The 270,187-nt window shown below is 46.0% G+C and overlaps 7 protein-coding genes and 1 non-coding gene across 32 annotated transcripts; 5 read left to right on the top strand and 3 right to left on the bottom strand.

The window, feature by feature from the left end:
- Positions 1-2,983: 2,983 nt before the first annotated feature.
- Positions 2,984-49,371, bottom strand: CEP250 (centrosomal protein 250). 20 transcript variants are annotated; one of them, XM_067707944.1, is made up of 34 exons: positions 49,227-49,353; positions 43,088-43,145; positions 41,668-41,963; positions 41,147-41,203; positions 39,959-40,041; positions 39,568-39,733; positions 38,715-38,821; positions 38,199-38,453; positions 36,237-36,333; positions 33,832-33,939; positions 33,154-33,315; positions 32,436-32,614; positions 31,948-32,130; positions 29,866-30,010; positions 28,882-29,028; positions 27,952-28,182; positions 26,912-27,105; positions 26,560-26,687; positions 26,205-26,374; positions 20,223-20,390; positions 19,682-19,816; positions 18,258-18,401; positions 17,493-17,626; positions 16,429-16,567; positions 15,140-15,482; positions 14,167-14,288; positions 13,051-13,171; positions 11,891-12,012; positions 8,800-11,418; positions 7,063-7,176; positions 6,725-6,880; positions 6,179-6,280; positions 5,170-5,232; positions 2,984-3,616 (listed from the first exon to the last, which is right to left on the bottom strand). In XM_067707944.1, the coding sequence occupies exons 3-34, from the start codon at positions 41,851-41,853 to the stop codon at positions 3,353-3,355; spliced, it is 7,344 nt and encodes a 2,447-aa protein (XP_067564045.1). In that variant the 5' UTR covers positions 41,854-41,963; positions 43,088-43,145; positions 49,227-49,353; the 3' UTR covers positions 2,984-3,352. The 20 variants fall into 20 exon arrangements, with proteins under 20 accessions (XP_067564045.1, XP_067564046.1, XP_067564047.1 ...); XM_067707945.1 differs by having other exon boundaries at positions 49,232-49,324; XM_067707946.1 differs by lacking the exon at positions 49,227-49,353 and adding an exon at positions 49,007-49,208.
- An 11,121-nt stretch (positions 49,372-60,492) lies between these two features.
- On the top strand, positions 60,493-64,812 carry GDF5 (growth differentiation factor 5). The gene is made up of 2 exons (XM_067705179.1): positions 60,493-61,291; positions 63,486-64,812. Exons 1-2 carry the CDS (start codon positions 60,667-60,669, stop codon positions 64,358-64,360), a joined length of 1,500 nt encoding a protein of 499 aa, XP_067561280.1. The 5' UTR covers positions 60,493-60,666; the 3' UTR covers positions 64,361-64,812.
- A 10,426-nt stretch (positions 64,813-75,238) lies between these two features.
- On the top strand, positions 75,239-166,206 carry UQCC1 (ubiquinol-cytochrome c reductase complex assembly factor 1). Of its 4 annotated transcripts, XM_067707937.1 has the most exons (11): positions 75,240-75,394; positions 86,657-86,761; positions 95,615-95,698; positions 96,619-96,726; positions 102,233-102,305; positions 108,798-108,855; positions 121,961-122,069; positions 133,824-133,919; positions 154,904-154,981; positions 161,186-161,299; positions 164,170-166,206. In XM_067707937.1, exons 1-11 carry the CDS (start codon positions 75,371-75,373, stop codon positions 164,302-164,304), a joined length of 984 nt encoding a protein of 327 aa, XP_067564038.1. In that variant the 5' UTR covers positions 75,240-75,370; the 3' UTR covers positions 164,305-166,206. The 4 variants fall into 4 exon arrangements, with proteins under 4 accessions (XP_067564039.1, XP_067564038.1, XP_067564040.1 ...); XM_067707938.1 differs by lacking the exon at positions 95,615-95,698 and having other exon boundaries at positions 75,239-75,394; XM_067707939.1 differs by lacking the exon at positions 133,824-133,919.
- Positions 117,022-117,094, bottom strand: TRNAR-CCG (transfer RNA arginine (anticodon CCG)). The gene has a single exon. It is a non-coding gene; the product is annotated as a tRNA-Arg (tRNA).
- Positions 166,207-175,195: 8,989 nt separating the features above from the next.
- On the top strand, positions 175,196-181,933 carry FAM83C (family with sequence similarity 83 member C). 2 transcript variants are annotated; one of them, XM_067707934.1, is made up of 5 exons: positions 175,196-175,277; positions 175,865-176,007; positions 178,161-178,328; positions 178,538-178,662; positions 179,175-181,933. In XM_067707934.1, the coding sequence occupies exons 1-5, from the start codon at positions 175,235-175,237 to the stop codon at positions 180,613-180,615; spliced, it is 1,920 nt and encodes a 639-aa protein (XP_067564035.1). In that variant the 5' UTR covers positions 175,196-175,234; the 3' UTR covers positions 180,616-181,933. The 2 variants fall into 2 exon arrangements, with proteins under 2 accessions (XP_067564035.1, XP_067564034.1); XM_067707933.1 differs by lacking the exon at positions 175,196-175,277 and having other exon boundaries at positions 175,344-176,007.
- Positions 181,934-182,779: 846 nt separating this feature from the next.
- Positions 182,780-189,368, top strand: EIF6 (eukaryotic translation initiation factor 6). Its single transcript, XM_067707941.1, is given in 8 exon segments — positions 182,780-182,893; positions 182,895-183,005; positions 183,264-183,382; positions 183,517-183,602; positions 185,345-185,520; positions 186,059-186,235; positions 186,423-186,604; positions 189,102-189,368. Coding segments are annotated over 8 exon segments (960 nt in total). The 5' UTR covers positions 182,780-182,794; the 3' UTR covers positions 189,112-189,368.
- Positions 189,369-189,907: 539 nt separating this feature from the next.
- MMP24OS (MMP24 opposite strand) lies at positions 189,908-191,741 on the top strand. The gene is made up of 2 exons (XM_067707942.1): positions 189,908-190,074; positions 190,149-191,741. Exon 2 carries the CDS (start codon positions 190,152-190,154, stop codon positions 190,386-190,388), a length of 237 nt encoding a protein of 78 aa, XP_067564043.1. The 5' UTR covers positions 189,908-190,074; positions 190,149-190,151; the 3' UTR covers positions 190,389-191,741.
- Positions 191,119-237,255, bottom strand: MMP24 (matrix metallopeptidase 24). Of its 2 annotated transcripts, none has more exons than XM_067707935.1 (9): positions 237,031-237,255; positions 217,137-217,285; positions 211,841-211,957; positions 209,861-210,165; positions 202,270-202,431; positions 199,760-199,974; positions 197,250-197,388; positions 195,574-195,840; positions 191,119-193,762 (listed from the first exon to the last, which is right to left on the bottom strand). In XM_067707935.1, exons 1-9 carry the CDS (start codon positions 237,253-237,255, stop codon positions 193,425-193,427), a joined length of 1,917 nt encoding a protein of 638 aa, XP_067564036.1. In that variant the 3' UTR covers positions 191,119-193,424. The 2 variants fall into 2 exon arrangements, with proteins under 2 accessions (XP_067564036.1, XP_067564037.1); XM_067707936.1 differs by lacking the exon at positions 237,031-237,255 and adding an exon at positions 217,382-221,999.
- Positions 237,256-270,187: the final 32,932 nt, after the last annotated feature.

Raw genomic sequence — 270,187 nt, 5'->3', positions numbered from 1 at the left:
GGGGAACTGCTAAAGGCATCATCTGTCCTAAGATCGAACAACTGAACCAACTCACTGCCCAAGGGACCTGTCCCATGGGCTGAGATGAGGCCTGCATGTGAATTCTCGGGCTGGAGGATGCCTTGCTGCTTTTGTGGGTGGGGTCTCCCCACCTCCACAGGTACTTCTGGAAGTTCTGCTGCTGGCTCCAGAGCATCTACATAGCCTGCCTGCATCAGCAGGGTGTCTGCCTGGTTTGCCTAGCACTCCCGTAGTCCCCGGGTGGGAAGCAGATGAGAAAAGGTATTAGGTTGCAACGTGGTGATTGTCGCTCTAACATGCAAAGCATGGAGGCTCTTTGAGCGAGCAGGGTGTCATACCCACCAGACCCAGCGCTCCCTGGGAACAAGAACGTTGCCCAGACTCTGACTCAGCTCTCGCCCCCTTCTGTTCTCAGGACTTTGGGGCCTGTAGCAGCCTCTATCAAAGCAGGAAAGAAGGCTGGAGGGAGGGGGAGGATTTGTGGATGGAGAAGACCTGCGTGCTCAGCTCTGACCTCCTTTCCCCCAGGAGATCAATCACACCACCCTCTGCTGTATCCGTGAGAACTGGCTGGATGGTCACAGACAGTGCCCATCCGCTGGATTCACTGCTCTGGTTATGGCCTGTTGCACGTGACAAAGAGAAGGAAATGGAGCTCTGGCCTGATGCCTTGGGGCAAGGTTGGGTTCTGCCTGGAAGACCCATATTCTTTCCTTCGTGCTTCTCCAATTCAGGTCTCTCTCTTTGGGTTTGGAGCTGATAAGAAGAGCAGTTGGCTCTGTTACTGGTGGGACCCTCCAAACAGCTGATCCTACTGTTGGTCAAAGAAAGTGTATTTTAGGAAGTTGGAGCAGAAAATCATCCACAAGCTAAGAATGTGAGAGCAAGAATGTAGTCTACACTTGAAGACTAACCCTGACCAATATCTGGTGGGGAGGGGAGGCCTTAGCCTGAGGTCTAGAGTGAGGGCGAGGGGCTACTGAGGGTTGGATGGGGAGTGAGGAGCAGATATAGTTTATTACTTAATGAAGACCTTGCTTGGCTGCCTCTACAACGCCTTTCATCTGCTGAAAGCTCTCTCCCTGCTCCCAGAAGGTGTGTGGGGCTTAAGGCCTTGGCTTGCAACCTATAGATAACAGAACTGAGAAGAAACTCCAAGGTAAACAACAGGGTCCCGCTCTCAGGCTCTAAGCTACAGAACCAGAGTTGGGGGACCAAAAAAGGTAAGGAGCCCAGAGAAATCTCGTTTGTCCCTGAGAACTCCTAGCATCGAAAAGGCCAGGTAAGGATTGAGCCACAGGGATGTGACTAGAGGCAGAGACCAGCTGGCATCTTGGGGGCCCCAGATTTAGCTCTGGGGGGTCTTAAACTGTTTTATACTAAGCATCTGTGCAGAGTCCCGTGCGTGGGCTTTGGAACCAAGCTCCAGCAGCTGTGAACAGCCCCCTACACACTCTGTGTGGTGTGACGGGGTATAATGGGGCCTGAGCTCCGGGTAAGTAGGTCTGGGGGACCGTGGTGCTGCTCCTAAACTCCCACATTCTTAGCCGGCCTTAGCTCCATCCCCATGCCTAGGTAAGAGGAATCACAGATTACGTTTGGAGGGCTGGAAGAAGGTCATGCCTGCTTCTTTATTTTATTTAAAAAATTTTTATTATCATTATTTTTTATTTATTTTTTGGCTGTGTTGGGTCTTCGTTGTTGCATGCGGGCTTCTCATTGTGGTGGCTTCTCTTGTTGCAGAGCACGGGCTCTAGGCACGCAGGCTTCAGTAGTTGTGGCTCGCGTGCTTCGGTAGCTGTGGCTCACGGGCTCTAGGGCACAGGCTCAGTAGTTGTGGCACACGGGCTTAGCTGCTCCACGGCATGTGGGATCTTCCCTGACCAGGGATGGAACCCGTGTCCCCTGCATTGGCAGGCAGATTCTTAAGCACTGTGCCACCAGGGAAGCCCTATATATATTTTTTTAAATTAATTAATTAATTTAGGCTGCCCCGGGTCTTAGTTGTAGCATGCGGGATTTTTTTTTTTTTTTTTTTTAGTTGCAGCATGTGGGCTCATAGTTGCAGCAGACTTCTTAGTTGTGGCATGCATGTGGGATCTAGTTCCCCGACCAGGGATTGAACCTGGGCCCCCAGCATTGGGACTGCAGAGTCTTACCCACTGGACCTCCAGGGAAATCCCATGCCTGCTTCTTTAAAGAAAATTGTTCTCTCTTAGGCTTTGAGGAAGTTTCCAACAATAGGTCTTAAGCCTGTACACTGCCTAAACCAGGGCCAGGCCATAAGTGACAAGTCCTGCCACACTCCATCCTCCTTCCTGGCTTGACCTATGGCTGGACTACAGGGGGCCACAGTCGGTTGCAGCTGATATGCCCAGAAAGGGACACCCTGAGGCCTTTCACCCAGCGCAGAAGGGGAATGAAGCCAGATAGAACTTCTGAACTCAAGAGGCTGACTTTAGCCAAAAGCCAGCTCAGTGTTTTTGAAGTCCCCAGAACATGTTTTAAGTCAAGAACATATGATGGTTCATCATTATCCATGAGTTCAAATCTAGATCCCAAGGCCCTCCCTCCTCTCCCTCGTGACTCATTCCTCAGCGCAAACACACCCTGCTAAGGCCGACCAGTCTTCTCACCAGTATGCTTAGCAACCCTCCCAACTCCTCTCCAGCCACCAAGGGCCAGTTCATACCTTCCTGCCTCAGCCCCTGGAATTTCTACAGCACTTCCAGGCAGCACACACAACTGTCTCTGACTCATCTGCCTGTTATTGTCAATTGGGCTCGAGCTTCCTGTGGGCAGGGGCTTTGTCTTGTGTATCTTCTGTAGCCCTTCTCTATCAGAGTGCAGGTAGACGACAAATGCATGCCACCTGGCAGGAATCTTCAGTGAATTCTTCCTTAATAGATGCCCTTGATGTATGGCTGTTGCCCAGCTACACAGTAGAGACAGCAGCAGAGAACAAATGCAAAGACCCAGGGTTTATTGCTGGAGGGGGAGGTGTCCGAGCGGGTGAGTGCTGGATGATGAGTTCTAGGCGAGAGGCAGCAGACGCCCCTTGGCCAGGGAAAGGCGCTCTCTGGGTGACCGCAGGCTGGCAGCAAGTGTGATGTGCCTCATTCCCATGTGAGTCAGGGCCTTCCCCCAGCCTTGCAGCTTTCCCTCCCTCTTCCGGGGAATGCCAGCTGACCTGGGGCTCCCAGGCTGGGTAACAGAGTCAGAATTTTCTTTGGCAAACAGCAGCTGTGTGGAGGGGCCACGACCCGCTCTACGGCCTTCTGTCTGTCTGTGTGCTCCCAGGCTGGCCCGTGTCCTGCTCTTGCTGCAGCTGCTACCTGGAGGTGCCTTGAGCAGTGCTGGGGCTGGGGCACAGCAGGACCGGCCCAGGGGATGTCAGGCTTTGAGTCAGGGACTCATCCAGCTTTCGGGTCTCGGCCTCCAGGACAGTGGCCTCTGGGGCCTGGGCCACGGCGAGGAGGGAGTGAGAGAGGCTGTGGTGCAGGCCCGCCAGCTCACGGCTCGTCTGCACTGAGCGGGCGATGTAGTCCTGCTTCTGCTTCCGCTCCAGGGCCAGCTGGGCTCGCAGCAGGGCCACCTGGGGGGCAGGAAAACCAAGAGGGTGAGAGCAGTGGAGGGCCTCGAAGCTGCCCCAACCCTTCCTGCTCGGCTCCTGTGGCTCCTGTCAGACCAGCGTTTGAATGAACACCTCACCCACGAATCTCCGGATGAGGCTTTACAGCATTTGGGGGAAGGGCTGCTGGCAATCGGAGAATCCAGTGATCGTCAACCCTGGCTGCACAGGAGACTCAGAGAGAGAGCTTAAAGAAACCAACCAGACTATTCACATGTTTACATGTAATAAAATGCCCAGATTGTAAGTACGTTTTGACCAATTTCATAACATACATACCATATATAACCACTATCTCAATCAAGATACAGGATGCTTTCATCCCTGCAGGAAGCTCCACCATGCCCCCTTTCGAAGGTTTTAAGAAATTTTCTGACTTAATTAGACAGGTGTGAGGCCTGAGCATCAGTATTTTTTTCAAAGCTCCCCAGGTGGTTCTAACGTGCAGCCAGGGTTGAGAATCACTGATTGATCCATTTCTCAAGATGAGTATACTGAGGGCCCCAGGAGGTGAAGTTTTTGGGAGGTCAGGGCACATCCAGGACTAGGGTGGGGCAACAGATGCTCCTAGGGTGCAAAATTTAAGGAGGAGCTCCAGGTCAACAGTGAGGCCTGTCTTGCCTCCCCCTAGTCTGGGCCCTGTCTCAGCAATTGCTTTGTGTGAGTTTAAGAGAATTCAAAGTAATAGCTTAGGGTTTCCCTGGTGGCGCAGTGGTTGAAAGTCCGCCTGCCGATGCGGGGGACACGGGTTCGTGCCCCGGTCCGGGAAGATCCCACGTGCCACGGAGCGGCTGGGCCCGTGAGCCATGGCCGCTGAGCCTGCGCGTCCGGAGCCTGTGCTCCCCAATGGGAGAGGCCACAACAGTGAGAGGCCCGCGTACCGCAAAAAAAAAAAAAAAAAAAAAAAAAGTAATAGCTTAGGTCTAGCTGTATAGTCAGGGCCTGCCAGTAGTGACTACTGATTTCTGAAACAGGCTCAGAAATCAAAACTCCACAGTTCTAATTACTCCTGGGCCTTGAAAGACAGGGTGAACCTTTAGGGGAGGCCTAAGAGGCAAGAAGGCACTTTATACAGTTCCCCTGAGCTTGACCTGAGCTCTAGGGTATGGATCCTGGCGCTGGTGCCAGGCAACTCTGCCTGGTGTGCTGGGTGCACGTGAGGGCAGAGGAGGCCAGGATGCTTCTGCTTGCTTTAGTCTCTCCTCTTAAAATCTTCATCTGCTCCTCTGCCTTTCCCTCTTCTTTCCTAAGTAGGAGGTCTGGGGCCTGGAGTGTGCTTTCTTCCCCAGTCCCACCCTAAGCACGTGGGAGGTTAAGTCCACTCAGTGTGGGAGATGGAGTTGAGACGGGGCTCTGCCTGCCTCCCACAAGGACTGAAGTTCTCTAGGCAGGAACTATTTCCCCTCTCCCTGCTGGAGGTGCACAAAGGGCCAAGCACATAGCAGACACCAAAGCCTTGCTGCCTGAGTGCAAGGGAGGGAAAAGGGGCTTAGAAAACGGATCCTTCCAGAACGTACCTCTTTCTGCAGTTCAGCCATGTGCCTGGCATCTGAGGAGCCCTTCTGTCCTCCTCTTCCATCCTGTGGAAGACAAATGCCATTCCTGTTGGAACAGGCCTTCCACCGGAGTTCGTGCAGGCCTCCTCACAATCCTGGGGACCAGGGCAAGGGCTATGGGCCAGAAGTGCCTGAACTCAGATTGAACTCTCTGGGGCACCATGGCCCTGGGGCAAGGAGAAGCCCCAGAAGGCCCAAACCAACGCAATGGAGACCTGAGGCCAAATGTCCCAAAGGCTTGTATGGGACTGCTTCTTTGAGGTACCTCTTCATTTAAAGTTCAGCACACACCTGCTTCGTGCTAGCCCTGGTCCGTGAGCTAAGGATGCAGAGGGGAAGTAAGACAAGGGGCCTGTCCCTTGGGAAGCTTTCCTTGAAGGAAGGGGGATGGAGGGTTAGGAGGTGCTCAGACACCAGAAACAGTCCCTACCTGCCAGGCCCCAAGGCTGTCTACTGACAGGCATAACTCAACTAAAAGAGTGCTGGTTTGTGGTGTCTTCCCCCAGATCCTTCTGGCCCCAGGAACTACCCTGGACCTATATCTTGTAAATTCAGTATTGCAAAGGGCAAGGAAGTCTAAGAGGTCCATGAAGCTGCTATCAAGCTCCTAGGAACATCCAGGTCTGGCAAGCACCACCCAACACCTACATGCAGGGAGAGACCAGAAGCCCCAGGAGGCCTGCTCCTGGGAGCCTGAAGCACTGGTCGGGGGGCAGGTGGACTGTGTATCAGTGAAGGCTGGGTTCCTCAGAAAGCAGGGCTGACTCCAGCCCCGCCCACTGATGTTGGGCCTCCTTTCCGGGTCAGGGACAGTGCTGGGTGGGGCAGAGCCCGGTCAGGAGGGGCCCTACGGACTGGCTGGAGTGGCTCCTCCCCTTGCAAGGGGAGCCTGGGATACGCACTGCAGAGGGCTGTTTCTAGTGGCTGGGTTTGGGCTCTCCTGAGGCTGCAGTCGATGAAACAGACAAACCTGCTGGGTGGGTGACGGTGCCGTGGCTTCGCCGCTCTCCAGGACGCCCTCCCGCGATGCTCGCAGGGAATCCCTCTTCAGTTTCCTCCGCTCTCGCTCCACCTGCCGAGATGCGAGTGAGAAGTCAGGGCTGGGCTTGGCTCTGGGTCTGGAGCAGAGCCGCCTTTTCTGAGAGGAGGCCGGTGTGAGGGTGGGGCAAGTATAACGGGCCAGCAGCCGTGGGAAGCTGAACTGGGCTGAGGAGAGCACTTGCTGAGGCAGCCCTGAGTGCAAAGTGCTGCTGCGGCAGAGGAGGTGGGGCCGGCCTCCTCAGCCTTTGAAGCAGGGCCAGCAAACCTTTTCTGTAGTATTATAGGCGCTGTGGGCCATTCGATCTGTGTCACGACTACTGCAGTGTCTCCAAACAGCTTTATTTTCAGAAACGGGCAGTGGGCTGAATTTGGCCCCTGGGCTATAGTTTACTAACCCCTTCTCTGGGGGCTGCATGAGAAGTGGAGATGCATGCCCAGCGGACCGGGGAGGGAGCTGAGGACAGGAGTCCCCCACCTGCTCCAGGGTGGTCCGCAGCTGGGCATTGTGGTGCTGCAGTCGGCTTCGGTCAACCTCCAGCCGCGCCACCGCTCGCTGCAGGTGTTCAAGCCTCTGCTCCCAGAGCTGCTTCTCCTCCACCTCAGGACTCGGCTCAGTCTTCGCTCCCGAGACCTGAAGGAGAGACCTGTCCGTCTCAGCCGGGCAGCCCCTCAGACAGGTGGGGAACAGATAGAGGGCAAAGGACTAACTTGGCAGGTCTGGGCTACAGGGACCCAATTCCCAGGGGAAGGGGACAAGCCCCTGGACAGGCGCTCCCTCCTGGGCCATCTGTTCCCACCAGGCCCCCAGCTCACCTCTCCCAGCTGGGCGCCGGGGTCTCCTCTGGGCCCCCGTTCTGCTCGGCTGGTCAGGCCTGGGTTGTGGAGTCGCTCCTTCTCCAGAGCTTGTCTGCTGAGCTCCAACTCATCCTGGGGTGAGTCACACCATTATGGCCTCATATCAAGACCCACTCCACACTCCGTCCTCAACAATTTTCTCATCAGGTTATAGTCTTACTTTTCCTGGCTTCTCTGAGCTATTCTAGTGGATAACTTTCATTTTACAGGTGGATAAAACTAAGGAGCAGAGAGGGATCTTCCCAAGGATACATGGTGGACTAGGACTAAAACCTGTCTCATTTTATTTATTTATTTTATTTTTATTTTTATTTTTTTGGCCGCACCGCATGGCTTGTGGGATCTTAGTTCCCCGACCAGGGATTGAACCAGGGCCACGGCAGTGAGACCCTAACCACTAGGCCACCAGGGAACTCCCGTTTTAGATCTCCCCTAAGCTAAGTGACAATTGGGAGCACTAGGTGTTGTGGAAAGAGCATGGACCCAGGAATCACATAGAGCCGGGTATTGTGTCATCGCGTATTTGCTATATGACCTGGGTAAAGGTATGAGCTCTTTCCAAACCCCAATTACCTCGTTTGTAAAATGACCACAGTGAGGACTTCCCTGGCGGTCCAGTGGTTAAGACTCCGCACTCCCAATGCAGGGGGCGTGGGTTTGATCCCTGGTCAGGGAACTAAGATCCCACATGCTGGGAGGCGCGGCCACACACACACACACACACACACACACACACACACACACAAAAAGACCACGTGAAGCTTAGATTAAGCCTCTGGGATTAAACCCCTTTAGATAAATGGGAAGACTAGTGCTAGATATTTTCTAGGCACCATAGGGTTCATAAATGGTAAAGGTCAAGAGGACAGACAGAGAAGAGGAACGGAAGGTACACGTGTGGGTGGAGGCTGTCTGGGAGAGAGGAGCTTAGTAGTACGAGGCCAGCCTGCTTAGGTCTAACCCTAGTTCTGCCCTTTACTAGCTGGATGACCTTGGACAGGTTACTTAACCTCTCTTAACTGCCGTTCCTCAACTATAAAATGAAGATAATAACCATTCCTACTTCTCTCCTGGTCAGTCTCCCGAGGTCTACAGTTGCTCCCCCGGCAGCCTGAGCCATCTTTCTGAACTATATACCTGATCGTGTCACTCCCCTGCCCCAAACCCTTCATCCACTTCGCACTGGTCACCCAGGTCCTTAACATGCTGACAAGCCCTAAATGATGGCCCCCTGCTGTCCTCTCTTCTCTTGCCAGAGCCTCTTCTCTGTCCCTGGCAGTCTGAAATCCCTCACAGATACTCCACGCTCTCTTTCCTCCTTCTTCCTCTCCCTCCCTCAACCTGTGCTTGGCTCTTTCCTTACTGGTCCCTTCAGATCTAATCTTAAACACCACTTCTACCAGGAAAGGTGGGGTGGTCCCTCCGGTATGCTCAGAGCATACGAAACTTCACGTGTCAGGCACCAACCCTAATTAGGCACTGCATTATAACTGCTTTTCCACTAGACCATCAGCTCTAGGAGGGCAGGGACTGTGGATGCCACATCTTCCCCCACCGCACTAGCACAGTAACCTGGATTCCACTCTGTTGAGGTGCTCGTGACCTCAGCTTTCTTACACCCTGAGGTGCAGGCAGCCCCGGAGCCCAGGCAGACCGGGCTCTGCCCCAGCCCTTCCCACGCACGGGGTGACTCACCTGCAGCCTCTGCTGTTCCGAGTCCCGCTCCCGGACAGAGGCTTGCAGGAACAGGGCTATCTCCTGCAGACTGCTGACGCTGGCCTTGCTCTGGGCCAGGGACAGTGCCAGGTCCTGGGCCTTCTCCCTCCACTCGATCTCTCTGGCCTCTGTCTGCCTCAGGGCCACCTGTAGTCGCTCCAGCTCCCGCTGCAGCCTGGGACCTGAGGAATCAAGTGTGGGAGACGGCTCCTCTCCTGGGGAGGCTCTGTGGCTGGGGGGTGAGTCCTCCAGACCCTTCCTTGGCCGGGCCTCCCTCAGCTCCAGGATCTCCTCTTCCTTTTGGGCTAGAGTCCACCGTAGCTGCCTTAGGCTCTCACGAAGGCCCCTCGTCTCTTCCTCTTCTCTCTCATGCCTTGGCTCCTGCTTCTCTTGGGTCGCATCCTCTAGGCCCCGCTGGGCCAGAGCCTTCTCCAGCAGCTGTCCCTGCCTCCTCTGGTGTCTCAGCTCTTCATCCCTCTGGGCAAGTGCCTCCTGGAGCTGCCGCACGGCCTCCTGGTGTCGGAGGTCCTGGTCCTCGATCTCACCTTCCCGCTTCCTCAGGGCCTCCTCCAGCTGCCGGGATTGTGCCTGGCAGGAGTCCAGGGCAGCCTGCAAGGTGGCCGTGCTGGCCTCCAGGCTGCGGCTCAGCTCCGCCTGCCCAAGGAGATGCTGCTCTTTCTCCTGCAGGGTGGCCTGAGCCTTGCTGAGGGCCTTCTGCAGAGCCTCAGCCTGGACCCTGGCAGCCTCCTCCCGACACTGGGAGGACTGGCCATCTGCCCGGAGGGCCTCCCGCTCCCGGTCCCGTTCCTGGAGCATCACCTCTGCCTGCAGCCAGCTGTCCCGCAGGGTCCTGGCCTCCGCCTCATGCTCCTGGGCCTGTGCGGCGCACTGTTGCTGGAGGGCCAGCAGAGCCTTCTCCTGCTCCCGAGACTCAGCCCTTAGGTCACCCAGCACCTCCTCCAGGGCCTGGACCCGCTGTCTCTCCACTGCCAGCTCTTCCTGGAGCCTCTGCGCGTGTTCCTTGTGGCCCTCCAGCTCAGCCTGGCACTCCTGCAGTGTGGCGTGGGCCTGCTCCAGAGCTTGCCGCAGCGAGCCCGCCTGTTCCTTCACGCTCTCCTCCTGGCCCTGGGCCTGCTGCTGCTGCTGGTGCTGCAGGGCCTCGAGCTCCCGGGCACCCTGGGCCAGGGCCCTCTGGGCCTCGTCCAGCCGACCCTGAAGTGCCTGCTCTTTCAGCTGCCCCTGCTCCCTGGCTTCCTGCAGGTGCCGCTGCAGGACCACTATCTCCTGCTCCTGCTGGGTCAGGAGTAGGCTGGTCTCCCCCACCTTCCTGTGTAGGCCCTGGAGCTGCTGCTCCAGCTGGTCCTTGTGCTCCTGAAGCTCCTGGATACGCTCCTGCTGGCATTCCAACTCCTTCTCCTTATCGCGCAGGATCAGCTTCATGTGCTCCAGGCTCCCTCGCTGAGCTTTACTCTGGCCCTTCCCTTCCTCTGCCCGCTCCTGCATCAGCTGCCTCTGAGAGGCCAGCTCCCGGCCCCGTTCTCTCAAGGACAGCTTGATCTGCTCCAGGTCCTCCTCCAGGATCTTGGTCTGCAGGGTCCTCTGATCTTCCAGGACCTGAATCCTTTCCTTCAGCAGCACCATGTCCTGCTCCCTCCTCTCCAGGTCCTGAGTCAGATGCTCTTTCTGCCTCTGCAGCTCCTTGATCTGGTCTTGCTGGGACGTCACCTCCTGGTCCTTCTCCTGGAGTTCTCTTGCCAGGAGGGTGCTCTGGCTCTCCAGCTCCTGGATCTGGCTGCCCTGCACCTGCAGCTCCTGGCTCCTCTCCTCCAGGTCCAGTGTAAGGTGGGTCAGAGCCACCCTCTGCATTTCCCTCTGGCCCTCCAGCTCCTCGATCGCCTTTTGCTGGCATTCCACTTTGTGGTGGTTTTCCTCTAGGTCCAGGGCCAGGCGTTCCATGGTAACCAGCTGCTTCTTCAGGTCCTCAATCTGTCCTTTCTGGGACTCAATCACTTGGGCCTTCTTCTCAAGTTCCAGAAGCTGATGCTCCAAGATGTTCCTCTGCGCCTCCTGGTCCTTCTCAAGCTCCTTGATCTGCTCCCGCTGCAGAGTCAGCTTCTGCTCTTGCTCCTGGACGGCCACGGGGAGATGCTCTAGAACAGACCTACACTCCTCCAGCTCCCGGATCTGTTCTCGCTGCAGATCCACCTCTTGGGTCCTCTTCTTCAGGTCCAGGGACAGCACTTCCAAAGCAGCCTTTTGCATTTCCCATTGCTTCTCCAGCACCTGGATTTTTCCCTGCAGAGTCTCCACCTCCTCTTCTCTTTCAGACAGGGTCTGGGCCAGGCGAGCCAGATTCTCCTGCAAAGCCTTCCCCTGGGCCACCTTCAGCTTGCCCTGCTCCTGCAGGGCCTGGGCTCGCTCGCGCTCACTCTCCACCTCCTCGTTTTTCAGTTTCAGTGCTGAGCGCACAGTTCTCAGGTCTTCCTCCAGGACCCCAGCAGCGCTTGCCTGAGCCCTGGCTTCTGCCACAGATGCTTGGAGATGTTCCACCTGGGCAGTCAGGTTCTCCTTGGCTGCCTGCAGTAACTCTCGCTCATTCTGAAAACAAGATGCAAAACCACCTTAAACTATACTTCCCTGAAACTGTCACTCCAACACAGGCCCTTCCTTTCCTTCCTCTGCAGCACCAGCATTGTCAAGGATTTGGGCAAAAGGAACTGGGTGTTCCACTTAGGCTGATACTGTAAAAGAATATCCCTACCCTACCCCGGGCTCTGCTGTGCTCAGAGGGGAAAAACTGTTGCAAATGAGTCATCCCAGACTCTAGTCCTTCAGGGAAAGGGACAAAAATCTCAACCTCAATTCAGAAAAAGTAATTAAAGGAGGATTCACTAGGGCCTTAATAATGGCCCTCAGGGATGTGGGGAGAGCCAGAGAAACAGAGACACTGCTGAAGGAAGCTGGGCACTACATATGGATGGGGTATGACCATGGGCCAGGATGGGCTCGATCCTGGGCCCTGAGGGACTACTCCTGAAGCAACCCCTCCCCCAAACCAGAAACACCTTACCTGGGCTTCTATTCCCTGGAGCTCTGCTTGCCGTAGGCGACTCTGGAAGGATGTCACAGTTTCACGCAGCTCCCTCAGCTCAGATTCTAGGGAGTTCTGTTTTCCTTCCCACTTGGATTTCTCTTTGGGAAGACAGGTAGTGGAGGAAGAACCATGATTGGAGGAAAGGAGGGACGTAGAGGCAGATGGAAGATGGGGAATAGAATCAAAGGAGGAAAAGGCCAAGAAGGAGAGAATTACACCCAGTTTCATAGAGGCATCACCCGTCTGCCAGCTGCTCCTGTCTGTCTAGGCTCCCTGCTGCTTCCAGACTCGTGTCTGCATCTGCTGCCCAGCTCCAGCAGTGCCTGACAATCATCCCAACACTTCCCATCCCGATCACAGATTCTCAACCTTGGATTCCAGACAGGGTTGAGCTAGATGATGTTGGAGGTCCTTTCCAGTCCCTAAGTCTATGATTTTGCAGAGGTTCCTAGAGACCAGGGTTGCTCTGCTGGGTACCCTCCATTTCTGCAAAATGCACCAGAACCCAACTGTATGTGTGTGGCTCTCAGGGAGCCGTTTGGGATACTTTTAAGACCCAGACCGACTCCCCACGTTGTCTTCTTCCCTTCTACAGTTGGGCCTTGAGTCGCAAGACCCTCCCCTCTCCTTTCCTTTCCTAGTAGTCACCACCCTTCCTAGCCCTTGGCTGTGGCACAGATAGCTTCTCCCCAGATTTCCCCCTCTTCCTATCTCCCAAACAAGCCCATAATCCTTCTGCTGTCAAAGGTTAATCATTTGAGAACATAGTTGGAGATAACAAAATAAGTAACACTGATAAATGATGAAAGACATAGAATTTTACAGTGTTCTTATAGACCTGACCTTAGGGTGCCAGTTTTTAAATCTTCACAGAAAAAACAGAAGCCTAGCTAGCAACTTCCCTCAGTTCACCAAATCTGTTCCTCCTAATCCCTTCTTCCAGGACGGCTCTCAAAGGCCAAGCAAAGTACACAAAATAGTTCACGGGGTGGGGGGTCATCGCCCCTTTGGAGACGCCTCTAGGTAAATCTCACAGTTGTGGGTAAGCAGTGGCTCCCGGGCCTGATCCCGCCCCACTGGGCTTCCTGCCTTTCCTTTCTTCTGCCCCAAACCCACCCCTGCCTTAAGCTTCTCACCTTCCTGGTTCTGGGAGAGCTGTCTCTGCAGAGCCTGCAACTCTGTGTGGATCTGGTTCTTCTCAGCCTCTGTATCAGTGAGACGCTGTTCCAGCTTCCGGGCCTGATCCCTCAGATCATCCTGGGAAAGAAAGGGTGTGGAACTCAAGTTCCTCATCTTCCAAAAAGCCGCCCCAGTTCAGGGCCCGATCCCTCTCTTCCCTCAGCCTGTCAGGGTCTGCCATCACGGACCTACTCTCAGATTGCTGGGTTATTTACCTCTGAACTCATGCGCATTTGGCTCCTGGAAGGGATGACAGGCTCTGCTCCAAATGGCTGGAGCCTAGGGTTCCCCTTCTGACTCGTCTGTCTTTGAAACAGAACTCCTGCTGAAGTCTTAGCCCGGGATCATCTCTCCTCTCCTCAAACTCCTACTTCAAAGCTTAGCTCAAAGGTCACTGCTTCCCTCCTTCTGACCCTCCCAATTGTCCCTTCCTCCTATTATTATCATGTACATCTGTTATTGATCCAATTATTTCTATCAGTTCTGCTTTATCTTAGGATGCAGCCTGGTTGCTCAGCCCTGTCACAAGTCTTCTTGAGGGCAGAGAGCAGGTCTTTCTCCTTTTTGTATCCCTAGCTCAGAGCGGCTGGCATATATATAGGTGACACTCAATTTTTACTGACTGATGGGTTCACTGTGAGGTGGAATTTGGGGGACATTTAGTTCAGTCTTAGGCCTAGAATGTTCCTATAAATGGCAACCTCAAACCTCAGCGATCCCCAATTTGTCAGGTGTTTCTTGGAGGTCTTGACACCAAGAACAATTCATGGCTGAGAGGAAAATGATGCAAAACGGTATCACAGGTCTATACAGAGTATCACGTTTTACAGGGCTCACTCGAGTCCCTCACTCATTTATTCCTCACCGCCCTGTGAGGCAGGCACGATTTGCCCTACTTTACTAGTGAAACCAAGGCCCAGGACGCCAAATGCTTTATTCACAGTTGCCGGGTAGTAAGTGACAGAGGTGGTACTCATCCCAACTTTACGTCAGAAATAAAACAGGTCAAAGTGCTTCACAAGTCTTTTTCGGCGTACGTGAAGAGCCTGAGGAAGGAGAACAGAGACACATACCCGGGCCCGCTGCGTCTTCCACAGGTCTTGGTGAAGCTTCTGGAGGGCAGACGCTACCGCCTCAGCTGAGAGAGCCGTCTGCAGGGGCCATCTCTTAAAGAGGATCCTAGCTCCATTCTGGTCTGAAAAAGTGAGGAAACACCTCCTGACCTGGCTGCACTATGAAAAGAAACAGCCATACCTCCCAGACCTGGCCTTGGCTTTCCCACCCATCCCTCTTCTCCTCAAAGAACCCCTTCTCAGCAGTTTGTTCATCATGCCCTGTCTGCATACCTACGTGCCAGGCACTGTGATGTGCATTAGAAAATGCTATCATTTGTTAGGCATTTAATAAGTGCCAGGAACTGTGTGAACGATTTTATTTGTCATCTTATTAACTCCTTAAAAAACTCCCAAGAGGTAAGTACTTCTTCTAAAAAAAAAAATTATTTATTTTTGGCTGCGTTGGGTCTTCGTTGCTGTGCTCGGGCTTTCTCTCTAGTTGCGGATGGAGGGGGCTGCTCTTCGTTGCAGTGTGCGGGCTTCTCATTGCGGTGGCTTCTCTTGTTGCGGAGCACGGGCTCTAGGCTCATGGGCTTCAGTAGTTGTGGCACATGGGCTCAGTAAGTGTGGTGCACGGGCTTAGTTGCTCCATGGCATGTGGGATCTTCCTGGACCAGGGATCGAACCCGTGTCCCCTGCATTGGCAGGCGGATTCTCAACCACTGCGCCACCAGGGAAGTCCTGGTAAGTACTTTTAACACCCTCATTTTATAGTTGAGAAAATCAAATTCAAAGAGAAGAGGTGACTTGCCCAAGGACACACATCTAGCAAATGGCCGAGCTGGGGTTCAAACTCTGATTGAATTAATCCCAGAGTCTGTGGCCTTGGCCTTGATGAGTATTGCCTAAGGAACTGCATTCCCTTCCCTTCTCCCCTGGGAGCTAGGCCTGGCTTTGACCAAAGAACTGAGTTCCTAGGTGGCTGCCTCACCTGGCTCAGGGCCCCAGAGGGAGGAAGCCGAGTCTCCCCCACCACTCAGCTCAAGCCCCCTCTCATAAGGAGACCCCAGGGCCTGCTGCAAGACAGAACAGAGGCTGGCCAGCTGGACCTGGGCCTGGTGCCCAGGCTGCTGTCCCGCTGCCAGGGCATCCAGGTGGCTCTCCGTGCTGCGCAGTCGCAGCTGTAGTTGGGCTGCCTTGGTTTCCTGGGCCCACAAGGAAGCTTGTAGCTGCTGTTCTGTTACTCGAGCTGCCTCTAGCTCCTCCAGCAGCTGTGCTTCCTGGGCCAGAAAGTCAGCCTCCTTTTCCTTCACCTCCTGCTTCAGTAATTCCACCTGCCAAAGAGGAAGTATGGTCACTCTGAGCAGGGAATGGATACCCTCTCCCCAGACCCTCCTGGGCCTGACCCCACTCAATCCCTGTGCAAACCTTGACTGGGGCTGGGAGGATTTCAGTAGGCTCAGCTCTCCAGCAGGAAGGGAGGGCTCCGGAATGAGTGTAACCCTAGGCTTAACCTACATGCCCACCTACGGACTCCTGACACATGGGCCTGGGCTATGCAAATGGGCTTTGGCCCTGGTCCCCCTGGCAACTATGCCAGCTCCCTGCTATGATTAGAAATCTGCCTGAAACACTGACACTGAGCCTAAAAAGACCGGTCACGATAATAATGGCTACCATTTATTGAATGCTTACTGTGTTCCTGACACTTTATATATTCCTATAATGATTAAGAATTATCATCCTTGTTTTATGGTTGAATAAAGTGATGTTCGCACAACCAGGAAGCAGTGGAGCTGGGAGTCACACCCAGGATCGTCTAACAGGCAGACCTGGGTCCTCATCTGCCACAGTCTACGTCTAGCTCTCACTTCCTCATTATTCTCCTCCCAGTTCCATCCTTCCTCTGTGCACAAGGTCTGGGGTCCTGCTGTGAGCAGACTGAGTCCCTGGAAGCAAGAGGCTGCCGCTGACCCCGTCTGGAGTAATACTTATTCCCCCTGCTGTGTCTTGCCAGGCAGACCAGGCACACTTGGCAGCGGCTGGGCTTGAACCAGGCCTGTGTGAGCTCTGCCCCTCTGGGCACTGTGTTCTGGGCCATCAGGTTCCCCACAGGGTCCGTTCTCAACTCTGGGTCAGGTTGCCAAGCCCCACCCAGCCCGGTCCTGGCTGCCCCCTCCGCCAGGGCTGCTGAGGTCTCAGCGTGACTGAGCAATCACCTGCCGACTCCAGAAGGAGGTTTCCACCAAGGAAGAGGGCTCTTAGTGGGGTGGGAAATACCTGGGCGCTGAGCTCTTTCTGCCCTGCCTGGGCCTCCTGCATGTCCTGGCGCAAGGAGCTCAGCTCTTGCTGTCGAACAGAGTCAGCCTCTTGTAAAACAAGGAGTCTCTGTTCCTTTTCCGTCAGCGACAGAGTCAAGCTAAAAAGAGAAGGTTCAGAGGGCTGGGTCATTCTCTCAGGGAGTGAAGAACTACCTTCTCATCTGACTGCTCTAACACAGCATTAATAATTAATAGAAACAGTGATGATAATGATTCCAGTATAACAATAAAAGCCTCCATACACTGAGCACCTACTGAGTGCTCCTAGGTCCTTCATGCATATATTTCATTTCAACTTCACAGTTTATTCTTCTCTAGAAAAATTCCAGAAATATCTATACAATACCTCAAATTCAACATGTCCAATTCTTCCCAACCCCTCTGCACCTCCCCTCCCACCAGTCACCCCTACTATGTTCCCCAGCTCACTGAATGGCACCTCCATTCACCCTTAGAAGTCTTGACCACATCACAGCATCCTCCCCTCATCCCACCTGGGTCCACTTTAAGACTACAAATAACTGATTCCAACTCCCCTAACACCCCTTAAACCCCTTCCCTCCTCCCCTTGCCTACGACCCTACCTCGGTTCAGCTTTGGTTCTCTTATCTGGACAATTGTACCAGTCTCCTACCTTGTCTTCCTGCCTCTAGTTTCATCAACAAAAGGATTTCTCCCTCCTCAGACTCCAGGTAACATAACCTGCAATACTTTCCTTTGGGGGTTATTTGATTAACGTCTTCCCCACAAAACGATAAATTCTACTGAGGCAGAGACTCTATTGTCTTGATATATCCCCAACCCCTGGCATAGTGTCTGGTGCGTGCTATGTGTTCTCTAAATATCTGCTAAATGAATGAAGCATGAGCTTTGGAGACAAGGACCATGCCCTCTCCACACAGCTACCTGTACAGCCCAGAGCTGGAGACGTGAGAGGTTAGGTGCCCTGAGCAAACTGTCAACCTCACAGTGACCCCTGGACCCAGACAGGCAAAAGCCAACTCCATGGCCTGTCTAGCCTACCTGGCTTTCTCTCTCTCCAGCTCCTTCTGAATTCGGCAACACTCCTGGGCCTCTCTCAGCTTCTCCTGAACCTCCTGGTCCACCAACCTCTGGGAGTCTTCCTTGGAAACCAGCTGAGACTTCAAGTCCTCCACCTGGAAAGTCAAGGGCATGAGGACCAAGGGCAGGAAGGGTGGTGGGAGGATGCTTCCCACCTAGGGCTTTAGGGTCCTTCAAGGTTTACCAGAGTCACCAGCCCATTTTCAAATCTCTGGAGGTCCTGCCAACCCTTACATGCTGTTCTTATCCACCTCCCTCTGCCAGTACCATCCAGCCTAGTCCCCTGTCTCCCCAGCCTCACATATGCTGTATAGAGGCAGGCACAAATAAAAACCTTGATTGAATGTAACTCTGTCCAAAGGCCAAGTGATGAGCAAGTGATTGTATTTTTTTAAAAATAAACAACCCGACCATCATCTGATATAGCATTTTGAGAAGGAAAAGCAATCTGGTATAAAAATACTGGATCTATGGGGAGGCTGGATCTATGGGGCTGCCAAGAAATTTTGAGGTCTGTGGTCCCCACTGAGAGAGGTTACTAACTACCCCAGGGATCTGGGAGGCACATGCACAGCTCTGAGCACCCTTCACTTTTCCACTCAGTACTGGGGCTTCCCCTCCCCCTCCCAGGCTCAGGCAGCCAAGGTTCCCCCGTCCTGCCAGAGGGAGTGGGAGAGCCTGGCTGTGCTGGGGAAGGGTGCTGGGCTGGGAGAGAGGAGCAGGGACCTGCTTCTGCAGGTCTATCTTATCCCGCAGCAGGGTGCCGCCCTCTTCCTGGAGGGCAGCGAGGCTGTCTTTGTGCTGCTGGGCTGCCTGCTCCAGTGCCCGCTGAGCCTCCTGGAGCTGGGTCTGCAGCATCCCAGTGGTCTCCTGCAAAGGGAGAAGACAGCAGGGAGCAGAAGAAAGCTTCCTTGGTCTTGAAATCCATGTTACAGAAATCCGTGTTGTATAAATACTGGTGTTTTGGTTGGGTTGCCAAAAGCTGAGGCAGGGCCCAGCTATCCACGTTGTTTCCATGATACCCTGTCACCTCAAGTCCTCACCTCCTATTCCCTCTCCTCCCTCACCAAGTGCACTGCTCACCCAGGATTTCTCGGCCAGGGTCCCTCACCCAGACCACTGCAGCAGCCTCCTGCCGGGTGTCCCTGTTTCCACTTCATGCCACCATGCCCACGTGCAAACAGGCAAACACAAACACACACAAAATTCTCCCCTCAGCAGCTAAAGTATTTTAAAATATGTATGTAATAACTCATGTCCCACTCTGCTTTTTAAATACCATCCAACATGTTCCCACTGCCCTTAGAACAAAGTCCAAGGTCCTACCATGGCTGACAAAGGGCTCCTGCCCCCAAGCTTATCATGTTGCCTCCTGTCTGTCCTGAACTGTCCCAGGCCCTTTCTGCCTGTCCCAGGCCCTTATGATACCTATTTCCTCTGCCTAAACTGTTCTTCAAATGGCTGGCTTCTTTTCTTTTCCTTTTAACGATTTTATTGAGATTCAGTTCACATACCCTACAATTTACTCATTTAAAGCATACAATTCAATGGTTTTAGCATATTCACGGGGTTGTGCAACTGTCACCATGATCATTTGTTTACCATTTTCATCATCTCCAGAAAGAAATCCTGTACCCTCCCCATCCCCCATCCTCACTGCCAACTACTCGTCTACTTTCTGTCTGTGTAGATTTGCCTGTTTTGGATATTTCCCACAGGTGGAATCATACACTGTGTGCCTTCTTGTAACTGGCCTCTTTCACTTAGCATAATGCTTTCAAGGTTCATCCTTATTGTTCTACGGGTCTGGCTCTTCAACCTTAATGGTTCAGCTCAAATGTCATTTTCTCAGTGAGGCCCTCCCTGACCACCTTGTCCAAAGAGGCCTCCTTTGAATCACTCTCAATTACATCGTCCTGTTTATTTCCTTTACAGCCCTTATCACAACCAGTAATTATCTCACTTATTTTGTGTCTGCTCTGCCACTAGAACTCCATGACTGTCATGTTCACCGTTGTGCCACACCTTTCTGTTGGTCAAATGTCAGCACCTAGGCAGGGCCCGGTGCAAAGAAGTGCCAAAGAGCAGGTCAATGTGAATGAACAAATCAACGCTGCCTCTTCTTCCTTGCCCAGAACCACCCTCCGTACCTGCTCCTTTAACTTCTGAACCTTCATGTCCTGCCTCAGCCGCTCCAGTTGTTGGCTGGCATCTGCCAGCTCCTTCTGGGTCTGCAGCAGTGTCTCCAGGAGGGACACCCTCTCCTTCTCTGTTTCAAGCTGCATCTGTGGAGGGGCAGGAGGGCGAGGGCTTGTTGGGTTAGGGGTCACCATGCTCACCCACTAGGCCACAAGCACACGCCAGCTGCTCTAGGGCTCTTCTAGCAAATGGGGTGGGGGCTGAGGGCGAAGGAAGGTCTGGACCCACTGACTGAGAGCCAGGAAGTACGAAGATTGCTGCTGGTTTGCAAGCTGACAGGATGTGGTAAACGACAGCCCTCCCTCAGGAAGTAGGACATGCCGCCAGCCGTGCAGCTAACGGTACTGATCACCTGCTCATGGGGAACAGAGTGGGAAGCTACATTCTCTTCTGGAAGCCCCTGCAGCACCACCCTCGGGAGTGGGAAAGGAAATGGCCCAAGGTAGGGGGATCACAGGGTGGACGTGCAGCCCAGTCCTCCCAGCTGCCCACCTGGCACAGGGCGCTCTCGGCCTCGGCCTGTTCTTCTGCCCTCTGTGTCCGCATGGCCTCCGTTTCTGCCTGCTGTTCCCTCAGCCTCGTTTCCAGCTCCATTTTCTCCCTCTCCAGGCTCTCCAGAGCCTTATCCAGTTCCTGCTGGTGGCAGGAGCGCTCTCTCTCCTGGTCGTACGAAGGAAGCACCGTTAGAGCCGAGGGGGTGAGGAGAGGAGGCAGAAGGAGAACCGGGTTAGGGCAAGAAGCCTACTGCTCACCAGCTGTGTGACCTTGGCGCCTCACGTGACAAGCCTGCTTCCTCATCTGTGAGGTGAGGCTAATCACCCTGCCTTGCCCATCTCGCCAAATTTTATGAGGATCAAATGAGATTCATTAAAAACAAATCAAATGATATAATACATGGAAAAGTGTTTTCTAAAGCGCAACTGTCCCTCATATAAGCTACAAATATCTGTTATTTTAAAGCAAGCACATCATGGTTGGTGGTTGTAACAGCAAACTGAGGGGGCGGACTCGCTCTCTGCTGTCCCCACTCCCCTGCTCAGGGTGACAGGATTAGCCTCCCAAAAAGCCAGGCCGAGCCTGTCTCCTATACGATACAAGAGCGTTAGGATGGGGCATCCCGGTCCTCCCAGAGGTCCATCAGTGACCGACACCCTCCCTGATCTCCTAGACGAATCCAGCCCCTCTATTAGGATCTCAGGATGGTGGTGAAGGGCACTGGAGCCAGGCTGCCTAGGTTACAGTCTTTACCCCAGTACTACTAGTGTGACCTCAGTTCATTTCTATCGCATCTCTGTGCCTCAGTTTCCTCATCTATAAAAACGGGGACAGGGAAATTCCCTGGCGGTCCAGTGGTTAGAACTCTGCGTTTTCACTGCTGAGGGCGCAGGTTTGGTCCCTGGTCCGGGAACTAAGATCCTGCAAGCTGCACACCATGGCCTAAATAAATCCTGTGTAAAAAAATAATAATAAAATAAAAAAGATTTTTTTTAAATGAGGATAACAACAGGGTCCTCCTAGGGTTGTTCTCACGAGTGAAGTAAGTCGTGTAAAGCACTTTAAATGGTGCTGAGCACCCAGAAAGCATTCAGTAGCCAATAGCTATCATCATCTTCATCACCTTTCCTTTAAAATGTTCGTTAAGTCGTAGTTATCCACATTTAGTGGGAAGGCCTCTAGTGTTTCACCCCTTTCCAACATCGTCTTGTGCACTCTCCCTTCACTTGCTACACTCTGGCTGCACTGGCCTCCTTTCAGGTCCTGGAGGACACCACGCACCTCCATTCCTTAAGGCCTTGACTCATGCTTTCCTTCTACTTGGACTGCTCTTCCCACCCCACCGTCACTCATGGCTTAAATGACACTTCCTCATAGATGCCTTCCCAGACCATACGCTCAAAACGGTCCCCCTTTGTTCTTCTTCTTCTATCACCCAGTTCTTTTTCTTCATAGAACTTCCGTCATCAGTTACTCATTTATGTATTAATTTATTTAATACCTATCTTCCCCCAAGACTTGAAGCTCCATCAGGAGAACCATGTCTACTTTGCTCTCTGCTGTATCCTCAATGCTCAGCATCATGCCTGGCAGACAGTAAGAACTCAGCATTGCTTGAATGAATCACATTTCAGCTACTGGCCTATTAAGATGCTTAAGAACAGTGATCTATAATACCACAGTTAATAGACCAGCTATGAATATCAAATCATACACTCTGGTTCAAAAAGCCAACTGTAAGAATATGGGAAAGATGAATGTAATAGTAGTTACGTGTCAAAAAAACCAAAACAAAACTGACCTATTTGCTCAATATGAGTTAGAAGTGTGTTATGGCTACCAGAAGGGCTAATTCTGTGATGTCCAGAAGTAACAGTCAAGCGTTGCTGCCTAGTTTGTGGATCAGAATACTCTGCACACTGGTTCACGAGTGATGTGTATCATGTCTAGAGGAAAGCAACCATGTTGGTGAGGTATTCCAAGCAAATCTAAGGCTGATTTGTTTCAGGTAATAGATTTTGGCTCAGCTTAAGGAACAATTTTCTAATAACTAGATCTATCTAAAAATAAATGGGCATTCCAATGGATGGAATACAACAGAAGCTAAGCAACCCTTGGAAGGGATATTGTAGAAGTGGACATAGCATAAATGCTACGAAATGGTTAATCCCTGCTCTACCACTTCTTAGCCAGGTAACCCTGAGTGACTTCTCTAAGTCTCAGTTTCCTCACTAGGTGGTTGTGTAGGCTATCTGAAATAACGTGACTAGCATTCAGCATGGTACCTGGCATGGGAAAGTGCTCAGTAAGTAAGTATCCACTATCACTGCTATTAAAGGGGATTCAGACACTAGATGGAAGAATGGAGAATATAACCCCTAAGAGTTTTTCTAATTGGTAGGATTCCAGGACAAGGCAGGCACTGTTAAAACTAACAGACTCTCTGGGAATTCCCTGGCGGTCCAGTGGTTAGGACTCTGCCAAGGGCCTGGGTTCAATCCCTGGTCAGGGAACTAGGATCCTGCATGCTGTGTGGCGTGGCCAAAAAACAAAAAACTAACAGACTCTCGAGAGTTACGCGGGCTTTCAACCCTTTCAATCAGTAGGGAGATCATAAAGTCAGACAATCAGAAGTCAGGGGGATTATCTGACTGAGAAGAAAGGAAAAGACGGAAGAGACTTTCCCATGATTCAGGTGTGGCCATGAGATGGTCAGTCCTTCCACAGATACCAAGTCTACATCAGGCGGTAACACATCATTCAGAAGTTTTATAGCTTCTTTTACTTGTAGGGTTTTCAGTGGGTGGTATGACTGATTCTTGCTGGGAAACTGAACTGCCTCTGGACACTGGTCATTCAATAAATATTTTGAAGTACCTACTATAATCTAGGCACATAATTCTAAAAAGAGGCAAACTTCTGGCTACCATCTTGCCAGCAAGTCTGCCTTGTAATAACTATCAAATCACAAATACACACAAAGCACAAGTCAACTTCCATTTCCAGAAATCTGACAAACAAGCTCTCTGAACCCTCCACCTGTAAAAGGGCAAAACAAACTAACAAACAAAAAAAATGCCAATTTAACTATTAAGTATATATTTTAATGTATCACTGAGCCAGCAGGAAAATAATGAAAATTTCACTGGAGCCAAAATCAAAGCAATACTTGTGATCTAAAGAGGTAAATGAGCACAGAACAGGCTTTCCACTGGAGGTATTTACTTTACCTAACAACCTTGAAATTCATTTTCTGGCAATGTGGGCAAAGAAAACAGAAAACAAAGGGTGGGGAGCCTGACAGGAGACATAAGGCTGGACCTCCAAAGGGCTATCTGGGGTCAGGAAACTATGGCATATGGGCCAAACCTGGCCCTGTGAGCTAAGAGTGGTTTTTATGTTTTTAATGGTTGATAAGAAGTCAAAAGAAGAATAAGACTTTGTGACATGTGAAAATTATATGAAATTCAGTTTCAATGTCCATACATAGAGTTTTATTGGAACACAGCCATGCTCATTTACATACATGTCATTTACAGCTGCTTTTGCACTAGAGCAGCAGAGAAAAGTGAGTGTGACAGAGACTGTATGGTCTGCAAGGCCCAATGTGGCTCTTCAGAAAAACACCCACCCATCCCTGGGCTACAGTCCTCAGTAAATGGATAAACTTGAGAGAGGGAGAAAAGGGGAAGAAAAAGGGAGAGAGAAAAAGTGGGGGAGAGAGAAAACAAAACACTGTACAGAAGGGAATAGCAAGAAAATTTGTCTTAACTTTCACAAAGGGCTATATATATATATATCACTTGAGAATTCATAACCATAGGCTGGTGTTCATGTGGGTTCAGGGCCTGAATGTGGCCCAAAAACTTTAAACAGAAATTGTACTTTAAGGTGGTCCTGGGATGCTAGTCCTTCACCTTCCTCAGAGAAGCAAAAGCAAATCTCTGAGGAAAATCTCCTTTGCCTCAGGCCTAAAAGGATTCCCACAGAAAAATTTCCGGAGAACATGAGTTCAGAGTCAGGAATCACAAAACACATAGGGGCCAAGGTCATCAGTGAGAGCCAAGGGAAACAACATGTAACAGAGATTCAAAAAGATTTTAGGTGCTGGAATTATTAGACAGCATAAAAGTATGTTTCATGTGTTTAAAGAATAAAAGAGGGGACTGCAAATATAAATTAGGGAGAAGACACTAAAAAATGACCAAGAAGATCTGAAAAAATAACCAAACAAAATGTTGAGAAATAAAATATTTAATAAATAAAATTTAAAACTTGGTGAATAGACTATAAAGCAGATTAGACACAGTTGAAAAGGGAAATTAGTGAATAGAAGAGGGATCTGAAAAAATATCACCCAGAATACAGTGTAGAAAAAGTATACATGAAAAATCTAAGACAGAAAGTTAAGATATCTGAAGGTTACACCAAGTTCTAACATACAACTAATTAGAGGCTTCTCAATACCAACAACGGAACAATCAGTATGCTGACAGAAAATAACGGTTACCTTAGAATTTGTACCTGAATTTTATACCCAGTGAAACTATCTTTCAAGAATACAAGTGGGAGGGATAAATTAGGAGTTTCGGATTAACATATATACCTACTATATATAAAATAGATAACAAAGACCTATTATATAGCACAGGGAACTATACTCAATACTTTGTAATAACCTATAAGGGAAAAGAATCTGCAAAATAAAAGACATAATATATATATATAACTGAATCACTTTGCTGTACACCTGAAACTAACACAACATTGTAAATCAACTATACTTCAATAAAAAATAAAAAAGGAAAAATCTATAAAAAAGAATAAAAGTAAAATAGACATTTTCAGACAATTAACTACCAACATACCCTCACCAAAGGAAATTCTACTTCAAGGAAAACAAATCCAAATAGAAAGCCTGACACGCAAGGAGGAATGGTGAGCAAAAAAAACCTGGTAAAATTTTCAGTGTATCTAAACAATTATTGACTGTATAAAATAATCAAAACACATAATGTATGGTGTTAACAACTAGTAATAACTAAACACAATGACTAATACAGTTGATAGGTTGGGAGGAGTGAATGCAGGTAAAATGTTCTCTGGTCCTTGTGTCATTCAGGAAAAGGGTAAATATACTGATTAACTTGAGATTTTATTAAGTATGTATTTTAAAATATTAAAGAACTAAAAGAATAAAAAATAGAGTACATATCATCCAAAGCAGTAGAGAGAAAAAAAGAAGTGAGAAAAGAATACAATTTAATAATCCGATATAACCCTCTAAAAGAAGTTAAGAAAGGTGAATTCCCCTCCACAAAAGGTGTAAAAAGGCAAGAGAGGGCTTCCCTGGTGGCGCAGTGGTTGAGAGTCCGCCTGCCGATGCAGGGGACGCGGGTTTGTGCCCCGGTCCGGGAAGATCCCACATGCCGCGGAGCGGCTGGGCCTGTGAGCCATGGCCGCTGAGCCTGCGTGTCCGGAGCCTGTGCTCCGCAACGGGAGAGGCCACAACAGTGAGAGGCCCGCGTACCACAAAAAAAAAAAAAGTCAAGAGAAATAGCATAAGATGGTGGAAATAAATCCAAATATGCCTATAATCACAATAAAAGCAAATGGACTAAATCAAATAATTAAAAGACAAAAGAAACACAGTTCTGAATTGGGCAATAATAGGTCCAAGGCATTCCTCTGCTCCCTTTACACCCTGGGGCCAGTTTATCGATCCTAAATCCCAGGATCCATTCTTAAGTCTCTATACATACAGAAACAACAACAACAACACCTAACACAAATATAGAGCTTACTGTATACCAGGAACTATTATTAGTGTTTTCCATACATTAACTCATTTACTAGCTAGAAGCTGGATTTTGCACCATGGTGACCAACCAGACTAGTCCTGTTCAGATTTCACTTTTATAAGCAGGTATATCTGCTGCTGTCTGTCTCTCCCATCCCCTAGCCACAACCACCACCTACCCATTTCTCCTGGAGCCGGTTCACCTCCTCCTCATGGGCTGACTTCAGCTGCTGCAGGGCAGCCTGCTCCTCTTGCTCAGCCTGGGCCAGCTGTCTGGCTGCCGCATCCCGTGCCTGCTCTGCCCGGCTCCGTTCAGTGTCCAGTTCCAGCTGCAGGCACTTCACTTCCCCTAAGATGCCAGGGACAGGATCTTGTCTCTGAGCCTCTGTCCTCCATCTTTCACCCCTCTCCCCAGACCTCATGAGGAACTCCCATCTCAGAGGCCCTGGGCCTGGCTCTAATAGCTTCCCACTGTCTTCCTAGCTTTCAACATCCCTGTGGAATGAAGTGCGCCCATCCAAGTTGGGTTCTTACCTTGGATTACTTCCTTGGCTTGAGTGACGGTTTGAATCTGGACCTCCAGCTGCCCCTTGGTGACCTCTATCAGAGAATTTTGTTGCTGGGCCTCAAACAGACTGCTCTCCAGTAGCTCCTTGGCTGAGCTGTCAGGTTCAGGAATCGGGAGAGTTCTTACCCATCAAGCCCCTTCCTTAAGAGGAACTGGGTTCTAACTACAGGTCACCAAGAGAGAATTTGGGGGTGGGGAGGCAATTACAAATTCATAACTCATTTAGGCCCCATATACTTTGGGCAAGGAACTTAGGTTGGCTCCCCCTTGCCTTGTAAAGCTCTCTCTGCCCTTGGCAGAACCAGGTCCAGACCCTACCTGAGCCCCCGCAGTTGTTCAGAGAGGTCCTGCCGGTCCCGCTCCACAGCCTGCAGCCGCACCTCGAGAGCCGCCTTTTCCCGCGCTAGAGCCTCCTTCTCCTGGACTTCCCGGGCAAGCGCCTCTTCCTGTCGCTTTGCCTCCTGATGCAGCTGCTCCACCCGAGCTAAGGCTGCCTCCTGCTGGTGATGTGCCTGAGAGGAAGAACTGATGGGATACAGAGGGAGGCAGGATCCCCCCAGGGCTGCTATCACCAGATTAGGGCCATGGGCTCCTCAGATTCTGGACCCAGCTCTGTGAGCCTTGAGCACTGCCCATTCACACCAAGTACCATTTATCTATTCCCCTGATCAACCTACAGAGTCCCCAGCCCAGGAAACAGGCTCTCCTTTGAGCAATACCCTGTGCTACGGCTGCAAGAGATCTACCTCTAAGGAGCTTTTAGTCTTAAGGAGAGGTAAGACACACACATAATACCAGGAAGAAAGTGATCAGTGCCCTGAGAAAAAGGCTCTGAGAAGGGAGATTATGTATAATTACTAGGGCAATGAGATGCTTGGTAAAGAAGAAAGATGACCTTTGAGTTGGGGCACTGGTTCAGAAAAAACTCAGAGCCCCATGCTATGTGTTACACACTGGACTAAAAGCTGGAGTTATAAAAACAAGTAAGACATAGTCTTGCCTTCAAGGAGCTTTTGGTCTAATGGTGGAGACACATAAACACAGATAATTATAATATAGTCCGAAGGGAGTGGTGGTTGAATAAATACAATGTATTATCAGAAAACACAGGAGAGGCATCTAATTCAAACTGATGGATGTGAAGCAATGAAGAATCAGTGAAGGATTCCTCTAGGAATTCTTTTAAAAAAACTGGAAGACATACCCCAAACTAGTAACACTGGTCATTTCTAGGAAGTGAGATTTTCCCTTCCTGAATCATTTCTGTAGTGTTTTCATTTTTTACAGTGAGCATGTATGTACAACGAGCATGTACAGCGAGCATCCTTAATGGGATGGTAGCAGTTTTGTCTTCTCACCTCGCTTAGCTTCTCTTGAATTTCTTCCTTCTCATCTTGTATGCCCCTGAGATCTGCCTGCAGCTCAGCCCTGGTCTCCTCCGCTTTCTGCAGCTGAGCCTCCAGGTGGGTGTTCTTTTCCCACAGGGCTTCCTTGTTCCTCTCGGCCTCTGTCAGGCCCACCTGCAAAGTGTTTCTCGCCTGCTCTGCTGCTTCCATCCTCCTGCACACAGACTGGTTCTCCTGTTCTAACTACTGGCCAAAAAGGGAAGGACATCAAAGACAAAGGGTTACGGTTTAGAGATGAAGTGCTGAGACAGAAATCCAAGAGAGATATGAATCTGTTCTCCACAGATGAACACAGGAGTGCTTACGAGAGAGGAGGACTATGCACACATTTGGTCTGGGGTCTTTACTCCAGGTACTAGATGGGTTGATGCTGGGGACAGAGAGAAAAAAGGCAAAATCCTGCTCTTAAAGAATTCAGAATAAGGGAACATACAACATTTCTGGGGCTCAAGGGAATGGGGTAGTGAAGAGACGTGTTAAATTTGTAACCTCTAGAGAAAATTCTGGGACTTGGGCTCTTCAACAGATCCTTTTCTGTGATTGCTGTTATCTCATACAACAGGATTAAAACCCAGTCTTCCTTCCAGAGGACATGGGCCTAGCCCTGATGATTTTACCCTAAAGCCCAAAGGTAGTTAGTTCTGCTGCAGATGTGGGAGGGGCCTATTTTTAATGGCTGAGCCCAGGCCTTGTAATCTTTGCTCTCCTTTGCACTATAAATGTTCCTTTTGCTCATTCCAGGACTACATTTGGGAGCTGATCTGTCTTGGGCTGATCCATTTAAGAACTGTTCCTTGTTACAGGCATCAGCTTTGTCTGTCTCTCCCTTGCCCTCGGTCGGGGCCCAGCCCTACCCTGTGGATCAGAGAAATCTTTGCTCACCTGGAGAAGCTGCTGGTTCAGCCCAACTTTATCTAAGGCCAAAGCCTCATTTAAGGCACTGAGTTTGACAGCTGCAGCCCGAAGATCAGCTACCTCGGCCTTCAGGCTGTTCTCAGAACTTGACAGCTCCACAATAGACTGTTCTGCCTATAAAAGCAGAGAGTTAAGAGTTTCATTTTCCAGTTTTCCTGCAACAGTGAACAGCTCACATCCCCAACATCTGCTGCTTTCCTTGTACAGAGATCAGTTAACACTTCATTCCTTCCCTTACATTCTGAACAACTTTTCCCTTCATTTCTTCATTCACTTACCCATTCATTCATTGAAGAGTAAGAGAGGAACTCACATTACAGAGGCACAGACATCAGGATGTATAAACAACTACAACTGTGATGACACCATAGCCAATGTAAGCACAAAGTGCTCTGGGAACTCAAAGAAAGCATTAATTCAAAATGCTTGGTAGAAGAGTCAACAGTTAAGTTGGGTACTGACAGATGAGGAACAGTTTGCGGTTGAAAGGGGAGGAAAGAAGCAGTCCACGTAAAGGGAAAGGTACATACAAAGTATTAAAATCACGAAAGAACGGGTAAAACTGAGAATGCAATGAATGCTATGTGGCAGGAACGAAGGTATATGAGGCGTTAGGACAGCGATCTGGAGTGAAGAGGAGGCTAGAAACAGTTTGGGGCAGGTGGCAGAGGGCTTTGCATGTGGTACCAAGGAGCTGGGAAGCCAGTGAATGGTTTTAGGAAAGAGACTGACATGACCAGACTGACACTTTAGAAAACCATTCTAATTGCAATACAGAGAGTCTGTTTGGAGGGACACAACCCAAAAGCAGTAACTAGGCATTGAGGCAAGAAACAGGAAGGGCCATGACTTGCAGGATGAAGAATGAGGCAGGCTGCGCGCCTTTTTCCTGGAGACACAACTTTCCAAGCCGCCCGCCCCACCCAGCCAGCGAAGAGGAGGACCACGCACCCTGGCCAGTGCGGCGGTCACTTCTGTTTGCTCTTGTCTCAGCAACTCCCCTTCCAGGCGACTGGACTCCAGGGCTTCCCGAAGGGTGATCACTTCACTGAGCGACTCTGACTGTTTGGCTTCTAGGACCGCCAGCGTCTCCTGACTAAGATGGAAAACAGAAGGGGGCTAGAGGAAATCTCAGGGAGTGGCCACACCCCAAAAGATAACAGGAATGTAATTGCTTTTGCGATGCAAAAGAATGAAGGTGGTCTCCAAAAACTGATAAGGAGAGGTCTCCAAGACACATAACATGAAAAAAGCAAGGTGCAGAACAGTATACATGGTGCACTATCTTTTATGCAAGAAATTGGGGGAAATAAGGATATATGCATATATTACATAAAGCAGCACTAGACATATTAATAAGAAATTAATTTAAATGGTTACAAACAGAAGGAAGGAATATGGGATGAATGAAGCCGAGGGAAGTAGTACTTTCTATTTGCATACCTTTTAAAATAGTTTTGACTTTTGAATCATATAAATAAGTGTATTATCGAGTCACACAAATTAAATTTAAAAACATAAAACTATCTTTGTGGATTGTCTTTCCTTTTCCTTAGTAGAGGGGAGACCACTCCTTGTGCAAGTCATGATCCTTAGAGCAGTCATTCAAGATTCCATTATTCATGCCTATTAGGCAGAAGGAGCTAGGGAACAGGTGAGGAGGGGATGCAAAGATGAAGAAGAGGGCTTCCCTGGTGGCGCAGTGGTTGAGAGTCCGCCTGCTGATGCAGGGGACACGGGTTCGTGCCCCGGTCCAGGAAGACCCCACATGCCGCGGAACGGCTAGGCCCATGAGCCATGGACGCTGAGCCTGCGCATCTGGAGCCTGTGCTCCGCAACGGGAGAGGCCACAACAGTGAGAGGCCCGCGTACCGCAAAAAAAAAAAAAAAAAAAAAAGATGAAGAAGATACAGGGACTTTCCTGGTGGTCCAGTGGTAAAGAATCCACCTTCCAATGCAGGGGACGTGGGTTCGATCCCTGGTCAGGGAACTAAGATCCCACATGCCGTGGGGCAACTAAACCCGTGCGCCACAACTACTGGGCCTGCGTGCCTCAACTAGAGAGCCCACGTGCCACAAACTATAGAGCCCACGTGCTCTGGAGCCTGTGCACCACAACTGGAGGGAGAAAACCCGCACACCACAACTAGAGAGAAGCCCAGGAGCCACAACAAAAGATCCTGCATGCTGCAGTGAAGATCCTGCATGCCACAACTAAGACATGATGCAGCCAAAATTGAAAAAAAAAAAAAAAAAAGATATAGCCCCTGCTACCAGGTACTGAAGACTTACCATATGTCAGGCTCTGTGCTGGCATTTTGCAGAACACTGCTTTAATCTCCCCAAAGACTCTTCAAGGGAAACATTATCAGCCCCATTTTACAAATAATCTGTCCAAGTGGCAGAGCCATAATTTAAACCAAGCTTCTGCCCAGCTCTAAAGTCCTTGCTTTTTCTATGACATGGAATCGGGGAATTTACAAATGAGCTGGGTCCCTGTACTCTGGAATTCCCTTCCTTGACCAGCTCATTTCCCATTACTTCCCAGGATCAGTCCTACCGTTTGGCCAGCCCGGCCTCCTCTGAACATGCCATGAACGATCCTGACTCCTTTTCTTTGCTAATCTGTTCCTTTAGCCCTTGTCCCACTCTCTACCAATCAAAATATGTCAAGGCCCAGCTCAACGGCTACCCTCTCCTCCATGAAGCTTTCAATAATTAACTGTTACTCCTAATCTCCCAGAGGACCTAGCTTGAAGCTCTTTTTTAGCTCATACTTCATCTGGCCACGGTTTACTTGTCTGACTTCCCCATTACACTGCAAACTGCTTGAGATCAGAGCCTGTGTCTTATTTATTTCTGTACCCGCCACGGGGCCTCGGCCCTCCTGGGTGTTCAGCAATGCTTGGATGAACTTTCTGTTTTCATCCTCCTGCAAAGGACGGAGCAGTAAGCTAATCTGAACCCACCGAACAACAGGCTTCAATTTACTCCACTTTCTAAGAGCGGGGAGGGGCTGTCACACGCACGCACAGGCGCTCCCGTTCACGGATGGCCAGGTGCAGCTCCTCCCGCTGCTCCTCCTTCTCGCCCTGAGCACAGTCGCCCTGCAGCTGAAGCTCCATGTTTGTCCTCCGCAGTCGCCACGCCTCCTGCTCCAGCACCTCCAGCTGCTGCTGCAGCTCCTCCCTGGTCTTCTGCAGGAGCTCTCGCTCCCTGGAAGGAGACCGGACATGAACAGAAACCCTGGAACCTAAAAGCCCTCCTGGAAGCAGACAGCACAGGGTCAAAGGAGAGAGGTTTACGTTTCCTTTAAATATCTCATCTTCCCTTTTGAGCAGGAAACTGTTTTTTTTTATCACAAAGACCCAAAACTGAGTGAGCAGGAACCAGCAGAACACAAAGCACGGAGGCCCTGAGCAGCTGTGGGTCTAGGGAAGAACAGGGTCAGCCAACCAAAGACATGGGCTGGGCGGGGACTGAGCCTGGGAGGAAGGGGGGGATGAACAGCTCCCGCTCACCTGCTGAGAGAGTCCACCTCCCCCTGCAGGTCCACAGTCTGCCCTGCCAGGGTGTCCCGCTCCCCGGTGAGCTGCTGCAGCCTCTGTCTCAGGGCCTCACCCTCTTCCTCCCACTGATGATGCTGCTGCTGCAAGGAGCTCACAGCTTCCTGGCAGCCTGACAGCTGCTGCCTTAGGTCCTGCGGAGGGAGAGCATCAGAAGTGAGGTGGTGAACAAGAGCGCAGGGCAGAGGAGGGATGTCATAAGCCTGAAAGTAGGGCTGGGCAAGGGGGTTGGGGGCTGGTGCAACAAAGGGAAGCTACGAAAAGAGATGAGACCAGTCGAGGAGACAGAGCATCAGAGATGACTGGGTTCTGTGGCTTCCAGAGTGTCAGAGTCCATCATCTTCAAATGTAAAATGGTGGGGGTGGTAAGTGTGGCTGGGACCCTTAGAATTGGGGAACGCTTACCCACACTCCCCTGGGGCTCCACTTTGCACAGTGCTGTGTAAAGACTGCATCAAAGTGGAGCATGCCAGTGGCACGGAGAGTGTGCCTGCTCCCCACGAGCACAACTGGGCAGACACAGAGATTCTAATGGGCACTTCGGGGTGTTGACAAAACACCTTGTGACTGGTCAACGTAGCAAAAGGGGCAGTCTGGGCTAGGAGGGTACCTGGGGCCCAAGTCAGTTTAGACACCCATCCCTGTGGCTGAGGAGGAGTGCTGGGGTTCTCACCTGCACAGCCTGGCGTCTCTGAGTCAGCACTGAACGCACCAGAGAAAGAGCCTTGTCTGGCTGCTGGGAATCAAACTGGGAGGAGAAGCCACTAGGGTCCAACTCCAAGGAGCTCTCATGACCAGAGGCTTGGGCCATATTGTCCTCCTCTTCTACCATGGCCTGAAATCCAATACAGCAGGGTCACCATCCTACTGACCAAGGCCTAGAATCCATGTAGAGGACTAACATGCCAGCCTGGACAAACCTGATGTTTTCTCTCTCAGGTCCTCTCCCTGGGGGGTGGGAGGAGGGTATCTTAAGAGCCAAAAAGGTTGGTTCCTTCAACTCCTCAAACCAACTCTTCCCCTTCGGTCACCCAAACCTAGAATGAGCAACAAGACTAGCACCCCTTGAACACCCAAGGAATAAATGAAGGAAAAAGAGGTTGCTGAGGTAGCAAAGGCCAGGATCCAGCCGCTGCCGGAGAACTGCAGCTAGCAGTAAGAGAGAGGGCGTTTCAGCAGGCAGTGCCAGCACATGAAAGCTTAGCTACTCCTCAGGGTTCCAGTCTTCAAATGTACTCAGACAATTCCTCCCCACAAGACCCTAAGTCCAGACTCCTCTAGGCGCACCTGAGAGGACAGGGAGGTCTGGGGAGGGTGAGGCTGGACCGGTTACTGTGAACCGGAGGCTTACCAGTACCTGGGTTATGTCCTTGATCATTTGCTGTAAAGACAGCTTCTCCTCTTGGGCATTCCTACTTAGAGATGCCTCGTGTTCCATTAATTCTGCGTGATTTGCCTCCTGGACAGGGAACCAAATAGAGCCTATGAGCCAAACTCTCAGAAGAGAATTTATCATTCCAGGCCCCAAATTAACCAGAGTCTCATTCTGTCTATTCTGTTAATCCCACTTTTCCCCTGACCACACGTGAATGCTAACACTGTCCCAGGATTCTGAAGACAATGTGATGTGGTGATTAAGAATTCAGATTAAGGGATTAAGAGCTCCAAATTAGACTGCCTAGATAAGATTTCTTGCTCTATCACTTACTAGCTTGGTAACCTTAGGCAACTCCTTCTTTGAGCTTCCTTCTCTTTAAAATAGGACTAAGGGACTTCCCCGGTGGTGCAGTGGTTAAGAATCCGCCTGCCAATGCAGGGGGACAAGGGTTTGAGCCCCGGTCTGGAAAGATCCCACATGCCGCGGAGCAACTAAGCCCATGCGCCACAACTACTGAAGCCCACGCACCTAGACCCTGTGCTCTGCAACAAGAGAAGCCACCGCAATGAGAAGCCCATGCACCACAATGAAGAGTAGCCCCCACTTGCTGCAACTAGAGAAAGCCCGTGCACAGCAACGAAGACCCAACGCAGCCAAAATTTTTCTAAAAATGGAAAAACTTAAAAAATAAAATAAAATAGGAATAATTAACAGCAACTACTTCATAGATTTGTTTTGAGGCTTGAATGAAAAAACTGTATGTAAATTACTCGACACAGTGTCTGTCAGAAAGCAAATGTTCATTAAATGTGAGCTATCATTGGATGAAGGATGGTTGCTGTCTCTGAACAGCAAATTGGCACTTGAGACATAAAAGCCAGAGGAACCTCTAGCCCCAAGGTCAGCAATAAATTTGAACTCTCAAAATGTCCCCTCCTCCTTACCTTATTGTGCTAGTGAAGGCTTAAAGACGCAGATTTGCAGCTATGCTTTTTTTTTGGCCTATATAAAATTTGAACCAACATTTGTAAATTGAGAGATTTTTCTGAGCTGAGAAATTCATAAAAATTCATAAAAATCTGAATTTCTGGCTTCTCTCAAAAAGTTAACATATGGGCCACACCAGCCCCCATCCCTACATGGCAATAATTTACTGAAGTTGAATAGAGGATGCCTCCTCCAGATGGGACATATATTCTTCAGGGTCCTGCAGTCCTCACTACTCCTCACTGTTTCCTTACTATTGAGATCAAGTGTTCCCTGTTATACTGAAAACTAAATATGACAGCACTGGAAAATCAGAATTCTCATAGCTGAACCCACTTCATTCATTTATATTACCTGGGCCCTGCAGACATCTGAATTTGCAAATTCCTGAACAAAAAGAAACCAAGGGCTTCCCTGGTGGCGCAGTGGTTGAGAGTCCGCCTGCCGATGCAAGGGACACGGGTTCCTGCCCTGGTCCGGGAAGATCCCACATGCCGCGGAGCGGCTGCGCCCACGAGCCATGGCCACTGAGCCTGCGCGTCCAGAGCCTGTGCTCCACAACAGGAGAGGCCACAACAGTGAGAGGCCCGCGTACCACAAAAAAAAAAAGAAACCAAAAAGGCATAAGCATGTCTAGCTCCCAGCTGATCCTAGCTTGGATGAGAAGACTAGGGATATGTATTTGGATAGGGGTGCAGGATTTGCCTAAAATCAGAGATCTGAAAATTCCCAGAGATGAAAGGAAACGTGCAATCAAGCCGGAGGTTCTAACTTCCAACCTTAGAGAATCCCTTTGATAACAACCCTGGCAGATGTTAAGCCAGTGACACAAACCTCACTCCTTCATTAGACAGACTGTTCAATTACCGAGCAGCTCCAGCTGCTCTACCACCCTGTAACTTCCAGTCACTGGCAGTGATTGTGCCCCCCTGGCAAACACTAAACAAGCTAACTCTCTTCCCTGGTGTCAGTCCTTCAGTTATGTGAAGGCAGCCATCATGTCTTCCTCAAGCCCTCCTTCTCCAGGCTAACCACATTCATGCTCCTCAGGTGTTTCCCGTATGACTAGGTTTTGAATCTCTCCAAACACCCCCCCCCCCCACTTGGCTAGTGTGCCTCTTCATGTGTGTCTCACTCTCTCGGAGGAGGACACACTGCATGCACGCACTGCTGTAGTTTCCCTAGGAATATAGTAGGGACAGTAGACAGCTAATGTTTATTAAATGGATAAATGGATGAGTTAAATAATTTTCAGATTCAACCAAAATTAATTTTTTAGCTTTAGGGGATTTCCTCAAGGAACATTTAACTGGTATCCTACACTCTCTGTCCATAAAGGACAGGAATCTACACGCCCACTCCCAACTCTCCCAGAACAAAGGATCACGTACCAGGATCTCCATCGTCTCTCTCAGAGCCTTTACCATCTTTTCATAATCTTCATTTTGCTTCTGAGACTGCGTCAGTAGAGCAGAGAGCTCGGTCACCCTGAAGAGAAGAGCATAGCACAGTTACCTGGGAACCCACTGATGTGGACAGAGCTATGCAGCACACACTAACCCAAGCCAGACACCCCCACTGCCACCCCCCGAGTCCCTTGGGTGCCCCCAGCCCCTGCACTCCCTGAATACATGATGCTATAGCCTTGAACTCGGGGAGGGGGAGCCAAAAGCCACTCAGACGCATGCAGGGATTTACCACATCTCAAGACTGGAACACGTGTTTGGGGGCCCAAGAGCTGAAGGAAAGCCCTGGACCAGGCCCTTCCAGACCCCGCTTGATCTTGAAGTCAAGCGCCCTGAAGCCAACAAGAACATCAGAATTGCCACATGGGATAGTCCCAAGGTCCCTCAAGCCCAAGGTTCTAACTCTGATAGAGAAAAAGGAGGGGCGAATTGGGAAAGATTATGGTTAACCTCCCTGATACTAACCTCAAAGTTCAGGGAAATCACCAGGCATCTTTATCACCTAACACCATATCCTGGAGCTCAGTACCTGGTGTTATATAAGTAGCTAAATAAATATTTCTTGAATGAAGTTATCAAGGAGCTTAATTTTTTATTTCAAAGTCTTCATAATTTTATTCTGTATCATCTTTAAGAGCTTTAACTCACTGTATGGTCATTCATTTAGTTATTGTATGATTCAACAAACATTTACTAAGTGTCTACTATTATCGCAGGTGAAGTGCAAAGCACTAGAACACAAAACTTACTAAGACATGGTCTCTGTCCTTGTGCTTCCCAGTGCCTTCACAACCCAAACAAAACAAACTGCAATTTACACACACCACCAATAGGTGGTGACACAACCCTAGCCATGGGGTATAAACTGAACTTTGCCCCAAGATTCAAACGGAGCTCTTTGTTTACGTCCCTGCCCTTCTTATCATTTTTTAAAAATCTATTTTATTATAATCCAAAAAATAAAAGAGCCTAACCAAAAAAACCCAAAACAAAACTAAATAATCAACGAGATCAATGTAACAAGCACGTCAAAAGACCATAGGGGGGACTTCCCTGGTGGCGCAGTGGTTAAGAATCTGCCTGCCAATGCAGGGGACACAGGTTCGAGCCCAGGTCCAGGAAGATCACACATGCCGCGGAGCAACTAAGCCTGTGTGCAACTACTGAGCCTGCGTTCTGGAGCCCGTGAGCCACAACCACTGAACCCGCGAGCCACAGCTACTGAGCCCACGAGCCACAACAACTGAGCCCACATGCCACAACTACTGAAGCCCGCACGCCTAGAGCCCATGCTCTTCAGCAAGAGAAGCCACCGCAATGAGAAGCCCGTGCACCGCAACAAAGAGTAGCCCCTGCTCGCCGCAACTAGAGAAAGCCCGCGTGCAGCAATGAAGACCCAATGCAGCCAAAAATAAATAAATAAATTTATTTTTTAAAAAAATGTATATAACAACAAAAAAAAGACCATATGGGGGCACAGTAATGTAACAGGCTATCAAGGTCATAGAAGAGGTGACATTTAACTATGCCTTAAAGGATAAGGCAGAGAGAGAAGGGAGAGAGGCATTCCAGGCTAAGGCCAGCATCTACAAAGGCAGGGAACATGGAAGAACTTGGCTGTTCTGGGAATGGCAAATAGTTTGGTGTTGATAGAGGAGAGTCACAGCCAGCTCTGTAAGTCAAAAGGACAGAAACTGAGCTGCAAGACAGTCTGAGGGCAGAGGGCAGTGAGACAGCCCCAACTGGGTTTCAAACTAGACTCCCTCTGGCACATCTCCTTCCCCTCTTGTGGGAGGAATGCTCTTCACATCTCCCCCACCTATCTTGACTCCCTAAAGGAGTCAAGTTTCTCTTAGCGAACCCCTCCTAGGACCCAGGCCATCTCACCGATCCTGAAGCTCAGCCTTCTCCAGATGCCCTTGACTCTTCAGCTGTGTTAACTCCTGACTCCTTTCATGGGCTTCCTTCTCCAGCTCCTGGGTCCTGGCTAGTAGCAGCATCAACTGGGATGGCTCACTCCCATTCAGTCTCCCAGATCCATCAGATTCCCGGGACTGTGGTACTCCCACAGTCAGGCGCAGACAACAGGTCAACAGGGAACCTGAAAGCCTCACATGCTCAGCCTTGAGCTCCGTCAGGTCTCTGAGTACAAGCAAAGAAAAGAGCAGACTCCAACAGGGACCAGGAACAGGAAAGGGAGCATGGAGGTCACGCCCAGGGAAGCCTGAGGAGCAGGTCTGGGAAAAGTCATCTCAATCCAACAATCCAACAATTCCATCCCTCCCCACCAACTCTTCCACCTCTGCCTTTCCCCCACAACCTGATTCCCTTCTATAGCAGCCCACTGTCATGCGAATAGAGTTGGTAGGGGCAAACCTCCTCCCGTCATACCTCCACACTGACCTGTCAGTGGCTGACTTCATTTCCAGGAAGTGGCGACGGAAGGTCACCACCTCCCGCCACAGACCGAGAAGGCGACCATGCTCCCCTTTCAGGTAGCCCTTGAAGAACTGTGTGTTCAGAAACCCAGGTCATACCAAAGGGCAGAGGACATCTTTTGCCAACACAGGAGTCTTGGATTCCTCCTGACTATTGGGGGGGAAGTGGAGGGCCTTAAAGGAGATAGCTTATGAATGGGTGTCTATGTTCAGGCGATGCTGAAGTGTTTAATAAAGTTAGCAGTGGGATTCAAGAGGTCAAAGGGCCTAGGATGGTATATGGCCTTCTTTGAGCTAGATTAGAAAAGGATAAACAGTAGCTGCTCAACAAATGGGAGCTATTACCATCATCACCACAGACTTATAATGATGATTAAATGATATAACATATGTAAATCATCTAACATAATGCCTAACACAGAGCAACGGCCCAGGAAACATTAGTTTCCTTTAACTGGGATCTGAAAATTTCTTCCCCATTCAATTTCAACAGCTACCTCCTTAGCATCTAGATTGCAGACTTCCAGATGAGGGGGGTCAGTAAACTTTAAGATCCATCTAAAACCTATGCAGGAACAGAGTTGCTTTGAGTGTCATGCTACCTGCCAGCAAAACCTCGACTGGGCAGGTAAGAACAGAACTAAGGTGACAGCCCAAGCAGGGCAGAGCTGCCAGCATGAGCAGTAAGGACGGCCAGAGACTTTAACAAACAGCTCAGTTTCCATCCAGGTCCTGAAGTTAACCCCTTCCAGCACTGACCAGGCAGCGCCCAGACTGCAAGTCCTCCTCTCACTATTCCCGCCCACTGTTTCTCTTACCTCCTGCTCCATCTGCCACTGGCTCTCCTTCCTCATTAGCTCATCCCGGGCCCGGCTCCAGTCTACTGTCAATTTTTCCACATCTTCCCGAAGCGCTTTATTCACCACGTCAGCTTTTTCCATGTGCAGCCGAAGCTGGGTGTTCACCTCCGCTAGACTCTCACACCTGCACTGGGGAGGGGTAGGAGCAAGTACTAAACAAAGGTCTGAGCCAACCCTTGGACCTCTTGGAGTAAGATGACAACCACTGGAACTTTCCACTGCCAGGAACTGGAGGGCTAAGGCTGAAGTCCTTGATTCTAATCCATGTTAGCCCTCGAGACAGAGGTTTTCCATCAACCTTCTCTACCCGCCTGCCAACCACCCAGGCCAGAAAGTTGGGGCCCATCACCTCTGTTGCTCCTCCTCCAATCGGGTTAGCAGCTGTTCCAGGTTTGGCTCCTCCACACTTTCCCACCTCTGAGGGACCGGTCCCTTAGCCAGACAAAAGCAAGCTTTCATTTACCTCCAACGAGAACATCCCGCAGACCAATTCCCTGATGCCCCCTTCTACTGCAGCCTGCTTATTGTTTTTAAAGTTCATCCGTTTATTTTATTTTTATTTTTGGCCACACCGAGCAGCTTGTGGGATCTTAGCGCCCCCAACCAGGGATAACCCCACCACCACCCCCCAGCAGTGAAAGCGCAGAGTCCTAACCACTGGACTGCCAGGGAATTCCCCAGCTTTTTTTTTATTCTTTCTCCCCTTTGTTAGCAATATGTCTCTTTTCTCAATCACTGCATTCCTCAAGTAAACCCACTGCATCCCTCTCTCCAAACGTAAACCAGTGACTTCTCATGAAAGATGGCATTTGGTAGTGAAAAGAACTTTTGACCTAAGAAGCATAAAATACAGCTTTCACTAATGGTCTTGGCTTCTACTACACTAATTTTTGGACCTTGGGAAGTTACAACTTCTCTAAGCCACAAAGTCTTCAGCTCCAAAATGAAGGTGATATCATTCCCCTGAAAAGTTGCTTTGCAGGTTAAGTGACGTAATTCTATGACAATGCCTAAGGGTGCCTGGCCTACACAGAACGGTACATAGTTAAGTCTCGTCCTTTCCTTCCTCTGAGAGAACTCTTCCGAGGGTAATGTGAGAAGATGCTGAGAGGGAGCTGGAAGAAAGGCAGATAGGTTTTTGAAAGCCAGTTCTACCCAGCCCACAGCACAAAGAAATCTCTCTGTCACAAATACGGTTTTTTCAGGCCTGCAAAGGCACACATCTCTCCAAGACAGATAAACACTGACACCTCCTGGAGGAAAAATGCATCTCTTCTCTCGGATTCCACACCCCTTCCAATCTGGTAATATTAAGTCTCCTAAAGCTCATTTTGTCCTTAGAGAGACTGGGGTTGGAGTCTGATGGGGCAGGAATAGCTAGGTCCTGTGAAGGTATCTGATGAAGCTCTCAGGGGCTGACGAAAGAGGGGCTTCTTCCAAACACCGCCTTATCACACCCCAGCCTCCCTCAGTCGGCAAATGAGGCCTAACTATACTCCCTGAGGGCTCAGGAGGAGCACAGAAGAGCCTTACTCACCCCAGTGGCTTCCAGCCGCTTCTCCAGCTCTTGGCACCAACTCCGGTACTGCAACACCTGGGGCAAACAGAGCAGGACACGGCAATGGGCACGTCTGGTACCAACAGCCCAAAGCAAAGGTCCCCAAGGGTCGTGGGCAAATGCGCTGTGAATGAGGGACTGGGTGATGACAGTGAAGTGAGGCCATAACATCTTACAGTTTCCATTTGGTCATTTAATCATATGTTCTCTACAGCTCTTGTATTGGAGAAGGAAGTTCATGGGCTTTGGAACCGGAAAACCTAGGATCAGGTCCTAGCTCTAGACTAGGAAAGCAAACCTAGACAACTAACTGACCCCTCATGAAGGTCACCTTTGAAAGGGACATCGTAGATGGCTGGTGGAGAAGTTGTAGACATCAAAGGAGAGCTGTTTAGGACATTCCCACCACGTGGCTCCATCTTCTGCAAACCTCATCCCACTTCAGTCCCCAGCCCCAAGTGTTCTCCTCCTTCCCCTTCCTGAAAGGGCAGCTGCCTCACCTTGGCCTGCAGCTTCCTCACGAGGGTTGCTTGCCTTTGCTGAGCCTCCTGGGAGCTCTTCAGCTTCCGCCAGGAAGCTGCTTGGTTCTCTGCCATCTGCTGCTGTAGCGCCAGCACTTGCTCCTCCAGCACCAGCTGCAGTGACCGGGGCTTCACATTGTTCAACCCAGGGCCCCCTGTCTCCATGGGGGCACCAGACAGTAAGTCCACAGGTCCCTATGCAGCCAGAGGCTGTTCGCTCCCAGCAGGCTCTCTAATCATTGCTGTGTCCCTTGGACCTCCTCTTGAGCTGGGGACTAAAGCACACAGTGGAGTTGAAAGAACTCCCTAGATGACTCAAATTTATTCAGCAAATACTCATTAAGTTCTGTAAAATTGGGTTGGACAAAGTACAGTACTCCTCAAAGCTTTTCAAATACTAAGATGGACCTAATCTCTAAAGGGGGGGGGACGTGATGAGCATCATTTCCCAAATTTATTGGACCATGACGCAAGCTCACAGGACTAGTGTTTCCTGGCATGACTTTCGTAACTCTGCACTCGACCAAGAGCTCCTAGTTTACCACTGCATCCCTAGTGCCTGGCACAGTGCCTAATAAACATCTGCTGAATGAATCACTGAAGGTGATTTTAGGCTAGCAGGGGAGATGGACACAATTACAATACAATGTGGTCTGTGCAGTAATAACAGAGACATCACAGGATAGTATGGGAAGACAAAAGAAGGACATTTAACCCAAGCTGTGGGGCTGTGAACAGTGTGAATCATCATCATAATTAATACTTGTTAAGTGTTTCTATGGGTCAGTCACTTGAAGTGCTTTACACATACCATGTCATTTTGGCATCACAAGAATCTTGAAACCTTCCAATGCTTTCCTATCATACTTCAGCATTGGTACTATTTTAACTTTACACATGGATGAGGAAACTGAGGCTTACAAAGGCTAAGCCTTAGCTGAGAAATCAGAAAGGTTAAACAATTTGTCCTAGTTCATACAGTTGGCATTTGGTTGACTAGGGATTTGAATACAAGCAATCTGACTCTCTGACAGAGAATAGCAGGCATTTCAGGCAGGGGAACCAAAAAACAGAGGGAAGAAGGAGCCAGCTTCAGCAGGATGGCAAACCCTCCTCATCCGCCAGGAGATGGGCCAGCACAGGGCAATGGGGGCAGGTGAGGGAGGCCAGCCTAACCAGTGACTTCAGACACACCCAGGAGACGGGGAGGCAAGATGATCGAGAGTTTGGGGTGCTAGTCCAAGTTCTGTCTCTAATGGGCTCTAGGACCTCGAGCACGCCACTTCCTCAGGCTCCTCATCCAAAAATGAGGGTGCCCAGCTCCATGACCTCTGAGTTTCTTAGGCCTCTAAAACACACGATAACCTGGGGGCAGAGGAGGGGGGTAGAGTTCTCTCACCTTATCAGCCCTGAGACACCCATCAGCAGGTTTGAGGAGTATCTGTATTTCCAGCTACCTATCAAGAAAATGGTCTATTAGAGCTGCCTTCTTGGCAGCATCAGTCTCATTATCTGAAGAAAATGGTATATACAGCAAATGCCAATGTAACATTTGCACATACAGTGGGAGTTTCAGGGGCCCCATGTCCCTTTAATGCACCAAACTGTTGATCTTCTACATCCTGGCTCAAATGCCACTTCCTATCAGGTCCTCCCAGATGTATCCAGGAATAATTTATCAGTTTTATAGCCATATACATAAATTTATATTTAATGTATAGAGAGAATGTCTATGTTACATCTTATCATTACTACTTGTCTATCTTCTCCACTAATTGTGAGTTCCTCAAAGGCAGGAGCTAATTCATTTTGGTCATTAGTAGCTTGTCAACAATGCATAATGAAGAAATGCATGTGGGCCTCACTCCTGGCAGATCTAAACCCTTGGCCAGAGGTTACAAATGTAGCCTGCGTGTTCTTTTCAATCATTGTGTGGCCTATACGATGGTTTTTAAGAACTTAAGTTAGGTGCCAACATTTACCATTGGCAAAATACATATAAAAATTCATATTTCTGGCTCGTTTGGGTAATCAGCATATCTAGTGACCCCTGACCCACATTCCCACAAGGCGACAACAGGCTGCAGTGAAACAGTGTCTGCCCCCTTTAGATAAGGCATATGCTCTCCAGTTCACCTTAGTCTCAGGCCCCTGCCCTCGCCTAGCCTCTCCCTCACACCGAGAGCAGATTTTAGTTGTCATGTCATTGCACTTGTGCTATTGTTTTTCTTATAACAGAGTTACAGAGGAAAATTCAGCTTACTAATCACCTCCTGGGCAACTGCAGATACCCGGGTTTGCTGAGCTTGTACTAGACAGTAAGGAAAGGGCATAAGTAGGAAGAGTACAGTGGCACCAGTAAAGGCATAGTGGCACCAACACTCCAGGATGCCTCTTCCTAGCTGATCAACTGGGTTAGTACTTCCAGTGTCCTCCCTTTCTGCCCTTCCTTTCCACCACAGCTGTGAAATGCTGGCTCAATCTCTCTCTTCTGGATGGAGGCACAAACCTGCTGGGAAGTAGCTCTTACCGACAACACGACTAACAACAAGAGTAGCTCTGAGATGCTTCAAGGGACTTGAAGAGCCTTTTCTCCCCGAACACTGTGAGGGATGCGCCAGGCTTTTGCAGAGTCTCAGAGGCCCCAAAGGCTCCCTAACACTCCTTTGAATCCCTACCCCCAAAAGCATTCGGTTAAACCCCATGAAATTGCCGATATCTGCCCTTTTTTTAACCTAACAAAATGATAATTTCATGTAATTCAACCTAATATAATAATATTATATATATTTATAATCATATATTTATATATATTATACAAACCTAATATATAAGCAGCCCTCTCATAGTTCCTGGAATTCTCCTATTAAATCCTCTTTTATTCTTTTTATTTATTTATTTATTTATTTGTGGCCACGCCTCGCGGCTTGCAACATCTTAGTTTGATCTGCGCCCCCTGCAGTGGAAGCTCAAGAGTCCTAACCACTGGACTGGCAGGGAATTCTCTAAATCCTCTTTTAGAATAAGGCTGTTGTTAATGTGTATACATTATTTTAGAAAATGATAGTAACACCTCAGTAAAAAAATGGAATTATATTAGAATTATATGATTATTTTACTTTAGCAGATAATTTAAAAATTTTAGAGCTATTTAAAAATTTAGTCCAACCCTCTCATTTTACAGATAAGGAAACTGAGGCTTACAGAGATGAAGTAACTTCATTTTGTTCGTATTTTATTGGTATGCCCCATTTACTTCAAAAATGATGCGAAATTGTAGCAAATGTACCATACTAATATAAGATGTTACTAACAGGGGAAACTGGGTGCAGTGTATATAGGAGCTTGCTGTACTATGCAAGTTCTGTAAATCTAAAATTGTTCTAAAAAATAAAGTTTATTTAAAAAATGACTTGAATTGTTTTATGATTAACACACCCCCCCCCCGCCAAAAAAAAAACACAAACAGGAATAAAAAGATGGAGGGAACAGAGAAAAATTACACAAGGAATTTTTCTGAAATTGAGATTCAGTTCTGAGCTTCCTCAAGACACAGTTCAGCACCTTTCATTAACACACTGTCAGATCAGCCAGAGAATAAATAAACTAGCAAAGCTCCAAAAGAAAGGTAGGTTTCAATGGCCCTCAGGAAAGGAAAAGGTCAGTAGCTGGCAAATGGTAACAGACTGAATTGCATTCAATGAGAATAATGGATGTCAGTGTGCTCTGTAAACTGTAAACCACTGAATAGATGTTATCATTACCACAGGAAAAGGAAAAAGATTCACTTCTTTTATACGTTAATTTATCCTGTAAACACTCATGAATTCCAGCTTAGCATCTGGTAACTGGCCACAGTGATACAGAAATGAGGAAGACTGACTTCCTACTTTTGCTAGGACCCAGACTGGGAAGGGCAGTGACCTCTGAACCTAGGGTGAAGAGTGAGACAAGAGTGACATAAATTATATATTTTGTCTCATCTCATCCAAATTCTTCCAAAAGGAGTATTTAAATAAATTTAAAATAGCAGCAACACCACCTAAACTTGAAGTAGAGGTGTAAATGTTGCAAGGACTAAGAGGAGAACTGGTATTATTAAACAGAATTTGTCACTTAAAGCAAAAAAGAAAAAACACGTGAGGGCACAGACATTTTAGTTCCTGAGAAAAGAAACTATATATATTTGTCTGGAGAGACAATTTGTTTCTTATTCCAGAAAAAAAGAAATTAGCACACAGCTCCTTATATAAATCTCATATGTGGGCCTCTCTCTCCATCCTCCTCCTACCTCTAAGGCCTCTCTCCCTTTAGTCTCCTCTGCTGGCTCCTCCCCACCATCTCAAGGTTGGAGGCCCCAGGGCTCAGGCTTCAGACCTCTTCTCCACCTACATTCATTTTCTAGATAATCTCATCCAGTTTCATGGCTTAAAACTGTACCTATACACCCGTGACTCCCAGTGTTACATCTCCAGCCCATCTGGCACATCACACTCCTATACTAAATCCAAACATTTATTTAACTTCTCCATATAGATGTCTAACAGGCATCTCAAAGTTAACTCATCCAAAAGTGAACTCCTGTTCCTCCAATCTTCCCCATTTCAGTACGTGCTAATTCCATCCTTCTGGTTGCTCAAGCCCAAAGGCCTTACAGTTATACTGACTCCATTCTCCCACAGCCTATAACCAATCCATCAGCAAATCCTGTTGGCTCTACCAGTTCCTATCGCTTCTGACCCACCCCCACCATCATCCTGAGCAAAGCCACTCTTGGCTTTAAGGTATGCCCACGAATTCTTTGATACTCCTCCCTTCAAGAGGTGGAGCCTAAACTCTCTCCCCTTGAGCATGATCTGGAATAAAGTTAATGAAGCTGAGTAAAGTAGAAATGACTTCCAAGACAAGGTCATAAAAGGCCTCCCCTCTCTCTAGCTCTTGCTCTCTCCCCACTCTCTCGGCTGTGTCCTGAGGACACCCAGGCAGCCCTGTGAAGAGGCCCAGTGGTAAGGAACCACATCTTGGGAGCAGACCAGACATCAGTTTGACTGCAATCTCCTGAGAGATCCTAAGCCAGAAACAGCCAGCTGAGCTGCTCCCAGATTTCAGACCCACAACTGTATAAGATAATAAATGACTGCTGTTTCAAGCTGCTAAGTTTTGGGGTAATTTCTTGCATAGCAGTAGATAACTAATACACCTGGATAACTGCAAAAGCTTCCTAGGTGGTAGCAATGCTTCTACCCTTGCTTTCAAAATTTGCTTTTTCTCAGCAGAATAGTCAGAGTGATCCTTTTAAAACAGTGACAGGGACTTCCTGGGTCGTCCATTGGTTAAGACTCCGATCTTCCACTGTAGGGGGCATGGGTTCCATCCCTGGTTGGGGAACTAAGATCCCACATCCCACATGGTATGGCATAAATAAGTAAATAAAGCAATAAATAAATAAATAAATATTAAAACAGTGACAGATTCGGTCACTCAGAACCCTCCAGTGGCTAATCAAGAGTAGAAACCACAATCACTGTATTGGCTTACCTGGTCCTAATTATTTGATCCCAGCCTCCAATTGTTTTAATTCCATTTCTTACTCCTCTCCCCTTTGCTCACATCTCTCCAGCCACACAGCCCTCCTTGCTGTACATGCTTGGAACACACCAAGCCACACACTCATCCAGGGCCTCTTCTTCCAGCTATCCTCATGATTGGCTCCCTTGCCACCTTCTCTGTTCAAATGTCCCCTTCTCAGTAAGTTGTTCCTTAACCACCCAATATAAAATACCACCACCCCTCCACACAAACTGGTATTTTTCTTTTCTTTTCTTTCTTTCTTTTTTTTTGGCCGCACCATGCGGCACGCAGGATCTCTTAGTTCCCCAACCAGGCATTGAACCCATGCCCCCTGCAGTGGAAGCGGGGAGTCTTAACCACAGGGCTGCCAGAGAAGTCCCTGGTATTTTTCTACTTACTTTACCATGCTTCATCTGTCCCTATCTGAGTATTATGTGTACTATAGCTAACCCAATGTACATTTCCCAAGTGCAAGAATATTGTTTTGTTGACTGCTGTATTCTCAGCTCCTAAAACAGTGCCTGGTATATAGCAGGTACTCATTAGATATTTGACTAAATGAATGGATATAAGAACATTAGGCAACATGATCCATGTCAAAGGTCTTACAAAATGCTGACAGTTCTATAATCTTCTAAAAGGTAAAAACAAACAAAAAACCCCAAAAGAAACAGATCATGTAGTTTGTACAGCACTTTACTCTCTCACAATTATTTGCAATCTTCATAAAAAACTTAGAGAAGAAATTATTGCCTTCATTTTATGGACAAGAAAACTAAGGCTCAAAACACGGAAGGGGTATAACTGGTCAGCGGCAGAGCAAATACTGAACCCCAATCTGCTTCGAAACTCTACACCCTTCCATTACAAAATGCTGCCCCCTAAATCATGAAATATGAAATCACAGCTCTGGGAGGGACACTTTCTAAAGGGTGTGAAATGATGAGGTCTAAGTCTTCGGCTCTCTGATGGACAAGGACCAAAGAAAGGTAGAGTGTGACTGAAGGAACAAGGGCTAGCACCAGGTTCTAGTTCCTCATGAACTCACTCCGTACATTTGGGAACATCAATTCTCCTTTCTAAGCCTTCTCATGTGCATCACAATCTTGGCCTCCATAACTCATGGAGCTAATGTAAACACCAATTCAACAGACATTTACCAAACCCAAAGGCAATCCAGGAATTATTACATGCTCTGGGGATGGACAGCCTAGAATTCGTATCCCGGCTCCACTCACTTATTAGTTGTGGGACTCTACGCAAATTGATCTAAGAGTGCCTTAGCTTCTTCACGCATAAAATGTGAAGATATAGAACCCACCTTATGGAATCGCTCTGAGGATTAAATGGGCCTTTACAGGTAATGCATTTCGTAGCACCTTTGTGGCTGTTCAATAAATATTAGCTATTATTATGATCATCACGTGCTAGACCCTGGGATACAGATGAAAAAGGCAAGGCATAACGCCCCAACAAGTGCACGGCTGTAAAAGAGATGCAGGAAAAGTAACTCGGTGCAATGAGTGCAAAAACCCAGCAGCGAGCTAACTGCGCCTTCAGAAAGCAGTTGGAAAAGGTTTCCGAGGAAGTGCTATTTAAGGTGGGTCCCGAAGAATGAGCGTTCCAGAGTAGGGTGGCGAGTAGGACTGGACTTTCGGACAGATCATGTGCAAAGCCCCAAAGGCAGAGGGAGCCGCAAAATTCTGGGAACCAGGAGCGAGACGCTTAGGAGAGCGCAGCGCCTTACCGGACAACCCCGGGCTCGGGAAGATCCCTTTTTACGCGGACTTGGAGCGCAGAGTGTTGGCGGCAGCAGCACGCGGACACACCCGCCTAGGACAGGTCCCAGCCCCTCTCTGGGCCTCGGCCGCTGCCCGAACGGAATTCCCTAAGGCGCTCTAAGAGGGCCAGCCTCTGGGCCTCAGACCGTTAACCCGGGCACCTCCCGCCTGCCCTTGAGGCCCCACCTCACCACGCTCGGCTCCCGCAGATTCCTCAGGTGCTCCTCAGCGCCGCACCGCCTGAAGTAGCAGCTAAGGCCCGGCCGGGGGCGGGTGCCCACCAAGGGGCTGGGGCTCAGGCCCCGCCCCTCAAACTCCCGCCCTTTCGGAGGGCCCCCGCCCCTCCGTGCAGCACGCCTAAGGACGGACTGCGCCACCTAGGGGCCTCCGCCATGTTGAGTACTGGCAGCCGACTTAAAGTGTGGCCCAGAAGAAAAAACGGGATAATATTAAGAGATATTAAGATTCCCTCGCCAGAAATGGGGACAGACAGGCTTGCTGGATTCGAGTAAGGGAAGTTTTAGTAACAGAAAAAAACTTGCTCTCAATCATACCTCTTTTGGCTTCGGGATTACACATTGCGCATGTGTGTGGTCACCTGGTTCTAGGTGCGCCTGCGCACTGTTCCACCTACAAACCCGAGTACAATTAACAAGGGCGCTTCGTCGGGATACAGCTTCATCTTCAGACCCCCGAAGCCCCAAACGGCTTCAGGCAACACAACACTCACAGCATAGTTATTCAGTGTCATTTGAACACACATGGCTTTGAACAGGGTGTTTTCTTTGCCTGAATGTCCTGCATCCGTCCGGAGAACCGCAGTTTGTCCAATTTTATGCGTGAACCTGATTTTCTCTAGAGGACTCTAGAGGCGTTTTTTCCATAGCGTTTTGTGCATAAATTATCAATGCACTTTCATTCACCTGCCTCTCTTCTCCACTCAGTGGTCTAAAGTTTTAGTTGGGATTAAAAAAAAAAACACAACACTGGAGAACTTCTTAAAGTGCAGACTCTCGGATTCCCCCACTAGAGAGTCAGTAAACCAGGCGTGGAGCCCGGGACTCTGCATTCAAGCAAATACCTTGGGTGATTCCCGATGCGTTGGGAACATATTTTGAGAAACACTGTATAAGATTGTGTATCTCTAGCACCCAGCACAAGGCTTAGTACAAAATAGGAGCTAAGTAAGTGCTGAGTGAATAGATGGATGTATGAATGGATAGCAGGAGTGAAACAGGCAATTCACAGCCAAAGGGAACCTGAGAAAAGAACACTTTGATAAGAGTATCTTTGTATTTTTCTCCTATAAGAACAAAACAAGTTCTTAATAGTTACTGAGAAAAAGAGAAAGTAAGTGAGGGGTGGGGGGAGGACAGTGATTCTTAAAGGCAAACTATGCTGAGAGGGAAGAAGAAACATCCCAGACATTGGACAGACAAAAGGATGCAAAGACTCAGTTGTGTGGGAGTCTACCCCAGGGAAATATTCTCCCAACAGGTTGTGTGCAAGAATGTTCACTACAGTATTTGGAATGTTACACCAACCTCAGGGCATTTGCAACCTCAGGGAGATGGCATACTTTGCCATCTCCTAAACCAGTTTACCCCAAACTCTTGGATTACCTGACAACTTCCCCTCCTTCACGTCTCAACTTAAATGGTACTTCCTCAGCTAGGTCTTCCCTGATCATGTTATGTAAAGTAATACCCTATCATTTTCTATTGCAGTACTCTTTTCATAGTACTTTTTTTTTTTTTTTTGCGGTACGCAGGCCTCTCACTGTTGTGGCCTCTCCCGTTGCGGAGCACAGGCTCCAGACGCGCAGGCTCAGAGGCCATGGCTCACAGGCCCAGCCGCTCTGCGGCATGTGGGATCTTCCCGGACCGGGGCACGAACCTGTGTCTCCTGCATCGGCAGGCGGACTCTCAACCACTGCGCCACCAGGGAAGCCCTCATAGTACTTTTTACTTATTTTGGTTTACCTATTATCTTTCTCCCCCTTGAAAATTTAAGCTTCATGAGAATAGGAGGCTATCTCTGACTTGTTCTTAGCATTTAACACAGAGCCTGACACTGGGTAGGTGCTAAATAAGCATCCATGAAATGAATGAATGGAGCCAGCCTCAGTGTTACAAAGGTTAATGACATAAAATCTGTCAACAAACTACATAATACACTTTAAGACCATGAAGAATAAGCAAAGAGGATTAAAACAAACAGTAATCTTTGATTTTTGTAAAAGGGAATTCATTCATTCATTCCCTTATTGATTTACTCATTCATCCAACAAACATTTATGGAATATTTGTTATGTGCTAGTATTGGATAATAATACAATGTATTAACAGCAAGTTGGAAATTGTATTAAAACATAATAAAGTAGTACAACTGGGTATTTTGTCTGGGCCAGAGAAGAAAGTGGAGTTAGCTGATGTGTGAGAGTGGGTAGCATTCCCCCCTAGAGATTCTGTAGGCTTTGAGAGTACATCAGCCTTCAGACATCCTATGAAGTGCCAGGAATGTTTGGGACAAAAAAAAAAAAAGGTGTTCATGTACAGCACTTGAATTGCTTGGGACCCAAGAGCCCTGTAGGGAAAGACTTAATCCAGCCACAGTTAGAGTCTGGCCATGTTCAAACCTGTCTGATGAACTAGAGTGGGGAGAAGGCCTCAAAGGAGGCTGGATTGGAGGGAGAGACAACGAATCAGTTGAAAGAAAACCAACCCTAGTCCCCTCCAAGTGAACTGGAGCTCTTTCTTTATGCCCTAAATTCCATCTCTGGGAACATGCTTTTTATCTCAACCCTTTTTCAGGACTGTAAAGTGGATCCCGCACCCCAGGCTTGCTCATTATTTATGGATATTCCCCTTGCCCCATACCAAGAGGCTGCCTGGACTGACTGACTTTCTTTCTTTTTAAACTTACATATGTGAAATTTCAAAGTGATGGGCTAAAAACCCATATCTCTCTCTCTCTCTCTCTCTTTTTTTCTAATAGCTTAAAATCTGTTTTAACGTTCTTAAATCCTTTATGGTGTCAAGAGAATGGAGGATAGAAAATTTGTGTGGAGATATTTCTGGCTGTGAGTCCCCACCCTTCTCAGGGAAGATGTAACTGCTTGAGCCAAGTGATCGGAAGAGGGGCGTTCCAGGAGGGTTGGAGGTACCACATCCAACCCCATTGCAGTTGGGGAGCATAATGACCGGATCTACCTCCTGCCCAGGAAATCTATCAACAAGAGACAAGCCTGCTAACTGATTTGGTGGCAGACCCAGGAGAGTGCTGCTGTATTGGGGTTGTCCTGCTCTCCCAGAATTTGTCAGGGAATGTTTTCTGTAGGCTGGATGGGGACTAAGTAAAAGAAGGAGAGCTGCATAGGCCTATCCTGTGTCCTGTTTGGTAGGGCCTCCTAGAGGGGTAAAGGGCCTCCAGAAGTGAGAAGACAAATGACCATTGGCAATAGAGATGCCTTTGCTAAGAGGAGTGCAGGAGAGGGCTCCAGCAGGGAATCCCTGAAGAGCCCATAAAAGCCCTCCATGATGTTTTGTTGATGGACAGAAACAGCTAAAAGCATCTGCCAAACCCAGAAAACACAAAGCCAGCTACGACACGAATTCAGAGAAGACTTTTCCCACCCCTTTCTCCATCTTCCTCTCCATGTCAGCACTCCGAGTGACCAAGGTGAGCTGAGGATGACGGGAAAAATTGAGGAAAAAAAAATAACCCTCAATCATTCCCCTCTTTCTCACTGCAAGCTAACTGCCAGAAGCAGAGCTCGAGGCACCAAAAGAATATAGCATCTTGTAATAGATTGTGAACCACTCGCTGCTTTCCATCAGAGTCCATTTATTTATCATTAAACAAATATTGATTAAGAACCTACTATGTGTCAAATCCTGTGCTAGACACTGGGAGAGACCCAAAGAACAATAACACATGGACCCTGCCTAGAGCCTCAGTCCACAGACTTAAGTAGAGGCAGGTGAGTAATGTATATTTCACACATTTACAGGGTGGTAAATTCTGTAAAGAGGGAGTGGCTGGCTTCATAGAGGTGGTGACAATATAACCTAATGATGAAGGATTAATCTGCTGAGCAGACAAAGGCAGGAAGGGCATTCCAAGCAGTGTTCATGGAACAGTGATGTGCAAAAGCATGGATGTTTGGGGATTGCCGGGGATTTCCTCTGGGCGTTCCTCTGGCTGATTCTGCCACTTGGTTGTATCGTATGAGTCTCCTTGGATTTATAATTAGATAATAACACAATCCCCTCCATCAGCTGGGTATTCCCCCCCGTGGCGCTGACCCTGTCTCAGTGGGCAGGTCTCTTTCCAGTCCTTGCCCCTTCCCACTGACCAAGTCAAGCTCTAAATACCCACTCACCCAAGCTTGACATTTCTTTGAAGTGGGTGCCATTTGCTCACCACCATTCAGGGCTTGGGCAGTAAAAAGATGTATAGGGACAGCTCCCATAGGACTGGGTCCTCTCTTTCCTCAAAAAATGAGCCCTTAGACTTCCCTGGTGGTCCAGTGGTTAAGACTCCAGGCTTCCACTACAGGGGGCACAGGTTTGGTCCCTGGTGGGGGAACTGAGATCCTGCATACCATGAGGTGTGGCCAAAAAAAAAAAAAAAAAGATGAGCCCTTAATTATATTCTAACCTGAGACTCTATCTGCTGCCTCAGGTGACACAGAAACTAAACTCTAAGAATCTGGACAGGAACCAGGTGGAGAAACATGGCAGGAAGAACGTCGGGCTTGGAGGCAGACACACTCACCTGAGTTTGAACTCCTGGCTCTGCCTTGTGTTTTGAGCAACCCGCCTCGCCTCCCCTCTCTGAGCCTCAAATTCCTCCGCTGCAAATGGGGATAATAATACTTACCTCTTAGAGTTTTTACGTGCAAAGTGGGAGATAAAGTAGATGAATGGAGGGAGGAGTGGAAGGAGTCCAGCAAGAATCTGAGGTTTCTGAGCTCAAGAATGACAATAAGGTTTCCAGGTCCCTAACTATTAACAGTCGTTACCTCTAGGCGGAGAGATTGGGGAGTGGCTTCTTTTAATTTAACACCCTTTGGTATTGTTTCACTTCTATTTTTTTTTTACAATGAAAATTATTTAAGTTTGTAATTTAAATATATTCAGTATAGAAATCATACTTCAATAAAAAGGTTTTTTTCAAAGCTTATATTGCATAGGAAGTCATCCAGGAGACGGATAGAAATGGTTGTTTCTGAGAAGGTCTGGAAAACTGGGGGTCTGGAGTGGGAGGGGGACTTCCTGTGTATTCTCTTGTACTGTCTGAACTTTTTTTCATCATGAATTTGTATTACCTTTCTTTCTAATACACATTACTTTTTAAATTTTTAAAAAACATTTTTTAAATATTAAGAAGTTTTAAAATAAAAATACTTTAAGTAAAGAATAAAAGTGAAAATGTGTGGTTGCTTTGTTTGTGCACCACACCTGCAACAGGCAAAAACACACATACACCCACATGCAGTTTCCAGATTATAGTATCTGCAGGGAGTGGGATGGACCGACCTCACTGGAGCGCCCACATGCTCTGACAAGGTGCAGTTCCCGAGGAGCTCAGCTGGGGGAACCATTGAGAGCTTGGTGGAGAATATCCCAGAAGAGTGGCAGCTCCTGGGACGTTTAAAACAACACAAACCGGAATGATGATGGGGATGTGGGGGAGGATTAGGCAGCTCTGCTCCTGCTGGGGTGCTCTGGGCTCCCTGGATGGGGATGGCCCATGCCCCACAGATTATAAAAAGCACAGATGGAGGTCCAGGGGCTGCAGGCCCTCCTCCCAGGCAATCCCTTTCATATAAGGTGATGTCAGGAAAGATCAATCCTTCCTTGCTGTGGGGAAGAGCACTGGATTCAGAGTCATGAGTTTGGGTTGAGTCCTACCGTGATCATTTCTGGTTGCGTGGCCTTGTGTCAATCACTTAACTCCTCTGAGACTCAATTTCCTCATTTGTGAACAAGGACAATATTAACAATTGACTTTTTTTTTAACCATAATTTATGGAGTACCTACTATATGATAGTTACTGAAAGAAAGGTGCTCTACATATGTAAATACATTTAGTTCTTATAAGCAGTCTGTGAAGCAGATATTTTTATTCTAATTTTACAGGTAAAGAAACAGGTTCAGAGAAGTGATTTTTTTTAAAGATATCAATAATAGGTAACATTTATGTAGCGCTTACTTTGCATAAGACACTGTTTTAAGAACTTACAACAAAAATTTGTAACAACCTTGAGGCAGGTATATTATTATTAACCTCACTTTGTATATGAGGAAACTGAGGCACAGAAAGTTTAAGTAATTGTCCTGAGATTACACAGCTGGTAAATTAGGGAGCCAGGACTTAAAGGCAGGTAGTCCAGCTCTTAGTCATTATGTTAGACAAATCTCCTGCTTAAAATTCTCACTGCACTGAACATAAAATCCAACTTCCTTTCTCTGGTTTCCAAGGCCATTCTCAATGTGGTCCTGGCATGATCTGACCTCATCTATCACCTCCCCCATGCTCACTCTGTTTCAGTCACACCAGCTTCTCCCGGTTCCTCAGATATGCCAAGCACATTCATGCCACAGGGCCTTTGCATTTGCTGTTCCCTCCACCAGGAATGATCTTCTCCCAGACCTTTGTACAGTTCATTCCCTCACTACATCTAGATCTCTGCTCAAACATCACCCCCTCAAAGAGACATTCCTATCTAAAATAGACATCCCTTTGACCCTGCTTAATTTTTCTTCACACACTTAGAATTCTCTGAAATTATACATTTGTTTGCTTGTTTGTCTGTCTTTTTCACTAGAATGTGAGCACAGACTTGGTAGTCCACTGTTAGATACAGTGCTTAGGCCCAGGATGTAACACATGGTAGACACCCAGTGTATAGTTGATGGATAATTAAGTACATAAATGAATGAATACCCAAGGTCACCCAATTGGTTAGTGGCAGAGCCAGGACACAAACCAAGTTGTTTGATCCTGGAACCCATACTCTTAGCCAGCTCTCACCCATGCTGAACTGACTCTGAGAATTAGGAGATTCAGATAGCATAAAGAATGTGAAGCCACTTTGAAAATTGCTAAGTGCCTGAAAAATGATGTTGCTGCTGCTGCTGCTGCTGCTGATTCAGTTAACTGCTCATCTGTGAAATGGGTATAAAAAATACTCTGGCCTGCCAACTTTAAGAGGATGTTTTGTGGAGTGCCTGTGAGATGGATAGGGAAACATGTAAAAAAGTTAAAGGCTCTGCACGGTAGAAAGGACTGTAAAGGTTGTTTCCATGCCAGTGGCTTCCCAAGACTCCCATCTTCTACCTCGAGTTTGACATTAATATTGCTGACAGGAGAGGGGGAGGTAGGGGGACATGGGGGGGGGCGGTGGGCGAGGGACTCTCCGTCCCAGTAATTAAACATGTTGGGACTGAAGTGCTGCCAGCGGCAGCATCTGGTTGCAATTACCAGAGGGGACCGAAGTGATTAGTCACCTTTATAGTGAGAGCCAGGCCAGTCCCCTGGGCTCCTCCCTGGAGAGGGCCTTCTAAGCAGGCCCAGAGTCCCCTTCCCCGACTCCCACCCCATTTCTGGAGTTCCCTGGTCCTCAAATAATAGCCCTGCTCAGAGACTCCTCCATGTTCCCAAAGTCCCAGCCCATTGGACGAGACCTTGACTAAAAGCCAAGAATACCATAATTGCCCCCTACCACCCTTTCACTTTTCGTGTTTCTAGAAGCTAGGTTAGGATTCTTTGGTATAAAATGTGTCAGAGAGGGAATTAGGCTTAAAAAGTAATTTAACCTTTCTGAACTTCAGTTTCTTCATCTGCAAAATCAGGGTACTGAGAGTATCTTCATCATAGGGTTCTTGTGAAGATAAATAAGATAAAAGTGCAGTGCAATACAAAGGCCAGAGTCTAGTTTACTCCAGTATATGCTCAATAAATAGCAGCTATTATTATTTGCTGGGTACCAGGCTAATCACTTATTTTTTAATGAATTTATTTATTTTATTTATTTATTTTTGGCTGCATTGGGTCTTCGTTGCTGTGTGCAGGCTTTCTCTAGTTGCAGCAAGAGGGGGCTACTCTTCGCTGCGGTGCGCGGGCTTCTCATTGTGATGGCTTCTCTTGTTGCAGAGCACAGGCTCTAGGTGCGCAGGCTTCAGTAGTTGCAGCATGCAGGCTCAGTAGTTGCGGCACACGGGCTTAGTTGCTCTGTGGCACGTGGGATCTTCCCGGACCACGACTCGAACCCATGTCCCCTGCATTGGTAGGCGGATTCTTAACCACTGTGCCACCAGGGAAGCCCAGGCTAATCACTTTTTATAATTTATTTAATTGAATCCCCACAAACACCCTGTGAGGTAGGTACTGCCATGATTCCTGTTCAGAGTTACAAAAAGGTTTAGAGGCTTCCAAAGATAATATAATATACTAAACCATATAGCAGAACTAGAATTCAAAACCAGGCCTGTTTGTCTCCAAGAGCCCTTACTCTTTATAAAACCATGTTCAAGGGCATCTTGATTGTTTGATTTATTTTTGTTCATTTGTTTGTTTGTTTATTTTGGCCACGCGGCTTGTGGGATTTTAGTTCCCCTGACCAGGGATTGAACCCGGGCCCCTGGCAGTGAGAGCGTGGAGTCTTAACCACTGGACCGCCAGAGAATTCCCGATGTTTTTGATTTATTCATCCCTTCATTTATTCGCTCACTCAGGCTTACAAAATACCTAATTCGTGGCAAGACAAGAATCCCTTCCTTTCAGGAACTCAGAGTCCAGCAGGGAAGGCACGATATGTCTGTAAGTAACTATACCTTAAAGTAGAAAATGATGGCTTTTGTATATAAGGGCCGGTTAGAGATTCATTCATCCATACGACACACTGAGAACCTGCTATGTGCTGGGCCCTGTGCCCAGCCCCGGGAATAATTGCAAGATAAATATGGTGCCGTCTAGTCATAATCTCATGGGGGAGACAGGTATGTAAATAAATTATTACTGCTATAAGGAATTACGTTATGATTTTTTAAATATGAAAAAAGTACACAGAATAGAAGAAATGAACTGTGTCGGAGACAGGGGGGCAGAGGCAGAACTGGATAATCTTGGAGCTGCCAAAATGGAAAGGGGCACAGAAAATGTGTGATGGCAAATCAGGAGTGTGTATTTTCTGGTGAATGAGGGAAGGCTTCATGGAGGAGAGGGCACATGAGTTGGCACTTTTCAATGGGCAGGTTTTAGAGAGAGGGAGGATTGGAACAGAGAGATCCGGGAGGCTTAGAAGCCAGTTATAAGGGAATTATATTAGGACAGGCCATGAGGAGGACTGAGACAGTGAGGCAGTGGGGATGGAGAGGATGAAGGAGCCCCAGAGATGACTGCTTAAGTGGACAAGTCAAAAGGGAAGCCAAGTGTTGTGAATCTGGGCAACCGGAGGGATAGTTAGGAATTCAGCTCTTCCTTAAAGCTCCCCCTGAACAGTGTCTGGTAGTGTATTGATACTTTGAGATGGGAAGGTGGAGCTCTCCTGGGGTTTCTGACCTAGGGGCACCAGATGAAGCTTGAAATGGCCAAGTTATGCAGCTGTGCTCTGAAGATCAGCAAGAATCTGGACGTATCACCATGAAAAGGCTGGTCGAGCACCTGGACAACCGGGCTGTGAGTTTCATCTTCTTTCATTCATCAAATGCTTACTGAGCTTCTACTCTGTGCCAGGTTGTGCTGGGAAACCAATCTGGTGACCTTAGAGTAGGAATGGATCTCTATCAGGCAGGCTCAAAGAATCTCGGATTAAGAAGGAAGCCTACCTGACTGCTTCTGCTGCTGCTATACCTCTCACAGTGTGACAAGTGTTGTAGCAAAACGTTCAAGAAGGGGTAATTGGCTCTGTGTGGGGATCTGGGAAGGCTTCCTGGAGGAGGTGAAACTTTTTTTTTTTTGACTGCTTTGGGACTTCGTTGCTGCATGTGGGCTTTCTCAAGTTGCGGCGAGCGGGGCTACTCTCCGTTGCGGTGCGCGGGCTTCTCCTTGCGGTGGCTTCTCTTGTTGCAGAGCACGGGTTCTAGGCGTGTGGGCTTCAGTAGTTGTGGCTCGCGGGCTCTAGAGCGCAGTCTCAGTAGCTGTGGCGCACAGGCTTAGTTACTCCGCGGCATGTGGGATCTTCCCGGACCAGGGCTCTAACCCCTGCCCCCTGGATTGGCAGGCGGATTCTTAACCAGGGAAGGGGGAGGTAAATTTTCAGCTGAAGCTCTCAGGATGAGGAGGACTACCTCCCATTGTGGGAGTGAAAGGAGGGTATTCCAGGTAAAGGGAACAGTTTTCCCCCACGAGTCCAGCTGGAATTGAGACTTCTTCCAGAACTACCAGAAAAGCACTGTGTGGGAAATCATTTTTCCAGCCTCCTGAAGGGGCCGCTGCTGCCCCAGGCAGGGGCTGCCACCCCTGGACTCAGCCAGTCCCTCCCAACAAAACTGAGTTTGTCTTTGCTGGGGTGGCAGTGAGGTACACTCTGGATCTGCCTCCATCTAAGGAGTAGGCTCAGGGTGGCAGCGCCCCCAAAGCCTGAAGTAACAATCTGAGCTCAGTCAACGGCATCTGGGGGGAGGGGTGTAGTGGGTACTGATACTTTTCTGTCTCTGGGTCACCACAAGTTTAATAAAGTAAAAGAAACTGTGGGTAAATGCTGCCATCTGTACTGCCCACCCCCCAACAACAAATCAGGTCCCAGACTAGACGCAAAGGTTGCTTTAAAAACACCCCAAGGACTTAACTGAAAACCCACACTCCTCATGTTTCTGGGGCTTAAGATCCTTGAGTTCACTCCTCAGCATCTCTCCTCAGGAAGGTGGGGTGGGCTGCCCCGTGACGTGGAGGTAAAGACCCGAGAGTCTGCTCCGTGGGACTGAGAGCCCCCCCCAAGCCTAGAAGCCCCCCTCGGGGCTGTGTGCCAAGAGTCCCCATGAGCCATGGCCTCAGAGGGCACCGGTGATTTTTTTCACATAAATATATCGCACTTAAATGAGTTTAGACAGCATGACATCAGAGAGTAATTAAATTGGTTTGGGTTGGAATTCCGTTTCCAATTCCTGAGTTCAGGTTTGTAAAAGATTTTTCTGAGCACCTGCAGGCATGTGTGTGTGTGTGTGTGTGTGTGTGTGTGTGTAAGTATTTTCACTGGAAAGGATTCAAAACTTAAAAAAAAAAAAAAAGAACTGGAGCACACAGGCAGCATTACGCCATTCTTCCTTCTTGGAAAAATCCCTCAGCCTTATACAAGCCTCCTTCAAGCCCTCAGTCAGTTGTGCAGGAGAAAGGGGGCGGTCGGCTTTCTCCTTTCAAGAACGAGTTATTTTCAGCTGCTGACTGGAGACGGTGCACGTCTGGATACGAGAGCATTTCCACTATGGGACTGGATACAGACACACACCCGGCAGACTTCAAGAGCCTCAGACTGAGGAGAAAGCCTTTCCTTCTGCTGCTACTGCTGCTGCCGCTGCTTTTGAGGGTCCACTCTTTTCATGGTTTTTCCTGCCAAACCAGAGGCACCTCCGCTGCTGCCACTATTCTCTTTGGTGTCATTCAGCGGCTGTCCAGAGGATGAGACTCCCCAAAGTCCTCACTTTCTTGCTTTGGCACCTGGCTTGGCTGGACCTGGAATTCATCTGCACTGTATTGGGTGCCCCTGACTTGGGCCAGAGACCCCAGGGGGCCAGGCCAGGATTGGCCAAAGCAGAAGCCAAGGAGAGGCCCCCTCTGGCCCAGAACATCTTCAGGCCGGGGGGTCACAGCTACGGTGGGGGGGCCACCAATGCCAGGGCAAAGGGGGGCACTGGGCAGACAGGAGCCCTGACACAGCCCAAGAAGGATGAACCCAAAAAGCTGCCCCCCAGATCGGGTGGCCCTGAACCCAAGCCAGGACACCCTCCCCAGACAAGGCAGGCTGCAACGCGGACTGTGACCCCAAAAGGACAGCTTCTTGGGGGTAAGGCACCACCAAAGACAGGATCTGTCCCCAGCCCCTTCCTGCTGAAGAAGGCCAGGGAGCCTGGGTCCCCTCGAGAGCCCAAGGAGCCATTCCGCCCGCCCCCAATCACGCCCCACGAATACATGCTCTCGCTGTACAGGACGCTGTCCGAGGCTGACAGAAAGGGAGGCAACAGCAGCGTGAAGTTGGAGGCTGGCCTGGCCAACACCATCACCAGCTTTATTGACAAAGGGCAAGGTGAGGGGGCGGGGGGGGCAGGGGCACGGCTCAGAGGGAGGGGCATCTGCATGCATGGAGGGGGCTCTTAGAGCCCCACCACTGCACTGGTGGGAGACGGTGTGTGCATCTGGCCTGGGTGGTATCTGGGACTTACCTCACACACTCCAGGTCCCAGGCTGTTGGCATGTCAGAGCTGGAGGGCACCTGGGGATCACCAAGCGCCATTCCTGCAAGGTGCAGAGGGGGTTACTGAAGCCTGGGAAGGAGATAAGACCTGCCTGTTGGTGGCAGAGTTGGGGACCAGCCTCTAAGACTCTTGATTACCAGGCCATGCTCTGTGCTTATGTGAATTGGCCAGACTTTCCAGGCTGCAGAGGGTTGTAGGTTTTCTCAGATAGCAGAGAGAGAAATTAATCTCAGATACCCATGGTTCTCCCACTTTGCCTTTGGCCTGGGGGGCAGAGGGGACAAGATAGGTGACGACAGTAAATGAGGCATAGTGGAGTTCTGGAACAACCTCTAGATATACGAGATGGGGCAGGGTGGACAACAGACCTAGGGTCTAACTCACCGTGTGACCTTGGGAAAGCCCCTTCTCCCTTTGGGGTCTCAGTTTCCCCATCAGTACAACCCTATGGAGGTTGGATTGGGTGATTTCTGAGAGCCCTTCAAATATGAAAACTTTTTGTCCTGTCCTAAACACACATCATTTTTATCATGAACCCAGGAGACGATGTGCTCCCTTCACTTCTCCCTCTGCCCACCCCACATCACTGTCTTGGCTTTTCCTCTCAACTTGCTGTGTGATCTCAGCAAGTCCCTTCCCCTCTTAGGGCCTCAGTTTCTCCATAAGTGTGAAGAGGGAGGTGGACCTGATTGCTAGAGTTGCTGGCAGCTCATACGTTCTGGTTCTGGGAGTCTTGGGACTTTGGCTGGCAGGGTGGGGGAAGGGTCAGAGAGAGGAAGAGGCTCCTCATTAGAGCTGGCCAGTGGGGGAATGACAGAGGTGGGGGGAGGCACAGAGGCAGCAGGTCTGGCTGAGGTTGGGGGAGGTGGCCTGGCTGCCTGCCCAGCCAGAGCAAGCTGTGGCCCCTTGGGGAAATCATAAAATAAGTCCCTGTGCCCCCCAGCTCTCAGGGAGCTTGGAGGGGGGAGATGGGGAGTTTAAAGGCCTAATTAGCTTCTAGAGCAATATTATGAATGTTTCCCAATGGCAAATTGGTATTTAGGAAGGAAGGCATGCTGATTCGGACATACTACTGAGCTTCTTATACACACACACAGCCTTATATTTATGCGTACATGCTGAATCACACACACATGTACACACGTGCACACACACCTTACATATATGCAAGGAATCTTCTTACATATATATAGACACATATACATACATACCCTTCAAATATTCACACAAGCCCAATCATACATGCATATAACATGTCACTCACATATGCATTACTTTTCATACTCACATGTGAACTGAACCATACACACACACACACAACAACTGTCATTCACACACACACACACATTCACGTACCCAGCAGGGTAAGAAACATACACAACAAAATCATTATACTGGGAAGCCAGGAAAATTGGCTTATAGACAGGCTTTTTTGTTAACTTGCTGTGTGACTTTAGGCAAGTCACTCCCCCTCTCTGTCCCTCATCCATAAAACAAGAACACTAAGATCTTCTTTAAGGCATGGTATAGTAGAAGCAGCTCAGGATCCGGTGTAAAAAGTTCTAGGCTGGAGTTCCAGCTCTGCTTTTTCCCAGATGGGTGACCATGAGCAAGTTACTAACTTCTCTGAGCCTCAGGTTCCTCCCCTGGAAAAACAGGAGTCATTATAATGCCCATTCCACCTATCTTACCAAAGAGAAATCATATTGGATAACAGATGGGAGAGGGGCAGGTAGAAGGCAGTTCTAAGGCTGATGGACCTCTGCTATGCATCTCATTGACACAAACACCCAGAATCACTCAAATCAGCTACAGCCACATCTACAGATCAACCAATCCTACTTGGAAGCTCCCTTATTTTGAAAAAGGCTCCCAGTGGTTTGGGTCTTGCCCTCTGTCAGAGTGGGGAAGAGGTTAAAGAACGTTCTCTCGAGGGGAGAAGAGCTGTGGTCCTCCCCTGAGGCCTTAAGGTGACCAGCTCCCTTGGTGAGGTTGTGGGGAATGACTTATGGGTGTTCTCTCTAGATGACCGAGGTCCTGCGATCAGGAAGCAGAGGTACATGTTTGACATTAGCGCCCTGGAGAAGGATGGGCTACTAGGGGCCGAGCTGCGGATCTTGCGGAAGAAGCCCTCGGACACAGCTAAGCCAGTGGCCCCCGGCAGTGGGCGAGCTGCCCAGCTGAAGCTGTCCAGCTGCCCCAGCGGCCGACAGCCGGCGGCCTTGCTGGATGTGCGTTCCATGCCAGGCCTGGATGGATCTGGCTGGGAGGTGTTCGACATCTGGAAGCTCTTCCGAAACTTTAAGAACTCGGCCCAGCTGTGCCTGGAGCTGGAGGCCTGGGAACGGGGCCGGGCCGTGGACCTCCGTGGCCTGGGCTTTGACCGGGCTGCCCGGCAGGTCCATGAGAAGGCCCTGTTCCTGGTGTTTGGCCGCACCAAGAAACGGGACCTGTTCTTTAATGAGATTAAGGCCCGCTCTGGCCAAGATGATAAGACCGTCTACGAGTACCTGTTCAGCCAGCGGCGAAAGCGGCGGGCCCCACTGGCCACACGTCAGGGCAAGCGGCCCAGCAAGAACCCCAAGGCCCGCTGCAGTCGGAAGGCGCTGCATGTCAACTTCAAGGACATGGGCTGGGACGACTGGATTATTGCGCCCCTGGAGTACGAGGCCTTCCACTGCGAGGGGCTATGTGAGTTCCCCCTGCGCTCCCACCTGGAGCCCACGAACCATGCAGTCATCCAGACCCTGATGAACTCCATGGACCCTGAGTCCACGCCACCCACCTGCTGTGTGCCCACGCGGCTGAGTCCCATCAGCATCCTCTTCATTGACTCCGCCAACAACGTGGTCTATAAGCAGTATGAGGACATGGTCGTGGAGTCTTGTGGCTGCAGGTAGCAGCACTGGCCTCTGTCTTCCTGGGTGATACATCCCAGGATGCTGGTCACAAGAGCCCCTCCACGCACTCCTGGAATCACAGAGGGGTCGGGAAGCTACAGCCAGGAGCATCTACACAGCCTGCGTGAAAGGGGATTTCAACAGCCTTGTTCACTCTCAGAGTGAGAACTGGGCTGAAGGTCTCTTTCTATCCACAAGTCCCCCTGTCTGAGGATCTCTGCCCTTCTGCTGCTCTGACTGGCGGGGACAGGCCCAGGGAGACAGACTCTGAATGGGACTGAGACCCAGGAGGCTTTGTCTTCCAATGAAACTCAGCCCACCACCTCTCCTTACCGGGACCTTCTCGATCTCTGGACTCTCCAGGGAGGGCTCGCCTTGGGAGAGGCACAGGTGCCACCTCCTCCTTGAATTACCATTGTGCTTGATGACTTTCTGCCCCTGGGGCAGATGGATGCTGGTTGGGCAGGGGTGGGAAAGAGGGGGAGCGGGTTTGGGCATGGGTGTGAGGCTCTTAGACTGTTAGATTAAAATGTACATTGATGAGATAAAAAACAAAACCATGCCTAAAACTGTGGCAGATTTCTTATTTACCCCAGGGGACCCAGTGACCCTTCAAAGAATGACTGTCCCAGAGAGGGGAGGCGGGCTGCCCAAAGCAGAATGGGACAGAGAGCACAGGCTGAGCAGGGCCAGTGCTACCTCTAACCCCATTCCTGGTTTTCTTCCAGAGCTCCATCTATTCCACTGAGGCATAGCAACAGAGTTAGGTTTCCTTTTTGACATTCCTTAGTCAAGTTTGTTGCCTCCAAAATGGATCCCTTAAATGGGAGGGAAACTGGGGATTTCATTTCCTCTAAAGTCATCCCCACTTCATTCACCAGTGTCTGCTCTGTCCCCTCTCATCCCCACATCATACTCACAGAATCAACTGGTCACCATTTAAAGGGCCCTCCACCTCTCACTGGGGAACGTGGGCTGCCACGATCTCCTCTTCCCCTATGGGGGCATCTCTTTTCTGTCACTGACCACGGTTCCTCATGTAATCTTACCTGTGATCTTATCTTACCTGCTACCCTCCAGTTCGGCACACATTCCACCCCTTCACCCCAGCTCTAGAAACAACTGGAGCTCCTCCCCTTTACATTATACCATATATAAATACATAATTATACATTAGTAACCTCCCCACTGACCTTACTGACCTTAGACGGACCAATGCCAGACACATTCCTGCTTGGGGCTTGGCCCAGACTAAATGCTCACTTCCCTTTTCCACTAGAACCTATGGGGAAGAGCGAGGCATGAGCTCTTGGGAGGGGAATACAGCCTTCTGGTAGGGAAATTTGGGCACCTGAGTCCTTGTTCCAAGGGCTCAGGACCAGGTTCTGCCTGGCTGAAGAAAGGGAGGACCAGCAGAAGAAAGCCTAGGCCTCAGCTTCCCACCCAGGGGGCCTCAAAATTTCCCCCATCTCTCTCCAGCTGGGTCTTCGATTCCCAGGGCTCCTAGCCAAAGCTGTTTCAACAGTAAGAATTCTTGCCCAGCTCTGGGCAGATCCTGTGTTTCTTCCCTAGAGGGGAAGAAACCCTGAAACCTGGGTTGTCAGGACCTGAAGCAAGAGCCCAGGGTGGGGGGCAGCATACCTTCGAGCTACCTCCCTGGCTTGGAGGCCATTCCCTGTCCCTGAGGGGCCAGCCTGAGCCTGGAGCCTAGCCCTCCCTGGCCGAGTTTCGTTGTGTTTGGCTGGGGGCAGGCCCACAAGCTCTGGAAGTAAACAAAGGAGCTGCACGGCAGACAGAGTTCTGGTGTATGTGAGAGGAGAGTGAGCCTGGAAGGGAGGTGCCCGGGGAGGCCAAGCAGTGGACTGTGGACACAGGGAGAGCAGTGTAGAAGCAGGGTGGCTGGAGACCCAAGGCAGAGAGGCAGGGGACCAAGGGGTCACAGGTGGGGCAGGCTCCTACATGCACTGATTTCCTGGGCTGTACGTCCCTGGTTTCTTGGAAAGTCTGACAGATTGGAGCTCTCCCTGCCTTATCCCTATCAGAGAGCTTCAAGGACTCTCAGCCACGGTGCTCTTCCTGCTGAGGCCCAGGCATTGAATTGAATGTTGTGGCTCCAGCTTGACACCCTAGGAGCTTCCTCTCCCTCCTCCACCTGTCCTAGAACACTTTTTCGCAAGAGAACCACTCAGACTCTCTACCTGACCCCCTTTCCCACCCAGACTATGGGGAACCAATCAGATTGTTGTGGGTGGGAACAGCCCTTCCATCCTAACCATCTGATCTGTTCAACTGCCTCCTTGGAAAATTATCCCCACCAGGCACCCACCTCCAGTCCCAATCATAACAGGCTGCATACTTGTGCAGGGCATTCTCACACCAAAGGGTTCAAGGCTTATATCGTTCTTTAGAGTTCACAAACACTGTCTCAGCTGTGGTCTCACAGCTCTGCTGGCCACAAAAGGCAGCCCAGTTTCAAATTTCAAGATTTGTCACTTAGAGTTAGAGGCCTTGGGCAAGTCGTCTAATTCCATGAACCTTGATTTCCTCATTTGTGAAAATAAAAGGTGGGGGGACGGGTAAACGATGTACCTATTTCATGAGGCTAACTGTGAGGATACGAAAGACACTCAGCACAGTAGCTGGCACAGAGGTGGCACTCAACAAATGTTAGTTGTTATCATTATTGTGCCTCAAACAGTCTTGTGAAGCAGGCAGGGCAAGGAATGTTACCCTCTGCTCCCCTATTTTTACAGATGAGAAGCTAACAATCCAGAGAGGTAACTGCAGGTCTCCTGCAGGTCTCTGTATTCTTTGTACCATTCTTGCCACTCTTCTGGACCCCCAATTCCACTGACCCCAGTCTTGGCAAGTAGTAGAATTATCTTCCCGGGGCTTGGCGTCCTGGTCTTAAAGTATCTCCTTGGGGACACAGAATATTGTTAGTTCTCAGGGAGAAATAGCTAAGCATATAGTTTAGGGCAGGGAAAATGGGAGGTCCATAGCAGAGGAAAGAAGTGAGGCCCCCAAAGCTCTGATGCCATCTCTTGGCCTCCTCCACATCCCCATGTCCCAGGGCCACAAGCTGGAGAATCAGCTGTTCTAGGGCTTGGAACACACAACCTTGGGAAGCCTCTGACTTCACAATTAGTTCTTTTGATCTGAATGTAATGTGAGGAAGCAGAGTTAAGCAGAATAGTCATATATGCTTAGGAGTCAAGCAGATCTGGGTTCCAGTTCTAGTTCCACGACTTTCCAGCTGAGTGACTTCGAGCAAGTTACTTAACCTCTCTAGTTTCTCTAACTGTAAAAGAGGGAAAATAATATCAAATTTAATGGACCTGGGATGCAGGAAAGGGGATATTCATTCATTCCATCCATCTTTGATCCATCTATTCATTTATTAACCAGTAAATATTTATTGAGGGTCTTCTATGGCTCAATACTGTTCTGAATGTTGGGGTAATAATAAAAACTACAATGTTTATTGAGGGCTTATTATGTGCCAGGTACTGTGCTTAGCACTTTACATGAAGTCTCTTATCTTGCAATGATCATGCCTTCAAGTTCCATGCATGAATGAAAGAGAAAATAAAGATCCCAAAGGATACTAAGATGGTAAGGTAATAGACTGAATCAAAGGAAATGAATAAAACAGGGGGGAAAGTCATCAGAATGCATGAAACCAACCATACAAGTACAAGATATGAAGTGTGATTTCACAACTTCAGATGGGAAAGAGATAGTGTTGTAGGTAGCTGTGAACTTAGTAGAATCAACTGAATATAATGTGGGTGCCTAAGTGCAAATACAAGTGTGGGCTTTCTTAATAGACATGTACTGTACAAACCCAAAGAGACTGTGGTTCTGCTCTCTTAGCAGGACTTGGGGAGTGTTGGGATGGAGAGAATAAGGGAGAAGCAGAGTCAAGGGTGAATCCTGTGGCTTTTTTGCTTGAGCAACTGGGCGGATGGTGTGCCATTCAACAACAATGAAAAGAGAGAACACAGAAGGAGGACAGATTTTTAGAGGAAGATGATGAGGTCAGTTTTGGACACGTCAAGTTTGAAGAACTCTTACAAGGTTAGCTTTAACTAAGAAAAATGGCAATTCTTCTATTGAAATGATATAAAGAAGAAAGGATACATGCACGCTATACAAGTAGGTTTGTTTGGTGGTGGGAAGTTGAGTTTCCTTCTGATGGCTTCTAATTTATTTTTTCTCTGTGAAGCAGGAGGTGAGGCTATCTGTTCAGAGACAGTAAGAAGGGGTCAGAGTCAAGGAACGTGGAACAGGTTCCTGTTATGGGTTGAATTGTGTCCCTCAAAAGAAATATGTTAAAGTCCAACACCCCTGCCCCTAACCTATGAATATAACCTTATCTGGAAAAAGGATCTTCACAGATGTAATCAAGTTAAGATAAGGTCATCAGGGTGGACCCTAATCCAGTATGAGTGGAGTCCTTATAAGATGAGAAGAGACACAGAGACAGGTACAAAAGAAGTCCATGTGCTGACAGAGGCAGAGACTGGAGTTAAAAAAATCAAGAAACAGCAAGGATTCCTGGCAATGACCAGAAGCTAGGAAGAGACAAGGAAAGATCCTCCTCCCCTAGAGCCTTCAGATAGAGCGTGATCCTTGTCAACACCTTGATTTTGATCAGAATTTTTTTTTTTTTTTTTTTTTTTTTGCGATACGCGGGCCTCTCACTGCTGTGGCCTCTCTCGTTGCGGAGCACAGGCTCTGGACGTGCAGGCTCAACGGCCATGGCTCATGGGCCCAGCTGCTCCGTGGCATGTGGGATCTTCCCGGACCGGGGCACAAACCCGTGTCCCCTGCATCGGTAGGCGGACTCTCAACCACTGTGCCACCAGGGAAGCCCAACACCTTGATTTTGGACTTCTTATCTCCAGAACTGTGAGACAATACATTTCCATTGTTTTATGCCACCTGGCTTGTTTTTTTTGTTGTTGTTGTTATGGAAGTCCTAGGAATCTAATACAGTTATAAACGGTAGTTTTGGAAAGGGGGGGCAGAGTTGAGCGTAATAAAGGTTGGTATCCATATTTGATGGTACCAATATGTTCCTTGCATGATTTTCTCCAATAGTACTCAATAACCTAGATGCAGGCATGGTGTCTCTCTAGGTGGGGGGGCAGGGATAGAAAGACATTTGAGCAAGGGAGTTATATTGCAAGAGATAAGCAATTACAGTGACAGACTGTATGATCTGAGTTAGATAGAAGGAGAGAGATGAGAGGGTTGACAGACTACTGTGTAAAGAGAAGAGATAAAAAGCCTGGAGGTCTCAATGAGGTAGAAATGACAAGTGTCCTAGGAATGAATGGACACTTAAAGAGTAGGATGGTGAGGGAATTCCCTGGCTGTCCAGTGGTTAGGGCTCCGTGCTTCCACTGCAGGGGGCACAGGTTCGATCTCTGGTCGGGGAAATGAGATCCTGCAAGCCGCATGGTGTGGCCAAAAAAAAAAAAAAAGGACGGTGAGAACCCAGAATGGCATAAATTAAAATTTTCTTAATTAAAACAATTCTGGTGATGCGGTTCAGGAATTGGCCATGGGAATGGGCGGCGGGACACTTCATAGAAATGGAATCATACTCATAGTGTATGTAGTCTTTTGCGATTGACTTCTTTCACTTAGCATAATGTTTTAAAGGGTCAGCCATGTTGGAGTGTATCAGTAGTTCATTCCTTGTTATTGCTGAGAAATAATCTATTTTCTGGATATATCACATTTTATTTATCCATTTCATCAGTTGAAGGATATTTAGGTTGTTTTTGGCTATTATGAATAATGTCGTGATGAACAACCATATACAATTTTTTGTGTGGGCATATGTTTTAATTTCTCTTAAATATATACCTAGGAATGGAATCACTGGGCCATATGGTAACTTTATGTTTATCATTTTTAGGAACAACCAGACTGTTTTCCAAACATCACATACATCAATGTATGAGGGATCCAGTTTTTCTACATCCTTGTCAGCACTTTGTATTACATGTCTGCTTGATTATAGCCATCTAGTGGGCATGTGAAGTGGTATCTCATTGTGTGTATGTGTGTGTGTGTGTGTGTGTGTGTGTGTGTGTGTTTCCTTCCCTCATGACTAATAATGCTGATCATCTTTTCATTAGCTTCTTGACCATTTGTATATCTTCTTTGAGAGACGTCTATTCAAAGCCTTTGCCCTTTTTTTTTTTTTTTTTTTTTTTTGCAGTACGCGGGCCTCTCACTGTTGTGGCCTCTCCCGCTGCGGAGCAACAGGCTCCGGATGCGCAGGCTCAGCGGCCATGGCTCACGGGCACAGCCGCTCCGCCGCCATGTGGGATCTTCCGGGCACGAAGATCCGGACCGGGGCACGAACCCGTGTCCCCTGCATCGCAGGCGGACTCTCAACCACTGCGCCACCAGGGGAGCCCTCCTTTGCCCATTTTTGACTGGGTGTTTTTTTTTTAATTACTGAGTTGTAGACTTCTTTGGATATTCTGCATACAAGTCCCTTATCAGATATGTGATTTACAAATATTTTCTCCCATTCTATACCTTTTCGCTTTCTTGATGGTATCTTTTGCAACATAAAAGTTTAAATTTTTATGTAGTCCAATTTATCTATTTTTTTCTTTTGTTATTTGTACTTTCGATGTTTTATCTAAGAAGGCTTTGCCTAAAACAAGGTCACAAAGATTTACTCTTATGTTTTCTTCTAAGAGCTTTATAGTTTAGCTCTTATATTTGGATCTGTGATCCATTTTGAGTTCATTGTCCATATGGTGTGAAATAGGAGTCCAACTTCATTCTTTTGCATTGTCTTTTAAAATTTTTGTGAATATGTATTATACCTCCACAGCTGTAATATGCCTGAGGGCAAGGACCAAGTTCTACTTCTTTGTATTTTCCATAAAACCAATGAGTAAACTTTTTTTTTTTCAGAATAAGGTTTTGAGAGTGATATGGATATTTTTCTTTCAATTTTATTTTATTTTATTATTATTATTTTTTCAGCCGCACTGCGCTGCTTGCAAGATCTTAGTTCACTGACCAGGGATCAAACCCGGGCCCCTGGCAGTGGAAGCTCAGAGTCCTAACCATTGGACTATCAGGGAATTCCCTTTTCTTTCAATTTTAAAGGTAATTATATAGATACAGTACAAACTCCAAACAACGCAAAAGGATATATAGTGAAAAAAATATGTCTCCTTTCCAGACCTAACCTCCTAGTCTCCCAGCCCTCTTCTTCAGAATCAACCATCATAACCACTATTACCAGTTTCTTGTGTTTCCTTCCAGTGATCTTCTACAGCTACACTAGCACATACTTAGAATAGGATCCAAAGTCTTTACCATGGCCAACAAGCTCCCCCATGATCTGGCCTCTAGGGCCAGGTTGTCAACCTCATCTCTTACCATACTCTTCCTTATTCATTTGGCTCTAGGCCGTGATAACCTCCTTTCTCTTCCTTGGAAACACCAAGCATTCTCTCATGTTGGGACCTTTGCACTTGTGTTCTCTCTGCCCAGCATGCTCTTTTCCAAGATATTTACATGGGTCACTCTCTCATTTCATTCACATTTCTTTTTTTTTTTTTGGCTGCGCCACACGGCTTGCAGGATCTTAGTTCCCCAACCAGGGATTGAACCCAGACCCCCGGCAGTGAAAGCACCGAGTCCTAACCACTGGACTGCCAGGGAATGCCCTTGAAACTTTTTCTTGACAATATCATCACCATCTTTGCACTGATGACATCTATTCCATGGCCTGGAAAAACAATCCTTTATTGACTCCAACTATCAGCTCTCTCCTCTGCTAATCCCAAGTTAGCTAATGATTTTGAAGAAAAATCACACAGAAATAGGTGGATGCCATTAAAATTTTTGCTCTTAAGTGTATAAGAATATTCATGGAAACATTGGTCATAAGAACAACAACAAAAAGAAACAAACTATATGCCATATATATCATATGATAGAACAGCTGTTAAAAGGAAATGAACTGGATCTATGTAGAGCAACATATATAGAATTTTAAAAAGAAACTAGTAAAAAGAAGGAAGCAGCAAAATAAAACAAAACTATGCTGTCAATTAAGTTAAAAATAAAAGGAAAAAAACGAAAACCCACACCAACCAGAAAGACATATTTTCTAAGGGAACATGTATATGTATATGAAAGCATTAAAAAAGATCTGAAAGGAAATTCAGTTTTAGAGAGGGTGGAAGGTTGGGATTCAAGGTGATGGTAAAAAGGGACTTTAGCTTTATCTGTAACATGCTAATTTTTAGAAAATACAGTGTAATCATAAATCACTTTTTAATTTAAAATTAATTAATAAATTAAAATTTATAAAGTGGAGAGTTACCAGCTTCAACTAGATTCTCCATATTTCACTGGCCCCTTTTTCTTTCATTCTTTGTTAAACTTTAAACTTTCTCCTTCTTCTAAACTATAATCTCATACCATCTGCCTTCCTCTGAGTAGAAAAACTTTCCTGCCAAGTTAACAGAGAAAATAGAAGCCATCAGAAAGGAAATTAAATATCAGTCTTTTCTCTTGTCCCCAACATCTTAGTTCATCATCTATTGTGTGAATTATTTACTTGGTCTTAAATTTGCACAGTTTTTGTATCACATTTGCTTCTTGAATCTGATTAACAAGAATATTGCTCTTATCCCCCCCCCTTTTTTTATAGATAGGTAGTTTTTTTTTTAAATAAATTTATTTATTTTTGGCTGCATTGGGTCTTCATTGCTGCCCGCGGGCTTTCTCCTGTTGCAGCGAGCGGGGGCTACTCTTCATTGTGGTGCGCGGGCTTCTTGTTGCGGTGGCTTGTCTTGTTGCGGAGCATGGGCTCTAGGCGCACGGGCTTCAGTAGTTGCGGCACGCAGGCTCAGTAGTTGTGGCTTGCGGGCTCTAGAGCACAGGCTCAGTAGCTGTAGGAAGGGAAGTGCCCCCCCCCTTTTAAAATAAATAAATTTATTTATTTATATTTGGCTGCATTCGGTCTTTGTTGCTGTGCACGGGCTTTCTCTAGTTGGCGGCGAGCGGGGACTACTCTTCGTTGTGGTGCGCGGGTTTCTCATTGCAGTGGCTTCTCTTGTTGCAGAGCATGATCTCTAGGCGCGCAGGCTTCAGTAGTTGTGGCTCACAGGCTCTAGAGCGCAGGCTCAGTAGTTGTGGCGCACGGGCTTAGTTGCTCCGCGGCATGTGGGATCTTCCCGGACCAGGGATCGAACCCGTATCCCCTGCATTGGCAGGCGGATTCTTAACCACTGCGCCACCAGGGAAGCCGGGAAACTCCCCCTTTTTAATATGTGATGCAACTTGTCCTAACTTATGTGTGGGAGCGCTACACCACTGTTTCCAATACCAAACACATAAGCTGTCCACTTGAGTGCAAAGCATCTAAAGGGTAGTTTCTAAAGCGTAGTTTCCTTCCCATGTTATTATTATTATTTTTTAAAATTTGGTTGCGCTGGGTCTTAGTTAATGCAGGCGGGCTCCTTAGTTGTGGCATGTGAACTCTTAGTTGCGGCATGCATGTGGGATCTAGTTCCCTGACCAGGGATCAAACCTGGGCCCCCTGCATTGGGAGGGCAGGGTCCTATCCACTGTGCCACCAGGGAAGTCCCCGCATGTTATTCTCTAATTTAGCTCTTTGTTGTTCCCTTCATAGCACTTACCACAATTTTTAACTATTTTATTTTTTTCATCGGCTTACTAGACTTTTGTGACACAGCACCTCCAGCCTCTACCCCCCCAGCCGCAGGTCTATGAGCTCCAGGAAGCCAGTATCCACACCTGTCTTGTGTCCAGCACATAGTGACCATTCAGTGGGTCTATGTTGACTGAATGAAAGAGAAGGGAGTCCTTCAGCACCCTGCCCTTCTGCTCCCAGTCACCCCAGGAGCACTGACACCTTCTCTCCTCTACTGTTCTTGGGATACAATGAATGCAAGAGGTGTTCTAGCCAAGGCCATTCTCTCCCAACCTCCTGTGGAAACTCTTTGCGTCTTTGATTCTTTCTTCTGTATCTTCATCTTTATAATAATTTCCTATCAATACTCAAAGATGCTCCCAATCACAACCAACCAACCAGAAGCCCCTAAAGTTCCTTCTTCGGGTCTCAGGTCAGCCTGTGACCACCCTCTTCCCCTGAATTTCAGGACTCAGCCATGCCCTTTGTTCTTCCTCCTACTCTTTCTCAGGCTCGTTTTAGAGAATCTTTTTTTTTTTCTTTCAGTAATTGGCTGGGTTGGGTCTTCATTGCTGCGCGCGGGCTTTCTCTAGTTGCGACGAGCAGGGTCTGCTCTTCATTGCGGTGCATGGGCTTTGCATTGCAGTGGATTCTCTTGTTGCGGAGCACGGGCTCTAAGAGCATGGACTCAGTAGTTACGGCTTGCAGGCTCAGTAGTTGTGGCGCACGGGCTTATTTGCTCCGTGGCATGTGGGATCTTCCAGGACCAGGACTCGAACTTGCGTCCCCTGCATTCGCAGGCGGGTTCTTAACCACTGCACCACCAGGGAAGTCCCTTAGGGAGTTCTGAAGTGCTAGGATTCTCCCAGGATTCTGTTCTTTTCAACCATCGGTGAAGAGGAGGGAATCCTTGTGGGGACAGAGTCTGGGAAAGAGGGACTCCGACAAGGTGGTGCTGAAGACTGAGGCTGGGTGAGGTGGGTTAATGAAAGAGCTATGAAAAGCCCGAGGCAGAGGTCAAAGAGGACAGGTGTTGTGATGACTTGAGCCTCTGTGACGTGTCTGGCGGAGACTAGGGAGAGCGGGAGGCGCGCGCGCGTCCCGACCGTCCGGCCGCGCCCCAGGCCCTGCCTCCTCGCGCACAGCAGTGAAAGCGCGCGCTCGTGTGCGCAGCGACCTCTGTGCGCCTGCGCCGCCGTTGCCGGGCATCCGCCGGCGAAAAGACGACCTAGGGGAGGGGTGGTGGCAGCGGGGACTCCGGAAGCCCACCTTTCACCCGGAAATGGTTGTCGAGAAACATGGCGTTGCTGGTGCGAGTCCTTGTGAGTGAAGGAGTAATTTTGTGGTGTCGCCCACCGGGCCTCCGGGTTGGAGTCGGAGAGGGAGGGGCGGGAGCAACTGGACGGAAGTGCAGGAGCGGAGCCTGTGCGGTAGCGAGGCTGCGCGGCCGCGTCTCTTCGGGGAAACTGAGGTAGTTTCCCACCTCCCCCGACCCTCGGTTTGGCCGTGGCTTCCCCCTCTTTGGAGAAGGCGTGAGACTGACGTCAGATATAAATTTGACGAAGCTTGCTTTTCCTTGGTCACCACCTGTGACTCCTTCCCCTCAGGGAGAGAGGCAGCGCGTGGGGCACTGATTGTAGTTTCGGGAGACCCGGGTTCTAGTTCCTGTTCTGTCACTAACGCTCAGGGTGACCTTGGGCAAGTCACTTTTGGGCTTCAGAGTTCCCATGGGCAAAGCGAGGACGTAAATCTGCAAGTCTTTGGGATTCTGAGGTTCTTTGGGTTTGTTTCAGAGATCAGTAGATCAATTATTAACTCTATAGTTAAGTGGAATACTCTTATATGCTATTAGAGTGAAAGCTGCACGAGAACTGGGGTCATATCTGTCGTTTTCACTCTGCCTAGCACAGTGTCTGGCACATCATAGGTGTTCAGTAAAGATTCGAAGAGAACAAGAGTTAGGAGGATACAGAGCTTGGGTCCTAATCATGAAGGGATAGTAGAATTTATAATTTTGTCAAGTCTTTAAAAATTGGGTCAAGGAGACTGTTTTTCATAGCAGACACTGTGTATTCCTGCCTCTAGCTTTCTTTTGAGTTCTGATATTAGAAATATTTGTGTCTAATCTTTTTATATGTGGCATACACGGCCTGTGATTTTCCTTCTTGTATTCCTTGTCAGCCTAGCAAAGTGCAGTGCCCTCTGTTGTTGCGTAGTAAAAGTTTTTTTGAAGAGTAGCTCCTGTAACCTACAGAAAGTAACTTGGTGAAGTAATTGTTGATGCCAGGGCAGGAACTGATTCAGATCTGACGACTGCTGAGGAAATGGCAACTAGGATGTCCTAAGTGGTTTTTTTTGGCCATGGTGCTCGGCTTGTGAGATCTTAGTTCCCTGACCAGGAATCAAACCCAGGCCCCTGGCAGTGGAAGCGCAGAATCCTAACCACTGGACCACCAGGGAATTCCCTACTAAGTGTTTTGTTTTTTAAAAAAATATTTATTTATTATTATTATTTTTTTGGCTGTGTTGGGGTCTTAGTTGCGGTGCGCAGGCTTCTCTCTAGTTGTGGCTCGCATACTCAGTAGCTGCGGCGCATGGGCTTAGTTGCCCTGCTGCGTGTGGGATCTTAGTTCCTTGACCAGGAATTGAACCTGTGTCCCCTGCATTGGAAGGTGAATTCTTAACCACTGGACCACCAGGGAAGTCCCCCTCCTAGATGTATTTTTTTTAAATTAATTAATTAATTTTTGGCTGCGTTGGGTCTTTGTTGCTGCGTGCGGGCTTTCTCTAGTTGTGAGCAGGGGCTACTCTTCGTTGTGATACACAGGCTTGTCACTACAGTGGCTTCTCTTGTTGCTGAGCACAGGCTCTAGGCGCTCGCGCTTCAGTAGTTGTGGCATGTGGGCTCAGTAGTTGTGGCTCATGGGCTCTAGAGCACAGGCTCTGTAGTTGTGGTGCACAGGCTTAGTTGCTCTGTGGCCTGTGGGATCGTCCCAGACCAGGGATCGAACCCATGGCAGATTCTTAACCACTGTGCTACCAGGGAAGTCCCATCCTCGGTGTTTTTAAGATAGATACTTTGGGGGGGAAAGATGAGAATTTTATTGGGCTGTAGATCTGAAATGAATACCTTGACTTGTCTTGGAAGTTAGTGACTTCCTCAGCTGAGCATGCTGCTGAGCATGTGGATGGTTACAGGATCTTTTCTTCTTGGTTGGTAGCATCCAGTGAAACCACCTTTCTAACTGCCTTCTATTAGTTGAATCTTTTTCTACCCCCCATTTATCCCTTTCTATTCATCTTTTTAGGTGGAAAGCAAGATTAGGTAAGGAAAGTCACTTTCACTTTATACGGTATACTGTAATTCTTTGAAGTCTTCTTATCATATGTTGTAATGTGTGACAAAGCAACAGAAACTCCCTTAGGACTAGAGAGTTACAGTAAACATGAAAGTAGCAGATATTTATTGATCACCTATGCTGAAGAGGCATTAGGGTTAGGCACTGTGAGGAATTCACAAATACAGGAAAATGCACCTGTCTAGGTGTCGGAAGAGCCTTGTTTGAAAGCTTGGCCCCATTACTTACTATGGGTATAGCCTTGAGCAAATCACCTAACTTCTCTGAGCCTCAGATTTTCTTAAGGGTAAGTTTGATAGGGTTGATCAGAGAATCAGTTGATACAAATGACATTTTAAATGCTTGTTTTCCCTTCCTTTTAATTCAGCGACTATTTTGAATGTTCACTGCATTCTAGCAACTCTCCAAGGGACTGAGGATGAAAAACATAGAACTTATTCTCATGTTTATAATCTAATAGCAGAGACAGAAAACTACTGATAACAGTTCTTGAAATGCTGTGATAGAAGTCTTAACTAGGTGCTGTGGTAGCAGAGTAGAAAGGCACCTAACCCAGCCTGAGGACAAGCATTTAGATGATTAAACTAAATGAGGGAGCATTAGATGGGGAATAGGGGAAAGGAAATAGAGGAGAAGCATTAGCTTATGCTACTATGCTAGACAACAAAGGCGCTCTAAGTAAATCTCTCTGGCTGGACTCGGGGGCACTTGTGGGGAAATGGCAGTAGAGGAGACATTGCCTTGCATGTCATAGTTAGGGGTTGGAGATTTATCTTGAGGCAGAGGGCAGCCACTGAGGTATTTTAAACGAAGGGAAGATTTATTTTTAAAGGTTTTTTTGATGCATTTACTCTTGTTTTTTTTCTTATTTAAATTTTTTAAATTGAGGAATAATTGACGTACAGTAAATCACACTTATTTAATTGTATAATTTGATAAGTTTTGACACAGGTATACACCCGAAAAGTCATAATCATAATAAAAATAACGAACATATCCGTCACTCCCCAAAATTTCTTTGCGCCCTTTTGCAATCCTTATATTGCTCTCCCTGCTTCCAGCCACCATTGATCAGGGGAACACTTTGTTCCTTCTCTCATTTTTAAATTGAAATTAAAAATTTTTAATTTGAAAGTATAAAAAAGTAAAAAAAAAGTCCAATCCACATAGTAAACAAAAAACATAGATTTTTGTTTTAATAGATCCCTGTAACAAGGGTGGATGTAACAGATGGGTCAGTCAGAGAGGGCTGAGATTAGAGTCCCCAAGGCCAGTCAGAAACTAAAGTAATCCTGGAAGAAGTGATGAAGCCTGTACTAAGTGGGAGATGGACAGTGTGGTTAAAGAAGAAGGGATGGTTGCAAGAGGTATTGAGGAAATTGTCTACAGAGCTTGATGAGAGATTAGATGTTAAGGATGAGGAAGAGGCAAGAGTCTAACAGCTTGTCCCAGGTCAGCCTAGGATGACTGAGTTAATAGCAGTGTTCTTCACTGAGAAAATCTAGCTGGAGTTTTTGGGGGTTTTCTGTTTGTTGGTGTTTTTTTGTTGTTGTTGGTTTTTGTTTTTGCAGCTGGATATTTGGTGTTCAGGAGAGGGAGCTGAAATGTAAGTTGTAGTTGAAACAAAAATGTTGAGATTTCTCGAGCAATAATATTGATAGGGAACATTTATAGGGCGTTTACCATGTGGTAAGCACTCTTAAATACTTTATATGTGTGAACTTGCTAAATCCTTATGACAGCCCTTTGAAAAGGTAGGCACTATTATTCCCCCATTTTGCAGACAAGAAAATTGAACCACCGAGAAGTAGTATTCCTGAAATATTCTCATTAATCTCCCCTTACTTTTTCCTCTTTCTGTCTTTTTGACCAGTTTTTACCCTTCTCCAAGGATGGGTTTGGGAAGGAGGAGTAAACTGAAACACTGCTATTGCTGAGTAGATCTAGCAGAGGAACTGGACATTTGAGCAGTGCGCTGGGGCTTTTTTATGGTTTTATGAGCTGTTTGACATTGGTAATAATTTTTACTTTTCTTTGATAGTAGTATAAATTGCAGAAAGCCACACTGGATTAAAAAAAAATTGTAGTAGAATACGCATAACATAATTTACCATTTCAACCAATTTTAAGTGTACAGTTCAGTGGTATTAAGTACATTCACATTGTTGTGCTGCCATCACCACCATCATCCAAAGAACTCTTTTCATCTTCGAAAATTGAAACTCTGTACCTATTAAAAGATAAATCCCTATGCCCCACTCTACCCAGCCCTGGGCAACCACCATTCTTTCTGTCTTTATGATTTTGACTACTCTAGGTACCTCATATAAGTGGAATCATACAGTGTTTGTTCTTTTGTGTCTGGCTTATTTCACTTAACATAATGTCCTGAAAGTTCATCCATGTTGTAGCATGACAGAATTTCCTTTTTTTAAGGCTGAATAATATTCTGTTGTATGCATATACTACATTTCATTTATCCGTTAATCTGTTGATGGGCACTTTGGTTGCTTCCACCTTTTGGCTATTGCCAAATAGTGCTGCCATGAACATGGGTGTACAAATATTTGTTCTAGTCCCTGTTGTTACTTCTTTTGGGTATGTGCTCAGAAGTAGAATTGTTGGATCATATTGTAATTCTATGTTTAATTTTTTGAGCAATCACCATTCTGTTTTCCATAGCAGCTGCACCATTTTACATTTCTACCAGCCAAGCACAAGGGTTTCAATTTCTCCACATCTTCTCCAACACTTATTTTCTTTCTTTCTTTTTTTTGTTTTTATAGTGGCCATCCGAATGGGTGTGAGAGGATAATCTCATTGTAGTTTTTTTTTTTCAGATTTTTTTTGATTTGGACTATTTTTAAAGTCTTTTTAAAAATTTAATTAATTTATTTATTTTTGGCCGCATTGGGTCTACTTTGCTGTGCACAGACTTTTCTCTAGTTGCAGTGAGCAGGGGCTACTCTTTGTTGCGGTGTGCGGGCTTCTCATTGTGGTGGTTTCTCTTGTTGCAGAGCATGGGCTCTAGGCATGTGGGCTTCAGTAGTTGTGGCATGTGGGCTCAGTAGTTGTGGCACATGGGCTTAGTTGCTCTGTGGCATGTGGGATGTGGGAGCTTCCCAGACCAGGGATCGAACCCATGTCCCCTGCATTGGCAGGCGGATTCTCAACCACTGCGCCCCCAGGGAAGTCCCATCTGCAAGTATTTTTTCACATATTTTTTCTGTTCCTTATTTCTCTCTTCTCCGTCTGAGACTTCCATTATACATATGTTGGTATGTTTGATGGTGTAGGTACGTTTGCTGGTAGGTCTCTGAGACTCCATTAAATTTTCTTCATTTTTTTTTTTTCTTTCTGTTCATTGGGCTGGATAATCTCAATTGATCTATCTTCAAGGTCACTGATTCTTTCTTTTGCTCAAATCTGCTGTTAAACTTCTCTAGTGAAATGTTAATTTTATTTATTGTTCTTTTCTTTTTAAAAAATTTTTTTAAAAAAATATTTATTTATTTATTTGCTTGCACCAGGTCTTAGTTGTGGCAGATGGGCTCCTTAGTTGCAGCTCGCAGGCTCCTTAGTTGTGGCTTGCCTGCTCCTTAGTTGTGGCCTGCAGGCTCCTCATTTGTGGCATGTGTACTCTTACTTGCAGCATGCATGTGGGATCTAGTTCTCTGACCAAGGATCAAACCCAGGCGCCCTGCATTGGGAGTGCAGAGTCCTATCCACTGCACCACCAGAGAAGTCCCTTATTGTTCTTTTCAACTCCAGAATTTTTGTTTGGCTTTTTGTAAAATTTCTTTCTTTATTGATATTGTTTATTTGGTGAGATATCATTCTCATACTTTGCTTTTGTTCTTTAGTCATGGTTTCCTTTAGATCTTAAAATTTTTAAATAGCTGGTTCAAAGTCTTTGTCTGGTTTGTCTAATGTCTGGGCTTCCTCAGGGACAGTTTCTACTGATTTTTAAATTTTCCCTTGTATTGACCATGCTTTTCTTGTTGTTTTACATGTTTCACAAGTTTTTGTTGAAAACTAAACATTTTAAATAATATAATGTGGCACCTCTGGAAATCAGGACTTTGTTTTCCCAGAGTTTGTTGTTATTTTTCTGTTTAGTGACTTTTCTGAATTAATTCTGTAAAGTCTGTATTCTTTGTCATGTGGTCTCTGCCCAGTTAGCTTAGTGGTCAAGTAATGACTGGATGGAGATTTCCTTAAATGCCTGGAACCAATGAGTCTCTTAGTATTTGTTGAGGGGCTCTGTGTGCATTTTGGAGCATGCCTTCATCCTTCTGCCAGTCATTTGACAGTTCTGCCTTAACCTTCACTTCCTGCTTGCGAAGCACCTCAAGGTCAACCAGAGATGAGAGCTTAGAGCAGTCTCAGGTCTTTCCTGTTCTGGGCATGTGCACAAACCTGTGCATCTGCTTGGCCTTCAAATTCCCGGGAATATGTCAGAGCTTTTCAAGGTCCCTATGCATATCTCATTCCTCTGATTTTCCTTTTAAACTTTTTGATTAGCGTATTGTTTTCCCCAAGTATTATCCACTGCCTCAGGCAGCCACAAAGTTAAACAATTGCCTCTATTTGTTTTCTACTAATGCTCCTGGGGAAAATGGTTATCATACTGGAGGAGTTTCAAGACGGATGGAGTCTTCCAAGGAACTGCTAGACAGATCAAATAATTCCAGACCTTTGTGAATAAGGTTTGAGGAGCTTCAACCCCATTCAGGAGTCAACTTTTCTCCAGAGAAGACTAGTTCCTTTCAGTGAATACTACTATTTAGAAACCAAGTTTGGATGCTACATGTTGTCATTGCAACTGAGGTGTCATTGCTTCCAGGCCCTATCAGTACAGGAGTAGGAAGTATATGTATGTGTATACATATACATAAACACACATATGTTGATTTCTTTACCTCTGTATATTAAAAACTTACACCAGTTACTCTAAATCCATCCCAATAGCACAGGGTTTATTCTGTCCTTTTGCCTTTTCATATTTGTTAACTCCTTTCTCTGATAGAAACCTGATCCCTCATCCTTAATATATTTACTGATTTGCTCAAATCCTTCCTGTATTTGTGAATTCACATACTTGCTAAAATTTATTTGTAACCTGAATCAATACTTGTGGTGCTTTTGCAGTCATTTGTGGACATGTGCAGGGGGTGAAAAATTTGAACTGCAACATGCATATTCCTGGCTGAGGTGATACTCTGACTTCTTGTTTTAGCTATTATGCTGTAAACAAGTATCCTTCTCATGGTCAATTTAGTGTCATGTTTTTTGCATTTTTGTGCTTTTGTTGGTGATTGCCCTGTTTAAAATCGCCCCCAGGTGTAGTGCTGAAGTGCTGTCTAGTGCTGCTAAGTGCAAAAAGGCTGTGATGTTTCTTGTGGAGAAGATTTGTGTGTTATAGATGAGTTTTGTTCAGGAGAGAGTTAGTGCTGTTGGCTCTGAGTTCAGTGTTAATGAATCAACAACATATTAAATAAGGTGTCTTTAAACAGTAACACACAAAACAAGTTCATGTATTGTTTGGTTGATGAAAATGTTGTGACCAGAGGCTTGCAGGAACCTAACCCTGTATTTTTCCCCTAGGAGCAATGGTTCAGTGTTTGCTAACTTAGTGTTTGTGGTCACTTTGTAAAACATAACTATGGGGAGTAGGAGAATTGACTACCTGTAAAGCCTTTTCCAGCTCATGGGTGAGCAAAGGAAAATACTATGTATCTTAAAAACCACATGAAGAAAGAGTCTGGTCAGTGGACTAATTAAAGTGTAGTCACAAAAAGAGCTGATCTGTGAGAATATTTTCAAATACGATGTAAAATCACCTGCAAATCACAATATGCACAGGAAATACAAACATAAAACGTATCTTTAAAATTTTGGTTGAAGTGTTGATGAGGCAAAAGGATGATAAAACCAGTTCCCACTGAGTAATGGTGTTTATACTATCCTAAGTTAAAGCAATGTGTTTTGTTTTTTGTTTTTTTTTTGCCGTATGCGGGCCTCTCACTGTTGTGGCCTCTCCCATTGCAGAGCACAGGCTCCCGATGCGCAGGCTCAGCGGCCATGGCTCACGGGCCCAGCCGCTCCGCGGCATGTGGGATCTTCCCAGACCGGGGCATGAACCCATGTCCCCTGCATCGGCAGTCAGATTCTCAACCATTGCGCCACCAGGGAAGCCCTAAAGCAATGATTTTAACCACTGGAATTTTTTTCTGAACTTGGGAGAACTGAGGTTTGCTAATTGTTATAGACCTAATGTATTAGTATCTATAAGAGGATGATAAGTACTTCCACAGATTTACTGATATATATTTATAAATGAAGTATTGGGAGAGGTGGAAAGGAAAAAGGACTTAGTAGAATCAGTAGAACCAGAACCTGGAGTCTAGGTTGAAGCAAATGAGCTCATGCTTTGGGTAGGAGAGAAGAAGAGAGTCCCAGAGGAACTCCAAGGGGATTAGCTTGTGTGGAGAGGAGCAGTAATTCTCAAACCAGAGAGTATGAGTCAGGTTTTGGAACTGCTGAGTGGAGAATGCAAGGCAGAGTATGTAAGTATATTGATGGGTCGGAGTCCAGTTGGTAAAGATCAGGTGTTTAAGTTTGACTACAGAGACACTTGGAGGCACTGCAAGCTTTTGAGAAAGGGAATTCCAGGTTCAAAGCAATATTTTAAGAAAATGGTTCTTGCTGCTGTGACAGTTTGCTGGGGAAAGAGGAGTTTACTTAACATAATTCAGTAACAGTTGTTAATAGCAATAGTGAAGCCTTTGTGTGTGTGTTTTACTGTTATTGAAGTGCTTTTACAGGTGGTCCTTGGGACGCTCCTGTGAGGTAGCTTTTATTATTCCCACTTTTAAGTAAGGGAAAATGGAGGTCCAGAGTTTTGAGTAACTAGTTCAGGGTCACACAGCTATTTAATGGTAGGCTTGCGATTCAGATACCCTTTCTGCTACACCTCAGTTTCAATTAAGGATTTCGACAAAGAATTGTTGTTGTAGGATTGGAGAAGGAAAGAAAACAGCAGCTGATTAGTACTTTCTTCTAATAAGATGTGATTTAAAGTATTGGCATGAAACCAAGTAGAGTCAAATGTTACAGAGAAAATTTTTATTGACATTGGAAAAAATATGATGAAATTCTTCAGAAAATCTTCCAAAAGTTTGCATTGTTCCTACTTGTAATTTCCTCTTACCTTACCCCCACCCCCCACCCCCCACCCCCACTCCGCTTTGGGCCTGAATCTGCTGAAGTTTCATCTTAGCACGTATTTACATTTTTAGGAAAGGAACATCTGACATGGAATGATCTGGTAAATGTGTCAGCTGTTAGTAAACAAGAAGCCAGTAATTGTATCTCATTTGAAAACAATCCCAACAGGTCAAACCTCAGCTGAAATAAAATCCTATTTTTAAGCTTTACTTTTAATTTGAAACATAAGTTGCTGTGAGTAGCCTATTAGAAACAGTTACACAACTTTAGAAAGCATCTCTAGGTTTAAAATTCTAATACCTTTCTCCCCTTTACCCCTGGCCCTTCCTGCCTAGTCATGAGGAAATGGAGATTCAGATTCAACTTAATATTTATTGAGTTGGACATACTGCAAAGGACATTTTTTTCCTTAAAATCCTGAGAGGTAGGGATTTTTATTTATTTTATGGAAGAGGCAACAAAGGCTCATAGCTCACTGACAGGGGAGCCAAGAGTCAAATCAGTGCTTTCTGATTCCAAGTACAGGACTCTTCCCATAGTATTATGCTGTATTTTAATTGGTTCAAGACTAGGTCATAGAGTGGTAGAGCTAGAAGGGACTTTGGGGATATTTCCTCTACCCTTTCATCCCATAAATGAGCATGGATCCAGGAGCTGGGCTTTCTGGATTCAAATCTTAACCCCGCTATTTATTAACCATGTGACCTTGGGAAGTTACTTATCCATACTTCCATTTCTTTATCCATATACGTGGAATAATAGCAATATACCTAAGTCATTGGGTGGTGATTATGAGGTTTAAATGAGTTCATATATGTAAAGTACCTGGCACATAGTAAGTGTTTATAAGTATTACTAATATTTGTTAAGAGGAAACTGAGTATCATAAAGGTGTAATTACTTCTAAAGATTATATTAAAGTAGCTGAGTTTAAACTAGGATCCGGATCTTTGACTCCTACTATTGTAGTTGATGGTTGGCAAAGTGTTTTCAGATAGTTTGGTATATCCAGTCCTCATTATGGCTCTATAAAGTCTACAGGCCAAGTGAAAGAAACCCTTCGATCTCCCAAAGTTGGTTTCTAGGATAGAGATTTCCAGTGCTGTGTACGTGGATGCCATTTATACAGTGGGTTGTATTTCAGCTTCATAAAGTAAAGCAGGCTTCTCATTTAGCAAGGTAGAGCTTCTCCTTTCTCCAGCCTAACCTTTCACTTTAGTCTAGAGACCTTTTTGAGGTCAATTAATGCCAGAGGGAAAAATTGGACCTCAGTCATAGCTCTAACAGCCACTTAATCTCCCTTTGTCTTGGAAATCAAATTGCCCAAGTGTGTTTTCCCACCCTAAAAATTTCAGCCCATGGGGCTTCCCTGGTGGCACAGTGGTTGAGAGTCTGGCTGCCGATTCAGGGGACACGGCTTCGTGCCCCGCTCCGGGAAGATCCCACATGCCGCGGAGTGGCTGGGCCCGTGAGCCATGGCCGCTGAGCCTGCGCGTCCGGAGCCTGTGCTCTGCAATGGGAGAGGCCACAACAGTGAGAGGCCCGCATACCGCAAAAAAATAAAAAATAAAAATTTCAGCCTTAGTTTCTTCATCCTTTTGGGGTTAATGGTAATCCTGGCACTGTTCACTGTAAAGGGATTTTATGAAGAGCTTATAAATCAGTGTTTATGAAAAGGAATTGCAAACTCTGATTTAAATGATAAGCTAACTGTAAAATGCCTGAAATAGGTTTATTTTGTTACTTTCCTGAGAGGGAGCTCATGTCCTCCAGTTTGGGTCAGCTGTTACCAGAATTCGTCTAGTCTGTGGTAGGCAGGGGTACATTTTATCCTTGGAGAGGTGAGCATGGGGAGGCTTGGTCCTAGTCCTGTTTTGGAAATTCTCCTTTCATGTGCCCTGTTCTGGCAGAATTTCTAGACTTAGGTATGCTCTTTGCCTTCTACACATGGAGTCTGATATAGATTCCTGACAAACTATTTTTTTCTTTCTCTAGAGGAACCGGATTAGCATCTCCCAGTGGGTTCCAGTATGCAGCCGATTGCTACTTGTGTCTCATACACAGGGACAGTGGGGCAGGGCTCTGTCTGGTACTTCCCAGGTAAGATTTGTTATTCCTTTGCTTGGTATGAAAAAACCTTAGTGTTTATGTGCAAATGTCATGTATTTATAGATTAACCAACCAAATTGTGTGATGGAAAAACCTCATGAGACCACTTCTGGGTCTCTGTGGTGCCAGCTCAGGACTGGTTCCTACTGTATGGTGTCTAGGGCGTTGCTTCTAAATACCCCAGCAGTGGAACTTAGCCTAGGATACCATGCTACAGTCTGATGATTTTTACTGTTGGGAGTGTTTCCAGATATTCATCTCAGAGTTAACTTTTCTTCAGTTTTCTTTTTGTAGCCACTTTATGCCGCTTTTATTTGGGGTAAGAAATGTTTCTTCATTTTTTTCCTTTTTATGAACATAAAAATCCAAGGAACAATTATTTCAGGCCTTAGTTTACCACTGATCACATGATTCTTTATAAAATAGTTTACTTTGGACCCTCCTTGAGAGTTTTTTCTCCTGATTTTTGTTGATTGTACAAATAATTTAGTAATAAAGGAAATAAAAATCACCCATGACTTCAAACCTGAAAACATTTGCTGGTTCTTTTCCAGTCCTTAAGTATGTATGTGTATACTAATTTTTTCCCTTGGTACCTTAACAAATATCCACAGAATTTTATGTTCTGGTGCTTTTTCACTTATTAGAGCAGACATTATTCATGTTGTTAGATAGATTTCATAATTAATTTTTTAAATGGCTACATGTTATTTATTTAACCTTTGTTTATATTAAAATTATCTACAGATTTTTTGTAGACTTTAATGTGGTTACCATTTTATTGTTATATAGTATTTCTCATTTTTAATTATTTATTAAAGATGAACTTCTAGGAGGGTGTACCCTAGGTCAAAGGGTATAAGCAGTTTTCCTCTCCAAAAAGTTGTTTTAATTTATACTGCCACCAGCAAGTTTATATAACTAGTTTTTCATCATTACCTCCCCTAAATTGGGTGTTTTAAAAAAATTTAAACTAATTGGGTAGAAAATGTTACCTTGTTTTGCTTTGCATTTCTTTATCAGGGTTAAACATTTTTCTGTTTATCAGTTATATTCTGGTTTGTAAAAATTACATATTTACATCATTTCTCTGTTTATCTACTGGGAATTTATTTTCATTACCAATTTATGTAAATTCCTTTTATAGCCGTTCACTTTCTTTTTCATATTTAATGCAATGAAAAATTATTTTTGATGTATATAATTATATATTATATAATTTAAATAAATAAATAAAATATATTAAAATACTTAAAATATAGAGTAATTCCCTCCAGCTAGTGTATAAGCCTTGCCCTTCTGAGGACATGTCTTATTTTTACCTGTATTTCCTGGGCTTCTCACTAAGTCTGGCACAGAGAAGGCACTAAATGTATGTTGAATGAATGAAGAATATGCTTGTGCAAAAGAGGCATCTACTTTGGGTAGTCATGTAGCTGTTTCTTTTCAGAGTTGGGCTAGGTTCTATTTTTATTTTTATTTCTGTGCACTGGAAAATTTTAGTAGAATTTATCCTATAGTTCTAAATCATTTGTAAATAATGTGTGCAGAGATGGTGGAAGGAGGAACTCATTATATCAGTCTCTGAGTTGTGCCTCATTCTTTGAATCAATAAACATTTATTGGGTACCTAATATATACCAGATACTATATTAGGCTCTGGGATGGCATTATAGAGAAACATCCATGTAAATAACTTAAAATTGTTTATCTCATGCTGACAAGATTATAAATAAACTGGACATTTTGTCATATTGACGTTACCTCACTGGTACATCTTCCCATCTTTGAGTTCTCCTGGTTGGAAAACTCTGCTTCAGAATGACATCCTTAGGTACATATCTGACAGGGAGGCAGATTTGGCTTAGAATGAGGAAGAACTTTGTGTTAACTAGAATTGTGGTGTAATGGGATGTGTTGGCTGTATTTTAACAAAGTAAATTTACTTTTACTGGAAGTATTCAAGCAATGATTGGAAGGCTATGTTAGGGGCTTGACATAAAAGTATCCTCCATTGGATGAGTGGTAGTATCAGATGATCTCTAAGGTAATGTCCAATGCTATAATCCTATTATCATTTTCAAAAGGCTAGGGACATTGGACTCTAATCTGTCTTTTCTAAGTAACCTCTAGAAGTTCTGTCATACTTTGATGAGTCTACTTAAAAAGTTTTTTTTAGGGCTTCCCTGGTGGCTCAGTGGTTGAGAGTCCGCCTGCCGATGCAGGGGACACGCCTTCGTGCCCCGGTCTAGGAAGATCCCACGTGCGGCGGAGCGGCTGGGCCCGTGAGCCATGGCCGCTGAGCCTGCGCATCTGGAGCCTGTGCTCTGCAATGGGAGAGGCCACAACAGTGAGAGGCCCGCGTACCGCAAAAAAAAAAAAAAAGTTTTTTTTAATTTTTGAAATAATTTAAACTTCCAGAAAAGTTATAAAAATGGTAGTGTTCCCTTATACCCTTCATCTAGCTTCCTCTAATGTTAGCATCTTATAGCAATTATTGAAACCAGGAAGTGAACATTGATGTGATACTATTAACTAATCTATACACCTTATTCCAATTTTACTTTTTTTCCCCATTAATGTCCTTTTTTTGGTCTCTCAATTGGGGTTCATCTAATATTTTCTTAAAATTAGATTGAGGCTATGCGTTTTTGGCAAAAGTGATATTGTTTCCTTCTCAGTGGGTCACATCAGGAGATACATGATGCCAGTTATTACTGGTGATGTTAACTTTGATGACTTGGTTATTAAATTGGTGTCCGTCAGCTTTCTCTACTATAAAGTACTATTTTCCCCTTTGTAATTAGTAGGTGTCTTGTGAGAAGATACTTTGAGATTATGCAAATATCCTGTTTCTCATCATACTTTCTTTTTTTGAAGTTTTTAAAATAATTTTTATTGAAATATAGTTGATTTACAATGTTGTGGGGTTTTTTTGGGTTTTTTTGGCTGCATTGGGTCTTTGTGGTGCACGGGCTTCTCATTTTGGTGGCTTCTCTCGTTGTGGCTCGCAGGCTCTAGAGCCCAGGTTCAGTAGTTGCGGCTCACAGGCTTAGTTGCTCCGCAGCATGTGGGATCTTCCCGGACCAGGGGTCGAACCCGTGTCCCCTGCATTGGCAGGCGGATTCTTAACCACTGTGCCACTAGGGAAGCCCCAGGAGGTGGAGTTTTGATAAAAACTTTTATTTCAACTATTTTGTTCCTTTTTTTGCATAAATATAAAAATGTTCCAAAATTTCCAAGATCTTAGAAGATAGTGACTGAAAGGATCAATCAGTGATGTTCATTTTAAAGGATTAAGAAAAGGCCCCAAAACTACAAAAGATGAAGCAGCCTAAGCTGAATAATTTATTACAACAACTTGTAAATGTTTGTGTAAAATGTCTTATAAGGGTTTATTGTTGGGTCTGTGGGCACCCAGGGGTGAGGGGTGGGAGCAGGATTTCTTTCTTTTTTAAGGCTGTATAATATTCCATTGTATCTATCTATCTATCTATCTATCTATATCTATATCTGTATATCTATGCCACAGTTTCTTTATCCATTCTTCTGTCAGTGGGCATTTGGGTTACTGCCATATCTTGGCTATTGTGAATAATGCTGCAGTGAACATAAGTGTGCAAGCATCTCTCCAAGATCCTGCTTTGAATTTTTTTGGATATATACCCAGAAGTGGGATTGTGGTATCATGTGGTAATTCTATTTATGGTTCTTGACTGTGACAGTCATTACTATGGTGTTTGCTTGATGGTCATTTTTGAATTCCATCATTTCCTACTACATTTCTTGATTGGAATTCTACTGTAAGGAAGAGCTGTCACTTTCTCTCCATTTATTTATTTATTCGATTGTTTTGTTTGTATCAGTATGAGCTAATGGATATTTATTCTGTGAGTTATAATACATTATTCTCATTATTTTGTTATCAAATTGTTCCATGTTTGGCTGTTGAGAACTCCTTCAAGTTCTTTCTACGTGCCTTCATTTTTTGAACACTTCCTTGTTTCTTGGCACCACAAGATGTTTCAGGTTCATGTTGTATTTTCTTTGCTCTAGCCCTAGAGTTAACAGTTTCCCCCCAGGAGCCCTGGTTCCTTTTATTGGAGAATGATATTTGGAATATTCAGAAATTAAGATCTGGGTGCTAAGTGTACATGAGCCAGTGTTGTTGAACTCTACGCAGGTTTTTGAAATCAGTTAGATATAGGGCAAAGAAGATAGCTCTGAATACATGTTTTACCCCTTAATGAACTTTACTTCTTTGAGCCTTAGTGTTCTTATTTCTAAAATGGGAAAAAATAGTATCAACTTTTCGAGGTTGTTGTGAGATAACATAAGTAAAACAGCAAGTGTACAGGTGCTGGGCATATGGGAGATCTTCAGTAACTTGTAACTGCTATTTTTGTTGCTATTTATGTTCATGCTACTTGGGTAAATGTTCTCCTCACCTTGTAAATTGAAACTTAAAAAAAAATTTTTTTTTTTATCCTAAAACTACCTTAAGCAAGTTGCACCCTCTCCCTGTGTCTTAGTTTCCTCATCTGTGAAAGGAAAAGGTAGGACTTAGAAGATCTCTGAGATTCCTTCCAGAAGATCTCTGAGATTCCTTCCAGCTCAAGTGTTGTTATTCTAAGTTACTCCTTAGTTCTTCAGTTGCTTTTTCTCCAAGCTAAACAGCTTCAATTTATTTTAACCTTTCCACTAGGACCTTTTATTCATCTCTTTGATCATTCCTGTGGTTCTTTTCTGGACCTTCTCCAGATTGTCCTTCTATTTGGAAAAAAAAAAAAACCTCCACCTAGTTTTTATTGAGTGCCTACTCCATGCCCAGAATGGTGTTGAGCAATGGGACAGAAAATAAAAGAAGTATAAGATAGACTGTCTCCTGGTGGAGCTTATAGCTTTGCTGAAAGGACAAGATACATATAGTGTTGAAGAATTGCTTGAGTCCTGCCCTCCTTTTTCCTTTCCTTTCCTTTCTCTTTTCCTTTCCCTTTTTCTTTCTTTCTTTTTTCTTTCCCTTTCTTTCTTTCTTCCTTCCTTCCTTTCTTTTCTTTCTCTTTTTCTTTCTTTCTTTTCTTTTCTTTCCTTCCTTCCTTCCTTCCTTCCTTCTCTCTCTCTCTCTTTCTCTCTCTCTCTCTCTCTCTTTCTGTCTCTTCCCTCTCTCTCTCTCCCCCTCTCTCCCTCCCTCTATCAGGGAGGTCTTTTCATTTTTAGAACCTTTTAGGAAGCAAAAAATAAAAGCAAAATCTTAATATGTCTTTTTCCTTAAAAAAATAAATTTATTTATTTATTTTCGGCTGTGTTGGGTCTTCATTGCTGCGCACGGGCTTTTCTCTAGTTGTGGCGAGCGGGGGCTACTCTTTGTTGCGGCACGCAGGCTTCTCATTGCAGTGGCTTCTCGTTGCGGAGCATGGGCTCTAGGAGCACAGGCTTCAGTAGTTATGGCATGTGGGCTCAGTGGTTGTGGCTTGTGGACTCTAGAGTGCAGGCTCACTAGTTGTGGCACATGGGCTTAGTTGCTCCGTGGCATTCAGGATCTTCCCGGACCAGGGCTTGAACCCATGTCACCTGCATTGGCAGGCGGATTCTTAACCACTGCACCACCAGGGAAGCCCAAGGGAACCTTCCTGTACTGTTGGTGGGAATGTAAATTGATACAGCCACTATGGAGAACAGTATGGAGGTTCCTTAAAAAACTAAAAATAGAACTACTGTATGACCCAGCAATCCCACTACTGGGCATATACCCAGAGAAAAGCATAATTCAAAAAGACACATGTACCCCAATGTTCATTGCAGCACTATTTACAATAGCCAAGATATGGAAGCAACCTAAATGTCCATCAACAGAGGAATGCATAAAGAAGATGTGGTATATATATACAACGGCATATTAGCCATAAAAAGGAACAAATTTGGGTCATTTGTAGAGACGTGGGTGAACCTAGAGACTGTCATACAGAGTGAAGTAAGAAAGAGAAAAGCAAACATCATATATTAACGCATATATGTGGAATCTAGAAAAATGGTGTAGATGATCTTATTTGCAAAACAAATAGAGACACAGACGTAGAGAACAAACGTATGGACACCAAGGGGGAAGGGGGGTGGGGTGAATTGGGAGATTGGGACTGACATATATACACTATTGATACTATGTATAAAATAGATAACTAATGAGAACCTACTGTGTAGCTCAGGGAACTCTACTTAGTGCTCTGTGGTGACCTAAATGGGAAGGAAATCCCAAAATGAGGGGATATATGTACATGTATAGCTGATTCACTTTGCCATATAGTAGAAACTTGGTGTCCATACGTTTGTTCTCTACGTCTGTCTCTATTTCTGTTTTGCAGATAAGATCATCTATACCAGTTTTCTAGATTCCACATATATGCATTAGTATATGATATTTGTTTTTCTCTTTATGACCTGCTTCACTCTATATGACATTTATTTATTGATGGATATTTAGATTGCTTCCAGTTGGGCTTTTATTGATAGTGCTTTTATGAACATACTTGTACATGTTTTTTTGTGAATATATGTACACATTTCTGTTGGGATATACACTTAGGAATGAAATTGTTGAATCTTACAGAATGTATACGTTCAGCTTCATAGATACTGCCAAATAATTTTCCAAAGTGACTGTACCATTTTACACTACCATCGGCAGAGTATGAGAGTTCTAGTTGCTCTGTATCCTTTCTAGCACTTTGTGTGTGTGTGTGTGTGTGTGTGTGTGTGTGTGTGTGTGTGTGTTTGGTGGGTGGTCTTTAAACATTTTTAAATGTGATATTCGGTTCTCTTTCTTGTGTAGTGAGTTTTCTTTCTCTTCTCCACAACATTATGAGCTCCATAGGATAGTAATTGTTTTATCTTAAAAACTGGCACAAGGGCTGGCATATTGTGGGTATTTAATAAAGGTTTGATAAATGAAACATGTATGCATGGCATGTGTGTGGATAAGAACAAGAAGGATATAATAAGAAATAACCATACAGGTGGTTGGGTTTGTTCATTCAACAAATGTTTGAGGGTTTCCTGTGTATAATACACTGTACTTGATTCTGGTACTACACCTAGTTCCTACCTTCATGGATATTTTTGGTGGTGGTGATAGAAAATAAGGGTGTGTAATAAATATATAATTGTACATTGTAATGAGTACTATGAGTAAAGTGAACAGGGTACTGCTATGATAGAGAATAATGGGATGATAAGAAACTATTTTAGATAAAGTGGTCAGAAAAGGCCTCTTTGAAAAAGTGACATTTGAGTATTTTGGGGTATTTTTTCTCTTTCACAGAAAGTTACTTGATATCTTTTTGGTTTAAACAGAGGAAAAATTAATGTTTTTAAAGGTCAAGGGAATCTTTTCGGGGGGCAAGGGCAAGAATGGGTAATACAAAAAGTAAGGAGCTATAGGGGAAGAAAAAGATCATGACATACACCTTGCCCCAAAGCACAGCTTGTTGAAACTGCTGTTAGTTGTGTTCTTTGAGCCTGTTTAAGTGCTTCATGTTCTAGTGGACCATTACACTGATATATGTGATGTAATGGGAGGTGTTCTGTGTTTAGTCTCTGTGTTACAAAGCCTGCTTGATACCTGTGAATTAAAGCATAAGTGTTCTTGGGACTGACCAGAAGAATCCTGACTAATCTTTTAATATCCTTGTTTGGAAAGAAAAGTAAATAGTAACTCTCCACATTTAGAAATTCTATTTTTTTCCTTCATTAGGATTAAAGAAAAAATCATTTTCATTTCATGTGTCCCATCTCTTGGAATAAGCCAGAATTGAACCCTCCTGCTGCTCCTTTCCCACCCCTTTATATTGTAAAGGAAATAAAACATTACTGAGAGTTTGGAAACTAGATTCTTAAACACTTCTGTAATTCTACCAGCATAGCAAAATAACTCTTTCATTTCTGTGTGTTCCTTTTTAGACTTGCCCCTATGCATTCATGTGTTTACCTATAATTTTATACATATTGTAAGTGTTTTCATGTTGCTAAAAATAATAATCTCTAATGTAAACTGTGGACTTTAGGTGATAATGTGTCAGTGTAGGTTCATCCATTGTAACAAATGTACCACTCTGTTGGGGGATGTTGATAGTGGAGGATGTTGTGGCTGTGTGGGAGGGGGTATATGGGAGCAGTCTGTACTTTCTGCTCATTTTTGGTGTGAACCTAAAACTGCTTTTAAAAATAAAGCCTATTAAAAATCTGATTATCTGATTTCCCATTGGGTGACTGTACCTTAATTTAATTAACCACCTCCTTTCTTATTGGACTTATTCCCCAGTTTTCACTCTTGTGAACAATGCTACAATGAGGATCTCTTGCATAGTTTTTTTCCTTAGGAATTTATTTTCAAAACTATGTTTACTCGTCTTGATTATAATAATACCAACCTGGTAGGATTGTGGTGAGGATTACATAAGGTAATATATGTAAGGCAAATACATAGTGCCTGGCATATAATTTTAACTAATGTCTATTATATTGCCAAAGTGCTTTCAAATGCAGTGTGAACATTGGAGGAAGACAGTTCTGATCTGAACGACAATGATGTTGATAATGATGGTGATGATGAAGACTTTTACTGTTTATTGAGTACCTATTTTGTGAAAGGTACTTTACGTTCTTTTACTTATTCAGATATTCAGCAGATGTTTATTGAGCATGTAGTAGGCAACATTAGGAATTGAGTTAAACAAGGCTAGAAAGATTCTGTATTTTTTACTTTGAAACAACTCTGATCACACTAACCCTCTAAGTGAATGCTCAGTGTTGCTTACCTCTGTTTTTTTTTTTTTTTTTTAAATCCCCCAGTGGCCCCAGATGAGCCAGGCCCTAGCATGTGGTGGATCAGTAGTAGACATTCAGCTAAGTAGGAAGTATCATACCACAAATAAGGTGAGACTTACAAGTTCTTTCTATGTCTATAGCGTGCTTTCACACAAGTGTTCTTACTTGAAATTCAGCAAAATTGTTAGCTGGATGAGGCAAGAAATTTTATCAGATGCAGAAGGTGAGGCTCAGGGAAGTAAAGTGACTTGCCCGAGGTCACAAGGATGGGAAGAGACAGACCAACTGAATATTGGAACCTAAGGTGTCTGATCCCGTGTCCTATATTTCTTCCATTGTACTCTCTTGCTTAGAAAACACTTTAGAGAAAAAGTGTCGTAGATTTTTTTATATGTTAAAAATAAAGTAATATTTAACTGATGGAGAATTTCTTATTGGATGTATAGCCTGCCTTCATTTAGGGAGGATTAGCATTAGAATAGGTTTTCCTTTGAATTTATTTGCAAACTACAAAACTATATCTCCTATAGTCATTAATAAAAAATAAAAGAGTTTAAAAACATTTATTCAGTGCATGCTTTGATTGATTATGACTTTGAATGACTTTTGACTGCTTTCAGACAGTATTTTTCTTTCCTTTTCCCATAATGTCAATAAACATAGAACATGTTTCTCAGAATTGTTCTTTGGGAGGTTGGGATCAAGATTTCTTTTTTAAAGTACTCTTTTCCATAGAACTTTTATTCTGATACCCCAAATCTATCATTTCCTAGACATGGGTTCATAGACATATGGTCAGTGAGGTGGGTATGTCTGCTCTGGAATTTAGAGGACACCTATTAGGGTTCCAGATGTGTTTGTACTGAGTGATAAGGTACCCAGAAAAATGAGAATGAAAAATTCTAGGTTAAAAAAAAAAAAAATCTAAGCAATAAAAAATGCCCTTAGACCCTAGTGAGAAATAAAAGCATTCTTTTAAAAAAACTTTTTTGCAACTAATTTTGGTTTCCTTCTTTTTGAATAAATAGCTTTCTTCTACCAAGGATTCCCCACAGCCTGTTGAGGAGAAGGTTGGTGCCTTCACAAAGATAATAGAAGCCATGGGATTCACAGGACCTTTGAAATACAGTAAATGGGTAAAGTCTTTTAAGTTGTTTTCATTTTTCTTCTTGAGCTTTGTGCTTTCTGCTCTTCACAGAAGAATTTTTTAAAGCTTCTGCTTTGCTTTTTGTGAAATACTTATATTATTTTGAGAGCTTCAAAATATGTTGTTGTCCCCTTGCCCCCCGTTCCAGGTCAGGTCTATACAGCATGTGGGGCTGAAATAGTCCCTCTACTCCCTTAACCTGATTCCTTAGAAGTATCTCAGTAGCAGGCAATCCAATAACACTGGTCTTTCCAGGTCTTTGCTACATGTTATGCCATATAGATGAGTTCTCAGAAGTTAGATGGGCCAAATGTTTTGATGGGCACTGCTCTTAAGGAAACACTCTCTGTGATGCATAAGTGATTTTCCCTAGGTCATTGTAATGACTTCCTTTAAAATTTTCCTAATAAGCATTTTTAAAATTAATCAATTCTATGATTTATTGTAATTCATATTTTATTATGAGGGCTGTTTGCTAACTGTGTCATTCCTAATCAGGTCTTGGCCTAGCATGTTATCTGTTTTATGGTACTTGCTATAAATGAATGAATGTCCTCTCTACATCAGGTGCTACTGCCCCTGGACTTTTATAGCAATGCCTCTAACCAATTAAAATAATAAAACACAAGTCATTGGGTTTTTCTCAGCCCAGTTATCTCCTAGTACTACTGTTTCTCTCTACAGTTATGGCAAAAGTACCTTTTAATACTTTTCAAGGTTGCTAGAATGTTGGATAAGCCTAATCAGTCATAAGTTATATATTAAAGCAAACCAACAAAAAGCAGTAGGGAAGACTTTTCTAGAAAACATTATAACTTTGCCCAAAATGACTAAATTATTCCAGTTACACCATTTTAACAAGTTGGAGTTAAATTAGAATTTCAATTTTATTGTGAACTTTACTTTTAGTTTCTTCTTATAATATCTGGCTCTCTTCCTAACAGTTCTCACTGTAGCAAATATAGGCTTCTCTCTATAATCTCCGTTTTACATAAATTGAACAGTGATTCCACAAGCATTTTGTTTGTAAGGGGCTTTGAAAAGTATAGAAGATAGCACACACATAACTAGGTTATAATGATGTCCTTGAGACCCTAAGGTTATGAAGTGTCTTCTTAATCATTAATGAAATATTAGTTATGCTCATTAAAGTTATCTTTTTTTACATCATAATTCTTGACAAATGATAATCACTGGTATATTTGGTAATATTGTTAACCAGGATCTTTTCCTTTATTAAAAAAATATTTGCGATAATACATTTGGATTGAAAAACTTAAAATGTGTGTTTTGTTTGAAAGTAAGAAATTAAAAGGTAAATGAGAGCAGAAAGAAAGAAAGAAAAGAGAAAAAGTTTACTGTTTTATTCATTTCTTGATGGTTGAGTTCCACTTGGTTGCTTCCATATGCTTTGTCTCGTCCGTATTTTTATGATTCCAGGGGCAAAGTTGGCTACCATTTGGAGGATTACTAACTCATCAGGAAAATTTCTTCACTGTTTAAGTTAGTCTCTGATTTTTCTTGGTTCCCTTGTGACCTCAACTAAGTCCCTAATATTTGTATTTAAAAACTCTTTTGTGATGTGGCAGTGTCTACTTCCTGTAACCTTCATTTTTTTAATTTGTAACATCAAAACATCAAAGTATGACATTCTAGTATATTTTGGGTGGGAAGATGTAGGTATAATTTTCCATATTGAAAGATTGAGAGCGCTTTTCAGCAAATGTTGACTCAGAAATCTGTGGCAGACACGTGTATTGGGTTGCACTGGCAAGAATCTTTGAATTTTGTGTTTTCTCATGTCTTTCATTAGGGAGTAAAATGTCTGCTTGTCTCTGCATCAGCGGTATCAGCCAGCTTTCCTCCATCTTTTTATGTAATGTTTTCATGTGTAGTTCCATTTTTCTTCTAGATCCATATTTAGGAATTTAAATGTGGCTTTCCCTTACCTATTTGATTATCCTGAAATAACCATTCTTTTTCATTATCTTTATGGAGCAGTATCAGATAAGATAAGGATAACATTTAACAGATTGAGCCACATGTCATTGAATAGGCGGTTTTCAGATTAGCATTAAGCCAAAAAGTTATTCCTGTTCTGAAGGACACTGACAAACTGGAATGCATTCAGAAGTGGGCAGTGAGCCTTGTGAAGGCTTCAGAAACTGTTGAATGCAGAGTGGTTGAAGGAAATAGGGATACTTTGCCTGGAAAAGAGAAGACATAATGGTTCTTCTCAGGTGTTTGAGGGGCAAATGTAAAAAAAATGGAGACTTAATCTGAGGTATTCCAGTGTGCAGATAGTGTTTACTGAATGTTACATGAAGCAGATTTATGTTCAATATAACAAAACTTTAGCAAGAGTTGTCCTCCAGTGGGATAGGTAGCCTCACAAGGTCATTGGACTTGTTTGAACAGGGGCCCAGATAGTTGACCATGAATCAAGAATGCTGTAGAAGGAATTCCAGTACAGAATAGAAAGTTCAAATGACTTCAAAGCCCCTTCCAACTCTCACACAGTTGTTTTAGTGTAAGCCTTTTACTAGATTCGTTTTTTTATCTTGTGGGATGGTACAAAATGCATCAGTTAGTGGGAGGGCTGATTTTCATTTCCTAAACCTGTCTTAGGTGCTTGTGTTTTAGTCAAGTAGACTGATGAAGTCTTCCAAAGTTAGAATGAAGTCGTCTGAGGACCAGAACAATTTGTATTGACTGGATGGAAATTTAGTCCACCTACTTCTTTAACTTATATTAATGCATGAATCTTGAAGAGGTTCTTTCCCTGAGTTGTTATTTCCAGTCCCTGTGTGATGGTCTTAAGGGACTTGCTTTAGAGATTTGTCCAGGAAAATGGCTCACCCAAGTATAAAGGTTTGGCCTCGCTGCAGGAGAAGTGAGGAACTCTAAAATGCTCCTGATTGCTGCAGTATGAGCACTGTATACATACACTGGCCAATCTGGTGAAGTCTTCATTATTTGTAATGAATGCTTGCTTCATGAACATGTTGTGGGGAAAAACCTCTTTCTCGTGGAACGATTTGGGCCTTGGAGGCAAGTGTGCTTTTCCTTAGGCAGAGTGATTAATTATGAACCAGAATCAGAAGGAAACTGCCGAGTTAAAAAAAAAAATCAAGACACAGGCCATTAGGAATTTTACTTAAAATTATAAATGTATTGATAGTTGAACTAGGCCTTAAGTTCCATGAAAAGAGTTTTTAACTGCTTTGTTTACTGCTGTATTCCTAGTGTCCAAATCGGTTTTAGGCACTGAGTTCGGTGCTCAATAAATTATTTGTTGACTGGAACAAAAGCTTATAGATGTCCTAAACTCTCTGTTTCAAGGATAGGAATAGGCCTGTCAAGGCCAAAGCATTAGGATAACGATATCATTAGGATATCATTAGTTTGGTGATGGTACAAACCAGTGCTTCCCCAAATGTGTTCTATGTCACATACTTCCAAGAACCTCAGGTGTTAAAAAGTTAAACATGCTTCTTTTGTAGACTGCTGATACGGTGAATTACACTTATTGATTTGTGAATGTTGAATCAACTTGGCATTCCTGGGATAAATCCCAGTTGATCATGATATGATCTCCTTTTAAAATATTGATGTTAGTATTTTGTTAAGGAGTTTTGGATCTATGCTTATGAAGGCTATGGTTTTGTAGTTTTGTTTTCTTCTGATGACTGGTTTTGACACCAGGGTAATGTTGGCTCATAGAATGAGCTGGGAAGTGTTCTTTCGCCTTTTTTTCTGGAAGAGTTTGTGTAGATTTGGTATCATTTCTTTAGATATTCAATAGAATTCTCTAGTGATGCCATCAAGCCTGGAGTTTTCTTTGGGGAAAGGTTTTTAGCCACAAATCCAATTTTTAAAATAGAGATAGGACTATTCATGTTATTTATTTATTCTAGTGAGCTTTGGTAGTTTGTATCTTTCAATGAATTCGTCCATTTCATCTGAGTAGTCACATTTATTGGCCTAAAGTTGTTCAAAATATTCCCTTATTATCCTATTAATATCTTTAGGATATGTAGTGATGTTCCTCTCCTCTCTGATTCCTGATGTTGGTAATTTGTATCTTCTCTGTTTTTCCTTTTTTTCCCCCCTAGATCAGTTCTACTAAATTTTTGTCAATTTTATTGATATTTTCAGAGAACCAGCTCTGGCCTCTTTTGATTTTCTGTGTTATTTTTCTGTCTTCAATTTCACTGATTTCTGCTCTTATCTTTATATATCATTCTTTCTGCTTGCTTTTAGGTTTAATTTGCTCTTTCTTTTTAGTGTCTCACCATTTGTTTAAATGTGGACTTCCAATGCTGATTTACTGCTCATATAAGTATATCTGATTTCCATTTGTTATATGTTCTGTTCTGTTTTCCCCCATATGAACTTTAGACTAAAATCATTGAAAACTTAACATTAGCAAATGAAAAAATCTTAATTGCAATCAAAGACATAATACTTTAATTTATTATAGGTATTTCTGCCCATCAGAAACTGAAATATAAATATTATATAGTATTGGATATAGTATATCCTTGGTGACTTTGAACCTTAATAACCAAACAGCTCTGCTAAAATTCTAGGTTGGTTTTTCTTCAGTTGCTATGCCATTCTCTTTGCATATACATATTTTTTAGTTTGTGTATATTTGAGTAATTTTCTCTGTCATTTTAAGGAAAAATAAGCTTCTACGAGCCTTTTGTTGATGGACTAATTTAATTGTATCCTGAAGGAAATATTTTGAAAGCCCTTAGAAATTCTTCTTCTTTTAGCACTGAGTTGGTCTTCAGACCTACAGTCAACCCTTACAAGAATTTATTTTTCATTTTTAGGTTTTTGTGAAGGCATAATGTACATACAGTAAAATATACAAATCTTAAGTATACAGCTCAGTGAATAAATTAAAACCACCACCCAGATCAAGATTCTAAGAGAATTCTTAGTGCTTTGGGGAATAGTAAAAGGTTGATCCTTTTACTATATTTTACATTCATTAGAAACTCTTATTTATAAACATAGTATTCTGTTAATCAGCAAACTATAAAACTAGGGAAAACATAAAAAAAAGTGACCCCCTCCCTTCAGGGAAAAAAAAGACAGAATAGTTAATAGGGCTTCTGAGGAAAGATCAAAGGATGGAGGGTTTTGTTTGTTTGATTTTGGTAAGGAGAATGGGTAATTTTTTTAATATAAAGGGTTTCAGATTATAAAGAATTAATGTGGATGGTTCTGAATGGTGGTTTAGAGGCTGAAACGTGGTGAAATGGGTTTGAATTAAAGGAGAGAGTTCGTCTAAATATTGGGAAAACCTTTTTGACATTTTGATGCCAAAATCGTAAAATTGTGTGAAGTCTGTGAATGGCTAGAGACAGGTTTGGACCCATCCTTCTAGTTGAAAAGCATATAAGATTCTGTGACCTACATCTAATGGCAGTAGAACATTCACTTGGTCATGTCTTGAGTTTGGTTTTATTTTCTTTGTCTAGAAGATTAAGATTGCGGCCCTGCGCATGTATACTAGCTGTGTGGAGAAAACTGACTTCGAGGAATTCTTTCGAAGTAAGTTACTATTTTTTTTTTTTTTTTGTAAGTTACTATTTTTGATAGTTGTGAAAAGGAAAATAAATCTACTTTTCATTTTTATGATTGTGTCTTGGTAGGATCGGGTTTCTTTTTAAGTTACCAGTAAAACAGTTTTTCCTGAACAAAATGTATAATAAAAGCTGCTTATTTTTCTCTTTTAATAGAATAAACAAAGGCCAAAAGAACCCTATAAATAAGACGTTTTAACAAGTTTGAAAAAAGACCTAAAAATTTGTCCAGTACTTTGACATCATCATTCCCCCTTGTCCACACATGCATCTTTTTACATAAGAGTGTACTCAGAGTAAACACATCCTGTTTTACGTTCTGGGTGTTTTACTCAGTATTTTTGACATGAACTTCTGCCCAATCATTCCTCTTTTATTTCTAGTTTATAATTGTTTTAGTTAACCCTGGAATATGCCTCATGATTTTTCTTCTTTCTGTAGAAGGACTGTTGAGTCAAAAGGCACATATAATTTTATTTTTATCCCATTGATAAATTGCTTTCCAAAAGTGTTTTACTGGTTTATATCATCTTCACTAGCAGTTGATTATATCAATACAGTATTCATTTTGTTAATGTAAACTGTTGTAGTTATAAACATGTCATTTAAAGCAGATACTTATAAAGTCATTGGGAAAGGTTAAGCTGTTTCCAGTTCCACAGATTTTGGAAGGAAATGCGTTCTGTTCACATCTGTGGTAACAGTCATTATCCTCAAAGCAACAAACACTTAACTAAATATACTTGATATTTTTCATGGACAGCCAATAATTATATATAATTATGTTAACAACAATGAAGAAAGAGATGAAGTTTTGATTATTTAATAACTATTTTGTTTTTTTAAATTAAATGCAAGTTTTGTCATTTTTACTATTTCAGCAGATTGGTACAATATTTCATTGGAAACTTAAAATACTGTGCTGAGTTGTAATCCTAATTTAGTATCCACCTTCCATTTCTTATTTACTCATAGTCAGGAAAGAAAACTTTCCTCCTTTTTTAATCTCTAACAATTTCTTACTTTAGGAGAAATTAGTGTGAAAGGAGAAAATAATCTTTCTCTACCTGATGAAGAGACTATTAATATTAGAAGCTGGATTTTTCTCAAGTGGTTTCTTGAATCCATGTACTCAAGTATTTTTCATCAGATCTTTTTAAAACCTCATCCTACACATCTATTTAATATTAAATAACTCATAAACTTTTTATAATTATTTTGAAAGGATGTTTACTAGCTATCTTTGTTTAGCTAATCCTCATTATTGAAGATTCTTGAATAATGAGACTATTATTACATATTTAAATTAATATATCATGCTTCAATTTATAATCTGTTGTAAACTACTTATAAAAATAAAAGTTTATTAAAATTATTAACTATTATATTTTAATAATTCACACTTACATGGTATGCTTTTACTTTTGTCTCATTTAGGAATTACAAAACATGTGAGACCGGAAGGGCTTGTATTCTTATTTTCATTTTTCTTTTGTTTTCATAAACAATTGAAACTTATAAAAAGGCTAAGTGATTTGCCCAAGGTTGCTTAGTCAAGCCTTGATCCTGTGTCATCTGGCTTAAAATCCAGGAATTTTTCTACTATAACATATTGCCTGTGAATGAAAATAACTGCAAAATAGAAATTGTAATCCATTTTAATATTTTTGTGTTTTATAATTTTTTGTATTTTACAGTTTTTTTTTTTACTTTTTAAAATTTTTATTTATTATTATTTTTGGCTGCGTTGGGTCTTCGTTGCTGCACACGGGCTTTCTCTAGCTGCGGCGAGTGGGGGCTACTCTTCGTTGCGGCACGCAGGCTTCTCATTGTGGTGGCTTCTCTTGTTGTGGAGCACGGGCTCTAGGCGCGCGGGCTTCAGTAGTTGTGGCACGCAGGCTCAGTAGTTGTGGCACGCGAGCTCTAGAGCGCAGGCTCAGTAGTTACGGTGCACGGGCTTAGTTGCTCCGTGGCGTGTGGGATCTTCCTGGACCAGGGCTCGAACCTGTGTCCCCTGCATTGGCAGGCAGATTCTTAACCACTGCGCCACCAGGGAAGCCCTATTTTATAGTTTTTAAATGAGACCTACCTCTGTGAGATGTTCTGTTAGTATTGTGAGCTGATGTTTATGTATATTAGAGTGTGTACATCTCAGTGAGCTTTGTCCTAGTCTTGCCCTTTGAAGTAGTCATCTGATGTCACATTTTTCAGTGACACCACTCTTACTTCAGGTTTTCTAAGACTCACTTTGAGAATTACCTTTTAGACCTATATCATGTTCCTTTGTATTGTGCTCCATTGTGGTCCATCTTTGTCATTTGTGGTTAGATTAAATTTCAGAATCAAACCAAAGTGGTTCCAAACTGTGGCCAGTGAATAAAAAAGGGAGCAAGTGTGAAAAGTACCATTTAGAGGCAGATAAAGAATATCTATAAAATAATGAGACTGACTTTCTTGCACCTTGGATTCTAAAGAGTAGGCCAGACAGGTTTGGGGTAAAAGAAGAGAATGTGTATAGATATATTGCTTTCTAAGATTACATCTTTAAAGTGGCTATTACTCCCTTGGATTTTTTGGTCTTTTAGGGCTTGACTTATAGAGTCCTGAGAATTCAGTAGCTTTTTAAAAGGAGAGAGAGTCCCAGGTAGCTGGTCAGTGTCATTCTCACTCTTCCAACAAAAGTGAGACCAGTTATATTTCATGAAGATTGAGTTTCTTTACTCAGTAAACAATATGCCTATCAGCCTCTTGGACAGGCCCTCACAAAATGCCAAAGTTATAGATACTCTGTCATCTCAGAGCCAAAGTGTTCAGACGTCTTGATCCAGAGACCTAGATATTGGGGATTCTGACTGGTGAGATAGCTTAAGAGCCAACTCTTGTTTCCAGGATGTTCTGATGATGTCATTGTGGCATAAATGAGTGTACCCTCTGTGAGCACACAGTGTTTGCTAACTGGTCTTTTGGAGATCATTTCTGTTATAAAGAGCACTTAGGGGCAGAGGCGTCCAGCCAATCAGTAAAGCTTGTGTTTAATACCACACTGTTGTCTGCAGACTGCTTTGTTTTTAGCCCTTAAGAGTTCATACTTTGGAGAGGAACTCCTTAGTGAATAAATTTTGAGTTAATAAAATTGAGGTTCTACCTTTCTTTCTGCTACTAATACTCAGCTATCAAATATATCAATTTTGTGTAAGTATATGATAAATATATTTTTTAAAACTTGAAGAAAAAAAGATTGAGGTTCATCATTTTATTGATGCAGTCTTAAATAGTGAGTTTTTTCAAAGATAATTTAAACCCTCGTGTTTAAACAGTTCACTAAAAATCAATAGTGAATATTTATTGAGTACCTATTAAATACTAACTACTTTGTTAAATGTTCTACAGGCCTTATCTCATTTAATCCTCACAAGAATCCTGTAAGGTAGGTTCTCTTGTTTTCCCATTTTTACAGAGAAGAAAACTGAGGCACTGAGAGGTAAAGTAACTTTACCCAGAGTCATATACCAAGTAAGAGGTAGAGTTAAGGTTTTTTGTTTGTTTGTTTGTTTTTGCGGTACGCAGGCCTCTCACTGTTGTGGCCTCTCCTGTTGCAGAGCACAGGCTCCGGATGCGCAGGCCCAGCGGCCATGGCTCACGGGCCCAGCCGCTCCGCGGCATGTGGGATTTTCCCAGACTGGGGCACGAACCCGTGTCCCCTGCATCAGCAGGCGGATTCCCAACCACTGCGCCACCAGGGAAGCCCTAGAGTTAAGGTTTTGAATCAGGATATTTGACCCTGGTGTCTGCGTTAAACAAACAACTATGTTAATACTGCTGCCCCATAATAGTAATGAATTATTTAATTTTATCCAACTTGATGTTGAGGAGGAAAGTACCTAGCCTCAGAAAATAGTGCACTGAGTGTGTACTGGAGCAAGAGTGTGATCATGGCAAGACCCTATAGCAGGTTTTAACTTTGAAGTGTTTAAAGACATTTCATGAAGCTAAAGAGTTTGCTGTGTTGTTGAGCTGCTCACAGTCAAACTTTCAGCGGTCTTATTTTTTAGGGCTTTACCCCGTGGGTTTCTGTTCTGACCCCAGTGGGTACAGGGAGTCAATCATATGCCAGCTCTTTTCCCATCCTCAGCCCTGAGCTGACCCCCAGAGGGAAAATTGTGACCCAAGTCCAGTTGCTGGCCTGTCTGTCTATGCTTTCCAGCCGAAGAACTGATTCCCTCTTTGAGAAAATTGGAAAGGCTCCTGGAGGCTGCTGGGAAGCTTTGATGTAGAGGTAGCAACTGAACAGATTGTCCTTTAGAAGCAGCCAAATTTCATTTTCCAGATTGAAAGACAGACTTCCAAGAAAACTTTTCTTTTTAATGTTTTGTTCTAGCATCCAAAAAAGACCCAACTTTAGATCCGGGCTTGAGAGTTTCTCATGGCTATTCTTGTTCTAGGTGGAGGGTGGTTGGCCCACTCTCAGATGGCATGTGTCTTAATAGCTGAATGGCTAGCCAGGCTAGCCTTCACCTCCCTCCTGCTGGGCTCCAAGAGGAAGTCCACTTGACAGCTGCTGGGCACCTCCCAGTAAGCTCACCAGTGTATTTTGGTGTCAGTTTGTGACAGACCTGGACTGAAATCCCAGCCCAGCCACTAGCTTGTTAATATTGTGGCTGCCTGCAAGTTACTTAGACTTTTCGAGCCCTGTTTCTTTATCTCTAGAATGAGGCTTATAATGCCTTCCTTCAGGGTTAAAGTGAGGATTAAGTGAGATAATATATTGACATGACTAACGGTGGACCTGACAGGAAGTATGGACCCTTAGTGAATGTTAGTTTCTGATACTAGTATTAGAGAGGCAGTTAGCGATTAAGCCAACAGTGTATGGAATCAAGCAGATCTGAATTTGATTCCAGATGTCTCATTTCATAGCTGTGTGACCTTGGGCAATTGTCATGATCTCTCTAAGTCAGTTTTCTCACCTGTCAAATGCGGATAATATCAATACCCACCTCTTAGGAATGTTAGGAGGAGTCATTGAACTAATGCTTGTAAGGTACCTATTATTTCTGACACATAGTAAGCACACAGTGAATTACAGCTCTTTATTATTATTGGCGTTGTTAGTGTACCTCACAGGGGTCCTGCTCTGTGTTTTCTATCTTAGTGGCCCCTATTTGTTATCATTTAGTACATTGTATACTTCGTTTGCTGAAAGGCAGAAGATACTACTTCCTTCTTGCGTCATTACTCCAAAGGACAGATTCTACTCTAAGGGCCCAAGTTTCCCACTGATTCTCTTATTTATTGATATAAATTGATTTGTTTTTATTTATTTTTGGCTGCGTTGGGTTTTCATTGCTGCACGCGGGCTTTTTCTAGTTGCGGCGAGCGGGGGCTACTCTTCATTGTGGTGCGCGGGCTTCTCATTGTGGTGGCTTCTCTTGTTGTGGAGCACGGGCTCTAGGCTCGCAGGCTTCAGTAGTTGCGGCACGCAGGCTCAGTAGTTGTGGCTCGCGGGCTCTAGAGTGCAGGCTCAGTAGTTGTGGTGCACGGGCTTAGTTGCTCCGTGGCATGTGGGATCTTCCCGGACCAGGGCTCGAACCCATGTCCCCTGCATTGGCAGGCGGGTTCCTAACCACTGCACCACGAGGGAAGCCCTCTCTTTTTTCTTTATCCTCTTGCTCCAGCTTTTCTCCCTGCCGTGTAATAAGGAGGGCATATTCTGTGGGGGACCCCTCATCCAGCCAGAGGCATTTCTTAGAGATCTGAGAATTGAGACGCTTGGATGTCTAAGCCCTGAGCTGATTTTTGGTTTCTTAAACCAAGGAGAAACCCTACCAGGTTTGTCATTCCTGGGGGTGATGAACAACCTTTCATTAGATATTATCTGCTTTCTTATTCAACTGTAGCTCCCTAGAGTCCTGCTTCTTTCTTCTGATCATTTATTTTGATTGAATCATTTAGCATACCCACTGGGTCACCTTAGAGAAAGAAAACAGGAAAGGGAGATGGACAAGAAGAACTTAGATTTCTCAGCAGGGCTCAAGTGAAAAAAAGCCTCTAGTTAAGTGGGGTAGGTAAGGTGGTGTCTGCCTAGCTTTCCAGAAGAATTGGAGACCAGGAGGGGAAAATAACATTGAATCAGAGTTGGAAGGAATTATAAAGATTGTTCAGGCCACATTATACAAAGTGAGAAAACTGAGGCTCAGAGAAGAGAAGTGACTTTCCCAAGTCCACACAGCAAGGTGGTAACAGGGCTGTAACTAGAAGCCTGTTTGTCTGACTGCATTCAGTGCTTTATCAACCCATGGGCTTGCCTTGTGGTTCCATTGGCCTCCTCTATGATAGCATAATCAGAGAGCACTGTGATTACCATATATTTTAGTTGAACAAATTCCTACCGATATTTCAAATATAGTCCATATGCCTCTTCTAAACCTTCACATATTTATACTTTATTGTTATTTTCTAGGGTGTCAGATGCCTGATACATTCAATTCATGGTTTCTTATAACTCTACTTCATGTCTGGTAAGTGAGCAATTTAAGTGAAGTCACCAAATGTATTTTTTTTTTTTTTAAAACACTGCTGACTTGTTAAGGTATAGCCTTCAGCAGGGCTGATTATATGAAATCGCAGTTGTTCAGGCATTAAAAGCTGTTCCTTTCATTTTAATAACTGGTGTCTTGTAGCACATTTTTTTATTAAAGGTCAAAGCATAGTCCCAGAAAGAAACTAATATTTGTAGGATTTTCTCAAAGAACACCTAACCCAGTGAACAATGCTATCAGTATCTGTAAGAGACCCTATGAGCTTGGGTGGAAAGTTCTTTCCCTTCGCTGTTTTAGGAAAGTTCACATTTACGTAAAAGTGGTTTGAATTGTGAGCATCCGTGGTCATTTTCATTGCTGGTCATCAGAAACCTATAACAAATTATAGCACTGACATTTACGCCTGTACCTCTAAAATGTGCATACAGGTTAGATTCATGCCAGTTTTGTTGCATGTAAAAATATTTAACACCTTAAACAGTATATTTTTTCTTCAGCTGCAAATTAAGTAGCCAAAAAAATCAATTTTTCATCTAATGTTACACAGTATTAAAGGTCAGAAGGATATAGGAGAGACGTTGAAGTGGGGGCTGGGGACTATTTATTGAACTGCCAGATCTTGGGAAAGTAAATTCTGGAGAACTAAGTTTACTACTTTGACCGTAGTATCTGAGGAACGTGGGGAATGGTTGCCCTGTCAAAAGGACCCTTGTTTGAGACTGCCTTCAGCTGAGCTTTGCATCACAGGACTGACTACTATATAAAGACTTTTTGGTTTTGATCACCTCTGAAATATTTCTTCTGAACTCACATAGTCAGTGAGATTGGCTAAGGGGCCTAAGGTGGCAGTTCATGTTGTTTTTTCCTAAGCCGGTAGTTTGTTGAGTGTACACTGTGTCCTGGGCAGTTAGTAAGCTATGTCAGGAGGCTCACAGTCTAGTGAGGGAGATAAGACATATATAATAGTCAGTTATAAATTGGACTGGCTAAGTTCTATAATAAATCTGAGTAAGTAGTGCCTGTAGGATCACAGAGGAAGCTGCAACTATCAAAACCCTTGAAATGTGCCATGTCTTTTAGTCAGGCAGCTAAGAAGGCCAACCACCTTCTGTCTGAATGGTGAAGGTTAGGAAAAGGTTCAGGGAGGGCAGCTGGATGTACTGAGAGGAAAACTACTTTTTCAAGAGGAGAGGATTGCAGAGGTGGCCCTGTGGAATTACTCACTGGAAAGGTGGGAGGGATGAGAGGAGGCTAGGCTGTTCCCAGAGGAGCTCAAAGATAATATTCAGAGTCAGAATGAAAGACTCTTTATTGCCCAATAGCCAGAGGTATCAGAGTGTTAGAGGGAGTGGATGGCAAAATAAAAAATATAATCCTTGTGACCACATCCCAACGTCAATACCTGACTACTAGCAGCTGGGAGAACCTTGAAACTACTTGTAGTTCTTTCCAGTTAGCCACCATTTCCAAATGTGCCTGCTGAGCCTTCCTTGCTGAGGTTGGTTTAATTTCTCAGAGGAGTGGGGAGTACCACCACCAGTTAAGTAGGGGGAGGGAGGCCTGTCTATGCTTGGTGTCCCCTCCATCCTTCCTCCTTGGTTCTCATGATCTGCGGGCTTCGGTGGGATGAATCAGCAAACTCTTATTGTGTTAAGGACTGGGGGGCACTGGAGAGTAGGACATGACATGGTGTGCACCTTCAAGAAAATTAGTCGAGTGGAAAACAGGCACAGTACAATTGCCTGTAATGGATGACAATGAAAAAAGTGCTGTGCCCAAGGCATAAGCAGATACTATGGAAGGATAAGGAGGTGTGACTAAATCCAAATTTGGTGGATGAGGAAGTATGTATTGGATAAAGAGTTGCTCTGTGGTAGAGGTGGCATTTGAGATGCACCATGAAGGGTGAGTAGAATTTCTGTCAGAGAAAAGGGCATTTGAGTTGAGGGAATTATTAGGAGCAAAACATAGAACATGTACAAGAACATGGAGTATTTGAGGGCAGCCAAGTTGTCTGAAGCACTCAGGGCTGGTTTGTGGAGAAATGTAGTGGAAAGGGTCACCAGGAAGTTACTTTAGTGTCCAATTGTGCTATGATCCTCCAAGAAGAATTGGGGAAACTCTCTTCCAGGGGATAGGATTCTTAGAGGGAATAAGGGATCCACCCCGAGTCTGCAGAAAAGCTGTGCTCTTCTAAGTCCTGTTTTCTTAGCCCGAAGCTCCAGGAGGGTAACTGAGGGATCACCAAATCCAGTATTACAGGGCTCAGTGGACTTGCTAGGGATGTGCAGGGTTGAAATACCTCCTGTGGGTGGTAGTGTGAGGGAGAGGTGGGGAGGCTTAGAAAGCAGTCATAAAAATAGAATCCGCCCCCCCCCAACCGTGAAAAAAAAAAAAAAAAAACCCACAAAACTAGAATACCCTGGCAGTAGACTTTACAGAAAGCTTGCTTAGGTTCCCAAGGGTGATGACTCCCTGTTGGCTCTCAGAATAGAGACAGGATTTCTCATATCCTGTTAGTTCCCTGGAAGAGGTGTTGATGTTTCCCTTATCCTGTCTGCTTTCTCTGGTTCCCAAATTTTTATGTGTGTTGGGATTTAGGACTGGGACCCCTCCAGTTCCAGAAGGCCCTTATCAGTTGTGTATTCTTGTGAGCTTGCAGCTTCGGTGACTATGTGTCCTTTGTCTTTGCTGAACAAGATTAGTATTCACCATGGCTACTGAAAAAATGCTGAGAGAGGTTGCTGTGAGGGGTTTCCAGCATTCCCATGTGGACTTGATAAAAGCCAGCCTCCTCCTTTGTTCCCTGTCTGGGACAGTGGCATTGTGATCCATTCAGGTACCCACACCAGAAACCTGTGAAGCCTCCTTGACTTTTCCCTCACTCCCTTCATCTGGTCAGGCACCAGTTTCACCATCTGAAACTTTTTTGACCATGACCCATAGTAACAAATGCATTTTACCTTGCAATCCAGAACACACACATGCATCTGACACAAAAGTTTTATAAAACTTATCCTTACAATGTCAGATGATCTCTGATATTTTCTACTCCATTTGAATTCATTTAAAACAGAAATTCAAGATGTCACCCACTAAATTGATTTCACTGGGTTACAAGTAACAGTACCTGAAAACTGGTGTTTGGCCTCCAACTTCCCTCTTCCTGTGCCATTGGTCTTCTCAATACAAATTGGATTAGTATACACACACACACACTCTCTCTCCTTAATATTCTCCATTGTTCTCAGGATAAAGTATGTTTCCTAGCATGGCATTCATATCCCACCAAATATGCCACCTTTACCACTCTCGTCTGGTGCCGTTCTAGGTACCACTACCACCATCACTCCCTCCCCTGCAAGAAAAAGTTAAACTATGTAATAGCAATTTCAAGTCTTCTGCACAAAGCTTTCTTCTGCCTAGAAAGTCCTTCTCCTTCCTCTCCACCTGACAAACACCTATTTTTTGTTCAATATCCAACTCAGATATCTCTGCTTTGAAGCCTTCCCTTCCCTCTGAAGGCAGAGTTAGTTCCTCTTCTGAGTTCCTTTAATATTTTGAATACCTCTCTTATAGCACTCATCACATAACATTTTTATATTTTATCGTATATGTATCAGTCTTCCTTGTGGATGGTGAATTTATTGAGGCCAAGAATTATATTTATTTTCCTTTTGGAGAGATATGAAAATGAGGTATTTCTTCAGCTCAATAAATGTTGATTAAATAATTTATGGCCTCAGATCTGACTTGGCTCCTATGGCAATTGGAAGGTTCGGGGCCACTGCCTGTTAGTGGCAAAAGCTCTGCACCTACTTAAGTTTCCCTGGGGGGTGAGGTATATGTAGGTAGAATTTATGTTGGTGTTCTAAGTATTAATAGATTTGCAGAGACCCCCATTTTAAAATTTGTCATGGAACACTAGTACGTTATAGATACAGAAATTAATTTTAGAAAATGGAATAGAACAAATAAAATTAGAATATGCCTATGATGGAGGTAGAGTGGAGAGGAAAATGCAGTTTGTATTTTTTTAATTTATTTTAAAGTCAGGTATATCATAAATATAATAACTACTGGGCCCCTTACAGTACTATTTTAAAAATTATTTACTTATATTATCTCACACATTCTTATAACTGCTTTATTCCTGTTTACATGAGAGATCAAAGACTGAGAGCCATCAGAGAGCTTGGCCGCAGAGCTAGTTAGTGCATGGTAGAGAGGAAATTCCAGTATGGGTCTGGCTAACTTCGAGTTGCTTTAAGTTGCTTTCCTCATTGGTAACTAAAACTACTGACGTATCTAATTAAATAATTATTTATTAATATGAATAATATTTAATATTACTAATACTATTTATTAGTTAAGTACCTGCTTATTCTTAAACATAAATCCATAAAATTACAGCATTTGTTTTCTAATTGAACCTACGGTATGCAGCAGATTTGTTCCCTGCCCTCATAGGGCTGAGGGTGTGGGAGAAAAACCTGGAAGAAATCATTAATAAAATACAACTGGGATGGGTGCTGTGAGAGTAAGTGACAGGGCTCTGTGGGGGAAGAGGGATACATAACTTAGTTGAGGGGGTGTGGCTCACTCAGGGAGGGCTTCACTGAAGAGGTGACATTTAAACTGACCCCTGAATAATGAGTAGAAGTTAGCAAGTCAAAGAGTGGATGAAAAAGCATTGCAGGCAGTGGGACCTCATGGTTTTCCATCTTTTTACCAGCAGAGCCCTTTTTACAGATGAGCTTTTATGCTCAGCCACAGTGTATGAATAGATAAAAGGATTGCTAATTGGGTTGAAGAAGTGGGAATGACCTCACTTCAGGTCTTCCCAACACGCCCACTGGTAAGGGACCCTTACGTAGCTCCCTGGAAACTCAGAGCACAGTTTAAAAACCGCGGATCTAGTCCAGCTCCCTCATTTTACAAATGGGGAGATGACCTTGGCAATTTTAAAGGATTTTTCACAGGTCTCTTTATCAGTAATGGAGGATCCGAGACCCAAATCCAAAACTGACTCTGCGAACTGCTCCTTCTGCAACACTTTGCTTCCTGTGTGCTTGTCCCCTTTCGGTGGTTGTGGGATGGGAGTCTGTGGCCCTGAATTTGAACTGCATACCACCGACCAGCAACTGTATGAAACTGTGTTTCTTAGCACTCACTGTCTGTGTCCTGGGAGAGGCAACAAGTAAACCTGAAAATAGTACAGGGTGCCAAGGGCCGTTTGATAAGCAGACATACAGATCTTATGGAGCACAGGGAAGGCAGGCAGCCTGGGGATAGTCAAAGAAAGCAGTTGCATTGGCCCTCTGGGGTCTAGAACTAGAGGACATGGGGTCTTGAGGAGTTATTAGGAGAGGAAGAATTAATTGTAAACTACTTTTTAAGGTGTCCCAAGTGAGAAAGAAAGATGAGAGGATGATCACTAGAGGAAGAAACAGGATGGAGTCGGAAGCATTTTGTTATTTGTTTTTTGTTTTAAGATGGGGAAACACTAGAACATTTTTATAAGCCTAAGGGAAGAAGCCTCTGGGAACGAAGAGAAATAAGTAAAGTGTGGAGACGGAAGGGGTTGGAAAACAGACTGGGTCCAGTCTCAGTCCAGCCAGAGAACTGCCCTGGCAGACACTCCTGGCCTTTTCAAGAGGGCTCTTTAACACCACCACAGCAGTTCTGATGTAGCTGTAGGGCTTTCTAGCTCATGCTGGATTCCAGCAGCTCTAGACCTGCTGTATATGGTGAGCCCGGGCCATGTGCACATCCCCTCTCTGCCTCCCCCAGCCAGAGTCACTCTCTTTAAACCACACACACACACGTAGCTTTTTTCCCAAACCAAAGGCCTATGCAGCATCATTTTACCAACATTGCACAACCTAAGAGCACTGGTACCTGCTCCCCAGGAGCTTGTTCATTATATTGGATCTGACAGGCAGGCCACAGGCCAGGTGTAGCTCTTGGAGGAGGCCCTCTGTCAGGTGAGATGGCTTAGGGAAGTGCCTTGCCCCACTTGTCTGTTTGCCCACAGACTGTCCTGTGGCCCCAATGCTCCCCACATAAAGGGTAGGCTTGGTGGGGAGGGAGTTTAGGAAACCAGGTGGAGATAGCCATGCACACAGCCCCAGGAAAGGGTCAGCGTGCCAGCTCACAAATAAATAAACTCATTCATTAGCACACTGCTGAGACTTGAGTGTGGCCATGTCAGCTCTGCTTTCTTGGCCCCAGCCGGTGGCGGAGTAAGGGAAACAAGCTACGTGAGTGTCCCTTTGGGATTCCTTCATAGCAGCCAGAGTGACAAACGTGCCCAAGTGCCCACTAGTCTTCACTGAATTCAAAATGAGATCCTCTCTGAGCGGCTTATAAACTACCATGAGGGAGAAACAAGGCCAAAACACAACTGGCATTGTCAGAAGGCCCAAGCAGAGCAAGTGAGACAGGATGCTGAGAGCTGCCAGGACATGGCAGGAGGTCAGAGTCAGGAATAACAAGAATTCTTCCTTCCCAGATTTAGGCAGAGAGGAGGAAAGCGTGGCTAGGAAACTCTCCTTCCTTTGAACTCTGCAGGCAGTGTTGTTGTCTTCCTCCGAGTCTGACCTAGCAGGAAGAGGCCCTTGGAGCTGTGCTGTCACAGGATGGGGGAGCAGTCAATACTGACACTGCCCTGGGAGGCACTGTGGCTTGAGGGAGAGAGGGGGAGCCCAGGCTTCACTCCAGCTCCACTCTCCTTCACTGAGCAACCTTTAGGTACTTAACGTCCTCAGAGTGTCAGTTTTCTTTCCTGTGAAATGGCGACAGTTATACTTAGATGGTGATGTACGTTGAAAGAGATGGTGAATGAAAATGCATCTTACAGTGACAAGTCTCATATTAGAGGACTTAATAGACGGTAATAATCATTATGACTATTTGCCATAAGGCAAAATTTAAATCTTAGCCCTTTATATTTTGAGACTCCTAGTGAATGAGTCTTTCTTCCCTTTCCCCCTGTATTTTAGATATTAGAGAACCATCAGACTAGGGTTTGAACACTCCTTTTTTTCTTTACTTTGCTAACTGGGTTATTTGCTTTCCTTATATGTAAAAGAGATCAGTATTATTTATGAGGCACTGGAATCACTGAGAGACAAGGATAGTACTGTGAAGCTCAAAACCTCAATAATAAATTGTGGGTTAAGAACATCATCAGACTCGGGAGGGGCAACTGGAATTGCTCCTAAACAGAGGGTAGTTGATGCATAGATTAAGTCTATACTCGGAGTAGGTACTAAGTAGATACTTGTTAATGAATGATTAAATTAATTATTTAATATAAGAATTTAAAAATTACTAGATTGTCTCTTTCTAAAAAGACTAAAAACTAGACTTTATTTTTTAGAGCAGTTTTAGGTTTGAGTGGAATATTGTCTCTTTTTAAAGTTTCTTTTGCATTCTTAAGGGCAATTTTTTTTTTTTTTTTTTACGCGGGCCTCACTGTTGTGGCCTCTCCCGTTGCGGAGCACAGGCTCCAGACGCGCAGGCTCAGCGGCCATGGCTCACGGGCCCAGCCACTCTGCGGCACGTGGGATCCTCCCGGACCGGGGCACAAACCCGTGTCCCCTGCATCGGCAGGCGGACTCTCAACCACTGCGCCACCAGGGAAGCCCAAGGGCAATTTTTATTATGTTTTAGCATTGAAGTCTCCCCTCTTCCCCTTCCTCTTCCCCCCCAGAACAGCTCTGAAATTATGAAGTTTAATCAGTAGCAAAATGTAATTTGACCCCTCAACATTTAATTTAAGCATTTATTATGAGGAATGCATCCGTGATGTAAATTGAAGTAAAGCTGTCCTGATCTTTTATTTAAACCTAGTATTCTCAATTGTGGAATAGTTTACTTAATGGCTCAAATATTATTGTATGGTCAGAGCCTGTGACACGTGTTGGCTTTGTTTTGTAGGGGGTACCAGGACCATCAAATCTTTTTTGTTTACCATTTTGAACTTGTTTTACTCATTTTCTTTTCACCTTCCAACATACTTTAACCTATTCTGGATCATTCAGGAGGTCCTGATAACTCTTTTTCTAAAAAAAAAAAAAAAAAAAATTTTATTTATTTTTTTGGCTGTGCTGGGTCTTAGTTGCTGCATGCCGGATCTAGTTCCCTGACCAGGGATCGAACTTGGGCCCCATGCATTCGGAGCACAGAGTCTTAACCACTGGACCACCAGGGACGTCCCGGTTCTGATAACTCTCAACTGTATTTTGCCAGGCTGCCTTCTTTGAGTTGTACTCGTAGCTATAGCCTCCATGTTGAACTGCTGTTGTGTTTATTTTAAATACATTTTTAGGTTCTTTCCTTTTAGTCTGCCAGCAGTTACTTTTTGCTGTTGTAGGTGTGTTTGCCTCAGGTTAGCCAGTCTTTTCCCTTCTGGTATTTTATTTCTAATATGATGTTAGTTTTGAAACTTAAATTATTGCCCTTGTGAGGATTAAATGAAAAAGCAAATGGATTCTGGAAGGTTCGTTCTAGTCATTAAAAGAGGCAGAAAAACAGTCTAACTCTGGGATCAGATTATCAGGGTTCAGATCCCAGCTTTGACACTTAACAAGTTTTGTAACTCTGGGCACGTTACTTCTGTAAGACTCAGTTTCCTCAACTGTAAGGTGGGGACAGGAAGAATACCAACCTCCGATAGTTGTTGTAAGGATTAAATGAAATAATGTATCTGAATCACTTAGCACAGTGCCTGGCACATAGTTGTGTTAGCTGTTAATTACAGCACTTGTCCATTTTTGCTATTAAAGGGTTTTCTTTTCCTATTTCTTAGTCTTATTAGAATAGGAAAAAATTGCCAGATAAGCTGAATTCAGCCTGGATCAGATGTTACCCTAACAACTGCTAAATAAATTACTACAACTCTATTATCCTAAAAAGGGTTTCACTGGGGTGACTGTAGTATCTGTGGATGAAGCACAGAGTTGGAGTTGAGATTTCTTCACCACCATCCTTCTGTAACAGATTGTTTTTTCAACATAAGAAAAGTGTGTGTAGAATGCTACCATTGTGGAAAATGGGGAGAAAAGGGAAGCTACTATTTATGTAAAGAGAGTACATATACACTAAGTTGGTATATATATAGATTACATGTGGAAGGTTTCCTAAGAAGCTGCTAACTGTGGTTGCCTTAGGGAGAGGAACCTGGTGATTGGGAGATGTGGGTAGGAAGGGGACTTAACGTTTTTTTTAACATGTGCATGTATTATCTATTCAAAACATTTACTAAACAAAGAAAGGAGTAGACTGAACTTGTAGGCTTCAAGTTTAGGTACCCTAAGAATTGACCTTCAGCTTGATCTGGACATTCCAGGCAGCTGACTGTCTAAGATGTGGGCCCCAGCCTTCAGCTGTGCTTTTTCCTTGAAGAGGACAAACACAAAAGTTCTTCACAACAAGATGACTTTTCTGTCCTTAACTACCTAGAGAATTTGATTCACAAATTCAGGACAAAAATAAGTTGAGCCTTTAGTTAGCTGAGTTTGGTGATGGTGGATGAACGGGCAGCCCTGTGGATCAGAATCTTATTTTCCCAGTAGAACTCATGGTTATCTTCACTACACTTCCTGTTAATGAGAAGACTGATTGTTTTGATTTTATAACTTTAACTATGTGAGATGAAATTTACTGTAGAACTTTATATTTGATAGTGTTTTCAAATTGTCATCAATTGTCTACAGAACTAATTAGGTACGGTGTTTTAGGAATAATTAGAATTTGCCCTTCTTTCATTTATCAGGCTTGAATCTATATTTTTTAAACTCTTAGTATCAGCAAAATTAGGTGCAGGTTGCAGCAAACTTTGCTGTTGCATTTCTCTCAAAAGGTAGATGCACACTTAATTTAAATTTCTGGATCAGACAATTGTAAATACCATAGTTCTACTGAAGTAAATATTCACCAAATTTGTCATTTTTCAGCCTTGGAAAGAAAGGGTTTCCAGCTGGGAAGAAAGAAAGGGTTAACTTCTGAGAGACTTATCTGTTCTTAAAGCCAAGGTCTTATTACACCCCTAATCTTATTACACCCCTTCTTCCTGAAAAACATTCAGTGGCTCTCCTTTGTCTGCTGAGTGAAGTCCAGACTTTTCAGCATGACATTTAAAAGCCCTTCATGACCTTTCTGGCATATTTTTCTGTTTCCTATACTTCCCTTCCACAAAATCTAGGTATTGTCCCTGTCCATGTGCTGAGCTTTCCATGGCCCTGTCTTTGCTCATAATGTTCCATCTTCTGGAAATTCTCTTTACCTTTATCTGTCCACCTGCAGCTCACCTTTCCAAGCCCCAGGTACAATGTTTCATTTTCCGTGAAGCTTTCCCTGATCCCACTCAGCCAAGAGTAATCCTCTCAAACTCCATTGCACTTTGTGTTCCTCTTGGGACACTTACTGCATTCTCTCTTAGGGCTCTTGTCTCCCCTAAGGAGACTAACTGCTCCTTGGAAGCTGGGCTCTTGTTAACCATCACTCTAATCTCCACACAGTAGGAAGTAAATTTATGTCCATTGAGTGAATTAAGTGTCAGTCAGCATCTTGAAAGTATCTTCAATTTGCTTTACCTTTTCAACCAGATAACCATTTGACTGTAAGGGCTATAAAACAAACTGCTCTGAAACAAAAAACACTTCACTCCATGTTGATATAGTTAGTAAGTTTATGGTCTGAGAAAATCTGTGCCTTTTAAACCTCAGAGGGCAGGTGTATTAACAAACTAGAGAATTTTTATATAAATGAAGAATTCCATTACCTCACTATTGCTGTTGATGAATTGGCCTCTGACGACACTTAAGCATCAAAACACACAGCGTCTTTTCAGGTGGAGAGGCTAACTTTGGTTAACTTCAAGAAAAATGTTATGAAAAAGGACTGTTGAACTTTCCCCAGTTTGTTTCTGCCTTGGAATATGCTCTATATCATATAAAGTGGCCAAGTCTTTTTCCATGACCTGTTTTTATTGTCACAAAGTGTTATTTCTTAGGCACTAACTGGGTTCAGAGGTTACAAATTTAGAATCACAGCATCAGCAAATCCCGAGGTTGGAAGGGACTTTAGAGATCGCGTAGTCAGCCTTCCATCAGATAGATAGCCAAGTTGCAAATTCTCTGCTTTTTGAGGTCATCCATTACATTATTCAAATCTTCAGAAACTCCCCTATTAGAAAGTTTTTACTTTCAGCATTCAATGTTGAGTAGTTTTTCTCCCTCTGTGACCCACCCATTCGTTCTGATTCTACCTTTTGGATAAACAGTCTAATCACTTTTCTGCAATATTTAAGGCAACTGTCCTGTTTTTCTCCAGGTTAAATATCTTCTGATCTTACAACTCTTCCTCTTGTCTCTTAAAATATAATGTTCAAAACTGTCGACAGTATTCCAAGTAGAGTCTGACGTGTGCTGAATAGAACAAAAATCTCGCTTTGTACATGAAGATACTATATTTGCATTACTGTTTCTAAAGTCACATTAATTTGGGGGGCAACCATATCATCTTCTTGACTCCCCTTCAGTGTATACTGTCAACGTAAGCCAGTAAGGCTTTTTCACACATAGGTGGGCATGACTCACCAATCCTGTACCTCTACAGCTGTTCTTTTAGACCCAAGTGCAGGGTCTAGATTTATCCCTGTTAGATTTAGCCCATTGAAACAGTCTGTTGAAGTATTTTTGGTTCATGGTTGGGTCATCCAACATATTTGTCTTCCTGCCCAGCTTCTTGCAATCTACATATTTGATAAGTATGTTTTCTTTTCTCCATCTTAGTCATTAACAGAGATGTTGAGGCAGGCCAGGCTGGAATCATTCCATTGGACCTTACTATTGCTAGGATATTTAAATGGGCAGGATTAATTGTGTATGGAGATAGAATTGTCGGTTTAGACTAAATACTCCATAATTACAGTAGGAGTTGTCGTTTAGGTGAGTAGTCCTATTGTAGCTGCTTAATAACTATTTAACAAGAGATAATAGAAATACGTGTGGTCATAAGAATGAGATTAGGAGCTATCTTGGAAAGTTGGTGACCCTGTTTATATTCTTATATTCTTATGTAAGGTCTTAAGCAGAGAGCATTCTGGACTGATTAGAGGCAATGTGGTTTAGGGGAAAGAGCCCTAAACTTGGCCCTGAGATGTTTTATTCATTTATTTATTCAGAAAATATATATTGAGTGCATACTATACTTAAGCCCTAGATATACAATGATTTAAAAAAACCCAAAAAAACCCAGACTTGATGTCTGCCTTCAATGGAACTTACATTCTAATGGGGGAAACAATTTGATAATTATACAGATGAAATCATAATACTTTCTGTCATCTATATTCTGGACGGGTACTATCCAACAGAAATATAATGCAAGTCACATATTTAAAAGTTGCTAGTAGCTCCATTTAAAAAAGTGAAAAGAAAAAAAATGAAACTAATTTTAATAATAGGTTTTCTTTAACTCAATATACCTGATAATATTTCAACATGTAAGCAGTGTAAAAAATTTGAGATATTTATATTCTTTTTTCATGAACTAGATCTTTGACATCTTAAACTTATACCACATCTCAGTTTGAACTAGCCATATTTAAGATGTTCAGTAGCCACATGTAGCTAGTGGCGTCCATATGGGAGAGCTCAGTACTATACCCACCTTTATAGACTGCTCTGTGGTGTTGGGCACATCATTTTCCTTCTTTAGAACTCCTGTTTTCATCAGTAAAATGAAGGATTCAGACTTATCTTTAAACAACTAAAAGTGGTCCCTTTCATGTATGAGGGAGCCTTCTGAGGTGCTCTAAATAATCTATGTCTTGATGTGAGTGGTACTTACATGGGTGTATATTATATGTAAAAATTCATCAAGCTGTACACTTAAGATTTATGTACTTTTCAGTATCTATGTTATAGCTCAATAAAAGATTTTTTTAATCACTTCTAGTTTTTTGATTCTGTGCCCTTTGATAAAATGACTTAGATGAGCTGACCTTCCGTGGAAATGAGTGATGTGAAAAATGCAAACAGCCAGTGACTCTTTATGTCTTCTTCCCACCCAGGATGTGTCTAGTCCGAATGAAGCAGGAAGGCCGGAGTGGGAAATACATGTGTCGTATCATAGTTCATTTTATGTGGGAGGATGTTGAGCAGCGTGGCAGAATCATGGGGGTAAGTGAGTGCTATCAGATTCTGGTCCTGGAAAACTCCAATGAGGGGTTGCCTGACTGGAGTTGAAGTTTTATCTGTTCTAGAATGGCCTGATGTCAAGTGGTAATTCACCTAGAGTCACTTCTGCCTCTATGAAGACTGGCATGCTACTGACACTTTATTTATGTATTTGCCCACATTACCATGGTTTGTCAGTGTGAGTACATCCTATGTACGGAGATGGGATTATTAAGTCCAAATCATGGTGATAGGAGGGATGGATTTGGTGAACAGATAAAATCAAATAATAATCCAGTTTTAGGACACTTTGCCTTTGATACCAGTTCAGTGTGTCAGTTCACAATTAGTTTGGATGGAAAGATCCTGGCATGGGGCCTGCACTGTGCTCAAGAACTTAAAAACAAGCTTCTTGATCACTGACAACCTAGAATACTTTGGCAAGGTATCTACTGAAAAGGTACATTAGTATATTTAATAACCTGAGAAAGGAGAATATGTAGTATGTATATAACAGAATATGATGACAATAGAAAACCAAAACCAAAACATTAGGATACAATTGGTTATATAAATAGTACTCTCTTCCTTTGTGTATATTGTGTATTTTGTGTATCTAGACCGTGTTTTAGTAGATTGTAGTTCCTTGTTTTTTTCCCATATCATTGCCTCCTAGCTTGGGAGCATCTAAAGCCAAACCATCAGACAGGGTCACAAAATGGGTTAATTTGGTTTCTTTCATTACAGCACAAAGTTCTGTGGTTTTGTGTATATATATTTTATCATATATGATATCATCCTCTATGCACTTAAATGCAACTTTTTTTTTTACTCAACAATATATTTTAGAGATCTTTCCATGCTGCATGGGAATTAAGTGGGAGATCTCCCATGTCTTACTTTTATCTACTATAATTATTTTCACACACTTCTTATGTTATTATCTGATGGTATCATGTGCTCACTCTATGTGTGAAATTATAGTCTTTGAGACTAAGTCATGGAAATGATGGTTGCCTACTGAGAATCTGGATTGAGGGTATTTTCAGATTCTCATGACTTTGGAGGAAATGCGTGTATAGAAAGCACAGTAGACATGGGTTCATCTTTTTATTTATTTTTTTAAATTGCTTAGTAATTTATTTATTATTATTATATTTTTTTACATCTTTATTGGAGTATAATTGCTTTACAATGGTGTGTTAGTTTCTGCTTTATAACAAAGTGAATCAGTTATACATATGTTCCCATATCTCTTCCCTCTTGCGTCTCCCTCCCTCCCACCCTCCCTATCCCACCCCTCCAGGTGGTCACAAAGCACTGAGCTGATCTCCCTGTGCTATGGGGCTGCTTCCCACTAGCTATCTACCTTACGTTTGGTAGTGTATATATGTCCATGCCTCCCTCTCGCTTTGTCACAGCTTACCCTTCCCCCTCCCCATATCCTCAAGTCCATTCTCTAGTAGGTCTGTGTCTTTATTCCTGTCTTACCCCTAGGTTCTTCATGACATTTTTTTTCTTAAATTCCATATATATGTGTTAGCATACGGTATTTATCTTTCTCTTTCTGACTTCACTCTGTATGACAGACTCTAGGTCTATCCACCTCATTACAAATAGCTCAATTTCGTTTCGGGTTCATCTTTAGATAGCTTCACTGACATTTACATGCCTTTCTCTGGGACAGCAGACCATTAGCATTTCTGTTCATTCTAAGAAGATGATAGCATATTTCAAAGTTTTAGCTGCTGTCATCATCATCTTCGTCATCATAATCATTATAATCATCTGTTTTGGAGTCAATGTGTGTTTGTAATTACACTCTTTGCTTCCTTCTTCATTTTTCTCACTGTCATACCTTACTGCTGTTTAGCTGCCCAGAGTGGGATCAGCAGTCTTTAAGCTCTTCAACCAGCTGAGTGTTCCACATGCCCACAAGTACTTACTGCTCAACTCTGTGGCAGCTCACAGTGGATATACAGTAGTGCTGGCAGTCTCAAATCATCCCATTTAATGATGACCAGTGATACCCCCTGGCCAGCCAAAGCCTCGGCTTACTGCCATGCAGTTACACAGTAGTTCTTCTATGAGTTAGTCTGTATTCTTATCACTCTTGATTAAACTCTGCTGGAAGTGGGACCACTAGAGCCATGTGGACCACAGCTGTCCCCAACTGAATAGCTTAATGAGTCATAGGTTGCCAATTCCTGGACCACAGGAACCTTTTACTCTACCCCACCTCCACCTCCAAATGGATTTCCTTTGGGACCTACATATATATATCTCCATCACAAGGTTCAGCAATTTGAACCTTCTCCCATGTTACTTTATAATGTCCCTTCTGCTTGACTGTATGCTATATAAAGGCGCGAAACCTGTCTTATCCAGTTTTTTGTTTACACAGTAAACATTGGATAAATAAATACTTGTTGAATGAATGAATAAATTGAACTTCAGCCTCTGAAATTCTGTTTTAAAGCCAACTTATTTGTCAGATAGATCATACTCGGTTTATTAGTCTCTGGTCCAGGTGTACGTCAATGCAGTCCTGCAGAAATTAGCCTTTCTTTTTTTTTTTCTCCCATTTTATCCAACCATTTTTTTCTATCTCAATTGTTCTACATATGATGCTGTCCTATAGAGAAGTATGTTAGACCACCATTTCTCAAACTTTAATGAGCCTACAGTTCACCTGGGGATCTTGTTAAAATACAAATTCTGATTCAGTAGGTTTTCGGTGAGGCCAGAGAGTCTACATTTCTAAAAAGCTTTGGGTGATGCCAATTCCACTGGTGGGGCTGGGTGGGGGAGGGGCAACCACACGTTGAATAGCAGGGTTTCAGATGATCCATAATGCTCCCCAAGTATAGACTCTTAAATTTGTCTTCATGAACAGAAATGCCAAGCTCAAGTTTAGTTACAAAGACTATAAATAAAAGATGATTTAAAAATAATAGAGGGACTTCCCTGGTGGCGCAGTGGTTAAGAATCTGCCTGCCAATGCAGGGGACACGGGTTTGATCCCTGATCTGGGAAGATCCCACATACCGTGGAGCAACTAAGCTGGTGCACCACAACTTCTGAGCCCGCGCTCCTAGAGCCCGTGCTCCACGAGCAACAAGAGAAGCCACCACAGTGAGAAGCCCGCGCACCGCAACAAAGAGTAGCCTCCGCTCGCCGCAACTAGAGAAACCCCGCACGCAGCAATGAAGACCCAACACAGCCAATAAATAAATAAATAAATTTATAAAAAATAATAGAGATTTCAAAGAGTTGGGGAATTAATATTATTACGTTTCTGTTATAACTGATTTGCTCCTCCCTTTCCAACCTCATGCTATAAACAGACACCCTTTTTACAGGCAAGAAAATTATACATTAGCCACTTCTCAGTTGTTAGCGTGACTGTGTGTGTGTAGAGGGGACCTCAGTATTTGGTGTTTGTACAACCTAAAGAAATGAGAAGGTTAGGCTGGAGAAGAATGGCATGTGGCTGGAGAAAAGTAGCAGCCAGAGGGAGCCAGTCTGGCCTGGTTCTGACCCTGGCTGGCAAGTCTTTTCTCTTCTCCTTCCTTCAGTTTCTTGGTTAAAAAAAAAAAACTTGGGGGGGTGGGTGACTACATGATTTCCAAGTTTCTTTTCAGCTTTGAAAACCTATGATGTGAAGGTGGTAATTTGCAAATCTATTTCTGTGTTACTTGGCATCTTTAAGAAAACTCATATAAAAAGTAGAATTTATAAGACTGATCAATGCAGTGGTGATTTTTCTTATGCCAAAGAATTCTTAGAGGCCATTACTTTACTTGAGTAGATTTGTGTGGGGAAGATTGAGAATGCGAATTAATGACACATTAGAAATTTGGATCAAGAAATCCTTTGAAATTAGAGTTCCAGTCTCATTTGGTGAGAAAATTTTCACTTTCCAAAAATTTGCTTTTTACCAGCTTTTTAGGAGCCCAACTATTGTGAAAAATATGGCAGCCTCATATATCATCAGTGAAGCTGGTTATAAAAAGTAAGTGTTAAATTTGAGGTTACAAAAATCACATCAATAATTTAGAGTGTTCTGACTTTAAAAAAAAAACATTATTTGGGATTTAAACATATAAATTAGCTGTGGAAATAAAGTTCATTATATCACCTCATCTGGTCTTGTTTTATTTCATTAACTGGTTCTTAAAAACCTTTGTGAGCTGAGTTGCAGCTGAAGAGGTTGGAGACCATTTTTCCTTGGGCCCTTGCCTCACTCCTGAGTGTTGGTAAGAGTAGAGAACTAAGACTTGACACAGCTGTAAAAACAGACAGCGCCTTTGGCCTCAGCACTTTCTCCTGGTGCAGGCAGATTTCAGATGTAAATTTCACTTTCTACCTCTCCTACTAATGAAGTAAGTTTTCTTTTGCTGGGTTTGCAGCCAGGTGTGTCCAGTCTTGTGGCTAACTGGAGCGCTTTACTTAATTTTTCCATTTGTGACATTTCAACCAAACTTAAAAAACAAACATAAAAATTAGCTCAAGGCAGTGGCTCAAAGTGTTAATGGTAACTTTAGGCTGGCTAAACGACTTCCTTTCAGTTCTGCCCTGCCAGACATCTCCACCTTGTGGCTTACAATAAGCAGGTTTAAGCTTTCCAAACTGTGGAGACAAGGTAGGAGTGGGTGGGGATGGGCTTTAGTTAAGAAATTGCAAGTTTATCTCTGTCAGTGGTCCCTGGCATGACAGTTGGCTTCAGCAGGATGTCAGGTGACTTCTTGCTCACTGCTTTTCTGAATAAGGATGAACCTCCTGTCAGCTCATGGTCTCCTGCTCTCTCTGTAGCAGAGCTGCTTGATGGAATGGTGCAGAGGGCCTGGAAAGAGGTGGAGGAGCTGTGGGCTGAATTGGACTCCTTTGTAAAATTCTACTTTGCTTTTCAGAACTAGCATTTTGCTTTGTAAAGTCCTCTGATCATACTCCAGACTACCTTTCCAAACTCATTTCCCCAATTCTTCTTGAACCTTAAATATGAGAAACCTCTACACATGTGTCTGGTACATAGGAAGCACTCGGTGAACATCACATTCCATCTTTGCCTCACATACTTTTATTTATTTATTTATTATTTTGCGGTACGTGGGCCTCTCACCGCGTGGCCTCTCCCGTTGCAGAGCACAGGTTCCAGACACGCAGGCTCAGCGGCCATGGCCCACGGGTCCAACCGCTCCACGGCATGTGGGATCTTCCTGGACTGGGGCATGAACCCGCATCCCCTGCATTGGCAGGTGGACTCTCAACCACTTCGCCACCAGGGAAGCCCGCCTCACGTACTTTTCACTGCAGCCAAGCTGAATGTTTTGCTCTTCCTTTCTTGTGTCTTTTCTCATGTGGTACATATACCTAGATTGCCCTAACATGCCAGCCGCAATTCCTTCATGTCCCTCCACTTCAAATTGGAAGCCAATCCCGGTTTCCCCTAGCTGTTAGTACCTTAATAATTTATCTTTACCCTTCTTCTGGCTTTTACTGTTTCTCTTTTGCATCAGTGTCATTCATGTATTGACTGCCTCCTGGGTGGATTCCTGGGGGGCGAGATCACATGCATCCCTCTTTGTATTCTCCAAAGTGCCAGTCATTGCTCCTTGGCAGAACGTATGCCTGGTAAATATCTGATGAAAGGAGATGGTTCTGGAAGCCCACTATAAGTGTTGGGAAAAGTAGGGTGAGGAGGTATCCTTTTTATTCTGAGGATATTTGTTTGCTCATTAGTCTTAAATATTGGAAGAAAAAGAAATGAGAAGTTGTCTCCACTCTCAATTTTTCTTTTTCTTTGTCCATGATTTCTCATCTTCTAGTGGGATTATTTGATTAAAAAGAAACAATTTGTAAATAAGGTACATTATATTTCTAAACCAGAAAAGCCTTAAATCTATAAAAGGTAGTAGAAATAAGAATTACATGTACTTTAGATTTCTGGAAATTTCCTTCCAGACCTCTAATTCCATTCCCATCTCTTCCTTCCCCCCACGAAAATCTTCAATCAAACTCCTTTGTTTTACCATGAGGTAAAAATTTTGCTATACTTTGCATCTCTAGGTCAGAATTAAAACTCACTGCCAAAGGTATTGTTTTAAAAGGCAAGGACCACTTTAAAGGTATAGTTTTTGTGGCCAGTAATATGAATGGTGGAGTGTAAATACAGAGCAATCCCATGGGCTCGAAGCTTGTAAAGTAAGAATACATGTTTGTTTTCCAATAGCAATCGTTCTTTTGAACATTTTTAAAATGTCCTAAGATGTTGGAGTGGATACGTATTTATTAGGGGAGAGAAGACTAAATTCTTAGAAGGTAGAGCAATTCCATTTTGGAATTGGCCCATGAATTTGAGCCAGCTGAAGATGTACCTCTAATAGATGCGTTCCTTTCTGTACGCAAGTTTCTTATCCTCAGGCCTTAAGAGGTAGCAAGAGTGCATGGAGTGTATGCTTTAGGTGGTTTTCTAACTGACTGGATGCCTGGGTGCATACAAACAGAATGCCATTCTGATGGCTCAGGTCATGTGACCTTCTGAGTGGCGTACTGGATTCACTCCACTTCAGGGAGTGTCCCTAAAAGAGAAGTTATAAACGTTTCTGTATTTGAAATTAAATAAAGCGTGAAACTGCTGTCTATGCACATGGTCATTTATCTCTCTCATGGCCATTTTTATGTTCAGCTGTAGATTGTGAGTTTCCTGAGGTCTAATTCTTACTTATTTGTCTTTGTATTCCTGTGGTGCCTCAGTGGAGCTTTGTGTTTAGTAGGCATTCAGTAAATGTTTCTTGACTGAATAAATAAGTGAATTTCATCCCCTTTTTTATCTTCAGTTTGCCTCCTGGAATTTCTGTAGGAGAAACAGTGACCTAAATCCATTTTACAAAGCCCTGGCTGACTCAGTGCATGTGTAGTCCTGCCTTCCCCTAATACCTTCTTAAGTACCCCTCATGCTAAGTACTCCCAGTTCAGCTCATCACTGCAGAACTGTTTACCTCTCCAATGCATCACATTTCTTTTGCCTCCAATCTGTCTGGGTGCCCGGTTGCATTTGGTATCTTTTGTACCATAGTCAGAATACTGCTTAGAGCTGTGTGCATCGGGCACAGCTAAAGCCATTTTCCACACCTCTCTTTCAGGGGTCACTAGTGCTACTCCTAAATAAATCTCACTCAGGAGATGGGATAAAGAGCTCCACGAACCTGTTCTTCCTGTGTTTTCCTGTCTCACATCTAAGGTCATCACCACCAGTCCAGCCCCCCAAGCTAGAATTCTTAGAATGTCCTCAACTCCTGCCTCATCCTCTGCATCGAGTTGTCTTGTCACTTTTCTGCCCAAAATATCTCAGGATTTTATCCTCTCCTCTGTTCCATTGCTTCATGTCAGTTCCTCATCATCTGTCCTTTATTGGACATGGCCTCCTAACTAGTTCCTGGACTTTCCCCCTCTAGTGAACCTGCCACCATTTAAGCTGCCAGAGGTATTCTTTTTAAATCCCACATCTGATCATATCCCTTCTGTCTAGAAATCTCTGAGGGACAAAATTCAAACTTTTTAGCAATGGCATAAAGAACCCTTCACAGTTATATCGGAGAACCTTCTTGGTTGTAATACAACAACCTTTTGCTGTATTAATCTTACACCTTAAAAAAAATAATAAGTTTGAAGCTTTACAAAGTGAAAAATTGGGGGAGAGGCCTTCACATTCTGGCCCCAGCCCACCTTTCTAGTATAATTTCCAGCAAACTTCTCCTACATGCAAATGTTCATACTTGAGCGTGTGCACACACACACTCTAACACATGTTCCACTCATGCCTCGTTTTCACTGGTGCTATAATATTCCATGTTCCTTTATGCTTCTGAGCCTTCGTTCATGCAGTTCCCTCTGTCTGAAGTGGTCTTAACCCTGTCTCCTCTGCTCATGGCACTGTAAGACACAACTGGATAGTACCTCTTCCAAGGAGCTTTTCCCAGCACCCCCCAGTAATATTAGTCTATTTGGACACTCCCTTGTCTGTATTCCTCCAGCACTTCGCACAAACTTCTGAGATAGGACTTACCATGCTGTACTGTAATTACTGGTTTGTGTAGGTCATGCCCATTAGATGGGATAAGGATCCTAGGATCCCTAGTGCTTAACACAGAGTGCCTAATGTAGTCACCCCTCAGATACTTGTTGGGTGTATGTATGTTCTTCTACTATTAATGTCTGGCCAGCACTATCTCCCAAATACTGAATTAATGATCTCTTATGGCACCTGGATTCAATTTCTCTGACCCATCCCCCCACCCCCCCCAAAAAAGTTCATTTTTCTCTCTGTGACCTGCCTCATGGATTCCCTGGCTCTCTCATCATTTATACTTTTAATCCACTTTATAGGATAGATGAACCTTAGAACATTAGACTGGGAGCCTCAGAGATTCTCTGGGTCTGAAGGTGCTGAGGTGTGTGTATTTTGAAAAACTTCCCCAGAAGATTTCTGATGCCCATCTCAGGTTAAGGACTATAGATTTGTTCCCACCCTCTCACTTCTGTGGTGAGGAAATGGAGTCCCAGAGAAGTTAATTGATTTGCCCAAGGTCATGCAGCTAGAAAACAGCAAAATGAGGACCAAAAACTAGGGTATGCTGATTCCCAGTCCAGTGTCTGCTTTACTGTACGATGATACCTCTGGGGGTGAGGGGGAAGTGGAAATCAACTTCATGGCAGGTTCCTTCTCCCCTGTCTTGTTACCAAAGACTTCCAAAGACCAAGAGGACAGCTTTTCTTGAATCTAGAGCTGTTCCATTTCTTCAGTGCAGTCCCAAGCCTGAGTCCCCTTTATTCAGAATTTCTAACCCAATACGGCAGAGGTTTCCTACTCAACAGGACAGATAGAGATTAAGGGGGAAAAAAAGGACAGATGAGAATGCTAACAATGTTCTGAATTTGTTTCTTTTTCCAGCATTTAGAGCCTGAATATCTCCACATCGTCTGAATTCGCCTTAGTTGATTTTACAATTATTTTTCAGAGACTCCTCGGTCGTGTTTTTTTAGGAGTAGAGGAACACCGAGACTGAACACTGTGCTTGGAGAGGCTGGGCTGGGAGACTAACAAAGGTGGTATTATACTGTGCAAAGCCAATAAATGTATTCAGGAGACACCTAGATGTGTTTCTAGAGGAGGGCATTAGGGGGAGGGGTCTGGTGAAAAGGAAGAAGGGTGGGATTAAGATAAATTAAAATGGGGCCAGCACGTTGGATAAGGGGACAGCCTCTTCCTGTTCCCACCATTGCTTAAGATTTTTCATTCTGCTTCGTTCAAAAATTAAAAGCAGTCTTTACCATATAACCTCATACCCTCCTGTCCCCCACGGGGAAAAGAACTTAGTTTAAAGGCTATTTCAGCCTGATACAGCTGTGTTTATTACTGGAGTGCTACATCTATGGGATGTTCCTGGAGAATCTCAGACTTAAAACTGGAAAAGAACCTTGAAATAATCTAATCCAGAGATTCTCAAAGTGGTCCCACACCAGCAGCTTCAACATCACTTAGGAACTTGCTGAATGAGAAACTCTGGAGGTGAGGCCCAGCAATCTGTATTTTAACAAAGCCTCCAGTTTGAGGGCCACTGCTCTAGTCTGATCCTGTCATTTAAGTGATGGAGAAACTGGCTCTGGGAGAGCTGAGTAAGCTTATGTTAGAAACCAACCAAAGAACGGAACTCAGGTTTCCTGATGGCCAGCTCTTACTGCTCCCCTTGCTAAGAGGAGCAGGGTCTGGGATGGACTAGTGACATGTGAAAGTTGAGAATTTCAGCATAATACAGAAACAGAGGTCAGCAATAGTAATAGCTAACAATTATTGAGCACTTTCTCTTTGCTGTGCACTTTATAAGCACCATTTCAGTTTTACGTTTTACAGCAATCTTACCCATGAAATCCTATCCTCATTTTACAGATGGAGAAACTAAGGATCAGAGAAGTTAGTATATTAGTTTCCTATAGCTGCTGTAACAACTTAGCACAAACTTGGTGACTTAAAACAATAGAACTTTATTCTCATACTTCTGGAGGCTAGAAATCATTTTCACTAGGCTGAAATCAAGATGTTAACAGGGCCATGCTCTAGGGAAGAACCTGTTCTTTGCCCCTTTCTAGCTTTAGGTGGCTGCTGGCATTCCTTGGCTTGTGGCCACATCACTCCAATCTCTGCCTCTGTGGGCACATTGCATTCTCCTCTTCTATCTGGGTCTAAGCACCCTCTTCCACCCTCTTATAAGGGTGCATGTGATTACAATTAGGGCCCACCTGGAAATCCAGGATAATCTTCCCATCTGAAGATCCTTAACCTAATCACAGCTGTAAAGTCCTTTTTTGCTATATAAGGTAACATTCACAGGTTCCAGGAATTAGGATGTAGATATCTTTTGGGAGACCATTATTTAGCCTACCAGTTAGGTAACTGAACCAGACTTACACAGTAAATATGAGAGCCTGGATTGGAACCCAAACTTGCCAGATTCTAGAGCCCATGCTCTTAATCACTACTGTGTACTGCCTGAAAAGGTCGTTGCTAAAAACTGTGGTTCTAGCATTAGCATTAAGATTTTAAAAGTGTTTACTTCTTCCCCAAACTTGCATTATATTACTGTCATATAACTCAGAACCTGTGAGTGCTTAAGCATCTCTGGTCCTGACTCCTTCAGTTAAATTACTAGAAGGAAGAGATTGTATTTTTTTTCCATTAAAAAAAATGGTGATGTAATTCATATACCATAAAATTCAGCATTTTTAATGTGCTTTTCTAGTAAATGCACAATGTTATGCAACCATTTCCACTATCTAATTCTGGGACATTTTCATCACCTCAGAAAGAAAGCCCATGGTCGTTAGCAGTCATTCCCCATTCCCCTTTCCCCCAGCCCTTGGTAACCACTACTCTACTTTCTGTCTCTGTGGATTTACCTATTCTGGGCATTCCATATAAATGGAATCATATAATATGTGGTCTTTCGTGTCTGGTTTCTTTTACTTAGCATAATGTTTTCAAGGTTCATCCATGTTGTAGCATGTTTCAGTACTTCATACTTTTTATGGATAATCTATTGTATGGATATACCCCATATTATTATCCATTCATCAGTTGATTGACATTTGGGCTGTTTCCATTTTTGGCTTTTTTGAATAATGCTGCTGTGAACATTCATGTACAGGTTTTTATCTGAACATATGTTTTCAGTTCTCTTGGGTATATACCTAAGAGTGGAATTGCTGGGTCATATGGTATGCTATGTTTAGCTTTTTAAGCAACTCAGATATTGTAATTTATATAAAGTTATTTGAATTCCTACTGTGACATCCATTGTTCATTTGTTTATAATGAAATAACATTCTCATAATTTGTAGTCTTAATCATATTTCTCATCTTACTGCCAAATAAATATTTATACCTGCAATTTTTGACAGTAAAGAGAAAGGATGGTGTGGTATAATGGAAGGAGTTCTGGCCAGCCTGGCCACTCTCTGGGTGAGCTTGAGTAAGTCAAATCACCTCACCTCTCTGGGGAGGAGAGCTTGATGATTTCTAAATTCTCTTCCAGACTTAACATTTGCAACTCTGTGAAAGTCTGAAAAGCTAGCCTTGTGTTAAATCCCAGAGCTTGTGTTCTATTTTTTTAGCAGTTAATCATTCTCTGTCTGATTTCTGTTCCCAGACACAAACAAGGTTTTACCCATCTATCCAACCATTTTATTGTGGTCTGCTAGCTTCCAGGTACTCTGCTAGGCACTGGAGATACAAAGATGACAAAGATATTGTCCCTGACTCCCCAGTCTAGTAGGAGAAGACAAACATATAAACAGGTAATTATAATATTAAGAGATTATGATATTTAAAAATTGCTCTGCCCAGAGGAGAAAAGCTTGGGGTAGATGACATTTGGTTTGTATCTTTTCGGATGAGTGTTTGCTAGACAGGAACATTCTGGGCAGAGGAATGGCGTGGGTAAAGGCAGTGTTCTGTGAGAGAACAAGAGCATGTTTGCCTTTGTTTGGTGGCTTTTTTCCTCTTTCTCCTGCAGTGGTGAAAACACTGTCCAGACTAGCTCCATTTTGAGATCCTTCTGTGTGTCCAGTATTCACAGGCTCATCGACTCAAAAGTCTGCAAAATAACACATTTTGTCAAAGTCCTGGCCACCTATAGGTCTTCTTCCCTGTTTTTTAAGGGCACTTCAGACTCAGTTTCTGAGTCAGGAGATTTCACTGAATGGCTAAGGAGCCTTGATCAAGATTTGGGTTTTCTCCATAGTAGCAGCTTAGTTCGGGCTCTTGAAAATGCCCTTTTGTCCCCCTAAGGGTTTTAGTTACATAAAAATACTAGGAACGTGAAATTCTACAATATGATCAGCACAGCACAAACTAAATTTCTAACCTTTGACTAGAAACATATATGGAAGGCTTTGTGTTTTAAACTGCCCCCTTCCCAGCCTCCTAGGCTTCATGAGAGGTCATTGTACAGCTCTTTCCATGGTCCCTGTTCTCTTCCTTTTTACTGGAGGGCAAAACTAGGGCAGAGAAATAATTTTTATTCACTTCTGAAAGGTTACAGTAATAAAGAAACTCTTGTTAACATCAGAGAACGTTGCAGCCAAGAGTTTTCACAGTCTGGCATTGTTTATTTTACATGTAATTTGGAACCTTCTGCACTCTTAAAATATTGGCACAAAAATGTTTTAACTGTTGAAGTGCTTCATTGCATGCAGTGGTAGTGTGGTGTGAGAGAGGCAGCAGGGCTCTGGAGAGCGGCTTGCCCTGTTCCTTGGAAAGAGAAATGGGGTAAGTGTATGTGTATGTGTGCAGGTACACATTCGCTTGTGTATATATGAGTCTCTCTGCACTGAGAATTAAGAACTTTCTCTGCCCTGATGAACTTCTATGCTTCCCTTGATTTAACAATGAGAATGATGTAACAATCCTGCTTTCCTATTGCCATGGCTGCCAGAAAGTATAGAGCTTCCCTTATTTGGGTATTTTGATATAATTATTCATTATCCCCTTTCTCTCACACACACTTTGTTAACACTTTTCTTTTACTTTTATCCATCAAAGGATTTTTGTTGTTGTCTTGTTAGGTCGAAATTAAGATTTGAAAACAATTGCAGAAGGATCACACGTGTTAAATGGGAAGACTGCTAGGCTGGCGACTGGGCTTCCTTAGTTCCAGGCCCAACTTTCCTTCCAGAGTTTGGAGGACCTGCTCCTTCCGCCATCTCTTTCTTGTCCTGGAGCCTTAATATAGAGCTATATATTAACCTGACCCTTGCTAAGACCCAGGGATTCCCCAGGGCTGACTATGCACTCTAACCTGTCTGGTCTGGGGACAGTAGCCTGGTGCCGCATAAGCTCTTCTTCCTCCAAATCTGACACTTTGTTCCTTAGCCTCCAAAATGGAACCTTAGCAAACGAGGCAGAGGTTACCCCCACTAGGTGAGCTCTGCAGAGCTATCTCCAGGCCAGGCCCTTCTCTAGGGACCTCCAGCAGGGGGCTCCTTCCCTTGCAGGAGTTCCACTCCAGCTCTGAGAAAAGGATGCTCTGCTGGTATGTATACCATGACCACCATGCCCTGCTCACACAGGCTGTAGACTTTCTGTCACAGCCAGCCAGGGGATCCCCCACCCTCTGGCCTGGATCCACTTTCAGTGCCCACCAACAGAAGATGAAGTGCTCAGGACCTTGCAGTCTTTCTTTGCTCAGAGAGATCTCTGTTCCCTTTTGGAAGACCCTTGCCTTTGGCTTCTTGATCCACGAGAGCAGTCCCTGTGGTGGAGGATCCGGATGAGTACATGCATATGCAATTTGGGGCTGAGGAGACAGGCCTTTCCCCAACAACCTAGTGAGAGCCCATGTGTCCTGCTCTTCACCTCTAAGGTATGGGTACTTTGTGCTAAACTCTCCAAAGACCGTTTTCCCAAGCAGTTACCTCCCATCACATGGGCTTTGGAGCCAGACAGACCTGGGTGCTAATCCCTGCTTTGCCATAGTGCGGCCTTGAGACTCTGGGCAAGTCTCTTTACCTCGCATTTCTTTCTCTATAAGCCACACATAGTCTGACTTAAACAATATGATGGTAGTGAAGACCTAGCACAGTACTTGGCACATTTTAGTGCCACTTGGTAAAATAAGGCACTGTATTTGGACCTTTTCTATAGCACCTAGCATAGGCTGCCTTATTTCAAAAGGATTTGTGTACACATCCGTCATGCCCCACTGGATTCTGCCTCGCTGGAGGATGGAGATCATATCTTTCGTCTTTGTATCACCCGTTTGCCTGGCATGGGTCATGTGCATAGCAGGCCCTCAGTCGATGTTAGCTGAACCTGTTAGGATGACTTGGACAGATAGGGCAGGCATGAATGTTTTAGTTTCTCCATCTGAACCTGGGGAAATAGTAACCACTTATTTTGGAGCCTTTGAGGACAATTTAAAACGATATGTGTGAAGTGTTTGGAGTCCTTTGAAAGGAAGGTACTGGGGAAATCAATGGTGTTTTTGCTGTTCTTAGGAAAGCCTTTGTGGTTCCCAGCGAATAAATTACTTGTAGTGAGTTTTCTAACACCTCCTGCTCTGCTCTGTTCACTGAGGCTTTTAAATAAATAAATAAATAAAATAACTGCTGTAATGCTTCTTTGCTCTGACTTATAAAGAGATATAATTTTGGTTTTGGACTTTTGACCCCTTTCTGCTCCCAGGAGAGAAATTTCTATCAGAATAATAAAAGGTGTAAACTGTGTGTGTTGCCCCTTTTCTGGGCCTCGGGTAGTTCAGCTGCTGGGGTTAAGAATCAACGGGCTTGTGGTTTGTACCTGGTTATGGGGCAAGTAGGAGACGATTCCCATTAAGCACTCCATGGCATTCTCAGTGTCTCCCACACTACTTCTTTTCATCCCTGTCCTATGCCCTTTTGCTAAAATTCTTCAAATTTCACATGAACTCTATTTTCTTTGGTATTTTGAGCATACTTGTTTATGGCTATACCTCTTCTCTTTCAAAGACAGAAGATGTTTATCATCTGCTGTGCTTTAGGTCCCCAGCTGAGTTGCCTGGCAAAGAGGATCCTCCCTCTAGAGGAAACAGGATGGGAAAGTTGAAAAACCACTCACTAGTCTTAGAGCTGGAAGATCAGGGAATTAAAACTTGGTCCTACCGTTAATCAGCAGGTTCAGATGAAGAACCTGGACCAGGTTATTCCTAAGGGCCCCTTCCAGCTCAGACAAAAATCTGTGAGATAAGAATTTTCCAACCCTGGGGAGGATTTACAAGAGTGAACAGTAGTTTGCCACACTTCCCACTTGTTCTCCAAGCCTCTCTTGCCTTGTAGCCCTGGATGACTATCCCTGTCCCTAATATCCTTAGCTCAAAGGCCCATGAGAGACTAGAGTGATTTGGGGACAGATGTGGGTTCAAACATGCTAGAGTAGTCTGGTTTGAAGCAGTGGGTAGATGTGGATGTCAGAAGAATCCCACTTGGTGATGACCCCCAGGGACTGTGTAAAGGAAGTCCAGACTGCTCTGGCTGGTAGCGGGAAGCCCCAGTCAGGGCTAGCCCTAGCTGATCAGATTTGCAAAGCAGTCAGTGTTTATATTTTGTGCCGCTTCAGTGGCTGGCAATCCCCTAGAAGCTTGACAGACACAAGGATGATCCTAATTCAGCCTTTTCCAATTGAGGACACTAAATCCTGGCAAGGAAAGTGGCTTGTTCAGTGTCACATATTAGTAGCAGGGCAGAGATTAAAACTCACTGCTGGTTCATTTTGTTGCTCTTTTCATTACATAATCCTATCACCTTTGCCATCATCCTGCCACCTTTGCCATTCCCTAGAGCTACCATATACACCTTCCATTTTGTCTTCCTGTCTTAAAGACCTCTTTTGGTCCTTTTAAGGTCAGTGTTCCTGTGTCTAGTGCAGTGCTTCGTACATAATAGGCCTTTATCAGATGTTAGTGAATGAGTGAGTGAACTCAGAGTCTTTTCCTGACTCCTTAGAATCAGCTCCCTATTGCTGCCTTTCCTGATAAACTGACGCTAAATTGTTGATGGATGTTAATAGGTTAATGTTTTAATGGTCCCTGATAACATTTGCACTTGAATGGGGGGCTTCTTGTAACTAGTGTCTTTGGAAGGAGGAGTGATTGGAGAGTAGCACTGGAGAGCTCTTGGGGTCAGGGAGGATTGATGATGCCCCCCACTCCATGTCCTACCACAGAGTAGGCAGCTGTCTGCTCTTTTCCCCTGTGGGTTTAACCTGGCACTGGGCACTACCAGAGGGCGATGGTTCTCCTAAGATTGGGATACCTATGTGAAAAAAAGTTCTGGAAGCCAAGATGTCAGACCCAGGATACATTAGAGCTATACATTGATTGCAGCTGCCCTGGATGTGCTGTGAGTATTTCTGGATCCATTGGTGAGACAGCTGCAACACTCCTTTTCCCGATCATTTCCCTAAATGCTGGCTGAATGATGCTGTGGGGTTGGTTAGAGCTGAAAGGGCCTAGCTGGAAGGCAAGCACTTCTTTTTCCATGTTGATTGCCATCTATTTAGCTGATCTTTTCTGAGTGTCAGCCATATGTGCCGTAAACATGACATCTCTGATGCTCAAAGGAGCGGGAAAAACTACAAGGAGCCCTTCATTAAAACAACCACTATCAGGACTTCAGTTGTCTTACGCTCAGAGCAGGTCCTGACCTCGCACCTGAACTCACTGTAGGCTACTTCACTGGTCCCCCTGCCTCTTGACTCTTCATCTCAGTTCCATCCTGCAAATCATTTAACAGCCTGGCTCATCTTCCTGAACACTACTCATGTCAAATACTCATCACACAGAAACCCACAGCGGCTGCCCGGTGCTGACTAGGTGTGTGCCATCCCCCTTAACCTGTCCTCGAGGCTCCTTGTGGTTCACCATCATTTTCTTTTCTGCCTGCCCCACTTTTCTTCCAGTCTCTGCCTGTCCATAGTCTACTGTCTCCTCTTGAAATCTTCCCTAACTCATCCAGATTTACATTTGTGTGTTACTCTACCAGTGTGATTATAAATTTCTCAAGTGCAAGAATCATGGGGCGTCCTTGAGTTAACCTCCTTAGGGCCCAGCACAGAGCAAGGCACATTGTAAGTACACAGGAAATGCTTCTTGATTTGATTTAAGAAGTAATTTTGTTGCATTGCAAGGGACTCCAAGGGGAATGAAGCCCTTGAAGTAAATGAAGTAAAAATAATCCTTTCAAAAATTGACACAGGTATTGAGACATCTGTGCTGGGTAAAGTGTATTCTGAATAATATTTTTTCTTGATTAATTTTCCTCAACTATTGCCTTGATCCTTTCTCATCTGGCATGGTGGTGCAGAGCATATAGAGGCATGGGGCTTCCCATTTTCCCTTCCTGCAGTCCCTAGATGCCCTGTACCATCATGAAGTGTTCACTCAGTGCCTGCCATGTGCTGGGGACACAGATGGGACCATGTGGCCTTGTCCTTCAGGAATTTGTAGTAGAGCTTCCATCAAACATCCCTGGTTCTGTTCTTGAGTCATTTCCCTACCTTCACGTCAGTGCTTGCCAACTGTTAGCAGCAGTAGGCTCCCACCCTATCCCCACATCTGTACACCAGACACAGGCCCTTCCAATCTTAGGGACCTTGAATGATAGGGTTAGGGTAATAACACTAAATTACTATCTAGCATCCTATATATTTTATTTTGCTTATTGTGACCCTTCCTCCCTCCCTGGAATGTAAGCTCTAGGAGTTCAGAAATTACCTCTCGTTTATTGCTGTAGCCTCAACTCCCAGAGCAGTGCTTGGTGCATGGTTAGCACGCATATACATTTGTTGAATGATGAAGGCATTACTGAATTCTTTTTTCCTCGAAGTCCAGCAGCATTATTAATTTGTATGGCGCTATTAAGAATTGTTTTCACTCATGTATTTATTCAAGGAACATTTTGATCTCTCACCACGTGCTAATCCCTAAATGCTGCTGGTAGAGCGTATGCCATAGAGAAATGATCTTACAGGGTTTACAATCTAGTCTTTGCCAAGAAGAGAAATGAGGTTGAATCTTTAATAGATTAAGTTTCAAACTAAATAGATGAACAAGTAAGATAGAGTTCACCTGGTTTTTGTTTCATTTTGTTTTGTTTTAGGTGCAGACTTCCTAGAGAAGCTGCCAGAGCAGGGTTAAGAGTGGTGGCAGGATGGCACAGGGAACTAGGCAGCCCCCAGGTGCTGAAGGGAGGGACGGAGACTGCCAGGCCCTCGTCTCAGGTGAAGGAGTGGGTCCGGTTTCTCACCTCCCTTCCAAGACAGTGTCACAGTGTTTGAGAGCACGTGGGCACTGAAGCCAGACTGTTTGGGCTCAGGTCCCACCCCAGCTGTGTGACCCTGGGCAAAGTCTTAATCTCTGTGCCTCAGCTTTCTGTCTGTAAAATAGGGATAGCTATGTTACCTACCTCACCTTACAGCTTTGTGGAGAATAAATGAGCTATCATGTGTGAGACTCTCTGAATAGTACCTGGGACCGAGATAGGTGTTTGCTGTATAAACTTTACTACTTATTGTTAAGCGTTTTTATCTCATGTGATAATGTAAAAAGAAAAAAGAAAGGCAGGGGTTTCCCTGGTGGCGCAGTGGTTGAGAGTCCGCCTGCCAATGCAGGGGACACGGGTTCGAGCCCTGGTCTGGGAGGATCCCACATGCCGCGGAGCAACTGGGCCTGTGAGCCACAACTACTGAGCCTGCGCATCTGGAGCTTGTGCTCCGCAACAAGAGAGGGCACGATAGTGAGAGGCCCGTGCACCGCGATGAAGAGTGGCCCCCGCTTGCCACAACTGGAGAGGGCCCTCGCACAGAAACAAAGACCCAACACAGCCAAAAATAAAAATAAATTAATTAATTAATTTTCTTTTTAAAAAAAGGCAATTTTGCATAGTTTGAATGGAAAAACTGCGACTCAGAGATTTGTCTTCTAGAGTCACAAGGTGGGGAAATGGAGCTGCTTGGGCCCAGAATTTGCTTAGATTTCAGAGTATTTCTTAGGCTGGAGTGGGACTTGAATACAGATCACTAGAGAGAGCATCTCTTTAACAGATACAGCATTCCAGCAGCAGTTTTCTTTTTCCTTTATAAAATGCTTACCCTTTGGGCTTCACTGGTGGTGCAGTGGTTAAGAATCCACCTTCCAATACAAGGGACATGGGTTTGAGCCCTGATCCGAGAAGAACCCACATGCCACACAGCAACTAAGCCTGTGTGCCACAACTACTGAGCCTGCACTCTAGAGCCCACGAGACACAACTACTGAATCCTGTGTGCCTAGAGCCCGTACTCTGCAACAAGAGAAGCCACCACAGTGAGAAGCCCACGCACTGCAATGAAGAGTAGCCCCCGCTCGCTGCAACCAGAGAAAGCCCGTGTGCAGCAGTGAAGACCCAACACAGCCAAAAATAAATAAATAAATTTATGTTTTTTGAAAAATGCTTACCCTTTTAAGAACATTGTACAGAAAAAAGAGGACAAAAAAGGATTACCCTGTAGAGTTGGGGTCACTCTCAGAGCTCAAGGCCAAGTGTCCATTCCGTTTTTCAGGGGGTATTCGGACGTTACTCCTTGGCTTCCTCATGACTTGAGCAGGAGTGATCATATCACTCCTACCCAGAATCCAGGCTCAGCCATTCCCAGGATACTGCTGCAAGATTCTATAAGCTATCAGCTGAATGGCAGTTCTGTTTGAGTCGTAAAAGAATGTTGGACTGCGAGTCAGAATACCTTGTTTCTGTAAACATCTAGAACGTTTATGAGCTGAGTGATAATTAGGCAATTCATCTGACCTTTCTGAGCCTTTGTTTCCTCATCTCTACAGCAGGGAACAGCTTCTTTCTCAGATTACCACAGGGTCAGTATTTTGGAAATTGTATGGTGCTGAACAGTAAGCAGTAAGGAAACAGCAGTAAAAGACAAGCATTCTGTGATCCATACAGAACAATGGAAATAGCCACTTTATTGTTCGGAGCTATAGGTTTTTGTCTGACCTCCTCTGCCCAGCTGGGGTCACCAGTTAACATGTGTGATTCAGTTAATTAGGGTTTTCCATCTCTTTTGCTCCCTATTACTGCAGAGAAGGAGAATTCAGGTCTGTTTGATAAAAGGGCTTCCAATCTCAAGATCGGGAAGGGGCTAGATTTTGGATCGTCTGAGAAAATGTTGCTGTCCAGGTAACATGATGTCTGTCTTAAAATCGCTGAGTGGGAAAGGACTCTGGCTGGGGCCTGTGAGCTCAGTGTTGCCTCTAGATCCTCTAGGTTGTTTAGATCCTCAGCACCCAGGAAAAATGACAGTGCCCAGGCTCCATTCACAAAGGACTCTCAAACTTGTCAATTATCCATTTTCAGCTGTTTGGTTATATGTCTGTGCATCTGAGATAGCCAGCATTGATGGGGAGCAAGCATCCTCTAGTTCTCCACTGTCTGCAGTCTGCCTAAATTTAATAGAAAATCATTAAAAAAGCAAAGTTGTGCCTGCAGCTTTTCTGCACTTATAAATACAGTCATGAGGTCCAGGGTGCAATTGGGAGCCTGCAAGTGTCTCTGGAAACCTAGGTGTGTCAGCATCTTCTTGCTGACAGAAATCAGACCTCATGGCTGCAGGTAGAATGCAGAGGACCCAGAGGAATGACAGCCACTGACACGTGGTGAACAAATTATTAGGAAAGGGGCTCAGGCTCCTAGGCCCTGGTGTGCTATACTGCTGCTCTGCTGGAGACGCCTGCGGGCTCAAGCTAAATACACATCTTGCTCATATTACATCTTGTCCAAGTAAGATTTTCCATTACCACAACATAGGAGACGTTGAGGGCACCGTGACTGCTAAAACCCTACAAGACTGGTTGTCTACACTTAGCGCTGCCAGGGTCAGAAAGTCATCAGCCTATGATTGCGTATAACTGTTGGCATTCTTTTTTTCAGCTTTTTTTCAGGCATTCAGTGAAGTCTGATTAGGTGTGAGTCATGGCCTCACCTTCTGCTCCACATTCACTTCATAATCAAATCCTGTTGATCTTGCTGGACTTTTTCCTCTTTATTCCTTTCGCCACTTACATTAATTCAGTTTCTTACCAACTCTCACCTGAGCCATTGCAGCAGCCTCCTCTGGGATTCCTGCCTCCAATCCTTCCCCCAGCTTTGTGGTTTGTACTTGCTGGGTTACTTTTCTTTTTTTCCCCTTATTTATTTATTTGCTGCGCTGGGTCTTCATTGCTGCGCGCGGGCTTTCTCTAGTTGTGGCAAGCAGGGACTACTCTTCGTTGTGCTGTGCAGGCTTCTCATTGCGGTGGCTTCTCTTGTTGCGGAACATGGGCTCTAGGCGCGCGGGCTTCAGTAGTTGCAGCACGAGGGCTCAGTAGTTGCAGTGCATGGGCTCTAGAGCACGCGGGCTTCAGTAGTTGCAGTGCGTGGACTCAGTAGTTGCGGCTCACAGGCTCCAGAGCACAGGCTCAGTAGTTGTGGCGCACGGGCTTAGTTGCTCCGCGGCATGTGGGATACTCCCGGACCAGGAATCGAACCTGTGTCCCCTGCATTGGCAGGCAGATTCTTAACCACTGGACCACCAGGGAAGTCCCGGGTTACTTTTCAAAAACAAATCTATCTAATAGCACAGGGAACTATATTCAATATCTTGTAATAATATATAATGGAAAAGAATCTGAAAAAGAATATATATATTGTTAATTATCCATATATATATATTCAGTAATATATATATTACTGAATCACTTTTGCTGTACACCTGAAACTAACACAGCTTCGTAAATCAACTATACTTCAGTGAAATAACAGTAACAACAAATCTATCCGTGCAGCTTCCCTGTGCTAAGAGCTCTTCTTTGTCTTTCCTTCATGTGGCATTCAGGGCCATTTACAGTCAAACGTAAACTGCCTTTCCAGCTCTACCTTCTGCTTCGTCCCATCATGAGCTCTTCGTTACAGATTTTCCTCTGAGGATGCTGTAGTTGTTCCCCTCTCTGTGGCTTTACACATACTATTTTTTCTGTCTAAAAGGTACAAATCCCCGTCATCCTTTAATAGCCAGTATAATAAATGTTACCTCATCTCTGAAGCCTTTGAGCCCCCAGACTCACCACTGCCATTTTTTACATACAGTATGTTGTTACAATCATTTGTATGTCATTTCATATGAGATTACAAACTTCTTGAGAACAGGTTCTGTGTTTTATTCATCTTTTATGCCCAGCATGTACCATGATGCCTAGAATATGGTAGGCACTCAATATATACTTATCAAATGCATGCAAGGCAATGTAGAATTCTGCACCCAGACAGCTTTATGGTCTAGCAAGGAACGTAAATTACTCCATGACACTACTGCTCAAAATCGAGAAGTATCATGAGAGGCTTTAATATATACATACATATGGTTAAGTCGCAGACTGAAATACTTGTGTGGGAAGAACCATTTGTAATTGGAATTATCTTTTATTGTGGTGAAATATATATAACATAATATTTATCAATTTAGCCATTGTAAGTATACAATTCAGTGGCATTAGATACAGTCACAATGTTGTGTAACCGTCACCACTGTCTATCATAGGATTTTTTTTTTTTTTGGCCACACCCCGTGGCATTTGGGATCTTAGTTCCCCAACCAGGGATCGAACCTGCACCCCCTGCATTGGAAGTGTGGAGTTTTAACCACTGGACCGCCAGGGACGTCCCACCACTGTCTATCGCCCAGATTTCTTCATCATTCCCAGTAAAAACTTTATACCCATTAAATAACTCCCCCATTTCCACTCCCCCCAGACCCTGGTAACCTCTATTCTACTTTATGTCTCTATGAATTTGCCTATCTTAGGTACCTACTATAGGAGGAATCATACAATATTTGTCCTTCTGTGTCTGACTTATTTCATTAGGCATAATGTTTTCAAGGCTCATCCATGTTGTAACATGTATCAAAATTTCATTCCTGGGGCTTCCCTGGTGGCGCAGTGGTAGAGAGTCCGCCTGCCGATGCAGGGGACACGTGTTCTTGCCCCGGTCCGGGAAGATCCCACATGCCACGGAGCGGCTAGGCCCGTGAGCCATGGCCGCTGAGCCTGTGCGTCCAGAGCCTGTGCTCCACAACGGGAGAGGCCACAACAGTGAGAGGCCCGCATACCACACACACACACACAAATTCATTCCTTTTTATGGCTGAATAATATTCCATTGTATGTATATACCACATTTTGTTTATCCATTCATCTGTTGGTAAACACTTTGTTTCCATCTTTTGGCTAGTGTAAATAATGCTGATAGGAACATTCAAATGTCTGTTCCAGTCTCAGCTTTCAATTCTTTTGGATATATACTTAGGAGTGGAATTACTGGGTCATAAGGTAGTTCTATGTTTAACCTTTTGAGAAATCACCAAACTGTTTTCCCTAGTGGCTGTACCATTTTCCATTCCCACCAGCAGTGCATGAAGGTTCCAGTTTTTCTACATTCTCATCAGTGCTTGTTATTTTTCTTTTCTTTTCTTTTTTTTTGCGATACACGGGCCTCTCACTGTTGTGGGCTCTCCCGTTGCGGAGCACAGGCTCCGGACACGCAGGCTCAGCGTCCATGGCCCACGGGCCCAGTCGCTCCACGGCATGTGGGATCTTCCCAGACCGGGGCATGAACCCGTGTCCCCTGCATCGGCAGGCAGACTCTCAACCACTGCGCCATCAGGGAAGACCTCTTTTTTCTTTTTAAAATTTTAGCCATCCTAGTGGATGTGAATGGAATTATCCTTTGCTTATGCTTCAGATAATTGTCTTGCTAATTGGGTTCTAATTTGCTTATTGACCATTGGTGACCATTAATAAGTTAGACTGTTTTCACTTTCCAAATCTTGTATTTAACGACAGAAAACCAAATCCTGATCAAAACTTTCATGCATTGGCACTTGTTTGCAGGGCATAAGTCCTTTCTTAAACTTGGAAATATAAGCAGAAAAGCACTTCTTAGTTTCCTAATTATTCTTCCATAGTACTTGTTATAGAGCAGGCAGGGATCAAAGGTCTGTTAATGTTTGATCTGTTCACATCAGAGAGTTAAGTGGCTATTATCTTGTTAGAGTGACTAATGAGAGAGGAAAAGTCAATTGCCCACTTTGTGTTTTCTTACCCTGGCAATCATGAAGTTCCTTCTCTCTCAGTCATAAAGTCTCCTTTTTACTTGAAACTGCTTGTGTATGTATTTTGGGTTCTTGTTTGTTTGTTTTTTAATTTTTTTTTTTTTTTTTTGGCTGCACCATGCGGCTTGTGGGATCTTAGTTCCCTGACCAGGGATTGAACCTGGGCCCTCCGCAGTGAGAGCATAGAGTCCTAACCACTGGACCACCAGGGAATTCCCATGTGTATGTATTTTGCCTCCAAATCTAGAACTCTATTAGATGGTAGTAGTGGAACTAGAAGTGGTCTTGAAACTTTTTTCAGTGGAAGAGATTGCTTTGAGAGAGGTGTGGAGTTTCAGAGGCCATGTGAAAACATACTGAAAGGACAGGAGTTGAACCTCTTCTGGCTAGAGCAGAGTTGTGTTTGAAAACCATGAAAACAGTAGCAGCATGTATACAAAGTTGCTCAACCCCTTACCAAATTCTTGTATTCAGGGAGCTTTCTTAAAATTTGTAAAAAGTACGTGGGCATCAATACAAGAGGTAATTATGACAGGGAATATTATATCGATTCATTCTACAGACATGTGCTGAGCAGTGTGCCATCTTTGCCCTCAAGGAGCTCACACTGTAATACAGTGAGGGGGGGCAACCTGTAAACAGATTATTAAAATAATACAGTGCATCTTCCTGGTGGAAATATTAAAAACCATGTGAAGGAGAAAGCAGTAAGCTTTGGGAGCTTGAAAGACTTCACAGAAAACGGAGTGATTCCTTTTCTATAAAATGACAGTAACACCCCCTTTTTAGGATTATTGTGAAAATTAAAGAGATAACACATATAAAGTTTTTAATATAGTTTCTGGCACATGGTAGGCATTCAACAAATGTTAATTGTTAGCTAATGTTATTATTATGGAGAGGTTTTATTGAGTTGATGAATGACAGTATATCCATTGATTGCAAGCAACAGAGACTGCAGCTAATTTAAGCAAACAAAGGAGTTCATTGGGGGCTAGCTAAAGCTCACAGAATGGAAAGGAGAGTTTAACAGCAGGCCTCAGGAAGGAAAGATAAAAGGAAGCTCAGGGATCCTAGTATTAGTAATAGGAATTTAGTAATCTCTTTGGGATGATCCAATTTTAGCTGTCTTTTATCTTTGGATGTTTCTAGTCAGAAACAAGTCTCATTAGATTAGCTTGGACTCTGGGCCCCTCTCTGTGATGAAGGGACATGGTTCTAGGATCAGCAGCCTACTAACTCATATGGAGTTGGAGAGGAGTAGGAAGGCTCTAAGGAAGGGATGCTGAGAGGGTGAGTGATTTTCACCTTAGACAGTATCAGAGTACTTGCAAGATCTACTGATCCATTGAGGCTGATGATGTAAGCAAACAGGCCAACCCATGGAACGGCCTCTGGGTGTTTCTGTTGGCCATAGAATCGACTGTCCTGGCTTGTGACCAGTGCCAACCCAATGTGATCATTCCAGTCTGACATTCTTCATTGAAATTCTTCTGGTTTCTTCATGTTTATTAAGTACTGTAGCTAAAACAAAGACTCTTGACCATTACAATAATAGAGGAAGGAAAACTTTCTGAGCTTTGTATATTGCATTTCTTTTGATGTATTCAATTATGATTACCTTTTCACATTTCTCATTTATCAGCTCATGATCAGGGATTTGCTCTAGGTCTTAATTATGACCACATAGTCAGACCCTTCCTTCATCCTGTTACTTATTTATTTATTTTGGCCTAGACATGCTACTGTGCATCTGACCTTGTTGAATCTCGTCTCAGTTTCTAGGATGATTTTTCAACACTTCAGGGTCATTTCCATTTTACTTTTGTTTTCCATCGTACTGAAATTAGCAATTTTTGCTTATGTGATTCTCCATTTCTGATTATGACTTATCAGAAGCAGAAAGGTGTGACAGTGTAGAGAAGACACTAGATTTAGGTACCAGCGGAGATAAAAATTCCAACACTGCTAGCACACAAGCAGGGTGTGACTTTGGGGAAAATAACTTAGCATTTTCGAGCTTCTGTTTCCTTGTTTATAGAATTGGGACAACAGCGCATGAGACTTGTCCTGTGGGATACAATCAAAAACTTCAGAAATCAGAGTAGATTAGAGCTATCTCCCTCTTAGCTGTATGTCTTGGCATGGAAGAAAATGAACTTGGCATGATAGTTTGATTTTCCCAGGACCTTAATGTACCTCATCAGCTTCTTTTCAAGGTGATTACAGGCTTACTGATATGTTTGAATGCCTTATTAAGAGGGTAAATGACTGTAATTTCCAAGGACAGCCATCTCTTGTTTTGCTATTTTCCAAGCCTGAGGAAAAGGCTCCTGTGCTTTGTAACCATTTAGAAATTAAGGTTGAGAAAGTAACAACCATGTACCTTGTTTTTCAGGACCTTATCAAGCTATGCAGATCTTGAATATTCAGATCCCAAGCAATAAAACTGGGACTTTCAAAACACATAAATAAATAAATAACTAATAAGGAAGAGTATTTTTAAAGGCATTTCAATGTAGCAAGCCTCTCTGGTGCATTAAAAGTTTGAAGTGATTTATTAAAATGAGATGTAAGGATTATCTCATGCCTTGTTTAGGTTGGCTTTTCATCACAGCTGGAACATGCTATACTCATATGTTCACATCATTTTCTAAAAAAAGGAAAAGAAATTGTCCATCTTTTCATATTTTATTATTTTTCCTTTTCTTTCTTCTTGGTACTAACACAGTTTTCTCTGGACCTACCAAATGCACACGCACGCACACACAGAGTTTTATTTCTTGTATTTTGTGATCATTGCTGAAAGAGCCTCGGTAGATCTTTTAGTCATAATGCGAGTGAGTTACATGCACACATGTGTATTTGGTCTCTCCATGTGCCCTTCTCTCTTTCTGTCTACTTCCACCCGTTTCTGTGTATTTCATATAATATTGCACAGTGAGCTCATTTCTAACATTAAACTTAAATAGACTGGCTGGGGCTTCCCTGGTGGCGCAGTGGTTGAGAGTCCGCCTGCCGATGCAGGGGACACGGGTTCATGCCCCAGTCCAGGAAGATCCCACATGCTGCGGAGCGGCTAGGCCCGTGAGCCATGGCCGCTGAGCCTGCGTGTCTGGAGCCTGTGGTCCGCAACGGGAGAGGCCACAACAGTGAGAGGCCCGCGTACCGCAAAAAAAAAAAAATAGACTGGCTGATGTTCAGTGCACACTAGTTTATTGCCATGCAGTGACTGTGTAGCCCATGGTGTTGACATTGCAGAGTGTTGCTGATGTCATTACTAACCCCTAGAAAGACAACTAAAACCTGACCTGCCATCTTTTGTGCTGCATTGTAGCCTTATGGTGAATTTGATATATTCCTTATGCTTCAGTCAGCAGCTCTAGGCACGCTTTATCATTCACTCATTGCAACAAATCCTTATTAGCCCTGTTAGCACCTTTGCCTCAGTAGCCTTAAAGTTTATTCTTATCTTCATTCTCATCAGTTCTTGTGTTACCCATACCAACCTTCTTCCATTCTCCCTTCCTACACCATAATTATACTTTTTTTCCTCCAGTTTACCCAGGAGTGGGGCTTAGCTTATGCTAGAAATGTATGACGTATTAGTAATTGGCCACTGATCACCCATCTCGTAGCCCATCTCTAGCGACCATTGTGATCAGGAGTATCTGCATTGTGTTTACCCAAGACCGTAGTAGCATTCGCCCAGCCTCTACAGGTAACCTGAGGTATAGGGCATATGAAAGGGCAGCCGCATTATTTATGGTGTTTGTTCCAACATAGATAAGCAATGGAATTGAACTGCACTGTATTCTAATCTTGACCCACTATTTCCTAGCTGTATAACCTTAACCTTCCCAAACACCACTTTCCTCTTCTCTAAAGTGGGGACAGTAATAGCACCTATCTCAGAGAGTCACTGGGAAGGATTAAGTGAGCTCATATGTATAAAGCTCTTAGCATAGTTCTTGGCACATGGTAAACAGTGAATTATGGGAACTGTTTCTGAGACACTTTTGTAGACTGGGGAGAGAGGAGGCTTTTCAGAAGATATAATTTGTAAGTTATGTCTTAGAGGTTAAGAAGGAGTTAGCATCCCAGTGGATAAAGAAGGGAGAGGGATTCCTGGCAGCAGTGTGCTTGAGAGCTATAAGAGCGCATGACATGTTTGTGGAAATTGCACATAGTTTACTCTGACTGAGGGTGAGATAAAAGTGGGGAGGTGGGAGGAGGTGAGGCAGGAAAGATGACCAAGAACAGATCACGAAAAACCTCACGGAGCTCACAGAGGAGTTTAAACTTGATCCTCCGTCGGACCCTCCGTCCACATAATCTGGTTCCTCTGTTAAGCAGTCACGTAAATGTCTTTAAGAGCAGCAACAGGGAAAAGGGGAAAGAGGGCAGCGGATTGGCCTCAAATGAACTGGCATCTCTTTAAAGCAAATATTCCTCCTTGAGAATACTACATTAGTTAAACATGTGCCTTGCAAGATTCATTATTGCTTTACTTGTGTTCCCCGTTGGTTGTCTCATTCATTAATCTGCTGATTAGTAACCCTGAACTCTTGTGTGCCCCACTCCCTGACCATTTTTGCATTCCCTTTTCAATATACTGTGCTGGTCCCCCTGGGATGTAAACTCCAGGACCTGTCCCTGGCCTGCTCATGTTTGTTTCCTTTGCCCCTGGTGCCTGCTTCTGCTATAACATCTGTAGTATGTGTTAAGTAATCCTTAAGGTAACATTTTTCTTATGTCATAAAAAGTGCATGGCAAATATATTATAACTTGTGGACTTTGTTTAAAAATGAACGGATAATTTATTGAGTGTGCCACATGAGCCTTGCTCCCCTCCCCATTTCGGCCGAGACTTGCTGCTCGTTTAGCCTCGCCTCCTATTGAGTGCTCCCACCCTGTGACATGCTAGGAAAGCAGACCCATGGTTGGCTAGAAATGACATCATAGTTTATGTACTCAATAAAAATTTAATTAAGTCATTACAGGAATTGCAGTCATCATTTAACCCTCTGATTTCTTCTGTTTAGTTTATTATTAAACATTCAGTAATACCAGTCACTAAATCCTGATGGCTTATAAATATCTGCATGAATTTTAATAGCTTAAATAAATGGGAAAATATGAGTAACTGATATACAAGGAAACTTTTCCTTGTGGTGGTGCTATATGTATGGGTTTTGTTTTGTTTTGAATAGATTTTTAAAATTAATTAATTTATGGCTGCGTTGGGTCTTTGTTGCTGTGCATGGGCTTTCTCTAGTTGGCGGTGAGTGGGGGCTACTCTTCGTTGCGGTGCGAGGGCTTCTCATTGTGATGGCTTCTCTTGTTGCGGAGCACAGGCTCTAGGTACACAGGCTTCGGTAGTTGTGGCACACGGGCTCGGTAGTTGTGGCACACGGGCTCAGTAGTTGTGGCTTGCGGGCTCTAGAGCACAGGCTCAGTAGTTGTGGCACATGGGCTTAGTTGCTCTGCGGCATGTGGGATCTTCCTGGACCAGGGCTCAAACCCGTGTCCCCTGCGTTGGCAGGCAGACTCTTAACCACTGCGCCACCAGGGAAGCCCCTTATATATGGTTTTTTAATAAAAAGAAAAGCATTATGGAAAGGATAAGAGTTTAATAAGAGGACAACCCAATGCTAACCGGGGAGAGTTTCTCATCCGGTTTGTCCATCTATGTATTCATGGGCAGGGTGCTCCATATGGAATTATCTGGCAGTGAGGACACAGAACCTGCGCACCAGCAAACAAAAGCTTAAGTGAGGGAATAAGATCCCAACAGAGGTTCACCAGAGGGAATATCCAGCTCCCCTTGGCTGCTGGGCTGGCTAGAAGGGCCCTTCAGGGCGAGTCCAGTAGTTCAGGAAGCTGCTCTCACTTACCCTCACCTGTTGCCCACAGATCATGTGTCTGCACTGATGGAGCTTCCACCCTCTTCCAGGAAGGGCCCTTTTCATGATCTAATCCAGCCTGGGTGATGATATCTGAAAACCATTTCTAGCTGTGGCAGCTTGCCATCTCTTAGCTAGAGGTGAGGGGGAGAGGCAGCTTATAGGTCAGTGGAGTTAGAATATAGGACCAGGAGGCAGAGGATCCTTGCTAATAAGGAATTCTACTCCTGCTCTCCATTCTTTCTGGGCAGTAGCCAGCCAGAATGCAGGTGCATCTCAAGAGGAGAAAGTATGTTTGTATGTAAACGAGCCTTGTTGGAAAGCTGGAATTGAAATTTGCAGATTAATGTGTTGGTGATCTCTGGAAATGCCCTGCAGATGGTGAAATAGGGAAAGCGTTCGTCCAGAAACCAGGTTCTTGTGACCTGCAGAACAAGTCCCTTCCCGTTTTGGGTCTCAGTTTACCATTTCCTCAAAGGGATGAGCTAGGTGATATCTGAGGGCCTTTCCAGCTCTAAAGCTTACTGGCTTGATGCAACACATAAGCCAGCTCTGCTGAGCAGGTTCAGTGAACGCTTACCTCTGAGAGATGCTGCCTTTGTGCTTGACTTCTCTGACATTGTCCTTTTGTGGCTCTGGTTCTTCTTGCACAGTTAGGAGAACGACTAGTATGGGAGTAGGGAGAGCCTCAAGATGGGCATCAACAGATCTGGGTTGTAGTCCCATCCTCTCATTACAGAAGGAATTAACTCTAGCTCTGGCTTGTTCCTTGATTCTTCTTTTACCTTAGCCCATTCTGAAAGATGGTGCAGTAAGAAGTTTGGCAGTTCTGAAATTTCAGAAACATGGAAGGTACTCAGCAGTAAAAAAGAGGAAACAAACAAAAGGATATTATTGGATAGAACACACTATGTGTGGTACTCAGGCCTTGTGAGGATTCAGTCATCAGCATGCCAGTCTTAAACCCTGCTCTGGCCAGGCCCTGGCCTAGGTGTCAGGCGTGCTGAGATTCATCAGACAGAGTTTCTTAGAGGACCTTTGAGCAGCTCACAAACTAGTGGGAGAGGCAGGTACAAAAACAACTCTAAAGTGTGTTGTGCCCCCAGGAGAAGTGTAGACAGAAAGCTCTGGGAACACAGAGGATGGATGGCTATTTTGGCCTAGGGTGAAGGTGGGGTGGGAAAGGTCATGGATTTCATAAACAGCTGCATCCAATCTCACATTTTCCAGTCTTGAGCTTCACAGTTCTCTTTCCCTTTTTGAAAATTGTCCATGACTATAAAGTATTGGAGCTGGTTTTAGTTTTATATAAACAAACCAGAAGGTATTACTCATAATTCCTTGCATTTGCAGAGCACTTTGCAGCTTACCAAGGCTTTCAGTGTACATTGTGGAGTGAATGAATGAATGAGTGAATGAAGTACATGCTAATTCATTTGCTCTACAAACCAGTTCTCTGTATAGGGCATTTAAAAGACGAGGACAGGGCTTTCCTGGTGGCGCAGTGGTTGAGGGTCCGCCTGCCGATGCAGGGGACACGGGTTCGTGCCCCCGGTCCGGGAAGATCCCACATGCCGTGGAGCGGCTGGGCCCATGAGCCATGGCTGCTGAGCCTGCGCGGCCGGAGCCTGTGGTCCGCAACAGGAGAGGCCACAACAGTGACAGGCCCGCGTACCACAAAAAAAAAAAAAGACAAGGACATAGACTCAGAGTGGTTACTTGACTTGCCCAAGATCACGTCCTATGTATACAGCAGAATTATGACTTGAACCCAGTTTTCTGACTAAATCCAGATCCTTTCACTACTCCTTTCTGCCCTCCTTCAGAGACCAGTTATGAACAACAGGATGAAATCATTCAGTATTTGATTTATTATCCAAAGTAAAATTATCTTCCTGCAGGCAGGAACCTGATGGAATGTCAGGCACATGGACTTTGAATTCAGACTGACGTGGAGGATTTATCACTAATTTTCTGTGGGATCTAGAGCAAGTCACTTCACCTGTTTGAGTCTCAGTTTTCTGTGTCTTTAAAAGCATGACTGTAGCATATCTGCCTCTCTGAGCCCCGGTGACAGAGGAGATGATGTCCATAATTTCCCATTTCCAGTGTTCCTGCCCATTCACCCTCCCTGGCACTCCCCATTTTCTTTCCTGCCCCTGCACTTTGTACAGCTTATTCCCTGTGTCTAGAATGTCCTCTTTCCTCCCCGCAACCCTCTCTTGTCAGATTCCTCCTCCTCTGAGGTCCACTTAAACATTACCTCCTAGAGAATTCTTCCCAGCCCCACCAAGTGGAGACCATTATACTAAAATGTATTTATCACTCACCACCTTTGGGATAGAATTTGAGGCAGTACGTTGCAGTGTGATTATTTTCTACATGTCTGTGTTTACTAGACTGTGTGCTCCTCCAGTCAAGAAACGTTTCTTTTAATTTGTGTTCATAGTATCTAGCATAAAGCCCGACGCGTAGTTGGGGCTCAGTTCATAAAACTGAGTTACTGCTTTGTATAATTTGAGACCAGCATCTAAAAGAAGCTGTCAAATTGGGGAGAATCCTGACAGATCAGGGAAATGAGGATGGACTGGCAGTTTGACCTGTTAGGGGCCCTCTTTCTCTGTTCTGCTAAGTTAAGAGCCAAAAATCATACTTTTTGGGTTTTTCCTTTCTTTCATACTTTTGTTTTTGCCATTTTGTTTCTGTAGGTTAATTCCTATATCCTGAAGAAGAACATGATGCTTATGACAAATAATTTCTATGTGGCAATCTTGGGATATGATGAGGTAAGCTTATTTACCAAGCCTTAGGCAGAACAGTGGCCTTCCCCAACAAAGGCATTTGATGAGAGCCTCTGAGAGAAGCTTCAGGGGCCACCATCACTGCCTGCCATTATGGCTTAGTATTTTACTGTTTCCTCACCTTCACTGACTCAGCAACTAGAATGAGTGTGCCCAGCAGTTTGCCTAGCACTTGAGAAAGAAAGCACTAGGTAATATGGTCAGATCATTCAACTAGTTGGCATTTATTGAGTGCCTGTGGAGTGCTGGATGGCGGGACAAAGGCAAATCAGTCACAGTCTCAGCCCCAGATGCGTTCAGAGAGAGGAAGACATGCACACATCAACATCATGGTCAAATCACACACTTCTTTTTTGGTTTAATTATAAAAGCAATACATACTCATTTTAAAAATACATAAAACTGTGCATAAATGGTTGAAATAAAAAATAAAGGGGCCCTTTCCTCTCCTGCCCAATTCTCTGTCCCAGAGGAAAACTTTCTTAATAGTTTATTGGGTGTCCTTACAAGTGTTACCTGTGCACACACAAGCACCTATGTATTTATTTTCTTCATGCAAATGTAAGTTACACTGCATATACTACTATTCTGCAACTTGCTTTTTTCACTGAGCAATATATCTTGGGTATCCTTCTGCATGAGAACATTTAGATCTATCTCATTTTTTATTGTAAAATTTACATAACATAAAATTTACCATTTTTAAGTGTACATTTTAGTGGCATTAAGTACATTCACATTGTTGAGCAGCCATCACCACCATCCATCTCCAGGACTTTTCCTGATCTTCCCAAATTGAAACTCTGTACCCGTTAAATACTATTCTCCTATTCTCTCCCCTGCACCAGCCCCTAGGAACCACTCTTCTGCTTTCTGTCTCTATGGTTTTGACTACTCTAAGTACCTCATGTAAATGGAGTCGTACAGTTTTTGTTCTTTTCTGATCGGCTTATTTCACTTAGCATAATGTCTGCAAGATTCATCCATGTTGTAGCATCTCTCTCATCTTTTTCTCCTCAACTGTTATAGAAATTTCAGACACATGGAAAAGGCAAAAGAATGGTGTAAAGAACCTGTATGCATACCACCAGGATTCATCATACCTCATCTTTTTAACAAACCATGTGCTTTTCTATTCATTTTGTGGTTACCTGCAGATTTAATGCAAGCATCACCCCTTCTGGGACACAGGCCCAAGAACTTCCCCCCCAGGCCCAAGGCCTTCTGCCCTTCCTGGGCTCCACAGTACTTGCTGCATTAGCATTAACTGTCACCCCACTGGGTGAGGATTTCTCCTGTGTAGTTACAGTGTCTACTCTGTATTTCTGTTGCCTGGCATGGGGCTTGGCACATGGCAGGTGAAGAGTGAAGAAGGGAAGAAATGCATAAAGGATGAAAGTAAGAAACTAGAGTTCAGGCTGGAGGAAATGTTATCAGCCTGTAGATAATAATTAAAGCCAGGACATGAGCTTACAAAAAAATTAAGTTAAATGATTTGCTTAGGGTCATAGGACTAGTTAAAATTGAGGTTTCCCAATTCCCAGTCTACTAAATATCCTCAGTTATAAGAGAGCAATTAAGACTGCATACTGCATACATCATTAATTCAATATGAGCTTTGTGGGGTGGGAATTGAGAAACACTGCTTAAATCTATGCATCAGTTGTTAAATTAGATACATTCTGATTTCAGAAACCTTACAGTATATAAAAGAATGAGGCTTAGAATTGAAGAAATATAATTTTCTTTCTCTTAACAGTTGTTTGTGGTCTTTATTGCAGATGGCTCAGTTGTTTCCTTTTACCCACATTAATAAAGATGTTCTGTCCCCCCATGCCAAATCCATCTTGGAGAGCCATCTTAGAAACATGCTTGAGTGCAAGAGTCACCTGGGGTGCTTTTAAAATCTAATTATTGAGAACTGCACTAAATATTCCAATTCAGGGCTTCCCTGGTGGCGCAGTGGTTGAGAGTCCGCCTGCCGATGCAGGGGACACGGGTTCGTGCCCCGGTCCGGGAAGATCCCACATGCCGTGGAGCGGCTAGGCCCGTGAGTCGTGGCCGCTGGGCCTGCGCGTCCGGAGCCTGTGCTCCACAACGGGAGAGGCCACAACAGTGAGAGGCCCGCGTACCGCAAAAAAAAAAAAAAAAATATATATATATATATATATATATATATATATATATATATATATATATATATATTCCAGTTCAGTGGGAGTGGGGCCTGGTGTTTCAACAAGCACACCAGGTGACTTTTCAGAGTGGGAAAGTTTGGGAAATAGACTAATTACCTGGGACACTTTAGAAATACCACTATTTGGGCCCTGTCCCTCAGAAGTTCTGGATTTAACTGTAGGTGGGCATCTGTAGTTTTAGAAGTTCCCCAGGTAATTTAAAGGTATAATTCTGGAACAGCTTTTCTTATATTTTAGTGTGCATGCCGATCATCTGGAGTCCTAGGTAAAATTCAGATTCTGACCCAGCAGGTCTGAGGTGAGGCCTGCGATTCTGCGTGGCCCACGAGCTGTAGGGCACGTGCAGCCATTCTGCAGGCCACACTGGGAGTCACAACGTTCTAGAGCTGTGCTTTCCAGTACTAGCCACATGTGGCTGTTTTGATTTAAATTCATTAAAATTGAAAATGCAGTTCTTCAGTCACACGGGTTGCGTTCCAGGTGCTCAGTACTTGTTTGGGGCTAGTAGTGGCTACTGTGTTGGGCAGTGCAGCTGTAGATTGTTTCCATCATCACAGGAAGTTCGATTGGACAAGTGCTGCTCTACAGCACCCTGTTCCTAGAATCGTGCTTGGATTGTGCCCCAATGCTGAACACTTCTGGAACCTTCCTGTTTTCTACTACATTAGGTCCAAATTCCTCCATGGAACTTGCAGGCCTTCTGGGAACTGTCCCCATTTGTGACATGTCCTGTCCACCTTTATCTCCCATGGCCCTCCAGTGTGTAGCCTTCTTTCTGAGTGAGACCATTTGCCTCACTGCTCCACAGATATGCCGTGTCTGATTGAGGCTGTCCTGGACAACCAGGTGTGGGGGGCAGTAGCTGAGGCTGTCAGCTTTGAACCTGAGGATTTCAGGGTCTCACACTTGGTAGGCATTCTCTCTGTAAATGTTCAGTGAACTAATATTATTCTCTCTTGCTTAGAATGTCCTGTAGCTCTCCAAATAGTCTCCATTCTTAAGGCCCCCTTCTCCACAGAGCTTTCCCTGACCTCTCTAGGTCTGTGTTTTTTCACCCTGAATTCCAATATCCATCCATCCATTTAACAGGTATTTATTAAGTGCCTACCATGTGTGATGCACTGGGGATATGCTGGTAAATAAAACAAACATGGTCTGATTCTTTCCTACCAGAGCTTATCTCTTAATGGAGAGACAGGTGGTAAATAAGTAAACAAGCAAATAAATATCTAATTACAAATAGAGCACAGTGATAGAGAATAATGGGGTGGGTATACCTAGTGTGGACTGGGAAGGTCTCTGAGGAGTTTTCATAGACGCTAAGACTGAAGATTGAGGAACCAACCATGTCTTGACTATTCCTCAGAGTCTCCTGTACAGATTAGCATTTGTTCATTCTCCAGGATTTAATTCTGTGCTGCTGTTTGATGTGCTCTAGCTTTGTCCCTTCAACTAGATGGCAAGCTGCTTGTGAGCTGTGACCGTATCACTGTGACTCTGTGTTCTTACCATCGTGCTAAGCACGTAGTGGTGTCAGTTCAGCCCTCACTGAGTGAGGCGCCACCACTTTAAACTCTTAACTATAACCAGGGTCCTCCGGGGCCAGGACAGTCCCTTTGGCTGCCTCTTAGTTACTCTAGATCTAGGTGTCTCAATTTCCTGAAGGATGCTTTTTTTGTATCGTGAGGGAAAACAAGTAGGCATCCCAGTAGATTGTGGGAAAATTGCTATGCAAACTAATTTTTGCCTCCTAGGCACCCCTTTTTCTTTCCCACTTCCTCTCTCAGACCAGTTTGTTTTCACTGACTTACTAGAAGTGTGGTGGAAAGAAGGCAGAAGTTGGGTTCGTTGATTTATTCAGCCATTTGTGTTGCACTCCCACTCTGTGCCAGGTACCGCATCCTGACTAGAGCCAGTCAGCATCATCCCTTGATCTCACCAGTGCATTCTGGTTCCAAATCTACCACCAATTAGCTAGAGAAGCTCTAAGCCTCAGTGTACTTACCTTTCCAACGAGGGTAATAGCATCTGTTCTTCCTGGCCTACCTCGCCATCAGAGCCAGGTGTGTGAAGGAGTCCTGACAGTCTGGAACAGTCAGGTTGCTATCATTGTTAATCTGAGTTCTGAGTCATCCTTTTCCTTCTGACTGATTATGGACTTGGCCCTTCCCAGCCATCTCACCCATCGCCAAGGCTGCCTGTTTGCGGCAGGCCGTGGCTCCCAGGGCTTTTGCTGTCCTGTGCTCTGGGCTCATTTTCTAAGTCCTTATAACACTCACTCCCACTCGTGTTCCCTCTCGTGTAGCGTATGTGAGTCGCTGCCAGCAGCACTGCGGCATGTGCCCAGGGCACTTCAGACACAGGCAGGCTGTTGTGTTAGCAAATAGCTTGGAGAACAGTGATGTGCCTGAGCTTGTCCTTGGCTCCTGTCCCCATCTGCCAGAAGAAGCTGGTTTTCCCGACTCAGCCATTGTGCCAGGACAGTCTCTTGGAATTGTAGGGGTGTTTAGCAGGGGACATTTGGGACAGGTGGATGGTTTTACCACCAAACTGTCAGTACCCCATACTGGACATGGCCCTTCCTGGCAGCAGGCCTAAAGCCAGACCTCATGTATTGCAGTGCCTCGGGGGCCAGACCACAGCATGGCATCGAATAAGTGATCCTGGCTCTTTGTGTAATGATTTATCACTTACAGAGCCTTTCATGGCCATTGTCTCTTCTCACAACTCTGTGGGATAGGTTTTAGTTTGCTTGTTTAGGTTGTGAGAAACTGAGGCTCAGGAAGGGCTAGTGGCTTTCCAAAGGCCACATAGCTATCAAGTGACCGAGCTGCCATTTGAACTCAGGTGGTCCGATCCCCAGATCTCACTGTTGTTTCAACTGTATTCACAGCTGCATGCCAAAACAAGCTCCTAATCTTTGTACCTAGCATAGTGCACTTAGCAAAACACCTGTGTGTTATCTCTTATCATTCAAAGGTGCTGTAAGTAGGGCAGGCATTTTAGTCTCTGTTTAATAGATGAGAAGGTCAAGACTCAGCTTTATTAAATTGCCCACCGTCTCTGAGCTTGGTACTGGCAGGGCCAGGACTTGATCCCGTCTTCTAACTGACTTCCAAGCCCCAGTCAGCACTTTGTCTGGTTCCGTACACTACCTTGGCACCTGGACAGAGCAACTTCTCAGGGCCTTTCCCTTTAGTCACCCTTGCCCAGGAAGCAAGACCCTCCTCTCTCCCTCCTCAGAGCTCCAAGTTAGAAAATGGCCCTAGTCCAGGATGAAGGTCTCTGTGATATTTGGGCTTCCCAACAGAGCTCTCTCTCCTCTGTGCCAGGACAGCCGACGTTAGGCACACACAGGCTCTGAGCATTCCCCTGGGGCCTATGGCTATCTTGCCGAGCAGCCTGTTCCTCTGCTTAGGGAGAGGCTGGGCCAGCCATAGCCAGCCCAGAGCTGGGTGACAGTGAGGCCAAGGTACCTGGCTCTCATTGCTAAAGAGCTAGCTGCCTTGCAGATGTGTGTCCTTGGACCAGGGGAGAAGGTGCAACCTACACTCACCTCTGTTCTTGGGAAGAAATATATACTCACAGTACTCCACGCCCATTCCTTGTGGACGGCAGTGGAACCACTGCTGCTCCCATCTCTCTTCTCTGCCTCTCAGGTGTTGCCTGGGCCTAGGCAGGCTGTAGAGGGAGTTGTGGCCTAGGAGGGTCCATCAGACATGTGCCCCATCTTTGTATCAACCTTATTAGCCAGTCACTTGGCCCCCCTGGGTCCCATGTTCTTCCCCTGTATAAAATGAAGGGGTCAGACCAGATGCTCTCTGAAGACCCCTTCCAAGCTCTACCAAGTAGCTGCCCCATTCCTCTCTCATGGTATCTGTAAGGTCCCTCTGAGCTGATTTTGTGTTGCTAGCGTGTTCACAGTATCCCCAGCTTTTGTATCCTGGCTCTGCCGTATGCCCCAGAAGAACAGTTGTGCTGTGTATTCTAGGGGGTCCTTTCAGATGATCGTGGGCTGGCTGCTGCCCTCTGGAGAACCTTCTTTAACCAGAAATGTGAAGACCCTCGACAACTTGAATTGTTGGTGGAGTATGTGAGGAAACAGGTGAGCAGTCCTTCCCCTCCCCTCCAGAGCCTCCTGGACAACAGGTCCTTCTTGAGGTCTGTGGATGTTGGACTTTCAGAGGATCATGAGAGGTTGAGTTCCCAGAGTCCAGTCTGAGGGAATTCTGACCAGATCATGTCAGCAGTGGGCACCGATCAAGAACACCTTCTGTGGATCCAGCCATGAGCCAGGTCAGGGGTCAGGGAGTAGGAATAGAAGAATAAAGGGCACCGAGAAGTCTGCTGCTTTTATAAACCTGTTGCCTCTCATTCACTGCACGTTCGACTGTCTGCTGTGTGCGCAGTGCCGTACTGATCCTGGGCACACACAGTCCTCCTGTAAGATAGCAGCATGGGGTGCAGTAAAGCTCCCCTTAGGTACCCACTCTGAGCCCCAGGATTCATGTTTCCAGCTCCTGGCTTCCAACAGGATTGGGCTCCAGGCAGCATTCCACAACATCCTGTAAGCCTCTTCCCACTGGGTGCTATCTGTCATCAAGCAGAGTTCCCCTGCTTCATTCCTCACCCCTCTGGCTGCCCAGGGCTCCCTGACACGAAAGCTTCTAAGAGAAAGCTCCAGGGTGAGGACTGCTTAACTACATAGTTTTCCTCGAGCCCAGGAAGAATTCACTCCTGTGCTCTCTGCCCCCGGATCCTGTACTGATGGGAAATCCATACATTATAGATGAGGGAGAGCTGAGTGGCAGGGAAGAGGCACATGTAGACTTTCCCAGGGTCTCCCAGTGAGTCAGGCTGTGCAGCTGGTCTAGAGCCCCCAGCTGGGTGATTCATGCAGCCACTAGAGGCCTCAGCTGCTCCAGACCGCTCATCAGCTCAGGCTGTCCCATGAGTCACACCTTTGCTTCACGGGCCTGGCCCCTGGAGCCAAAGGGGCCTCACCTCACAGTTATTCTCTTATTCACCTGTGTCACGGCCTTCAAGCCTCCAACGGCCAGGAGAGGGAAGGCCAGGCTCTGGCTCCAAGGAGAAGACAGGGCCAGCAGGCCCAGCTGGCTGATTACTGGAAAACTACATACTAAGGCTCTTCAGAGGGTAGAGAACCCCAGAAGCCAGGACTGCTGTTTGACCGTTCTTCAAATCTGCCAGATCCGGGAAGAAGGCACTGTGGCCAGAGGACCCCACCCACAGAGAATTCTGAGACTCACACTGTTGACTCGACTCGCCCTCAGACAGGAGTAGCAACTGGCAGAGCAAATGCTGTGTTTTCTGAGAGACCAGCCCAACTTTTCCATCTGCCGCGGTGGGCTTGTGCCAGGGGCCACAACAAGGGCACAGCTGGGACCTCTCTGAAGGCCCTGAAGGAAGGGGCTGCCACACCAATAAGAAGGCCCAGATTGCCCCAGTGAGAGGCAGGCACTAGGAAAACAGTGATGGAGCTCTTAGGGAAGCAGCGAGCTCTGATGGGGACCCAGTTCTGTCAGCAAACCTTTTGAGCACCTATTCTACCAGCCTCTCTGTTGAGAAAGCAGAAATTAGTAAGACCCAGTCCTGCCCTCAAGGATCCAGCTCATGATTTGGCAAGGAAGCCAGTCAGGCACAAGGCTAACCCTGGAGTAAGTCAGTCTGCAATGTATACAGGCAGGAGCAGAGTCTATGAAAGGCTAAAGAAAGGAGGGACTAAGTCTGAGCGAGTGGATCGGGGAAGGCCAGGAGGCTAGTCCTGGGCCATGATGCCAGTTGGTCTGGTAGATGGCCTGAGGCCCAGTCAGAGATCATGCTGAGATTTTCAACCCAGGAGATGGGCATAGTGGTGGCATTAAGGACAGAAATGGAGTAATTGGAAAGAGGAGTGGCTTTTAGATGAGATAACAGGTCAGTTGACCTCCTTGCACTGGAGACATGTGGAAATCCAGACCTGAGGTGTGTGTAAGAGACTGGGGGTGAGTGTGAGGGTCTGCAGCCTAAAAACAAAGCAGCGGAAGTGAAGGAATTCTTGGAAGAGGGAGTCGATGCAAAGCCTAAGATGAGGACTTTGGACTCCTGCCACCTCTCCTTTCCCCCCAGTTGCCTTCTTACCCTCAAATGGAGCCTCATCTTTCTGAATCCAGTGCTGACTCCTGCTCTGATCCAGCTTTCACCCTAGAGTTTGCCTGTGCACTTGAAAGCATTTGTCCTTATTCATCTCCTTACCAGCAGAAGCCTGGGAATCCTCCCAGAGGTGGCCTGTATCGCCTAAGACTTGCCACTTGTTAGAGCACCTGCCTCTTGCAAAACTGCCCGACCACACCTCCCTGCGCTGCTCCTGTTCTCCATCACAGGTGTCCCCTCTCCGCATTGTTCAGGGGGATAAACTCCCTCAGTCATCCTAGAGGGGTGAAGCTGGGGCCCACTAACCATGGGGTCAGGGCCCACTAGAGGACAGTAGAAGCCTACACATTTTTTTTTTAAGTTCCAGTGACTAGCAGTGTCCTTCATCCTGTGAGGTACACGTTACTATTATGGGCCCCTTTCTCAGACAAGGGAACTTAAATCTCAGAGAAGGGAATTGGCTCACCTTGGGTAACATCGCTACCCTGAATGGGCAATCAGACACACAGTTCTGGTCCACAAAGTCAGGGCTTGTGTGTCAGACATTTGTCCATTCAGAGGCACAATGGGGAATTCCCTAAAGCCTGAGAAAGCTTCCTTAGTGACTTGTTTCTTCAAACCCCCTTAAATGAAATAATCCGGGAGATCAGAGACCACTACCCGTGCCCCCCCGCCCCCACCCGCCTCAGGCTTGGGAGCTGGGATGGTCAGTAGCCCCTCGTGCCCCCGCCCCGTTCTCTCCTTTGGGAGGCTGGTTCCTTGTGCCATCTCACGTCCATCCTGCCCTTGTCCCTTTCCTGTTTCCTGTTCCTCTGATTGCAGATACAGTACCTGGACTCCATGAACGGTGAGGATCTGCTTCTGACAGGGGAGGTGAGCTGGCGCCCTCTAGTGGAGAAGAATCCTCAGAGCATCCTGAAGCCCCATTCCCCAACTTACAACGACGAGGGTCTTTGATGGGCTGGTCCCTCCAAACAGCTGGCCAACTAGCTCTGAGGAACTGCCAGAAGAGAGGTGGCTGTTTGGCCCAGGAAGTGGCCTGAACTGACCTTTGAAAAGCATCTGTCAAATACCTGGCCCCATTTGTGTTGATTTTCCTCTTAGTACGCCCAGGAGTCTGATTGGGTGGGGTACGGTGCTGGGAGAACCCTTAGCCCTTCTAAGGTGTCCTCTCCCTCAAGAGAAGCCCTGAGAAAGAGCTCCCCTGCCCACACTCCCCAGGTCCCCTCTAGGAAACATGCGATTGACAGCTTTTCCCAAAGGCCACAGAAGGGAATGGGGGTAGGTTAGAAAGGGGACACCCCCTCCCCCCCCAAGGGCCCACTGTGGCCTAGGAGCAGTTTGTAATGCTTCTGAGTCGAGACGGGTAACCACGCTCTGTCCTCCGGCCTTGAGCTGTGGGGTTGAGTTGGCCATTAAAAGAAACAGAGACTTCTCTCTGCCATGGCTCTTTATTCCTGGGTCTTTTAGAAACTTACCTGGGATGGTGGATGCCACGAGCTGAGGAGCACTGCCCAGCTCAGTTAGAGACAGGGAGGCGGAGAGGCTCAGGGGGGTCTCTGCTGCTGTTTCTGCTTCCAGCTCATGGAGATGTCACTGTTCTGGCCAAGGTACAGCCTTCCAGGCCACGACCTTGGGGACCCAGGAGGCCTCTATGGCCAGGGGGCTTGTCACATCCTGAGTCATTTGGAAAGAGGCCTCAAGAGGAAGGTCCCTTTGTCACACACACTCCCATTGAACTGGGTGAGGAACATGCTGCCTTTTCCTCTCTTGGCTCCCCCTTATACGAGGTACTGGGGAGAAGGGGAGAAGAGGAGAACACACTCTTCCTGGCTTCGTTGCTCCGCCCCAGGACCCAGCCCCGTGCCCAGCCTTCCACCCCCTTCCCAACTCGAGGAGCATGTGCTGCAGAGCCACCTTGGTCTGGGCACTTGAGGACCAGTCTCCTCCTCCCTCTGAGTGTGGGTCATCTCTGGGGGAATTTTCTTTAAATTGAAGAAAGGGGGCGGAGAACCATATTGCCCCTCCCCCCATCAAACTTCCTTCATTTAACTTGCTATAAAATGAGTCATATAAAGAAACTCTATAAGGGTGAGGTATATCTCACTTCTGTGAAAACATTACAAATCAAACCACCTTCTCTGAGTTTATTTAAGATGCTTTTGTTGCACAAGGAGCTCTAGAGTGAAGCCTCCTGTGTGTGTGAGATAATAACACCTTGTAACTCATTACAGCTGGGCACTATTTACATAAACCAGAGCTGGGCCAGGCAGGAATTTGCTGATTAATTTATTTTTAATGGAGTGAAGTATACCATGCACCAAAATAAACTTTACAGTGTGTACCTAACTGCTCCTGGAATGGATGGAAAAATTAATGGAACAGATTTGGCTCTCAACTCTACACATTAATTTATATATAAAAGTTATTTGAGCCTTAACCCATTTGCTGCCCAGGGCAGCTCCCCAGCCACAGATCCCAGCCTGCAGCACCAGTTCAGCTACCGGGCTTGCTTTAGAATCATGGCATCTCAGATTGGAAGGACCGTTAGCGGTCATTTAGTCCAGCCCTGGTCCAGAACTTGACGCCGTTTCTCAACATCCCAGTTGCCTATGTTCATACGGGCCCTATATGAATACCTCCAGCAGCAGACAGCCCCCACCTGCAGAGCCAAGTCCTGTCTCCATAAGAAGAGTAATCACCAAACACTGCAACTTATGACACGCAGCCATGTTTCAAAGAGCCAGTCGATCTGTCATGTCTGTGATGTCCCGAAGCCCTCACTTCCTGCCCGTAGGCATCTTTCACTGACTACACCCGCCCCCCCAAAATAAAATCCAGGCTCCTTGGAAGCTGCAAGGCTTTTCTTAGTTTGATCCTTGTTTGTCTTTTTGAGTCTCTAACCCATTTCTTTTCTGAGCAACTGAACCACTTGGGGTTACCTGAGGAGACTACCCTGTATGTTTTCTCTGCCTGGAATCCTGTCCGCTCTTCTGACTAAAGAAATTACACACGTCCCCTAATACCACCCTCTCCTGTTCACCCCAGGCAGTGTTCTCCAGAGGAACTATTTTTTACATACCCACTCTCCATCCTGCACTGTGAGCACCTTCAGAGTGGGCATTGGTGTTTGGATCAGTCGCCTTTGTTTCTCCAGCGTCCAGCAGCATGGCTGGACCTTAGTAGGCATCAGTGTAAGCTTTGATCAATGAAAGAAGGAATGAATGACTAAATCACCAATCATTATACAAGCCCAACAAAAAGCCCCTTTCTGGACCATTCTCTCAGTCTGTACTACAGTTCAGCTTATTTTAATAATTCAGTACGAAGTACCTCCTTTGGCCTTCGAATAGGAAGGAAAGCCAGATGTTCTTGCTCTAGCTAAACGTTTTTCTATTGCAAATTGTTATTACACAGAACAAGTGAAAGACATGTTTTCTTTGCTCTCAGGGAGATTGCTCTCTAGGAATAATTTTGTACTTTATTTGTACTCTGTATATGTCCAGAAAGGATCACAGCAAATTAAGAGACACAGGTGTAAAAACTGCAAAACAATTGAAACACAGTTTAAGAGATAAGGGCTTCCCTGGTGGCGCAGTGGTTGAGAGTCTGCCTGCTGATGCAGGGGACGCGGGTTCACGCCCCAGTCCGGGAGGATCCCACATGCCGCGGAGTAGCTGGGCCCGTGAGCCATGGCTGCTGAGCCTGCGCGTTGGGAGCCTGTGCTCCGCAACGGGAGAGGCCACAACAGTGAGAGGCCCGCGTACCGCAAAAAAAAAAAAAAAAAAAAAGGAGATAAGATGCAAGTATTGGTAGGTTAGAAAACCTAGCCCGCTAATAACCAACTTTCACGTGACTTTTTCAGCAATTTATAAAGTGTGATCTCAGGTGTGCATTGTCTCGCAGCAGTTTTGTAAAACAGGTATTGTTCTTCTGATTCTTATCCCCTTTACACAAGAGACGAGACGGGACTACAGCTCAGAGAGGCCTGGAAGATGAACCAGGGTAAGAAGGGGCCTAGAGTGCCCAGCCCTCATCTTCATCCCTGGAGCCCTTGCTCTCTCCCCACCCCACACTGCTTCCCACAGGTCAGTGAGGAAATCTGCAACTGAGTATAAAACCTTGCTCTGAGCTCCCTGGAAGCCAAAGGCAGAAATGAGACAGGCTGAAGGTTATGTACTTCCCATTGTCACATGAAAGGAATTATACTTATTCATCAGAAGAAACAAATGTTTTCCTTATAGGGTCTTAAAATGAGAAACACTGAACAATGTTGTGAACAGTACCCCTAAGATTTCAGATTTGCCTAAAATTTTAAAAATTGCAAGTATTGCTTTCTTACATCAAGCTGAGATTAAAGCCCAGGCTACACTTCAGCCAGTGTTTTTTGTGTTTCTGTTCTGCGCCAGATGCTGCTTGGCGTTTTCAGTTAGTATCTCATTTAATCCTCAGTGACAGTTCTGTGAGGTAAGTGTTATTAATAAGTTCTTGTTACTGCTGAGGGGGACTGAAGCTCAGGGAAGCCCAGATTTACCTTGCATGCGGACTCAGGCGGTTCTGACACCCAAGTCCAATGCTTTTAGTTCTAGAAAAGGAGTACTAGATGGGGAAAGGGTCAGTTGTGCTACATTAAAAAGTAAAAGGAGGGGCTTCCCTGGTGGCACAATGGTTGAGAGTCCGCCTGCCGATGCAGGGGACACGGGTTCGTGCCCCGGTCCGGGAAGATCCCACATGCCACGGAGCGGCTGGGCCCGTGAGCCGTGGCCGCTGAGCCTGCGCGTCCGGAGCCTGTGCTCTGCAACGGGAGAGGCCACAACAGTGAGAGGCCCGCGTACCACACACACAAAAAAAAAGTAAAAGGAAAACTAAAGCAGTATTCCAGCCATGTGGGCTTCTGTGGGCGCATACACATACTAACAGGAAAAGTCAGAACAAGGGAGTTCAGGTTCAAGGTTCAGAAAAGCCTTCGAGGAGTTGGAACATAAAGGATGGGCAAGGTTTAGGTAGGTGGAAAGAAAAATAGGAAGTGAGGATCCGCGGCACGGAGCAGGAAACTTCAGACTCGAGTGGAGCAGCTGAGTCGGTTGCCAGGGAAGAAAATGTTGCCGAGATCCAGATGGGGCCACGGCTCAGGGAAGCCTGGGTAACGCTGCATGTGGCAGGGACTGTGACCTGATGGGAGTGCAGGTGCACAGCGGCGTGCAGGGTGGATGGGTGCAGTCAGGAAGGATTCTAGCCATCTAGGCTTGAAGGCCTGGGAGCGATTGTAGAAATTCAGAGGAAGTTCAAACCCCAGAGGCATTGCAGAGGATAAAATCGTCAGGACTGGATGCCTCACTGAACCTGAAGCCTGAAGAAAGCTGTTCAGGGCTCTCCTGGAAGCAGGGAGATGGTGATGTCTAGCAGAAGACAGGAGCGTGAAAAGAAGAATCTTCTTTGCATTGTGGTTTTTTTCGGGTGCTAATTACATTATCCTATGAGATGGGGCAGGGATTATTGCCCCCATGATGCACTAGGGAAGCAGGTCCACTGAGGAGAAACCACTTACCGGTGCAAGAAACCACTTACATAGCGAAGCTGACCAGTCTCATGTCTTCAAGCCCCACCCCACCTCTTTGGTGCATGTTGGTTGTGTCTATGGGGAGCTGGTCTGACGGAAGATGCATCAGGGAGGGCAAGGGCATAGGGCAGGCCTGGACCTTGGGGGATGATGATGACCTCGGGGCCAAGGACTTTGGCCCTGTCTTGGGTATAGAAGGGACACCTGAAGTCATGAAACTGGATGAGTTCCCAGAGACGAAATGTGGAGGGTAGAAAAGGGAGTGGGGTGGGCGTGGGAGAAAGCATCCACCGGGGTAGGGTGGGGACGGGGTAGGAAGAGATTAGGAACCAGCGTAGGAGGCAGAATCAAAAAGCCAGGCGTGGGCGGTGTGGGTGGAGCCTTCCAGGAGGAGGAGGCTCTTAAGGCTGTGTGCTGCAGAGCATAGGACCGGGGGTAAGTGGGTGGAGCTTAAGGGCTTTAGATTCTTCCAAGAACAAGAGGTTTTTTTTTTGTTTTTTTTTTTGCGGTACGTGGGCCTCTCACTGTTGTGCCTCTCCCGTTGCGAACCACAGGCTCCGGACGCGCAGGCTCAGCGGCCATGGCTCACGGGCCCAGCCGCTCCGCGGCAAGTGGGATCCTCGCGGACCGGTCCACGAACCCGTGTACCCTACATCGGCAGGCGGACTCTCAACCACTGCGCCACCAGGGAAGCCCCAAGAACAAGACTTTTGAGAGCAGGTTATGGCAACAGTTGTGGTATCTTGGGAGGTGCCTAGATGAGAAGAAACGGAGAAGAATCGGGCAGGAGATAGGAGAGCAGGTGTTTTCAGCACAGGAAAGAACTGAAGATGTGCATGGGGGTGCGGAGGAGTCTGATTAAGTGTAAAACAATGAGTGGAGTAGGAAGCGTCTCTCAAACGTGAGGAATTAGGGTTAGATCCCTCTGGAAGTGGAAGCCTGGTCTGGAGAACAAGGGCCTGGCTTTGGAGGGGAGGAGGGAAGCCTTTCCTGAGACCAGAGATTGGAGGACAGGTTGGGGGCAAGTGATTTCTGAGGTGAGGGCCCAGAGGGAAGGGAGCTCACACTGGTCTCCATGCCCGGGGAACCTAGAGTTTATCAGCGCTTGGGGTGAGGTGGGGAAGGAAGGGGAGTGGGCAGTTTGTGGGCCAAGAACCCGACAGTCCCAAAGTGAACTCTTCCCTTGGGAGCAGCCCTTTACTTGCTACCCTGGTTCTGCCCCCTTCAGCCTTCTCCCACTGCATCCCACTGTGCCCTGACCACTGACACCATGGACTTGGCCTTAGGGAGGATAGGCCAGACCTCAGGCCCCTGACCATGATCTTCTACCCCCCCACTCCGCCCTGGTGATAACCACCCCTCACAAGTTTTCTGTGGCTTCCAGGGGACTTCCCTCAAGCCACGCTGCTGAGCCCAAGGGCCCAGACCCTGCCCAGGTCAAGGGCCTCCATCCCTCTGATGAGGCGAGAAAAGGTCCTGGAGATCCTGGCCGGGGATTTCTGGGAAGGGAATCTTCAAGCACTGACCCGTAACGTCAAAAAGTGATAGAACGCAATGTGAGCACTAGAAGGGACTTGGAGACCTCCAGCCTCTTGCTCTACAGATGGGAGGCCGAAGCCTTGAGAGGCTCACTCAAGTCTTCACAGTCGGGAACCAGAATCACTGACCTGTGCTGGCTTGCTTCTTCCCTCTTTTTCTCTCTCCCTGTGGCCAGAAACAGTTCCTTCACCTCCCAGTCACCATCTGAGAAAGAGTCTACAACAGGGCTGTACTCTAATTGGGGGTGGAGGGTGGAACATGGTTCCTCTAAGCTTCCAGAATGACTCATGAGCTCTAAACCCCAAGCAACTGGTTTATACCTCGGCTTATTCTGTGGCTTATAATTATTTCTGAGTCTGCCTTCCCCACTAAACTGAGTTCCTCCAAGGCACAGACTAAGTCTTACTCATCTTTGGGACCACAGTGCTGGCCTACAGTAAGCATTAAATATATGTTGGGTGGACTGAATGGGCAGAGGGAGAGGGGATGGGGAGGGAGACGTGGCTGGATCAATAATGTTGGGGGCTTAAGAGATCAATGGCTAATATGTCTTCTTCCCCTCCCAAGTCCAGAATGAACTGAAAAATAAGAGACAGACACATGGACATCAAAATGGGGGCTTTACCAGTATTTCTGATAAAGCGGATTGGAGAATGTAGCTTTTGCTTTTGGGCCAAATGGACTTAATAATATCCTCCCCCAAATAAACATCACGCCCCCCGCCCCCAAAAAAGGGGCAGACCTCTCTCCCTGGCAGGGACAGAACCTCCTGTGGAATTTTACAGTGTAGATCAATGGAGAATATGCTACTTCTGCCTACAGCAGAACCAAGAGTGAGAGAGAGAGAGAGAGACCCAGAAATATTTGAGCTCAGCTCCTTCCCTAAGCCACTAATCAGCTAAGCCATTCCCCTCCTCTGGGGAGGATGAAGCCTGTGAGGATTTAGGGAGTGGTCCTCTCACCCTTCCCCTCCAGGAGAGTGGAGTGGGAATTCTCTCCCCTTATGGAAACATGGGGAGTGGGGACAGGTCTCCCACTGTGGGATGGAATACTGTGGACGGATGGGTAGAGGGGGTGGAGGGAAGGACGTGGGGGAAAGGGTGAGACCCCATCGTTACAGTGTTACAGTGTAGACCCAGACACAGTCACCTTTCCAAAGCAGAATTCCAAAATCCTTATTCCTTGTGATCGTACTTGCCCAGTGCTCGTCTGTGTATGCAGAGTGGAGAGAGGACCTTGACTCCTGGGAGCTGGGATGAGAGGCCAAGTCTCAGAGCCACACTCCCCTGACATGGCCCAGGGCCATGTTCACCTTCAGGGCTGGCCTTTGGTCTGGAAGAGGCCGGAGACGGACCCGAAGGAGCTTCCGTGGTGCTGCTTCGTTTGCCGTCAGGCCTTCACTGAGCCCCTGCCCCTTCATGGCTGGAGAAGCTCTAGATTCAGCAGGTACTGAGCTCCTCGTCCTCTCAGTCAGGCACTTGACACAGAGTAGTCCACGTGTTCCTCACAACCACCTGGTGAAGGAGGTGGTGTTGGTCCCATTTTACAGATTACGCCACCGTGACTCAGAGTTGTGATTGTTTGGCTCACCCATTAAGTTCCAGAGGCAGTGTGGCCTCCTGAAGGCCTGTGTGGCGCTCAAGAACAGCAAACCACACCACCTGGGTTGTTTCTGGGACTCCTGCTTTGGGCCACTCTGCCCCCGGAGGCCTGCTTCCTAAGTTATCCTAAAATACCGCTCGACGGTCTTGCCAACCTCTGGGCCTCAGCAAGGCCCTCTTCAGGGTGTGGCTCCAGACGGCCTTTCCGGCAGTCCTTTCCCTGCACTGCTGCTTGCAACACCTTCAGGAGGCAGGCCCCTGCCCCTCTAGTCCTCCAGCCTGGAACGCCCAGCCCTCCACCCTGCACGTCTCAAAATCTGTCTCATCCTTTAATACCCAGCTCGAGCCAGTCTCTGGGAATCCTCACGACTTGTGCCTGTGTCAGGCTCTTAGGTCACTTTGCCTTCATTCAAGGGATTTAGGCACACTCTGGCGCCCCTACTAGCCCTGGCTGCTCCTCCCAGGAATCCTGTCTCCCCTGACCCAGAGGTGCCACAGTAAAGGTGTGTGGCAGTGTTGGCATCAGAGAAGCCTGCAACTGAAGGGCTGCAGCCCAGCCTCTGCTCCCACCAGCCCCACACGACATTCACCTGCCCAGGTGCCACTCAGCTTCTAAGAAAGAACAGACAAGGCTAAATGGCCCCTAGGATAGCAGAATGATGCCAGGCAGGCGCCTGACACACCCCCTGGACAGGAAAATAATTTTCTTCCTCTTAATAACAGTTATTAAGGGGGCTGTGCCCGACCCACTGCATCCAGGGTCTGGGCTTAGCTATCTGTATGGCTCTCGTTACCCTGGGTCCCCACCCCTAGACTCAGCCCCAAGGCTAGGATATACTTGTCTGCCCTCCCATTGCCCTTTACCCACTCAGCCCATAGGACGGGTGGACAGTCCTGCAGCCCTGGGGGATTTCATTTGATTTATACGCTTTTATTATCAGGGTATCCGGGATCCCTTGGAGCCCTTTTCAACTCAGTCTTCCCATCCTTGCCCCTCTCAGCTGAGCTCCCTTGTACAGACACTTAGTACCACAGTCCAATGTTAGGGTCAAAGACCACCCCTGCCGCGCAGACATTCATGCACACAGATATGCACCCAGACACATACACGAGAACATACACAGATGCACATGCAGGTAAATATACACTGATGTGCAGCTAGATACTTGAAGACAGCCAAGCGGACACACAAACGTCACAAATAGACAGTATGTAATGTACACACGTGCCCAGGTATATAGTAATGCATAGGTATAGTGTACAGGCATACCTCATTTTATTGTACTTCACTATACAGTGCTTTGCAGATACTGCATTTTTTTTTTTTTTTTTTTTACCAACTGAAGGTTTGTAGCAACCCTGAGTTCTCAGATGATGGCTAGCATTTTTTAGCAATAAAGTATTTTTTCATTATGGTATGTACATTGTTTTTTTAGACATAGTTCTATTGCACACTTAATAGACTATAGTATAGTGTAAACGTAACTTCTGTATGCACTGGGAAACCAAAAAAATTGTGTGATTCACTTTACTGAGATATCAATATTTGCTTTATTGCGGTGGTCTGGAACTGGACCCATAATATCTCTGAGGCGTTCCTGTCTATGCTGAGTTGAGCCACGTGAAATTGTCAATATTCAGTGTTTTTTTTACTTAAAAAAATGGAATCTAATACAAATGTGGGCATGGACGGAAATATTAAAAAATACAGAGCCAACTTTGTACACCCATGTTCAGGCAGTATTATTCACAATAGCCAAAAGGTGGAAACAATCCAAGTGACTATCAGTGAGTGAATGGATAAACAATGTGGTATGTACACACAATGGAATATTATTCAGCCTTAAAAAGGAGGGAAATCCTGTCACATGCTTCAACATGAGTGAACCTGTATGCTAGGTGAAATATGCCAGTCACAAAAAAGACAAAGACTGTATGATTCCACTTACATGAGGTACCCAGAGTAGTCAAATTCACACTCAGAAAGTACAGTGGTGGCTATCAGGGGGTGAGGAGGGTACTTAGCCTTTCATAGGTACAGAGTTTCAGTTGGGAAAGATGAAAAAGTTCTGGGGATGGATGGTGGTGACGGTTGCACAGCAATATGAGTGTACTTAATACCACTGAACTGCACAGTTAAAAATGGTTAAGATGGTAAACTTTATGTTAATTAAAAATAATTTTTTAAAAGATCCAAAAATATGTACTGTCAGGTAGACATATACACACTGAGGGATAAACACAGGAACTCAGCAACACAGAAACATGACTCCTCCCCTCCCAGGAGTGCTTCTCTGACCCAGATATGGCTCTGTTCTCCCCCTAAACAAATCCAGAGATAAGGCCCTGACACCTCGGCTACCCCCGTGGCTTGTTACCCTCCCACAGACTGGCTCCACTTACTCCTCCCCCTGCCCCTCACGCAGCCTCCCCACGCCCAGGGAAGGGCCTCCTTAGAGTACCCGGGGCTCTGATCTCTGCCCCTGCCCCTCCTTGGCCCCTCTAGGATCCTCAGAGACAAAGCCCCATTCGTCTTTAGTCCCAGGGCCCAGCTTGACGCAGGGAGCCCCTAAATCCCCTCGCCAGCACCAGCCCCGCTGTGCATGCATTGGGCCCCAAGTGAAGCTTTGTGGGCATAGAGGAACCTGTGTCTGATCTGGACATGATCACAGATCAGTTAAAGCAAGTGCAGCCAGTACTAAACGGGGTCGTTGAGACATGGCATTAGGTCTTCTGCTGTCCCGGCCACCCTCATGGGACCTCGTCCCTCCACAGAAAGGTGGGGCTGGCACCCTTGTGACCACTTCTGCCCGGCCTGCCTTCCCAGCTAGCTGCCATCTGCTGAGCCCCCTTCTCCAGCGCAAAGCCTCACCCTGCTCCTGAGGACTCCGGGACTAAGGCCCTTGATGGGGGCAGAGAACGGAAACTGGCCTGCTGTTTGCCTCCGGACCATGCAGTGTGTCCCCCGATCCTCTCAACCAACTTTCTCACTAACCATTTAATACTCAGCCCCCGAGGAGGGGAGAAAGGCTGGGGTCTGGCGCCACCAGGTCAAGAGCTTCCCCAGAGCTGAGGGTGGTGGAAACGCAGACATCCGGAACAGAATTTTTCAGGGGTGGGACAGCATTTTTCACTGGGACTCCGGAAGGGCAGGGTTTGGAGGAAACTTGCTGGGAGCCTGGTGGGGATGCAGCAGGTGACGCTGCGGTGGCGGAGGGAGTGTGTGCTGAGTAAGGACCTTCCCTTTCCCCAGGCGGCGGGCGGGCGAGTCCCAACAGCAGGCGGACATGTGAGGCTGACCCAACAGGTTCCCGAGGCCGGGGGCAACGGGGTGGAGCGTGGCTCTGACAAAGGGCAGGCGGGTGGGAGGCAGTTTCTGCTGGTATCTTCCTCCTGCTGCGGCCAGCCCGGGGTGCAGGCCATGGAGCCTGCTGGAGGGTGAGGGTAGCCGGTGGGCAGGCGTGTTCGGAGGCGCTGGGAGCTCAGGGCATGGCGGGCCCCCTGCGGTGCCGGGTGGAGGAGCTGAAGCAGCAGCGGTGGCGGGAGAGCTCATCGCGGGTGCTCCAGCACAGCGAGGCAGCCCGGCTGGCGGCCGATGCCCTCCTGGAGCGGGGAGAGGCTGCCTACCTGCGGGTCCTCTCCGAGGAACGGGAGCTGCCCTTCCTGAGCCCTCTGGATGTGGACTACATGACCAGCCATGCGCGCGGGGGCTCTGAGCTAGGCGAGGCCGTGGGGCCAGGGGCTGCCGGGCCTGACCCCCTCAGCCTGCTCTCCGAAGTCACCTCCGGCACTTACTTCCCCCTGGCCTCCGACGTAGACCCCCCGGACCTGGACTTGGGCTGGCCCGAGGTGCCACGGGCCACGGGCTTCAGGCCCACGCAGGCTGTGATCCACTTCCAGCGGAACAAAGCCAAGAGCATCAAGAACCTTCTGCATTTCCTCTTCAGCCAGGCCCGCACGGTAAGGGCCTCGTCTCTTCAGACATTCATTTCACAGATGTGGAAACTGAGGCCCAGGGAGGGGAAGTGTGGCCACACAGCAGCTTGGGGGCAGCATTGGGACGAGAACCTCTGCCCCCTATCACATCACAAGCTCCTAGAGTGTGGGCGTGTTTTATTTACCTTGGTAACCTCTTGGCACTCGAGGACATTATGAACACGCTTAGAACAGGGGATGGGTCTCAGGGACTCCACAAACACCCTGAAAACGCGTGCAAAGTGGTGTTCATTGCAGAGGGGGATCCTCTCTCTTTTGGGGGAGAGGGCCTATGGCCTTCATCAGATTCTCGAAAAGGTCTGTGATCCCCAAACTAAGAACCCCAACCTTGGTGAGCATCTGAGCCACCCCCTTGAGTTACAGAGGAGGAAACTGAGGCCAGAAAGGGACTGGGACTTACTCAGGAGTTCCAGTCAGTTGGTGAAATGGAACCCGGGGCTCAGGGAGAGGGAAAGGGCTCTAGACTCAGGCCCCGGGCCCCAGGCACAGCCCTGCCTCCTGACAAATGGTCCCAACCGCACCTCACTTTGTGCACTGTATCTCCACTGGCCTGAAGCAGGGGAAGAGGCACTGGTGCCTGGGCCTCAGCATGGCCTTGAGGGCTGGGCTTTTAGCTCTGCACCCAAAGGAAAGAGAAGCGGAAGCTGCTGGGCTCAAGGATGGGGAACAGGGCTCAGGAGAAAGGGAAGCGGCAGAGCAGGTGGGGTGTTGGTACCTGGGAAGCCTTCAGCTACAGACTAGCACAGCCTCACTCCTGGAGGCCTGGCCTCTGACACAGGAGGCAGGGAGATGGATCAGATGACCCTAGGCAGAGTTTGGGGTGGCTTAGACTCAGTGCTCTTGCTAGGGGAGCAGCCCTGAGGGTACCCGCTGCAGATGTTAGGAGCCAGGATGCTGGCATCCTGCTGGTACCTCCAGAGCCTCCCTGGCAAGTCTACCTATGTCCCAGGCAGGGGAGGGCCAGACCCGACTGGCACAGGGAATGGGGTTATTAGTGAGATGGCTGCTGTCATCACCCCTGCCCTTTGATCTTTCTTGCTTGTCCTGTTCCCCTCACCTGTGGCCAGGCCTGTGCCATGGACTAGGGCATCCCTCAATGCTTTGGTTTCTCATCCTCCCGTCTAGACCCTCCACCTCTGGGTCAGGAGCCAAGCTTCCACTCTGGGCTGTCACTGACTCTCAGAGTGATCTTGGGAAGTGCTTCCTCCCCCTGTGGCCCAATGGCTTTGTTTGTTAAGGAGGCAGCAGGAGAGGAACATTTACTGAGCTTCTGTTGTGTGTTGAGTATTTTCACATTAAATTCCCCATAACTCTTGAGAGGTAGCTATCACTATCTCCATTTAGCAGATGAGGAAGTTGAGGCTCCCAGGGGTGAAGGAATTCGTCTAAGGTCATAGCACTAGGAAGTAGCAGAGTGCAGGTTCGAACCCAGCTCTGTCTGGCTCCAGAGCTGGAGTGCTTTGCTCCGCACCTCCTGCCTCTCAGCCTGGACTGGGAGAGGAGGTTCTCTTGGCAGATATTGCAAGCCCCGCCTCTCCACCGAGCAGAAAACTTCGTCCCAGTTGTAAGAGGTCACAGCAGATCTCTGCAGCTTCTCAGGGAAACAGGTGGGTCTAGCAAAGGGCACTGAAGACCCCAGTAACTGGCCTGCAGCTCTGATCCGTGAGAAGGGAGCCTCAGACAGACAGCCAGAGCTACAGCTTGAGCTAGTGGGGGGAGTGTGAGGTGCTAGCCTGGGAAGTGGGGTCTGGGTTTTGCTTCTGACTCTTTCCCCCTCTGGGCCTCAGTCTTCCCATCTGTAGAGTAGACCTTTAGACTGGTACAGCTGATCCACAGACCTCTTTGAGAATCAGATGACAGATAAACAAACCGTCCTTAGAAAAATGCACACAAAAACTTTCAAACAGCCTTCTGGGCTTCAAGACAGTGAAACCCCCCAGCTTCCAAGTCAGGAACCCCCAGGCTGGGTCACCACTAAAAGCCCTCCCAGTTCAGGTGTTCTCATGGGCTCTGGCCTCCTGCTTTTCAGTCCAGTGCTGTCTCCGGGGATCTAGCCTCTACCCCTGGCCTCGGCAGTGCCCCGGGCAGGGCTGAGCTCCCCCCCCCACCCCCGCCAGGTGGTGGCTGTGGTAATGGACATCTTCACCGACATGGAGCTTCTGTGTGACCTCATGGAGGCCTCGGGCTGGCGTGGTGTCCCCGTCTACCTGCTTCTGGCCGAGGAACACCTGAGGCACTTCCTGGAGATGTGCTACAAGATGGACCTCAATGGAGGGCACCTACGGGTCAGCAAGGGACGGGGGCAGGAACTGGGGTGTGGAGTCAGGGAGGGCAGGAGAGTCAGTCGGGTGGTTCGTGAGCATGGGGGGTCAATGGGAGTGGGAGGCCGGGCTCTCCTATAGCTATTTTGGGTCAGAGACCCCAGGGGATTTAGACATGGCTTGAGCCCTGTCCTCTAAAGGTGATTCCCAACCTCCCTCCCTCCTTGGCCCAGAACATGCGTGTGCGGAGCACGTGTGGGAACACATACTGCAGCAAGGCAGGCCGCCGCTTCACGGGGCAGGCCCTGGAGAAGTTCGCCATCATTGACGGTGAGCAGGTGGTGGCAGGCAGCTACAGGTGAGCAAGTGGATGGCGGGGAGGGTGCCTGGGGCTGAGCCACCGGCTTGCGAGGGTGCCTGGGACCTGGCAGCTTTGAACTTTCCTTTCTTCATCCATCGCTTCCACCATGAACTGAGCAGCCGCCATGTGGCAGGCATGGTGCAGGGCCCAGGGGCCAGTGTGGGGAGAAAGACAGCCCTGGGCTGGGCCCTGGAGGAGCTCACTCTGTGGAAGGACTACTTTAATGCCCTTGGCATAGAAAATAACTCTTGCACCTCGGAATTGGAGGGACTTCAGGGAACCTGGCCCTTGGTCCATTTTACAGATGGGGAAGTTGAGGCTGAGATGTGAAACCACATGCTGAAGTCCACTAAGCTGAGCCAGGGCTAGAACAGACTCTGGAGTCAGAGCTCTGCCCCTCACTTGGGCCCTAGGGGTGCTGGTGGTTTTATCTTGCTCCCCTGTTTGTGACTCCTGCCTGGCCCCAAGGTCCTGCACTTTGCCTCCTGACCCTGACCCTCTGCCCCCAGCTTCACCTGGCTTTGCAGCCAGGCCCACACGAGCATGGTGCTGCAGCTGAGGGGCCGCATCGTGGAAGACTTTGACCGGGAGTTCCGCTGTCTTTATGCCGAGTCCCGGCCCGTGGAGGGCTTCTGCGGAGGTGAAGATCCCCTGTCTCCCAGGGTGCCGTGCCCTCCCCCAGTGGCCCGGTCCTTCGGGCCCAGCATCCCCAGCACCACGTCCTTGTCGTGCTCCAGCACCAGCCTCAGCAGCATCAAGTGCTCATCTCGCATGGGTCACTCCTCCTACCCAGCTCAGCCAAGAGGCGGCGGCTGCAGTGACATGGCTATGGGGTCCTCCTCCCCAGGCCCTGCCCGCTGTGAGGCCGATGGCCAGCCCTCCCTGCAGTGCCAGCTCTCAGACCCTAACCACGGCCCCCTGCTTCGGCCCTACAGGGCCAACCTGAGCAAGCTGGGGGCGTCCCCCTGGTCCCAGTCCTCCCCTGCCCTCAACCCCAATAGCACCAGCCCTGTGACCCTGGGAGGGGGGTCACCTCTGCTTGCTCACCCTCGCCCCCTCCTCTCCTTTCCCCGGGGCGTCTCAGCTCTGTCCCGGCTCCCAGAGAATGGGGTCACAGGAAGCCAGGAGCCTAGCCCCCCACGAGGCCGCTGGGTACCCGGCACAGCCCTGGAGGCAGTGGAGGAGAATAAGGTGTCTCTGAGTCAGAGCCATGGCCAGCTGGATCTCCTCGTCCCCTTCCCCAGGGCACGAGAAGCAGGGGGCCCTGATTCTGGGGTGACCCCCATCTCAGGCTCCCTTTGGCCTAGTGAGCAGGCCCCAGAGGACAGGAGGTTGGCCTCAAATCAGAGATACAACCAGCTGGATCTCCTGCCCCAGGCCCAGGATGCCAGGGGTCCCCCTGAGTCAGGTTCCCCCAGGCCTGGCAATCGGACCCCAGAGGACAAGAGGCTGTCCCCAAACCACAGCCATGGCCAACTGGACCTCCAGGTACAGTCCCCAAAGGCTGGGGGCTCCAGAGTGCCCCCTGAAGCCAACTCCTTGGCCAGGCCTGGCAAGCAGGGTAAAGAAGAACAACGGCAGACCCTGGGACACAGCCAGCTGGACCTCATCATGAAGTTTGGCCCATTCCGGGGTGAGGGGCCTGGGTCCAATGATCTCCCCAGACCGAGCCCTGGAAGAAAGCCTGGAGTGGACTCTGGGGATGAGAAGCGGCTGACTCTGGGCCACAGCCAGCTGGACCTCATCACCAAGTATCATCAGTTACAGGGCACCAGGCAGGGACCTGAGCCTGGCCTCCCCAGGGGCCCCACAGGTGGCCAGTGCAATGGCAGTAGCAGTGGCCTGTCTGGGGATGAGAAATGGCTGACCCTGGGCCACAGCAAACTGGACCTCATTATTCAGTACAACAAGTCCAAGTCCAAGCTGCTCCAAAGCCGCTTTCAGTTGTAGTCCTGCTCCCAGAAAGGACATGTCCGTCCTCCATCCACTGTGACTCTAGATTGGCTCAGGTCCCAGACTCTGGGGTGGGAGCTCGAGCAGGGGCCTTATAGGGAGGAGAGGGAGTCTAGAGGCCCAGGTTAGACACTCCTTGGGCTTGGGATTCTTGCTCACACACGTACATGCACACATGTGGGGAAATGGAACCCACGGTTACTGGGCACCTGCCGTTTGTCACTGTGCTGAGCCCTTCTCACCAGTTACTTCTCATCCTTCATCCTCACAATACCCTACGAGATAGAGCTCTAGTAGGTGTACAGTTCTAGGATCATAGATATTATCTTCCCTATAATATAAATTTAGAAGCTGGGACCCAGCGAGTTTGATGACTTGCTTGGAATCAGGTCTGAGTAAGTGACAGGGGCTCAAATCTGTGTCTCTGACTCTTAATTTCTTAAGATCGTGTTTTTGCACAGACAGGACACAAAATATCAACAGTTCCCATGTCCCCATGCACACAAAATCCACATAATAACAGAGATGCTCCAAATGCCTGCACAATATACACTGCACACTGACAGGTTTCACACCCACAAACTACACCCACAGATGCAGTCCATGTGATAAACCAAAACACTCAGGATTCTAGTTATAGGTACTCAATAAATGTCATTTGGGTAAATGAATGGTTACATTCGGTGCACACCGTAGACCCCTTAGGATCCACAGACCATAAATATGCACACAACCACACACACACACACACACACACACACACACACACAGAGGCATGCATGCACCAACCAGTATCTTTTTGTACCTAAGCTGTGTACCCAGTCCTGTGCTGGACATGCCATAGGGTTGAGAAATGAATCAGACTCAGTCCCTGGGAGACAAGGATTCAATGCATAAACGACTGGTGTATCTAATTAAAGGCTAACCAGTGACAGAAGGTGGTAGAGAATGAAGGCCAGCAAATGGTGGTGATGATGGAGTGGTGAGAAAAGTTTCTTAGAGGAGGCAGCCTTTGAGCCAAGCCTTGAAGGGTGGGAAGGACTTGGATAGATGGGGGCGAGGGTTAGAGGAATTCCTGGTAGAGGGAACCAGCTGAAGAGAGACCATGGAGAGGACTGAATGAGTGGGTCTGAGATGAATCTGGGAGGATGGAGAGGACGTGGATACACACACACACACATACCAGCCTCATTTTGCTGAGTGTCCCTAGAAGTATAGGCTCTGTCAGATGTAGGTCCTTTTCCTGAGCTTGCGACCTGTCTGGGACAGTATACGTGATACAAATCAATAAAAGCAGACATGCTATGACCCAGCAGCAGCCTGGTGTATCCTGGAGAAGGCAGAGTTATGAAACTGCAGGTTGGGGACAGGGGAAGGGCACCATTCAGGCAAACTATGGAGAGGTCCTTGAAGGAGAGTGGACGGCTGCAGGAGGGCTGGGGGGTGGGGAGGAAAGGGGCTCCAAGCTTCCCTCTGTCCTCGCTGAGAGTGACATTCTGCGAGACCCTGGGGCTTTTGTACAAAATGGGGGCCAAGTTCATCCGTCCACCAGAGCAGGTCTCTTGACTGCCACCATCTGCGGGCGGGGCGGGGTCGGGGGTGGGGGAGGGAGGCAGAAAGTGGTTGCCCATCAGCCCCTACACCCTTGCCCACTCTGGACCCTCCCTGACACCCGGCTTCGTCCATCCTCTCCTCTCCAATACCTTCTTCAGCATGGTTTCCTTTCATCCTCTGGCCGCGCCTCCTTCTCCAGCCTCTGTCGTGGTCTTACTTCTCCGTGATGGACACCTTCTCCGTGGGTGACTTCATCCACCCCAGGCTTCAGCTCCACATCTCAGCCCTTCAGTCTCCCCTGGGCTCCAGATCCGGCCTGGGCATCTGTCCGACACCTCACTCTGTCCCTCACCTCTCCCACACCTGCTCTTCCTCCTCGGGCTTTACTTCAAGGTATAACTCCGTCTGGGACTTCCCTGACGGTCCAGTGGTTAAGACTTCCCGCTTCCAATGCAGGAGGCGCGGGTTCGATGCCTGGTGGGGGAACTAAGATATAACTCCATCATCAACCCATCTTCTGCGAGACATCCCTGGCTCCTCCATTCTGATGCCTCACATCCAACCAGCACAGGTCTGGGTCGATATTATCTCCTACAAAGCTCCTGACTGAATGAATAAATGAATGAATGCGAGCCTGCTGGAGGCGGGGCCAGGCGGGGTAGAGACAGGACCACTTGCAGCCATAGAGTGCTCCCAGAGGCTGGCGCTAGAGTGGTCGCATGCGTGGCAGCGTGCGCCGCGTTCTCTCGGAAGTCTCCCAGGGAGGAGGCGGAAACGGAAACCTACCGAGGGCCGAGGAGGCCTCTTGCGCGTGCGGAGGTTTCGTTTACGTGGTGAGCGGTTGTGGCGAGACACCGGCAGGGTTAGCTCCGGACGCCCTGGGTCGTGAGGGTTGGGGGCCGAAGGATTCGGGGCTGTAGTGTTTGGAGGGGCTAGGTGGGCGGGCCCCGAGGGCTGGGGGCCGAGAGGGGCGGGGTTGCGGCGGGGCCTGAGGCGCGGAGGCCGCGGGACCCGGACCCGGACCCAGGGTCGAAGCCGGAGCACCCTGTTCCGGGAGAGGATCCGCCGGCCCTGAGCTCCCTGTCCCGCAGCCCCTAGGCCTCATGGCGGTCCGAGCGTCGTTCGAGAACAACTGTGAGATCGGCTGCTTTGCTAAACTTACCAACACCTACTGCCTGGTGGCCATCGGAGGGTCGGAGAACTTCTACAGGTGCGGCGGGAGCCCGGGGCCCGTGGGCAGTGTGTGGGTGGGTGGCTGGGAGGGGTACTTGGGAGTCTGGGGCTCGGGCAGAGGGAGGGTTCAGGCCCCCCAGCCCCGTGACCACCGAGTCCTTGTCCCTGCAGTGTGTTCGAGGGTGAGCTTGCTGATACCATCCCTGTGGTGCACGCCTCCATCGCCGGCTGCCGCATCATCGGGCGCATGTGTGTGGGTAAGCTAGCTGGAAGTCGCCGAGGGAGGAAATGGAGCCTCCCAGCGCCTTTAATTATACCCCTAGAAGGGACCCCGGGTGACCCAGGGATTTCTGGGCTTTCATCCATTATTTCCAGGGACTACAGAATCTCTCAGGCCTGTGCTGGACCCTAAGTGTCAACAGATCAGGGACAACCTCTGGCAAAGGCTTCTGGATCATTGTAATCACAAATAACATTAAGGGCTTTCACTTTTACCCTTGTTTCAGTCCTTGTTCACGAAGACCCTGGGAGGTCGGAATTATTGGCCTAATTTGACTGATGAGGAAGCTGAGACTCAAAGAACCCAAGTGACTCGCCCAGTTCCACACCTGGTGTGAGGGAAGATTGGATTGTCATCTCTCCCCGGCCACTGACTCTGGGCAAATTGCTTCCACTTTCGGAGCGTCTGTTTCTGCCTCTAAAAAATGACAAGCTGGGCTTCCCTGGTGGCGCAGTGGTTGAGAGTCCGCCTGCCGATGCAGGGGACACGGGTTCGTACCCCGGCCCGGGAAGATCCCACATGCCGCGGAGCGGCTGGGCCCGTGAGCCATGGTCGCTGAGCCTGTGCGTCCAGAGCCTGTGCTCCGCAACGGGAGAGGCCACAACAGTGAGAGGCCTGTGTACCACCAAAAAAAAAAAAAAAATAATAATAATGACAAGCTAAGATTCTGGGGTGTACTGTTCAGTTACCCATTTTAATCTTCAGTTCCCTTTACCATGTGCCCCTATAGCCCTCAGCACGGTTGACTCTGGCCATTTGTCTTTTCTTTGAGCTGGATCTGTCTGCCTTTACTGCCTCCCCTTCTTTCTAGTTTTGCTCAAATAGGAGTTTGTTCCTTTATTTTTCATAAGCCTGATGATTTTGGACTCTTGAGTATTTTCTTATTCAGGCCGAACATTCTTATCCCTAACCATGACCTTTGGACTTGAAGCTAGTTCTTAGGTAACAAGGGAGATCTTAACCTGATCTTTGGTGGATTTTTTTTTTATGATGGGAGAAACTTATAGTTGAGAAGTTCAGAGTTGTGACCTTGCAGAATTAGGCAGAGGTTTAGTCATTGTTGTCACAAGATAACTGTGGTTCATTCATGTTGCCGTGTACTGTGTTTTGTGTAGGTATACCACGGTGTATTCATTCATTCTCTTGATAGTGGGTATTTGGGTAGTTTTCAGTTTGGTATGAGTATTGCTGCTATGTTTCTTAGTGAACAAATGTATGTATTTCTATTGGATATATAATACCTAGGAGAGGAATGGCTGGGTATTCAATGTAGTAGATGATGCCACATAATTATCTGAAGTGGTTGCCCAGTTTATACTCCTATTGGTTGCTCCATATATCTTTGCCAACACTAGGTATTGACATTCTTTTAAAAAATTTAGCCATTCTGGTAGGTGTGGAGTGTTACTTCAGTTTCTTAAAATGCAACTAATGCCCAAGAGCGCTTCCTGTTAGTCCTGGTTCCTCCTGGCTGATGATGGCGAATTGGGCAGGATGTGTTGGGACAAACTCCTAGGTCATCTCTGGCCTGCCCAGTGGCACTCCTGGTCCCCCGGGTGTTGTATGGAACAGTGGTTTGGAGGACTGGGGTCTGGGTCTGAAGCTTTGCTGGGGAAGCTAATTGGGCTGGATTGTATCCCCAGCCCCCAGGGCTCAGCAGGCATCTTGTGTATTCATGGTCCGTCCTTGTCCCACCTTCCCTAATTTGGGTCTCCCCAGGGAACAGGCATGGTCTCCTGGTGCCCAGCAACGCCACCGACCAGGAGCTGCAACACATTCGCAACTGCCTCCCAGACTCAGTGCAGATCCGGCGGGTGGAGGAGCGGCTCTCGGCCCTGGGCAATGTCACCACCTGCAATGACTACGTGGCCTTAGTCCACCCAGACCTGGACAGGGTGAGGCGGCCCAGGAGTCACAGGATATTAGCCGAGTCAGTGGTTAGCCACCATTCTTGCCCATCAGACAGGAATTAGGGGTATCTCTTGTGGTTTCTCTTTATACCTGGGCTCCTGCAGTTCAGACATTGGTTGGAATAGTGAACAGAGGCCTTCCATGGTGTGATCAGTGTCAGAAAGAAGCTAGGGAGTGTATTAGTCCTTCAGAATCAGGGAGATTGACCCATCTGGTCTTGAAGCCAGGGCTAGGAGAGAAGATTGACAGGTGAACTCTTGCCTGTGGGTTAGAGGAAAGGAGGGTAATGTGGAGACCAGCCTTTGGCTCTTCAGGGCATGCATGGATATTAGGGGCTCCATAGCTGGTCTAGACTCTGCTCCAAGCTGTATTCCCTCCTTTTTCTGGGTGAAGCTTCCATATGCAGCTACATAGCAGAGGAGTGAGCTTAGGGAGTCATGCCCTGGGTGGGTCTGGTGTGGAGGCCCTGGGTTCTTTGATCTGCTTGTTCTGGGCGTTGAGCACAGTACCTTTGGCTGACAGGAAACAGAAGAAATCCTGGCTGATGTGCTAAAGGTGGAAGTCTTCAGACAGACAATAGCTGACCAGGTGCTGGTAGGAAGCTACTGTGTCTTCAGCAATCAGGGAGGGCTGGTGCATCCCAAGACTTCAATTGAAGACCAGGATGAGCTGTCCTCTCTCCTTCAGGTCCCCCTTGTGGTAAGCAGTCTTATTCTCTGAGCTCTGTCTCCTGCTGGAGCAGATCCCTTTGCCCAGTATTCGGGAATCTAGATTGTTACCTGTCACAGTTTGGGTTTGGGCTGAGGGTCAGGGAGAAGGGTTTGGGGAGAGTCCTCATGACTTTGGCTGTTGGTGCCATGATCCACACCGAGCCGTCCCTTGGCAGGCGGGCACTGTGAACCGAGGCAGCGAGGTGGTCGCCGCTGGGATGGTAGTGAACGACTGGTGTGCCTTCTGTGGCCTGGACACGACCAGCACAGAGCTGTCAGTGGTGGAGAGTGTTTTCAAGCTGAATGAAGCCCAGCCTAGCACCATTGCTACCAGCATGCGGGATTCCCTCATTGACAGGTATCTGGGCCTCTCTTCTTTGGAGGGGAGGGGAGGGGAGAGGAGAGAGATGCCACCTGTAATGGGAGCCACACTGTATTCATACTGGTAGGTTCTCCTTGCGTGTGAGGCCACATCTGCACACTGCTGAGCAAGCACAGGGTACAGTCCACAAGCCTTTCCTGAGTATCTGCCCACTGCCGTCTTTGAAGACACTGGCTCAGTATATCCCTTCTGTAGTCTGTCTTTTATTTTATCACTGACCACATTCTTTTGCAGTTTGTATTTGCCTGTGTGTCAGTGTCCCCAGCCAGTAGCCTGAGACAGGAAAGAGCTTTTTAATTGAAGGAAGGAGGGAAGGCTGCTTTTAGGAACTGAGGAGACCCAGATGCCTAAGGGACTCGGGGGTATGGGGAATGCATCAGAATCACCATCATCTGGACTTTGTGGGTTTAAAACAAGAGTGGGTTCTTGGGCCCTAACCCTGGAAGGTTCTGGGGTGTTAGGCTCTAGAATCTCTTCCTTTGGAAGAGCAGCAGGTGCTGGATATTTAGTGCCTCCCCCCCACCCCCCCATTTAGGATCCTTCTCAAGGCACGCCATACCCAGCTAGCACAGGAGTCTTTATGAGGATAGAAACCCCAAAGTAGAGCAGGTGTCCAGTAGCAGACTCCCTACTTAGCAGGGGCAGAATTTCCCTTCATTTTCCCTCCTTCATTCATTCAATTGCTTGATGTTCATTGAACCCTATGGACAAGACCCCATGTGGGATAGTCCGGCAGCTTAGTGCTACATCCTGCCTCTGAGAGGGACTTAGATTGTAGCAGGGGAGAGAAGATGTAGTGGCCATATATAAGTTAACTACCTTCAAAGAAGAAGTAAAAGGTGCCTTCTGTGGTTTTGGAAGCTCCTGTGATACACTTTTCTGGAATCCAGGAAGGTTTTGGGGAGGACAGATCATTTAGTCTGGGCTTCAGGGAAATGAGTAGGTAATTGAAAATGCGAAGATAGGGTGGGGAAGCACTTCAAACAGAACCAGGGATGGGGAAGTGTGGAAGGTGTGAAGGGGAAAGGTTTTATTCCCAGTGTTGAGGACTCCGAATGCCCATGTCAAGAAGTTTTGACTGTAGGTGTTTTGACCTTTGTTTTATGTTCGGATACTTGTAACGTAGTTTCTTGCCTTCACCCCTCAGATACTGATTCCCTCAGTTTGGCGTGGGACCCAACCATGTGTGGCTGTTTTAATAATCTTTCCTAGGTGATTCTGATGAGGGCAGTTTGGAGACCACACTGACAAGCTCTGCTGTCAGCACTGGAGAGCAGTTGAAAGGGTCTGAATAGGAAAGTGGTACCAGTGGTTTTGTTATTTGTTCAACAACTTTTTTTGGAGCACCTACTATGTGCCAGACAGTAGTGATGGGGTGATGAATAGAATATACCCTTCCTCCCCTTTTGGAACATTGAACCTCATAAAGAAAACAGTACTTCCACAATTAACCATTTAATTAAAGAACAAAACAAAAAAAACTTCTTAGCAACCTAAGAACAGAAAGAAATTTCTGTAACCTGATAATTGTTACCTACTAAACTACAGCAAATGTATTTAATGGTGAAACTTCATAAACTGCCAGGCAGAGCTGCCTGCAGTCAGCAGCCCTGGTCAGCATTGCAGTTAAGATAAAGACATGGGTGTTGGAAAAGAAGAGACAAAACTCATTAGCCTCCTTTGGTTTTGAACCTGTTTGAGTTTGAGGTGCCCATGAGACCTCACAAGGAAGGTGTCAGGTCGGGGATTAGAAATATGTACCTCAACTTCCCCAAAGTTCTTTCATTTCTTCTACTTAAGATTTTATGAGGAAAAGCCAATCCTAGGAAAACTAAGATAGAATCCAACTTTTTTAGTACTTTAAAGAGAAATAAAAACTTCAGATAACAAAAGAAAAACAAAGAAGAAATATGTACTTAAGGGAATTTCCCTGGTGGTCCGGTGGTTAGGACTTGGTGCTTTCACTGCCAAGGGCCTGTGTTCAGTCCCTGTTCGGGGAGCTAAGATCCCACAAGCCGTGAGGGGCAGCCGTAAAAAAGAAATACGTACTTCATGTTTATAATCGTGCACATGATTATCACCTCCAGGAAGAATGTTCTGGCCGCAGCCCTGCTACTAGAGGATTTGGGGCCTGGACCTGTCCCTTACCCTCTCTGAGCCACCTTGTTTCCTTGTCTAATGTCTGTTGGTCTTGACCTGTGAGGCTCTGATTTATGATCAGTAACGATTTGAATAAGTTATTGAGTTCACCCACCCGAGTGGAGGAGTTACTTTTAGTTTTTAAGCACTGAGAGTGCTAGACTGGATTTGTGACTTGTGGGAGCAGTGGAATCTGGAGGGGCCTCTGTGTGTGGCTCTTCGGGGCTGAGCTGGAACAGAGGTCCTGGGGTAAGGGTGGAGGCAAGCACCTTGAGAGTGGAGGGTGAGCTGTGCTCTGTGAAGTACCTACTGACAATGCTCCTTCTCTCTCTAGCCTCACCTGAGTCACCTTCCATACTCTTCATGGGCTCCTGGCTCTGGACTTTGGCTCCGTCTCCACGCCCCACCCAGTCTGTCCTGGATGCTGGCAGGGCCGTGGCAGAGAGCTCACCTGGACTCAGTGGCTGGACGCCCAGCCCTTCTTCTCCTGTGCCCATCTCCTGAATCTATAGTTACTGCAAAAACCTGCCACAGGTCCTATGGCTTCTGGCTGAGAGCTCTGTTGTCTGTGCCAACCCATTAAAGGGCAGCTTCTTCCGGCCATTCTGAATGTGTTATTTGGGGACCTCAGCCTGCACTCAGCCCCCCACCATTGTTCCGGGGGGAGGTGGGGTAGGATGCACACACACCTCTTAGTTCTACAGTCTCCCACTCCTCTCCCCCCATCACCAGATGGGCGGTTTCATCCCAGGACAAGAGGAAGCAGCACTCTCCACTGTACTTCTCCCATTTTCCACACAACTTCAGCCTCATACTTTTGGCTTCAAAGATGAGTCTGTTTCAACTCTCTCCTAGGCCAGTGTGAGGATCCTGAAGTGCTCTGGGGCACCTGGCTACAGGGCAGTCTTGTCCTCTTTCACCCAGGGTGGATGGAGGTTTGCTGGCCTGGCTGCTAGGTGCCCAGGACCGCCTCAGACCAATCTCGGTAGGCCCTTTCCTTTAGGGCCTTGGGTGGGTGCGGAGCCGGGCTGGAGAGGCGAGGGTAGCTGGGGCGGCTCCAAGCGTCTCCGAGTTGCTCGCGGGGCGGAGCCCCGGGGCTTCGGGCGGGTGTGGCCGGCTGCTGGTGGGTGGGTCGGGTTTGCTGGGCCCCGCCCCTGTGCCCTGAAACCTTCCTCGCTGGCGGTCAGAGGGCGGGGTTCGTTCGCCGTGGCGTCACAACGCCAGTCCTTGCTGACGGTGCTGCGCAGGCGAGCGGAAGCGGAGGCCGGCTCTGGGATTCTCCTGACCGGCGGCTCGGGCGGTGCGAGGTGAGGGTCGGGCCCTGCCGGGGCGGGGGTGGCGTGCGGCCCGTCCCGTACCTGACGGGCCTCTCGTCCTGCAGAACATGGGAGCTCAGCTGAGCGGTGGCCAGGGCGCCGCGCAGCCGGTGCAGCCCGCGCAGCCAGTGCAGCCCGCGCAGCCCCAGCCCCAGCCCCAATCTCAGACCCACCCCCAACCCCAGCCCGCGGCGCCCGCGGCGCCCGCGGCGCCCGAGGGCCCTGTGCGGCCCTGGCCAGAGCCCGGAGCCTGGGGGCCGCTGGACGACGTGCGCTTCCTCATCGTCTGCACCTCCTGGTACTGACTCGTCGCTCTCCGCCCTTACCGCCCGCCGCCTCCCGTCATCCTGTACGCCTCTCCTGCTCGGGTCCTTGTCGTCTCTCCCCACCTTCCGCCACCCTGGAGACGCGCGGAGAGTCGGGGAGCTCGCTGGGGACTGGAAGAAAGCCTCCTCCGCAGCCTCGCCTTGGGACACCGTCTTGCCTCTGGCCCCTCTCGCTACCCCAGATTCGTTGGCTTCTCAGCCTGCACCCAGCCCAGCTCAGACCTTCGTGTTCATCCCCACCCCACAGTTTCTCCAGCCGTCTGGGTGCTGGGGCAGCCTTTCCTGTCACTGGCTTCCAGAACCAGGCCAGGGCTCTTGGTAAGAAGACCCCAAGGCTGCTGACCTAATCTCACCTCATTTTTCCCTGTTGCCAAGAACTGGGCTCTTGCTTTTGTCCTTGGTCATGGCACCATGTGCCTTGACTTGAGAAAAGACCTTGCCACAGTGAACCTGCCCATACCTCTCCTGGGAGGGGTTGCTCCGCCATCCTGGGTGCCACCCTGGCATTATCTGGCTGTTTTCCTGAGACCCCAGTAACCGAGGGCCTCCAGGGCCAGCCTTTTGGAGAGAGGGGGCATCTGATTTTTGGGCCGGCAGATGAGATGCATGGGGCACCTCCCAGACACCGCAAAGCACCCTGTCTCCCAGAAGCTTCTTAAGGCCACCCAGAACCTGATCCTTGTTCCCACATCCCAGGGAAATGACACACTCTGTATTTTTGTTTTATTTAGAAATGATTTAAAAAACATTATACAAAGGCTGATCAGTTTAAAATGTGACTGACACTGAAATGCTGTGATGTTCCCCAGACTGAGGGGAAGCTGGGCTCTGGGGCTTCCAGTGCTTTGCCCCTCTGTCTGCCCTGTCCTGGGATGATGGACAAACGGATGACCACAAGGCAGGAGAATCCATGATTGGAAGGCTCCAGGCTGAGCCCTCTCTGGGCCTGGCCCTGCATCCCTCACATCTGCAGCCTGGGCTGCCTGCCTCCATCTCCTGCTCTTTCTCAGCTGACCTCGGTAGTACCAGGAGCCAGTGGGGAGCCTGGGGGGCCTAGAGCTTTCAAGAAGTGAGAGCACCAACCTGAGGAGTGGAGAGGGACCCGGAAGGGGAGAAGGGAGGCCAAGAAAAGATGGATAAAAGAGACACTTCTGATCTCATCTTGGACCCTAGAGGGGTCTAGCAAGCCCACTGGGTGGCCTGGGCAAGTAACAGCCTCTCTGTGCTTCATTTGCGGGCACAGTGAGAGTTACCCTTGGCCTCCCAGGGCCTGCATGAGTTACATGTGAGCGGACAGGGGTGAGCTAATAAAGTGCTTTGCAAAGTATAAAACACTGTACAAACCTATGAATCACTAATATCTCTGCAGTTGTTCCCCACCCGCCCCAGGGAGCCCGCCCTTGGCCAAAATGAGAAAAAACAGGATGATGACAGGGAACACAGTGGACCCATATAGGTGTCTCTGGGATGAGAGATTTTGCTCAAGACAGCTCCCAGAGTCCCTGTCTGCTACAGGTTAAGCAGACTCAAAGCCCAGAGGCCACAGGGTGGGGGCAAGGCCCATGCAGGCTCAGAGGCCCTGCCAGCACCCTGGAGACTGACACCTCTGCTTGGATTTGGCAGGGAGCCAGTGGACATAGTTGAACCCATTGGTTTTGCCTCCGGCTCCGTAGTGACAAGCAGGGCTGCCTCTTACTGGGTTGGAGTGAGGCAAGCAGAGCCCTAGGAATTCCTGCCAGAGACAGTGAGGGGCGGGCCCCTAGGCTTGGGGTTGTTACCAGTTGTGGCTGCCCCTTTCCGAAGAGCAATGCAGGGTGATGGGCCCAGAGAGCTGGGTTAGCAGGGGCCAAGCTCATGGTATAAACACTGCTTCTGGGCTGAGAGATTGAAGTGGTCTCAGGGTAGCTAGGGGTGTGGGCTCTGAGCACTTCAGAAGGCTGCCCTGGGCCCCTTAACCCAAGGCCGTGAGAATGTTGGCCCAGAGCTATTTCCGTCTCACCTCACTAGTCAGGCTGAGTCCTCAGGCCACAAGCGACAGGCTGGAGCAGGGCCAGGGACTTGGGGGATGGGGAGAGGAACGGGAGAGTGGAGGACAGCTACAAACTCAAATCAGCCTCCGAGATGGGGTCAGCTCCTGCTCCAGCCCTTCAGCCTCATTAGCGGGGCCCAGCTCCTGGCGTGTCTGGGCACTAGAGTGGCCTTAACAGCACCTTGGTCCTTATCGCTGGGGGGAGGGCTGGCCTCATCACCAAGACAGTCACCTCTAATTCACCTAAAGCCTCAAGCAGCCTTTGCAGAATGGGACTTTAAACAATAGTGACAGGACATTGAAATATTCACGACATGACAGCTGGGTCCTTGTCAGACCCAGCTGGGCCACAGCCCTGCCTGCAGCATGTGACCCTAAATCCTGGGTCTCAGGAGACCCTGACGTGTGGAGCAGGTTTCCTGAGGGATCTGCTGTTGCCAGCAGAGGAAACCTAGGCTTGTTGCCCACTGTGTCGGCAGCAGGGGTCCTGTAGCCTTGGAGGACGGTGGGGTAGGGGTGGGGGGACATCTGACCAGCAGGTGTTGGCAATGGGGGACCAGGACTGGTGGCATCTCCCAGATGGGGCTGAGACCGCTAGCGCTGGCTTCCCACAGAAGGTGCTGGGTCCAGCCAGGTACAGATGGCGCTGTGGTGCCTCGTGGACGCCACAGGGCGCAGTGACCACGGGCCTCCTCCTGGCATGGTCCCTGCCTCCTGATGGGGCCTGGCCTATTCCCTTGAGTAGGGAGCAGTTTACCCAGGACAGAAGGCTGGCAGCTGGGTGCCAGACACCCACCCTGGGGCACAGCTGCCATCACTCCCTGCCCCATGCTCAGCCTAGGCCAATGCACCACCACTTCGGCTACATGACCCCTGGCCTAGGGCCATGCTGGCCCCGGTGGGCAGTGGCCAGAGCTGCCCCTCAGACCCTGGTGAGGAAGGGCCTGGCTGGCCAGACCGAGTGGACAGAGAGGGCTCTGGGCTGCTCACACCCACTCCTGGACTGGCCGCTTATAGTAGGTGACAGGCTGAGGGCCTGCCTTGTTCTTGAACTGGAAGATGGTGTAGACCAGCACCAGGATGCAGAGGGACAGGATGCAGGGGATGACCACGGCCACTGCATTCACAGAGCCTGGCACGTCGTTGATGGTCACCATGATGTCCACATCGTCCTGGGGCAGCCGCCGCTCCTTGCGCCTCTCCACCTCCTTCTGGTTGCAGCCCATCCAGTCACGCAGGATGTTGCGCGGGTAGCCTGGCTCCACGCTTAGTTTCTGGTTGTCGAATTTCCAGTAGTCCCGGCCCTTGTAGAAGTAGGTGTAATCTGCAGAAACACGGCCCATCATCACCATCCCAGACACTTCCCTGCACCTGTTCTGCACCAGCGTGAGGGCCCAGGGTGCTGTGGCAGCGTGGAGGAGGGGCGCCTCTCCCACCTGGGAGGAGCCCAAGGGGAGCTCTGAAAGGCGGGTGGGCACGTGACGTGGTGGGGGCGTGTTGGAACTCTTGGAGGTAGGCATGCGGTGCCTTGCACACCCTGCAAGTGGTGTGGCTGGTCGTGGAGGACGACCTGCCCAGCTGCAGAGAGGCACCTGGGACCTGGAGCAGCCCACCCTGTCATCTCAAAGGTGCTGGGAAGCCACTGAGGGGCTGGAAGTAGCATTGGTAAGCTCATTTTGTGCTTCCCAGACAGGACTCTTCTCAGCCCTGGGTCTCAGCTCTGCCATCCTGTGCCCATAGCCTCGCCCTTCCCCCATGTGAGTCAGATCAAGCCCCCAACTTAAGGCTTGGATGGCACTGTCTCCGTAGCTCTAGGGCTGAGCCAGCTCCTGCCTGAGCCAAGGGAGGCAGGGAGAAAGATTTCTCCCGTTGACGGAGGGCACCACCTCTTCGCAGTTATCATGGACTTTTTTTGGCTTGGCACACGTGACTGTGCAACACAGATTGCAGGGTCGCTGGGACCCTGCTGGGGGAGGGGCTGGAAGGAAAAGAGGCAGCAGGGCTTGGCAACCACCACAAGGCTTCCTGCAGCAGCCTTATCGCCCCGCCAGTCCACAGACCCAGAGCAACTCACACTCTCCTATTGGCCGGCTCCCCACCTTGGCTGGGATTTTCATTGGCTGAAGTTCTTGATGTCACCTGTCTCTGAGGCTCCCCAGAAAGTGAGACCATGTGTGTAAAGCATCAGGTACACAGGAGAGCCACCAAATAGCAGCTCTGCCCCTGTGGCTGCTGGCTTTCTTACCGGTGACGTCTCCTTGGAGAGCCCTTCCTGACGACCCTCTCTCACATGGCCCTCTCCCTAGATGCTCTCTGGCAAATGCTTTCCCTTATTGCATTTGTTGCCACTTTGTTTTTTGCCTCTAGACTGCGAACCAGGGATGCAAGGCAAGTCTTGTTCTAAGCTCCATCCCCAGCCCTCCCACACAACCTGGCTCTCAGCAATTATTGTGGAGTAAATGAATGACACCTGACATTCCATAAAAACTAAAACACCCCAACAAGATAATAATGATGATAACAGCTAAAACTTAGTAAGCAGTGGAGGTGGGATATGAAACCAGCCAGGCTGGCTCCAGGGTCTGTGCTTTTGACCAGATGAGCAGAGATGGATTCAACAAATAGCCATGGATAGCCACTCTGCACCTGGTAAGTCCCAGCCCCTCTTCTTGAGAAGCTTCTAGTCCGGAGCAGGGAGAGGCTGTGAGTCAGCCTGGCCTCCAGGAGGAGCTTAGGAAATGTCTCATAATTAGAAAATGCTTCTCTCTTATCTTTAAGCCCTGTGAAAAAGCACCTTTGAACCACCACATCCATCATTTCAGATCTGTTACCTTGAGGGACTCCTAGAGTACACCTGAGGACCACTGTTTGAGAAATGCTGTCTGAGGGAATGAAGTCAGTCTATGAAAACATCTCTCAATTGCGAATGATCCCTACAGATGAGAAATTGTGACTTGGCCGCTGGTAAGAGAGGATTAATTTACTGTGTAAACATGGGTCGATATGAGGCACTTGTCTTTACCACCAGGCGGTGTTTCCCAAACCTGGATACCTTGAGAGTATGCCCGTGGGCCCCGGTGAGACCCACGTAAAATCAGACTCCCCCTCACAAAACCCAGCCGGTTTCTTACGTACATCCTTCCTTGCTGATGAAGGCCCCTTGGGGAGCCTGGGGGATGCCCTTCCACACGGTGATGGGCTTGGGATAGCCAGGGTCCGTGGCCCGCCGCTCCTCGCTGTAGCGCCAGTACCGCTCGCCTTTGAAAAAGTAGGTCTTGCCCACAGGTTCCCAGCGCAGAGCTGTGTCAATGCCTTCTCGGGGCAGACAGCTGCCCAGCTCCCCCAGGCTGTGGGGGTACCCAGGCTCCACCGTCACCTCCTTAAACACCCAGTACTTGTCACCTGTGGCCAAGAGGAACCCAGGATTAGCCTTCCTCGGTCATTCATGCTGGAGGTTGTGGATAGAGCCACTTGCCCATCATCCACTGGGACCAAAGTCACTCATGGAGCCAGTGTCAGGGGGAGACGGCCCTGGTCCTGCTTGATCCCTGTGGCGGAGGAGGCTGAGGCCTCTTGGCTCAGGCAGAGCTTAGGGGGCAAGAAGCCAGAATCCAGTCTCAGATCCTGGGCAGCTCGCCCCACGCTGCCCAGGCTCCGTGCCCCACCCTCTTTTCCTTTCGTGTGACTTGCTCCTTTTTCCTTTCCGGGTGACCTCAGCCTCTCACGGCTTCACACACACACTAGTACTCCCCCAACCTTCTACCAGTGACACCCAACTCTGAGGCTGCCGCTCTCCCAGTGGACCTGGGTACCAGGCCCAGGACCTGATTGCCCACCGTCCTCTGGGCATTTCCAGGTCGGCTTCCGGAGTTCCTCCTCTCCACCCCAGGGGCTCCCTCCCTCACCACCTGTCTGCCTCCCAGTGTCCCCAAGAAGGTGGCATCACCCTCTCTTTCCTTCTCCTCTCAGCACTTAGCCTCTCACAAGGCCTTGTCAGCCTCCTAGCCTCACTGCTCCTCCCTGGTACAGGCCTTACAGACATCGCTCTCCTCAACTCCAGCAGCCGTCTCAGAAACGGCCTCCTGCCTCTGCCTGGATTGCCGCCTGCCCTCTGGCTCTCTGCTGCTCAGAAACAAACAGTGAACTTCCAGCATTGCCCTGATGGGTTAAGACCACAGTCCGGCCGGGCAGCCAGGGCTCCTCAGGACTCTCCCCTAAACTACCTTTCCAGGCCACTTCTCACAGCTCTCCGGTGGGGCTCCAGGGCTGTCTGGTGGGTCTTCTAAAGCCCTTTGAACTACTCCTTTGCCCATGCTGTTCCTTCCCCTTGGAATGCTTTTCTCACTCCTCACTATCTGAATCTTACTCTTCTGAGGCCTGGCCCAAGTCAAGATAATCGAAGTGAAACAACCTAGCACAGGGTGGGCCTGCCATACAGCTAGTTCCCCTCCTCCCCTGGCCTCTGCAGCCTGCGTGACCTCCCCCCCTCCAGGCTCTTACAGAACTCACAGCGTGGCCTTCCATGGAGCACTGGATGGTCTTCAGTTGTCTGCACCTCCCTATACTTTGTGGGGGTGAGGCTTGTCACCCCACCAACTTCGGCACATACAGACCCTCAGCAGTCACTCCCTGACTTAATTTCTCTGCCTGCAGGGATCTGTCCTGTCAGATGGCAGTGTTTCTGTTAGGGCTAGAAGGACCCTTGCAGCTCATCTGCCTCCCACCCTGCCTCTTCCAGTTTACAGGTGGAAAAAGGGGGTCCCGAGAAGGGCAGGAAAGCGTGCCAGGTCCTTCTGCACAGGCCACGTTACCTTTGAAGAAGACGAATCTTCCATCAGCCCTTTCATAGGCTGCGTCTATGCGGGCGGGCAGGCCTTTCCAGAACTGCTCGATCTGCATGGGGTAGCCCTCCTGTACCCGGTTATTGCGCAGGCGCCAGAACCAGCGATCCTGGGGGTTAAGGCAAGGAAAGAAAGGGGCATAGCCTTTGAACCCAGTGATCTTGGCCCTGGGGCTCAGGCCCCAACAAGCCAACACGTTCCCCTGGGCCCAGCCTTGCAACCCTCCCTGATGTCTGCTTCTATCTTTCAAAGCCCAATGAGGAAGATAAAATGCCCATCAACTCTCTTCACATAAGGGTCCTGATGGCTCTTGCTGCCCAAGGGGCCATGAGACAGAGCCAGCAGACAGGCCTGGTGGGCAGAGGAGGCGTCGCGGGGAGCTGGAAGGGATGATGCAGGGCCCGGGATGACCACATGAGGGCAGCAGAGAGTCACCGACGACAGCGGGGCCCCTCCCCAGGCTGGTGGGAAGCAGGGGTTGGTCACTGAGCCCGGGCAGAGTGCCCTCCTCACGGCTGGCTCCAGCCAGCAGGGTAAGGTCTGTGGGAAGCAAGCCGTGGAAATTCCCCCAAGCCCCGGGTGTGAATTCAGTTTCCTCCTCTTACAGTTGCATGACCTGGGGCTCAGTACTTAAAGAGCCTCACCTGCAAAGGGGGGTAATAGTGGGGGTCAGATGAGAGATTATAGGTGAAGTGCCTAGAACAGTACAGGGCACATAGTCAATGTTAAGTAAATGGCAGCTCAATAGGCCAAGAATGTGAAAAAAGCCCTCCTCCTCAAATTGGTGCCTGGTCCCACTGCAGCCTTGGTTGGTAGGCAGTCTGGGCGAGGCCTGTAACCTCCTAGGACCTCGGTTTTCTTATGTGTGAATGGGAATGATAAAACCCAGACTTGCTTAGGAACCATTCAGTTGGAGGATCCAAGGGTGCAGAAGAATGAACATGATTCATAAAAATGGTACAGGGGCTTCCCTGGTGGCACAGTGGTTAAGAATCCGCCTGCCAATGCAGGGAACACGGGTTCAAGCCCTGGTCCGGGAAGATTCCACAGGCTGCGGAGCAACTAAGCCTGTGCACCACAACTACTGAGCCTACGCTCTAGAGCCCACGAGCCACAACTACTGAGCCCGCATGCCACAACTAGTGAAGCCCACGTGCCTAGAGCCCGTGCTCTGCAACAAGAGAAGCCACCACAATGAGAAGCCCGCGCATCGCAACAAAGAGTAGCCCCCGCTCACCGCAACTAGAGAAAGCTTGCGCGCAGCAACAAAGACCCAACGCAGCCAAAAAAAAAAAGGTACAAAAGCTAGAAAAGTTTTTTTTTAAGGTGTTTTACGAAGCACTTTCACATCCAGTTTTTTAAACCTTATTTTGACTTTCACAACTCCTGTTAAGTAGATCTGAGATACACAGAGTCTTAGGGAAGGCCAAGTGACTCTCCTTGAGCCACGCAGTGAGAGCAGGACTGGGGCTGACCCCTGTCGCCTGATTCTTGGTCAGAGCTCAAAGCTTGCTGGCGAGAATTCCACAAGGTGACTGGGGCAGCTCTCCACAACCAGCCAGTGTGACAGAGACACGCTGTCAGCGGAGGGCCTCTTGTGCTGGTGGCCGGGAGTGTGGTCAGCAGGCAGTTTTCAACTGTCAACCTCGCTGGGGATGGCCTAGCTCCAGAGAGCTCCCCCAAGGTCATGCCCCCTCACCCACTGACTGAATAAAGTTTCAGCCATTTGGGGCCCAACACGGGACAACTCTGACGGGCCATTCTAGCTCCGGAACTCGCTGTGGGCGTGGCCGGGTCTGCAGTGGGTCTAGTTGCTGCTTATCTTCTCCTGCCCCATCGTGCTTCCCTCCCCTCCTTCCCACAGATGTGGATCCCAGAGGTGCTCCCTGGTCAAAATCTTGCATCCCAAACACTGTCCCAGAGCCTGCTTCCCTGAGAACCCAACTGCAACACACTGAGCAGGCTGCCACCCTGCAACCCGTGGCTAGAGGGACAGGAACAGACCAGGGGACAAGATGTAGCCTGGCCAGCTTCCTGTCAGGCAGTCCTCTGAACCAGCCCTGGCAGGATCCGGAGACAGATGCAGCCACTGCTGTGCCAGCCCCTACTCCAAGCCAACATCTTCACAGCCATGACTCCTTTGATCTGCACACACCCTTCATTAGAGAAATGACCCTCCCAGCCCTCAGATGGAGAAACTGAGGTCCAGACAAGGGAGGTGACTTTCTCAGAGTCACAGAGTGGAGGCCGGTCTCCAGCACTTTTCCCCCACCGTTAACCCTCAGGAAGGGGCAGGGTCACCGCTTCCCGCCTCCCTCTTGGAAACAAGTCCATTCACCCAGCAGCACCAGGAAGAGACCTCATGACCTGGCCACTGGGCTAGCTCCCCTCCAGGCCCCACAGCAGGCCTAATCCCAGAGCAGCAGCTCTCTCCCGCCCCAGGTGGGGGAAGGAGTGGAAGGGGAGCCTTGAGGTCCTACCTTAAACACAAACATCTCGCCCCGGAAGAGGGCCACCGTGTTGAAGTTGCCGTCACAGATGTTGGGTTTGGCGCCTGGTGTGGCTGGCCGGTCCCCCAGGGGCGGCCGAGGGGGCCTGGGCTGGCGCTCATGCTTCCTCTCAGAAGGTGAGTGGATCCTGCGGACGGGGAGTGTGGGGAGGGGCCTTGTGGGCTCCAGGGGCTCCGCGGGGGGTCCTGGAGAGAGGGGCTGCATCTTAGAGAAGGGCCAGGCGTGCCCTGCCCCCTGCTGCCATTGCCTCATCCTCACCCGGGCAGCTCTGAGACAAGCCTGTCACACTCCAGCCTCCTGTCCCCCCCCCCCATTGTTTACTCCCCCAGTCTTTGAGAAAATCCATGAAAAGAGCCATTAAATGGGAACTCCCATCTTTCCACCCCCAAATCTGGTATCTTCTCTTTCTTCTCTCCTGTTACGAGAGAGGACATGTCCCTTCTTAGGCTCAGTGTCGCCTACCCTCTCTGTCTGCTCCCCCCATTCTTCATCCTGCTCCAGCATGGCCTCTGCCTCGTCACCCATTGAAGCTGCTGTCAAGATCACCAATGACCTCCATGTCGCCAAATCCAACATTACTTGACCCAAAATTTGACGTCCATATGGATCATTCAGGGATCTTGATGAAATGCAGATTGTGACTCAGAGGGTCTGGGGTGGGGCCTTAGATTCTGTGTTTTTTCAAGCTCTCAGGTGATGCCAGAGTTACTGGTCTGAGGCCCACACTTTGAGTAGCAAGATCATACAAACACTTGCCTTGAAACACTCTTCTCTCTTTTCCAGAACCCTGCACTCTCTTGGTTTTCCTCCTACCTTGTGTACTGTTCCTTCTCAGCCTGCTTTGCTGGCGGCCTTTCCTCATCCACCCGGCTCTAAAGGTCGGCATGCCCCTGGGTCCTCTCCTCTCCCCTCCCCTCCCCTTCTCTGTCTGTCTGTCTGTCTCTGTCTCTCTCTGTCTTTCTCTCTCTATTTTGGTCCTAGGTCAGTGCTTCTCAACTTGGGCTGCATATTAGGATCACCTGGGGAACTTTTAAAACACCCTGATGTTCAGAAGTCACCCCAGACCAATTAAAACCAAATTTCTGGGGGTGAAGGCTGGGTATCAGTATTTTTTTGTGTTTTTTTTGCGGTACGCGGGCCTCTCACTGTTGTGGCCTCTCCCGTTGCGGAGCACAGGCTCCGGACGCGCAGGCTCAGTGGCCATGACTCACGGGCCCAGCCGCTCCGCGGCATGTGGGATCCTCCCGGACCGGGGCACGAACCTGTGTCCCCTGCATCGGCAGGCGGACTCTCAACCACTGCGCCACCAGGGAAGCCCCAGTATTTTTTTTAAATTGAAATCCCAAGGTGATTCCAATGCACTGCCAAGTTGAGAATCACTACCCGAAGGGATCTCTTCCAGGTTCATGGCTTTAAAGACCTCCGTTCAAGCCGTCCCACAGAACGTTCTGTGATGACATACATGTCCTATGTACCTGCACTGTCCAATACAGGAGCCTCTAGCCACGCGTGGCTATTGAGCACTTGAAATGAGCGACTAGTTATTAGTGCGGCAGAAGAACTGAAGTTTTAATTTTATTTAATTCTAATTAATATAAATTTAAATAGCCACATGTGGCTAGTGGCTACCGTATTGAACACCAAAGATCCCAGATCAATATTCCAGCCCACATCTCTGAGCTACAGAGGTCAATCTATTGCTCCACAGTTACAAAAGCCAGAAACCTCACCCCTGTGTCTAATCTATCAGCAAATAGCGTCCATTTTATTTTCAAAAGACCTCCTAGTCCCCACTACCTGTCCAGTCCTCTGCTGCCTCACCTGTGGAGATCCTGCCCATCCTCCAGGCTTTGGGTGGGGCGACCTCCTCTGTGAGGTCCTCAGGGCCTCCAAGAAGAGCCCTCCTCCCGTACTCCACAGCCTGGGGGCTGTAGGGGCCGTGCCACATGGACATGCGTTTGCCGTAATAAACTGGTCTTCCCATCTCCACCGACTTGACGAGAACAAGAACTTCCCACACCGGTGTGAACAGAGAGTGGGGTGGCATGGTAGCAGGCCCCTCAAATCTTATCAAGATATCAGCCTAGTTTGTCTTTTTCTTGTTTAAGAAAAAAGCTCTGGTAATAATACTTATCCTATTGTATCACCATTACTTGGGCAGATGGGTGACTCTCTTGGCTAGAGGTGGGACCCCTTGAGAGGGAACCACAGGAGGTGAGAGGGAGGTGTGTGGAGGGGGGAGGCGGGTAGAGTAGGGGGAGTGGGAGGCTCTCTGTTCACTTTTGTCCCTCCCAGTTGCAGCTCAGACCCTCCCCTGGGTTTCCCAAGTGTGCAGGGAAGGAGGGGGGTGGGGGAGGAGCCTTGCAGACAGCAGTCAGAGGCCCAGGTCCCCAGCCGCCCCCCAAACCTCCGCCCCGACAGGCAGGCAGTCATGGCCCAGCCCAAGGAAGGAACGGTGGCCCCTCCCCCCTGCCACACACCGTAGATCTTCTGGATGCCCTGGAGATCATCCTGAGGCAGCTTGAAGTTGTGTGTCTCCATGTACTGGTAGAAGGGTGCCATGATGGCGCTGGGGTCGTTGGAGTGCTCCAGTCCCAGTGCGTGGCCCAGCTCATGCACGGCCACCAGGAAGAGGTCGTTCCCTGTGGAGGGGGAGATGGGGAGGTGCCCAGGGCACCCGCTCAGGTGTCAGTCAGTCCATCCATTACTTCAGCAAACACCTAGAATAAGCTTTGTGCCAGGCCCTGTCCCGGACACTGGGACATACACACCCCTACCTTCCAGAACTCTCCGTATAGTGGTGGATAGGGACAGAGAAACAAAATAAGTGAAATTAGTGTTCCAGGTGCTTCTACAGCTGTCTATAAGGGTCGAGTGAGGATTCCGAGGAAGGAGGAGTCATTTACGCTTGAAGGAAGATGTTCAGGGAAAGCTTCATGAAGGTGAAGCTTAAGGTGAGTCTAGAAAGATAAGAAGTTGGTCAGCAGAAAGGATTCAGTGGGAAGGAGAGGGAGAGGGGCGGAGGTGGCATTGCTGGCTGAGAGAAGGCTATGAACAACGTCCAGGGACAAGCAGTTTCATTCCACTTGGCTCCGGAACAAAGCAGGGGGGGAGGGCCAGAGGGAGATGAGGTCAGCCAGGCTGGCACGCAGGGCTTGTGATGCCATGCAAAGGAATTTGGATTGGCTTCTTGGCCAGTGGGGGGTTTAAGCAGGTTGGTGTCGGGGACGGGGGGGCTGATGGTGACATGATGAAATCACTCTGGCTGCAGTTGGAAGAAGGATTAGGGGGTGATGAGACCAGAGGCAGGGGAATCAGTGGGGTTGGTCTGGAAGCCAGTATGAGGGTCCCGGTGAGAGATGAAAAGAGCCTGAGCTAAGGCAGAGGGGGTGTGACGGGCAGAGGGGAGTCCTGGGGGCGGCAGGCTGGCGGTCATCTTCAGAGACCCGGGGGCAGGAGGAGCCTTGGTCGTGCAGCAGCTCTCGGTCCTGAAAGGACTGAGCTATGGCCAAGATCAACGCAGGGATTCAAATGCGAGTGAAAACGAAAGGTCCAGGTACTGAAAGTGGGACACGGGATCCCGAGGGTGAAGCTGAGGCAGCAACACAGCAGAGTGGTCGTGAGCCTGGGCCCCTGAATAGGACAGGTCTCGTTCATTTCCAGCTCTACCCCAGTGAGCTTTGTGAATTCGGTCAGGTCTACCCTCTGAGCCCCAATTTCCTTATTTGCACAATGCGGAGGTCGTACCTACATCAGAGGGTTGTGTGAGGACCGGATAGGATAAGATGTGTGAAGGGCATGATGCTGCATGGCACCTGTTGTCACCATGCATAAGACAGGAGCTTGGTCCCTGGAACAAGCCCGTTGACCAAAAAGGAAGCACGAGGCACTTGGGGTCCCAGCAACCAGATCCTCTTAAAGCCAACTCCCCTGAACTTCTGGGTCAGGCCTGGGACAGGGCAAGGCCTGACTTCGAGGGGATTAAGCAGCCCTGGCTTTGGGGAAGAAATGAAGGGGCAGGGAGTTGAGCAGGCTGTCGAATCAACAGTCCTGACTCATATTACGTCCAGTTATAGACTCCTGCTTGCCTTGACCTGTGGCATCTGAATGTCCCTTGAGCCCTGCCTCTGTTGCCCAGAGCTAATGCATGTCACAGTCCAGTCCTGCCACCTTGAAGTGCAGGGGGTGCTGCCAAGAGCCCAGGAGGTGGTCAGGAGTCCTCGTGCTCACTCTGGCCCCAGTGGCACTGGCCAAGCTGCCGTACCCCAGCCCGGCTGAGGGCCCCACGAGGGTCAGATGAGCCTGGGGATTGTGTCTGGCCTTCCTGGCTAAGGTCTTGGGAAGAGAGAATAGCCCTATGGGGCAGACTCAGTCACACACACATGCATGCCGGCCGCTCCGCGGACACCACCAGTACCTTCAGCGAAGGGTGGATGGGCAAGATCAGGGGAAGTTTGGCCAAGAGCCTGGGGCTGGCCTTCTGCTGGGGCAGGGCAGGCTGGCATGAGGAGGCCAGGCCTCCCCCAGTTCCTTCCTCAGGTCCTGGCCCCTCTGGCAGCGGGGAAGGGTGAGCTCATCTCTGAGCTCCATCCCAAACAAAGGCGGCTGCTCGCGCCAATGGAAGGCAGCCCTGCTTCCTGGGGTCCGGTCCTGGCTCTGCTCCTGGCCCGTTCTGTGACCCGAGACAAGCTGTTTGGGCCTCTGTCTCCTGACTAGGCTCTTCCTCAGGGAGCATCCGCAGGGATTTCAGCTGAGAACCAGGGAGCAGGGCTCTGAGCGCCTGGCTAGACTCTAAACCTTTGTCCTCAGCCTGTGTCTATTACTCTGTAAGCCTCTGTGCTGGGTCTCTGCAGAGAACAGGAGTAAGCCCTTGAAGGAAAGGGGTCTGTGGGTTTGTTCCAGGGACCAAAAGGCAGAGGAGAGCTGGGGAGCTGGCATCCTACTGCACAGAAACCCAAGAGACCTGTTAAGTGGGGGCTGCTCTGAGGAGATGGAAGGAGAGTGTGGAGGGGCAGGAGAACTCCAGAAAAAGCAGAGGGATGGAGAAGACCCACGTGCTTAATGGGCAGGAGGCTGGTAAGGGCTTCACCACCCAAGAGGATGAAAGGCAGAGAAGCAGAGTGGTCAGAAGTGTAGTCCCTGGGGGTCTGACTGCCATGACTCCCAGCTCTGCCATGTCCTAGCAGTGTGACATTTTAAATCTCTTCCTCTGTAAAATAAAGGGATTAATGGTACCTTCGTCATAAGAATGGGGTGAAGATTAATGAGGCAAGGTACAGAAAGCACTCACACCACCTCCAGGCACAGAACTATCACGGTTAATTAGCAAGTTCACGTTAAGCTATGTATGAAGGACCAGCATCCTCAACAGGGAGAGTTCCCTTGAGCTGGGAGCTCAAGTCCTTGGGCTTCCTAGCAAGCACCCAACAGTCTACTTGGCTACTCCAGTGTATCTTGTCTCTGCTTCATTTCCTTCTCTTGGGACCTCCATCTTTGGTGAGGCCTATCTCATTGACTCCTGAAACCCTCCCAAAGGTTACAACATTTCCTTTTGCCTCTATTCTTTTGCCAATGCTGTCCCCTCTACCTGGAATAACCTTACTCCTTCAAAGTTCAGCTGAATGCCACATCCTCCAGGGAGCCTTCCTCGATTTCCCTAACCAGCAATGACTGCTTCCTCCTATACACTTTCCCAGCAGTGTATCTGTATCATCTTTATGGCCCTGACCACTTTCCACCCTACATCATAGCCAGGAGCACACACTGTCTTCTGCTCCAGGACTATGAGCTCCTTGAGGGAAAGCTCTGTGCTGGACAAGCCAGGATGGAACAGTGCCAAATGTTCAGTATTTTTTCCAGGTGTTGTCTTTGGACCATCTGCAGCAGAACCAACTGGGGTGATTGTTAAAAATTCAGAGTCCTGGGTTTGACACAAGTAATGTCTTCTTTGGATGAGAGTCAGGACTTTGCTCTGGAAAACCAAGCATGAACTATCCAGACGCAGTTCATAATCCCAGCAATAGATTGCTAGGAACTGGGACGCAGCCATTGCCCTAGGATGGTTTTTGGAAGGACAGCAAAGGAACCAAGATCGATTGAGCACCTGTACATTATCTCGTTTAATTTCCACATAAACTCAGCGAGGGCGTGATGCAGCCTCCCGGGAATTTTTGTTTGTTGGCTTTCTTCTCTGTTCTTCTGCCGCTTACTGTGTGAACGTCTCAACCACTCAGAACTTTCCTTTCCTCACCACCCTGCCCAGTCTAGCTCCCAGGGTGGGGAGGAACCACTGTAGTAACTGTGGAAGGACTGTCCCCTGTGAAGGGCTGGTCCCCCTGACGCTTCCCGTCTTGTCACCTTCCCCAGGGCTGGGCTCCCTCCCCAGCAGAGCTTAGTGAATTCTGCTGACTTCACTGCTTGACCCACTGGAAACGGATGAGGACACAGGGTGCCTGGGAGACTCCCCGAAATCAGCTTAAAGGTGTGGTGGGCCAGATCGCCCTTCGCACAGACTCCAAAGAAGTGGAGAATCAGAATCCCCTTTACATTCTAGTGGTTCTCCAGGAGAGCCTTTTCAACACACAGGTGGAGGGGATTCTGATTCAGGAGTTTGCGGTTAGGGCTTAGGCAACCTTTTTAAAATAAAGTCCCCCGAGGGAATTTTATAGTGGTTGGGTCAGGCTGACACACCTGAAGCAACTGCTCAAACTTCACGTCGCTAAGAGGGGGACGGCCTGTGTCACAAGTGCTTCCTAATGTGATGCAACAGGGGGGACCAGCACCACCTGGGAAGCATCCTCGCCAAAAAAGTCAATCCAGTCAGGCCTGTAGATCTACTCAGGCTACATGCAGAAGAGAGACATGGTAAAAGTGAACCTAAGTCAGACAGAGAAAGACAAATATCATATGATATTGCTTATATGTGGAATCTTAAAAAAAGGGTACAAATGAACTTATCTACAAAACAGACATAGTTATAGATGTAGAAAATAAACTTATGGTTACCATGAGGTAAGAAGGGGCGAGGGATAAATTGGAAGATTGGGATCGACATATACGCACTGCTATATATAAAATAGATAACTAATTTCTTCAACAGATATAGGGAGAAAAGAGAAGCAAGGTGACTGCTGTAAATGAAAAGGGCCTTAAGAGACGATGATGTGTGGATGCTCTCTGGATCCTGTTGCAAGCAAACAACCGTTAAAGACATTTTTGAGGTAATTTGGGAAAATGAACACTGGGTATTGGATTTTAAGAAATTATTGCTAATTTTGTCGCGTTGGTCATGATTTTGTGGTTGTGTTAAAGATAATCTGTTAGAGGTATGTAATGCACTATTTAGAGGTGAGACCTGAGATCTTCCTTAAAATACATCACTAAAAAACAAAGAGGGTCGGGGAGGGTAGATGAAACAGCACTGACGTAATGTTGATAACTGCTGAAGCAGGGTGATGGGTGCCTGGGGGCGTTCACATTATCATTCTCCCTACTTGGTAAGTTTAAAATTTTCTGTAATGGAAATTTAGAATAGAGAAGAAAGCTAATAAACAAAAAATTCCTGGGAGGCTGCGCTCACGCCCTCGCTGAGTTTATGTGGAAATTAAACGAGATAACATATAGGTGCTCAATCAATCTTGGTTCCTTTCCTCTCCTTCCAAAGGCCGTCCTATGGCAATGGCTGCCTTCCGGTTCCTAGCAGTCTATTGCTGGGGTTATGAGCTGCAACTGGATAGTTCTGCTTGGTTTTCCAGAGCAAAGTCCTGACTCTTTTTTTTCTTTTTCTTTTTTTTTTTTCTAAAGTCCTGACTCTTGTCCAAAGAAGACATTAGCTATCTTGGAATTTCTATCCGAATTCTTGGTCATTCGTCAGGATGGGGTGGGACAGATGAGAGGGTGCTGGGATGGAGCCCATCCACAGGTCCCAGCTCCTTCCCACACACACCACCAGAAGTTCTCAGGATTTTGAGACTGGTCCAAGGTCTCCACCAGCAAGGAGCAGTTGTGGGAAGTGCACACCCAGGGCTGGGAAAGGCAGGGTAGAGGAGGAATGTCCTTAATAATTCATGTATCTCTATCAGGGCTATGACTGTTATCAGCTAACAGTGCCTGGCACATAACAGTGGCTCAAAAATGTTAGTTCTCCTCTCGTCACACTTTATCAGTTAGCACAGACAACCATTGGTTGACACTGATCCAAGAATAAGAACAAGATAAAGAATAGGTGTTCAGAAAACCAGGAAACACATCCAAGACATAAGGGAGAGGATTCCTGGGCTGAGGAAATGGAGCTAGATAGGAAAGAAGCCCAAAGAAGAGGGTGGGGGACAAAGAAAAATGGAGCAGTTTCATAACTTTGCCTAGGCTGAGCCTTCGCCACATCACCTCCTGAACCACCCTTTGACAGACAGGACAAGAGTCGTGATCCCTGATCCATGCAATGATATGAAATGCTTTTAAGGAGGCAGTCCCCACCTACAGACAGCAGACACAGCCTCAGAGGAAATGGGCCTTTAAAGGCTGCTCTCAGCCTGAAGCATCTCCAAGGAAAAAGAAGGCCTAGTGTTTCCCCAACTTGCCTAAGCTTAAGAATTGGAATTTCCAGGGGAAGGGCCTGGGAATCCATGTTTATAACAAGAACCTGGTTGATTCTTATGATCAGGCAAGTCAGGGAAACTCTGGGGATTAAGACAGTGTTTCTCAAGGTAATGGACGCCGGCCTCAGAAGCACTTGGGGAATTTATGAGACCATGTGCAGATTCCCAGGCCTGAACCCAGAATCAGAGAATCAGAATAGCAAGAGGTTAGGGGCCTGGAGCCTGGAATCTGAATTCTTAAAAAAGGTTTCTAGGTGATTCTGTCGTGCCCTGCAGTTGGAGAGCCATGGAAACAGCATGGTAGCAAAGAGTATGGGCTCTGGAATCATCATGTCCGGGTTTGAAAACGTATTTCCCCATTCACCAACTGTGGGACCTTAGTAGGTTACTTACTGTTTCTCTACACCTCAGTTTACCTATCTGTAAAATGGGGATGATAATAACATATACATATTATACAGTATGTGGAAAACACTTGACATGGGCCTTAGAATATTAACATACTAATTCTAATCTATTATAATCTAAAATAGAATTGAATCGAATCCTCTGTCCCTCTTTCCTCCAGAGTCCTACTGCATTTTCTTGGTACTTCTGCTGTGTCCTTCAGTACAGTCTGCCTTGCGACAGGGTGACTTATGTATACATCTGTCTCCCCGACTCGACTCTGGACTTCCAAAGGGCAGAGACTGTGTCTTTTTTAAATGTTCAAACACGTGCATCATGTTCCATTAGAGTCGGAAGGGACTTTAGAAGTCACCTAATCCAGCCCCTCATCTGACAGATGAGGAGACTGAGGGTGAATGATGCGCCCCTCATCACATGGCCAGTGGTTGAACCACAGTCTGAGCCCTGGCACTGCTGCCTACCAGCTATGCCATCTGAGCCTCAAACTCTTCATCTTAAAAAAGGGCATAATGATGTGCAGTTGCCTACTTACTAAGCAGTTGTCTTGCAAGTAAGTACTGATGAAGAGCTCTTGCAACCTGAGGAGTATTGTTACGATTACTGCAGACAGGATGCTAGAGTAATTACGGGGCCTATTATTCACTTGTGAGGTTGACATAAGGGAGAGAGTCTGTCATGTTTTCCCACAGCATGGCCTTTGAAGCCCTCATCAGTCAGGCCAGAGCCTACCACTTTCAGCTTTAAGCCTTTTAACCTTTTCCTCCAGCCTCTGATCCATTACTTTACCGTCTTATTCATGGCCTAGACTTTCCTCCTAATTCAGTCCAATTAGACCATTTACTAAGTGATCTGACCCATCTCCCTGGCCCTGGCCCTGATGGATCAACTGTTGAATATTATCAGAGTTATATAGTTAATATAACCCCAGTTCCCACCCTCTTAGGGTCTTAGTTCTTGGACAAGAAGCTCTAGAAACCAGGAAACTCAACTGTGGTATCCTCCAAGCTCTTCCTCAGGGCTTCTTTCCCTGACAGCCAAGTAACCCCCTGTCCCCTCATGACCTTACCATCGTGGTTGGCATTTCCTAATGTCCATGGCTCGTCTGAATCAAAGTGAGTGTCTCCACCAATCCCTGGGCCAGGGAAGTAGGCATGAGCCAGGAATCCCCCTTCGCCATCAAACGGGGAGCTGTCTCCATGGAAGCCAGAAGCAAAGAAGATCATGATGTCGGCCTCCTTCCGGTCACTTTTGATTTCATGGTAGGGCACCTCTTCAAAGGTCAGCGGGGTCACCTTCTGCCACACATCGAAAGCCTGGCGAATAGCTTTCCGCGTGTCTAACTCACCCACCTTTGGGGTGTAGTTGTGAATGCTGGTGAGAGAGGGGAGGATTGATAGGGAGGAACAGACCAAGAATCAGAGACCAGCAGAGCTAAAAGGAACACCAGAGGCCATGTGGGCCTAGAATTCTGCTGAGGTACCTCAGGGGTTGATGAAGAGGTTGCGTGGGCAGGGCTCTGGGTCCCCACCCCTGCCATTTTACTTAGTGTTTTTATATTTGATCTCTGAAAAAGCTTGTGTTGAATTTGTAGAAAAAAGATTAAGTTGTGCATGGCATTTCCTAAATTTTAAGTTTTTCTCCCAATACATAAAAATGTACATTTATAAAATTTATAAAAACACTTAAACAGGGACTTTCCTGGTGGTGCAGTGGTTAAGACTCCATGCTTCCAATGCAGGGTGCCCAGGTTTGATCCTTGGTCAGGGAACTAGATCTCACATGTCGCAACTAAGAGTTCACATGCCACAACTAAGGAGTCCGCCTGCCGCAACTAAGGAGCCCGCGAGCTGCAGCTAAGACCCAGCACAACCAAATAAATAAATTAAATAAATAAATATTTTTTAAAAACCCACTTAAACAGTGGAGAGTTTAAGTCAAATATCCTGTAAAAAAATCTTTGGCACCAACTACTACTGTTTGTGTACATAGAAGCTGGCATAGGGTGGCGTGTGATTAAATCAGTTACAGGTTTAACTATGTAAGGTTACTGTATCCATATTGCATGGTTCTCCACGATGGAGCAGCACTACTTCTGGCTGCTCTGCCCCAAGAACACCTGGGGCAAAGACTGTTCACCCATTCTACAGGCAAGGAAACTGAAGCCCAGAGAGGTTGCGTGGTAGAAGTTCAGGTTAGAATTGGGTTAGAAGCCACTTCTAACTCTACGCTTGAGGAGACTCTAAGTCTATGCAGTTACTAACCCAGATTCTTCTTAAGTTTCCTCCTCTTGTCAGATTCCTGAAAACATCCTGTTCTGGTCTCTACAGCTTGTGAGCAGGAGAGTCCTTAGCTCAACCCAAAGGATCTTTGTCTCAGATCATACTCCTGAACCCAGGGATCCACCTGAGATGGAATCAGAGACTTGAGAGGTGCCAAACAGGGCCCAGCTGAGCCTGCCCTATGCCTGGCCCCGACCCCACCCCCTCTGAATCCTGATGTCTGCGTCTGCTGTGATGGGTTCCTTCATCCCTGCCCTTGGTCACTGGGCTGACTTGGAGGCTGATCCTGCTTTGCCCAGACAGTCAAGGGATGACAACTGTTGGAATTCAGTTCCCAGCTCTTTATGCTCCTTAAGAAACACCTGGAACTCTGTGCTGGGAATCTCGGCTGAAGTCCATCAATCAGGCTAAGTGGGGAAGGGATCCAGGTCAGAGGGAGTGGGGTTTGGCAAGCAGCGGTAGGGAGGATGGGTTCAGCCATGGTTCTTTATCCCAGGTGAAAGTTACCGAACATACCCCACTTCCCGTAACTAAAAACTCTAGGAATCTGAACAGAGCATAACTCATGAGCCCCTAAAGGACCAAAGAAACCTGAAGCTGGAGACGTAGCATCCTCTGGACGCGACAAGGAGAACAAAGTCAGGGGGTCTCAGAGCCTGGCCCTGATCTCAGACCCGCCTACAGTGTGAGCCTCAGAAACTCAGGCCGGGGAAAATCAGAGTGAGGGTGGAGCCAAAGCCAAGGAGGAGGGGAGGGAGTTGAGGCACCTGTAGGTGATGTGCTTCTGCCGCCACTTCTGTCCTGTCAGGGCATAGCGCTTGTTTCTCCGCCTGCGGCTCAAGTGCGGGTGATCAGGGACGCCACATCGGGGTTTCTTCATCCACCTGGGCAGAGAGAGGACACACACACACACACACACACCAACACTGTGGTCCCTGGACACTCTAGGAAGGCACTGCAGCTCCCTGGTCCCAGGCTGAATGGCAACATGCACACTCCACCCAGACTCTGGGCCCCTGGCTCTGATGGGGTCCCCGAAAGGAACACGATCGACTGCTCGATTCATCACTTCATTCACTCCTAACTGCATAGGAAGAAGCGCTGCTGCATGAGAGACTGGGAGTCAGAAGACACGGGCTTGCTAGTTCCAGCTCCGTCACTAATCATAGGAGCCCGGGCAAGCGACTGAGTCAATGTGAGCCTCAGTTTCCTCATCGGCAACGTGAGAATTCTAGTTCTCGCTGGTCTTAGCTTGTGGGGAGCCTCCAAGGAGGGAATGCACGCGGAAATGCTCTGTAAGTGAAATTAGATCACATCACTCCCTGCTTTAAAACCTCCCAATGATCTCCCCAATCACCTAGAATAAAACTCAAACTCCTCACATTGGCCCACAGCCCCTGCGTGATCCGCGATCTAACCCCCACCTACGCGTGATGACACCGGCACCCCCTGCTTCCCCACAGGCACTCTGCTCCAGCTCCAGTGGCCTCCCTGCTGTGCCTTGAACATGCTAAGATCATTCAGCTCAGGGTTTTGCATTTGCTGTGTCCTCTGCTTGCCATGCCCTTCTTCTTCACATGGTTTGTTCCCTTACTTCATGAAGGTCTCTGCTCAAATGTCACCCTCCAAGAGGACTTCCCTGCCACCCTCTCTAAAATAATTTCCCCCTCCCCGTCCCACCTCTATCTGTTTATCCCGCTTAATTTTTCTTTATATTCTTTATCATTGCCTGAAATTACATCATATCTTAGCTTTTTGTTTATTCTTTGTCTCTCTTACCAGGTTCTAACTCCATAAGGACAGGAACCTTGCCTGTATCCCCAGTGCCAGCACAGTGCCTGACTCAGAAGGTGTTCAAGAATGATTTGTTGAATGAATGAATGAGAACTTTCCCATGGTAGAAAGGAATAGCTTGGAAGACAGTAAAGTCTCTTTCACTCCAGGTGTTCAAAAAGTGGCTGAACAGGACTTCCCTGGTGGCGCAGTGGTTAAGGGTCCGCCTGCCAACGCAGGGGACACGGGTTCGAGCCCTAGTCTGGGAAGATCCCACATGCCGCGGAGCAACTGAGCCCATGTGCCACAACTACTGAAGCCCGTGCTCCTCAACAAGAGAAACCACCACAATGAGAAGCCCGCGCACCACAATAAAGAGCAGCTTCTGCTCACCGCAACTAGAGAAAGCCTGCGTGCAGCAACGAAGACCCAACACAGCCAAAAATAAAAATAAAGAAATAAAAAAGTGGCTGAACAACTGTAGGACTTGGAGTGTAATTATCCGCAGCACTTAACTACACTGTATTGTGATTTGAAATCTATTAGTCTGTTGTCTCTAGTAAATAGTAAATTCTTTGAGGACAGGAACTGTTTTGTATTCATCGTGTCCTTAGAAGCTAGCCCTGTGCTTGGAACTAAGTAAATCCTGATAACTGTTTGTTGTCAGGTTAAGTTGCATTAGGGAACAGTGAGCCTGGGACTTCATTGGGGATATAAAATAGGGGCCAGGATAGGAGATTTAAAAGATCACGGCTGATTGGAAGGGCCATCCTTGCATTTCATGTCTCTGTGCTGCCCTAATGACCAGCTCACGGAACTATAGATTGAGATCGCTGGGGGAAAAACAGTCTGGCCTTATTTGCAGTTGTTGAAAGCAGTTGCCTTTGGCAATAGAGAGAAAAGGAGACAGAGACTATTTTAACCAAATATTAAGGGACTTGAGGGACTTAACCAGGTCTTATACATTTTGTATGCTTTACATCACCTAGAATGTGCACACTCGGAAATCAATAACAAAAGACAAAATAATAACAATAACATGCATGGGTATAAATGTTTATCATTTTCACAGTGCTCACTTACTTTTTAAAAAAAAAATAAATTTGATTCTCAAAACAGCTCTGTGAGGTAATCAGAAATGATTGATCCCAATTTTACAGACGAGGGAAAAGGTACAGAGATAAATCGAGTAACTTGCAAACTATAGCAAACTGTGAGGCAGGACTGGGACTTCGTTGAATGAATGAATGAACTATTAATTAATGCAATTTGAGAAACAAAAGTTGGGGCTTTTCTTCTTTATTTTTCTTTTCTGTGCTTAGCACAAGTTTGGGTTAGAGGAACTATGTTTGTTGAATGAATGAAGGAGTGAATAATGTGTGACATTTCCCAAGGTAGGCACTCAAAAATAATATTTTAAAGCGCTAATCTAGCTTCCTTTCACTGACAGTCCCTGGGAAGAGACCCAGGAGGCACCTCCAGGAGGCTGAACTAGACCTGGAAGGGCCCCCAGGGAGGAAACAGGCCCAGAGAGAGGCAGCGATTGCCCAAGGTCACAGAGCTGGAGCCAAAACTAAGGTCTACAAGTTCTACCCGCAAACACCCTCCGCATCAGGTCTGGGATTAAGTGCGAGCACCTTCCTCCTTCCCAAGCCTCCAAAACAGCGTTCCCTGCCTTCCTACGAAGAGCTGGGGGGCAGAGCGGCAAGTGGGAAATGCCATCTTCCTCCCTCAGATCTTTCCCTCTGCCTCCTTCTCTTGCTGCCACCTGCCACTCTCTGAAGCCTGTCCAACAGGCCTGCGGCTTCTGGAACAGAGCGAAACCCAAGGCCAGGTGGTGCCTCAGCAGACACACCAGTGCCCCTGCCCCGGGATGCGCTGCCATGAGCCCTGCACAAAGCCCTCAAAATAACCTCCGCTTTGAAAGGCGGTCAGGCTCTCTTTGACCAGCTGGCTCGTGAGGCCACAGGGCCAAGGAGTCCACTGTACTCACAGCATCATAGGAGCGGTCAAATGTATTATCTCAGAATTTCACAATCTCACAATCAGAGAATTTGAGGAATAGAAAATGTTCATACAGAATTTTAGTATCATAAAACCCCAGACTCAGACTTCCCTGGTGGCACAGTGGTTAAGAATCTGCCTGCCAATGCAGGGGACACGGATTCGAGCCCTGGTCTGGGAAGATCCCACATGCCGTGGAGCAACTAAGCCCGTGCACCACAACTACTGAGCCTGCGCTCTAGAGCCTGCGAGCCACAGCTACTGAGCCTGTGTTCCACAACTACCGAAGCCCACGTGCCTAGACCCTGTGCTCCACAACAAGAGAAGCCACCACAATGAGAAGCCCACACACCGCAACGAAGAGTAGCCCCCGCTCGCCACAACTAGAGAGAGCCCGCGCACAGCTACAACGAAGACCCAATGCAGCCAAAAAATAAATTAAAAAAAAAAAAAAAAAAAGAATCCGCCTTCCAATGCAGGGGATGCGGGTTCGATCCCTGGTCGGGGAACTAAGACCCCAAATATCGTGAGGCAACTAAGCCCACGCACCACAACTACTGCGCCCGCGCACCACAACGAAAAATCCCGTATGCTGCAACTAAGACCCGACACAGCCAAAAAACAAAACAAAACAAAAAACCCCCAGACTCACTAAATTTTAAAAGCTTAGAATAATGGAATCTAGAATTTAAGAGTCAAAAATCCAACACTTCCCCCACCCACCCCCGTGTAAATGAACAAGATGAGGCCCAGAGAGATGCTTATCTCAAGGAGTGACTCACCCAAGGGATGGATTGATCCTGGATCCACAATTGGCTAGATTTCCTGTTCTCCACCCACTGACTTCCCCGCATCCTCCCCCAGCCCCGCTCCTTCTTTCCACCTGAGCTCGGGCTCTTGCCCCTCCCCCACTGCTTGGGAAACTCACTCCAGCTCTTGGTCGTGCCTTCGTGGCAGCTATGGCTTTTCTTAAACAGCTTTAATAACTTTCATGGCTATTCCTTAAAAATATATATAATATACTCAACTCTCTCCCATCTTAAACAAACAAAAATTCATCCCTCTCTAGCTCCAACCAGGGATTGAACCCCGGCCATGGCAGTGGATGCCCAGAATCCTAACCACTGGGCCATCAGGAAACTCCCACTGACCAGCTTCTTGAAAGTTGTCCCTACCTTTGTCATCTCCACTCCTCACCTCCCCTTCTCCCCACCGCAATCTGACTTTCCTGCCACCACTCCAGGGAGGTTTCAACGGCCAACCTCTTTGTTACTAAACTCAGCAGACACCTTTCAGTCTCCTGTTTGACCACCATGGCAGCCGACCTTGCTGACCATCCCCCTTCACGGCCATGGCATCCCCGCCCTGGGCTTCCTTCACCTCTCAGGCTGCTCCTTCTCGGCTTTTTTTTTTTTTTGCGGTACGCGGGCCTCTCACTGCTGTGGCCTCTCCCGTTGCAGAGCACAGGCTCCGGACGCGCAGGCTCAGCGGCCATGGCTCACGGGCCCAGCCGCTCCACGGCACGTGGGATCTTCCCGGACCGGGGCACGAACCCGTGCGCCCTGCATCGGCAGGCGGACTCTCAACCACTGCGCCACCAGGGAAGCCCTCTCGGCTTATTTTGTGAGTTCCATCCCCAGCACTCTTCTCTCCCTCCTCTTTATCCTCTCCCTGAGTATAAAAACCATCCCTGTAGCTTGGCTTACTTGTCATTACCTCCTAAGTATCTCCCTGAACCTCAGTGTTTCCTTCTGAGTTCTAGACCAGTGTAGCTAGATGGTGTTTTTCACTAAATGGGGAGCCTCTGGAGGGCAGGAATCAAAGGACCAAGCCCAGTGCCTGGCACACGCAGGCATTCAGCAAATACTTGATAAATGTGAATAGTGGAATAAGACTTGCCAACTCATTATTATTCTAGAGTCTCTGTATCAAGTGAGATGTGGACATCTCAGGAATGCCAGAGGGGTGACTCACAGACCCACAAGTTATTAGTGTCAGAGGAGATTTAAGACCATCTATAACCAAACCCTTTATTGTGCTGATAAGGAAACTGAGACCCAGAAGGGTTAAGAGTCTTGTCCAAGGTCACACAGCAAGTTTACGGCAGAGCACATCCCCAGCTCACATAGGAAAGGGCACCTCGGGGTACTCCCTCCCAGGATGACACTGCAGGGGTAAAAGATAGGAAGGTAGGATGGGCATGGTATACAGATGAGGCCATGACAAATGTGAACCCAAATGTAAGTCTGGAAAGTTCAAAGGCACAATGTCCTATGCAAATCTTACTCGATTGTTGTCTGATCCAACACACCGGTGACTGGGATCCCGTAAAACTGCTGCATAGTGGCGACTGCTGACTGTAAGGCCTTCCCTGAGTGCAACGCAGATGCCCGTGAGTCATAGGGCAGCAGATAGCCGTATGACTTTAACCAGTTCTGAAAGACATGTGAAAAGAAAAGGATGCATTACGCGAGAGAAGGCTCTGTTCTACCTGGGCAGAGATTTGCCCTTGAAACCAGGGATCGTTTTACCTGAGGGACTTATGGACTCAGCCTCTGATTCCTGCCTCCTTCATTCCCTCCTGCAGACACTGTCAAATTAACCTCCAGAAAACCCAGCTCTTGTTGGCTGACTCTTCTGCTATAAAACTTTCACTGGATCTCTACTGACTGCAGAATAAAGATTAAATTGCATTCCAGGCTTTCCAGTACCCTGCCTCTTTACCATGTAGGTGTTTTCCACTGATATATGACTACACATGCAAGAGCACCAGAACAGTTCATTCTCGGAAGCAGTTGGCCTGATAAAACGCTGTGCCACCCAGAAACCCACTGTGTCCAAAGGCACAGTCTGCTGAAGAATCATGTTGTAGAATATTAATAGGCATGAGATTATCTGTGGTCTTTATTGCTAATCCCTCCAAATGAGCAAGCCATTATAAATAAATATAAACGAAATAAGCAAAACAATGTATTATTTAATTTAAATACGAGTACACAGATATATGCACAGAAAAAAGCCTAGAAGGGCGCACATAACATAATAATAGTGTGGTTATGTAAGAGAATTCTTTGTTTTTAGGGAATACATGCTGAAGTATTTCAGCTTACATAACGGTGCACAATGTCTGCAACTTTTTCTTCAACAGAATCAGGGGAAAAATAGAGAGAAAGAGGGAGAGGAGAGAGAGGGAGAAAAAACCCCACAAATATAGTTAAATGTTAGGAGTCGGGGAATGTGGGTGAAACGTATTCAGGAATTCTTTGTCCTATTCTTGAAAACTTTTCTGGAAGTCTAAAATAATGTCAAAATTTTTTTCAGTAAAAAAAGAATTAATTTGAATATCCTTTGTTATAATATCTTGGGGGACTTTTTTCTGTGCTTTTCTAAGTTTTATGCATGGAGTCATTTTTTTTAAAGAAGGAGAAAAACTTTAAAAGGGCAAGAGTCTGAAAGTAGCTTGGATGAAGAAGCTCAAACAAACAATGAATCTGAAGGACAGCAAAGTAAAGATGATTATTTCCACCAACAAGCACGAGGGATGGAAATGGAAGAAATCACAGCACCAGGAAATATCTGTGGGACCAATTGGAAAATGGGGGAAATATCCACATATCTATGGAATCCGCAAGCATGTCCTATAAGGAGCACACCTACACACTGGTCTCTAAACCACACAGGACCTGCTGCTCTTCCTCAGAGGATTATCTTGAACATCAAGTAAGCTAATGAAGCAGACAGATCTTAGGAAGCTGGCTTATATCCTTCCCATCTATAGTTTTGTTTCTTGTTTCTATATGAACAGTCTTATTGTGGACGCATCTGTTACAAGTCAAATCAAACCATTTTGGGAAGGAGGCAGACCAGAAACTATAAACAAGTTGTTATTTATTTCATCCCAGGTGGCTATCACGTCTTTACTGCCTTGTGATGAAATCCATCTGACTGAGTAAAAACAGAAGAGTCATGGGACTTCCCTGGTGGTACAGTGGTTAAGACTCCACGCTCCCAATGCAGGGGGCCTGGGTTCAATCCCTGGCCTGGGAAATAGATCCCACATGCATGTCACAACTAAGAGTTTGCATGCCACAACTAAGGAGTCTGCCTGCTGCAGCTAAGGAGCCCATGAGCCACAACTAAGAAGCTTGCCTGCCACAACTAAGACTCAACCAACCAAATACATAAATAAATAAATATTTTTTAAAAACCCCAAAACAAAAGTCAGAATAATAAAGTCTTAAAACTTCCACAAGAGAGTGACAACCTTACATCTTTCATGTTTGAGATCCAAAACCTGTTTTTCATTCTAAATTTTGGCACAGGATTTCAATACTTCTTGCACTTTCCCAAACTTTGAATCTCTTTCATGCCTTTGTATGTTTCCCCCATCTGCCTGGCATATTTCTTTTTCCTAAAATTGACCATTGTAACCATTTTATTTAGTTTTTAGAAATGCTTTATTTATTTATTTATGGCTGTGTTGGGTCTTCGTTGCTGCACGCAGGCTTTCTCTAGTTGCGGCGAGCAGGGGCTACTCTTCATTGCAGTGCGCATGCTTCTCATTGCAGTGGCTTCTCTTGTGGAGCACGGGCTCTAGGCACGCGGGCTTCAGTAGTTGTGGCATGTGGGCTCAGTAGTTGTGTCTCTCAGGCTCTAGAGCACGGGCTCAGTAGTTGTGGCGCACATGCTTAGTTGCTCTGCGGCATGTGGGATCTTCCCGGACCAGGGCTTGCACCCTTGTCCCCTGCATTGGCAGGCGGATTCTTAACCACTGTGCCATCAGGGAAGTCCCTATGCCTGGCATATTTCTAAGTTTGGCAAAAATCTTTCATTATTTTAAGGTTCAGTCCATAAATTACTCGCTCTGAAAGACTTGTCTCACTCCTCAGCCTGTTATTTTCTTCCTCTTCTGTGCTCCCTAAATCCCCTGTTACAGATGGTATAGCTCTTATAATATTAGGCTCTAATCATTACTTTATGTATCAGACTCTGAGCTCTGAGTTCCTCCAGGGAAGGGTCTGTGTTTTAATCATCTCTATATATCCGGTGCCCAGGAAGTGCCTGACAAAGTAGCTGATCATTGTCTCCATTCAACAAACATTACTGGGCACTGACCACCTGCTGGGCACTGTGCATGGCTCTGGGGATACAACGATGAATAAGGAGCTCACAGACAAACAAGTAAACCCACCATGAAACTACAGCACAAACAATCAGGTGTGTAGAGGGTTCCATGGGAGAATGAAGGTGGGGGGCCTTATCCACATGGAGGGGTGGAGATCGGGAGCAAGGGGGAACTCAGGGGAGGCTTCCAGGTGGAGCTAAGTCTTGAAGGATTGCACAGCATGTGCAATTGCCTGGAGGTGTTGGGATACATAGCACATTCTGAGCGGTATTTAAAATGGCTGGAACTTGCGGGAGAGGAGTGTGGTGATGAGTGGAGAGGATTGGAAAGGAGGAGAGTGGGGAGAGATGATTTGCCATTAATTATCTGTTCACAAAGTGGGCAACTTACAGAGAATCACTTGTGACTTGACTGTGGTCTCAGATCAGCCAAAAAGCTCATTTAAAGCATCTGGATATGGACATGATAGGGCAACTGACAAGGTACCTGTCTATTCATCCAGCTCCAGTTTCTATTCCCAGGTCAGTTATGTCATCAAAGCATTAAGTTCCTGCACAGTATTCCTCAGCCCCTCCCAGCCAGCATGCCACATTCCGTTCTTTCTTTACAGAAACTTCAATGAAGAATTTTTGGGTTGAATAAACAGAGCGGTATAGTGGGAAAGAGGCACACAGTCCTGAGATGGAATCCCGACTTCACCACTTGCCAGCTGTGTGACTTTGGACAAACTGAGCTTCAGTTTCCTTCTTTGTAAAATGTAAACAATGACCTTCCTCCACAGGATTGCCGTTAAGGTGAAATGATCAAATGTACCTGACATATAATTACTCGAAAGTGATTCGTTTGTTATTCCTTTGGACGGTGTCTCTGTTACCTTTTGTAAAATCAACGTGGAAAACATGGCCTTTGACTCCTTCCCTGCCTTTTGAAATCTAGTCATCCTGCCCTCCCCCTGGACCAAGAGCCAGTCCTCGTGGGTCCTATGGAGGGTAGTGCATCTGTCACAGTCAAGCCTACCTGCTCTCGGGTGACCTATGGGCATGAACATCTCTCACACGGCACTGGGAACACTGCATTCAGAGAGATGACAGCTGACTTGAATTGTTCTCTTCGCCCTGTCGCTCAGCTTTATTGGGACCAAACACAATCACTTTCTATCAAGCTTTAGCTTGAGGAAAATGGTTTCCCTACAGGAGATTCTGCATACTTTCTGGTTTCAGAAAATGCACACTGGGTAACCCAGTGGCTTTCCATTTTTGGCCTTTCTGCCAGAAATCTTTCAGTCAAATTTATAGCATAAGTGTTGAACACGGTGATGCTTGGAAGTAGCTATTACTTTTTTCATCTTTCCAACCACCAAGTTATGTTTCATCCTTAAAAAATCTTACTTAAAAACATTGCTTCACTCTGTAAACTGCCTCAAACCCTTCCAAAAAGAGGTGTGGTACAAACTAAAATCCAATACCTCCCTATCTGTGGACTCAGTTCTCTTGAAATCCAATTAGGATGAATTACAGCATTTGGGAAATGGCTGGGGAACTTTCGACAGATAATTCTGACAAACCAGTCAACGGACCGAGTATTTTTTGAGCACCTACCTCCAAGCTAGTATGGAATTTAAGGATCTTCTTCCCTCCTGCCCTCATTACTACGTATGGTAGGAGATAGGGAACAGGGAATTTTTGGCATAAACTCTCTTCAGCCTTCTAAAACTTTGGGGAATTGAAAGTAGCTCTTCCTCTGTAAAGGGCAACCTGGTTTACCCAGCTCCTTTTTTTGGATACTCAAGCAAGGAGCATCTCAAAGCCAATCAGGATCCATTACGAAGTTCTCAGCAGTGTCAGGAGTTAGGATCTAAGGGCTCAGGTCTTAGGCAAATGTCTAGTTCAGGGCCAAACATTGGAATGCATCAGCCTTCTCTGGGTTCTGCTTCCCTCCCAAGTTCACTGGGAGCTCAGGGGCAGAGCCTTAAGAGGGGAAATGGGAGGGGGAGGAACTGGTCAAAGGACAGCTCTAAGCCAGGGAACAGGGCATTGAGACTGGACCTGGGCTGTGCGTGAGTGCGTGTGTGTGTGTGTGTGCGTGCGTGCGTGTGTGTGCGTGTGTGTGTGTGTTACAGGGTGGGAGGCTAAGGACTATGCATTAGGGACCACACAGTTCCAACTTCTGCTGTTTAACCCTGTCTCTGCCATTCACCTGCTCTGTGACCCAGGCAATCCTCTGACTTCTCTGAGCAGAAGCTCCTAATGTTGAAGGAAGTCTCCTACACTCCAGTAGTCCCCAGTCCAGAACATTCCCTGCCCTTTCACACTTCCAGGCTGTTCCTGCTGCCAACAGAGCCCATTCTCTTTATGCATGTTAGCAAACTTATCCTTCAAAATCTAGCTGAAATGTCATCTCCTTTGGAAAACCTTCCTTAACTCTCCCTGGCAGAGCTAGGGGGCACCCTCTTTACTCCTGCAGTGCTTACTTCTCTAAACATTGCTCTAAACGTAACTACCATGGTGTATCACACCTGTTGGTTGATATGTTTTCCCCACTAGATTGAGTTCCCAAGGAGCAGAGACTGTCATATTTATTTTTATATCTGCTACAGTACTTAGCACAGTGTCTGGCATTATAAATAATCACTGAATGAATGAGTGAGTGAAGGAAGGAAGGAATGAGTGAACAAACAGTTGGTCTAGGAGGTACTGTCTGGGTACCAACGAAGGGATTTCATCTTGGGAAGGTTTAATGAGTCATACACATGAAAGTACCAAACACAATCCTTGGTATCTATTAGGGACTGAAAAAACCGTTTTTGCTGAAATTCAGTGTTTTGTGGTTTGACTTCTTTGCCTGATGAGGCAAGAGGCTCCATTGTCCCATTTGAAAAAAGATAAAATCCACTAAAGGTAAAAAAAAAAAGCCCCATTCAGTTTTAAACAGAATGACCTACCTTTCGTCTTTTTACACCTGGATCCATTAATCAATCACCAGCCGTGTCAGAATTCTAACCTTTACAGATCAGTTAACCAACTCTAAGATGTCTGTCACCCTTTAAGTGCTGAAAAAGGTGTAAACCCAGAGGAAAGTGAGAAAGATCTCAGAGTGCGAGCAGGGACCAAAATAGCTGGGCTGAACCGAAGATGGAGAGACTACCAACAACACCGCGTGATTGGTCCGCTGGCCAGAAGGCGGGATTTTGGTTCCCGAGAAGCCGAAGCTGAGATGTTTAGCTGCAGTGGCAGGCAAAGGAGAGAGCGGAGAATAACAAGGAGAAAAAAAGTGGCCCGAAGAGGGAAGAGAGCGGCAGACAGCAGAGGCGGTGGTGAGATTAGAAGTGTCAATGGAGGCGGCAAGTAGCAGATCAACTGGTGTGCTGCCGTTTGCTCTTGGAAAACAGATATGGCCATGGGGGAGGAGAGAGATGGATCGGTCAAAACAGCGTCTCCTGGGGCTGTTCAGGAGCATTGCATCTGGTTGGATGTGAACCCAAACCATACTGTAGAGGCCTGGAGAAGGAGCAGGGGAATGATTAGGATCTGGTGTTTGGTCAGGAATCCAGTGGGTCTGAAGGTAATGTCAGAAAGGCCAGAGGCAAGTCTACAAAGAAGGGACAGGCAGGAAGGTGTTAAATTTGGAAGCATGGGCTGGAATGAGAAAGAAAGAATCAAAGATCTTGATCAAAGAGTCTGGGCAGCTGAGGTCATAATCTAGGGTGACAATGTGAGTAACAGGAACAAGGCATCGACCTCAACATGCATGGGAAGTCCAAGTCCAGTTCTAGAGGGACAGCGACAAGCTAGAGCATGACTAAGGGAGAGTGGCCAGGAGAGGGAGGGAGTCATTCATAGGAACCATAGCCCACAAGGAAAGATGAGGGATGTTTAGGCTGGAGAAGGGAGGACTGCAGGGGACGTGACTGTCTTCAAAAAGCCAAATGGCTGTGGATGAAGGAGACTGGCAGACGGCCAAGCTAAGACCAGCACAGGAGATCACAGGACATAGATCTTGACTCACTCAAATAAACAGCTTTTTAACAGAGATGTTCTAATTATAGTAACAAGGATATAGCTACTATTATTAGAACTCCTACTATATACCTGGCACTGTGCCAGGCAGTCTAGACTGCAACGACCCCACAAGGTAGGAATTATGATCCCCCGTTTGCAGTTGAAGAAACTGAGGTTCAGAAAGTTTAAATAATCATCCAGAGCCACAAAGCTAGTAAGTAGCAGGATTCAAACCCAGTTGTCTCTGAAACCAGAGACCAGTGTCAGACCACTGGACAGGCATCCCTTTCCCCTCGCAGGACTTTCTATAGCTCACACTCCTTTCTGTACCTTATCTCAGATCACCGTGAGCTCAATACCCTTCTGCTGTGATTCCTACGCCAGGCTTCGGCACCACCCCCCACCCAGTTATCAAACCAGAGGCTTCATATGACACACGTCTCCCCGCTCTCCTTGGTCCACATTGTCTTTTACCAAAGAACTATAGGCTCTACCTCCTAAACATCGAATCTGTTTCTGTCTATTCATTCAATAAGTATTTATTGAGGACCTACTATGATGTCCAGGCACTGTGGGCTAGGCTCTGGGATAGAACATCCAACAAAAACACTCTCCTTACTTTCTAGTTACAGTCTAATGGACGAACCATTTTGCAATAAGTGCTATGAAAAATAAAGTAGGGTAAGGAGATGGAGAGTGATGGGACAACTTTTTTATTGAGAATGGTCAGGGGATGTCTCTGAGGAAGTCATATCTGAGCAAGAGACCTGAAGGAGGCGAGAGAGTTCCAGGAAGAGGGAACAGAAAGTGTAAATACCCTGAGGCAGCTTCAAAGTCTTCCCGTCAAGAGCATTTGAGGGAGGGGGAAACCGGAGGTATTAGTCATAGGGTACAAAATTTCAGTTACACGAGATTAATAAGTCCTGGAGAGCTACTGTATGGCATAGTGCCCATAGTCAACAATACTGTATTATACACTTAAAACATTTGCTAAAAGGGCAGGCATTAAGTTCTTAGCACAAGGTGATGATGATGGTGGTGGTGGTGGTGATGAAGATAGAAATAAAGAGGGCAGGAGGAAACTTTTGGTGGGGATGGATTTGTTTATGATATAGATTGTGGTGATGGTTTCACAGGTGTAGACTTAGCTCCAAACTCATTACGTTGTACGCAGTAAATATGTGCAGCTTTTTGTATGTCAATTATACCTCAATAAAGTGGTTTTAAAAAAACCAAGAGGCTTTATGATATGGTCCCTGCCTACCTCTGCAGCCTCCTTTACCACTCCCCACCTAGCACTCTGTGTTCTAATTCTTCCAGACCCTGACATACATAGTTCCTTCTGTCTAGATCACGCTCCTCTCTCTTTCTCTGGGGAAGCCTTCCTTGACCCCTTAACTCAGGAGTTCCTTCTACATCCCTGGTCAGTACCCATCCTTCTCCTTATCACAATTCTTATCACACAGCGTTGCAGTGGAATCGCTTGTCTCCTCTGCTTGACTACACAATGCCCGAGGGCGGGGCCCATAGTCTTGTCTTCTTCACTATTGTATCCCCACACCTAGCACAGGGCCAGCATAGATACCTCTTTATTGAATAAAACAAGTTGAAGTGCTCAGGGAGAGGATGAGTCATTGCTGGTCAAAATTTGCTATAGAACGGAGTTTCTCAATCCTGGCACTACTGGTGTTTTGGGCCAGATGATTCTGTTGTACAGGGCTGTCCGGTGCATCGCAGGACATTTAGCAGCGGCCCTGGCTTCTACAACAAGATGCCAACAGCACCACCCCCTCAGCTGTGACAACCAGAAATGTCTCCATTGGCCAAAGAGTTCCCTCGACGGTGGGCAAAATTATCCTATGTTGAGAACCACTATTATAAAGGGATTCCCATATAGGGCTGCCTTGAATATTCTCTAAGGGTCCTTTCAACCCTGAATTCTGCACTAGGCATTTAGGGAAAGCACTAGGCATTCAGTCGATAGCCTCCTAGGATGGGGCTCAGAAAGAGAGCTGGTTTCCTTATCTGAGCAGGTGGACATGAATGGTAGTGAGGTGTGGAGAGCAGTGAGGAGCGAGGCAGCTTGAGAGGACATTTAGGGTATGGATAAGAGTACACGCTCTGGAGACACACTGTGCTGGGCTCAAATCCTAACTCTCCCATTTACTTGTTACACAACCCTCAGCAAATTATTCAGCCTGGCTACTGCTCACATCAAGCTCCATCTGCATGATGTCCTTAGCATGTGCCCCGTGGAGTGGTTGCAAAGATTAAATAACATAATACGTGGTATTGAGTGCTCAGTAAAAGATAGCAATAATAATGGCTGTTATTTTCCTGATAGGTGACAAACAACTCTAAAGCCCTCACTGCACTGCAGCCCCAAACACTGAGGCTGTGTTTCTCACTGGGCAGTCCTTGTGCATCATGGGCTGTCAGCATCACCTCATCCAATGAACTTGTTAAAAGTACGTATTCCCAAACGTGAATTTAGACCTACAAAATCAGACCCTCTGAGGTTGGGAACTGGGAATCTGCATTTTGGGGGGATTTTTTTTTTTTTTTTTTTTTTTTGCGGTACACGGGCCTCTCACTGTTGTGGCCTCTCCCGTTGCGGAGCACAGGCTCCGGACGCGCAGGCTCAGCGGCCATGGCTCACGGGCCAGCCGCTCCGCGGCATGTGGGATCTTCCTGAACAGGGCCACGAACCGGTGTCCCCTGCTTCGGCAGGCGGACTCTCAATCACTGCGCCACCAGGGAAGCCTGGAATCTGCGTTTTTAAAAAGAGAGCACCTAAAGTGATTCTGTTGCCTACTAAAGTTTGAGAACCACCGCAGTAAGGACAGCTGGGAGTTGATGACCCTGTGCCACGAAGAATGGGCATGTTGTGTTCAGTATCACCTCTGATTTGCTAGGCCAGGAAGCATGTTGCCATTTAGGAAAGCCTTCTATTAAAGTTGGCTCAAAAGCCAGCCCCTGCCCTCTGTGCCTCGGCTCTGCTCTCATCCCTGGGTCCTTCACCTGCCTGTCTCCTCAGCCAGCCCTTACAAGTGGGTTTTGGCCTCAGTTTCCCTGGCTGGCACTCAGGTCCTAAACTGAGATTGTAAGGACACTAATCTGTTTCTCAGGACCTCAGGTTCCCTGCCTGGTTCTCAGTGTCCTCCGGAGAGTGAGACTCTAGTCCCTACACACCTGGGAGCTGAGTGAGGTTGTATCTGAAAAGACAGGTCACTTGGGACCCAGATGCCACCACATGCCAAATATTACTTAACTCTGCTCCTTCCAGCTGAGTGTCCTTGGGCAAATGACCTAACTTCTTTAAGCCATCATTTTTATTCATCCGTTACATAGAGGATATTAAAAGAAGGGTTGTTAGGAGGATTCAGTAAGATGATGATTCAGTAAGATTCAGTACTAGCTGAAATTATGGCCCTTCAAAGATGTCCACATCCTAATTCCTGAAACCTGCTATGTTGCCTTACATGGCAAAGGAGACTTTACAGGTATGATTAAGTTAAGGATCTTCAGGTGGGGAGATTAGCCTGGCTCATCCAGGTGGTCTCAGTGTAATCACAACGGTCCTTATAAGAGGGAGGCAGGACATCAGAGTCAGAGATGGAGACGTCAAGACAGAAGCAGATGTCAGAGTAATGCCATTGTCGAAAGGGGGCCACAAGCCAAGGAATGCGGGCGGCCTCTAGAAGCTGGAAAAGGCAAGGTACGAATTCTCCCCTGCAGCCTCAAGAAATAATGCAGCCCTGCTGACACCTTGATTTTAGTCCCTTTAGTCCCATTTCAAACTTCAGCCTGTAAGATAATATTAAATAAGAACTAATAAATTTCAGAACTGTAAGAAAATAAATTTGTATTGTTATAGGCCCCAAAGCTTGTGGTAATTTGTTTCAGTAGCAGTAAGAAGCTAACAGATGAATGTAAAGCATTTAGCAGATCCTGGCACATAGTAAGCATTCTCACAATGTTATTGTCTGTATTTTTCTCCCACACTCTTCAGCAGTACATGGACCACCACCTTTGGTCATTACTGCTGGACCAAATCACTGTGTCCTTTGGTGACTCCTCAGAAATCAGCCTTATCACTGTGGCAGTTCCCTCCAACTCCTGTCCCACCAACACCCCACTTCCTCCTCCACCCACCGAACTGAGGTCTCAGCCTTGCTGCTGAACCCACCTGAGTTATAACTAATTTTTTAAAACTTCAAACGTGAAGGCCTAACCATGGAGGTATCTAGAAAATGCACTCATCAACAAATACTTAGGGATCATCTAATTTAACACGCTTATTTTGCGGAAGAGAAAAATAAAACTCAGGGAGAAATGACTTATCCAAAGTCACAGAGCAAGTTAGTGGAGGAGCTGAAAACGGAGGCTAGTGTCCCTGCCTCCCAGGGAGGGTTCTCTCTGCCGTGCTACACCCTCCACGCTAGCTCTGGTTTGCCTCCAAAGGCTGTGTCTTTTTAAATTTTTCGTCTTTTCCCACTCACAGCCAGTCTAAAAAGGGCCCTCAGGATCGCCCACAAATCCCAACTTAGCTTCTTGACAAACACCTTAATGGCACGGCATTGCCTCTTGGCTGCCACCATCTCTCGAGTGGGTGGAAAGTGCACCAGCGGGAATTCCCTGGCGCTCTGCACAGTGTCCTTGGCCCACTCCCAGGAGGCCACCACAAGCCAGACAATCACCATGCCCAGGGAGGTGGTACATTTGGGGTTTTGGATCAGCCAGACACTGGGATGTCTGAGTTTCCCAATTCTGGGGAGGCTTCCTCCCATGGCCAGGAGGGTAGCCATGCGCACATTCACTCTCTGAGAAGCGAGGCGCCTTAGTCTTCCTTGCCCTTTCCGGTGCCTTCCTGCAAATCTGCCATCATTTTCTGTCCGACGGGGCTTAACTTATTGATGAGTTTTAGAAGAGGGAAGAAGGAAGACAGAGACCGTGGTCAGGCCTTAGTTTCTCAACTGAAATATGCAGATGGCTGAAGTAGACAACCTCTCAGTAATTATATAAAGTTCTATTACTTTAGCTTAATTGGATTGAGCGTGGAGCTGATCCTCACGGCCAGTCTTAGAGTCTAAGCTCCTCAGCATAGCGCTCGGCAAGCCTCACGGTCTGACGCCAATGCACCTTTCTAGTCTTTCCCTCCGACGTGTATGCCCCACCCTTCTATTCCCTACCCCAAGTGCCCCCTCCTCTAGCTACTGATCTGCTTCTGTTGCCTGAAAACAGCCTGCAAGTTCCTTCCTCTCTGCCTTTTTTCATTCCCTCTCCCTAGAAGGCCTTTCCCACGTGGATACTGGCCTCTCCCTGATGAACTAATAGATAAATTTCCTCTGAAATGCAACTGGAATGTCACCTCACCTGGGAGGACTATCTCAAGGTTAAATGGACTTCCTCTGTGCTCCCATATGCACCCCTTACTTACAGCATCTTTCATAGTACATTATCAATAGTGGTTTCCATGCCTGTCTCTCCTACTGAGCTCTTCCTCGTGGAGCTTACAGCCTGGAGGGGGAGGGAAACATGGAAAGACAAAATGTTTCATTCCAACGGTGATAAGCAAAGGAAAAGGAGAAGGTGCTGGGAAAGAAAGTGTGTGACAGGAGATCTAGGCTGTGACGTCAGGGATGGCCTCCCAGAGGATGTGACATCTCAGCTGAGACCTGTGTATGAGCAGAAGAGGTGAAGGTGAAGGTCAGATAATGAGTGTCCCAGGAAAAGAATAGCTTATTGAATTCCTGAGATGGGAAGGAGCCTACTTATTAAGAAAAGACAAAGAAGGCCAGGGCAGCTGGAGTTGACTGAGAAGCTGGTATAAAAGGGAGCAGAGAGGTGGGGAGGACTCGGTGATGCAGGGGCTCAGAGGCCTGATTAAGCAGCCTGGGGGGTTGCTGGGTACGAGGGGCTTGTGACACTATTTGTTCTACTTTTGTGTGTGTTTGAAATTTTTCCATAATAAAAATTGAGAAGTGGCCATAGTATTGTAATATTAGTTTAGCCTTTACCTTAAAAGCCATTTTAAGCAAGGTGAGAGTGGGAGTCACATACCAGATTTTTTTGTTTAAAAATTAAAAAAAATTAAATATTATAAGCATTCAGAAAGGCATAAAAATAATTTTTAAAAAACCCTTGGATAGGGGCTTCCCTGGTGGCGCAGTGGTTGAGAATCTGCCTGCCAATGCAGGGGACATGGGTTCGAGCCCTGGTCTGGGAAGATCCCACATGCCGTGGAGCAACTAAGCCCGTGAGCCACAACTACTGAGCCTGCGCATCTGGAGCCTGTGCTCCACAACAAGAGAGGGCGCGATAGTGAGAGGCCCGCGCACCGCGATGAAGAGTGGCCCCCGCTTGCCACAAGAGAAAGCCCTTCCACAGAAACGAAGACCCAACACAGCCAAAAATAAAAACAACAACAACAAAAAAAAAACCTTGGATAATCACCAACCGGCTTTGTTAAATCTTGACTTTTGCCATATTTGCTTCAGATACAACTGGCCCCTGCGTAGATTTATTTATTTATTTAAATTTATTTATTTATTTATTTTTTACTGGAGTAAAATTGCCTTACAATGTTGTGTTAGTTTCTGCCACACAGTGAAGTGAATCAGCCATACGCATACACACATCCCCTCCCTCTTGGACCTCCCTCCCACCCACGCCCTCCACTCCACCCATCTAGGTCGTCACAGAGCACCTAGATTTATTTTTAAAAGGTCACTCTGGCTGCCGTGGGAAGAAGGATTAGAGGCAGGCAAGAGAGGCGGATCAGGTGGGAAGTTTCTGGAATCCAGGTGAGACAGGATGGAAGTTTAGACTAAAGTAGAGGCAACAGTGGTGAAGAGAAGCGGCCACAGGGAAGATCTGTTCAGGAGGTGGAAGTGCTGGGCTGGTGGCTGATTCTACTGAGGCAGGTGAGAGGAAGACCAGCTGAAGAGCTGATGGCTCTTTCTGGCCCAGTGCTTTTGGGGCACAGAGAATGGTATGGATGTGAGCGTTTGTGGTACAGAAGGGAGTTTTAAAATTATTATTGCTGGGACTTCCCTGGTGGTCCAGTGGGTAAGACTGCGCTCCCAGTGCAGGGGGTCCAGGTTCGATCCCTCATTGGGGAACTAATTCCTGCATGCCGCAACCGAGAGTCTGCGTGCTGCAACAAACATCCCACGTGCCACAACTAAAGATCCCACGTGCCACAACTAAAGATCCCACGTGCTGCAACTAAGACCCGGCGTAGCAAAATAAATAAATAAATGTAAAAAATTATTGCTAACAGAGTTGCTAATAATTATGCCTTGCTTTTCTCTACCTACTTTGCTATAAGAACGTGTCTGATTTTTGAGAAAATATTATCTTTTATAAATGTGGCTTTGCTGTTATCCTATAGATCATCAAAGCCTAGTTCCAAGTTGCCCTTGAAAATGAATGCATGGAGTAATGATGAAGAAAAACCAGGGAAGGACTTGAACGAAATTGATCCTGAGGGCCAGTGAAACCAAATGATTTGTTCCAGAATTGCTCAGCTGGGGAGGGCCAGAGCTGGGGTGCACAACTTTTATCCACACACTAGAACAGGTATACAGACCTGAGTTGTGTGAAGAAAGCTAAAAGCACCCAGGGCATCAGCCAGCTCCCAGAACAACTCAGAACAGGCCTCGGTGCCTCCGTCCCCTCAACACGGCTCTGAGAATCTGAACAGGTCACTTCTCTGCTCAGAAACCTTTCATGATTCCTCTCAGTCTTTGGACAAAAGCCAATTTCACAGTCTGCTCTCAGCCTCCCTTTCCAACCTCTTCTCAAACACTCTTACTGGAAATAGCAATAACTCAAGGCCTCAGGCACATCAAATCCTCTACCATTTCCTAAATACGCCCTGCACGTGTGTGGATCCTTGGTTCATGTTTTCCTTCCCTTTGGGCTGCCCCACTCACCGTTCTTTGTCCGTTTCCTCCCTCAAAGGTTCATCTTCGATACCAACCTTCTTCCTAGAACATTCCCTAACTTCCCCAACCCCACCTCCTCCCCCTTTGGTGCTTCCCCAGACCTTTAAACCTCTAGCATACATTGATTTTTCTTCAAAACAGGTACGGACTTTTGCGTGCCAAGCACTATGAAGGAAGTTGGTGGGGGACACAGATAATACAATCGATTTTAAAATATTTATCAAGTATCTAGAAGGTGCCAGGCACTGTGCTAGGTCCTGAGGAGTCATTGGCTGCAGTCTATTAAGAATTGCTTCCTCTGATTTTGAGTCTAAACTATACCATATCATAAGGCTAGGTTTAATCTCTAAGATTAATCTCTCTGGTACAACTATAATTTACATTTATTTGCTCTAAAACTACCTCTTTCAATGACTGGCGTGGGATATACCTGAAAGTGGAGGAGATTAGCTAAAAGGCTATTACAATAATCCAGAATAGGACAGTTTCATATATAGGGAAAACCTCAGATCTAGGACAGAAAACCCAGCTTCTGGTCCTTGCTTTACTGTTTATTAGCTCCATATGGGTCTCTGGACAATGTGTGGACAAGCCACATCATCTCTCTGAGTCTCCGTTTCCTCCTCTATAAAATGAGGACAATATCTTCCTAGTCCACCTCATGGTGTTGTTGCTAGGATCAAGTGGGGCCAGGCACATGAAAGCATCTGGAAAATGCAAAGTGCTTTACAGATATGAGGCTATTAATGTGATAGGAAAAACCATAGTGGTAATAAGAGAAAATGATTTAAAAATGCAGCAGAGTAGACTCAGGTTAGGTAAAAGGAAGAACTTCCTAAGAGTGAGAATTTTTTTTCAGACAAGAATGAAGACATATTGGAGGCCATGATCACATTGAAATACAGTTTTGGCTTGGGAGTCTGTTAGTGCTTCTTAATAGGCCTACCCCACCCCTAAACTCATTTAGGGCTCTAACTTTCCTTGACTACAGGTGCAAACTGAGGAACTTTCTCCATCTGCCCAGAGCAGACCCCTCAAAACCAGTCTACAGAGCAGGAATCCATTAAGCCCTGGGTCCTGGAGTCACACTCTGTCACTCATGTGGCCTGTGCTGATTGCCTTGTCTCTTTCTGCCTATACTGACCTTCCTCAGAATCAAATTGGAAGTTAGGAGGGCCAAAAATCTATTTATGGGGCATTCTACTCAGCTAATAATAAGAGAAAGAGATGCTTTAAATAAACCAAACACAGGAAGCCAATTAGAGAATCAGTGGGACCCCTCAATGTGCAAAATACAAAAGAAAGACTCAAGAAAGCAAAGGAGAAAACAGATTGAACAAATTTTTGGGGGGGCTTTGTCTTTTGGTAATAAAAGATCAGAAATATGAAATCAAAGACAAAGACAGTGAAAACGCTTTCAACCAAGAAGTCAGGAAACCAGGGAAAAGTTCTAGTTCTGAATCACCTACTGTCAGGCTTAGTGACCTTGGGCAACTCACTTATGGCAATTTACAAAGTATCTGTTAAGTATCTGTTAAGTGCGCTTACTTAGGGATCTCTAAGGTCACCCGTACCCTAGTTCTAACCCATACATTAACACTAACCCGTACCCTAACACGTACCCTAACCCTAACCCGTTGTCGTACCCTAACCTGTACCCTAAACCGTACCTCTCAATTCCTCTCTATTGTATATCACTACCACTTGATGACAGCCTATATGAAAGAACTCAAGGGTGTCATTGTGGAACCACTGACAAGCAGAATATCCTCTATTTTCATTGAAGGAAGGACAGGCAGGCAATGAGTTTTATCCCTAAGAAGGGTTTTAGAAGGCACCTTGAGACCACATGCCCATGAGTGTCTATTTCAGATGCATGTAACTTTTTGGCCTAAAGGATGAAGAGAAGAATCATTGGATGCTTTCTGAGTAATTAACAACGAACATTGAGAGTTGAGGACTGTGCTGGATCTAAAACCATAAAGCACTTTGGTTGGGGAAGGCCCTGCCTAAGAACCACAACCCTTTTCCTGAAAATAATGTTTAAGTATTAAAAAAAAAAATTAAATGACAAGCTGGCTGGAGCTGCCTCAAAGTGCTCTTCTGAGAAGAGAGAAATAAATGCCTAGAGAAGTCAGGGAGAGTTTCCTAGAGAGGCAGGGCTTGAGCTGGAACTTTAAGAAAGGAGGCAGATGGATGGGGGGAGGTACAGCATGTGTAAATGTCCAGGGAAACATGGGGAGCTTATCTTAGGATAAAGGAGAGACAAGCTTGTCTGGAGTAAGGATGTGTATGGATGAGCAGGGGGAAAGGCAGCTTCTAGTGAGGCGGTAGGGTGGAGTCAGACTGCAGAGGCCTTAAAAGACAGAGAGAGGACTAAGCAACGTTATCTTCTCGCTGAAAAGCATCAATATTTCTATAAGGTTTCAATCACGTGATCCATTAGGATTCAATGAGGGGATAATAGTGTGCAAATTGTCCACAGAAGGAGTGGATATAATTATCTTTCAGAAAGTTTTGGACAATATATTAGAAATGGAAAATGGAGATACCATGGAACTGAGGGTGATGAGGGCCTGAGAACTCAGAGAGAAAATGGTAGAAGGAAGTAAACAATAGAAGGCAATAAATTAATAGGTGGAAATAAATAAATAGATGGAGCTGGTCACGTCTCTAAATGAAAGGAGATGAAGAATGCAGGGGTCCCCAAGAGACCATGCTGGGATCCGACTGATTTCAATTTTTTATCAGTGATCCAGAAGACGTAGAGCAAAGTGAAAATTTCAGGACCGCAGATCATACTAAGCCCTTTCAGGTAGGGACATGCTCTGCCAAAGGAGAGAGAGAGAGAGAGGGAGGGGGAGAGAGAGAGAGAGAGCTGAAGGAAGGTACTGAGTGGGACACAAAATGGAAGCTAAATGTCAACGTGGGAAGTGTAAGGTAACAATGTACTCCGGTAAGGATAATACACAGATAGGGTGCTGTGCTCCAGGCTATCAGTTTTGACCCAGGAAAGGGATCGGGGATCTACTGCGGATTGTTTCCTAAAGGCAGTGTCCTAATGTGTTGGGATCAGGAAGGCTGACAAAAAGATAGGCAGAAGCAGGAAGGGACCTAAAAATCAAAGAGGAAATCATCCTCCTTTGTGTAAGATGACAAGGTCCCATATCTGGGGAGAATGGTCAGGTTGACATCCATTGAAAGTTAGGAGCCAACGATATCTAGAAAAGGATAATTAAAATGATTCACGAGGATGAATGTGACTATTCTAGAGGTGGCATATTATAAGGGGGAAACAAGTATGAAAATACAAAGGCTGAGAGAGGTGGAATAATCAAAGCCTATAAAACTGATAAAGATAAGGAGTGGGTAGCTTTACCTTCTCTCCCAATCCTAACATATTCAAACAAAAAGCCTCCTCTTAATGCTTGAAATATCATAGGAATACAAGGGTTTCAGAGTTGAGATCATTTAGCCCTATCTCTTTGTATTAGAGACGGTAAAATTCAGGCTTAGAGAGGGCAAGGAAATGGCTCAAGGTCACAGAAGCCACCAGGAGCCAAGGTAGGATTAGAAGCCCAGGCCTCCTAAATCCCAGGCTAGGGTCTTTCAGCCTCACCCTGTGCATTCAGGGAGACTAAAGGAATCCTACTTTTTATAGGGTATAAACTCATGAAATGCATTACTCTGAGAGGAAATAAAGCTGAAAACACAAACAAGCTAGGGAAAGTTTTCACTAAAAGTCAACAGCAATTATAAGGCATTTGGAAGAAAACTACCAGCAGGACTAGAGACTTTCTACACACCCTAATTTGGGGGGGATCATGTACCCCTCTGAGAGTCTGAAGAAATCGAGGGATCCTCTCCAAGAAAAACCCATTTGCACATACAAACACAATTTTACACAAGATTTCAGACTCCCTGAGTCCCATGCCCAGTTAAGAATTCCTGTTCTGACAGATTCTTCTGAACAAATAGATTGCTTCAACAAACACACTCCATCTCTTACAATAAGTGAGGCAATCACTCTGATATTCCTCAGCAAAAAAAACACTGTCTCAACATCACTTTTCAGAATTGCAGACCTGTGGGTTGCAAGAGACCAGAGATATTACCTAGTCTAACTGCCCCCCGCCCCCCTTGTGTGACATAGGATAATATCATGGTTAAATATGCGGAGACTACAGTCAGCCTGCCTAGGTTAGAATCCCAACTCCATTACTCACTAGCTGTGTGATCTTGGGCAAGTTACTTAGTTCTGTGAGTCTGTATCCTCATCTGTAAAATGAGGAAAATAATTACAAATATCTCGTAGCGTAGTTACGAGGATTAAACGCGATAATCCACATAAAACTCAGCACCAGACCTGGCACATAGTGAGTGCTCAGTCGATGCTAGCTGGCATTATTGTTATTATTATGCTTGTATCCAGGCAGGTATTATGCATGCATGCATCCAGTCCCCTCCTGGAGCTTTTGCTTGCACATGTCTGCGATGAGCAGCTCCGATTGTTACAAACTTCTTCTCATGTTGAGCGAAATTCGCCTTCTTGCGACCCTTACCCCCACCCCCGTTGGCCCTAGTTCTGTCCTGCGGGGCCACGCAGAGCAAGGCCGTCCTTCCTCCACGTGACAGCCCTTCAGATACGAAGACAGTGATCGAGTCCTTCCCCCGTCCCCTGCCGCCCTCCCTGCCCCCCGCTCCCCCCCGCCCTGTCCTCTCGTCTCCAGCTTGAACATCCTCGGGTCCTTCTCCCAAACCACAACAGACTGGCTGCGCTTACTATTTACTCCCAGGCGTTGTACGGCTTCCCTCACACATAGTCAGGCAGGCCACACGCCACACCGCCACAGTTCCGACCCTCCCGCTCCGCCCCCGCCCGCTGCCCCTGTCCGCGGTGCTGAAGCGGCTCCGGGCCCCCGCGGGCCTGGCGCGGCCCTTCCCAGCCCCCGCCCTGGGCCGCTAGGTCCCGGCGCGGACCCCCGGCACTCCACCTCTGCGCCCCGGGCGGCCGGCGCGGCCCGGCCCAGGCCCGGCCCCGGCGCCGCCCCCCGCCCTGCCCGGAGGTCCCGAGCCCCCGCCCCGGCCCGGCGCGCCAGCCCCACCTGCCCGGCGAAGGGCGCCTCCGCCTCGGCCGCCCGCGCCGCCCGGTCCCCGGCCCCCGCCGCCGCCGCCGCCGCCGCCGCCCGCGCGGCGCCCGGGAGGCAGCAGAGCGCGGGCAGCAGCAGCAGCAGCCGCTCCGGGGCCCGCCAGAGGCTCCAGCGCGGGGCCAGGCCTGGCGGCGGCGGCGACAGCCCCGGCGCGGCGCGGCCGCCCCGGCTCTTCGGCATCCCGGCGGCGGGGCCCGGCCGCCCGGCTGCGATGGCGGCGGCGGCGGCGGCGGCGGCGGCGGCTCCGGCCGGGTCCTCCCGCTGCAGCCGCTGCGGAGCCGCCGAGTCACCGCGCCGCGGACACGCGCCCGGCCCGCCTGTCTTCGCCGCCGCCGCCGCCGCCGCCTCGGCAGCCAGCGCGCCCCCGCCTCCGCGCGCCGCGCCCTGGCGGGGGACGGCCAGGGGCGCGGGGGCAGCACCCAGGCGGGACCCGCGGAGCCGGCGGCTCCGGCCCAGCCCGGAGACACTGGCCGAGGAACGACCCTGGGGTGGGAGTCGCAGAGGCCAAAAGACCCGCTCTGGAGGCAGGGTCCAAAGGGGTGGAACTGGAGGAGGGGGGCCTGAGTGGCAGCCCAGGGGGAGGGGGAAGAAGCTAAATAAATAATCCTAGAAATAGAACCACGCCGCGGCTCTGGGAGAGGATATCCGGGGTTGGGGGTCCGAAGCCAAAGGCATAGTCCTGGGGTAGAGGGTCTGAGGCGGGACACTGCAGGAGGGGGTCTGGGCCTGGGGGAGGGGAATGAGGACCTGCCCTGGGGTAATGGTGAGGTTGGAGGGAATGAGCTGAAGAAATAGTCCTGGAGGAGAGAGTCTGAGAGGGTGGCAGTGGAGAAGGGAGGGCAGGGAGGGTGAGAAACTAAAGAATAAACCCAAGGAGCATTCCAGGGGGGTAGCCCTGGAGACAACAGGTAAAATTAAGGTGAAGCTCGTTCTCTTACCCCCAGAGGGAGAGACATCAACCAGTTGGGAAGATCATCTTTCATCCAAAACAACCCATATTTATTGAACACTTTCTATATATATGTAGGGCTCTGGGCTACTTGGGATACAAAAAAAGAAAAAAAAGAAAAAAAAAAAAGAGGCTGATTCCCTGAAGTGTAGATGTTTACAGCTTGGTGAGAAAACATAAGTACAAAGAAACACCAAGTGTCAAAAAGCATACAGGCAGGTGCTCCAGGGATCAGAGGAGGCTTGATGGGGGACTGGAGAAGTCAGGACAGGCAGTAGGGGTTGGGTGGTGGCAACTCCAGCTAAGCCTTGAAGGAAAGGCCAGATTTAGACAAGGGAAGGGGAATGGAGAGGGCATGATGTCAGGTAGGAAGATGAGGGTGTATATGTGTACAAGACATGGCTGGGGCAGTAGATCTGTTTCTCTGAAGCACAGTGTTCCCATAGGAAAGTGCTGGGATGTAGGGAAATAGTCTAAGACTGTAAACCCTAGGAAAATGAATTTGGGTTATGTTCTGAAGGGAAATGGGAGTGGTTGTGATTGAAGGTTTTTTTGAGCAAGATGGTGTGTGGAAAATGATGTTTTATGGTTACCTGGTAATTTGGAGGTGTGGAAAGGGAACAGGCTTTAGAGTCAGATCTATGTTCAAATCTCTTGGCTCTGTTCATTTTTATAAAATGATGCTGATATTACTGCATAAGGTTGCTGTAAGGTTGAAGTGCTTAGCACTTAATAGATGTTCCATATTAGTTCCCCTCCCAGTATATAGAATAATGACCAGAGGAGGCAAAGAGATTAGTTGGGAGATTACTGCAACCTTCTGCATACAAGGAAATGATGATAACAAACATAATTAGCATTTATTGAATGTCTACTATGTATCGAGCACTGGGTTAAGCCCTTTACTGTATTATATCTCATTTAACCACGACTCATAAGTGGCAGAACTGAAGCAATCTGACCTCAGAACCCAATTTTGGTTTTTAAGGGTGGGAGGAAAAAAAAAGAGCCAAATTTAAGACACATTGGGCAAAGAAGAAGAGGGAAAGGAGTTTGGAGTAACGGCAAGTCCAGAAAGATGGGTGGTGGTGTCTTCACAGAAATGGCATTGTCATAAGGAGGAACCAGCTTGAGGGAATTGACAAAGGCTTTGCTTTTAGGCTTGCTGAGCTTGAGGTGACCACAAGATCCCTGAGATGGGTACAGCAATGAGTTCAGAGGAGGATGGAGAATAGGTATTTTGGAAACATTCAGGTCAATATGATAGCTGAAACTGAAAGATAGGAGTAGGAAAGAGCAAAAGCCTGAGGGCCCCCTGTTGAGACATGTTCAGTTTAAAGAGTGGTCAAAACGATTGAGGAATCAGGGTTATGGAGTATACAGGAAGGGGGAGAAACGTTTCAAGGAGAGGGAGAGGGATTGGCAGTGTCAGGGAAATCAGAGATGGAAGAGTGCATCCACACCATTGAATTGAACAGCTCACAGTCTAGGAGGGAGACAGACATAAGCAAATCATTTTGGTTACGTGATAAATTATGGCAGTGATGAGAACCAAGTGTTATGGAAACATTGAGGAAAGAGCAATAAACTGCTCAAAGTTAGAAGATTTGAGAGAGGGTATATTCCAGAAGGAGGAAATAGTACATTCAAAGAGTGAAAGGAAGCAGACTGGACTAAGCATCTAAGAATAAGATCTGTCTTATTCATATCCTTACTCCTAATGCCAAATGCTCATTGAACTGCTAATGAGAATGTAAGGCTCAAGTGGTAGTGGCCATGAGCCAGCTACCAAAGGTGGTAGATGTGAGTGGCTGTAGGTAATTGATGATAAAGAAGGAAGAGGTTGGATGCTTATAAAATGTAACCCTAAGGTAGGTCCCTAGTAGGAAAAATCTAGAGAGCATTGTAAAGCCAGCCGAAGAGGAGGTTTAGCAGGCTTCAGAGTAACAGCCTAAGATGGAATCACTAGGGCGCTGACTTCTCTTTTCTCCTCTTCCAGGGAAAAAGCACTGGACTTAGAGTCAGAAACCTGGATTCAACATTGGCTGTCACTAATTTGTAGTGCATCTTTGGGCAAGTCGTTTCATCTCTTTGAGCCTTGGTTTCCTCATTTGTAAAGTAAAACTAATGACTCTGCCCTCTCCACTTCATGGGGAGGATTATGTGAATGCTTGGGATTCACTTTGTAAACTATATAGTTAACTGAGCCGATGTTAGGAAAAAGTTAGGTATTGATAATCTTATCAAGAATCATTATTTATATCAGTGCCAGAGCTCCCTGTAGGGAAACTGGAACCCCCTCTTCCCTTTACCTCCTCTCTTATTTCTTTATTCAACAAATATTTATGAAATATCTTTTGGGTGTTAGCTGGGCTGGGGGATATAAAGGAGATTAAGTTATAGTTGCTTCCTTTAGAAAGATAGTCATTTGGGGAGATAGACACTTAAATAGACACCAAGAAGATAACGTAGTATGTGCTATAAGAGAGAAGAGAAAACTATTATGGCAGTAGAGAGGAGGGAACAACTGTCTAGAGCTGTCAGGAGGTGAGATGGGCCTTGAATGACCAGCGGGGATTTGCTGGGTAGAGTGAGAAGGGAACTATATACACAAAGGTGTGGATATATATGAATGCCACGCTAAGGAGTTTGGACTTCATGTTCTAAGCCAGCAGTTCTCAAAGTGTGGTCCTGACCCTTTTAGTGGGTCTGTGAGATCAAAACTATTTTCCTAATAATACTAAGACATTATTTTTTTAACTCTCATTTTCTTATGAGTAGACTGTGTGATTGTCCAGAGGTTTTATGACATGTCACGACAGATTGACTGCAGAAGTAGACATAAGAAGACATCTATCTTCTATTTTTTTTTTTTTTTTTGCGGTACGCGGGCCTCTCACTGTTGTGACCTCTCGCGTTGTGGAGCACAGGCTCCGGACGTGCAGGCTCAGTGACCATGGCTCACGGGCCCAGCCACTCCGCGGCATGTGGGATCTTCCTGGACCGGGGCACGAACCCGTGTCCCCTGCATCGGCAGGCAGACTCTCAACCACTGCGCCACCAGGGAAGCCCTATTTTTTTTCTTTTTTTTGAGATTTGTGGGAGTTTTCTTTTTAAAAAAATTTAATTAATTAATTTATTTTTGCCTGCATTGGGTCTTTGTTGCTGCACATGGGCTTTCTCTAGTTGTGGTGAGCGGGGGCTACTCTTTGTTGTGGTGCGCGGGCTTCTCACTGCAGTGGTTTCTCTTGTTGCAGAGCGTGGTCTCTAGGTGTGTGGGCTTCAGTAGCTGTAGCACACGGGCTCAGTAGTTGTGGCTCACCAGCTCTAGAGCGCAGGCTCAGTGGTTGTGGTGCACGGGCTTAGTTTCTCCGTGGCATGTGGGATCTTCCCGGACCAGGGCTCGAACCCATGTCTCCTGCATTGGCAGGCGGATTCTTAACCATTGCGCCACCAGTGAAGCCCTATCTTCTATTAAGTCAGACTTTAAACAGGTTTTCAAGACTGTAAAACAATACCACTCTTCTCACTAAATTTTTTGTTTTGTTTTGGAAAATATAGTTATTTTTCATAAAAATGTTATTTATGTTGATGCATTTATCATTTTAAATGAATTAATATGTAAATATTTTTAAATGTCCTAGCTTTGATTTTTAGTGTGGTAATTGTCAATAGATATAATCTACATATTCTAGGTGCTGGGATAGAGCAGTCAACAAATCAAATCAAACGCCCCACTTTCATGGAACTTATACTAGGTGTGACAGAAAACAAGCAAAATAATTAATATATATAGTATGTTAAATAGTAACAGCTGTTGAGAAAAGCAGGGAACTAGGATATGAAAGCTGAAAGCTGTGTGTGTGTGTGTGTGTGTGTGTGTGTGTGTGTGTGTGTGTAATTTTGGATCGAATAACCAGGGAAAACCTCAGTAAGAAGGCGTGTTTTCAGTAAAGAACTGAAGGAACAAGAAGGGAGTGGATCATGCAGCCATCTGAGAGAAATGAATTCAGAAGAGGGAACAGCAAGTGAAAACGTTCTGGGACAAGAGCATGCCCGGGAGGTTTGAGGAGCATCTTGGAGACCAGTGTTGTTGGAGTGGAAGAAGGTTGAGGGTATTAGAAGATGAGGGTTATGGAGGGAAGGGGTGCTCTCCCTGAGAGAGAAAGACAATAGAAGCTTTTGAGAACTGAAGAGACATCTTCTGACTTACCTTTAACAGAAGCACTTTGGTTGCTGCTGAGAACAAGTGAAAAGTCATAAGCAGAAAGCCCAGCTAGGAGGCTATTGCAGTAATCCATCAGGTGCAAGATGATGGTGGCTTGGACCCAAGTCCAAGTGGGGATAGTGAGATGTAGTTGGATTCTTAATAGATTTTGAAAGTAGTGTTGACCAAACATACAATGTATGGGATATGAGGTACTAGAAAAAGAAGGGACTTCCCTGGTGACACAGTGGTTGAGAATCCGCCTGCCAACGCAGGGGACACAGGTTCAAGCCCTGGTCTGGGAGGATCCCACATGCGGTAGAGCAACTAAGCCCATGCACCACAATTACTGAAGCCCGCACACTCTAGGGCCCGTGTGCCGCAACTACTGAGCCTGCGTGCTGCAACTACTGAAGCCCGCACGCCTAGAGCCTGTGCTCCGCAACAAGAGAAGCCACTGCAATGAGAAGCCCGCGCACCGCAACGAAGAGTAGCCCCCACTAGCCGCAACTAGAGAAAGCCCGCACAGCCAAAAATAAAAATAAATAAAATAAGTAAATTTTTATAAAAGAGAGAAAACGTGAATAGAGGAGAGTGAAGTTCTGATTTGGGGTCTGAAAGGAAGTATAGATGGGAGGCTGGAGAGCACGATCCAGTTCAGGAAGACTTCTTGATTTCTCTCCTTCCTCTGAATTCCTATTACAGCAGCTGACATTTAATGAGGGCTTATTATGTGCAAAGCAATTTATCTTTGTTACATCACTTAATCTTCACAGTTATCCTATGAGACAGATTCCAAAGAAAGGGTGAGAGGAGAAGCTATTTACCCAATGATACACCTAGAAAACGGCAAAAGTGGGAATAAAGCCCAAGTGTCTGACACTAAAGTTTATGTCCTTATCTGCTTGTTCTTTTGTTCATTCATTAATCACCTCAAGAATTCTATAAACATTATTAAGCAGCCATTCTGGAAGGTACTGTGGCAAGTGAGACTGTCTTCAGGGAAAAGAGCTAAGACCTGAGCACACATAAGATGTGACAAATAACCACAACACCTTACAACATCCTATAGGATTTCAGAGGGAGTGAAGTCACTCTGGCTGGGGAAAATCAGAGATCAAGGAAGGCTTCCAAAAGGAATAGCATTTGAGATGAGCCTATCTAACCAAGTAATATGTTTAAAACTAATTGTTTTATATGCAATATACACTGAACATTACCACACATGTGTTTAAAAGTTATAAGCAATGGAAGACTGTGAAGTTTTAATTGGCAGAAAATAGGGGTGAAGGCATGGAGGAAGGAAAGGGTTTGATTGTTCAGGATGTAGAGAAGCCCCAGTTCAATCCCCTGCCTCTGTGTCAGAATCCAGCCTCAAATGACTCCAAGGTATTTTCCACTTAGATTTTTTTTCCTTTAAGAACATCCTCAAAGTGATGTGCATTCAATAAAACACACTCAGTCATTTAAGAAAATGACAAAGTATTTTATGAACTGTTAGGAAATTATTTCCAAAATGTGATGTTAAATGAAAAAAAGGAAGGTGCAGAATACTGGTTATGGTATGCTACTATTTACGCAATAATGGGAAGAAAAGAGTGTGTGTGTGTGTGTGTGCGCGCGCGCGCGTGTGTGTGCATTTACTTGTTTACATGTCAAATATGGAAGGATACCCAGGGCACCCGGAGAGGAACTATGTGGCTTGAGGACAGGGTGAGAGCTCCCTGTGTACCTCTATGACTTTTTAACCATGTGAATATATTATCTATTAAAAAAATACATAAATATAAGTTGAACTTTTGAAAAAGTAAGTGTATTAGTCTCTAAAGGAAATTCCCTGAAAAGAGGGCATTTATTACGGTATGATATAAGCAAAAGCAGTTCACTTAGGTGGGCAGTTTCAAAAATTCAGGCCTTCATTTGTTTGGCAAAAAAAAAATACCAGAAATAAAGTAAAAAAAAAAAAAACCAGTAAAATATTTATTATTAATTTTCTTAACGTAAGACAGCTGTTTAGAAACCATGAAGCAAAGGACCTATTACCCAGTTCAAAAATGACAAAGGATAAAATGGGCTTCATGTAAACGGAAATATGGACTTATATTCTTTGTTCTAAAGTCCGACCTTATTTGTAATCAAAGAAAGGCAAATTGGAACAATGAGCTATTGCTTTCTCACCCACGAGACTGCAAATATCAAAAAGTTGAATATTACAGAGTGTTAAAGAGGGCACGATTAAACTACTTTGAGAAGGGATATAAACTGGTAGACTTGCTTTGGAGCACAAATTAGCCATGCCTTTCAACCTTGAAAATGAGCGTAACTTTGACTCATCAATTCTAATTTTGAGAATTTATCCTAGACAGATAATCTTTGCATATGTACACAGACAGATGTACAAAATAATTTACTGCAGCATTCTTTGTAATTACAAAAGATCAAAATCGACCTAAATATTTTCCAACTGGGGAAACTGCTACATCTAAACAGAGAAACTCTAGGTAGGTGTTGAAAAGAACAGTGTGCATCTATATTACTGTTATGACAAGATTAATTTATCCCCCTCATTATCTCCTATTTGGGCTACAGTGTCCTGACAGGTTTCCCTGCCTTTATCTTGCCCCCTCGCAGGACCTGCTATGTAATTTGCAGGCCCAGTGCAAAATGAAATTTCAGGGCCCCTTGTTTAAAAAATATTACCAATTCCAAGATGGTGACAGCAGAGCATTAAAACAAGTGCGGGGACCCTTCTAAGTGCAAGGCCCTGTGTGACTGCCGAGGTCACATGCCCATAAAGCTGGCTTTGTTCTTGGAGTGCCAACTTAGACACTGGCTGCCGAAGTGGCATGCTGCTTCCTCCGCCTCCCACGTCCTTCCCCCACCATCTGATGTACTACATGCCTGTCAAGAAATAACTCAAATGCTTTGGGAAGTTTTCTTTGACCCTCTCACCCAAGACACTCTTTCTTCAGTGCTCCTCTAGATCTTGCCCATCGTTTTATTAACTCTTTATTACAGTGTATTATGATGATTTGTTTAAAAATCTGTCCCTGTAAGCTTCTCAAAGTCTTGGCCTATGGGTTATGCTTGTTTGCTTATTCGAGTAACCCTAGAACCTCCTACATTGCTGAGGACCTGGGAGTTGAGAGAATGAATGAATTGGAGTGGATCTGTTTGGGTGGGTGTGTTAAATAATCAGTTATTTTGCTTCATGGTTACACCTCACCTTTATGTTGCTAAATTGGATTGGACTCTAATTTCACTGAGGCCAGCAAGCCCTGATGGCTAGCTCTTGATTCTAAGAGCCGTGATATAGTTTCAGATGGTCCCCTGGAGCGGTAGGAGATGCCTGAACCTGAAAGCCTTTGGAGTATCCCCCAAGCCACCTATCCCTATCTCTGCATCTCCTTATACCCTTCAGGCATTTAAAAACAGGGGTTTGATTTCATCAGGTCCAGCTGACCCCATCAGTCAGTTCCAGATTCCAGGAACCTGGCAGTAGTTTCAGATTGCCTCTAATCCTTTGCAACACTGGCTTTCAAATGGAGGTATGCGATACCCCTATGGTATAGGAAGACTTTCTATGGGGTTCTCATGTACTGATCATTTTAAGGGCATTAATTTCCAGGTCCTCAACTTCCATATGCATTCTACCTGAGAAAGTTCCTGGAGTTGAGGCTCCAAGCTGGCTTTTCTTTCATAATTATAATTCTTCTAATCTTCATAAGAAAGTCATATCCTGGGTCAACATGAATCTTACTACGGTAATCTATTGCCTGAGGCAATTAAAAATACATTTATTGCATGGGGCAATAGAAAATACTGGAAGTGAATTCAAAAAGATACATGCACCCCATGTTCATTGCAGCACTATTTACAATAGCCAAGACATGGAAGCAACCTAAATGTCCATTGACAGAGGAATAGATAAAGAAGATGTGGTACAGATATAAAATGGAATATCACTCAGCCATAAAAAAGAACGAAATAATGCCATTTGCAGCAACATGGATGGACCTAGAGATTATCATACCAAGTGAAGCCAGTCAGACAAAGACAAATATCTTATGATACCACTTATATGTGGAATCTAATAAAAAATGATACAAATGAACTTATTTACAAAACAGAAAGACTCACAGATCTCAAAATCAAATTTATGGTTACCAAAGGGGAAACATGGGGGAAGTAATAAATTAGGAGATTGGGATTAACATATATACACTACTATATGTAAAATAGATGGCTAATAAGGACCTGCTGTAAAGCACAGGGAACTCTACTCAATATTCTGTAATAATCTGTATGGGAAAAGAATCTGAAAAAGAGTGGAGATATGTATATAAAACTGATTCACTTGGCTGTACACCTGAAACTAACACATTATAAGTCAACTGTACTGCAATAAAAATTTTAAAATAAAATAAAATAGTCTGAGAAAGAAAAAATAATACTGGAAGTGACAAAGAAACAATTAAAAATACCAGTTTCAGGGAAACATCCTTTTTTAATTGAAGCATAATGACCTACAACACTATGCTAGTTTCAGGGGCACAGCATAGTAATTTGATATTTCTATATATTACAAAATGGTCACCACAATAAGTCTAGTTACCATCTGTCACCATACAAGGTTATTACAATATTATTGACTATATTCCCTATGCGGTACATTTCATCTCTGTGAATCATTTATTTTGTAACTGGAAGTTTGTACTTCTTAATTTTCCTCACCTATTTCACTCATCCCCACACCCCCCTCCCTTCTAGCAACCACCTGTTTGTTCTCTGTATCTCTGAGTCTGTTTCTGTTTTGTTATGTTTGTTCATTTGTTTTGTTTTTAGATTCCACATATAACTGAAATCATACGGTATTTGTCTTTCTCTGTCCGACATTTCACTTAGCATAATACCCTGTAGGTCCGTCCATCCATGTTGTCACAAATGGCAAGATTTGGTATATTTTATATATTTTATATATTAAATATATAAAATAAAAATTATATATTAAATATATAAAATATATTTTATATATTTTATATATTTTATTTTATTTTGGTATATTTTAACCCCTAATCAGATATATCATTTGCAAATATCTTCTCTCATTCAGTAGACTGCCTTTTCATTTTGTTGATAGTTTTCAGGGAAATATCTTTTAATTTTGGGGTTACATCATCTATGAAAATTTTTTGGGTCGTATGTGAAAAAAATAGTATGAAGACCACTGGTCCAAGACAACACACTATGGTAGCCTCTGGAGGTTTCTCTAGGAGATCCTGGGCTTCTCAAGCACTAGGCCTCTACAACTGGACTTCAATTTTACTAGGAGAGTCAGGTAAATAATTTTTACTTGATTTTTTAAAAAGTGTATTTATTTATTTATTTGTTTAATTTGTACTTGATTACTTTATAACTTCCATTACAGTTGACAGTCTCCCTCTTATTATTTTTTTATATTTTTATTTATTTTATTTATTTTTATTTTTGGCTGTGTTGGGTCTTTGTTGCTGCGCACGGGCTTTTCTCTAGTTGCGGCGAGCGGAGGCTACTCTTTGTTATGGTGTGCGGGCTTCTCATTGCGGTGGCTTCTCTTGTTGCGGAGCATGGGCTCTAGGTGCACAGGCTTCAGTAGTTGTGGCACATGGGCTTAGTTGCTCTGTGGCATGTCGGATTTTCCTGGACCAGGGATTGAACCTGTGTCCCCTGCACTGGCAGGCGGATTCTTAAACACTGCGCCACCAGGGAAGTCCCGACAGTCTCCCTCTTAAAACACACTCTTCCCTTGGCTTTTATCACACTCTTATTTTCCTTTCAACCTCTCTGGCCCCTCATTCTAACTTTCCTTTTCTAGTCCCATCTCTTCCAATTGACCTTTTAAATTCAAGAGCTTCTCATGGCAGTTATAAGCCCTCTTCTCTTTCTGTGTTTTTTTTTTTTTCTGCCTTTGGCTATTTTTATTTCTAGCAATTTACGTTAACAAACAAGTCTTTCTTCATTGTTTTTCCTTGAAAGTAATACTTTAAACGAATGCCAATGGGCATTGAGTGGTTTTCTCCAGACTCATAATCCAGCCACTAGAAACACTTTTCCTTCCTCTTCTTTTCTGACAAAGAGATTTCATCCATTCACCACAATTTTATTTAAAAAAAAATTTTAATTAAAAAAAAATTGGGGGGGCTTCCCTGGTGGCGCAGTGGTTGAGAGTCCGCCTGCCCATGCAGGGGACACGGGTTCGTGCCCCGGTCCGGGAGGATCCCACATGCCGTGGAGCGGCTGGGCCCGTGAGCCATGGCCGCTGAGCCTGTGCGTCCAGAGCCTGTGCTCCACAACGGGAGAGGCCACAACAGTGAGAGGCCCGCATACCGCAAGAAAAAAAAAAAATTTTTTTTGGCTGCATCAGGTCTTAGTTGTGCACGTGGGATCTTCGTTGTGGTGTGGGCTTCTCTCTAGTTGTGGCGCACAGGCTCCAGGGCATGTGGGCTCTGTAGTTGTGGCACGCTGGTTCCAGAGCACGTGAGCTCAGTAGTTGTGGTGCACGGGCTTAGTAGGATCCTAGTTCCGCGACCAGGGATCGAACCCACATCCCCTGCATTGTAAGGTGGATTCTTTACCACTGGGCCACCAGGGAAGTCCCCATTAATCACAATTTTAAATACCACCTGCATCCCAACAACTCCCAAATTTCTATCTCTAGCCTAGGACCTTGCTCCCAAACTCCTAAATCCAATTACTTATTCCATATCTATACCTAAAGGTCCCACAGAATTTACAAACTGAAAAAAACCAAAGCCAAGCTCATGTTCTTCCCAGTCAGAGTCTCATCTTCTGCTAGGCTTCCCCAGCTGAGTCACAGTATTCCTTCTGCCCAGTTCATGCCAGAGGCCTGGGAGGCATCTCTGATACCTCCTTAACCTGCTCCATAGCCAATAAATAATCTATTCCTATAGATTACACTTCATGCAAAATTCCCCTAAGCCTGCAGACTAGACTACATATACCCCTATTCTATACCCTCATATAGCACCTTGTACTTCTAGTACTCATCCAAATTGTAATTATGTAATTATTTATGTAATTATCTCTCCCCCCTCTACATCACAAGCTCCATAAGCACAAGAACCATGCTTGTCTTTTTTCTGGCACATAGTAGGATCTCAATAAATATTTGTTAAATTAACAAATATAAACCCTCAGATTGTATTGATAGAAACTGTGTGTTGTGTCTGCAGTTTAGTGCCTAATGCTATGTGCACAGTAGGGGGCAGCAGAGTATAGATAATGGAAAAAGTCCACTTCAGTATTGAAAGGGTGACTTCAGGTAAATGATTTAATTTTTCTGAGACTCTATTTCCTTCCTCGGAAATCAGGGCTAATTCTCCTCCCTGTGGATCAAAAAAAATAAGCAGATATAAAAGGGCTTTAGTGCAAACAGAAGAGAGTATTATTGGAGTCAGTTATGATAAACATTTGTTGAATAAATGGAGGCAGAGGAAGAGGATCTTGGTTATCTTATGGATCAGATGTGAGCCGAGAGTTGACAGACTCATAAGAGATGAAATGAAAGCTCAAGGAAGAGACTGGCCTAAGTCCATAGCCCGCGGGAGGCAAAGCTGTTATCACAGTGTGTTCTTGGCAGGCTTGTATCTCTGCTCTCTGATCACTGCCCTCCCACCTCCACCTCTCGCCTCTGGTGCCCTATCATTGTCCTGAGCTGCAGGCCTTTCTTTCCCTTTGCTCCCATCAAAGCACGTCTGTCCTGTGTCCCAGCCCCTCAGAGGCCTACTCATTGCCATCCACGATGACAGCCAGTTCACCCAATAAATGGGTCCCTGCTAACGTGCTAATGGCAGATAGTGTGTAATTTTACCACTCCCAATAATAGGAGTTGGACCTTCTTGAGACAGAATAACCTACTCAAAAAAGAATAAATTTCAAGTGATGAAGTTTTAGGTTCTATGGAATAAAAGAAAATGGAAAGTTAACTGGGATTAAGGCAGTCTTAATCTTGGTCTCAAGAAAAATAATTGTACAAATACAAAATCTGTTAGATATGACTTGATATGAGAAGAAAACCTTCTTTAAAAATTCATAAATACATCCATCCATATAATATATGTATATGTATCTGTATATACAACTTAATTGTAATTTATATCAGTACAATTGACTTTTTGGTGTATAGTTCTGTGAGTTTTGCACTGTCATGTAACCACCACAATAAAAATACAGAATGGTTCATCATTCCCTAAAAATTTCCATGTATTAACCCTTTGTAGTCAAAACCTTCTCCCACCCTTAAGCCCTGGCCACACTGATGTTCTCTCTATCCTGTGGTCCAGTTTACCAAGATTTCCTTTTATGAATTTGGTTTAATGTTGCATTTAAGAATTCTGTCTAACGTAAGGTGACAAAGATTTTTCTCCTTTGCTTCCTTCCAAAAGTTTCGTAGGTTTACATTTAGGTCCAAGATGCATTTCAACTAAGTTTTTAAAATAGAAAGTGTAAGATATAGGTCAAGGTTTACATTTTTGCATAGGAATGTCCAGTTACTCTAGTATCATTTGTTGAAAAGACAATCTTTCCCATTGCACTTTTGTAAAATAATCAATGGGCCATTTTTGTGTCAATCTATTTCTGGACTTCCTGTTCTGCTCCATCGATCTATGCATCTGTCCTTTCACCAGTACTATGCTATCTTTATCAATGTAGTGGTATTTCTCCACCAGTGTTCTACTTTTCCAAAATTGTTTTAGCATTCTAGTTTCTTTGTCTTTCTGTATAAATTTTAGAATCAACTTATTGATATCTACAAAAACTTCTGGGATTTTGATTGGGATTGTAGTGAATCTGCATATCAATTTAGGGAGAACTGATGTCTTAACAGAATTGAGGCTTCCAATCGGTGAACATGTTATATCGCTTTGATTTCCTTCATCGGTGCGTTGTAGTTTTTCAGCATAAAGACCCATCACATATTTTGTTTTATTTATCCCTAAGACTTTCATTATTTTGGTGCAACTGTTAATTATTATTTATTTAATTTTGTTTTCCAATTGTTCGTTGTCAGTATATAGAAATACAATTGATTTTTATATTATGACTTGTATCCTGTGACTTTGCCAAACTCATTAATTAGTTTTAGGAATTTTTTGTAGATTTAATAGAATTTTCCATATAGGCAATTATGTTGGCTACTAATAGAGAGTTTTATTTCTTCCTTTCCAATCCATATGTCTTTTTCCCCCCTTGCATTGTTGCATTAGTTAGAATTTTCTGGATAATATTGAATACACAAGACTGAGCATCCTTTTGTGTTCCCAATATTAGGGAGAAATCATTCAGTCTTTAGGTATGATGCCCTTTTTGTAGATGTCCTTTTTTTAGGTTAGGGAAGTTATCTTCTGTTCCTAGTTTGTTGAGAAATTTTATCATGAATAGATGTTGAATTCTGTTAATGTGTTTTCTTCATCAGTTGAGATTAACATGTATTTTTTTCTGCTTTAGTCTGTCAATATGGTTAATTACATTAATTGATTTTTGAATGTTGTATCAACATTGAATTACCTGGAATAAATTCCAATTGGTAGTGAAGTATTATCCTTTTTATATGTTTCTGGATTCCATTTGCTAATAATCTGTTGAGAATTTTTAGTCTACGCTCATGTGGAATATTGGTCTGTAGTTTCCTCGTAGTGTTTTTTTTTCTCATTTTGGTGTCAGGATAATGCTGGCCTCATAAAATGAGTTGCAAAGTGTCCCTCCATTTCTATTTTCTGGGGGAGTTTGTGTAGAACTAGTATTATTTCTTCCTTAAGTGTTTGGTAGAATTTGCCAGTGAAACTCTGGGCCTGGAATTTTCTTCATTAGGAAGGTTTTAAACTATGAATTCAATTTTCTTTAATATTGTCCCACAGGTCCCAAAACTCTGTTCATTAAAAAAAAGATGGTTTTTTTTTTCCTCTGTGATCTTCAGATTGATCGGTCTTCAAGTTTACTCATTCATTCCTCTGTCATCTCTATTCTACTAATGAGTCCCTCTAGTAATTTTTTTTTCTTCATATAATTTCCATTTTGTTCTTATTTTATTTTTTGGTTCTCTACTGAGAACTTCTACCTTTCTATCATTTCAAAGGTGTTTACTTTTACTTCATGGAGGATGGTTAAATAGCTTGAAAATCTTTGTCAGGTAATCTCAATATCTGGGTCGTTTTAAGATTAGCATTTGCTTATTTTGCTTTCCTTTGAAGACTGGTCATATTTTTCTGGTTCTTGGTATGTTAAGTAATTTTGGATTTATCCTGGCCGTCTTGAATATTATATTGTGGGACTTTTAAAAAAATTAATTAATTAATTAATGTTTGGCAGCATTGGGTCTTCGTTGCTGCGTGCAGGCTATCTCTAGTTGCAGGGAGCGGGGCTACTCGTCATTGCAGTGCGCTGGCTTCTCATTGCGGAGGCTTCTCTTGTTGCAGAGCACGGGCTCTAGGCACGCGGGCTTTAGTAGTTGTGGCACACAGGCGCAGTAGTTGTGGCTTTGACTGTAGAGTGCAGACTCACTAGTTGTGGCGCATGGGCTTAGTTTTTCTGCGGCATGTGGGATCTTCCCGGACCAGGGCTCGAACCCGTGTCCCCTGCATTGGCAGGTGGATTCTTAACCACTGTGCCACCAGGGAAGTCCATATTGTGGGACTTTGAGGTCTACTAAATCTTCTGGATGTTGATTTTCTTTTTTTTTTTTTTTTTTTTGCGGTACGTGGGCCTCTCACTGTTGTGGCCTCTCCCGTTGCGGAGCACAGGCTCCGGACGCACAGGCTCAGCGGCCATGGCTCACGGGCCCAGCCTCTCCGTGGCATGTGAGATCTTCCCGGACCGGGGCACGAACCCGTGTCCCCTGCATCGGCAGGCGGACTCAACCACTGCGCCACCAGGGAAGCCCGATTATTTTTATATTAACAATCAAATCAACATAATTAGTTTCAGACTACAAGTTCTGTCTCACCTTCTATGGGTGGTGGTTCCAGTGTCAGTTCGTTTTCAGAGTTTTTCCTTAGCTATTTGGACCTGACCCTGTCATGTGCTGCTCAGGGGTTGGTCTGGGACTTAGGTGATGGTTTATATCATAGTTCATTTTCCAAAGCCCTTACTAAGCTTAGGTATGTTCTGCTACTTGGGGATGAGCCCAGAATTTCTGTTGGTTCATGCACAGAATTAAAGGGTCCCCCTTCTCCTGCTCCCTCCTCCCTGGGATTTCTCCCTCACTCTGGCTCCCAGAGGCCCCTTTTTCTGAATCCTCTGTCTAGAAAGTTGGGGTTCTCTCAGAGCTTTAGCCTTCCATCCTGTCACACAGTTCCATATGACTCAGCCCACCTCTGGGGTGAACTAGCAAGAGAAAAGAGGAAAAACAGGTGGGGGATTCCCTCCATAGTCTCCACAGTTTTAACCACATTTTCTAGTTTCTATATTTGGTGCGTTGACACCTAGGGCCTTGCTGCTCCTTCAAGGGTTAGCTGATTCCTAGAAATAGGAAATGACTCTCTCTCCCGTGTGCCATTCGTATGCAAATTAACCAATACTGAGGCCCTACCTCAGAATCACCTCTGGGCCCCTAAATCCTAGAGACCCTGAAATTATTCAAACTAATCTATCCTAAACTTGCTTACCCTGTCTCCCTCGTTCCTTCCCTCCAAAACCACTTTAAAGACATCCCTCCAGGTCCTCTCTCTGCCTGCAGTGGACCTCAGTATTCTCTCTGTGGCCCCAGTGGCCATCTTTTCTATGACAATCATCTCCTGATCTGTTGGCCTCACCATACCTGAATAAAAATAAAATCTACATTGAAAAACATTCACACGCAAAACTCAAAATGGATTAAAGACCTAAATGTAAGACCAAAAACCATAAAACTAGAAGAGAATATAGGTAGAACACTCGTTAACATAAATCATAGCTGTATTTTTTTGGATCTGTGTCCTAAGGCAAAGGAAGCAAAAGCAAAAATAAACAAATGAGACCTAAGTAAACTTAAAAGGTTTTGCACAGCTAAGGAAACCACTGACAAAACAAAAGACAACCTACTAAATGGAAGAAAATATTTGCAAATGATATGACCAATAAGGGGTTAATATCCAAAATATATAAACAGCTCATACTACTCAACATCAAAAAAACCAAACAACCTGATTTAAAAATGGGCAGAAGACCTGAATACACATTTTTCCAAGGAAGACACACAGATGGCCAACAGGCACATGAAAAGGTGCTCAATATCGTTAATCATCAGAGAAATGCAAATCAAAACCACAATGACGTATCACCTCACACCTGCCAGAATAGCTATCATCAAAAAGACCACAAATAACAAGTGTTGGTGAGGATGTGGAGAAAAGGGAACTCTTGTACACTGTTTGTGGGCATGTAAATTGGTGCAGACACTGTGAAAATGGAGGTTTCTCAAAAAACTAAAAATAGAGCTACCATATAATCCAGCAGTTCCACTCCTGGGTATATATCCAAAGAAAACAAAAACATTAATTTGAAAAGATAAATGCACCCCAATGTTCATACCAGCATTATTTACAACTGCCAAGATACAGAAGCAACCCAAGTGTCCATCAACAGATGAATGGATAAAGATGTGGTATGTATATACAACGGAATACTACTCAGACATAAAAAAGGAATGAAATTTTTCCATTTGCAACAACATGGATGGACTTGCAGTGTATCATGCTTAGTGAAATCAAAGACCAATACTACATGATATCACTTATAAGTAGAATCTACAAATAAAACAAACTAGTGACTATAACAAAACAGAAACAGGCTCACAGATATAGAGAACAAACAAGTTACCAGTTGAATAAGGGAAGGGGAAATGGACAAGATAGGGATAGGGGATTAAGAATTACAAACTACTATGTATAAAATGAATAAGGGGCTTCCCTGGTGGCGCAGTGGTTGAGAGTCCGCCTGCCGATGCAGGGGACATGGGTTCGTGCCCCAGTCCAGGAAGATCCCACATGCCGCGGAGCGGCTGGGCCCGTGAGCCGTGGCTGCTGAGCCTGCGTGTCCGGAGACTGTGCTCCACAACGAGAGAGGCCACAACAGTGAGAGGCCCACACACCGCCAAAAAAAAAAAAAAAAAAAATGAATAAGCTACAAGGATATATTGTACAGCACAGGAAATATAGCCAATATTTTATAATAACTATAAATGGAGTATAACCTTTAAAAATTATGAATCACTATGTTGTACACCCAAAACATATAGCATTGTAAATCAACTACCCTTCAATTAAAAAAAAGAAAAAAAAAATCCACACAACAGTGGTCTCTTTTCCAGATCCTCTGTCTAAAAATGGGTTTTCTCCAGAGTTTTAGGTGGCCATACTGACAACACCACTCCCATAGCAGTGCAGGGACTGGGAGAAGAAAAAAATAGGGATTCTCCCCACACTCTCCAGCTCAAAATGTCTCCTTTTCCGATCCTCTGGACAGAAAGATGGGGTTATCTTAGTGGTTTTTTTGTCTGCACCTGCTGCAGAGTTCCCAGATTTGACCCACCCTCGGGTGAAAGCCAGGGGTAAAGGAGAAAAAGGTCCCAACCAAACACCACTAGGAAATTCACCACTGCCAAAGTGGGCATTCTTCAAGTTTTGACTTCCTTCCCTGATCTGTCCGCTATTATTAACTTTTCAGAGTCTTCAGACTGTTTTTGTTTTGTTTTGTTTCATATTTTTGGTCTGAGATTTTTAGCTGCCATCAGTGAGAGAGAAAGGCGGTAATGGGCTTACTCCTTTTGGCCAGTGCCAGAAGTAAAAACCAGATATTTTGATTAGTAATAAGTTCGATTGTACTGTTGGAGAGAAAACACTGTATACAAAACCCAGAAAGTAATAGTTTCATTGGATAAAGATGATGCACTAGTCAAATGCTACCTATAGAACTATTGTCCAGTTCACACTTGCACTCTTCCAATCTCCAAGATGATTGTGTCACACCTCTCTTTCCAAGCCACCACCATCACTGTGTCCCTCTAACGCTCAGATGAAAATTGTGCTTCCTAATTCTCTGGGAAAACAGTTTCCACATCTACTGATCTATTAGTATCTCTACCCATTTGCTCTGTCTCCCCTCCAGTTACTATGAGTGAACTGTCTATGCTCCCAGCCAAGTCAGTTTCTCCATCTGTGCCTTAGATTCCATCCTCTTTCACCTCCTCAAGGACACAACTCCAGTGACCGTCCTTTTTCCTGCATCATCAAAATTTCCCTCCCGATTGATTATTCCTGTAAGTGTACAAACATGCTACATTATCCACCTTCTCAAAAGAAAAAAACTTGTTTTTTTTTAATAGGAGATGGAGCAATCTGCTCTCTCTTTTTAAAAAATTAATTATTTATTTATTTTTGGCTGCATTGAGTCTTCATTGCTGTGCGTGGGCTTTCTCTAGTTGCAGTGAGTGCGGGGTACTCTTCGTTGCGGTGTGTGGACTTCTCATTGCGGTGGTTTCTCTTGTTGCGGAGCACGGGCTCTAGGTGCACAGGCTTCAGTAGTTGTGGCTCGGCTCTAGTTGTGGCACACGGGCTTAGTTGCTCTGCAGCATATGGGATCTTCCCAGACCAGGGCTCGAACCTGTGTCCCCTGCATTGGCAGGTGGATTCTTAACCACTGCGCCACCAGGGAAGTCCCCCCCAAAACTTCTTTTTACTCCACAGCCTCTTTTAGATACTTAATCCCACACTTCTAATACCCTTAGTTAATACTCTATTTTATATCCTACTTCTCTGCTCCCCTATGAAACAAGCCAACTACTCAAAAGAGTTATTTATACTCTTTGCCTCAAATTAGTTTCCCCACTTTCTTTCTTAATCCCACTCCAATCAGGCTTTTTGTCCATCCCACCACCCAAATTGCTCTTACCAAGTCACCAGTGACCTCCATCAACAATCCATCCTCAATCCGTACCTTACTCCACCTCCAGGAACATCTGCTACCGTTGATCACTTCCCCCTTGGAACCTTTCTCACCTGGCTGCTGAGATGCCACCCTCTCTTGGTTCTCTTCATTCCTCCCTGGCCACTTCTCACATTTCTTTGATGGCTTCCCCTCCATCCCAATCATTAGAAGTTGGGGCTCCCCCAGGGTGTAGTCCTTGGGTGTTTTCTCGGTCTTCACTATACCTTAGGTGATCCCATCCAGCTTCATTGGTTTATGCATCATCTATATGGTGAGCTCCCATATTTAGGTTCCAGCCTAGACTTCTTCCCTGAACTTCAGACTTGCATACCATCTACCTGTCAGCATTTCTGCTTGGATGGAAATACTAATAAGTAGCATTACAATACCAATAAGTATCTGATTAAGTATCAAACTTAATGTATAAAAATTGATGTATTTCCCACAAAAACGTGCTACTCCTATAGCTTCCCCCTTTCAATAAATGATAACTCTGGCCTCCAGTTGCCCAGACCAAAAACTTCAGGGTTCTATCTTTTTAACAGAGGCTTTATTGAAACATAATACTAATATAGAAAAGTACACAAATTATAAATGTATAAGTCAATAAATGTTCACAAAATGAGCACATTTATATAGTCAGCACTAGATCAATAAACAGACGATTACCCCAGAAGCACTCATGTCCCCCTTCTAATCAAGGGTAACCAATATCCTGACTTCTTACAGCACCATAGGTAAGTTCTATGTATCTTTGAAATTTAATAATTGGAATCATTTAGTAAATACTTTATGTGTGTCTGGCTTCATTTGCTCAGCATTATATTTTTGAGATGAATTCAGTGTAAGCATGTAATTTAAGTTTGTTTTTTTAAAATTTAACTTAATTAATTTTTTTATACAGCAGGTCCTTATTAGTCATCAATTTTATACACATCAGTGTATACATGTCAACCCCAATCACCCAATTCATCACACCACCGCCCCTGCCCCGCCGTGGCTTTCCCCCCTTGGTGACCATACGTTTGTTCTCTACATCTGTGTCTCAATTTCTGTCCTGCAAACTGGTTCATCTGTACCATTTTTCTAGGTTCCACATATATGTGTTAATATACGATATTTATTTTTCTCTTTCTGACTTACTTCACTCTGTATGACAGTCTCTAGATCCATCCACGTCTCTACAAATGACCCAATTTCATTCCTTTTTATGGCTGAGTAGTATTCCATCGTATATATGTACCACATCTGCTTTATCCATTTGCCTGTCGATGGGCATTTAGGTTGCTTCCATGACCTGGCTATTGTAAATAATGCTGCAGTGAACACGGGGGTGCATGTGTCTTTTTGAATTATGGCTTTCTCTGGGTATATGCCCAGGAGTGGGATTGCTGGGTCATACGGTAATTCTATTTTTAGTTTTTTAAGGAACCTCCATGCCGTTCTCCATAGTGGCTGTAACAATTTACATTCCCACCAACAGTGCAAGAGGGTTCCCTTTTCTTCACACCCTCTCCAGCATTTGTTACTTGTAGATTTTCTGATGATGCCATTCTAACTGGTGTGAGGTGATACCTCATTGTAGTTTTGATTTGCATTTCTCTAATAATTAGTGATGTTGAGCAGCTTTTCATGTGCTTCTTGGCCATCAGTATATCTCCTTTGGAGAAATGTCTATTTAGGTCTTCTGCCCATTTTTGGACTGGGTTGTTTGTTTCATTAATATTGAGCTGCATGAGCTGTTTATATATTTTGGAGATAAATCCTTTGTCTGTTGAGTCCTTTGCAAATATTTTCTCCCAATCTGAGGGTTGTCTTTTCATCTTGTTTATGGTTTCCTTTGCTGTGCAAAAGCTTTTAAGTTTCATCAGGTCCATTTGTTTATTTTTGTTTTTATTTCCATTACTCTAGGAGGTGGATCAAAAAAGATCTTGCTGTGATTTATGTCAAAGAGTGTTCTTCCTGTGTTTTCCTCTAAGAGTTTTATAGTGTCCGGTCTTACATTAAGGTCTCGAATCCATTTTGAGTTTATTTTTGTGTACGGTGTTAGGGAGTGTTCTAATTTCATTCTTTTACATGTAGCTGTCCAGTTTTCCCAGCACCACTTATTGAAGAGACTGTCTTTTCTCCATTGTATATCCTTGCCTCCTTTGTCATAGATTAGTTGACCATAGGTGTGTGGGTTCATCTCTGGGCTTTCTATCTTTTTCCATTGATCTATGTTTCTGTTTTTGTGCCAGTACCATATTGTTTTGATTACTGTAGCTTTGTAGTATAGTCTGAAGCCAGGGAGTCTGATTCCTCCAGCTCCGTTTTTTTCCCTCAAGACTGCTTTGGCTATTCAGGGTCTTTTGTGTCTCCATACAAATTTTAAGATTTTTTGTTCTAGTTCCGTAAAATATGCCATTGGAAATTTGATAGGAATTGCATTGAATCTGTAGATTGCTTTGGGTAGTATACTCATTTCCACAATATTGATTCTTCCAATCCAAGAACATGGTATATCTCTCCATCTGTTTGTATCATCTTTAATTTCTTTCATCAGTGTCTTATAATTTTCTGCATACACGTCTTTTGTCTCCCTAGGTAGGTTTATTCCTAGGTATTTTATTCTTTTTGTTGCAATGGTAAATGAGAGTGTTTCCATAACTTCTCTTTCAGATTTTTCATCATTAGTGTATAGGAATGCAAGAGATTTCTGTGCATTAATTCTGTATCCTGCAACTTTACCAAATTCATTGATGAGCTCTAGTAGTTTTCTGGTGGCATCTTTAGGATTCTCTATGTATAGTATCATGTCATCTGCAAACAGTGATAGCTTTACTTCTTCTTTTCCAGTTTGTATTCCTTTTATTTCTTTTTCTTCTCTGACTGCCATGGCTGGGACTTCCAAAACTATGTTGAATAATAGTGGTGAGAGTGGACATCTTTGTCTTGTTCCTGATCTTAGAGGAAATGCTTTCAGTTTTTCACCATTGAGAATGATGCTTGCTGTGGGTTTGTCGTATATAGCTTTTATTATGTTGAGGTAGGTTCCCTCTATGCCCACTTTCTGGAGAATGTTTATCATAAATGGATGTTGAATTTTGTCAAAAGCTTTTTCTGCATCTATTGAGATGATCATATGGTTTTTATTCTTCAATTTGTTAATATGGTGTATCACGTTGATTGATTTGTGTACATTGAAGAATCCTTGCATCTCTGGGATAAATCCCACTTGATCATGGTGTATGATCCTTTTAATGGATTCTGTTGGATTCTATTTGCTAGTATTTTGTTGAGGATTTTTGCATCTATGTTCATCAGTGATATTGGTCTGTAATTTTCTTTTTTTTTTTCTTTCTTTCTTTTGTTTGTTTGTTTTTTTTTTTTTTGCGGTATGCAGGCCTCTCACTGTTGTGGCCTCTCCCGTTGCGAAGCACAGGCTCCGGACGTGCAGGCCAAGCGGCCATGGCTCACGGTCCCAGCCGCTCCGCGGCATGTGGGATCTTCCCGGACCAGAACACGAACTCGCGTCCCCTACATCGGCAGGCAGACTCTCAGCCACTGCGCCACCAGGGAAGCCCATGTAACTTTCTTTTCTTGTAGTATATTTGTCTGGTTTGGGTATCAGGGTGAAGGTTGCCTCATAGAATGAGTTTGGGAGTGTTCCTTCCTCTGCAATTTTTTGGAAGAGTTTGAGAAGGATGGGTGTTAACTCTTCTCTAAATGTTTGATAGAATTCACCTGTGAAGCCATCTGATATGAGTATTGCTACTCCAGCTATCTGGTCCTGGACTTTTGTTTGTTGGAAGATTTTTAATCACAGTTTCAATTTCATTACTTGTGATTGGTCTGTTCATATTCTCTATTTCTTCCTGGTTCAGTCTTGGGTGGTTATAACTTTCTAAGAATTTGTCCATTTTTTCCAGGTTGTCCATTTTATTGGCATAGAGTTGCTTGCAGTTGTCTCTTAGGATGCTTTGTATTTCTGCGGTGTCTGTTGTAACTTCCCCTTTTTCATTTCTAATTTTATTGATTTGAGTCCTCTCCCTTTTTTCTTGATGAGTCTGGCTAATGGTTTATCAATTTTGTTTCTCTTCTCAAAGAACCAGCTTTTAGTTTTATTGATCTTTGCTATTCTTTTCTTTGTTTCTGTTTCATTTATTTCTGCTCTGATCTTTATGATTTCTTTCCTTCTGCTAACTTTGGGTTTTGCTTGTTCTTCTTTCCCTAGTTCCTTCAGGTGTAATGTTAGACTTTTTATTTGAGATTTTTCTTGTTTCTTGAGGTAGGCTTGTTTAGCTATAAACTTCCCTCTTAGAACTGCTTTTGCTGCATCCCATAGGTTTTGGATCGTCGTGTTTTCATTGTCATTCATCTCTAGGTAGTTTTTGATTTCCTCTTTGATTTCTTCAGTGATCGCTTAGTTATTTAGTAAAATATTGTTTAGCCTCCATGTGTTTGTGTTTTTTACGTTTTTTTCCCTGTAATTGATTTCTATTCTCATAGTGTTGTGGTCAGAAAAGATGCTTGATATGATTTCAGTGTTCTCAAATTTACTAAGGCTTGATTTGTGACCCAAGGTGTGGTCTATCCTGGAGAATGTTCCGTGTGCAGTTGAGAAGAACGTGTAATCTGCTGTTTTTCGATGGAATGTCCTATAAATATCTATAAACCTATATGGTCTATTGTGTCATTTAAAGCTTGTTTTTCCTTATTAATTTTCTGTCTGGATGATCTGTCCATTGGTGTAAGTGAGGTTTTAAAGTCCCCCACTATTATTGTGTTACTGTCAATTTCCTCTTTTATAGCTGTTAGCAGTTGCCTTATGTATTGAAGTGCTCCTATATTGGGTGCATATATATTTATAATTGTTATATCTTCTTCTTGGATGGATCCCTTGATCATTATGTAGTGTCCTTCCTTGTCTCTTGTAACATTCTTTATTTTAAAGTCTATTTTATCTGATATGAGTGTTGCTACTCCAGCTTTCTTTTGATTTCCATTTGCATGGAATATCTTTTTCCATCCCCTCACTTTCAGTCTGTATGTGTCCCTAGGTCTGAAGTTGGTCTCTTGTAGACAGCATATATATGGTGTATCCATATATATGTATATATGTATCCATTCAGCAAGCCTGTGTCCTTTGGTTGGAGCATTTAATCCATGCACATTTAAGGTAATTATCGATATGTATGTTCCTATGACCATTTTCTTAATCGTTTTGGGTTTGTTTTTGTAGGTCCTTTTCTTCTCTTGTGTTTCCCACTTAGAGAAGTTCCTTTAGCATTTGTTGTGGAGCTGGCTTGGTGGTGCTGAATTCTCTTAGCTTTTGCTTGTCTGTAAAGCTTTTGATTTCTCCATCGAATCTAAATGAGATCCTTGCCAGGTAGAGTACTCTTGGTTGTAGGTTTTTCCCTTTCATCACTTTAAGTATATCATGCCACTCCCTTCTGGCTTGTAGAGTTTCTGCTGAGAAATCAGCTGTTAACCTTATGGGAGTTCCCTTGTATGTTATTTGTCATTTTTCCCTTGCTGCTTTCAATAATTTTTCTTTGTCTTTAATTTTTGCCAATTTGATTACTGTGTGTCTTGGCATGTTTCTCCTGGGTTTATCCTGTATGGGACTCTCTGTGCTTCCTGGACTCGGGTGGCTATTTCCTTTCCCATGTTAGGGAAGTTTTCCACTATAATCTCTTCAAATATTTTCTCTGGTACTTTCTCTCTCTCTTCTCCTTCTGGGACCCCTATAATGTGAATGTTGTTGCATTCAATGTTGTCCCAGAGGTCTTTTAAGCTGTCTTCATTTCTTTTCATTCTTTTTTCTTTATTCTGTTCTGCAGCAGTGAATTCCACCATTCTGTCTTCCAGATCACTTATCCGTTCTTCTGCCTCAGTTATTTTGCTATTGATTCCTTTTAGTGTATTTTTCATTTCAATTATTGTATTGTTCATCTCTGTTTGCTTGTTCTTTAATTCTTCTAGGTCTTTGTTAAATATTTCTTGCATCTTCTCGATCTATGCCTCCATTCTTTTTCCGAGGTCCTGGATCATCTTCACTATCATTATTCTGAATTCTTTTTCTGGAAGGTGTCCTATCTCCACTTCATTTAGTTTTTTTTCTGGGGTTTTATCTTGTTCCGTCATCTGGTACATAGCCCTCTGTCTTTTCATCTTGTCTGTCTTTCTATGAATGTGGTTTTTGTTCCACAGGCTGCAGGATTGTAGTTCTTCTTGCTTCTGCTGTCTGCCCTCTGATGGATGAGGCTATCTAAGAGGCTTGTGCAAGTTTCCTGATGCGAGGGATTGATGGTGGGTAGAGCTGGGTGTTGCTCTGGTGGGCAGAGCTCAGTAAAACTTTAATCCACTTGTCTGCTGATGGGTGGGGCTGGGTCCCCTCCCTGTTGGTTGTTTGGCCTGAGGGGACCCAACACTGGAGTCTACCGGGGCTCTTTGGTGGGGCTAATGGTGGACTCTGGGAGGGCTCACACCAAGGGGTACTTCCCAGAACTTCTGCTGCCAGTGTCCTTGTCCTCACAGTGAGACAGAGCCACCCCCCGCCTCTGCAGGAGACCCCCCAACACTAGCAGGTAGGTCTGGTTCAGTCTCTATGGGGTCACTGCTCCTTCCCCTGGGTCCCAATGTGCACACTACTTTGTGTGTGCCCTCCAAGAGTGGAGTCTCTGTTTCCCCCAGTCCTGTTGAAGTCCTGCAGTCACATCCCACTAGCCTTCAAAGTCTGATTCTCTAGGAATTCCTCTTCCCTTTGCCGGACCCCCAGGTTTGGAAGCCTGACGTGGGGCTCAGAACCTTCACTCCAGTGGGTGGACTTCTGTGGTATAAGAGTTCTCCAGTTTGTGGATCACCCACCCAGCAGTATGGGATTTGATCTTACTGTGATTGCACCCCTCCTACTGTCTCATTGTGGCTTCGCCTTTGTCTTTGGATGTGGGGTATCTTTTTTGGTGAGTTCCAGTGTCTTCCTGTCAATGATTGTTCAGCAGTTAGTTGTGATTTCAGTGTTCTCTCAAGAGGGAGTGAGAGCCCGTCCTTCTACTCCGCCATCTTGAACAAATCACCATAATTTAAGTTTATTCATTTTCATCATTGTATATTCTACTTTGTAAATATGGCATAATCTTTTCAATCATTCTATTGTTTTTTTCTCTCATTTATTTTTTAGCCGTGCCATGTGGGATCTTAGTTCCCCCAGCAAGGAACAAACATGCGCCCCCTGCACTGGAAGCACAGAGCCTTAACCACTGGACCGCCAGTGAAGTCCCCGCAATCATTCTATTCTTGACAGCTGTTTGGGTAGTGTCCAGTTTGGGGCTATTACAGATAATGCTGCTATGACTAAACATATGTGTGTTTTTCAATGGATATATGTAAGCATTTCTATTAGGAATATACCTAGGAGGGATATATTCACCTTTAGTAGATGCTATCAGTTTTCCAAACTGGTTGTACCAGTTTACATTACCCACGGCAGAGTAGTAGGGGTCTAGTTGTTCTATAGCCTCACCAATACTGTTTTTCCCTCCCTCCTCTCTCCTTCCCTTCCTCCCTAGTCTTGTCTTTTTCTTTTTAACTATTCTGGTAGGTAAGTAGTGGCATCATATTGTGGCTTTAATTTTCATTTCTTAGAGTCACTTTTTTATTCCTCTATTTCTCTCATACCTACATGCAATCTGTCAGCAAATTCTATCAGCTCTATCTTCATAATATATCCAACATCAGTGTACTTTCACCATCTCTACTGCAAACACCCTGGTCCACACCACCATCATTTTTCACCCATATTATTATAGTAGCCTCGTAAGAGGAATGTATGTGTCCTTGGGGCTCCCTGAGTGTGTCTTTGCCCCTGAGCCCTATTTCCCCTATGGTAGCCACAGTGATGCTCTTCAAACAAAAATCAGATCACATCACTCCTCTTCTCAAAAGCCTCCCATGGCTTCCCACCTCACTTAGAATAAAAATCAAAGGAGTTATAATTGGCCTACAAGGCCCTAAGGGAGGAGCGTCCTGCTACTTCTCTCTCCTTTGCCCAACCATATACTATAGATAAACGATCCTCCTCGTTAATCAAATAAACCAAGCTTACTCTCGGGACTTTTGCATTTGTTCTGTCTACTTAGATTAGATTGTTCTTCCCATGGCCATGTGATGTTTCATTCTCTCTCTTCCTTCAGATCCCTGCTCACCTGTCATCCTATTTTAGAGGCCTGCCCTGACTGTGCTGTATAAAACAGCAACTCACCACACCCTGGCACTCGTTATCCCTTTATTACTGTCCCTCACCTCCTTTACTTTTCCACATAGCACTTATTATCACTGACATTTTAAAACTTTACTTGTTTACTGTCTTTCTCTCCCAGTAGACAGTAAGTTCTATGAGGACAGACACTTCATTTTGTTCTCTGCTATAGTCCCAGGTCCTCAAATGGTGTCTGAAACATAGTAGACACTCAATAAATATTTTTGGAATAAACTCATATAAATTGAAAAGTTGTGATAAGTCCAGAAGAATAATACTGGGATACTGAAAAGCCACATCACATAAGGAACCCTTGAGGGAGCCAGAGATGTTTAACCTAAAGAAGAGACTATTTGGGGGACAGGATCACTGTCTTCAAAAGTATTCCGGGCTGTCACATGTGGTTTTGGAGGTCAGAACATGGACCTGACCCATTTGAATACTTCTAGTGACAGGGAGCTCACTATTTTGTGAAGCTGCCAGTTCTGTTATTGGATTGCTCTGTTAGAAAGTTACTATACTGAACTAACATTTATTTCTCTGTGACTTCCTCTTATTCATTAATCTGTTCTCCGGAGCTTCCAGACCAAATATCCTTCCCTCTTCACCTCTAACTGGATGAAATGAGACACCAATAGGGGAAGTTCACTGGCAGCCCAGTGGTTAGGACTTCAGGCTCTCACTGCCAAGGGCTGGGGAATCGGTCCCTGGTCGGGGAACTAAGATCCCACATGTTGCGTGGCGTGGCCAAAAAAACAAAAGAGAGAGAGAGAGAGAGAACACCAACACGTATGCCTGAGGAAATTTAAAAAACAAAGTAAAACAAAAAAAATGACATGACTTTTGTTTTGCAGAAAGAAATACATATACTGAAAAATGGGAGGCTTGAAAAAATCAAGGGTGTTGTTGCTTGCTGTAAGTGGGAAGGTATTGTGAAGTTGTGAGAGGAAAGACAAAGAAGAAAGATGATTGATGGCTCGGGAGAGGAATCTTGGGGAAAAGGTCAGAAATATCTAAAGGAGAATTTGATTAAGTTTCTGCTGTATGGGGCAGGCATGATGAACCTTTTTACTAGGCTCTCCATTAAGTAATCAGTAAAATATTCCTGCATTGTAGAGTTGGATCTATTTTGGGGGGGAATATGTAGAAGTCTTGAGTCTGGTGAGTGTGGAGCCAGGCTGAAGCTGCTCATGAGAGGGCCATCATATGCAGGTCCACATACATCAGTCCTTCAGCCAGATGAGGGGAGATCAGAGGAAACAGAGTTTTGGATTCTGTGGAAATGAGTTTTGGATACTGGAAATGAGAATACTAACATCTGCCAGGAAATGAGAAGAATAACATCTGCTAGGAAATGAAGATAATACCTGCCCTTCTTTCCTAATAAACTTGTTTGCCAGATCAACAAAAATTTCAACAAGATAATAGAATAAAAATATTTCGGTAATGATAAAATTATATATAAAAGGGATTATTATTATTAAAGTTAGTGGAAGACTGGATGAAATCACTTCCTTTCTCAAAAATTGTCCGTTTATTTATTCATCTAGTCATTGTTGTCTATCTTTTAAATCCCTGGCACTCTTCTAGATCCCTGGCACTCTTGTAGATACTAAGGCTACAATGATGAACAAGGGTTTTTATTTCCCTAGAGAAGGAACTAGTTAACTACTGCCTGTAGAATTAAGTATCACTTCTTAGCATTGCATTCTTTTTTTTTAATTGGCCACACCACGCGGCATGTGAGATCTTTATTTTTTTAATTCATTTTTATTTATTTACTTATTTATTTTTGGCTGTGTTCGGTCTTCGTTGCTGCGTGTGAGCTTTCTCTAGTTGCAGTGAGCGGGGGCTACTCTTTGTTGCAGTGCGTGGGCTTCTCTTTGTGGTGGCTTCTCTTGTTGTGGAGCACGGGCTGTAGGTGCGTGGGCTTCAGTAGTTGTGGCACGTGGTCTCAGTAGTTGTGGCTCGCGAGCTCTAGAGCACAGGCTCAGTAGTTGTGGTGCATGGGCTTAGTTTTTCTGCAGTATGTGGGATCTTCCAGGATCAGGGGTCGAACCCGTGTCCCCTGCATTGGCAGGCGGGTTCTTAACCACTGCGCCACCAGGGAAGCCCCAGTATGTGGGATCTTAGTTCCCCGACCAGGGAATCGAACCCTTGCCCCCTGCAGTGGAAGCACGGCGTCTTAACCACTGGACTGCCAGGGAAGTCCCCAGCATGGCATTCTTAATCTGGTACTCAAATGACCCATTTTATCTCCCATTTCCTTACGTAAACTATACTCAGAGCAGCCACATGAGACCATTTATTATTCCTCAAACATACGGTTCTCTTTCACCCTCTTTGCCTTTATGCTTTTATGTCCATCCAGAATCCATTATTCATTCATCGAATAAACATGTACTGGACTCTTTCCTTGTGTTGTGTTTTATGCTGGGACATGTCAGGAACTTTTTTTTGACTGCATAGGGTGTTTATTTGCAGCACGCGGGTTCTTCACTGAGGCACAGGGGCTTCTCTCTAGTTGTGGCTTGGGGTTTTTCCTCTTTTCTACTTGTGGTGCATGGGCTCTAGAGCGCGTGGGCTCTGTAATTTGCAGCACGCGGGACTCTCTAGTTGAGGTGCGGGCAAGCTCTGTAGTTATGGCGCAGGGCTTAGTTGCCCTGCAGCATGTGGGATGTTAGTTCCCCAACCAGGGATCGAACCTGCGTCCCCTGCATTGCAGGACAGATTCTTTACCACTGGACCACTAGGGAAGTCCCAGGAACATGTTGATAAATAAGATATAAAGTTTGCCCTCAAAGATCTTAGCCTGGGAGGGGAGAAACATCTTTCCCCCTTTCACCTACTGAAATCCTTCTCTTCCTTCAAGGCCCAGGTGAATCTATGGCCTCTGTGTAGCTTTCCCAGATCCTTTCCCTCAGTACATGGCTTATAATTACTTTGTATCCTTTTCATTCCTATTGTGTGAAATTAAACTGTTTTGTATGCCTCTCCTTCTAGATTATGAGCTCCTTTCAGGGATCATGTTTTACCCATTTCTGCATCCTGAGAGCAGTTAACACGATGCTTTACATCAAATAGGCCCCAGCAACAGCTGTTTGAATTGGAAGAAGAATAAGTTACAGAAGCCTACACCTCAGACCTGGCAGGAGGCATAAAATCAAAACACACATTGTTTTGCTTTTATTTATATTTATTTATTATTTTTAAATTGGAGTATAGTTGATTTACAATGCTGTGTTAGTTGCTGGTATACAGCAAAGTGATTCAGTTATATATATATATGTATATATGTATAATGGAAAAGAATATGAAAAAGAATATAAATATATATGTTCTTTTTCATATTCTTTTCCATTATATGTTATTACAAGATATTGAATATAGTTCCCTGTGCTATATGCTAGGACGTTGCTGTTTATCTATTTTATACATAGTAGTTTGTATCTGCTAAACCCAAACTCCTAATTTATCCCTCTCCCCCCTCCCCACCCCGCTTCTCCATAAGTTTGTTTTCTATGTCTGTGAGTCTGTTTCTGTTTTGTAGATAAGTTCATTTGTGTCATATTTTAGATTCCACATAAAAGTGATATCGCGTGATATTTGTATTTCTCTGTCTGACTTACTTAGTATGATAACCTCTAGGTACATCCATGTTGCTGCAAATGGCATTATTTCATTCTTTTTTTATGGCTGAGTAGTATTCGTGTGTATACCACAGCTTCCTTTTTTATATAAATTTATTTATTTTATTTTATTTATTTTATTTTTGGCTGCGTTGAATCTTTGTTGCTGCACGCAGGCTTTTCTCTGGTTACAACAAGTGGGGGCTACTCTTCCTTGTGGTGCGCGGGCTCTAGGCGCGCAGGCTTCAGTAGTTTTGGCTCGCGGGCTCTAGAGTGCAGGCTCAGCAGTTGTGGTGCACGGGCTTAGTTGCTCCACGGCGTGTGGGATCTTCCCGGACCAGGTCTTGGACCCGTGTCCCCTGCATTGGCAGGTGGATTCTTAACCACTGCACCACCAGCGAAGCCCTACCACATCTTCTTTATCCATTCATCTGTAAATGGACATTTAGGTTGCTTCCATGTCTTGTCTATTGTGAATAGTGCTATGAGTATTGGGTTGCATATACCTTTTCGAGTTAGGTTTTCTCTGGATATATGCCCAGGAGTGGGATTGCTGGATCATATGGAGTTCTATTTTTAGTTTTTTAAGGAACCTCCATACTGTTTTCCATAGTGGCTGCACCAATTTATATTCCCACCAACATTGTAGGAGTGTTCCCTTTTCTCCACACCCTCGCCAGCCTTTATTATTTGTAGACTTTTTTGTGTGTGTGTGTGCAGTGCGCGGGCTTCTCACTGTTGTGGCCTCTCCTGTTGCCGAGCACAGGCTCCGGACGCGCAGGCTCAACGGCCATGGCTCACGGACCCAGCCCCTCCGCGGCATGTGGGATCTTCCCAGACCGGGGCACGAACCCGTGTCCCCTGCATCGGCAGGCAGACTCTCAACCACTGCGCCACCAGGGAAGCCCATTTGTAGACTTTTTAATGATGGCCATTCTGCTGAGTGTGAGGTGATACCTCATCGTAGTTTTGATTTGCATTTCTCTGATAATTATTAGCGAAGTTGAGCATCTTTTCACGTGCCCACTGGCCATCTGTATGTCTTCTTTGGAGAAATGTTTATTTAGAGCTTCAGCCCCTTTTTTGATTGGGTTGTTTGTTATTTTGTTGTTATTGAGTTGTGT

The sequence above is a fragment of the Pseudorca crassidens genome, chromosome 15 (genome assembly GCF_039906515.1).
Source record: "Pseudorca crassidens isolate mPseCra1 chromosome 15, mPseCra1.hap1, whole genome shotgun sequence".
Classification (NCBI taxonomy): domain Eukaryota; kingdom Metazoa; phylum Chordata; class Mammalia; order Artiodactyla; family Delphinidae; genus Pseudorca; species Pseudorca crassidens.
Note: the sequence above shows the minus strand (reverse complement) of the source record. Positions and strands in the feature narration are given on the sequence as shown.

What these genes read in the sequence shown, in the direction of transcription:
- CEP250 (XM_067707943.1), bottom strand. Translation starts at nt 41,853, where the DNA reads ATGGAGACAGGGGGCCCTGGGTTGAACAATGTGAAGCCCCGGTCACTG. An exon ending in TTCAGAAGTTAAAGGAGCAG is followed by an intron (nt 18,402 to 19,681) that starts GTACGGAGGGTG and finishes CTCCCTTTGCAG; the next exon opens with GAGACCACTGGGATGCTGCA. An exon ending in CCGGCGCCCAGCTGGGAGAG is followed by an intron (nt 6,881 to 7,062) that starts GTGAGCTGGGGG and finishes TCTCTCCTTCAG; the next exon opens with GTCTCGGGAGCGAAGACTGA.
- FAM83C (XM_067707933.1), top strand. Translation starts at nt 175,537, where the DNA reads ATGGCGGGCCCCCTGCGGTGCCGGGTGGAGGAGCTGAAGCAGCAGCGG. An exon ending in TCTTCAGCCAGGCCCGCACG is followed by an intron (nt 176,008 to 178,160) that starts GTAAGGGCCTCG and finishes CACCCCCGCCAG; the next exon opens with GTGGTGGCTGTGGTAATGGA. An exon ending in GTGGTGGCAGGCAGCTACAG is followed by an intron (nt 178,663 to 179,174) that starts GTGAGCAAGTGG and finishes CTCTGCCCCCAG; the next exon opens with CTTCACCTGGCTTTGCAGCC.
- MMP24OS (XM_067707942.1), top strand. Translation starts at nt 190,152, where the DNA reads ATGGGAGCTCAGCTGAGCGGTGGCCAGGGCGCCGCGCAGCCGGTGCAG.
- GDF5 (XM_067705179.1), top strand. Translation starts at nt 60,667, where the DNA reads ATGAGACTCCCCAAAGTCCTCACTTTCTTGCTTTGGCACCTGGCTTGG. An exon ending in CTTTATTGACAAAGGGCAAG is followed by an intron (nt 61,292 to 63,485) that starts GTGAGGGGGCGG and finishes TGTTCTCTCTAG; the next exon opens with ATGACCGAGGTCCTGCGATC.
- UQCC1 (XM_067707937.1), top strand. Translation starts at nt 75,371, where the DNA reads ATGGCGTTGCTGGTGCGAGTCCTT. An exon ending in CGTTGCTGGTGCGAGTCCTT is followed by an intron (nt 75,395 to 86,656) that starts GTGAGTGAAGGA and finishes TTCTTTCTCTAG; the next exon opens with AGGAACCGGATTAGCATCTC. An exon ending in CTCTGTCTGGTACTTCCCAG is followed by an intron (nt 86,762 to 95,614) that starts GTAAGATTTGTT and finishes TAAATCCCCCAG; the next exon opens with TGGCCCCAGATGAGCCAGGC.
- MMP24 (XM_067707935.1), bottom strand. Translation starts at nt 237,255, where the DNA reads ATGCCGAAGAGCCGGGGCGGCCGCGCCGCGCCGGGGCTGTCGCCGCCG. An exon ending in AGGAAATGCCAACCACGATG is followed by an intron (nt 202,432 to 209,860) that starts GTAAGGTCATGA and finishes CCCCCTCCACAG; the next exon opens with GGAACGACCTCTTCCTGGTG. An exon ending in AAGATTCGTCTTCTTCAAAG is followed by an intron (nt 195,841 to 197,249) that starts GTAACGTGGCCT and finishes TCTTGGCCACAG; the next exon opens with GTGACAAGTACTGGGTGTTT.